The sequence below is a fragment of the Bubalus bubalis genome, chromosome 7 (assembly GCF_019923935.1).
Source record: "Bubalus bubalis isolate 160015118507 breed Murrah chromosome 7, NDDB_SH_1, whole genome shotgun sequence".
In the NCBI taxonomy this organism is placed as follows: Eukaryota; Metazoa; Chordata; class Mammalia; order Artiodactyla; family Bovidae; genus Bubalus; species Bubalus bubalis.
Window position 1 is genome coordinate 43,388,882 of NC_059163.1, and position 288,358 is coordinate 43,677,239.

Genomic DNA, 288,358 nt, shown 5'->3' on the forward strand with positions numbered 1-288,358 from the left:
TTCACAGTCCAACTCTCACATCCATACAGGACCACAGGAAAAACCATAGCCTTGACTAGACGAACCCTTGTTGGCAAAGTAATGTCTCTGCTTTTGAATATGCTATCTAGGTTGGTCATAACTTTCCTTCCAAGGAGTAAGCGTCTTTTAATTTCATGGCTTCAGTCACCATCTGCCGTGATTTTGGAGCCCAAAAACATAAAGTCTGACCCAGTTTCCACTGTTTCCCCATCTATTTGCCATGAAATGATGGGAACAGATGCCATGATCTTCGTTTTCTGAATGTTAAGCTTTAAGCCAACTTCTTCACTCTCCACCTTCACTTTCATCAAGAGGCTTTTTAGTTCCTCTTCACTTTCTGCCATAAGGGTGGTGTCATCTGCATATCTGAGGTTATTGATATTTCTCCCGGCAATCTTGATTCCAGCTTGTGTTTCTTCCAGTCCAGCGTTTCTCATGATGTACTCTGCATAGAAGTTAAATAAGCAGGGTGACAATATACAGCCTTGACGTACTCCTTTTCCTATTTGGAACCAGTCTGTTGTTCCATGTCCAGTTCTAACTGTTGCTTCCTGACCTGCATACAGATTTCTCAAGAGGCAGGTCAGGTGGTCTGGTATTCGCATCTCTTTCAGACCAGCACCAAAATAGACACATAGATCAATGGAACAGCATAGAAAGCCTAGCAGTAAATCCATACACTTATGGTTAATTAATCTATATAAAAGGAGGCAAGAATATACAGTGGAGAGAAAACAGTCTGTTCAATAAGTGGTTCTGGGGAAACTTGACAACTACATGGAAAAGGATTAAATAGAACATTTTCTAATACAAAGATAAACTCCAAATGGATTAAAGAATTAAACATAAGACTAATTACTCTAAAATTTCTAAAGGAAAACATAGGCAGGACACTCTTTGACATAAACTGCAACAATAATTTTTTGGATCCATTTCCTAGAGTAATGGCATCAAATGACATCTAACTGAACTTAAATGCTTTTGAAAAAACAAAGGAAACCACAAGCAAAACAAAAAGACAACCGATAGACTGGAAAAAAAATCCTTTCAAATGATGCAACTGACAGGGATTAATTTTCAAAATATGCAAACAAACAGCTCATACAGATTAATATGAAAAAAAAAATCAAAAAGTGAGTTTAAATAAGCTTTTCTCCAAAAAAGACATACAGATAGCCAATAAGAAGAAAAGATCTCAACATTGCTTGTTATTAGAGGAATGCAAATCAAAGCCACAATGAGGTATCATTTCATACCAGTCAGAATGACCATCAAAAATAATGGTCATCTACAAATAATAAATGCTGAGAGGGTATGGAAAAAAGGAAACTCTCCTACATTGTTGGTGGGGATGTATATCAGAACAGCCATTATGGAGAACAGTATGGAGGTTCCTTAAAAAACTGAAAATAGACTTAGTCCCACTATTATCTGAAAATAGAGCAGACCCACTCCTGGGCATATATCTAGAGAAAACTCCAACTCAAGAAGACACATGCACCCCAGTATCCACTGCAACACTATTTACAGTAGCCAAAACATGGATGCAATGTAAATGTTCAACAGTAAAATAAGATGTGCTATATATTGTAGTAACATGGATGAAGCTAGATATCATCATACTAACATGAAGTTAAGTCAAACAGAGAAAGAAAAATGTCATATGATATCACTTTAAGTGTCACAAAATAACTTATTTACAAATTAGAAATAAATTCACCAACATAGATAACAAATTAATGGTTACCAAAGGGGAAAGTGGGAGGAGGGATAAATGTGGAGTTCTTGGTTAACATATAGACAATACTATATATAAAATAGCTAAACAAATAGGACCTGTTGTATAGCACAGGGAACTATATACAATATCTTCTAATAACCTATAATGGAAAAGACTTTGAAAAAGAGTGTATATATAGATATAGATATATTTAACTGAATCACTTTGCTGCACAACTGAAGCAATGTAAATCAATTATAGTTCAATAAAAATAAAAAGGTTACCTGTGGCGGATTCATTTTGATATATGGCAAAACCAATACAATATTGTAAAGTTAAAAAATTTAAAAAAATAAAATTAAACACACACACACACACACACACACAAAGGTTATTTTCACTCTGAATGTTTAAGTCTATTGTATGAGTGTGCATGTGTGTATATGTGTGTGTGGGGGGGGTGGTAATATGCATGTGGTAAGTTCACTCACTTGTGTCATCCGTAGATTCTATGTTGATGTGTATTTATGATTCCTTATGCTATAATCGGGATACATTTGTGGAGCCTGTAAGTCAGAAAATTAATATAGCCAGTCAACAGATTATGTATTTTTAATGTTTGTTTATTTTGGCTAAAGTACATGTATATACTGAATTCTCACTCCAAATCACATTTCTAGCAAGATTTTTACCTTCTTTTCAGTCATGATTTCTTTCTGCTACCATTAACTGTAAGAAACATTGTAATTTATGGTAATATAAGTGAAATTCCTGAATCCCTGACATCAACATCTCCTGGTCTTTTTATCTCTACCTCTTGTTGCAGGGCTTTATAGAAAGGTATTTCGTTCTTACAGTAATTTATGTCAGTATCATCATTTCCTCCTATATATTTTTAATAATCATCTGCAATTTAATCTACCTAGAGGGACAAAAATAAGCTAAATATGCACTTTAGGCATTATACTCTTCCAGTCTTACTGAGCAGTATCTAGTATGTAGAAATCAATATCTATTTAAATTTTCATGTTGTACATATTTATTTATCTATCAATTTTTGGCCATGCTGTGCTTTTACTAATTGTGGTGAGCTGGCCCTACTTTTCATTTCTATGTGTGGGCTTCTTATTGTGGTGGCTTCTCTTGTTGTAGAGCATGGGCTCTAGCTGCTCAGCAGCTTCAGCACATGCAACATGTGGGCTCAGCAGGTGCAGCACATGGGATCTAGAGGGCATGGACTCTAGAGCAGAGGCTCAGTAGTTGTGGCATATGAGCTCAGTTGCCCCACAACATGTAGAATCTTCCTGGGATGGTATCCATGTCTCCTGCACTGGCAGGTGAATTCTTAACCACTGGACCAGGGAAGTCCCATATGTTGTACATTGTTCAGCCATAGATGTCATATAGATTATCATTTATAATTATATACAATAATTATAATATATATAACAATATACTATGTAATATATGAGATGATATATAATACATGATAATTATATATAATATATATAATTATATATATTGGAATTTATATATATATTATTTATATATAATGCAAATTATAATAATATATACCATGTTCTAGATAGAAAGGATGCTTAAATCCAGCTTATCTATCTTATAATATTAGCTAAATTCTTTTTAGCTTCTGACATTAGATTGGATTTTGATCTTTTTCTTTGTTATTATACTATTGCTGTGAGTTTTTGTATTTTTATGATAATCCATATTTCAGGGGCTATTGTATTTTTGTACTAGAAATAGATAAATATATTAAAAATTATTTTTCATATTACACTTCCTCTTTCATTTTTTTGGAGTTTCTTTGTTACTATTAACTTTCTTTCAATAAAGTTTTTTTTCTACCAGACCTCCGCATAAGCAATTATAAAAAGAGGAACTGAGGACTTCTTATGTTTGAGTGATAATAACTTCAACACTTGAAAATACCATTAGAGCAAACATACAAAACGTATCAAACCAACCAATAAGCAAAGAAACAGAGGATAAAGAGACATGATTCAAAGAGGCTACTTTATCGTTATTCTAGCTAATGATGTGATTCTGAGAGACAAAACAAATCCTAATAGCCCTCAATTGGTTTAGTATCATCTTCAAATGAGAAAATGGCATAGGAATTTGCAGTCAAAATCCTAAGTAACAGGCACTTACCTGAAGTACTCTCTTGCCTGGAGTACCCTCTGTATTGATGAGACCTCTCAGGAAACCAGAGAAGTAGTAAACAGATGGACATGTTTTAAACTGTTTCAGGACTGATCCTGGCCAGCAGTATCTCAACTACCATAACTAATCTCCTCCTGAATGGTCTCACATCTAATTGATTTTTGGTGGCATTGAGTGCTCTTTTTTTGCATAACCTTACACTCTGCACTACAGTCATGAGAAAGAAAGAGGGAAAGGCACATTCTGAACAAAGAGAAAATTAAGAAACATTATCTTAATTTCTTTTTTATTCAGGTACCTTATATAATGCTTCCTACCAAGGCCACTTTTTGATATGGCTAACGCTGGCAAACAAGAAAGATGGAAAAGGATTAATTAATCAATATCTCCTAAGGGCTTTTAGCTAAAAGGCTAACGCAAAGGCCAAGCACTGTCATTATCACTGTTTGGTCTGATTATGGTGATTATGTGACCTAGAAGAAAAATGTCAGAAGGGAGACATTCCCGTTAATTTGCATTGTTAATATAACTGTTGACAGCAAAGAAAAGTTTGCATATTTGAATCAGATCCCCCAACAACAAAAATCCAGCTGTCTTATAGATTGACGTATTTGATTAAGCTAATTTGTCACAGCCAGAATCATCATTGTCATTCAACACTAACATTAAATGTCCATTCACTAGAGCTCAAGAACAATGCATATGAAGTATAGGGCTCAGGAGGATACATGAAAACATTTGTAGCTTTTCAGTGAGTGCACAAATAACAGAGGCCAATATTTACAGCATCAATCTTAGAAACTTTTAGTTTTTCAAACAAAAAAGATATAATAGCATTACCATAATTCAGATTAAAGTAAAGTAATATCCACAAATACATTTATAAGTACATAAAGCTATAGGAAAGAAAATATTTTATTAAAAATACTCTAGACTGTCACTTAAAATCTTTAACTGAACATTTAAATTTGGCCTTTAAGGTTTCTATGAAGCATTTTGAAATTGTAAATGCATAGAATACATTGATTTAAATGTTTATTATCTTGATTTATAAGCTTTCCCAGGTGGCATTAGCAGTAAAGAACCCTCCTGCCAATGAAGCAGACATAAGAAATTCCGGTTCAATCCCTGGGTTGGGAAGATCCTCTGGAGAAGGTAATGGCAACCCATTCCAGCATTCTTGCCTAGGAAATCCCATGGACAGTGAAGCCTGGTGGGCTACAGTCCATAGGGTCGCAAAGAGTCAGACACAACTGAGTGACAGAATGCATAAGCTTTAAAAATTTGGAACTACAATATGTAGGTCTTAGTTTATAATCTTGCCCCAATCCTGAGTTTGCAAGGAGCACGTCTGGCTTTTTAAGTTTAGAATTATCTGACTCCCTTTGGTTTGATTGTAAGTAAGATTGTAGTTTCACAGAGAGGGCTGGCTCTGAGTGTGCTCCCCTCAACCTGCTTCCACCACTTGAATCTCATGTTATTTTCCCCTTGTGTAGATTTACAACAATATTTTCAGAAGTTATGATATCTGAGCAGAGAGAAAAAAAATATGTATAGAAGATTTCAATGATTTAATGAATAAACCCCCAATAGTATATTATAATACTATTTGTATGGTGGTGGTGATGTAATCGCTAACTCCTGTCTGATTTGTGACCCCATGGACTGTAGCCCACCCACCAGGCTCCTCTGAACATGAGATTTCCCAGGCAAGAATGCTGGAGTGGGTTGCCATTTCCTTCTCCAGGGGATCTTTCCAACCCAGGAATTGAACCCATGTCTCCTGCTTGGAAGGCAGATTCTTTACCACTGAACCACCTAGGAGGTCACATTATTATATATAATATATGTAATAGTATAAATATAAACTATTATAGTATTGTTATATGTGCTTATACATGTGTATATGTATATATGCTATATGTGTATATATTTATATGTAGAGAGGGTACATTGAAAATCAAGGAATACAGTATAAAATTAATTTTAAGAACAAATGCATGCTGAAACATCAAATAGACTATGTTTTTTTTTTCTTTTACCATGATTCACTGAAATTAGAAATCAATGGTAAAAAGAGAGATTAAAATGTTCTCATATTTAGAAATTAAAAACCAAAATCCCACAAAAATAAACTCATATACCTAAATGTGAAACACAAAACTCTAAATCACCTGGAAGATGAGACAATAAAAAAATCTAAATAACCTTGACTCTGGCGATGCAACCAGATACACTACAAAAAGCACAATCCATTAAAAAAATAATTGGACCTTATAAAAATTTAAAAATCTACTCTGTGAAAGACATTGTGAAAAAATTAAAAAGACAAACAACAGACTGGAAAAAAATATGTGCAAGACACATATCTGAAAAAAGATTTGAATTAAAAATACACAATTCTCAAAATTCAACAGCAACAGCACAATTGAAAAATGAGCAAACGATCAGAATAACTCTCTCAGAAAAGAAGACATACAGATGGCAAATCAGCGTATGAAATGATGCTCAATGTCATATGTTATTGGCAATTGCAAATTAAAACAACCATGATATTCTACTACCTATCTAAAACAATGGCTAAAATTCAAAACACGGAAAGAAACAAATGCTGATGATGATATGGAGCAACAAGAGTTCTCATTCATTGCTTGTGGATATATAGAATGGCACAGCCACCTTGTGGGCTTTCCTGTGGTTCAGACAGTAAAGAATCTGCCTGCAATCCAGGAGACCCAGGTTCAACCCCTGGGTGGGAAGATCCTCTGGAGAGGGGAATGACAACACACTCTAATATTCTTGCCAGGAGAATCCCATGGACAGAGGAGCCTGGCGTCTACAGTCCATGGAGTTGCAAAGAGTCAGACACAACTGAGTGACTGAGACTTTCACAACTACGTTAGAAGACAGTTTGGTGTTTTCTTGCAAAGCTAAACATGATCTTACTATACAATCCAACAATTGTAACCCTAAATATTTAGCCAAATAAGCTGAAAATTTACATCTACACAAAAACTTGAACATGAATGTTTATAGTAACTTTAAACTGTGTGATGGGATTTGTTTTTTTGTTTGTTTTTTTAATTTAATTTTATTTTTAAACTTTACATAACTGTATTAGTTTTGCCAAATATCAAATTTAGCCACATGAAGTTACACATGGTTGCTCAGACTCCTGCCACTGTGGCAGCTTCCTCCAACTACTACTTGGGGACCTTGGATCAGAGACTCTCAATATGAGGCTTAGGAGAATATGTTGCCTCACCAATTTAAGGACAATGTCCCTTTCCCTAGGAAACATAATTCTCTTAAAAGAAAGGGGGTGGGAGGAATGAGAGGGTAACAGGGAGGAAGGCTAGGAGTCTCCAAATGGAGAAAATAGGCTGCAAGTGTCACACATTTTTTATCTCCCTCTTAAGCGGCAGGAGGAAACAAACTAAAAGTGTCAGATTTTTGGCTTCTCTGATAGCTCAGTTGGTAAAGAATCCCCCTGCAATGCAGGAGACTCTGGTTCAATTCCTGGGTTGGGAAGATCCCCTGGAGAAGGGAAAGGCTACCCACTCCAGTATTCTGGCCTGGAGAATTCTATGGACTGTATAGCCCATGGGGTTGTAAAGAGTCAGATATGAGTCAGTGCCTTTAAATGTAATGTAATGTATTTATAATTTCCAATATTTCAAAGTAGTCATGACATTCTTCAATAGATGAGTGATTAAAAAATTGTATTGTATCCTTAAAATGGGGTATTGCTCAGTGATAAAAGGAAATAGGCTGTTGTTGTTCAATTGCTAAGTCATGTTTGACTATTTGTGACTCCATGAACTGCAACAGACCAGGCTTCCCTGTCCCCCAGTGTCTCCCAGAGTTTGCTTAAACTCATGTTCATTGAGTTAGTGATGCTATCCAACCATCTCATCCTCTGTCACCCACTTCTCCTCCCATCCTCAATCTTTCCCATCATTAGAGTCTTTTCCAGTGAGTCAGCTCTCAGTATCAGGTGGACAAATTATTGGAACTTCAGTTTTAGCATCATCCTTTGCAATGAATATTTAGGGTTGATTCCCTTTAGAATTGACTGGTTTGATCTTATTGTAGTCCAAGAGACTCTCAAGAGCTTTCTCCAGCACCACGATTTGAAAGCACTAGTTCTTTGGTGCTCAGACCTCTTTATGGTCCAACTTTCACAACTGTACATGTTTACTGAAAAAAACATAGTTTTGACTATATGAACTTTTATCAGCCAAGTTATTCTCAGTTTTTTTAATATGCTGTTGAGGTTTGTCATAGCTTTCCTTCCATGGAGCAAGCATCTTTTAAATTTCATGCCTGGAGTCACTGTCTATGGAAATATTGAAGTTGAAGAAAAGAAAATTTGTCACTCTCCAATTTTCCCCTCCTATTTGGCACGAGGAGATGGGACCAGATTCATGATCTTCATTTTATTAATGCTGAGTTTCAAGCCAGCTTTGTCACTCTCTTCTTTCACCTTCATCAGGAGACTTTTTAGTTTCTCTTCAATTTCTACCATTAGACTGATATCATTTGCATATCTGAGCCTGTTGATATTTCTCCTGGTAATCTTGACTCCAGCTTGTGATTCATCCAGCCCTGCATTTCACACAATGGGTTCTACGCAGAAGTTAAATAAGCAGGGTGACAACATATAGGCTTGTATTCCTTTACCAATTTTGTACTGGTCTGTTGTTTCATATCTGGTTCTAACTGTTGCTTCTTAACCCTCATACAGGTTTCTCAGGTGACAAGCAAGGTGGTCTGGTCCTCCCATCTTTTTAAGAATTTTCCACAGTTTCTTATGATCCATACAGTCAAAGGTTTTAACATAGTCAATGAAGCAGAGGTAGATTTTTTTCTGAAACTCCCTTGCTTTCTCCGTCATCGAATGAATCTTTTCAGTTTGATCTCTGCTTCCTCTTCCTCTTCAAAACCCAGTTTGTACATTTGCAAGTTCATGGTTTACATACTATTAAAGCCTAGCTTGAAGGATTTTGAGCATTATCTTACTGGGCTTCCCTGATAGCTCAGTTGGTAGAGAATCTGCCTGCAATGCAGGAGACCCTGGTTCGATTCCTGGGTTAGGAAGGTTTGCTGGAGAAGGGATAGGCTACCCACTCCAGTATTCTTGGGCTTCCCTTGTGACTCAGCTGATAAAGAATCCGCCAGCAATGCGGGAGACCCGGGTTCAATCTCTGGCTTGGGAAGATCCCCTGGAGAACAGAAAGGCTACCCACTCCAGTATTCTGGCCTGGATAATTTCATGGGCTCTATAGCTTTAAGGATTTTCAGCATTATCTTACTAGCATGTAAAATGAGTGCAATTGTATGACAGTTTGAACATTATTCTGCATTTTCCTTCTTTGGGACTGGAATGAAAACTGATCTTCTCCAGTCCAATGGCCACTGCTGAGTTTTCCAATTTGCTGACATATTGAATGCAGCATTTTAATAGCAACATCTTTTAGGATTGTAAATAGCTCATCTGGAAATGAGCTACCTACCCAGAAAAATACCTGGAAGAAACAAATGCATATTTATGTGTGAATGAAGCCAGTCTGAAAGGATAACACACTATATAATTTTAATTATATGATGTTGTAGAAAAGATAAAACTATGAAGACAGTACAAGGATCAGAGGTTGCCAAGACCTAGAAGACAGGAAGACAGTAGGAATGAATAAGTTCAGCAGGGAGGATTTTTAGGCCAATAAAACTATTCTTTATGAGTTTTTAATAGTGAACATATGATATTATGCATTTGGCTGAATCCATAGAACTGCACAAGGCAAAAAGTAAACTCTAATGTAAACTATGACTTCACTTAATAATGTCTCAATATCAGTTCTTCAATTATAGCAAATATACCTCCTCTTTGCATGACATTTATATTAAAATAAACTGAGGGCAGAGAAAGAGATCATATGAGAATTCTCTGTACTTTCTGTTTATTTTTTCTGTAATTCTAAAACTGCTCTGAAAAATCAGGTGTATTAAAAAACTGAAAAATCAGTTTTTTAAAAAGAGCAAGATTAAAGCAGAAGTCATACATAACAATATATATTTAGAACTTCATCATTACAAACAAATATGTCAAAGGCAATGGTTAAAAGAAAGATTTTTAAACAAAATTTATATTATTTGTAAATTAAATGTAAAATAGATAACATATGTGATAAATAGATACATAGATGATCAGCTAACAAGAGTAAATAATCTAATTCCGACCTAATTTGACTCTAGTGATAGGTAGCAGCAAGTCTTCAACTCAATGATACCACAAGATTAATTTTTTCATACATATCACCTAGTGATTTTGCTGAGATTTAAAAATATATATATATTTTTATATATTATATATATTTTTATATAATATATATATTATATATATGTATATATATATATACACACACACAAAGGAGCTTAAATTTTGGTGATTGTGCAAACTTATTAAACTCATGCATATGTATATTTTTCATACAAATTTCTTTCATTAATGAGACAGGTACCTCAGTACATTCCTACTATCCATGTTCCATCTCACTCTCACATTCTCGTCCTCCTCCTACACTCCCATCCTGCTCTTTAACACTGCAAGGTATTTCACCTGTAGGCATGTGGGCAGTCCAGCTTCTACATACAAGCCCCATTCACAATTCTTGCATGTAACTACCCACTGGCCACTCATCCAGTCTAGAGCTGTGTGCACCAGAAGCAGTTTGATTTTGGGGGACAAACCAGTGCAGCCCTGTAAAACAAATGGCTTGAGGACATTTGAGCTGAAAATTCTAGGGCCCTAGGTACCTGAAATATTGTCTAGAAGTAAGTGGAGGGTGGGGGTTGGGGAGGCAGTGAGCAGAGAGCACATGGAAATGTTCTTGATGAGGAAGTCCTCTTGGTCCCTTAGGTTCTTTCTCCTGGAAGGAGGACACAGCCAGAGGAGGATAGGAGTGGGCAGCTATAAAGTACAAAGACCCTTCTGCTTGGGTCTTCAAATATGTCTGACTAGAGTTAGAGATATGTAAATAACCTCCAAGGCATCCTTCAAGAAGCCACAGATCAGAGGTCTATGCTACAACATTAGCGTATCTTGTATAATGCAAATGTGTGAGAAGAGTACTGAAAAGAATGAGATCTGTTGAAAAAATGATTTAAATTTAAAATATCTAAAAACACCACTTTTTAAAAAATGTACATACCTAAGCATATATCAAATCTATGAGTGTGAGCACCTATAAAGGTAAATGGAATGGAGTGCAGGCTAGGACTAAGGGAAAGAGAAATAAATACAGTATACCCTGAAATAAGGAGTATATTTAATTCTCCTTTTTAGTTTTATGTTAATAAAATAATAGCAGACAGAAAAACATTTTAAAAATAAATACTAGAACCATTTGCTTACATCTCTTGCATAAGCCTCACCTATCTTACTTCCACTTTTGATTCACTCAGCTCTCTTTGTTTGAAATATGATTCTCCATCCTAGTCTTTGTCTGTAGCCACACTGCTTGTAGTTTAAGCTGAGACCATGTCTTCATTTTCTATCTCTTTCAAAAGACTTACTCAGACAATTCTGATTCACTCTAATAATGTTCTTTCATGACACAGCATATTTATTCATTGATATCTCCATTTGTTCATTCAACAAACACTTTTAGCCCACCAGGCTCCTCTGTCCATGGGATTCTCCAGGCAAGAATACTGGAGTGTGTTGCCATTTCCTTCTTCAGGGGATCTTCCCGACCCAAGGATCGAACCCAGGTCTCCCACATTAGAGGCAGACACTTTAACCTCTGAGCCACCAGGGAAGCCCCTATTGATACCTAACTGTGTTCAAACCAATACACTGGTATTCTTGGAGAAAAGGTAAGTAACAATTTTCATGGTTTAATGAGCTCACAGTCTAGAAAAACACCCAGACAAATTGCAATACATAAATACAGATTGAGTTTAACATAAGGTGCTATGAGTGCTGAAGTATACTGTGAATATTAAACCCTGTTCTCCATTAATAGGCTAATATTTTACATAAATTATGTAATGGTTAATATTAAATACTGATAATAATATTATAGCATGTTAGTAACACTGCTGCTGCTGCTGCTAAGTCACTTTAGTCATGTCTGACTCTGTGCAACCCCATAGACGGCAGTCCACCAGGCTCCCCTGTCCATGGGATTTTCCAGGCAAGAGTACTGGAGTGGGTTACCATTTCCTTCTCCAATGCATGAAAGTGAAAAGAGAAAGTGAAGCCACTTAGTTGTGTCTGACTCTTAGCGACCCCAAGGACTACAGCCCACCAGGCTCCTCCATCTATGGGATTTTCTAGGCAAGAGTACTGGAGTGTGTTGCCATTGCCTTCTCCGTTAGTAACACTGACATCCACTAATGCAACTAACACCCACTAATACTATAAATGGCAATAGTAATAAAATTACACCTTGTTATAATAAGTTTAACCAAATAAACCTTGATGCAAAACCTGCTAAAAGTCATTGTTTATATCAACCACTCCTCCGAAATCTTCTTATTGTTGTTCTTTTTTTTATTGTAAATAATCAAAAGTTGCCTATCAATTAGCCACTAAAATTCACTAAGTAATCTCTAGTGGTGATTTATACTGTTGTCAGAAATATGCAAGGAATAAATATGCCTATAATTTTGTTTCTACAATGTGCAAATGTATTTCCATATTTATGGTTCAAGGTTTGCTGATTACTTACAAAGTAGATGCCAGCAAGCTTAGGAGATATAAATCCTTAGTCTCTCAAGGGCAGGATCAAAGCTGCATTACCAGTAATCTCCAATCAGCCCATTTTTTTCCAATTTGCAAAAGAAGCCTCAAATTTATCAGTACTCCTGCATTAATGAGACAATTGCAAGTATAAAATGATAAATAGTAAAGGGTATATTTTAGGAAAGTGTTAGCAGGCATTCAGTGACCAATTTGCCTAGACGCTTCTATGCTTCCATTCTTTTTTAAGAACTAATTTTAGTAAAGTGGAATAAACATTTCCTGATATATCGTAGTGATTGCCTCTGACCTACTGTTTGGCTGCTTCATTTAAGTTAATGTTTATTTATCTTTCTAATATGTTTTCCCCTCATGTATTCCTGGGAGAACTATTAGTTCCCTATTAGTTTCAGCCTCATTTTCTCTCTCTTAACAATAATGTAAGTATGGATTCTTAATTCCAAGTGAATTTCATTCTACATCATGTTCTGGATATGAAAAAGTGGAAAGTATGTGCAGCATTTGGTAACTCTGAGTTTGCCTCAATATATTTCAGATATCTGTGTGTGACTTTTCCAACAGCTCCTGTTATTCCACATTCACTCACTCATTAAACAAACCTGGGTCAGCTTCCTGGGCATGAGACCTATATATTTACACATGTTCCCATGCTTGGAGAAGGAAACGGTAACCCACTTCAGTATTCTTGTCTGGAGAATCCCATGGACGGAGAAGCCTGGTAGGCTACAGTCCACGGGGTCCCAAAGAGTCGGGCACGACTGAGCGACTTCACTTTCACTTTCACATGATTAAAAGGGCTTCATACTTAGTTGAGTGCTCTGCTATTGCCATCTTGAAATTCTTAATAACTTTTGAAGAAGGATTACTGCATTTTCACTTTGCACTGAGCTACTTAAAAGACGTAGTCTAATATTTTTAGACTGTATAAAATAAGTATGGAAGAATAACAGAAGGATAAATACAAATGTTAACAGTAGTTATCTTTAGATGACAGTTTAAGAATGATTTTAATTTTTTTTCTTTTTTCTTCCTTCATTTTCTAATTTTCCTGATTTTTGGAGATAAGGAAGATTAAAAGTGTCAGAAATCCCTTCAGTTCAGTTCAGTTCAGTCGCTCAGTCGTGTCCGACTCTTTGCAACCCCATGAATCGCAGCACGCCAGGCCTCCCTGTCCATCACCAACTCCCAGAGTTCACCCAGACTCACGTCCATCGAGTCAGTGATGCCATCCAGCCATCTCATCCTCTGTCGTCTCCTTCTCCTCCTGCCCCCAATCCCTCCCAGCATCAGAGTCTTTTCCAATGAGTCAACTCTTCACATGAGGTGGCCAAAGTACTGGAGTTTCAGCTTTAGCATCATTTCTTCCAAAGAAATCCCAGAGCTGATCTCCTTCAAAATGGACTGGTTGGATCTCCTTTCAGAAATCCCTTAGAATGCAATAAACAGAAGTTATTAGATTATCCTTTTGAGCTAAAGGATTTTGATCTGCGATAAACAAGATATATTTTTAGTATAATACTATATTGTGGTATTCTTTATTGAAGTATAGTTAGTCTACAATGTACTACTTAATCTATAATGTGCTAGTTTCAAGTATACAATGTGTTAATATCAAGTATACAAGCAAGGTGATTCAGATATAGATATAGATATTCCTTTTCAGATTCTTTTCCACTCTAGGTTACTACAAGACGTTGAGTATAGTTCCCTGTGTCACAAAATATATTCTCGTTTTTTACCTATTTTATATATAGTAGTGTGTGTATGTTAATCCCAAACTCCTAATTTATCTCTATTCACGCCTCCCCTGCCTCCCTTACCCTTTGATGACCATAAATTTGTTTTCAATGTCTGTAAGTCTATCTCTGTTATTTATTTTGTAAATAAATTCATTTGTATCAATTTTTAGACTACACTTAGAAGTGATATCATATGATATTCATCTTTAACTTACTTCGCTTTGTGTAATAGTCTCTAGATCATTCATGTTGCTTCAAATGGTACTATTTTATAATTATTTACAACTGAGTAATATTCTATTGTGTGTCTTTATCTATCTATCTATCTATCTATCTATCTATCACATTGTCTTTATCTATTCATCTGTCTATAGACACTTAGGTTGCTTCCATGTCTTGGCTATTGTAAATAGTGCTGCAATGAATATTGAGGTACATGTATCTTTTCAAACCAGCGTTTTCTCCAGATATATGTCCAGGAGTGGGATTGTGGATCATATGACAACTCTATTTTTAGCCTTCTAAGGGGGAGGGGGTTCTCTTTTCTTCACACCCTCTCTAGCATTTACTATTTCTAGACTTTTTAATGATAGCCATTCTGACTGGTGTGAAGTGATATCTAACTGCAGTCTTGGTTTACGTTTCTCTAAAAATCTGTGATATTGGGCATCTTTTTATATGCCTGTTGGCCATATGTATGTCTTCTTTGGTGAAATGTCTATTTAGGTTTTTTGCCCATTTTTGATTGGATTTTTAAAAGATACTTTCATTTATAAAGGTACAGATAATTTTACATCAATAGTAGAACTTCATAGAAAATGAAATATAGTATATTGAATCCAGAAAAAAATTGATAAAAGTCTTGAATTCTCATAATGGTACTGTGTCACTCTATACAATTTAATTATAGCCTATTTTCCCTGAACACCCTCTCCTTTCTCTGTATTTGTTTCTATTTAACACTGCACTGTTTGAGGCTTTAAAAAAATTATAAAAACTGGAAGAAAATTAACAAGAAAAAACTTTTACAATTATTTGGAGAATTGTACAGCATCAAGGTTTGAGTGTACAGCAAGCAAAGTTGGTTTGCAATAGCTGACAGATTTCATTTTCATTGCCATTTTACAATAACTGTACTTTCCCTCTTGAGGGATAAGATTCAGCCAGTAATTACTTTAAAAGAAAGTAAATAAGAAGAAAGAAATATTTTTATTCTGTTCCTTTCTTTGTCTTTTCAAATTGTTATAGTGTTCCAAGGGTGAATATGCTGGAAATTTTTTTAACTCATTTTCACTTTTCTGTATGAATTGAAAGTAATTTATCTTAAAGCCAGTATATAAACAATAAACAAACAGCATGAGAGCAAATTTGCAATACTCCCTTCAATCTTTCTGTGGAACACTCTGTATAAGACAGAACTCTAAGGGGAAATATATATATAACTTTTCATTCAATTTCTAGAAATAGTCACCAATCAGGATATTTAGACAAATTGCTTTGCTTGCTATTCTTGGAACTACAAGCAAGAAATCAGAAAATCAACACAACTTGATGTTTAATGGTGTAGCCACTAGTGTCAGACCATTGAGGTTAAATTCATAGTTGTGTGACTTTGGGCAAATAGCTTAACCCTTTTTCTGAGCTTTGTTCTCCTCAATTGTAAGACAAGGATAATAATAGAATTAAGTGAATTTTAATACATGTTAGAAACAAAAATTCTTGGCACTTTGTGAAGCTCTTCAAAAGTCAGCAATTACTATTGTGTACTTTATTTTAATTTAAAAATTGCTCTATTCACTAAATTATACAGAATCATCTCCCTAATTTAAGGGAGAACGATACAAAAATGTTTATGTCACTAATTTTAAGGCAAAATGATCATAATATCCTTAAATACTGTAACATGGAAAACTTACATTCAACCTTTTATTACTTAAGCAGTTCCTCAGCAAATGCATTATTAAAATAAGTTTTCATGTTTATCCTTGTGCAGAACTTATTTATCCCCTTTTTTCCTGGAAGTTGCTATTTTCAGGACTTATATGAAGTGTATTTTTCTGAATAGTGTAACGGGGAATGTAATTGATAACATGCAATTCTGATATCCCTCCAGGACTGAAGGACTGTTTTGTTACCTCTTGCAAGCACTGCTGGTAATACACTCAACTACTTTCCCTCCTCTCTGACTTAGGGTGATGGAAGTAAACCTTCCTAAGGCCAGGTCCCTTTTTGGGGCAACTGCATCTAATGACTGATGGATGCACTCTTGCTTCTAAACAGACAACTTAAGATGGCTTTCCAGCTTTAGCAATTCCTGTGTATTGACCGAAGCATTTAAAGGAGACAGCAACTCAGACCAAATTGTCTGCTGACCCATTCCTACTGCTTTCCTTCTCTTCCACTGGAATTGATCCAAATAACAGCTTCTGATAAATCCCTGTCCACTAATCTCTGGCTCAAATTCTGTATCTCAAGGAATCTGATCTCTGATATAAGATGAAGCAATTCTAAATGATACCCAATGCAATACCAAGAGAATGGCCACTGCACTTCAGTGGAGTGGAGGTGAAAGATGTGGAAGAAAAGAGGCCCAAGTTCTAAAAGGCAAGGACATTAGACTGATTATTTGGATAAAACTGGATGGAGTTTACACATGTTTGATCTTTCTGTGTTGTGGGGGAAAAGTCTAAGAGAGTTATACTTGGCAATGATGACTATGGGAGAGGGTTTAAATTAGAAGAAAAAAAAAAGTTTTCTTTTAAAAAGACTTGGCAGGTAATGTAAGAAAATGGGGTTGTAGAGAACTAGAAGAATACCACCCTGTCTCTGAGATTTTGGAAGAATAAGAAAACTGAAGTAAGTTTTATCTTAGTCAATTCAGGCTGCAGTAACAAGTTAACATAGACTGGGTGGCTTAAACAATAGACAATTATTTTTTACAGTTCTGGAGAATAGAAAGTCTAAGATTAGAGAGTCCCATTCCTGCTTTAAAATGGCTTCCTTCTTGCTGTATCCTCACATGGCATAAAGGGCTCTAATCTCTTCCAGTTCTTGTAAGGACATTAATACTGTCATAGGGACTTTACCTTCAAGGTCTCATCTAAACCTCGTTAGCTCCCCAAAGCCCCACTTTCAAATACCATCACATTGGAGATCATGGTCCAATATGTAAATTTTCAAGGGGAGATAAGAATTTAGTCTATAGCAGGTATGGAGAATAAAAATAAACCTTATCTGTGGAAAGGTAGTTTTCAGGTCAGGCAAAGAAACAGAGTAAACATTTGTTTTAAAAGTAAAGAATGCAGGAATATTTACTGGCAACAGAGCAGATATTTTAAAGAAAGGCAGTGGGAAAGTTTAGGAAAAAATGGTATATAAAAAAAGAGTAAGTCATCTAGTAAAGTAGCTGGATTGGGCTGAATAAGGAAAAATAAATATGCAAGCAGGGGTCTCTGAATAAAAATTGCTGCATACCTTTAAAAGTCTATAGATCTTACAAATGAAGGAAGAAATTTGAATCATAGACGAGGATAGTGTGAATAAAACAAGGCATCCTAATGGATCCACTTACATACAAGATGGCATTTATACCTAAATGCTTTAAAACCAAGAATTTCAAAATATGTTTAGTTCAGTTCAGTTCAGTCGCTCATTCGTGTCAGCCTCTGTGAGTTTGGCAGCAAAAACTGAATACCTCATCAAAATGATTCAAACATAAAAGCCATTTGGTTAGTTCACATAATTAGAGCAAGACTTAATGCTGATAGAAGAAGCTGAACTCTTTCTACATTTTGGCTTAACCTTCACCTACAGTTTACTCCAGCTACAATATTACATTTTTTCCCATGCTTGTTGCCTGACAGACAGTAGAAGGCTGTGATAGCTCTTGGAGCTCTCTATCCCAGCTATTCACTGGTAGACATATTATATCCCATCCTCTAGAAGCAGATCACGGAGAAGGCAATGGCACCCCACTCCAGTACTCTTGCCTGGAAAATCCCATGGATGGAGGAGCCTGGTAGGCTGCAGTCCATGGGGTCGCTAAGAGTTGGACACGACTGAGCGACTTCACTTTCACTTTTCACTTTCATGCATTGGAGAAGGAAATGGCAACCCACTTCAGTGTTCTTGCCTGGAGAATCCCAGGGATGGGGGAGCCTGGTAGGCTACCGTCTATGGGGTCACACAGAGTCGGACACAACTGAAGTGACTTAGCATAGCATAGCATAGAAGCAGATCAAGAGTGAAACTGGAAAAGTATTTAGGTATCTGGCAGATAATGAAAAGCAGAAATTGATGAATTAGCTAACAAGGTATTGTCTGCCCACTCCCCAGGGATGCTTTCAAATCACAATCTCCAAAGATATATAGCAATCACTTTTCATATTTTGTCTGGAGAATAGGCGTATGGGCAATTCAGAAGAGTGAGTACTAGATGCCATGCTGGGTATCTAGGCTAAAGGGAGAACAAACAAACAAAATCATCTATTTCTTGGTAGATCTTCACTATTTCTATAGATATTATTAAAACAAATAAATTCAAATATATCTGAAAGCTACAAAATTTCTGAGTAGTAAACAAAGCATTCCCTTTTCTAGTGAAAGAAGAACAGAAACAGGCTCTAAGTTAGGAAACTCATTTTTGGTTTTACCGTCTAATGTAATGTCAATAATTATCATTTAATCTCAGTGAAGCCTAGTTTCCCTTGTTATATGTGCTTCCCTCATAGCTCAGTTGGTAAAGAATCCGCCTGCAATGTAGGAGACTCCGGTTGGATTCCTGGGTCAGGAAGATCCCCTGGAGAATGGATAGGCTACCCACTCCAGTATTCTTCGGCTTTCTTTGTGGCTCAGCTGGTAAAGAATCTGCCTGCAATGCATTAGACCTGGGTTCAACCCCTGGATTAGGAAAATACTCTGGAGAAAGGGAAGGCTACCCACTCCAGTATTCTGGCCTGGAGAATTCCAGGGACTATACAGTCCATGGGGCCACAAAGAACTGGACACAACTGGGCAACTTTCACCTTCATTTTCATGGTGATAAAAACAACAGCAGTTTACCTGAAAGGTTGGTTTCAAAGAGTGGTGAGATATCTTTTAAAGGCTTTGTGCTACTTAAAAATGTTATTGGATTTTTTCTTCTTTTTTATTCCCTGAAATTTTCTTACTCTATAAAAGTGTGTAGACTTTTTCAGATAAAATAATCTTAACCCAAGAGTGAATCCAAAAGTGAATCTTTATAGTTGTGGTTTTTATATCTCAAAACATATTCATTGGGTATATACATCCATCACAAAGGGATACAAGCCATGCAAAGATTACTGCTGAAATACAGTTCAGATTTTAAATTAAATCAAGAAAGTATTTATTTTCAAAATAGGCAGCCCCAACTACTAATGTGAAATTTGTTCATATGTAAATACAGGACTCATTTTTGCATGAGGTGTTTTGTTTTGTTTTGTTTTTGCATCAGAAATTCCCCAGAAGCATATTTTTTGGTGTGTTAAAAAAGAAAACTGGAGTAAATATAGAACTAGTACATTGTATTAGTGTTTTCTAATCAGAAATTAATTGTATTAATCATGATATTTTACAAAGCACTCATATGATATATGATATCTTCATTTTTGTCAGAGATGCACAAAACATCATTACATGACTCTTTTTTTTTTTTTTTTTTTTTTTGCAGGGAAGTCCCCCTGAGCATTCTTGTTTAAATTAACCTTTATTTCATATTGTGGTAACATCTTTTAAAGATTGTGTTTCTCACATGCCTTTATAAGCCTGTAGAGCATATAGAGGAAAGAAAGGCAAATATTGTTCTGCTTTTGCCTTACTATTCTTCCTTTCTAATAAATTAAATGATTTACTAAAATCCTATTATGATTTACATAACAGATAAAAAATTAAAGTCTATGTTCCTCCTTAATCTCACCCTCTTATTGAATCTCTACTCTTTCTTTTGGGAGGCAGAGTATTGTCATTTATGTGGCAATTTTGCTTCACTGTGAACTGACTCTTTGGAAAAGGGAACCAGGTGTACTCTTTCTGGAACCTTGAGCTCCTCACAATAAGATAGAGACTTATGCTATGCTAAGTCACTTCATCCTCTATATCATTAAGATGTACAGCACTGTCTAGCATGATGCAATTAACTGTTTCTTTATTTAATAAATATGAAAGAACTACTATTTATCAGCAAAACCAGTAGAAAGGTATCTTTTCATTGTAGTTCCAGTTTTGGTAAACAGACACTAACTGCTGCTGCTGCTGCTGCTAAGTCACTTCAGTCATGTCCGACTCTATGGGACCCCATAGACGGCAGCCCACCAGGCTCTGCCGTCCCTGGGATTCTCCAGGCAAGAACACTGGAGTGGGTTGCCATTTCCTTCTCCATTGCGTGAAAGTGAAAAGTGAAAGTCAAGTCACTTAGTCGCGTCCGACTCGTAGCGACCCCATGGACTGCAGCCTACCAGGCTCCTCCATCCATGGGATTTTCCAGGCAAGAGTACTGGAGTGGCTTGCCATTGCCTTCTCCGAGACACTAACTACAAGTACTCATATCTGGCAGGTTGTTTCCCAGACTCTATTTAAAAATATGAAGTGATTCTCAATTTTTCTCCCTACTCCCCCATGTTAAACTAAAAAAAAAAAAAAAATCTTAATTTTTACCAGTAATAATGACGTCTGTGTGCCCTAAGTCGCTTCAGTTGTGTCTGACTTTTTGACCCTATTGACTGTAGCCCGCCAGGCTCCGCTGTCCATGGGATTCTCCAGGCAAGAATCCTGGAGTGGGTTGCCGCGCCCTCCTCCATGGCATCTTCCCAACCCAGGGATCGAACCATGTCTCTTATGTGTCCTGCATTGGCAGGCGGGTTCTTTTCCACTAGCGCCACCTGGGAAGCCTGTAATAATGATGGAAAAAGTCAAAATAGAATGAAGATACAGATAGCAAACATAGGGAGTTTTGTATATTACAATAAACCTCAGAGAGCTAGTTAATGCCAACACTAAAAGATAAATGTTGCTTGACTTATAACTCCTTAACTCCCCTTATGTAATTCCATTTAATGGTCCTAGCCATTCTTGTCTTAAATGTCAGTCAGTCCAAACCATCTATCACTTTAATTCTGTAGTCTGTAATCCTGCATTTCACCACCCACTCCAACTGCCTCTTGGGACCATTGAGAATGCATGCATGGTATATGGTAGATGCACACCAATATTCATGCACTGTTTGAACAATAGGGAAACAGTATTTTGTATAATAAATTTTGTTTTTTAAGGTAGACTTCTTAGACCTCAAAGATATATGGTGTGAAATGGAGCGGCAAGCATTTAATGGCAGACACATGGCTCCATATGAAAGGGGAAGGCATTAAAGAGAATGTATGTCAAATAAAACTAAAATTTATTTAGCACCAACCAAATGCCAGGCTCTTTACAAACGTCATCTTACTTAATTATTCTGTAGCAATATATTGTGGTATTTATTATCACCACTTCACAGATACACAGATGAAGCAACAGTTTCAGAAAGGTTAAAATAACAGCGTGAAGTGACATAACTCAGATTTTAACCTAACTCTGCTTGGATCCAAAGGCTCATCTGTGTCTAAGAAAATCACCCTGCCACCAAAAAGTTCATTCCTGCAATTTCACTAAGAATGTCTAAGTCATCTTCTAACTTGATCCTATGCTTATTTTGGGGAGAAATAATATAATACGAACCTATACAAAGTCAAGGCAAACCACTTCTTCCTTTTGATTAAAGTCAGTAAATATCATGCATTTATGTTGTAAAACATAAAGAGATGATAATACATATGCTGACACCTCTGGGTGTCAAATAAGTACTTTGAAATTTAATATATCTGAGCTATGATATAAATAATAACATTTTTCTCAGGTCCAAGTATTTTTTTAGCTATAATACCTTGGAAGGTGGCTGTATCTTCCAGAAGATTGTGAGCTGCAGATTATAAGAAACTTGTTTATTTGTTAATTTGTGTGTCTGTTAGTCACTCATTCGTGTCCGACTCTTGGCAACTGCATGCACTGACCCACCAAGCTCCTCTGTCCATGGAATTCTCCAGGCAAGAATACTGGAATGGGTAGCTATTTCCTTCTCTAGAGGATCTTCCTGACCCAAGGGTTCAAACTTGGGTCTTCCCAGTTCTGAACCCAGGTCTCCTGCATTGCAGGCCGATTCTTTACCAACTGAGCCACCAGGGATCCCCATTTATTAATTTACTGACAACTATTTCTGAATACACTGTCTGGAATATAGCTGCTAATCAATCAATGAACAATGAAAAATGGAGAATCTAGAGTTTTATATAGTTCTATAGCATATTTTATTTCTGCCCTAAAAATCATTGACTGCTTGCTATTTCAAAAAACAACTCAGAAGTGCTCTTTGAGAAGTAGGTGCTAAACATGGCCTCTTTCTTTCTCACAAAGCACATGACCAGGACAGTCCTAAAGGGTTAGAGGGAAGAAATAGGGGGAAGAGAAAAAGAACAAAGACTAAATGCTGGCCTTCTAAGAATATTATTTCCACTCATATTTGAGGATTTCTATCATGCTGTCCATTGAGAAATAAATCTGCATATTCAGAATGTGTGTGTATTCTCAGTCACTCAGTCAGTTCCAACATTTTGTGACCTCATAGACTGTAGCCTGCCAGGTTCTTGTGTCCATGGGATTTTTCAGGCAAGAATACTGGAGCAGGTTGCCATTTCCTACTCCAGGGAATCTTCCCAACCCAGGGATCAAACCCATGTCTCTTGCATCTCCTGTAATGTCAGGCAAATTCTTTACCACCCACCAGGGAAGCCCCATCCATATTGTAGAAGGGGACAAAAATTAGACATATTTGTTCTTACACATCTTTTTTTTTTTTTTGATGGGTAGGTGAAACAATGCTTCTCATTCACATACCAACTTTGGCATTTGAAGTTCAAGATGAGAAGTTATATTTACTGACAAAAAAAGATATAGAAGAGGATTACTGTCTGATGTTTCCAAAAACATCATTTCATATAGGACTAGCATCTATTTTTCATTGTTAGGAAAAGCCAACGAACAAATTTTACCCTACACACACCATAGCAGATATAATGATTCCTTACCAATAGATGACTTTATGCACTCATTGAAAAAATACAAATAATATAAAAAATGAATTCAATGTCACTGTCACTACCTTGAGTTCCACTGAAGGGATTTCTTATTTTCAAAATGAGACTATATAACTTCACTGAGCACTCATCAGTGAATCTATGCCAATTGCAACATACTACACTACAACCTGAAAATTTGAATCAGCCAAATTGGTTATTAAAGCCCAGATAGCTAGACTCAACCACCAGAATTTCTGCCAAGCTGGAGTAGAGATGAGAATTGACATTTCTAACAAATTTCCAGTTAATAATGGTGGTATTGCTGGTCTGGAGACCACACTTCAAGAACCATTCATTGAAAGAAACATGTCTCAAAGTGCAATCTTCCCTCTGATTTCATCAGAGTATATAAAATAAGAAGTGCTTAGTAAGATGAAGAACCCCAGATACCACACCAGATCTTGTAGATTAGAATGTCCATGATGCGACCCAGGTGTCTGCATTTTTAACAAGATTCCAAATAGTTCTGATGCACACTACAATTTAAGAATCTCTGTTCTTCTGTCCAGTTTTTATATTTTGTTCAGGTTCTAACTTTCAAGACTCTGTGTATGGTTCAGTGTTTCTTGTGAAAAAATTGTTCTCTTTATGGTTTTTTTACTTTTTCATTTTTCAGAGCCCAAGTCAAATAACTCTTGCTTCTAAGAACTTTCCTGTCAGGAAGATTTATCCATCAATTCTAGAAGCAGTCACTGCATTATATACTCAGATGTTTCTTCCCATTAATGAAAGATGAGGTTCTAGACTGAGAAAAGCAGTATTGCATTTTTTTCCACTGAGTTTTGCATCATTAGGTAGGGAACACATTAAACCATCAGGAAAATATTATCAACTTTACTAAAAATGAAAAATATAAACTTGAAGACCCAATAAAACTGAATTTTATATTTTGCAATGTAGAAAAATCTCCTTTCTTAATTATCAAGACCAGACTATTTCAAATGAATATGAGAATTTTTGTTTCAGTAAAAGTTATTTTCTGAAAGGACTTTTAATGAATATACATGTGCAAAAACACATGCTTGTGCACCTTTTTCTGACCTTTTCAAAATATCTTATTGCTATTTTTTAAGGAATTAGATTGTCTCCTTAAAGAGTTTCTGCCCTCTTCATCTGCCAGTTTCCCATTTGTCTAATGGTAACAGCTGCTGCCTTAGGTAACATCTGTTCTCTATTAACTCTTCAGAAAGACATTTTTGAGAGGTCATAGGATCAGAGCTGTGATACACCTGGAGACTTGGCCTGGAAGATATGATCAGTGGCTTATGGTGTGATTCCATATCCTAAGATGCTTTAGGTATTATGACATCTACACTTCAAAATAAGTCTACGAGGATTTCAAAGATAATATGATCATTAACAAAGCAGGTGGAAAATGTTAATAATGCCAAGCTCTTAGCATTTCAATTTTATTTCTATTATAACAATAATGACTTGTGCAGTTGGTACTTATTGCTATAGTTTCTTCCTTTCTTTCTCCTTGGAGAAGAGGAGCATTGGCATATCAAAGTCACGATGAAAACATTAGAATAGAAAGCAGAGAAGCTTCTCCCTGATAATGAAAAAGGACATTTTGTCAGGACAGTAGAGTAGTATATTAGAGATGATTATAGATCTAAAATATGGTACACTCTGGGTCCATTGTAACATTAATGATACAGTTATGTTGGTTGAATAGTGTAGTAAATGTTAATAAATACCAATCATAGAAAATACAATAAATATGTAAAAAATAATTCTGATGCTAAAAGGTAAGAGATACTCTGAACTAAAATATGCACCAATATCAAGGCTGGTTTATGATTTGTTTAAAATCTGCTCTACCATTATTTTAATATGCTAGTGAAGTAATAAAAATCCACCTTCAAATACATTTGCAACACTGAGCACTTTATTTACATTTTATTGAATTATTTCAATTCACCCCTAGCAACTAACCTGATAGGTAGGGACACTATAAGTGTTCATAAAATGAGTTTGTAAAGGAAGCATTCTCTAGATTGTTGAAAGCTGAATCCTAAATGAAAACAAAGAATTATTGTTCCTGACAAGTCTTGTTAACTTCAAAATGGATACATAATATGAGATCATCTCAGTTCTCTCCTGAGTTCCCTGTGGCATAATGATGTAGAAACCAATCAAGGATATTTAAAAATCAAAAAAAAGTAAAAATCAGGAAAACTTGAAGAGACAATTCATCTAAACAGGAGTTCACTTCCTTACTCAGACATACCTCAGTTTGTTTGTTTGTTTAGTATATTTTAGATATATACAGGGACTGAATATAAGTTTCTATAAAATAAGCTCCCCTCCCTGCAAAAAGAGAGACACAGAGCTAATGGGGTTGAATTTCAAACTGGGAAATGATCCATTTAAATCAGCTTTGTCACTTAATGGCTATGTTCTATAACATGGAACACATTATTTTTTTCATCATAGGTGGGCACAGTATCCCAATTTATATATATAAAATATTTTGTAAAATATAAGCAGCTACATGAAGCAACTATAAGCTGACAAACTTTTAAAGATGTATTACTATGTAAAAGAGGGCAGAGACAAAAAGAGTACGTAATTTAGAACTGCCTTATATGAAAATCCATTAAATAATCTATGATGTGAGAAGTTAGGATAGTGGTTATGTGGAAAAAGGGGGACATTTTTTTCCTGGGCCACTCAATAACTTAAGGTGAACAGTTTTAGCATTCACCGAAATCTTTAAACCACTCCCATCCTCCACAGCTCCTTTAGACATGTGTTTAACGTAAGCCTTAAAGCTATGGATGTTTCATGAAAGACTTAGTCAAATACTTGCTTTGACATCATATTCACAGCCTTGACATCACTTTTCACCTTAATACCATCAGCATTAATCTCCTTATTTTCTATAGGGCAATTAGAATTTATAACCAGGAGTTCAGTTATCTCTGGCTTCCCTGATAGCTCAGTTGGTAAAGAATCCACCTGCAATACAGGAGACACCGGTTCAGCTCAGTTCTCATCTCCTGGCTTAAATCCTGATACGGTTTTTCAAAATGTACTTTCTGATAAACCCCACTCTTTCCTTCATCCTGAAATCTTTTCACTGTACTTTCTGATGGTGATTCATCAGGAAAATCCTGCCTTTCCTAAACCTCATCAGACTCTTGCTCTGAAGAAAACCAGGCTCTCTCCTAAGGACACTGATAAAGGACACAGATAAAGAATTTATTTGGACTTTATTCTTAGTTTCTGGGAGTGAGCTTCTAACCAGTGAAGTTGCTCAGTCGTGTCCAACTCTTTGTGATCCCATGGACTGTAGCCTACCAGGCTCCTCCATCCATGGAATTTTCCCAGCCAAGACTACTGGAGTGGGTTGCCATTTCCTTCTCCAGGGGATCTTCCCAACCCAGGGATCAAACCTAGGTCTCCCGTATTGCAGGCAGATGCTTTACCGTCTGAACCACCAGGGAATCCCTCAAACCCTGAATTTCTAAACCCTTAGAATTTTCCAAAGTGATAAAAAGCAATGAGAGTGCCTTTAAAAAATTCTTAACAGGCTTCTGGGCCATATTTGAATTTATCTTAAAAAAGTGAATCATGATGGGTTTCACTCCATTGTTTCTGGCAATGCAAGAAAAATCAACCATGTGAATAGAGTTGAGACTCTGAGCCAGGTAATATTAACCTGACCTCCAGGGAAGTGAAGGGAGCTGGAGATGGAGTTCAGTTATGTGCCAAGGATTCAACCAATCATAGCTTCATAATAAAATCTCAGTAAAACTGGCTCAGTAAAATGGAGCTTCCTAGTTGGTAAACACAAATCAATATGCATCCGTATTCCAGGAGACATGAAAGCTCTGCATCTGGGACCTCTCAGAACTCCCTCCATGGGTCTCTTCTTTTGGCTGGTTCTTGATTTGTATTCTTATATTAAAATTATAATTTAAGTATAGTGCTTTCCTGAGTTCTGTGAGCTGTTTTAGTGAGCTATTGAATGTGAAGGGGCATGGGGAGCTCTTGAATTTATAGCATTTGTCAGAATAACTGGTGACCTAGGGAGCCCCAAACTTGTGGCTGGTATCTAAAGTAAAAATATCTTGTAGGAGTTCATACCCTTAACTTATAATATCTATGATTATGCTTCTAGTTAGCATCAGAAGTTCATTGCAGATAGTGACAGTTTTCTCCAACCCTACATGCTAGATAGGTGCCCTGTGTGTTCCCTACTGCCCATTCAAAGTGATTATCAGTACCTCCTCCATCCAAAAAAAAAAAATTAAAAAAAAAAACACATAAATTGGTTATCAGACTATAAGTACCAGTATTACTTACTGTCACCACAGTCTACAGATCTTTACATGATTCTCTGTTGCTTCTTAGAGATTTGCGGCTCCTAGGTAACTGTCACTCTCTTTAACTCTCTTTTTATTCTGATACACAAATTATTGATCTTTGCAATGTTTTGCTAAGTTCATTGAATGATTATCCTCCATTAAGATTGTTACATTAATGTCTGTCCTCTAGATATTCACCACCATGATCATTTTCTAAAACTTGTCATTACCAATAACTTTGCAAGTAATAAGTCACTTCAGTCATGTTTAACTCTTTGTGACCCCATGGACTGTAGCCTCTAGGCTCCTCTGTCCATGGGATTCTCCAGGCAATAGTACTGGAGTGGGTTGCCATTTCCATCTCCAGGGGATCTTCCCTACCCAGAGATCGAACCCACATCTCCTGCATTGGCAGGCAAGTTTTTTACCACTAGTGCCACCTGGGAAGCCCACCAGTAACTTTAACCCTTCCATAATCTTAGATCCATGTGCCCCACTCTATGACAGCCATCTCTTCTTTCTGGTTCACTTTTTTTGATTACTAAGTTTCAGCAATTCTCCAACAATCCTAAAGCATACAATACTGCCCAGAATTTTTTCTGTATTTCCTAACACATTCACACTCCCATTATTCTCACTTCAACATCTCTTCCCCCATTCATATTCTTAGTTGTCACCTTAGTCTCTATTTTACCAAGAAAATCTGAGCAAATATCTCTACTTTAAAGATACAAAAGTGAGTTGTAAAAGAGTTAATTAAGTTTCTCATGTAAACAAAATTTACTTTAAGTTCAGGGATTTTGATATTTGTATTAGCCAGCAGCAACCACAAGAATGCTGCATAAAAAATTGCCCCAGAACTCAGTGACCTCTAAATAGTCATTTTAATGTCCCTGGGTATCTAGGTTTGCTCCAGTTGAGCCAGTCTAGGATAGACTGGGCTAGGCAACTCTGATTCATGATTCATTTATTTGCGGTCTGTTGATTTGGTTCAGTTTTGTTCTGTTTGCATTTGTTTTAAGACCTAGCTTTTCTTTTTGGAGTTAGATATTACAGACATTATTCAGAAGTGAGGTGAATATCCATTTTCTTTAGCTGATTAATCTCAGGAATAAAAAGAACTCTCAATTTTTCTTCTAAGATTACGGGGGGAAAAAAAAGCATGTTACCAGGTTGGAATTGCCAACATTGTGATTCTTAACCTAGATGTTTTTTGTAGATATAGTTAACTTGTTATTAGCTTTGAGCATTATGTTACTATTGTTTGTCATGATAGGATAGTTGTAAAAGTAAATGAAAATAATTTTGTGATACTTTAAAAATTGTATTTCAACCCTATCCTCATAAATGTATGCTCATGAGGCAAAAGAGGAGATTCCATAAAAAGATGGCTTCACTTTTCCTCTCTGTCATACAAAAAGGTGGTACAAGGTGGTAAGAGATCATCTTATTGCTAGTTTGTTTTTTTTAAATGGTGGAGCATGAGTTAATTTTTTATGACAATTTGGGTTTTCTCACCTTGAAAAGCCAATGTGCAATATCTCCCCATACATCCAGGCAACACATTATATAAAGCCATGGCCAGCAATCCTTTTAAAATGTACTCCTTCTTTTATCTTGGCCTCTGTTTTGGGATTAGTAGATAATGAGTACAGCAAAATAGGTCACACAGTCCTGACCTTATGGGATATAGCTCATAATACTGAAATGTCATGGCTAGGAAAAAAATGGAGATCATCATTTTCTCATCCTGACATTTTTCCACATCATAACTCATAGGTACTTCATTAAAGATCAAAAATGAAATAGAGTAATAAGACTATATTGACAACCCTGTAAATAAAATTTAAGTCTATGTAATATATTTATGCTTGGGTCTTAACCTAAAATTTGACATTTGGTTATATAGATATTAATCATGAAGAAATATAAAATATACACTAACTACACACACATAAGAAAAAAAGATATGAAAATATTTACAATCTGAGTGTTTTAACTGAAATGGAGGTAGTAGTGGAAAACACCTCTTTTTTCTGATCTCCATAGGACAAATTATATACTTTAAGTGATGTATATGTAAATATAAAGACATATGATCCAAATAAGGAGAGTCTATAAGTTATTAATATATATTAAGAACATGGGAAGAGTTGACTCATTGGAAAAGACTCTGATGCTGGGAGGGACTGGGGGCAGGAGGAGAAGGGGATGACAGAGGATGAGATGGCTGGATGGCATCATCGACTCGATGGACGTGAGTTTGAGTGAACTCCGGGAGATGGTGATGGACAGGGAGGCCTGGCGTGCTGCGATTCCTGTGGTTGCAAAGAGTCAGACATGACTGAGCAACTGAGCTGAACTGAACTGAAGAAGAGGTAGACCCATATTAGTCATCAGAACAAAACATGGTATAATTTTATATTTATCCTTTGAAAAACACTTCAAAAATACCTCCAACATTAGACATCTATGAAGTTATTTTGTAAACATATACATATGTTTCACTTTAACTTAATAAGGAAAATATTCTCATATAAAAATAATATAAATACCATATGTAAATACTAACGGGAAGTTGTATAATTTAAGTTGCTGATGGTTTATTCATTCATTCCTTTAAGCACTCATTCAAAAAATGCCAATAACTACCATGTGGCAGATGGATAAGTCACACAAGTCTAGTGAATTATAAACCTCTTGATAAGGGAGGAGATATGATCGTGATAATATTGTCAATGATTCCAGTAATCCCTCTTTGAATCACACCACTGAGAGATTTTTTAAAAACAGTTCTTTGCTTTTATTGTAGCCTAACACTGCATTATGAACTTGAAGTGTTTAGACCAAATAGCTAGTAGGAAACCTCAGTACAATTTAGAGCATATGCTTATGTCTTGAGGTTGAATTTATTTTTATTTCTTCACTGCAAAAAATGTTGCATTTTGGTAGGAAAAGCACAGCCTTCCCACTCACTTACCTCCTTTTTCTCAGTGTGCTAGAAATAAATTTTTCTTACCTTTATTAATTTTACAGATGGCACACAAGTGCTGTAAGTACATATAAACAATTTCTAAGGAAACCAGTAAAATCCAAACTCCCTGGCCTCTCATTAGAAATATAATAAAGCAGAAAAAAAAAATTCCAATAAGACTGATTTTCCAAGTCGATTAAAGCAAAGAAAATATATTTTCATCGAAATGGTAGAAATTTTTACCAAATCATTTTTGGGTGGAGAAAGAAGCATATACCTTTGAATCTGATGCTAAAGAATCTCCCAGGCTTGTTAGTATTGTTCAGTCACTAAGTCTTGTCCCACTCTGCAACCCCAGGGCCTGCAGCATGCGCGGCTCATCTGTCCAGTGCCATCCCCTGGAGTTTACTCAGATTCATGTCCGTTGAGTCAGTAATGTTATCTAACCACCATATCCTCTGTGGCTCCCTTCTCCTCATGCCCTCAGTCTTTTCCAGAATCAGGATCTTTCCCTTTGAATGGACTCTTTGCATCTAGTGGCCAAAGTATTGGAACTTCGGCTTCCGCCATCAATCCTTCCAATGAATATTCAGTGTTGATTTCCTTTAGGAGTGACTGACTTGATCCCTTTGCAGTTTAAGAGACTCTCAAGAGTCTTCTCCAGCAGCACCATTCGAAAGCATTTCTTTGGTACTCAGCCTTTTTTATGGTTCAAGTCTCACATCTGTACATGACTACTAGAAAAACCATAGCTTTGACTATACAGACAGTTGTCAGAAAAGTGAAGTCTCTGCTTTTCAATATGCTGTCTAGGTTGGTCATAATTTCCTGCCCCCCCACCCCCCAAGGAACAAGTGTCTTTTAATTTCATGGCTGCAGTCATTGTCTGCGGTGATTTTGGAGCCTGAGAACATAAAATCTGTCACTGCTTCCACTTTTCCCCCTTTATTTACCATGAAGTGATGGGACCACCTGCCTTAATCTTAGTTTTTTAATGTTGAGTTTCAAACCAGCTTTTCCACTCTCTTTTTTCACCCACATCAAGAGAGTCTCTAGTTCCTTTTCACTTTCTGCCACTATACTGGTATCATCTGCATATCTGAGATGGTTTATATTTCTCCCAGCAATCTTGATTTTATTTTGATTCATCCAGCCTGACTTTCTGCATTTTGTACTTTGCACGTAAGTTAAATAAACAGGGTGACAATATACAGCCTTGTCTTAATCCTTTCCCAATTTGGAACCAATCCATTTTTTCATGTCCAGTTCTAATTGTTGGTTTTTTACCCTAAGGTTTCTTAGGAAATAGGTAAGGAGGTCTGGTATTCCCATCTCTTTAAAAATTTTCCTGTTGTAATCCACACAGTCAAAGTCTTTAGCATAGTCAATGAAGCAGAAGTAGAGATTTTCTGGAATTCCCTTCCTTTCTCCGTGATCCAATGAATGTTGGCAATTAGATCTCTGGTTCCTCTGCTTTTTTCTAAACCCAGCTTGAACATCTGGAAGTTCTTGGTTGGTTCACACACTGTTGAAGCTTTGCTTGAAAGATTTTGAGCATAACCTCACTACCATGTGAAATGAACACAACTGTATGATAATTCGAATATTCTTTGGCATTGCCCTTCTTGGGATTGGAATGAAAACTAACCTTTTCCACACCTGTGGCCACTGCTGAGTTTCCAAATTTGCTGACATATTGAATGTAGCAATTTAACAGCTTCATCTTTTAGGATTTTAAATAGCTTATCTGGAATTCCGTCACCTCCGCTAATTTTGTTCACAGTTATGCTTCCTAAAGCCCACTTGACTTCACATTCCAGTATTCTGGCTCTAAGTGAGTGACTACAGCATCATGAGTATCTGGGTTATGAGACCTTTCTTGCATTGTTTTGTTTATTCTTGCCGCCTCAAACTTATAGCCTATCATCATTTTGGAATAAAGCCTCAGAATGTTATGTGCTTTTTATTTAGGGGAAAGCTAAATGATAAGATTTATTAACACAAGATTTGGGATCATGCTACTTAGAATTTGCCTCAAAATTATACCATTAGATTTTTTTTTAAATTTCTATAGTACATGACTAGCAAAAAGAGTTAGCTTTCCCTTCTATTTTATCACTGCTTTTAAATGTTTTTTATTCTTTTTATCCCTACTGACACCCACCATACCTTATTTAACTAGCTTTTCCTGTATTCTTCAATAAAGTTCAGTAGACTGGGTAAGAATCTCTATCTTCAGCCTCAATTCTGTGATCACCACCTAGTATCTCAGTAACATCAGTTGAATGTGAGAGACGTAAGATGAAGTTTGGTTATATCTTTATCCTTAGATCTCATTACAACCTTTCTTTTCTTAGAGAGTCTTCACTTGATGGATATGACTTGACAAAAACAAATCACGGATAGGGCTTTGGAAACTTTCCTGAAGAAATGTTGATTGAAAAAAAAATTCAATATGTATTTATGTTTACATGAATGAAGGTTATGAGACAATACTGTTCTGAAGCTGCCAAGATAGCTTTTCTTCAGCATAGGTTTCACATATTTACATTTGAAAAATTGGAAAAGTACATATTTTTATTTAACCATATAATCAGAATACTTCAAATATTGAAGAATTTTGAAATCTATTTATCAAAATAAAGATAAATTATTGCCCTGATTTACAAAATTTGGAGTATTTATTTGACAACATATAATTTTCTTGTTCAAAGACATAAATCCATGTTCATTTTTATAAAAAGAATGAAATCCCTAGAATTTTCCCCCCAAAATCCAAAAAAACACAACTATTTCTGAGTGGCTACAATATATACATATCCATGCATTCTTCTGTATCATTTATTTTCCTTTTTCCAATTAACACAAAGATGCTCATGATCACAAATACAACTTACTGATTAAGAATCTTCCCTTGTTAAAGGTACCTAACAAAATTACTGAAAATGAGAGACACAGAGAAGCTAAAAGAAATACAAATCCCTTATGATAATTTTTCCCAAGTGAAATCATACAAACCATTTACTTCCCAAGAGCAAACTGCAAAATGAACTGATTTTCCCCTTAACATCCATGAGAAATGCTGACCTATCTGACTGGGAAATGGAGTTAAGGGTATTCAGGATACAAATTGCTGGAAAAGTGGTCACTCTTTACTCTCTCCCTTTATCTTTCTCTCTTTTTGATTCCTTCCCCTATTTGCCTACCTACCTACCTACCTATAGAAGTCTGTATTAATTTAGGAACCTAACAAATGTGATTTTGAATGATTTTCTCTCCCTTTAAAAGAAAATAATATTAGAAAAAAGTATAGAACCCTACCAAGTTTGCATGTATATTTAGATTATACTTACATGTAATATATAACATAAAAAATACTTAATAATTTATTTCAGAATAATAAAATGTCCCTAAACTTAAATTACTTAATAGTAATTGTTGGTAACTTTATTGAATAAATGATTAAGTTGTATATGTGCATTCCTGGAGGAGGAAATGGCAACCCATTCCAGTATTCTTGCTAGGAAAATCCCATGGACAGAGGAGCCTGGAGGGCTCAGTCCCTGGAGTCACAAAGAGATACAACTGAACAACTAAACACACACACGTTTGTGGATTATCAATTTCAAAGCACAAAAATTACTCTCTGAAATAACAGCCATTGTTTTAGTTACTACAGGTGAGGATAGAAGTTTAGAGAGGTTCTTGTCTAACGCCACACAGCTAGAAAGTATCAGAGCCAGTGGAGAAATCTGAGTGAAATATCACCACATTCTCTACATGGAAAGATTTGGTGAGAAGGATTTAAAAAGTAATGTTCAGGATATATATTGTTGATCTTCATGGAAATATTTTCTTAAATGTAGAAACATTCAAAATGATAATTAGTTTTACAATCTATGATGCTTCTTTATAATTAAAACTATTTTAAAGTAATCAAGTCAAAACTATTCCTGCTTTAAAATTCTATCATCACAACACCACATGAATTTCCTATTGTTAAATAATATACTTGGGGATCATTGAATTTGATGGCTATTTTGTTGGTCAGAACATATAATTGAAGTAAGTGTTCCAAAACATGTTGGAGACCATAGTTATGCATGTCAAAGATGGCAAGGATTTTGAAAATTGCCAAAGGGGTACAGTACTATGATTAATGTCTATTATTTGCTATCAGATTCCTCAGTCCTCATAATCACTCTTTTTCTCAACAATGGTATTACTTAAGCCCTGTCTGAAAATCCTATTTTAATGTATTTTCTGGACCTTGTCTTGAACTTAGATATTAGTTTTAAAATGTTAACATTTTGCATATTTGATTCATTTATTTTCATAAAATATCAATAATAATATTTACAAATATCACTAAAGTTTCCTCATTCCCATATCTTATTACTTTCTCTCCCAACCAAAAAGTAAACATTTTAATGTTAGTATAAATTTATATCTTTAATATATTTGATACTTAGATGTGTTATTTAATACAAATATTTTGGGTAGTAGAAGTAAACATGAATGTTATTAGAATTACATATTCTGTTGCAGTTTGCCTATTATACTCACTGTTATAATTACAGAATTGATAGTTTGTACCATTAATTTTAATTATTTTGTTTTATTTTTATTTTGGTATAACATTTATAACATTTTATTTATAATATTTTATTTTGGTATAACAACATCACAGTGTTGTTATACCACAGATAGAAGCAATCTAAATGTGTACTGATAGAGGAAAAGATAAAGAATATGTGGAATACACATATAATGCAATGTTATTCAACTTAACAAAGAAGAAAATGCTACCATTTATAAAAATGTAGATGAGCCCGGAGGACATCTGTCTAAGTGAAATAAGCTAGACATAGAGAAATGACATATGTTCTCACATGATGAATCTAAAATAGTCAACTCATAAAAGAAGAGTGCAATGATGATTCCAAAGGACTGGGAATGAGGGGGAAACTGGGAGATATTAGGCAAGTACAGAATCTCTGTTATACTACATGCATAAGTCCCAGGGTACAATATAGTGCCTATATACCTAACAACACAACACAGAATAGTATACTTCAAAGTTTGATAAAAGGTTAGATGCTATGTTAAGTGTTCTTATCATCTTCCTCCACCTCCTCCTCCTTATCACCATCATCATCATAAACAAGAGGTTGGGAGGAAATTTTGAAGGCAATAGGTAGGTTTACGGCATAGATTTTGGTGACAGTTTTGTCAGGGGAGTTTGTAATTTCCTCAGTTCTGTCTAGTCACAGCAAAAGTTTGAAGCGATAGATGGACCAGTGTTACAGCTAAGTTTTATTTGACAAGGAAGGGAAAATACATCCTCGAGGCATGAGGGTGAGCCAACCCAAAAGACAAGAAGAAAAGCGAAGCCAAAGGCTCAATTTTGGCTGCTCTTTTAATGTTTTTTTTTTTCTTCCTCCTCCCCCTGAGCCTGTCCTGTATAAATTGGGATCTCCAGGAGGGCTGTTTGTTTTACCTGAGGTCCTCACTTAGGTCCTCTGACCTTCCTTTGTTCTATTTTCATGGGCTTTTCCCTTCTGTGTCTTTTAGCCACTGCCATTCTGTACTCCTTTTTTCTATGCTAATTGCCTAACATTCCCCCCTCAAGAGATGGGAGGCCCAATTCTTTGAGAATAGGGGCATTGAGGTCTCTCTGGCTCCTTCCAGCTGAACTGGATGACGAGGAGCATTGGGCCTCCTCTTCTTGCTAGTCTCAAGCCTCAGAGTCCTTACAGAGATGTTGATCTAAGGGTGAGTGATATTTTCCATGGTAGGCTGTGGTTTTATACATCCTTGTTGAACTGGCACTGTCTGTTGTAGCTTGTTGACTTGGGCAGAGACAAAATGGATTAGACAATTGACGATACATGGAGCAATGATAAGCAGCATCAATATGGTGGTAACAAGGATTAGTAGAGGCATTAGCCAACTCCAAATTCCCTATCACCAGGAGAAGGATCCCCCAAAGAGAGATTGTAGCCACCCTGAGAACTCTCCAGCTTTTATTTGAGATCCTGTAGAATCTGAATATTTTTCTTGAGGACTGTGAGGCTTTCTTTAACTTAGTTGGAGGTATTTACCCAGAAACAACATGTCTCTTTCAAGATGGCTCAAGTTTCTCCTTGTTCAGGGATCAGGAGATCTATATCCTGTCTTTTTTGGAGTACAACACCTGCCAAGTTGTGTTGGCTCTTTAGAGCTATCCTGTGAAATGTTATCCCAAGAAACTTAATTTTGGGGGTGTTCATTAGAATTCCACTCATTTGTTGCCCTGAATAGGTATCTGAGATCTCCCAGAGCTCACAAGTGTATTGAGTGTCCTCTTCTGTTTTCTTCCACAGCTTGACTTCTGAGTAGTGAATCCAGGAGTCATGTCCTGATACCTTGACTGCTGTGGTGGTAGAAAGTATTACATGGTAGGGGTCCTTCCATGTGGGTTGGAGTTGAGCCTTTGGGGAACCATCTTTCCAAACTTTAATTAGGACTTGGGTCCTTGGAACATATAGTGGGGACTCTTTAGAATCTTTTGGGTCCTGGTTTGGAGAAGACACTTAAGAGTCCCTTAGACTGCGAGGAGATCCAACCAGCCCATCCTAAAGAAGACCAGTCCTGGGAGTTCATTGCAAGGACTGATGTTGAAGCTGAAACTCCAATACTTTGGCCACCTGATGCAAAGAGCTGACTCATTTGAAATGATGCTGGGAAAGACTGAGGGCAGGAGGAGAAGGGGACGACAGAGGATGAAATGATTGGATGCCATCACTGCTTCAATGGACATGGGTTTGGGTGGACTCTGGGAGTTGGTGGTGGATAGGGAGGCCTGGCATGCTGCGGTTCATAGCGTCACAAAGAGTCGGACATGACTGAGCGACTGAACTGAACTGAATTGACACCCCACAAGTGTATATCCTGTTGGAATTGCCCAATAACTATGGTATAAAACCAGAGGGTCTGAGCCTCTGGATCTAGGAAGAGATCATTGACATAAACAAAAGGTCTCCCTTATAGCATCTCATAAGGACTAAGACCAGCCTGTTCCTTAGGGGCAATACAAGTGAAGAGGAGAGCTATTGGTAAAGTCTCCTTCCATCCCAGGAAGGTCTCCTGGGTTATCTTTTTTATCGCTGATTTTAAGAATTGGTTGGCTCTACTTTTCCTGAAGACTGAGGCCTCCAGGCACAGTGGAGATTAAAAAGTAATGCTCAATGCTTTATAGATGCCTTAGGTGACCTTAGAAGTAAATGATGTCCCATTGTCACTTTGCAATGACCTGGGAAGGCCAAATCTCAGAATGATTTCATGGAGCAGTTTCTTTACCACCTCCTCAGCCTTCTCAGTCTGGGTGGGAAAGCCTTCAATTCATCCTGTGAATGTATCTATCATGACTAATAAGTATTTATACCCTTGAGAAATTGGCATCTGGGTGAAGTCCATCTGCCAGTCCTCTCCTGGGTAGGTCCCCCATTGTTGGATGCGCTGGGCCAGCTGGGGACTTCGAACTCCTTGGGGGTTGTTTAATTGGCAAGGGGGACAAGAGGAGACCACTTGCCTTATTGTCGTTTGGAAGCCTGTTCCTCTGAAAGACATTTCTAGAAATCTTTGGAGGGCCTTCTCCCCTAAATGAGTGATGGCATGTAAGGAATTAACCAGCTTTCAATGGAGGTTCCCAGGCAGAAAAAGGAGTCCCTCCATTTGGAACCACCCAATATGATCTTATTGAAAGCCCTCACTCTTAGCTTTAAGAATCTAACCTTCAGTATATGAAGGAAAGAAAGAAAGTGAACTAGCTTAGTCGTGTCTGACTCTTTGTGGCCCCATGGACTACTGCCTACCAGGCTCCTCTGTCCATAGGATTTTCCAGGCAAGAGTACTGGAGTGGATTGCCATTTAAGGAGTTTCCTGGTAAATTAGTCTGTGGAACTAAAGTCTCAACCCCTATTAAGTCATTGTTCTGTAATACTGCTCTCTTACCTGCCTGATTGGCCGCTTGGTTCCCTCGTGCCACTTCTGTGCTCCCTTTTTGGTGTCCTTTACAATGGGAGACTTAAACCTCAGTGGGCAGATGGTCTGCCTCCAAGAGCCTAAGGATTTGATCACTGTATTTGACTGGGGCCTTGTGGGTGGTCAAATGGCCTCTTTCTTTTCATTAGCAGTATGTACATATAGCATCAGAAAAGCATAATTGGAGTCAGTGTAAATGGCTACTCTTCTTTCCTTTTCCCAGCTCTAAAGCTCGAATTAGGGCTATGAGCTCAGCTAATTGGGCTGAAGTATCTGGTGGCAAAGGTTTAGCCTCTATGGTCTCAGAATTGGAGACTACTACATACCCATCTTTTACTTTTTTCCATCCAAGACACAGCTGCTTCCATCAGTGTACCACATTTCTTCAGGATTGGTCAGAGGATCTTCTGACAATCTCTCTGGGGATTTTTTCCAGTGGTCCAAGGTTTCTAGGCAAGAGTGAAAGGTGAGAGAGCCCTAGTGGGTAGGCAGGAGGGTAACTGGGTTAAGAACCTCACAAGGGGATATAGTCAGGCCTGGATTTTCCATTAGCACCTCTTGATATCTGAAGATTCTTAGATCAGACACCAATAATGGCCTCTCCCATTCAGGAGTTGTTTCACTTCGTGGCTGATAAAAATAGTTTGCCCCCAATAGAGAGGACATCTATTTTAAAGCATCTTCTATAAGGACTGCAATAGCTGCAAGATTTTGAAGGCAGGGAAACATCTTTTCCCAATAAAGGAGTAGGATACTCAGGGACCACCAGAAACTGGTGGGAAAATATTAGTCCATTCCAGCAACAGAGAAGTGCTTGGGTGAATCTTCTGTATTTTTTTCCTATTACACCCAAAATGGTACAGGTTTCAGAGGAGAAGGTTCAGGAGTTGGAGGTCAGGTACTTGGGGCTACAGATTAGGTAGCCCCTGTGTCAACCAAGAAATTCTAAGGCCTACCTGCCACATCCAGTTGCACCCTTGGCTCCAGAACTCTGATGGTTTTCTGTGACTGGCAGGCTGGCTGTAGCAGGCTGCTTCAGTCCTGGTGAACCATCTTGAGGGAAGGCTTGGCGCTTGACCTTGAGGCTTTTGGGTTCTGAGGGCAGGGGGCTGCCCAGTGTCCCAACCGATGCCACTTGTAGCAAGCCATTTTAGGAACTTGTCATGGTTTGGAAACTCTTTGGCCCAATGTCCTAATCAATGTCCAAAGATTAGTCATTTGCCTTATGCTTTGTCCTTTATGGACTTGGAGTTTGCGATAGGGCTTCCCTGGAGGGTGGCCAGCATCTGGGCATGCCTTATCTCTTTCCTTTTCTCCCTTTCCTGGGCCTTGGCCTCCCTCTCTTGTTCTCTGTTATAAAAGGAATTGGTGCCTGTCTGGACCATCTCATCTAAAGGGGCAGCAAGATCCTGCTGCTATAGCTGTTTTAACTTTTCCTTATGTCTGATGCACATTGGGACAGGAATCTGTCCTTTAAAATAACTTGTCCCTCATAAGAGTCTAAGTCCAGATTGGTAAACTTTTGGAGGGCCTCTTTTAGACTTTTCAGGAAGACAATGGCATTCTTTTTGGCCTCTGAGTTATTGGTGAGATTGGGCACAGCACCACAACTAATAGGCTTTCTTCTATTTCCGTGGGTGGACTTCCTTAGGAGTGAGTCTTTCTGAAGCTTATCCTACCCAGTAATGTTGCAGCCTGAAAGCCAGGCATCCCCTGGTCAGGGTGCAGATCTCCAGGCAGGCTGAGAAGTGACAACCTCCTGGAGATCAAATCCCCAGGCAGGTCGAGGCAGGTTGGCCCCCTGAGAATTGGGTCCCTGGGCAGGTCAAGGCATGTCGATCTCCTGGAAGATCTCCAAGCAGGTTGAGGAGTGACAACCTTTCAAGGACCAGATCTCTAGTCAGGTCAAGGCATGTCGACCTCCTAGACTGGAGTTGGACATTCCCAAGGTTTCCAGCATGACTAGTGCTGGGTAGGATTGAGGGGTTGTAATCTTAACTCATTGCTGGTTTGTCCACCATGAATGGGAATATGTATCACAATGTAAAGAAATCCAACCCTGTGCCCTGAGACTGGGAACCTGGTGAAACATCCACAAGTCTTATCCTCTTATTACTCTAAGGGAATGTAAGTCACTGATTTCTTCCCCTAGTCCTCCATTGGGCTTCCCTCATGGCTCAGAGGTTAAAGTGTCTGCCTACAATGCAGGAGACCCAGGTTCCATCCCTGGGTTGGGAAGATCCCCTGGAGAAGGAAATGGTAACCCACTCCAGTATTCTTGCCTGGAGAATCCCATGGACGGAGTCCTCCATAAGAGCAGTTTAGGGTGTCTCCAATGGTGAACATTTCATTTTTGTAGACCCACTTTAGGTAATAGCAGAAGTAATAAAAAAGGAGTGGGTTATCTGGTTCTTTTAGGGGCATTAAGGTATTTTAATAATAAGCGGGGTAGAGCAATGTTGCCTACAAGGGGGCAGAGTCCTGGTTGTAGGAGTTAGTAAGTGGCTCAAGAACAAATTAATGAGGCAACAGACCAGATATTCCATAAAAGTGGAGTGGAGATTTGATCCAGGGGTATGGTTGTAACTTTAGAAGATGGGTGGTAAGAGTTTGCACCCAAAAGGCCTGCAGGGCTAAATCCCAAAGTGGAAAACATTATCCCTGGAAGCCCAATTGCCCTTGAAGGGACGCTACCAACAGATGGATTTCTAGCAGCCCTATCAATTACCCTAGTGGGACCACTGAGAGATGCTTTGGTTGCACAAGTTGTAGGAAACATGGAAGATGAAGGTCAGAATATCTAGAGGGATTAGATATATATCTAGAGGGATTAGATATTTCCCTCCTAAAGGCCAGCTATTTTCTGGTTGTCCCTACAGAAGATTGTAGAGGCAACATTGTGGGGCTCAATGAGCTCCAATGAGCTCAATGAGCCTCAGTGAGCCCCAGTGAGCTCAATGAGCCGGATGGGGCTCAAGAAAAGAGCATGAAACAGGAGGGAAGGGGACAGGGCACAACTTTTGAAAGAATCTCATAGCCTGAGGGCATAACATAAACAGATTCCAAGATGACAAATCAAATTTAACTAAACCTTGATCCTCAGTCTACACACTAAATGACACACCTTGAGTCACCTAGGAACTTGGAAGACCTAGTTCCAAGTGAAGTGAAAGTCACTCAGTTGTGTCTGACTCTTTGCAACCCAATGGACTGTATCCCACCAGGCTCCTCTGTCCATGGAATTTTCCAGGCAAGAATACAGGAGTGGCTTGCCGTTTCCTTCTCCAGGGGATCTGCCCGACCCAGGGATTGAACCCAGGTCTTCTGCATTGCAGGCAAACACTTTACGATCTGAGCCACCGGGGAAGCCCCAAGTGCCTAGATCCAAGGCACTGTCAAAAGACCGAGGAGGGGATGGTTCCTAATTGTTGGAATGATCCTCTCACTCATTAGCACAAAAACTAACCACACCACATTCGATGGCCACCACACTTGCACTCGCCCTCTGTGATGGCCCACACCCTGTGGAGTGTGCTTCTCTCTGAATCCAAACAAATCCACATTTTACATATTGCTGTGTCTCTCACTTAATTTTTGCAATGAGACATCAAGAGCCTGAGCTTCATTAGGTCCTGTAGCCAGGCATCATGGGTTTTGACCAGGCTAGAGTCACACTTAGGAGCTGAAGGAATGGAGAAAAAAGCAGTGGGAAAAATGTGCTGAGGAATCCCCTTCATAACCTGCTAGAAAATCTGCTAAATACCTGACTTGTGCTCACAGTTTTCATTGGCCTGATCCTTGGCACAAAGAAGATTAAGGACAGAAGAACCCCCACCAGCTTGGGCAACAGTACTAAGTAGCCCCTGTCAGAGTCCCTCAATTGCACCCACTGTGGCTCCCCTTTTGGCAGGGGGTTCAAGGAAATAAGAAACAAGAGACTGTAAAGGAATTAAGATTTTGTTAGCCATATGTCCTCCAGCCATAGGAGTGAGGATGTCCTACCTTAACCGGAGGTCTTCTGGAATCTGAGACTGAGCTGTGTGAGCTTTCTGCAGTTTGTTTTTGCTGTCTCAGTTTCCGGAACACTGGGCTTCTTGTCACTTCCTCTGTGCTGGGTTTTCTTCGCATTCATTTTCCACCATGGGAGCTTTTGCCAAATTGGGCTTCTATTGTGCTTGGCCTCCACCTTGTGGGAGCTGAGCCGAGGTTGTCTCAGCCAGGTTAAATCCTAGTCACCACACTATATACGTCCAGGGAGTTTGTAATTTCCTCAGTTCTGTCTTGTTGCAGCAAAAATTTGAAGCAACAGATAGACCAGTGTTATAGCTCAGTTCTATTTGGCAAGTAAAGGAAAATACATCCTCAAGGTAGTAGGGTGGCCTACCCAAAAGATCCAAAGAGAAGGGAAGCCAGAGGTTCGATTTTGGCTCCTCTTAGTTTCTGTTTTTTTCTCCTCACCCTGAGCCTGCCCTATATAAATTGGGCTAGCCTGGAGGGCTGTCACTTCATGCCCCTGGAGGGCTGTCACTTCATTCTGGTCCCATCACTTCATGGGAAATAGATGGGGAAACAGTGGAAACAGTGGCTGACTTTATTTTGGGGGGCTCCAAAATCACTGCAGATGGTGATTGCAGCCATGAAATTAAAAGAAACTTACTCCTTGGAAGAAAAGTTATGACCAACCTAGATAGCATATTCAAAAGCAGAGACATTACTTTGCCAACAAATGTCCGTCTAGTCAAGGCTATGGTTTTTCCAGTGGTCATGTATGGATGTGAGAATTGGACTGTGAAGAAAGCTGAGCACCAAAGAATTGATGCTTTTGAACTGTGGTGTTGGAGAAGACTCTTGAGAAGGAAGAAGACTGCAAGGAGATCCAATCAGTCCATTCTGAAGGAGATCAGCCCTGGGATTTCTTTGGAAGGAATGATGCTAAAGCTGAAAGTCCAGTACTTTGGCCACCGCATGCGAAGAATTGACTCATTGGAAAAGATTCTGATGCTGGGATGGATTGGGGGCAGGAGGAGAAGGGGACGACAGAGGATGAGATGGCTGGATGGCATCACTGACCTGATGGACGTGAGTCTGAGTGAACCCCGGGAGTTGTTGATGGACAGGGAGGCCTGGCGTGCTGCTATTCATAGGGTCGCAAAGAGTCAGACATGACTGAGTGACTGAACTGAACTGAACTGGAGGGCTGTTTCCTTCATTGAGGTTCTCACTACAGTCCTTTGATCTTTCTTTGTTCTGTTTTTGTGGGCTTTTCCCTTCTTTGTCTTTTAGCCACCACCATTCTGGGCAGCTTTTTCCTTTTCTAACTACCTAACAGTTTCATGGTTATGAATTCTTCAAGCCTTATATTTATATTAATTATGTAAGGCTTTTCACAATGATAATTGAATAAGAAATAGCAAAATAAAAGCCTATATGTTTCCTGATCAGCATTTTGTATGTAGCATAGAGTTCAGTTCAGTTTAGTTCACTCACTCAGTTGTGTCTGACTCTTTGTGACCCCATGAACTGCAGCACGCCAGGCTTCCCTGTCTATCACCAACTCCTGGAGCTTGCTCAAACTCATGTCCATCAAGCAGGTATTCCTTCCTCAAGTTATTTTTTCAAAACCCTTCCTCTGTACCTCAGTACAGATGATCATCAGCCTCTGAATTACTGAGGTGAAGTATCTAGGCATCTACTATGGTTCTTCCATTTCTTTCACTAATAACCCACATATTAGCTTCTTAACCATCATTCTCCAAACCAAATCTTAAACTTGTCCATTTTGTTTAAATACTAGCTCAAAAAATCATCCTCCATCGTAAGAATTACTGAAAAATTTTCTTAACTGGTCTCCTTGCTATCATTCTGCTTCTAATGTATTATCCAACTAATAGCTATAATTATAATAGTAAACCTGATTATATCCTTCCACCCATGGCTTCCTATTTATTCTAAATTTACACTAGCCCCATATCATGTTTTATTTTTATGTCTTTATTTTTTTAATTAATTAATCTATTTTTAATTGAAGGATAACTGCTTTACAGAATTTTGTTTTCTTCTATCAGTTCATGTTGAAGTTTGACAGAAAATGACATATCATGGCTTTTAAAAAAACCCGATAACCTGGCTATCTCTCAGACCTCTCTTGTACCTGTCTCCAGCTAGTGCAACATGCTCTAAGCATGCTGCTTCTGCTTACTAGCCCTGGTCTCAGGCTCTGATTTCTAGATGCACACAAGCTAGGACTCTGGCGTTGCAGTTTCCCATTTTTTCTTTAAATAAGTTGTGATTCATATATTTTATGAAGTTAATTAATACACCAAATATGCACTTCTCTTTTTAATTTTACCTGTATTCATGTGTCCATTCTATACTCTGAAAAGTTTATTATTTTCAGACGTATGAGGTAGTAAGGGGCTTCCCAGATAGCTCAGCTGGTAAAAACTCTGCCTGCAATGTGGTGACCTGGATTTGATCCCTGGGTTGGGAAGATAACCTGGAAGAGGGCATGGAAACCCCCCTCAGTATTCTTGCCTGGAGAATCTCCACGGACAGAGAAGCCTGGCAGGCTGCTGTCTATGGGGTGGCAAAGAGTTAGACACGACTGAACAACTAAACACACACACATGAGGTAGTAAACTGATCGTTGGGAAAGGAAATGACAACCCACTCCAGTATTCTTGCCTGGAAAGTTTCACGGAGCCTGATGAGATGCAGTCCAAGGGATTGCAAGGCGTCGCACACAACTAAGCATACAGGCACAAGAGCTTTACTACATGTGAATTGCGATCAGTAATGCTAGCCTGAAGACAAAGGATTGTGTTTGTTTGTTTGTTTGTTTGTTTATCTCCTCTCCCACACCTGTATTAGCAGAATAAAGGTATGAAATACAGCTAACACCAATGAAAACTATGGACTCAGTCATGAGAACAGAATATTTTCTTTGATAGAGTCAGAGAGAGGACAGAGAAGGAAGAAAGAGTTACTATACATATTAAACCTTTCCCTTGCTAAGAAATAATGGCAAATTCACATGTAAGATTTTATGTGCTTTGATAGCAAAATTTAGGTGCTTTGTCATATTTCTGTGTCTCAGTCTGAAGAACTATATACCTACTTTCCTAAAGAGCTTAAAGTTAAAACACAGATTTTACTGCTTAGGATAAATTAATATTCTAGTTTAGGAAGACTTAAACTAATTTATTCAAACTGGTAAAAAAAAAATATATATATATATATATATATTGTCCTTTTGGGTGTATATTTTATTCTTTTACCTATTATTTAACTTCTGCACTTTTTACCTATCGTTGGTGCCACAAGGTGAGATTTTATCAGTACTTTTTGGGTTCAAAAAGAAAAGCCCCGAAACATGCATATAAAATATATAAACATATACCTGTAAGTATAAAGGATTTCCTGGTGATATATATTTAGATATAGAGGTTCTGCCATTAGAAATTAATAGTGATATAGTTTCTCTGAAAAATAACTATTCACTGAAATCATAAATTAAGAGTGAGTAAAAGCTAATATAAAAGCATAATGATCATCAGAGAACATTTAATATAAGAAATGCATTATTTTAGGTGAAGTGTTTCATTCATACTTGTCAGTCAGTAAAACTTAAAGGTGTGAGATAGTAAACTTATTTCTGAAAAGTACTGTGATCATTAAAGTCTTATTGAAATTTATAAGCTAGCATATTTCTGCTAAATCCAAAAGTCAGCTCAACTATTGAGTATCCTTTGTCTTATACTATACCCAGAGTGAAGATATTAAAGTAAAAAGCCAGTTTAATTTAGTACTAATGGATAATATGCCCTATATATGAGACAGACAATGAAAGTAAAAATCACTCAGTCATGTCCTACTCTTTGAGACCCCCTGGACTATAGTCCATGGAATTCTCCAGGCCAGAATACTGGAGTGGGTAGCCTTTCCCTTCTCCAGTAGGTCTTCCCAACCCAAGGATTGAACCCAGGCCTCCCACATTGCAGGTGGATTCTTCACCATCTGAGCCACAAGGAAAGCCCAAGAATACTGGAATGGATAGCCTATCTCTTCTCCAGGGGATCTTCCCAATCCAGAAGTTGAACTGGGGTCTCCTGCATTGCAGGTGGATTCTTTACCAACTGAGCTATGAAGGAAGCCCCAGAACTAAACTAAACTCTAGTTTTATAATTTGCAAATTATTTTAGAATATAGGGACATATCTATCCATTCATTATCTAACATGCATATGTATATTTGTAAATTGGGATGTTTAAAATAATAGCAGATTAACATTTGTTCTGGGATAGATTTAATCATCAATTACATTCATTTCCCTATTACAATGCCCAGAACCCAGTAGAATCAATAAGTATTTGTTGATGAATGAATAAGTAAATTAGTTAAAGCTGAATTCCTGAATATTTTGTTTTCCTCTTCAGGTATGTCTGTGAGTTAAATAACTTAGTTTAACTAGCTTTTCCAAAGTTAATTTACTTCAGACACAATCAAACAATGTTGTATAGAGCCCACATTAGGGAACTATTTCAATTTAAATTAATAATCTAGAATGAATATGACTGCATTATATGGGTCAAATACTTGAAAGATTTCTGATTTTTGGTACTCTAATTTTAGTGATTAGACTTGTTAATAATCATTTACTTGGTGAGCAGCATAATGTCAAGGTTTTTATTTCAAGAACAATACTATAAACTTTGAAATGTGAAAATACTATTCGTTTCAGTTGTTATTGTTGTTCAGTCACTCGGTCCTGTGTGACTCTTTGCAACCCCATGAACTGCAGCACGCCAGCCTTCCCTGTCCTTCACTATCTTCCAGAGTTTGTTCAAACTCATGTCCACTGAGTCAGTGATGCCATCCAACCATCTCATCCTCTGTTGCACCTTTCTCCTCCTGCCGTCAAGTTTTCCCAGCATCACGGTCTTTTCTCGGCTCTTCACCTCTGGTAGACAAAGTATTGGATGTTCAGCTTCAGCATCAGAAAAGTAACCTCTCGTTTCTTAATATGCTGTTTAGGTTCGTCATAGCTGTTCTTCCAAAAAGCAAACGTCTGTTAACTTCATGGCTGCAGTCATTATCTGCAGTGATTTTGGAGCCCAGGAAAATAAAGGTATAGGTGCATTTTCAAAAACAGGCTCTCCCTTTCCCCCTAATAATATTATATATTATATTGAAATAAATTGTACTGGATACGAATTGAAATGGCTCTAACAACTAAAAGTCAGCCTACTTGAAAGAGGTAATTCAGGACTATCAGTATTTTAGACAACTTGAAAGGGTCTGACATTAAGTTTCCACATTTAACATTTTACTAACAAATATATGCACTAGGTAATCTTGATATTTGATAGGAAAATGATGATAGTTATGACTTTTTCATATATCCAGCTGAGAATTAGCTTATATATTTTCATCCAACATTTCCTCTACTCTGTCTTTCCTTGACAATACCTGCACTTGCACACCTCTTCCTTGATGTCATCTTTTACCCCAAGTGGAATTACTGATTTCTGATTAAAATGGAAATCACACAGAAAATTGATATAGAAAAATTGCTATATAAATTAATTTAAATTGGCATTTTATATTTTCTCAAATTCTTTTATATTCATTTTCCTCATTTAACCCACTATTAAATACAATCTTTCCCTCTAGATAAAATTTCTGAAGTTGTTCAAGGTACCTAATTTTTTTTTTTTTTTACACATTTCTGGTAAAATAATTCTCATTTTTACTAAATTATTTTTCACTTTTTAAGAAAGCAATATTATTAAGCCATATATTTGCTATGAATTAAAAACCCAACTGTATCATTGGAGGTTGAGGGTAGAATATCAAATATGTTAAGTTGGTTCTGTTAACATTTCTATACAACATGTTGTTTAATTTATAGTTTATTATATGCATATGTGCCTAAGGTAGAAAATGTATAAAATAAAGATATAAGAAACCACATTAAAAATAAGCTATAATCCCAGTGCCTAGTGTCAGAGTTTACCTTGGGAATATTTCTTAAAAATCTCTTCATCTTAGTTGTATAATTCTTTATTTTCAAATCATTATATACATCTATACTTTTATGAAAGCTAAATATGGATAAACATCAAATATATATCACCAATATTAATATATTCATAAAATTTCATGATGATATAACCTCAAATGTACAGAGGAGTTATAAGACTATTACAAAGAAATGCTATATATCCTTTACCTAGACTGACCAATTATAATAATTTACCTATTCACTTTATCAATACTCCTCTTTCTTTTCCTCTCTCTCTCTCTCTTAATAGATAGGTAGATAGATACAGATATAGGTATATATAGGCTCCTCTGTCCATGGGATTCTCCAAGCAAGAATACTGGAGTGCATTGCCATTTCCTTCTCCAATGATATTTCATAGTCATAGTACAATTATTAAAACCAGAAATTGTATTATTAATAGGATGTTATTACTTAAGCTATAATATATAGTCAAATTGTATAAGTTGTCTCACTAATGTTCTTTATAATTATTTTACTAGCTTATTCAGAATTAAATTCATGATTGTTGTTGATTAGTCTCTGAGTCATGCCGGACTCTTTTGCAACCCCATGGACTGTAGCCTGCCATGCTCCTCTGTCCATGGGATTTTTAGGCAAGGATACTGGAATGAGTTACCATTTACTTCTCCAGAGGATCTTCTCAACACAGGGATCATGCCTTGGCAGGCAGATTCTTTACCACTGAGCCACCAGAGAAGCCCTAAGTTCAGTTATTCATTGCATTTGACCTTTATTTCTCTCTGTCAGTTAATTTCAAATTGTTTCATCTCAAGTTTATTTCAATGGCCTTTTTAAATTTAGAATATGACTCTTTTTTCCTTTTATGCTTATCTCAAGAAAACATTTATTGTAAACTAGATATTTTGGATAGTAGACAATAGAGACTTTTTTTTTTTTTTTATAACCCATGATATTCTGGTCTGGTAGGCATTAACTTGACTAAACTCAACTCTGCCTTTCTGTGGCAGACATATCCTAGAATGGCCCCGTGTTCAAACCTGGATAATCAATTTGAGAAGAATCTGTGACTTACTTCTAACCAATAGAATATGGCAAAGTAGACGAGATATCACTCCCTTCCTTATGGTACTGCTGCTGCTGCAGCTAAGTCACTTCAGTCGTGTCGGACTCTGTGCGACCCCATATACGGCAGCCCACCAGGCTCCCCCGTCCCTGAGATTCTCCAGGCAAGAACACTGGAGTGGGTTGCCATTTCCTTCTCCAATGCAGGAAAGTGAAAAGTGAAAGTGAAGTTGCTCAGTCGTGTCGAACTCTTAGCGACCCCATGGACTGCAGCCTGCCAGGCTCCTCTGTCCATGGGATTTTACAGGCAAGAGTACTGGAGTGGGTTGCCATTGCCTTCTCCATCATTAAGGTGCATTATATGGCAAAAATGATACCGTGCCATACCCATTATCTTATATTATATAGAACTCTGCCTTAGACTAGGAAGACTCCCTCCTGCTGGTCCTAGAGTAAACTGCCTTATTACACAGGAAGGGTCTTATGTTAGTAAAGTTCAGGTGATGAACTCTGGGATTTGAGAAAAATTACTAAGAAATTAATCCTGCCAAAAGAGAGAGTGAGTTTAGGAGACTACTTCAGTCTTCAAAGGATACTCTGGCCCCAGTTGATGCTTTGCAGCCTGTGAGACCCTAAGCAGAGGGTCCAGCTAAGCTATGACCAGGCTTCTGAGTACTGCTGCTCCTGCTGCTAAGTTGCTTCAGTCGTGTCCGACTCTATGCGACCCCATAGAGGGCAGCCCACAAGGCTCCCCCGTCCCTGGGAGTATGAGATAACAAATGAGTATTTTTTAGGCAACCCAAGTTTTTGGTAATTTATTATGCTGTGACAGAAAACAAATACACATCCTTGTGGTAGGTCACAATCAAAAGTCTCCATTTCCTCAGCCTGACCACTGATGCCACCTTCCACCAGAATCTTCAGAGTCTCTTACTCACATGCATGCTTCTGAGGTCAGCTGAAGCCTTGAGGCTTCTTTGCTAGAAGATTCTTTCCAGGATTTCTCCTTGCTTCTTCAGGTTCTTTGACAATCCTAAATCCATTCCAAAGACTTCTCAATCACTTATCTTTTCCTTTGAATTCTAGTTGCCCTGCCATGAAAAGCCACACAAATACAAGTCTTTCCTAATGTAGTATCCTTATTTTAATAGGGGCGGACTCTTTTCCTCCCTTGTTCCTGGCTGCTTTTAATGTATCTCTAACTCCTTCAAATAGTAGAATTTAAAAATTTTTTCCAAATTTATATTTAATATCTGAAGAATCTTTAGTCTCAAACAAGCTATTTTTTCATTTCCAAAAGTCAGTACCTATCACTAACATCCTGATATATGTGTATATGTCTCCATTCTTCTTCCAAATATACATATTGTGAAATACATCAATTTAACGAGTTTGAGATTTTAAAAACTCATCAAAAACTTACTGTTAAGGGAAAAAGGACATCAAAATAAAATATTCAGTGGAAATAAATCAGGATTTCTATTCCCAGTGAAGATATAAACACAAAAATTATGCAAACAATGTATTTGCTACCCCTGAAGCAAAATGAGAAGAGAATTGTGAATATCAATTTTAAACATTTCTTGAGGAAAACCTTTTGGCTGGGTAAATGTGGAGAAAAAACTAGCAACTACCCTGGAAAACAGAACTCTCAGCTCAAAGATTTCCAGGTATAAGTAGAAATATGACTTTGAAATCATGAGATCTAGCTTGCAATGGAAGAATATTCAGAGAAGATTTTAAAATAAGTTCAGTAGATTGTTCAAGACTTTTACTTGGAGACATTCATTTAATAAATGTAGGCTTTCTCAGAAAATAATACAGACGATTCAAAGATCACTTAGATGGAATACAGTATTTAAGTAAGGGCTAAATACTGTAATACATATTACATATACACTTAGATGGAGTATAGTATTTAAGTCCTAAAGCTTTAAGTAAAGGCTCAGGAACTAAATTTCCCACCTTTAGTACCTTTGTGATATTGAGGTAACTAACTACTTGAAACTTTAGTTGATTTATCTGCCAGATAAAGTTTATTAGTCTGATAAATCAAATAGATTTATCTGATAGATGGGAAAAAAAAATCTGTACCATGTGATTATTCTAACGATTAATTGAGAAATTAGTGCAAAGCATGAAGCATGTGTACTCAGTCACTTAGTCGTGTCTGACTCTTTTTGATCCTATGGACTGCCAGGCTCCTTTGTCCCTGGGATTTCTCAGGTAAGTATCAAGAATACTGGAGTGGATAATTACAATTATTATGTCTTCCTCTTGGACTGATCCCTTGATCATTATGTAGTGACCTTCCTTATCTCTTATAATCTTCTTTATTTTAAGGTCTATTTTGTCTGATATGAGGATTGCTACTCCAGCTTTCTTTTGCTTCCCATTTGCATGGAATATATTTTTACATCCTCTCACTTTCAGTCAATATATGTCTTTAGATCTGAAGTGGGTTTCTTGTAAAGAGCATACCTATTGGTATTTTTTGGTATCCATTCAGCCAGTCTGTGTCTTTTGATTGGAGTGTTTAATCCATTTACATTGGTACCTTATTTTTGACAGAGGAGGCAAGAATATACAATGGGGCAAAGACAGCCTCTTCAATAAATGGTGCTGGGAGAACTGGACAGCTACTTGGAAAAGAATGAAATTAGAACACTTCCTAATATGATACACAAAGATAAACTCAAAATGGATAAAAGATTTAAATGTAAGGCCACAAACTATAAAAGTCTTAGAGGAAAACATAGGCATAACACTCAATGACATAAATCAAAGCAAGATCCTCTATGAAATCCTCCTCCTAGAAAAATGGAAATAAAAACAAAAGTAAACAAGTGGGACCTGATTAAAAGCTTTTGCACAGCAAAGGGAACTATAAGCAAGGTGAAAAGACAACCCTCAGAATGGGAGAAAATAATAGCAAATGAAAAAACTGACAAAGGATTAATTTCCACAATATACAAGCAGCTAATACAACCCAATGCCAGAAAAACAAACAACCCAATCAAAAAGCGCAAAAAATACCTAAACAGACATTTCTCCAAAGAAGACATACAGATGGCTAACAAACACATGAAAAGATGCTCAACATCACTCATTATTAGAGAAATGCATATCAAAACTACATTGAGTGAGATATCACATCACACCGGTCAGAATGGCCATCATCAAAAGTTTTACAAACAACACATGCTGGAGAGGGTGTGGAGAAAAGGGAAGGCTCTAGCACTGTTGATAGGAATATAATTGATACAGCCACTATGGAAGATGGTATGGATATTTCTTTAAAAATTAGGAATAAAACCACCATATGACCTAGCAATCCCACTCCCAGGCATATACCCCAAGGAAACCAAAATAAAAAAAAAAGACACATGTATCCCATTGTTCATTACAGCACTATTTACCTTAGCTAGAACATGGAAGCAACCTAGATGTCCATCAACTGCTGCTGCTGCTAAGTCGCTTCAGTCGTGTCTGACTCTGTGCGACCCCATAGACGGCAGCCCACCAGGCTCCCCGTCCCTGGGATTCTCCAGGCAAGAACACTGGAGTGGGTTGCCATTTCCTTCTCCAATGCGTGAAAGTGAAGTTGCTCAGTCGTGTCTGACTCTCAGCGACCCCATGGACTGCAGTCTACCAGTCTCCTCCATCCATGGGATTTTTCCAGGCAAGAGTACTGGAGTGGGGTGCCATTGCCTTCTCCAGTCCATCAACAGATGAATGGATAAGGAAGTTGTGGTATATATACACAATAGAGTATTACTCAGCCATGAAAAGGAAGTCATTTGAGTTAGTTCTAATGAGGTGGGTGAACCTAGAACCTATTATACAGCGTGAAGTAAGTTAGAAAGAGAAAGATAAATATTGTATTCTAATGCACATATACGGAATCTAGAAAAATGGTACTGAAGAATTTATTTACAGGGCAGCAATGGAGAAACAGGCATAGAGAATAGACTTATGGACATGGGGAAAGGGGAGGAGAGGATGAGATCTATGGAAAGAGTAACATGGAAACTTACATTACCATTTGTAAAATAGATAGTCAAAGAGAATTTGCTATATGGCTCAGGAAACTTGAACAGGGACACTCTATCAACCTAGAGAGGTGGGATGGGGAAGGAGATGGGAGGGAGATGGGAGGGAGGTTCAGGAGGGAGGCGATATATGTATACCTATGACTGATTCATGTTGAGGTTTGACAGAAAACAATGAAATTCTGTAGAGCAATTATCCTTGAATTAAAAAAAAAAAAATACTAGAGTGGGTTGCCATTTCCTTCTCCAAGGGATCTTTCTAACCCAGGGATCAAACTTTCATCTCCTGCATTGGCAGGTGTATTCTTTATCACTGAGTCACCAGAGAAGCTCTAAAGCGTGAAGCATCATGTACTTAATATTTAATAAAGGCTAGGTTGACAATGACAAGACTGCTGCTATTGTTGTCTACTTCTAAGTGAACACTTTCCTTGTATCATGGTGTTTTGCCTAGATCTTCAATGACGACAGTTACTGATCTAATACGTCAAACATTAATGTTCATTTTTTGACCTTTTCCTTTGTACTTCTATTTCCCTTGGGAAGCTCCTGGAATAATGTACAAACCTAAATCCAATTTCTAGTTTATACCAGATGTTTGTATGTGGTCTTCTGGACTGACTTGGAACATTTTATTCACTGCTCCAGTTCTAAGGATTTATGTATGAGTCTGCTGAAGTTTGCAATTTTTATTTAACTCATGTAATATAAAATACCTTTTTAACTCTAATATTTAAGAATACTTTCGATTTATTTTCCTCAGTTAACCATGCATCCAATGGTGATTTGTGTCCCTGCTCATCTCCAGCAAATTCTTTGTCCTAATAATTATAACTGTTGAAACAAAGAAACTGAAAAGTTCAAATGGTAGACAAGAATCAGTTCAATAGATAGTTCACAGAAATTTTGTGCCAAGAGGTCTGTGTTTATTATTTTTGAAAACTTGTTTCCTAGGGTTACTGTTAGAACTAAAGTACATAGAAGTCTTCTCTACAAGATAAAGGTGACATGTCTGAAGTTGGGGTTATAGCAACAATCTGGAGGTGGCTGAGAATCTGTATGTATTTGTGGAGCTGAAGAAAGAGACTTTAATTCTTTATCAACTTCACATTTAAGAGAAATGTCTGCCAGGATTTTGGTAATCTCTTAGCTTTAGTTTATTATTTTTCCCATAAGTTTTTTCCCTTCCATATATATATATATATATATAATCCTTGATTAAATATGAACTTTCATTAATGTAAATTAGGTAGAAATATTATTTGAGTAACTGACAGTTTAAAGAAGCATAATTAATGTATTTGTTTATTCATCATGGATATTAGTGAGGGTTTTGATTTAGCTGTTTCACGTGTTCTTTATGAAATGTAAAGTGAGAAAGAAAGTGAAAAATACAACTATTTGCACATCAGTTATACAGCAAAGCCAGCTACCTACAATACAGTGCAGAATCTAAGCATAAACAAAATGGTTTGAGGGGGGCAATCAAATTCCAGGTGTCATATCCGTATAGTAACTTGAACTATATTTCTTACACACATGCTTTTCTTATAGCCAAGTAGTCCAGAGGATCAACCAAGTAAACATTGTATTGTGTTTATATTGGTGTTTATAAAGAAATTTTTAAAGAAAATGGACACCTCGATAATGGTCTTAGAAACAACATTACCAAAATTTTTCCTAAAATATATAAGAATATTCATTAATGGGAGCTTCCCCAGGTAGCTCAGTGGTAAAGAATCCACCTGCAATGCAGGAGCCACAGGAGATGCAGGTTTGAGCCCTGGGTTGAGAAGTTCCCCTGGAGGAGGGCATGGCAACCCACTCTAGTATTCTTGCCTGGGGAATCCCATAGATGGAGGAGCCTGACAGGCTGCAGTCCATGGGGCAGCAAAGAGTCAGACACGAATAAAGCGACTGAGCACACATACACATTCATAAATGGAGACAGTGGAGAAATACATGCTTAACACGTACACATCCACTCAGAGAGAGATATAAACTTTTAGACTTCATCCCTATTAGGTTATAAATATTATTTTTTTAAATTTTATTTTATTTAACTTTACAATATTGTATTGGTTTTGCCATATAGCAACATGAATCTGCCACAGGTATACATGTGTTCCCCATCCTGAACCCTCCTCCCTCCTCCCTCCTCATATCATCCCTCTGGGTCGTCCCCGTGCACCAGCCCCAAGCATCCAGTATCGTGCATTGAACCTGGACTGGCGACTCATTTCATATATGATAGTATACATATTTCAATGCCGTTCTCCCAAATCATCCCCTCCTCTCCCTCTGCCACAGAGTCCAAAAGACTGTTTTATACATCAGTGTCTCTTTTGCTGTCTTGTACACAGGGTTATTGTTACCATCTTTCTAAATTCCATATATATGCGTTAGTATACTGTATTGGTGTTTTTCTTTCTGGCTTACTTCACTCTGTATAATAGGCTCCAGTTTCATCCATCTCATTAGAACTGATTCAAATGTATTCTTTTTAATGGCTGAGTAATACTCCATTGTGTATATGTACCACAGCTTTCTTATCCATTCATCTGCTGATGGACATCTAGGTTGCTTCCATGTCCTGGCTATTATAAGTATTCATCATTGAAAAACCCTAGTCCAAAATATTTCAGTGTAATATGAGTAGGCAAGAGACCCTGAGTCCTCAAATCAGATTGATGATAGAGGCCCACATGACAACTATGAAAAGGGAAAAGATGTGGCACCCTGTAACTGGACATCACATGTCCTCATAGCTGTAGGCATCAGAGGCTAAAATGTCCTGTACTGCCCTTGCATTATTTCACTTATTGTCTTTGGGTTTCCCTAAAGGATCCTTTGTAAGTGGGATATGAATCTTACAGGTCTTTTCAGATGCAGTTCAGTTCAGTTCAGTCACCCAGTCATGCCCTACTGTATGCAACCCCATGGACTGCAGCATGCCAGGCTTCCCTGTCAATCACCAACACCCAAGCTTGCTCATCCTCATGTCCATTGAGTCAGTGATGCCATCCAACTATCTCATCCTCTGATGTCCCCTTTACCTCCTGCCTTCAATCTTCACCAGCATCAGGGTCTTTGCCAGTGAGTTAGTCCTTCAACTCAGGTGGCCATAATATTGAAGCTTCAGCTTCAACATCAGTCCTTCCAATGAATATTCAGGACTGATTTCCTTCAGGATGGACTGGTTTGCTCTCCTTGGAGTCCAAGGGACTCTCAAAAGTCTTCTTTAACATCACAGTTCAAAAAAAGAATCCATTCTTTGGGACTCAGCTTTCTTTATGGTCCAACTCTCACATCCACACATGACTACTGGAAAAACAATAGCTTTGACTATATGCACTTTTGTTGGCAAAGTACTGTCTCTGCTTTTTATAGGCTGTCTAGGTTTGTCATAACTTTTATTCCAAAGAGCAGACATCTTTTAATTTCATGGCTGCATTCTTCATCTGCAGTGAATTTGGAGCCCCCAAAAACAAAGTCTGTCCTTATTTCAGTTGTTTTTCTATTTGCTATGAAGTTATGGGACTGGATGACATGATCTTCCTTTTTTGAATGTTGAGTCTTAAGCCCACTTTTTCACCCATGAACATTATGAAAAGGCAAAAAGATAGGACACTGAAAGATGAACTCCTCTTCCTACTGGAGATCAGTGGAGAAATAACTCCAGAAAGAAAGAAGAGACAGAGCAAAAGCAAAAACAATACGCAGTTGTGGATGTGACTGGTGATGGAAGTAAAGTCCAATGCTGTGAAGAGCAATATTGCTTAGGAACCTGGAATGTTACTCCATGAATCAAGTTAAATTGAGTAGTCAAAACAGGAGATGGCAGGAGTGAACATTGACATTTTAGGAATCAGGAAACTAAAATGGACAGAATGGGTGAATTTATCTCAGATGAGCATTATATCTACTAATGTGGGCAAGAATCCCTTACAAGAAATGGAGTAGCTATCATGGTCAACAAAAGAGTCTGAAATGCAATAATTGGATGCAATCTCAAAAAGGACAGCATGATGTCTGTGCATTTCCAAGGCAAACCACTCAATATCACAGTAATCCAAGTATATGCCCTGACAAATGAAGCTGAAGAAGTTGAAGTTGAATGGTTCTATGAAGACCTACAAGACCTTCTAGAACTAACACCCAAAAACCATGTCCTTTTCATTATAGGGGACTAGAATGCAAAAGTAGGAATTCAAGAGATACCTGGAGTAACATGCAAATTTGGCGTTGGAGTACAGAATGAAGCAGGGCGAAGACTAATAGAATTTTGCCAAAAGAACACACTGATCATAGAAAATACACTCTTCCAACAACACAAGAGAAGACTCTAAGTATGTACATCATCAGATGATCAATACTGAAATCAGATTGATCATATTCTTTGCAGCCAAAGATGGAGAAGCTCTGTACAGTCAGCAAAAACAAGACCAGGAGCTGTCTGTGGCTCAGATCATGAAGTCTTTATTGCCAAATTCAGACTTAAATTGAAGAAAGTAGGGAAAACCAGTAGACCATTCAGGTATGGCCTAAATCAAATTCCTTATGATTATACAATGGAAGTGAGAAATAGATTCAAGGGATTAAATATTATAGACAGAGTGTCTGAAGAATTAGGGATAGAGGTTCATGACATTGTACAGGAGACAGGGATCAAGACCTTCCCCAAGAAAAAGAAAAGTAAAAAGGCAAAATGGTTGTCTGTGGAAGGCTTACAAATAGCTGTGAAAAGAAGAGAAGTGAAAGGCAAAAGAAGGAAGGAAAGATATTTGAATGCAGAGTTCCAAAGAATAGCAAGAAGAGATAAGAAAGCATCCCTCACTGATCAATGCAAAGAAATAGAGGAAAACAATAGAATGGGAAAGACTAGAGATCTCTTCAAGAAAATTAGAGATACCAAGGAATATTTTATGCAAAGATGGGTACAATAAAGGACAGAAATCGTATGGACCTAAAAGAAAATGAAAGTGAAAGTTATTCAGTCATGTCTGACTCTTTTCAAACCCATGAACTATACAGTCCATGGCATTCTCCAGGCAAGAATACTGGAGTGGGTATCCATTTCCTTCTCCAGAGGATCTTACAAACCCAAGAACTGAACCCAGGTCTCCCACATTGCAGGCAGATTCTTTACCAGCTGAGCCACAAGGAAGATATTAAGACAGGGTGGAAAGAATACACAGAAGTATACAAAAAAGATCTTCACAACCCAGATAATCACGATGCTGTGATCACTCACCTAGAACCAGAACTCCTGGAATGTGAAGTCAAGTGGGCCTTAGGAAGCATCACTACAAACAAAGCTAGTGGAGGTGATGGAATACTACTTGAGCTATTTCAAATCTTAAAAGATGGTGCTGTGAAAGTGCTGCACTCAATATGCCAGCAACTTTGGAAAACTCAGCAGTGGTCACAAGACTGGAAAAGTTCAGTTTTCATCCCAATCCCAAAGAAAGGCAATGCCAAAGAATGCTCAAACTACTGCACAATTGCACTTATCTCACATGCTAGTACGGAGAAGGCAATGGCAACCTACTCTAGTACTCTTGCCTGGAAAATCCCATGGATGGAGGAGCCTTGTAGGCTGCAGTCCATGGGGTCGCTAAGAGTTGGACACAATTGAGCGACTTCACTTTGACTTTTCACTTTCATGAATTGGAGAAGGAAATGGCAACCCACTCCAGTGTTCTTGCCTGGAGAATCCCAGGGATGGTGCAGCCTGGTGGGCTCCCATCCATGGGGTAGTACAGAGTAGGACATGACTGAAGCAACTTAGCAGCAGCAGCAGCAGCAGCTCACAATAGTAAAGTAATGCTCAAAATTATCCAAGTCAGGCTTCAACGGTACATGAACTGTGAACTTACAGATGTTCAAGCTGGATTTAGAAAAGGCAGAGGAACCAGATATCAAATTACCAACATCCAGCTGGATCATTGAAAAAGCAAGAGAGTTCCAGAAAAACATCTACTTATGGTTTATTGACTATGCTAAAGCCTTTGACTGTGTGAGTCACAACAAACTGTGGAAAAATCTGAAAGAGATGGGAATACCAGACCACCTGATCTGCCTCTTGAGAAATTTGTATGTAGGTCAGGAAGCAACAGTTAGAACTGGACATTGTAAAACAGACTGTTTCCAAATAGGAAAAGGAGTACATCAAGGCTGTATATTGTCACCTTGTTTATTTAACTTATATGCAGAGTACATCATGAGAAATGCTGGGCTGGATGAAGCCCAAGCAGGAATCAAGATTGCTGGGAGAAATGCCAATAACCTCAGATATGCAGATGACACCACCTTTATGGCAGAAAGTGAAGAAGAACTAAAGAGCCTCTTGATGAAAGTGAAAGAGGAGAGTGAAAAAGTTGACTTAAAACTCAACATTCGGAAAACTAAGATCATGGCATCTGGTCATATCACTTTATGGCAAATAGGTGGGGAAACAATGGAAACGGTGAGAGACTTTATTTTGGGGGGCTCCTAAATCACTGAAGATGGTGACTGTAGCCATGAAATTAAAAGACACTTGCTCCTTGGAAGAAAAGTTACGACCAACCCAGACAGCATATTAAAAAGCAGAGACATTACTTTGTCAACAAAGCTCTGTCTAGTCAAAGTCCATTCGTCATGTGTGGATGTGAGAGTTGGACTATAAAGAAAGTTGAACGTTGAAGTTGCTCCTTGGAAGAAAAGTTATGACCAACCCAGACAGCATATTAAAAAGCAGAGACATTACTTTGTCAACAAAGCTCTGTCTAGTCAAAGTCCATTCGTCATGTGTGGATGTGAGAGTTGGACTATAAAGAAAGTTGAACGTTGAAGAATTGAAGCTTTTGAACTGTAATGTTGGAGAAGACTTTTGAGAGTCGCTTGGACAGCAAGGAGATCTACCCAGTCCATCCTGAAGGAAATCAGTTTTGAATATTCATTGGAAAGACTGATGTTGAAGCTGAAACTCCAATACTTGGGCCACCTGATGTGCAGAACTGCCTCACTGGAGAAGACCCTGATGCTGGGAAAGATTGAAGGCAGGAGGAGAAGGGGATGACAGAGGATGAGATGGTTGGATGGTATCACTGACTCAATGGACAGGAGTTTGAGCAAGCTTGGGTGTTGGTGATGGACAGTGAAGCCCGGTGTGCTTCAGTCCGCAGGGTCACAAAGATTCAGACTGAGCGACTGAACTGAACTGCACTTTCACTCTCCTCATTCATCAAGTGGCTCTTCAGTTCCTCTTTGCTTTCTTCATAAGGGTGGTGTCATCTGCATGTCTGAGGTGATTTATATTTCTCCTGGCAATCTTGATTCCAATTTGTGCTCTGGAATTTCGCATGATGTTCTCTGCATATATGTTAAATAAGCAAGGTGACAATATACAACCTTGACTTATTCCTTTCCCAATTTGGAACCAATCTGTTGTTCCCTGTCCAGTTCTAACTGTTGCTTCTTGACCTCCATACAAATTTCTCAGCAGACAGGTAAGGTGGACTGATATTCCCATCACTTTAAGAATTTTTGACAGTTTATTTTAATCCACATATGTTATTGGAATTCAGTTATTGAACTTTTCTTTTGTTGTGGGGTTGGTAATGATGATTTTCAATTTCTTTATATGTGGTCTGGAAACTGGACCTCCAGTTTCTCTAATGGACTGTTAAATCTTCTATTATTGAAGAGAATCCCACATCAGTATTCCAGAACTACACTGTCCAATACTGTAGCCACTGGCATCATGTGTCTACTGAGCCCTTGAATTTTGGTTACTATATATTTAAATGTGCTATAGTGTAAAATACAGGATTTGAAGATCTAGTTTAAAACAGAAGAATACAAAATATCTCAATGATACATTTACATTGATTATATGATAAAATTGTTATATATATATGTAAACATTAACTTTCTTTTGACGTTTAAACATTGATTTTCTTTTGATTTTTTACTAGAAAACTTATTTGTAAATGTGGCTCACATTTTATGGTTCAAGATCCACTAAAAAATGAGAGTTTGTAGTGTATTATTGGCAAAATGGGAGAAGATTGCCTTCTTGCCATTCTAAAGTTGATTGTAGTGTTCTGTTTAGAAAACAATATGTGAAAAATTTATAATTGCAAAATACAGACATCAGCCAGAGGGCTTTATAAGAAGAAAATTCATTGCCCACAAGTAAACACAAATGAGGGTCAGCACAAAGTGACAAATACTGATGAGAACATGCTGTTGCTTAGGCAAAATGTCTGCAGATACACCAGCACGTGGATCCATTTTGTTCCATTGTTATTTCCATTGTCCTAATAGGTCCAGGCTTCTAAAAGCTTAGTGAGCCCTACTTAAGGCCATTCTCTGAGGTAAATGATAGGTATAGATGACCATCTGGACTGGCAACACCAAGAACATAATAAAATAATTATATATGCTTTAGTAACAATGAGTCAAAAGCTACCTCTCAGTGCTACATTTTCAAGTTCTAAATTGGATAACTCCAATGAAGTAGGGACCTTTACCATTCTAGCCATAATTTAGTACTTAGAAGGTAAAATAACACATATTTATTGAATAAAGGAATGAATTAATAATTTTTTTCTTGTTGGGTTCATTTAGTTTCTAACTCCATGGACTCTCTGCCTTAGAATGGGAAGTAAGATGGTCTCTATTACATGTTTATTTAAATTAAGATGATTTTCAAACTAAAGTACACTTCAGTTTTCAAATTGTGATTTAAATTTACATATTTTTCTTGATATTCAGCATTTTTTCATAGCTGATAAGATAGTGTTATTATTTAGGTTATTGGTAATCATGTAATATATGGCCCTAAGAGGTTTACCAAAAGTAACATTAACCAATAAAAGTGATCCATATAAGTTTTCAAGTAATATTAGAGTACTATCAGATAAATTGTGTTCTGATAACCGGTATACTCTAAGTACAATAAAATATTCTTAATTAAACTGTATTAAACAGAATTCAAGTCTTGCCAAACTGAGCCATTAAATGTAGCCACTGTAGCCTGGTAATACATAAAGAATTAATAACAAGATGTAGGGCAAATAATGACATAAACAAAGGTGGAAGAATAAAAGTGGAATAAGTCTGTAGCTGTTCTATTGAGTGATGTTATGTGGTGGTTAACAGATGCACTGAAAATGGTATTATTGTGAAAAATAGGGAATATTCTTGCTTTCTAGATCCCAAATATGCAATAAACTGGCACTGTCCATGTGAAGTGAAATACTAACTCAAGCCTTGAGAAGCATAAGAATGAAAATTAACAGTTATGGGAGTCACACAGGAAAAAATTAAATTCTTGATTATGTGGTCTTTATTTCTTACATTCCCACTTAGCTTATATTTAGAATTGCCTTGGCCTTAGCTACTAATTCTTCTTTTATGCCTTATTGGCTTATAGAGTTAATTCATCTGATTAAAGATTTTATTTTTCATTTTTATCATAGTGCATTAGTCATGATAATCCCCATGTTTTACCTTAATAATGAGTGTTGCCATCAAGTTTCATCCTCATATTATATAAACAAGGGTAAAATATTATAGTTTTATTAAAGAAATAGTTCTTTGATTTTTCTTCTTTTCCCTAGTTTGTGGTCATTTTTCTTGTAAACCATATAACTTTGATTCTAATCAAGCAAATGATGTTCCTCAATCATTACTCCCTCCCTTATGTCATAAGAAAATTTCAGGCCTCCATACTTGAATTTATCAATCTTTTCATGGTGGACATGGTAAAACAAATTTGGGGATCTGAGACATTTATTGACTACACTGCTACCTGTAATTTATCAGTTTACTTTGTTTTGTCTGCCATCAAGATAGATGGATGGAGAGACAGAGCATCATAAATGAAACAATTGTTGGGAAGATAAATGGCCTGTGCAAGAACTACAAGTCCCTAGAGTGTGGGGCAGAGGGCACAAAGTTACTTTGGCTAAAGCTTTTGTTTGTATCCATGTGTTCCAGCAGTGTTGGTACTCTGGGAATAGTATTCCTTAACTCATAGCTTCAACCACTTCTCAACTTCATTCCTGTTCTCTTGGTCATGACTCTACAGAAATGTTCCTGACCTGAAACCAGGATTACTCTTACTCTACTGGGGAAATTATAATACATTTTTAATTAAAGTAAGCTGTGTTTATTGAATACCAGCTTTATCTAGGAACTATTTAACTCTTCACAGTGCTTCCTGGATTTAAGACTTAGAGGCAGAAAATGGTGGCAGAATATATACATTTGATAACCTGTCGTATAGGTCAATCTTCAATCAAGAAAAAGTAGGCAGAAAAGGAAGGAAGAAAAGAAGGAAGAAGGGAGGGAGGGAAGAAAGGAGAGGATTTGTCAGTCTAAAATGTGCCTCTTTGGCATAAAGATCATTTTAGGCTAATGATTTTTAAGAAGCGGCAGAGATAAGAAAACTCTGAAAACAGGGTAGACATGACCCTTCTGATATTTGCATTTATTAAAAACAAAAACAAAAACAAAAAAAAAAACAACTCTCCATTTGTAAAGGTATCTCCCTCTCTGTAGCAGGAAGAGGAGGATGACCAAATCTCTAGAAATTCTTACCAATGGAGAAATAACTGATTTAAATCTTCACAACAACCATACCTTGTTCTTATGTTTTCAGTTGATTGTATTTAAGATGGTGGCTTGGGTCATTTCTGAGAGTTGCTCAGTTTTCCAGGGTATCTCCCATATGTACAGGAGGTATACATGATGGGCTTCCCAGGTGTCATTAATGATAAAGAACCCGCCCAACAATGCAGGACCTAAGAGACATGGGTTCAATCCCTGGGTTGGGAAAATCCCCTGGAGGAGGGCATGGCAACCCACTCCAGTACTATTTTGCCTTGATAGTCCCACGGACTGAGGAGCCTGGTGGGCTACAGTCCATAGGGTGGTAAAGAGTCGGACTGAATGTCATGATACATGTTATTAAACTTCTGTATTTCTCCTTTTAATATGTATTTTACTACAGTGTGATCTCAGCCAAGAACCTAGAAGGGTAAAGAGAAAATTATTTTTCCTCCCCTACATTAGGAAAGAAGGATGAAGCAAAATAACAACTGAAAAAAATACACAACATACAACCAGTGAATTTCAGCTATAGTGAGGATTATAGCCTGGGAGACAGTGTCTCAGATAGCGTTGAGGAACTGCTTCTCAGAGGTAGAGGAGTGTGTGTGTGTGTGTGTGTGTATGTATGTATGAATTTTAAGGTTAGGAAATACATAGAGTCAAGCAAGAGATTACTGCTAACCAAACAGGACTTACACTTCAAGTTAATGATTTTAGTGCTTTGCTGTGTATGGAAAAATACAAGAAACTGAAGTCATTGAAATTCTTCCTTAGATATGCATCTGAACTATCTATTGCTCCCAAAGCACAGAATGTTTCTTTCTGATTTTTTACCCTGAATTCCCTTAAGGATACACTGTCCACAATTGATTGCAGTGGATTGTGCCTTAACTCTTTGTATAACTGAATGATGAGCAACACTCTTTGCTCGTTTTGTTTATGGAAGGAAGGAAGTTTGGATGATTCAGAGGAGTGATGGCATCAGAAGACTGAGGAAAATATTTACATTACATGTGATGCACTCTATAAAAAAGGAATGACAAAAGATTATATAATACCTGCCTATGCTATGCTAAGTCACTTCAGTTGTGTCTGACTCTGTGCGACCCCATAGATGGCAGCCCACCAGGCTTCCCCGTCCCTGGGATTCTCCAGGCAAGAACACTGGAGTGGGTTGCCATTTCCATCTCCAATGCATGAAAGTGAAAAGTGAAAGTGAAGTCACTCAGTCGTGTCTGACCCTCAGCGACCCCATGGACTGCAGCCTTCCAGGCTCCTCCATCCATGGGATTTTCCAGGCAAGAGTACTGGAGTGGGGTGCCATTGCCTTCTCTGAATACCTGCATAGTAGCCCTAAAAGAGATTCAAGAGAGCATTGCCTCTGTTAAATATGAGAAACAGGGATAATGTGAATCATAGTAGTAATAGACCTGACAAGCACTGGGGAGGAATAGGATGAAATACTAACTAGCTACATACATAAATACATAAATAAAAGGCAAAAGAAGATGGAAGCAGAGGATGAGATGGTTGGATGGCATCGCTGACTCAACGTACATGAATTTGAGGAAACTCTGGGAGATAGTGAAGGCAGGGAAGCCTGGCATGTTGCAGTACGTAGGGTCCCAAAGAGTTGGGCATGACTTAGCAACTGAATAACAGAAAGAAATAAACAGATGAGTGTAACAGAAATTAAATACACACTGAAATAAATAAAATCAGATTTTCTCTGCAGAAAGTAGATTGTGAATTAAAAGCCACCATTTAAAAATACTCCCAAATCAGAGGATGTGAAGTATGTCAAAGAGATAGATCTGTAGGATACTTCTTGGGGTTCATCTATAAATTATAGTTATTACATAAGGAGAAAACAAGGCAAAGAAAACAGAAGAAATGTTACAATATAAACAAAAGAAAATCTTTCTGAGCTGAAATAGAAGCTGGGTTTGCAAACCAGGGTTTCTTATCCTTGAAACCACATGTGTGTGTGCTTTCACACACATGACTCTTGCAACCTGACTCTGCAACCCCATGAACTATAGCCCGTCAGTCTCCTCTGTCCATGGAATTTTCCAGGCAAGAATACTGGAGTGGGTTGCCATTCCCTTCTCCAGGGGATCTTTCCAACCCAGGGATCAAGGGTCAAACCCATGTCTCCTGCATTGGCAGGTAAATTCTTTAGCATGGATCCACTTGGGAAGCCTTGAAACTATATATAACCTGATTAATAAATATAGTCTTTGAGTATTCATCATATTCAAAAATGATGAAAACTTCCACAAGCAGCTAAACTGGAAAAAAATCTTGAGTCACTTATTCCACCAAGAGTTATTGAGTATATTCTGTATCCTAGGTCCTGGAGAGAGTAATTAAGGAGGCAGTCATGGTGCCTACTCTTCCAGGATTTCAAGCCTGTTGTAGGGAAAACCAAGTGCTGAGAGAGTAGCACAGTAGTTGCGAATATTAATTGAGCACTTACTCTGGTCTAGCACTGTTCTATATGCTTCTGGTATTTAATCCTTATTATCTATTTTAAAATGACTAGAGGCTCAAGGGCAGAAAGGTTAAGATACTTGCCAATGTCACAGAGATTTTAGGTGAGAAGAGTTGGGATTTGAGTAGACTGTCTAGTTTCACCCTCCTGATTTTTTTTTTTTTTACACACCTTAGGGATGAAGGATTTTTAAATTGAGGCCAGCAGGTATGCAGTAGATGGCTGGGCAGAAGTAGGGGAAGACAGGGAGTAGGTATTTTCCAAGTAGAGAAAAATTACTTGTTTCAGAGACCCTAAAGTGAGGGGGAACTTGGGTTTTGGGGAATTTGGAAGAACACCCATGTGGTGAGTTTTAAATTATAAATTTAAAAATCAATGAGGTAAATTTTCTTCCAACCATTACATTTTAGTGTATTTCATCCATTCCATACTCCAGGCCTTATGTACTGGGAATAGCCCCAGAATTCTTTCTCATTTCTCTTTTCTTTATACTAATTTTTTTTTGAAGATTTTAACCTATTATTAGCGACCATATATATATTGACTTTACTTTTAAAAATTCTCTGAATAGACTGGTGCACTGGGACGACCCAGAGGGATGGTATCGGAGGGAGGAGAGAGGGGGATTCGGGATGGGGAACATGTGTATACCTGTGGCAGATTCATGTTGATGTATGGCAAAACCAATATAATATTGTAAAGTAATTAACCTCCAATTAAAATAAATAAATTTATATTTAAATAAAATAAAATAAAAGGTAAGATAAAAAATAAAAATAAAAAACACTTGTCACTGCCTTAAAAAGAAAACAAAAAAAAGCTGGCTTTTCTTTCTCTCTCCCACCATCCCCCCTCTCCCAATCTGTCTCTCTCTCTTTCCCTCTCTCTCTCTCTCTTCCTCTTTCTCTTAAATATAAGTGTGATTGGTCAAGTGAATCCTGACCATTTTTATTTGCATATCCCACAGGTACCTCCTTATACCCCAAACTGAAATTATCCCCACACATACTTGATTTACTTTCAGTATTACTTATCGTGTGAGTGAACAACTCAGGCTATCCAAAGCCCCAAGAAATAAATCTAAAAATCAAGCCCAATTACTCTTCATGACTTACCATAATTTTACATTACCAATCATCTAGTTCTATGCAGTCTACTTCCTAGACAGCTGCCAAATTCATCCAGCATTCTCATAACCACTGCCAAAGACTAATTTTAACATTCACTACTACTCATGTGGATTACTTTTAGGAAAACCTCCACACTACTTAAACTCTGAATGATCACATCCTTCCTTTTGTAGGATATGGAGCTGAGCTGGAGAAGCTGAGGTGCAGGTGTCAGATAAAATAACAAGCCAAAATGAAAGTAACAATCAAAACTTTAGTCACATACTGTGATATATAAGCAACAGGCTACAAGAGAGAAAGCACTGATGCCCCCACTGCTGCATTTTTCTCAGGAGGTGGCACCAACAGAAAGTCAGATAGATCAGTACAGGGTGGGGAACTGCCTCAATACTGAAAGCCCAGAACAAAGTGCTTCTGCAGGTTTTATGAAACTGCAGGCTGAGAGAGGGAAAGAAGGAAGGATAGGAGTAGAAAAGTACTGAGCTATAAGTCAGATAGAAGAAGAGTACCTTTAAGATTTCTCCTCCCCTCCCCTCTTCTCCACTCTCCCCTTCCCTCCTCCCTCCCCTCCCTTCTCCTGATAAAGGCCCAGGAAGGCCTCTACTCAGTCTAGGAATGCAGAATGCCTAAGAGGTTGGCCTACCAGGGGGCTTTTAGTTGGGCCTGAAAAATCAAATGTATTTAAGCCAGACACTAGATTCCTCAGGGCTTCTGGGTGGTGCTAGTGGCAAAGAACCTGCCTGCCAATGCAAGAGGTGTAAGAGAGGCAGGTTTGTTTCCTGGATCAGGAATATCCCCTGGAGGAAGAAGTGGCAAACCAGTCCAGTATTCGTTCCTAGGGAATCCCATGGACAAGAGGAGCCTAGCAAGCTACAAGCCCCTAGGGTTGCACAGAGTCAGACATGACTGAAACAACTGAGCACACACATAAGCAGACTCCTCACCTGCTGTATTCACTTCTCACTTCATTTTTCTTTGTACTACAGACACCTGCAGTGACCTATACTTTCACATAGACTTATTCTCCTGCTTCTGCCTTGCCCACTCTGTTAACCTTTCTCTTTTTGTATATTTATCCTTTCCTTATACTTCGCATCATAGTACAGATATCAATCTCACCAGTAATCATCCTTGAATTGCTAATTAGATTTCTTCTAAAACTTTGAGCTAGGTCAGTCATGGTTCCTAATTCTGTGTGCATATCAAAAATTTCTTGTGATTATTTGTGTCCTAAAATTAATGTTACTAAATATTATTTCAAGTTTCATGCTTTCTAAATTTTGTTGAGTATTTACCTATGCGTTGAAAACAAAACACACTTTTAAAAGTAGCACAAAATTTCTCCAAATAAGAATTTCTGGAAGAAAGAGATATTATTCTGTCCTTAGTTGAACAGACTTGTGACACAAGGATTCATTTTGGAACAATTCAGTTTAGTTCAGTTCAGTTCATTTCAGTCACTCAGTCCTGTCTTTTTGTGACCCCATGAACTGCAGCACACCAGGCCTCCCTGTCCAACACCAACTCCCAGAGTTCACCCAAACCCATGTCCATTGAGTCGGTGATGCTGTCCAACCATCTCATCCTCTGTCGTCCCCTTCTCCTCCTGCTCTGAATCTCTCCCAGCATCAGGGTCTTTTCAAATGAGTCAGCTCTTCTCATCAGGTGGCCAAAGTATTGGAGTTTCAGCTTCAACATCAGTCCTACCAATGAACACCCAGGACTGATCTCCTTTAGAACTGGTTGGATCTCTTTGCAGTCCAAGGGACTCTCAAGAGTCTTCTCCAACACCACAGTTCAAAAGCATCAATTCTTCAGCACTCAGCTTTCTTTATAGTCCAATTCTCACATTCATACATGACTACTGGAAAAACCATAGCCTTGACTAGAAGGACCTTTGTAGACTAAGTAATGTCTCTGCTTTTGAATATGCTATCTAGGTAGGTCATAACTTTCCTTCCAACGGGTAAGCATCTTTATTTCATGGCTGTAATCACCATCTGCAGTGATTTTGGAGCCCATAAAAATGAAGTCAGCCACTGTTTCCCCATTTATTTGCCATGAAGTAATGGGACCAGATGTCATGATCTTAGTTTTCTGAATGTTGAGCTTTAAGCCAACTTTTTCACTCTCCTCTTTCGCTTTCATCAAGAGGCTCTTTAGTTCTTCCTCACTTTCTGCCATAAAGGTGGTGTCATCTGCATATCTGAGGTTATTGATATTTCTCCCAGCAATCTTGATTCCAGCTTGTGCTTCATCCAGCCCAGCATTTCTCATGATGTACTCTGCATATAAGTTAAATAAGCAGGGTGACAATATACAGCCTTGATGTACTCCTTTTCCTACTTGGAACAATAGTAATTATTTAAAAATTGCTTCTTATATTGAATAGAAATCTATACACTTTCAACTCTGAGTATTTGTTCAACTTTTTGATACCTAATCTGCTTTTGTTTGTTTTCATTACAGGTATTCAGTTATTTGCAAACAGATACCAGTACACCAGGACGAATATCAATAACCGCAGATATGCAGATGACACCACACTTACGGTAGAAAGTGAAGAGGAACTAAAAAGCCTCTTGATGAAAGTGAAAGAGGAGAGTGAAAAAGTTGGCTTAAAGCTCAACATTCAGAAAATGAAGATCATGGCATCTGGTCCCATCACTTCATGGGAAATAGATGGGGAAACAGTGGCTGACTTTATCTTTTGGGACTCCAAAATCACTGCAGATGGTGACTGCAGCCATGAAATAAAAAGATGCTTACCCCTTGGAAGGAAAGTTATGACCAACCTAGACAGCATATTAAAAAGCAGAGATATTACTTTGCCAACAATGATCCGTCTAGTCAAGGCTATGGTTTTTCCAGTGGTCATGTATGGATGTGATAGTTGGACTATGAAGAAAGCTGAGCGCTGAAGAATTGATGCTTTTAAACTGTGGTATTGGAGATTTTTGAAAGTCCCTTGGACTGCAAGGAGATCCATCCAGTCCATCCTAAAGGAGACCAGTCCTGGGTGTTTACTGGAAGGACTGATGCTGAGGCTGAAACTCCAATACTTTGACCACCTCATGTGAAGATTTGACTCTTTGGAAAAGACCCTGGTGCTGGGAGGGATTGGGGGCAGGAGGAAAAGGGGACGACAGAGGATGAGATGGCTGGATGGCATCACCGACTTGATGCACAAGCTTGGGTGAACTTCGGGAGTTGGTGATGGACAGGGAGGCTTGGCGTGCTGCAGTTCATGGGGTCGCAAACAGTCAGACATGACTGAGCGAGTGAACTGAACTGTACTGAACCAGTACACCTATAAGTATCCTCTCCTTCTTTAGCTCTTCTTTAAATATGAATGGTTTCTAGATCTTTTCCCACTCTGAACATTATCATTTTGATGGCTCCTATCTCTAAATATTCCTATAAAATGTAATCCTGTGAATGAACAAAATAAAGCTGATGTCATCTTAATTTAATACACTGGAGCTATATTAATTCCTTGATTCTGTTATTGTAATTCTTGTACTAAATCCTGATTTAGTACATAGTCCTATAAGTTACATTTCAAATATCTGAAAATCCACATATATTTTAATAACTTGTTTCCCCTTTAACATGCAGACAAGTGAACTATTAAAATATGTGCATATTTAAAGATATAAGCTACAAGTTTTCCTTTGTCATTCAGCAAAATACTTAAACAATAAATCTTTTTATCTCTTCTACTTACATTGTTCTACTAATATTTACTTTTTGTCTCAGCTATAACTTTGTGGTTTTATCAGTAAAGCATATTTTGTGTGGAGTATTTATTGGCATCTCTTGTTACTAGACTGTACTGAACTGAATGCAGCCAGAGGAAAAGAAGAAAAGACATATTTCAGGATCAGAGAGTCATGTTATACAAGTGTCAAAAAATGCTTGTACAGTCCCAGTGGATGTGGCTTTGCTATGAACCATCTCTAATAAAAATAATAAATAAATATAATTAAAATAAAATAAAATAAATAAAAACAAAATATCTCTTTTACAAACTTTATTCTGAAAGGTCATGTCTCTAATTTTATGATGGAATTCGTTGGGAAAGTGAATTTGCTTTACAGAAATTCTGTTAAATATATTGTGATGGAATCCAATAAAGGGAGAAATCAATACCATATGTATACATAAATATAAGTACATTTTTTATCCCAGTCTACCTCTTGTCTATGAAATAGAGATCATGAGAAAATCAATTCAATCATTTCCAAGTAAGATTTAATAATCTGGTATGTCAATAATATTTTATTAAGTCTAGCTATCATTCATCTCTAGCAAAATTACACATGAAAATTGAAGTCTTTCAGCTTGGAGAAGAATTGTACAGTCATTTACAAACTGATTTAAGGAGAAACAATGAGTCTCTGCTGATAGTGACATTTAAGAGATATATACTTACTGTAAAGCAAGGGTATGCAAGTAATTCAATGAATGAACAAATAATTTAAATCATTATTTTGAGAAATCAGTTTTTGTAATGTTGCTTATGCAAAGAAATAATTAGGGAAAAGAGAGGCTCCTTTCGACCATGATTTTGTTCAAAAGGTCTCTGGATCAGAGCTCAGGCTTTCCAACATAGTAGTAAAAGAAGGTCCTAGACATAGACTGCCTGGGTGCAGAACTTGGCTTCATCTCTTGCTAGTTATGTTGCCTTTTCTCCTGTGTGCTCAGTTGCTAAGTCATGTCCGACTCTTTGTGACCCCGTGGACTGTAGCCTGCCAGGCACCTCAGTCCATGGAATTTTCTAGGCAAGAATATTTTCCCCTTTTTACAATGAAAATAACAATAGTACCTATCCAACAAGTTTGTTGAAGAGATACAAAGAAATATCACATCTAAAATAACTTAGTGCAGTGTTTGGCACACAGGAATTACTAAGTGAAATCATTATCAGCTTTATAAGACTGCACAAGGCACAAAAACCTCTATTCTTTTTCTTACTAATATAAAATTTTAGTATTTTGTACTATCATAATTGTTTTGAAACTATTTTTAAGCAGAGAAACTATAAGACTTAAAGTATAGCCCTTTTGAATGAACTTCCTAGTACAGTGCCTTTCATATAGAAGGCAGTAGATAACTTTTTAATGAATAAACAGATTGATGGTCATTCTGAAGTCCTGAGCCTCCTCGTACTCTCCACCTGGGGTTTCCCAGAGCATCTTCTGAAATATCATGCTCTGGTATGCTATTGGAATAGTTGCAGCAAATAGTTCTTAGATCTAGTTCTCTTGTCTTAGGAAAAGTTGCAGCAGAACAGATAGAAGAGTTAGACTGTGTAACCCAACTGTTAGGGAGATGCATTTCATGTGGAGGTGATGGGAGAGAGCCCAGTAAACAGAAGTGGTACTTGTAGGTGATGGGAAATAGACCAGTAAACAGAAGAAGCAGTTTCTGTACTGTGTCTCGACATGAGTATTTGAGATGCCTTAATCTTAACAAGCAGGTAACTCCTGGCTTGTGGTGAATTCTGGAGCAGGATTTATCCACTGATGCAGGAAGGAGTGTCATGGAATTTACCAGACAACAACAGAGCCACAGACACAAATGTGTTCTGGGAAAAAAGTATTGAAAGACCAAGCAAGGCAGGAACTGAGTCCTAAAGAAACAAGATCTTTGATGGGTTACTAACACAGGGACTTGTGCACAAGGAAGCAGTAAGCCCTTTATCATAACAAATTAGAGATGGTCTTTGAGGGAAAAAGAAACCATGTTTGAAGAAATACATCACATGAAGATTGCATGGCAGTCAAGTATAACATGACTCAAAGTGTTAGCATTGTGCGTGCACGCTCAGTTGTGTCTAACTCTTTGTGACCCTATGGACTATAGCCCACCAGACTACTCTGCATGGAATTTTCCAGGCAAGAAAACTGGGTGGATTGCCATTTCCTTCTCCAGGCGATCTTCCTGAGCCAGGGATTGAACCCATGTCTCTCACATGTCCTGCGTTGCAGGCAGATTCTTTATTGTTGAGCCACCAGGGAAGCCTGCAGCAGCTTTTAAAATCCCTTTGTCTAAAGTTAAAATCCATCTTAAGAGAAGAGAGCTGTATATAGGATTAAGTATTCCTTGAGAGAAAAAGGATGCTGATGCTTGAGATCAGGCAACACCCTAAGATTCTCAATACCATTTATAATTAGATCTTAAAATATAATTTATTCTTATAATAACTATAAGGATTTTGATATCTTGTTTTTATAATAGTGTTTTAACACTGTCTTGATGCAACAAGTTAAAGTTTCTTGTTGTGTTGAGCATTTGTTCTTAATATCCTTATATTCAGGAATCCTTTATCCCCCTTCCCATTGAAACATTTGGAGATTTTACACAAGAATCCTGACAAATGTCCACACTACTTCAAATCCTTTCAAGTATAATTGATATTCTTGTAGAGAACACAATGATTTGGGGGATTTGGATCTACTTATACTAATTCAGGCTCTGTTAACGCTCTTAATCTCAGTCACTTACTTGCCAACATTGCAGCAATTCATGGCATTTTCTTGCTATGTCTTCCATGATCATCTCTGGCACTGGAATTGTCTTAGTGTCTGGTGGTATGTAGTTGACATAAGTGATTTCAAATGTATTTTATGCTTTATCAGCAGCCCAGCCTTTGGCGGGATAGTGGTAAAGAATCCGCCTGTCAGTGTAGGAGATGCAAGAAACGTGGGTTCAATCCCTGGGTTGGGAAGACCCCTTGGAGTACAAAAAGGCAACCCACTCCAGTATTCTTGCCTGGAAAATTCCATGGATAAGGAAGCTTGGCGGGCTACAGTCCATGGGATCACAAAGAGTTGGATATGACTGAGCAAGTGAACACACACACACATACATATCAGTCTTTTGTGGATCCTATTCCCAAGTATATCTGCTCCATACCTCTTCTCCTTTGCCAAGAGAAACTCAGATGTCTTAAGAAATTGTGAGTTTACAGAGGCAGAATTCAGCATCATTTCTAGCCTGCAATATTCTGAAAATTTTCTTAGATTTTCACAATCAGAAATACTTTAATATGCTTCTGGTAACTTTACTGAAAACTGAAGTCTGCAATCCCTGTATTGACAAGTCTGATTTTAAATGACTTCTATAGTTTCTCTCTGATGATGAGTTGAATGACTAGGGTATAATAAAGAGAAAAAATTCTTATGTGAAGAATATTTCACATATCTCTGCATTGAAATAAACACAGAAGGCATTGATAAGAAGGTAGATTTAATTGAAGCTTTCCTAAAAGTGTAAATTAGAGACTGCATTTCCTATCACATAACAAGTCTTCTTAATTATCCCTTTCTGCCTCTGCATGATCATTTGTCATCTGAACCTCATCATCTGTATCTTCAAACACATCATATCCTCTCTGGCCATTGCTCTTCCTTTTGCACTCAGAGCAATTTACTGTTCTCTTGATTTTTTCTGATTAGCTTCTCAAGCTATTCCCCCATTTGATTAAAACAATTGCTTTTATTTTTTCCTTCATTTGTCAAGTAGAGTAATATACTATAAAAACTAATAATAAAATTTTATTATTGCAATAATTTGATAGCAAGATCTTTACCATTGTAAGTGTATGATTGATAAAAGATCTCTTTTCCTTAAAATGTTGTCTCTCTTTTCCAACACAAAATAAGGTTCCATTTCTTGGGTTTCATATTGAGAACAGACTTTGAGTGAATTTACTTCTCAACTTAGCTCACCCTTTCTCTGTCAGTGAATCCAGACCTTGGCAAAGGTAATTGGATAAAATGCTAAGTCGTTGCTGATGCCAAGACTTTATGAGGTTTGCATTTGCTTGACAGGCCCTCAATAGACATGAAAAAAAAAAAAAAATCCTACACAGTTTTCTTCTTTTTTTTCTTCCCTCCAGATGCTTATGTTTAAAAGACTGAAGGTTTGGAAAGGTATTCCCAATGTGGTTGTTCTTGATGATGTTTAATATAATCTTCTCAGGAAAAAATACCAGGTTACATAATTGCTTTTTTTGTAATATGTCATGAATACATCTATATCATATACCTGAAATCTTTCAAGAAACAATGGCATTCTAGTGGATTTTGCATTCTAGAAATCCTTTCAAACACTTCGTTGGCTTAACACATTTTGACATTCTTACTTTATAATTCCAGGATCAACATATACGTAATTATTTACATAATCTGAGATTTTCCTATTTCCTAATTGCAAAGAATTTGGCAGATAAGTTTACAGCAGATGTTTAAACAGATGCATATGATTTATCATCCTTAACATCAGAATCTGAACATATAATCTTTTAGGTTATGTGCATTGGTTGTTTAACATGATTGTGGAAGGCATAGGTTGGGTTTTTTTTTTTTTTTTTTTCTTAATATGATTATGCTTCTACTCTTGGAATAATGATTAAAGTGTGACTGAAATCTGAAAAATTACAAGGTAAAGCTAAAAAGCCTTATTTATTATTTCCTCCTGTCAGATTTCGGGCATAAATTACAAAGGCAGTCCAAACAGATAACCAATTTAAATTTATGAACAGTCTTTTATATTTTTTTTTCCAAATCAAATTATCACACTTCTATAAGCATTTGACTATGTTTTGAAAGTAGATCAGGAAATCTCTGTCATATACATATACTGTTCAAAAACATTTATTTATTATAAATACATCTGTACATTTAAAAAATTTACTTTATATTTGAATATAATTGACTAACAGTGTTGTTAGTTTCAGGTGTACAGCAAAGTGATTCATTTATACATATATTTAATCTCTTTCAGATTCTCTTTCCATTTAGGTTATTACAAAGTATTGAGTAGAGTTTCCTATGCTATATAGTATGTTGATTATCTATTTTATTTATTTTGGTCAGTTTAGTTGCTAAGTTGTATCTGACTCTTAGGATCCCATTGACTGTAGCCTGCCAGGCTCTTCTGTCCATAGGATTTCCCAGGGAATCTTCCTAACCTAGGGATCGAAACAGGGTCTCCTGCATTGCAGGGGTTGCCTGTTTTACTACTATTTAGTATATAATGGTGGAGAAGGCAATGGCACCCCACTCCAGTACTCTTGCCTGGAAAATCCCATGGATGGAGAAGCTTGGTAGGCTGCAGCCCATGGGGTTGTGAAGAGTTGGACACGACTGAGCGACTTCACTTTCACTTTTCACTTTCATGCATTGGAGAAGGAAATGGCAACCCACTCCAGTGTTCTTGCCTGGAGAATCCCAGGGACGGGGGAGCCTGGTGGGCTGCCGTCTGTGGGGTCACATAGAGTCAGACATGACTGAAGCCACTTAGCAGCAGCAGCAGCAGCAGCAGTATATAATGGTGTTTATATGTTAAACCCAACCTCCAAATTTATTCCTCCCTCTACCTTTCCACTTTTGTAACCATAAGGTTCACTTCTAAGCCTGCGAGTCTGTTTCTGTTTTATATATAAGCTCATTTGTATATTTTTTTGGATTCTACATATAAATGATATCATATGGTAATTGTCTTCCTCTGTCTGACTTACTTCACTTAGTATGATAACCGCTAGGCCCATCGGTGTATCTGTACACAGTTGCTCAGTTATATCTGACTCTTTGTGACCTCATGGACTGCAGCCTGGTTCCTCTGTCCATGGGATTATCCAGTCAAGAATACTGGACCAGGTTGCCATTTCCTACTCCAGGAGATCTTCTTGACCCAGGGATCATTCCCACTTCTTTGGCATCTCCTGAACTGGCAGGTGGATTTTCTTTATTACTTTGAACATTTATGACAGGGTTTTAAAATCATTGTCTGCTATCCTAACATTTGAGTTATTATGGTGCCAATTTCTACTGACCAATCCTTTTTTTTTTTTTTTCTTAATTATAGTTCCTTTTTTTTTTTTTTTTTTTTTGCTTCTTTCATGTCTAATATATGTAATATATAATACTTAAAATATTTTATGCTGGACTTTGTGGATATGCTATAGAGACTTTGATTATATTGTCTCCCTTTAAAGGCTATTGAATTCTGTTCTAAAGAAACACCCTCATCTCAAGATGTATCACTCATCACAATTATCACTCATCCATTTCCATTTTTCAAAATATTTTACTATAATTTCTTTATTCAGCCTCTTTGTCCTACAATATATGCCATTTTGTGGCATTTATGTCATTTACATGAGATTTTGGCAGGAAATGAAAGGAGACACTTGTGTCCAACCTGTCATCTTTAAACAAATTTTAAGCTGAATTTTCTCACACTCTACTTTTTCAAATGCAAAACTTACTTTATCCACTGTGCTGACTGCATTCAATTTTCCAGCAGCCTCCAAGCTTTTAAGATTCAATGATTTAAAATACTCATTTCCCTTTGGCTCAAATGCATTTTCTCACTGTCACTCCCTTCTCTTCTTATTGACATGTTATTCTTACCTGACGGCTTGCTAAACTGTTTCTTTCTCCTTGAAACCTTCCCAATTCCTATCAAATTAGAATTAAAGAGCTTCCCAGAGCCTAAAATATTTTTCTGTGGCTTTATTTTGCACCTTATCATATTTTGTCTACATTATGCTTAATATTTACCTATCAGTCTCTGGAAACACACTGCAAACTCCCTTAAACAGAGGAAAATTTTGAATTTCCACATTTTTTTCAGTCATATTGAATAAAGATTTTCAGATGTGTCATATTATTAAAGAAAAAATTATTCTGACATGTTAAAATTGCAAATAACTCATTCAGAACTATCACCCAACTTCCCTGTAAGTCCTGTGGTAAGACTCAGCTTCTGCTGCAGAGAGTGCTAGTTGGACACTTGATTGAGGAACTGGGGGACTAAGATAGTGCAGGCTGAGCAGAGCAAAGACTACTACCATAAAGTTATTATAAAAGGAAGAGCAACTGTGTTCATCTCTGACTATAAGAAATGCAGTTGGGGCTTCATAGCCCATATGAATGGTCAGTGCATGGAAAGTTATTAAGAGAAGACATCAAATGTAGCAGGATTCTTATTAAACTGACCTAAACAGGATTCTTGTTAAAGGCAGGCCAAGGATTTATACATTAAAGGTGAAGAAATGAGGAAATTGATCAGATATCAAAGGTGAGAGAATTCTTGCTAAATTGACTTAGTAGCATTCTTTCTAAAGTTGGGCTAGGTAGAATAAAGAAAAGACAGGGGCCAAAGTCTACGCTATGCTAAGTCACTTCAGTCGTGTCCGACTCTGTGTGACCCCATAGACGGTAGCCTACCAGGCTTCCCCGTCCCTGGGATTCTCCAGGCAAGAACACTGGAGTGGGTTGCCATTTCCTTCTCCAATGCATGAAAGTGAAAAGTGAAAGTGAAGTCGCCTAGTCCTGTCCGACTCTTAGCGACCCCGTAGACTGCAGCCTACCAGGCTCCTCCATCCATGGGATTTTCCAGGCAAGAGTACAGGAGTGGGGTGCCATTGCCTTCTCCGGCCAAAATCTAGGCCTAGTCAAAATCAAGGTTCAGAGGATCCTGATTAAAGTTTGGTCAAAGAGAGAGTTTTTGTCAATATACTCTTACCTTTTCATTTCTTTGAACATTTTGAACCCTCTGCTTGAAATAGTTTTACTACCTCCATCCAGTACCTAGTACTTCCTCATGCCAGTATCCAAATGTTATTTCATTAGTTGGTATCTTTCATTACCTATGTTGACTAAAAAGAAAAAAAAGAACAACCTAAAAGTTGAGAGTTAAGCTTTATTCAATGGGTGTGATAGGACTCCAGTCAGGAGACAGTATCTCAGGTGACTCCCAGAGAGCTGACTCCAAAGAGGCAGGGGAGGACCAGGCTACATATACACACATTTGTAGCAAAGGGTAGGTAACCTGAATAACAAAAGATTACTGTTAATTAAGAAAAAAACAGATCTCTCACATGAAGAGATTTAGGGATCTTCTATATATGGGAAGATGCAAGTGTCTAGGCTTGCTGAACTCATTTCTTTCATATGCATCTAGTTATCTGAGGCCAATCCTGCTTCCTTGATTATTCACATCCTAATTCCTTATTTACCTTAAAAGATGGTGGATATGGCAGATAGCAGCCTCTCATATCTTTCCAGCTCCTCAGTGCTAACCAGGAAGGAAGTAGCTGATGGCTTGCAAATAGCTGGCTCTGTTTCACCTGGGCTTAGGAATCTGCATTTCTAAAAGGCTTGTTTACTGGTAGAGCATGGAGCAGAAATATTTCATTTCGCACCTTGTTGTTGTTCGGTCTCCCACTCTTGTCCAAGTCTTTGCAACCCCATTGACTGCAGCACACTAGACTTCCCAGTTTGAGCCCAGAGTTGCTCAAACTCATGTCCACTGAGCCATTTAGTAGGTGATGCCATCCAAAGAGTTGGACAGGACTGAGCGACTGAACTGAACTGAACTGAGATGTAATCATTTATAAAAACACCACATATTATGTATTGCTACTCAGGCTTTTCTATATTCCATGTATGTAATATATGGAATGTGCTGTTCTGAGTCCCTCAGTTGCGTCTGATGCTGAGAATCCATGGACTGTAGCCCACCAGGCTCCTCTTTCCATGGGGATTTTCCAGGCAAGATTACTCCAGTGAGTTACCATACCCTCCTTCAGGGGATCTTCCCAACCCAGGGATCGAACCCAGGTCTCTCACACTGCAGTCAGATTCTTTATCATCTAAGCCACCACAGAAGCTCTAATATATGGAATATAACAGTACTATTTGTTTGTGTTGAATTATTATTAATTATACTCATGGTTTCTCTTAATTTGCATATATATTTCAAAATAATTTATGGGATCCAAAGGATTCTGGACTTTGCTACTTCTGAAATGGGCTAGTTGCTAAAAGTGAGGATGATGGCACAGAAGTAAAACTTTACAGGAGATAGAAAATGATAGGTTGCCCTCAAATAATGTTTAAAAAAAAAGGACATAACTTCCTCTATTTTCTCACTAGAATTTGCTTAAACATGCTAAGTTTACTGAAGGTGTCTTCCTTGCTCATAACTTAGCAAAGATATCTTAGTTTTCATCAGAGCTGATGAAAGAGTGTATGGAGGCAAAAGAATGGTGCTTGTGACAGTTATGGAAAGAATACCAAAGGAAATAGAGAAGACAGTGCCTCATACAATTGGGGAGGGGGGAAGAAAAGGGAGAAAAAGTTAAGTCAGTTGAATAAAATTTTATAGACCATTGGGTTGAGGGGTACACTAGAGAAAGATCTAAAGGGAATAAATGTGTGAACAAGAAAAAATAGCAAGGATTTTGTAGTCAGAAAGTTTTATGTGCCAGTAAGAGAAAGAGTTGAAGCTGACTTAACAACAGCAGAAAAGAGTCTGTCTGGGGGCAAGAAAAGGATAGATGTTGTCTCATGAAACAGATCCATAACTTAAACCATATTGGATCCAAATACTTAACTGAACTAGTCAAATCTATGTGACTCTCTTAGCCTGTCTTCATTCTTAGTCATACTTTCCTCATGGTGAGGATGAAGATGGCTATCAGTTATTACAACCAATTAACTGAATTACTAGAAACAGAATATATCTTTCTAGTAGACTTGAAAGTTTTGGGGGATTCTTTTCATTGACCAAAAGCACATCATAAACTCAACCTGAATTAAGAGTGTATGAGGAAAAGGCAAGTCTGGGTATTGGTGTCTGAGAATGAGGAAATTAATTCTAGGTGATTTTCAACAAATAAGCAAACAATGTATACAGGAAGAAGGTAGCTTATACAGTAACAGAGAGGCAAGGCTATTGGATGAAAACAGTGAAAAATGAGAATAATGGTAGTGGGGTAAAGAAAGTAAATATAAGATGGACATTAAAATTTTAAATAATCATTATCAGAAGATGTATATATCATATATCTTATATATAATGGCACATGTGTAAATGTAAGATGCATATATATACTAATGTCATGTGTATATATTTATATAAGGTGTGCATCTAAAAGGAGTATATCAAGGCTGTATATTGTTACCCTGCTTATTTAACTTTTATGCAGAGTACATCATGAGAAACGCTGGGCTGGATGAAGCACAAGTTGGAACCAAGACTGCTGGGAGAAATATCAATAACCTCAGATATACACCACCCTTATGGCAGAAAGTGAAGAAGAACTAAAGAGCCTCTTGATGAAAGTGAAAGAGGAGAGTGAAAAAGTTGGCTTATAGCTCAACTTTCAGAAAACTATGATCATGGCATCCGGTCCCAACACTTCATGGCAAATAGATAGGGAAACAATGGAAACAGTGAAAGACTATTTTGGGGGGCTCCAAAATCACTGCAGATGGTGACTGCAGCCATGAAATTAAAAGACGCTTGCTCCTTGGAAGAAAAGTTATGACCAACCTAGACAGCGTATTAAAAAGCAGAGACATTATTTTGTCAACAAAGGTCAGTCTAGTCAAGGCTATGGTTTTTCCAGTAGTCATGTATGGATGTGAGAGTCAGACTATAAAGAAAGCTGAGTACTGAAGAATTAATGCTTTTGAACTGTGGTGTTGGAGAAGACACCTGAGAGTCCCTTGGACTGCAAGGATATCCAACCAGTCCATCTAAAGGAAATCAGTCCTGAATATTCATTGGAAGGACTGATGCTGAAGCTGAAACTCCAATAGTTTGGCTACCTGATGCAAAGAGCTGACTTGTTTGAAAAAACCGTGATGCTGGGAAAGATTGAAGGCAGGAGAAGTAGGGGATGACAGAGGATAAGATGGTTGGATGGCATCACTGACTCAATGGACATGAGTTTGAGTAAACTCTGGGAGTTGGTGATGGACAAGGAGGCCTGGTGTGCTGCAGTCCATGGGGTCACAAAGAGTCAGACATGACTGAGTGACTGAACTGAACTGAACTGAGGTGTGTATGTATATACATACTTATGTATATACAGATACAAGAAATTGGTACATAGAGTTATTTTTTAACCTAATGGTAAATTTATCATAGTAATTAATGTTTAGTAGTAGAGTTTGAAAATCTGAGTAAATGCACCCTCCTCAAATTATTTTTCATTACCAAGCTAGTTGGTTTGATTTTGTGCTCACTCAGTCACGTCTAACTCTTCACGACCCCATGGACTGTAGCCAGCTAGGCTTCTCTGTCCAAGGGATTCTCCAGGGAGGGATACTGATGTGGGTTGCCATTTCCTCCTCCAGGGAATCTTCCTGACTCAGGGATCAAAACGGCGTCTCCTGTGTCTCCTGCATTGGCAGGCAGATTCTTAACCACCGAGCCACCTAGGAAGCCTAGTTGGTTTGATTAGATGCTGCAGTAAATAAAACAGAAGGTAGCCTATTCTTCCCTCTCAAACAAATATTTACTCTCTCAGATCTGCTAGGAAAGATATATTCATTAAGTGCAAGAGGAGATATACACATATATTTTTAAAAGTAGACACATATAATAAAAATGCACTAATGTAGCTAAATTCTTAGCTTTAACCTTAGCTAATTTCAAAATTGGAAGCAGCAGTGCTAATAAAAATAACAGATTTGTGCATGGCTGCCTATGGTTGCTATTTTATTATATCTAAAACACTGCAAACCATTTTGAAACAGATGAGGGCTAAAGGTTGAGTGGTTGTAATGAAGCAGAATTGCAGGTTCCCAAGGGCAGGGTGGAAAAGCAAATGAACTGTGTTTTTAGTTCCTTAGAAATTACTTTGGCAATTAAGAGGTGTTCATATGTGTGGTTTGACTGCAATCAGGGCACCCAGTGGAATACCCAGACATTTCTTAATGTATGTTGGCCATTATTTCAGCAATTATAAAAGGGATATAAATGCTAACATGCACATTTCCAGGAATATGGCTTTCAGTCCCTATACCATCATTGTAGAAAAGTATTATGTGGCTTCTTTAAACCCAGCTTGCTCTACAAGGTCAATACAACCAGCAATTCATTCCTTGCAGAGTAACCATTTTATTAGGTAGCGTGGAAGTCAGAGCTCCCTATTTCATTAAATGGCAATTAAGTAATTTAAAAATAATACTAAGCCTCTTAATCAGCTTGTTTTGCCATGTGTTCCACAAGGGACCTTGGCATTCTCTAACAATTAATAAGAAAAGTGCTTCATGAATACAACCGATGCCTTTGAGCTTTGAATTTTTCTGCCAAACCAGAGGTTTTAAAATATTTCTGTTATGAAAGAGGTCTTTTAAAATGCATTCTTTCTCAATAAGAGAAAAGCTTTTAATGAGTTAATGAGGTAATTATCTACTGTTAGGCTGAAGATATTTTATTTTACAGTAGTTTAGACAAAAAACAGTCATATCCTAGATAAGTAGTTATGAACATGGGCTCACTCACAGGGCTGGCAAGTTGGTGCTAACTTTCAGCTGGCAGTTCAACCAGTGGTGTGGACCCTGGTTCCTCTCCATAGGGTCCTTGGGCTTCCTCAGACCATGGCAGCCACATTCCAAGAGCAAGCACTCCATGAAAATCCTGTGGAACTGTGTTGTCTTTTTGGACTTTGATAAGAAAACAGCAAAGCATCACATTTGCCAGACTCAAAGGACTAAGACCCCAAGACCCTACCTCTCAATAGGCAAAATTTCAGTCACATTGGAAAAAAGTAGAATAGGAGATACTAAATATTGTAGATATTTTTGGAAAATTCTATCTGTCCCAATATTCATAATAAGGATGGAAATAAACTTAAGACCACTTGATAAAAAAAAAAAAAAGATACACTCCTTTCACTCAGAGTAAGAAGAAAATAAAAATTTTTAGGTCTTAATTTGTTGGTCCTTGTTCTAATCTACCAGCTATTCAGTATAATACCTGCAAAGGGGAACGTGTGCTAGAGTCCAGCATTGTATTCTAAATCCTCTGATGACTAGATGGGAGACTCTGGGAATGCCACATATGTTCTCTGAGTACCTTGCTATTCATTATTAAAGTTAAGTCTAATAACAGCTATTTTGCTGGGATATTTGCAATACAGATTAAGTGAGGTAATGGTGTAAAGAATTCTGCATGAGTGATTGATTTCTGACTAAAGTAAATATATTAGCAATATCAGTTATTATCAAATACAATGAAGGCAGTGATAATTTTATATCAAACAAAGCAATACCTAAAATGACCCCGGTACTCTATCTTAGCAACCTTGATAATATACAGAGGATGTGTCTACAGTTCACTCACATGGGGTTAGTTTGAAAGACTGAATTTCAACCTACATGACTTCTAGCATCCTGCCTCCTGATACTTCAAGTACCTGACTCCTCGTACTGCTGGAAAGAAAAATACTGTAAACTAAACAATTCATTTTTTTCTAGAACATGAAGAAATAGTCACCTATCACAAAAATATGTTTAAATATTTTTGCTGTTGTTATTCCTGTTAATTCACAGTTAAAGTGGATTGGAATGGATCAATTATCCTGAATAATAAATAGCTCACTTAGTCTTCTTCTTCTTATTTGCTAAACACCCATGGACAGTATATAAATATATCACTATCTAATTATAGATGCTGATACTCAATAAGTTATATTGTTGATCATATGCAAAAATTAAAATGCCCAACTCAATCTGGTTTTTCTTACATTAACATGTAACTTATAAAATTCTTAAGAGGCCTAATATTTAATTATAAGTTTATATTTTCACACAACCCACTCCTCAGTTATATACACAGAACCATATTAAAATTCAGAACAGAAAGCAAACATGGAAGTGATTTTCCATTTTTAACCTACCTGTATATCCTAGAAATGCTACATCCAGATCTGTACTATGTATACACTTAATGTGTTGCTAACCCCTTTCTGTTTGGTTTTGACAGAGGAAAGAAACCTTCCAGTTTATAAAATTAAAAATTCTATAAAGCATTAAGTGTACAAATATAGCATTATTATATATATGTGTTTCCCTGCAGTCTGCATGGAGAAATGACACTGTTTAAAACTATGAAAGCGATTAAACTTTTTATCCAGAGAAGGCAATGACACCCCATTCCAGTACTCTTGCCTGGAAAATCCCACGGACGGAGCAGTCTGGTAGGCTGCAGTCCATGGGGTAGCTAAGAGTCGGACATGACTGAGCGACTTCACTTTCACTTTTCACTTTCATGCACTGGAGAAGGAAATGGCAACCCACTCCAGTGTTCTTGCCTGGAGAATCCCAGGGACTGGGGGCCTGGTGGGCTGCCGTCTATGGGGTCACACAGAGTCGGACACGACTGAAGTGACTTAACAGCAAACTTTCTATTGTTAAGAAATTCAAATATCTTATTTTTCTTTGCTGACATAATCCATTTAAATATTCTTCTGCCAGTTCTAATTTTAAATTAAAAGATGGAGAATAGTCTGATTGAACACAGATACTGTTATTGAAACATGGTTGAAAAGTGGTGATTAGAAAAATTATAGTAATATAGAATACAGAAAAGCACTTTTCTGGGAATAGGTACTGTTTTCCTGTGGACTTACTGAAATAAGACTCACTAAGTTTGTTTCTCTGGCTTCTAGCCAAGTTTGAGCAATGAGAAATCAGAATAAAATTTCACTTATTTTTTTTTTGTAATTTTACTCTACTTACTTTACTTGTAATTTTACTTTACTTAATAAAGTATGGAAATGTTTCATCAATCTAAGTAACACATTTGGTAATCACAGCTATCTGATAAAGCTACAAAACATAACTTTGTTTGAAAAACCACTACAGCATAATGTGGGTTTCAGAGAACATTTATCCATGTGTCTATTTCTCTTTTTCTTGTCCTATGGTAACTCCTTGAAGCCATCTAACTCCTTGAGATAAATTATTACCAATTGAGCCAATGAAATGTGAAGAGAAGAGTCACTTTTAGATAGAAGTCTTTGAGAAGTAGTGCATGCATTCTCAGTCAATTCAGTCATGTACGACTTTTTTGACACCATGGATTGTAGCCCACCGGGCTCCTTTGTTCATGGGATTGTCCCAGCAAGAATACTGGAGTGGGTTGCCATACCCTCCTCCAGGAGATCTATTCAATCCAGGGATCAAACCTGCATCTCCTGCATTGCAGGTGGATTCTTTACCTGCCGAGCCATTGGGGAAGCCCGAGATGGGTAGTACGTGGTTTATCATATCTTTCTACCCCTTCCACGGAAATCTGATTCCCTGAGTGAAGAGGAGCAAAGATGTGTTCCCAAACAACTGAAGCTCACAATTACTACATATCTGAACAAGAAATAATGCTTCACTTTAAATCGTGGAGTTTTGTGGATGTTTACCTCACCATAACCAAGCTTAGCTCAGTTTATACAGAGCCCCACATATCTACTGTAAAGCCCATAGGGGTATTAAATTAGGTAACAAACCTGACAAGTACCGCTTTGTTGAAGTTGCCTCCATTGGTGTCCTTTGTAGACACAGGAATTCAGTGTGACACAGAATATACTCAAGTCAGCTTTCAAGCTGCAGTCATAAATGCTGGCTTACCAAGTGAAATTTAGTCTTGATGTGATATTTTTTTCGAAAGATCAATTAATTAGATGATGTAAAAAGTAAAGCTTTATATTTTTTTCAATTCTCAAAACACTTAAAGGTATAAATTGGAAACTAGGAAATAGGGAAATTTATGTTTGACAACAGAAGACAGAAACCTCAGCAAATTAAACCCCCACATTTCACAGATGTTATTTTGTGAAGAAAAACCTAGACTTGGCGATACTAACAATTATAACAGGTAATAATTAATGTTTGCTAGCATGTTTGTGGTACTTAAAAAACTTAAAATGGAATCATAACCACAATTGGTCAATTATGTATTTTATACAAGGTGTTTCACAGGCATTGCTTATATCTTTTCAAGCACAACTCTGTCAGACAAATATCATCAAACTGTATATATGCTCTTATATGAATTTATATATTCTTATATATATATGAATATTCTTATATATGAATGTTCTCTGTATATGAATGTTGATATGTATATATGTTCATATTATATGTATGAATAGTGTTTTATTCCCCAGCCCTAACTCCTTTTTGATATTTTACCACTTTCCAGGCACTCTAGCCCATAATTAGCCAAGATAATAGAAAAAACTATTTTATATCACAGAGAAATTAAAGACTCTTTAAGGATATTAATGCAATGAATTTCTATTACTCAAAAACAAAACCCCCAAGACTCTAAATTTGTTTTATTCTGGAGCTGGACCAAAAAAGTAGTTTTCCTGCCTTTCTCCCTCTATACTCCAAGTTCCTTAAAAAAAAAAAAAAAAAGAAGAAACCCATTGCCTGCAACTTAAACCAGAAATCAACATAAAGGAAAGGATTTCTGGGGGGAAGAAGAGGTCCCAAATCTAAGGAGGCCAGATTACTGAGAGGAAGAAGGAAGAAAAACAGAGAAAGACCCAATGATGTCCACTGAAGGCAGACACAGCCTGCCTGTCTGATGGAAGGCAAAATACAGAACTGTTCTGAAATGCTGGAACCAAATTTCGAACTCAGAAAATATTTAATTTTAGAATACACATTGGACCCCTAACCCAAAATGTCTCATTTTATTCTATTTATTCTAAGAAAAATGTATTACATTGACTTATGTTAACTGATTTCTCTATAATCTGACTCCATTCACAAATACCTGAAAGTATCTTATCCAGAAATGATGAAGTAACATTTCTGGAATGTTTTCTTATACAAATGCATACCATTGAAAACTAAAAGCAGTTTTATTACAGGAGCACTCTTAAATTCAAGCAAGATGTCATTTGAGAGCTATCTCTCAACACTGATACCATGTACCCCTAACTCTAGACACTCAGGCTTATGTTTAACATTGTTTGATCCCTAAGAAAAGGCTTATTTCTTTTTCTTTAACTAGTTCTAGGGCCAGAGAAAGTGAAAAGATTTGAGGACCAGATCAGTGCCAGTGTTGGAGTTGTCATAGCTTTAAAGTAAAGGAAGGACTCATCAGCAAAAGTGCTTGCATATAAAAAATGAAGTATCAAAAATTCTCTTAAATAAGTGTTAGCTTAATAGACTTTTGCACAGGAAAGAATGATTTCTCAGCAGCGTTGTGTCTGTTTTCTTGCCTCTCTTTTTGTTCCGATTTGTAATTCTAGAGGTACTTATGAATTAGCATAGCACTGACATGAGATGAACACAGCAATTGAGACACATTTTGAAAGGAATAATTGATATTCCTTTTAAACTTGTTTAAGACTAGATATATGGGCCTCCTGGTGGCTCTGCGGTAAAGAACCTGCCTGCCAATTCAGGAGACACAGATGTGGGTTCAATCCCTGGGTTGGGAAGACCACCTGGAGGAGGGCGTGGAAACCTACTCCAGTATTCTTACTTAGAGAAACCCATGGATAGACGAAACTTTTGGGCTACAGTCCTTGGGGTTGCAAAGAGTCAGATATGACTAAAGTAACTTCACATGAACACCACTAAGCTAGGTATACAGGAAGCATGATACCAATTTTTAAAATTTACAAAGCGTCATTTATTTAGTGGTAGACTTTGCTATTAATTTTATTTTTAAAAGATGATTGTAGTTTAACTTTTATCCAAATTATTTTTAGATTTATTTGAATGTTTGATTTAAATTATATATTTAAATATTATTTGAATAAGTTCAAATGTCTTAGAAAATTTTAATATATTAGAAAAAAATAACTTCCTTTGGAAATGTGTTAAAAACTTTTACCTTTTAGTTTTGTAATTATTTGTGATTACTTGATATGTAATATACTATGAATTCAGTTATCATTCTTTATGCCATTTAGATTATTATTCAGAGTGAATAATAAAAATAATAAAAAATCATGCTAGAAATAGAAAACAGTAATTCAATTTAAGAAAATAAAAGTAAAAATATGAAAATCTTCAAAAAGCAGCCTGCTTAAATTATTAAAAACTGGAACAATAAAAGTGAGCAAATTTCTGTCCAACATCATCCACACAAAATTTGCAGTCAGGGCATTCCAAACTTATTGATTTAATTAAAATTTAGTTGCTGATGAAAATGAAAATTAGCAAAAAATTATTCTAATCAAATAAAAAAATTCAATCTAAACAGGTCAGATAAAACTCCTGCAACTACAGATTCTTTATAAAAGGAAGGTTTACTTGTTGACCATGAAATATTGCTTGCTTACAAATGAAAGTGAAATTCGCTCCTTGTGTCTGACTCTGTGAGCCCACGGGCTATAGACTGCCAGCTCCTTTGTCCATGGAATTCTCTAGGCAAGAATACTGGAGTGGTAGCTGTTCCCTTCTTCAGGGGATCTTCCCAACCCAGGGATTGAACCTGAGCCTTCTGCATTGCAGGAAGATTCTTTACTGTCTGAGCCACCAACAAAAAGCAAGTAAGTGCATGCAATTTTACAATTTAAATAATGCTGATATAAATAAACTCAAAACAATTCATTGAATTCAACAGAAAGAAGAGACAATCTCTACACAAGTGTAGAGATTATAACCATGATGTTCTTTACAAGTAAAATGCTTCATTTTTGTTTACTTTTGGTGTTAATAGAAGCAATATATTTGTAGAAAACAAATATAAAAGTTAGGCTGTATAAAAGCACTTTTGAAATTTGATGCTAGAGGGGCTGAACACATAGAAGGGATACAAAGATAATTAAATAATTACTAACTAATTACTATCTAAGCTAGCAAAGTGAAAATGATAAAAATTACTTTATCAAGTAAAAGACTAAGGAGAACTTATGATGTGTAAAAAGCTTAAATCTAAATATTAAAAAAAAAAAAAAAAAAACTCAGATCCTAGACTCCATCCCCATTACTTCATGGCAAATAGAAGGGGAAAAGGTAGAAGCAGAGGCAGGTCTCCTTTTCTTGGGCTCTAAAATCACCATGGATGATTTTAGAAGAATCGAAATCAGCCATGAAATCAGAAGACAATTGCTTCTTGGCAGGAAAGTTATGAAAAACCTAGACAGTGTGTTGAAAAGCAAGACATCACTCTGCCTAAAAGGGTCCATATAGTCAAGGCTATGATCTTCCCAGTGGTCATGTACAATTGTGAGAGCTGGACCATAAAGAAGGCAGAGTGCCAAATAATTGATGCCTTTGAACTGTGGTGCTGGAGAAGACTCCTGAGAGTCCCTTGAACAGCAACGAGATCAAACCAGTCACTCTTAAACCAAATCAACCCTGAATACTCACTGGAAAAACTGAAGCTGAAGATGAAGCTGAAGCTCCAGTGTTTTGGTCACCTAATGTGAAGAGCCAACTCACTGGAAAAGTCCCCCATGCTGAAAAAACTGAGGGCAGGAGAAGACAGCATCAGAGAATGAGATGGCTAGATGGCATTATCAGTGCAATGGACATGAACTTGGGCAAACTCTGGAAGATGGTGAGGGACAAGAGGGCCTGACATACTGCATGGAGTCCATGGAGTCACAAAGAATCAGACATAACTAGGTGACTGAACAACAACACTAACAAAATTCATACATATAAGGGTAATGTATTATTATTCATTTCAGTTAATGATATCAGTGATAAAAAACCTATTGAGAAACTAACATTTATTTTGTACATTATGAAACCACTAGGAGATGTTAAAGATATAGGTGTGGACTAAAGTGTTAATCACTCCGTCATGTCCAACTCTTTGTGACTCCATGGACTATAACCCACTAGTCTTCTATGTCCAAGGAATTCTCCAGACAAGAATACTGGAGTGGGTACCCATTCCCTTCTCCAGGTGGATTCTTTATTGTCTGAGCCACCAGGGAAGGCCTTTTGGAAAAGCAAGAAACAAACAAGAACGCTGAATTTTTGAAATTACTACAAAAATTTATTGCAGATTAGCTTATTGTAATGTTACCATGGTGGTTCAGGTAGAGAAAAGAAAGATATAAAAGAAAATTTTGGTCAAAAATCCAGAATATTATTTCATACTATACAACCCCACATCCAAGGAGAGGTGGCTGCACAGGCGCAGGAGGGCCGAGAGGAGCTACTCCACGTTCAAGTTCAGGAGGGGTGACTGTGAGGACATGCCCCTCGGCCAACGTTAAGGAGCAGTGTCTGCGCTTTGCTGGAGCAGCTGTGAAGAGATATCCCATGTCCAAGGTAAGAGAAACCCAAGTAAGATGGTAGGTGTTTCAAGAGGAATCAGATGGCAGACACAAAAACCATAATCACATAAAAATAGTTAATCTAATCACACGGACCACAGCCTTGTCTAACTCAATGAAACTAAGCCATGCCCTGTGGGGCCACCCAAGATGGGCAGGTCATGGTGGAGAGGTCCGACAGAATCTGGTCCACTGGAGAAGGGAATGGCAAACCACTTCCATATTCTTGCCTTGAGAACCCCATGAACAGTATGGAAAGGAAAAATGATAGGATACTTAAAGAGGAACTCCCCAGGTCGGTAGGTACCCAATATGCTACTGGAGATCAATGGAGAAATAACTCCAAAAAGAATGAAGGGATAGAGCCAAAGCAAAAACAATACCCAGTTGTGGATATGACTGGTGATAGAAGCAAGGTCTGATGCTATAAAAAGCAATATTGCATAGGAACCTGGAATGTCAGGTCCATGAATCAAGGCAAATTGGAAGTGGTCAAATAGGAGATGGGAAGAGTGAACCTCAACATTCTAGGAATCAGAGAACTAAAATGGACTAGAATGGGTGAATTTAACTCGGGTGACCATTGTATCTACTACTGCGGGCAGGAATCCCTTAAAAGAAATGGAGTAGCCATCATGGTCAACAAAAGAGTCCAAAATGCAGTACTTGGATGAAATCTCAAAAAAGACAGAATGATCTCTGTTCATTTCCATGACAATAATCCAAGTCTATGCCTCACCTAGTAATGCTGAAGAAGCTGAAGTTGAACAATTCTATGAAAACCTACAAGACCTTTTAGAACTAACACCCAAAAAAGATGTCCTTTTCATTATAGGGGAATGGAATGCAAAAGTAGGAAGTCAAGAAACACCTGGGGTAACTGGCAAATTTGGTCTTGGAATACAGAATTAAGGAGGGCAAAGGCTAATAGAGTTTTGCCAAGAGAACACATTGCTCATAGCAAACACCCTCTTCCAACAACACAAGAGAAGACTCTACCCATGGACATCACCAGATGGTCAACACTAAAATCAGACTGATTATATTATTTGCAGCCAAAGATGGAGAAGCTCTATACAGTCAGCAAAAACAAGACCAGGAGCTGACTGTGGTTCACATCATGAATTCCTTATTGCCAAATTCAGGCTTAAATTGAAGAAAGTAGGGAAAACCACTAGACCATTCAGGTATGACCTAAATCAAATTCCTTATGATTGTACAGTGAAAGTGAGAAATAGATTAAAGGGACTAGATCTGATAGACAGAGTGCCTGATGAACTATGGATGGAGGTTTGTAACACTGTACAGGACAAGGAGCAAGACCATCCCCATGGAAAAGAAATACAAAAAAACAAAATGGCTGTCTGGGGAGGCCTTACAAATAGCTGTGAAAAGAAGAGAAGTGAAAAACAAGGAAGAAAAGGAGAGATATAAGCATCTGAATGCAGAGTTCCAAAGAATAGCAAGGAGAGATAAGAAAGCCTTCCTCAGTGATCACTGCAAAGAAACAGAGGAAAACAACAGAATGGGAAGGACGAGAGATCTCTTCAAGGAAATTAGAGATACCAAGGGAACATTTCATGCAAAGATGGGATAAAAAAAGGACAGAAATGTTATGGACCTAACAGAAGCAGAAGATATTAAGAAGAGGTAGCAAGAATACACAGAAGAACTGTACAAAATAAATCTTCATGAGCAAGATAATCACGATGGTGTGATCACTTACCTAGAGCCAGACATCCTGAAATGTGAAGTCAAGTGGGCCTTAGAAAGCATCACTACGAACAAAGCTAGTGGAGGTGATGGAATTCCAGTTGAGCTATTTAAAATCCTGAAAGATGATGCTGTGACAGTGCTGCACTCAATATGCCAGCAAATTTGGAAAACTCAGCAGTGACCACAGGACTGGAAAAGTTCAGTTTTCATTCCAATCCCAAAGAAAGGCAATGCCAAAGAATGCTCAAACTGCCACACAATTTCACTCATCTCACACGCTAGTAAAGTAATGCTCAAAATTCTCCAAGCCAGGCTTCAGCAATATGTGAACCGTGAACTTCCTGATGTTCAAGCTGGTTTTAGAAAAGGCAGAGGAACCAGAGACCAAATTGCCAACATCTGCTGGATCATTGAAAAAGCAATAGATTTCCAGAAAAGCATCTATTTCTGCTTTATTGACTATGCCAAAGCCTTTGACTGTGTGGATCACAATAAACTGTGGAAAATTCTGAAAGAGATGGGAATACCAGACCACCTTATCTGCCTCTTGAGAAATTTGTATGCAGGTCAGGAAGCAACAGTTAGACCTGGGTATGGAACAACAGACTGGTTCCAAATAGGAAAAGGAGTACCTCAAGGCTGTATATTGTCACCCTGATTATTTCACTTATATGCAGAGTACATCATGAGAAACGTTGGTCTGGAAGAAGCACAAGCTGGAATCAAGATTGCTGGGGGAAATATCAATAACCTCAGATATGCAGATGACACCACCCTTATGGCAGAAAGTGAAGAGGAACTAAAAAGCCTCTTGATGAAAGTGAAAGAGGAGAGTGAAAATGTTGGCTTAAAGCTCAACATTCAGAAAATGAGGATCATGGCATCTGGTCCCATCCCTTCATGGAAAATAGATGGGGAAACAGTGGAAACAGCGTCCGACTTTATTTTTGGGGGCTCCACAATCACTGCAGATGGTGACTAGCCATGAAATTAAAAGACGCTTACTCCTTGGAAGGAAAGTTATGACCAACCTAGATAGCATATTCAAAAGCAGAGACATTACTTTGCCAACAAAGGCTCGTCTAGTCAAGGTTATGGTTTTTCCAGTGGTCATGTATGGATGTGAGAGTTGGACTGTGAAGAAAGCTGAGCGCTGAAGAATTGATGCTTTTGAACTCTGGTGTTGGAGAAGACTTTTGAGAGTCCCTTGGACTGCAAGGAGATCCATCAGTCCATTCTAAAGGAGATCAGTCCTGGGTGTTCATTGGAAGGACTGATGCTATAGTTGAAACTCCAATACTTTGGCCACCTCATGTGAAGAGTTGACTCACTGGAAAGGACCCTAATGCTGGGAGGAACTGGGGGCAGGAGGAGAAGGGACAACAGAGAATGAGATGGCTAGATGGCATCACCGACTCAATGGACATGAGTTTGGGTGAAGTCCAGGAATTGGTGATGGACAGGGAGGCCGGGCGTACTGTGATTCAGGGGGTCGCAAAGAGACAGAGACAGCTGAGTGACTGAACTGAACTGATGCTTAGTGATAATCACATCCTTGCAATAACTCAACATTGTTTATAATTTTTCTTTCAATTTTTATCTCTGTGTTTAAAAGTGAGATATCTTAATGGAACACATATTGAATTTGACATAATAATCACTTTTGGAAACATTATTCTCATCTTGGCCCATATTCCATTAAAGAAAATGGATTTCATTTAGAAAACATTTAAGGTGCACAGAAAAATTAATAGTGGGAGTGGCACTAAAAGATCCTCAAAGAGCTAATTCTGATTCAATTTTCTCACCAAAAATTGAAACTAATATAGAATTTTCTCTGTAGTTAATCTCATTATGAACTATTGCTTCTACTAACATTTTTAACAACAGCTTATAAAAAATTCTAACCATCATAATTTTGGCTATTTAACATTCAATAGTGTGTTTTGTTGTTGTTGTTAATTTTTAAGAAGAAATTTCCTTCAGTGAACTCCATATGTAGTATCAGCAAAAGTGACATTCCAGTTATACAAAACACTAAAACAAGTAAAATATTTGTGTGGCTATGAATGAGAAAATTAATGAAAAATAGTCATTTTTCTTTCTACAGTAAAATTTCTTTCTACCATAGTTTCATTTTAGAAATCAATCATCAATATAAAAATCCAGCATTGAAAATGTTCAGAGGAGAAGATGTTGAAAATCATGGTACATATGATAGCAACTTGTATGATTACATTAAAATGTTTCTAATGATAACAATGACCGTCTGTGTAAATACATTTGCTTATCCCAGTATATTCTTCCACAGGATGATAAGACTAAAAATTTGTATACAACCTCAACCTTTACTTCAGAAAATACATGCAAATATTTTCCAGATAGTTTACTTTGATGACATTGCAGTGTCTACAATATTAAGATATTATGTCACAAGGCTAATTCCCAATCAGTTTCTTGAATGATTCTCCCTAAACTATATAAAGTTCAGACTTCAATACAGTCTCCCTTCTCCCTCTCTTCTTTCTTTGTCTCTCTCTCAACATATATATGTATAGTGTGTTCAGTTCAGTTCAGTTCAGTCGCTCAGTCGTGTCGGACTCTTTGCGACCCCGGCCTCCCTGTCCATCACCAACTCCCGAAGTTCACCCAAACTCATCCTCTGTCGTCCCCTTCTTCTCCTGCCCCCAATCCCTCCCAGCATCAAGGTCTTTTCCAATGAGTCAACCCTTCGCATGAGGTGGCCAAAGTATTGGAGTTTCAACTATAGCATCAGTCCTTCCAATGAACACCCAGGACTGATCTCCTTTAGAATGGACTGATGGATCTCCTTGCAGTCCAAGGGACTCTCAAGAGTCTTCTCCAACACCACAGTTCAAAAGCATCAATTCTTCAGTGCTCAGCTTTCTTCACAGTCCAACTCTCACATCCATACATGACCACTGGAAAAACCATAGCCTTGACTAGACGAGCCTTTGTTAGCAAAGTAGTCTCTGCTTTTCAACATGCTATCTAGGTTGGTCATAACTTTCCTTCCAAGGAGTAAGCATCTTTTAATTTCATGGCTGCAGTCACCATCTGCCATGATTTTGGAGCCCCAAAAAATAAAGTCGGACACTGTTTCCACTGTTTCCCCATCTATTTTCCATGAAGGGATGGGACCAGATGCCATGATCTTCATTTTCTGAATGTTGAGCTTTAAGCCAACATTTTCACTCTCCTCTCTCACATCCATACATGACCACTGGAAAAACCATAGCCTTGACTAGACTAACCTTTGTTGGCAAAGTAATGTCTCTGCTTTTCAACATGCTATCTAGGTTGGTCATAACTTTCCTTTCAAGGAGTAAGCATCTTTTAATTTCATGGCTGCAGTCACCATCTGCCATGATTTTGGAGCCCAAAAAAATAAAGTCGGACACTGTTTCCACTGTTTCCCCATCTATTTTCTATGAAGTGATGGGACCAGATTCCATGATCTTAGTTTTCTGAATGTTGAGCTTTAAGCCAACTTTCTCACTCTCCTCTTTCACTTTCATCAAGAGGCTTTTTAGTTTCTCTTCACTTTCTGACATAAGGGTGGTATTATCTGCATATCTGAGGTTATTGATATTTCTCCCAGCAATCTTGATTCCAGCTTGTGCTTCTTCCAGACCAACGTTTCTCATGATGTACTCTGCGTATAAGTTAAATAAGCAGAGTGACAATATACAGGCTTGATGTACTCCTTTTCCTACCTGGAACCAGTCTGTTGTTCCATGTCCAAGTATAACTGTTGCTTCCTGACCTGCATATAGGTTTCTCAAGAGGCAGATCAGGTGGTCTGGTATTCCCATCTCTTTCAGAATTTTCCACAGTTTGTTGTGATCCACACAGTCAAAGGCTTTAACATAGTCATATGTACAGGTATAAATATATAAATTTATAAATAAACATAAGTATACACAAATGGAAATACATACATTTATGAATAAATATATAATATGCAAAATATATGTATGTATTTGTTTCCTTGAACTCTCCTTTCTGAAGCACAGGAATGGTTCAGCCAAGGTGGTGATCTCTTTCAATAGTCTAACACCATATGCTTTGCTAAATAAACAGGTTTATTTTATGTTGGTCTTCTGGGTTATGCATTATTAAGAGCATTACTCACGGCATTTTTAAATATTATTTAAGCTACCACATTATAATGTCTCATGAAGTGTAAAATTTATGCTTTATTTCATGCATTTAGAACTACTTTAGGAATTTTATAGAAGGTTTCAATTGCTATTGCCTCAACAGAGCAAAACTTTTATAAACTGAAATTAATAAAAAGCTATTTAAGACTGTACAATGGTTATTAAAACATTATTTGCAATTTTGTTGAACTAAAACAAAGAAAAATATATTTCATAGAATTTTTTTATTAAATATATACATTTAATACATTATTGAGATATTAATAGAACCCTCTGGGATTGTACAGCTATAATCAACTTCGATAATCTTTGTTATTCATTCCACTCACACTTACATAAAATTATAAATTACATTTTTCAGTTTTGTTATTATGGACATTTACTGTTAGGATAAAGGATAGGATATGCTTTATTTGGCATTTTGCGGTGTCAATTTGCTCTCTTGCCTGTTCCTCTCTAAAAACATGTATGTTTGTTTTGGTCCTTTTAGTGAAAACAAGCCAATTTTCCACAATCAGACTTATCCTTATATGAATAATATAGTAATGGCAGATTATTGAAGTGTTTTTGAAGGTTGATGCTCTGATTTTTTTCAGGAGCTATCTTCTATCTGGGTGAAGTATGGCAGATATGACAATAATTATTGACAGTTTTTAGTCAGCTCTGGACAACAGAGCTCCAAATAGAGAAGGTCAGGTTGATGTTGGGGCAAAAATATGTGTGACTACAATCGCATGTTTACATTGACAGAGCGATTGTATCTAAAATTTTAATGTTGAATTTTGAAAATACATTCTGCATATTTAACCATTTTGATATGGACTTTTAAAAGAAATAATGATCTACTTCTGGCAATTATGTACTATTTTCTACCTACAAATAATAGGGATTATCAGAAACTGCCATTATAAACTTCTTTTGAATAATTACCCTTTTGGAGAATGAAAACATGCCTCAAACATACTTTTATTCATCAAAAACTTCTCCAAATCAATATTTTTGGCCCCTTTTCAAATTTTGCATTTAATATCAATGCACAACCAAAAATAAGGGCTTGGTAATAATTATTCATAAACCAAAGTTATTGGTTTTGATAGATAGTCGCAAAGAGTCGGATGCTACTGGGCAACTTTCACTTCACTTCACATCACTACTAAAATCAGCATGTTTATATCAATTTTTTTTCATGTAGCAAGTCCATTCATTCAGCTATTTAAAGGAGTAGTTTGCTCATAATTAACTCTGGGCAGGTGCACTAAGAAACCAAGTTGCTTAGGATCAGATAATCCATGAGAGGTGTATTGATTTTTCCTCAGGATTGTAAAGACTACTGAAAATTTTCAAGCCCAGCATTTCACCGTCCACATTTTAGGTATAACATTTCTGACTATTCAGCTGATATCTGCTCATAAGATAGAACAGGAGTAGGAATAATGCAAAAAGAGGAGAGTGTAAATCTGTATGTCTGCATGAGCTAATGCTGACACAGTGCCCTGGAGAGAGTAGTCTTTAAATATTTATTTAAATTTAATATTTAGTAAATTTAAATATTTTACATTAATGGATATAACCAACTTTTACATAGTTGTTTGGATGATCTTTAATCTCAACAAGAGTTAATGAAATTCCTAAACTAAGATCTTATTTTGAAAGCAAAATATGCTGCATTCTACCAGCATTTAAGAATAAAAACAATACTAAAAACTAGTTTTTCAAAGGTCCAACCATAAGCTGCTCTCCAATTCCTATACCAAGTTAAATGAGAGAAATAGAATCTAGGGAAGACTTGAAATAAGATATATTAATTAGTCATCTATTGCTGTGTAACAAAACTTAGCAGCTTAAAACACTGATTTTTGTGGGTCTGCAATTTGGCAGTAGCTTAGTGGTTTGGTTTTCTCTCGGCCGCTCTAACGAGATTGTCAACATGTTGGCTGCAACTGCGGTCATCTGAAAGCTTATTTTAGGCTAAAAGATCCCCTTCCAAGGGTTGTTGGCAAAAGTCTCCAGTTTCTTGCCACATGGATCTCTCCACAGGGATGCTTGAGTGTACTTATGATATGACAGCTTGTTTCCACCAGAACAAATAATCCAAAAGAGAGCATAGAAAAGTTACAATGCCTTTGTAGCCTCATCTCAGAAGCCACATATCATCAATTCTGCTGTATTTTATTGATCATACAGACGAAACCTGATACAATGTACAAAGGAACTACTACACAATTCTGTGAATATCAGAAAAGTTTTGTTAGTATTGAGATAATCTTGAAAGTGTGCTAAAACAAAATTCAATATGTAGTATCTCCTTCTGTGAATTTTATAAAGCTTAAGATCAAAACGAATAATGAAGATTCTGTATATTTGAGCCAAATTAGTTTATTGCTTATAAAACTGTCTTAATTGAATTCTCTATGATTGTTTAAGTATCCAAGGTGGCAAGAATTAATACAACTCTAAACTTGATTGTACATTTTTGAAGACATTACTCATTTTAATGTTCTCTTATAAAGTATATTTCCAAGTCAGAAATGTGTAATTTAGCACTTTTTAATTTTTTTTTTCCTGCAGACATTCTGAAGACCATTAGCTAAATGGGCAAAATGGTCAGTCTAGACAAAGAGTAGAAGTCTACCACTGTATCATGGTTTACTTTGTATCCCTTCCAATAAGTTTTTGAAGGAAACACAAAAGAAACTACATAATTACTGTAACTTGAAAGCCAGATCATATTAAGAATATTGTTTGATAACTTTCAGAGTTTTATCTTTGAAACAAAGGTTATTCCATAAAGAATAGTTCATATACTACTTCCTAATATACATACTAGGTAATATTCATATTGTATATAAAATTTAGTTACACAAGCATTGGTAATCATATTTGTGTGAACTATAATGTAAATATTATGTTTCATTAAAAAAAGGAAATAACATTTTCATAATACTGGTGGATGTGCATCTCAAAATATGTGTATATAAAATATACCTGTTTCTATGTATATTCTTGTCCTGTATATTTGACAATTTTATACTAAGTGGCCTGGGAGATATAAGAATAACCACTCTGGGTTAAGACTCTATGCTTCCACTGCAGGGTACACAGATTCAATCCCTGGTCAGGAACTAAGATCCCACAAATTGTGCATAAGGCAAAAACAAACAAAAAAAAGAATAATCACTATTTCATAATTTTAAATTTCCTCTGGCAATATTAATTATCTTAACCAATAGGAAGCTGAATCTATGTGAATAGCATCCAGGACACATAACTTACTTTCATGAGGTCCCAGGGGAATCATCACTTATATGCAATCAAATATCTTTTGTACAACATTGTCAAGACACTTCAGAGAAGTCAACCTAAAGTAATGAATATGATGGAATCTCAACATTGATTTAATTTTCCTCTTTGATAATATGGCAACAATTATACCATCCAAACACATCAATTTCATTCATATACTTCATTTATTCATTATTCACAGGTACACTTCTCCTCAAATTGAGCACTGACAAGTAGTATCTTAGGTGTTTTGGGTACTTCATTGAACAAGCTCTCATCATCTTCACCCAGGGTAAATGTTCCATTGTGTATGTGTAATAAATTCCCAGGAGATACTTAGGCACACCCAACTTAAAGGCATAATTTTGAGATATCCACTTTTGTCTCACAGTTCAGTTCAGTTCAGTTCAGTCGCTCAGTCGTGTCCGACTCTTTGCGACCCCATGAATCGCAGCACGCCAGGCCTCCCTGTCCATCACCGACTCCTGGAGTTTACTCAAACTCATGTCCATCGAGTCAGTGATGCCATCCAGCCATCTCATCCTCTGTCGTCCCCTTCTCCTCCTGCCCCCAATCCCTCCCAGCATCAGGGTCTTATCCAATGAGTCACTTCTTTGCATGAGGTGTTCAAAATACTGGAGTTTCAGCCTCAGCAGCAGTCCTTCCAAAGAACACCCAGGATTGATCTCCTTTAGATGGACTGGTTGGATCTCCTTGCAGTCCAAGGGACTCTCAAGAGTCTTCTCCAACACCACAGTTCAAAAGCATCAATTCTTCGGCGCTCAGCTTTCTTCACAGTCCAACGCTCACATCCATACATGACCACAGGAAAAACCATAGCCTTGACTAGATGGACCTTTGTTGGCAAAGTAATGTCTCTGCTTTTGAATGTGCTATCTAGATTGGTCATAACTTTCCTTCCAAGGAGTAAGCGTCTTTTAATTTCATGGCTGCAATCACCATCTGCAGTGATTTTGGAATGAAAACTGACCTTTTCTAGTCCTGTGGCCACTGCTGAGTTTTCCAAATTTGCTGGCATATTGAGTGCAGCACGTTTGTCTCTACTCTCTTCTAAAACTAATTCTCCTGAGGAAACCATCTGTGATTTCATCCTTTCTTATGTCACCTTCAGAAGTTTTCATCTTCCAAATTCTAAAAGGAAGGTATATTTCTCACACATTCCCTAATATTAACAGAGTGCATTGCCCAGGGATGTAAAACCCCTGTATGCCAAAAATATAACAATTTGATATATTGGTATCAGTAGTGAGAAAGTAAATGACTTTAATGAGTGAGGAACAAATCACTATGTAAAGCAGGACATTTCCAACTCTTTGCTTTCAAGAAAATTGAAGGAGAACATCATATGTCAGCTAATAAATTATTAAAAATAATTGTTAATGATAGAACATTGTGACTTTTGGCATATAATTCACATTGTAACCAAAATAATTGAGTTACATTGCTATAACAAAATTCCTTCAACTCCCATCTACTTTTGTCATCTGCATAAAACTTCTCAGGACTCAAATTTATAAAATTAAAGCAAAATATAATAAAATTGCTAACAGTGAATCCTTCCATTAAAGGGTTTGCCTATGAGATAGGGGAAATGAGATATTTAAGATAATACTTAGAATTGATGTGTTTGTCTTTTGCCTTTCACAATGTAAATAAAAAATATATACATTCTATTTACCTATTGTTAAATTGAACTAAAATGGAATTCAGTGAGATATCATTTCACACCAGTCAGAATGGCCATTGTCAAAAAGTCTACAAACAATTAATACTGGAGAGAGTGTGGTGAAAAGGGATCACTCTTGCATTGTTTGTGGGGAAATTAATTTTGGTCATATGGTTATTTTACTTCTAGTTTTTTAAGGAATCTCCATACCATCTTCCATAGTGGCTGTTATCAATTTACATTGCCACCAATAGTGCAAGAGTGTTCCTTCCCTCCACACCCTCTCCAGCACTTATTGTTTGCAGACTTTTTGATGATGGCCATTCTCAAAAACGACAGAGTGATCTCTGTTCATTTCCAAGGCAAACCATTCAATATCACAGTAATCCAAATCTATGCCCAAACCAGTAACACTGAAGAACCTGAAGTTGAATGGTTCTATGAAGACCTACAAGACCTATTAGAACTAACACCCAAAATAGATGTCCTTTTCATTATAGGGGACTGGAATGCAAAAGTAGGAAGTCAAGAAACACCTGGAGTAACAGGCAAATGTGGCCTTGAAATACGGAATGAAGCAGGGCAAAGACTAATAGAGTTTTGCCAAGAAAATGCACTGGTCACAGCAAATGCCCTCTTCCAACAACACAAGAGAAGACTCTACACATGGACATCACCACACGGTCAACACCGAAATCAGATTGATTATATTCTTTGCAGCCAAAGATGGAGATGCTCTATACAGTCAACCAAAACAAGACCAGGAGCTGACTGTGGTTCACATCATGAATGCCTTATTGCCAAATTCAGACTTAAATTGAAGAAAGTAGGGAAAACCACTAGACCATTCAGGTATGACCTAAATCAAATCCCTTATGATTATACAGTGGAAGTGAGAAATAGATATAAGGGCCTAGATCTGATAGATAGAGTGCCTGATGAACTATGGACTGAGGTTCATGACATTGTACAGGAGACAGGGACCAAGAAGATCCCCATGGAAAAGAAATGCAAAAAAGCAAAATGGCTGTCTGGGGAGGCCTTACAAATGGCTCTGAAAAGAAGAGAAGCGAAAAGCAAAGGAGAAAAGGAAAGATATAAGCATCTGAAGACAGAGTTCCGAAGAATAGCAAGAAGAGATAAGAAAGCCTTCCTCAGCGATCAATGCAAAGACATAGAGGAAAACAAATGAATGTGAAAGACCAGAGATCTCTTCAAGAAAAGTAGAGATACCAAGGGACCAATTCATGCAAAGATGGGCTCGATAAAAGACAGAAATGGTATGGACCTAACAGAAGCAGAAGATATTAAGAAGAGGTGGCAAGAATACACGGAAGAACTATACAAAAAAGAGCTTCACGACCCAGACAATCATGATGGTGTGGGCACTGACCTAGAGCCAGACATGCTGGAATGTGAAGTCAAGTGGGCCTTAGAAAGCATCACTACCAACAAAGCTAGTGGAGGTGATGGAATTCCAGTTGAGCTATTTCAAATCCTGAAAGATGACACTGTGAAAGTGCTGCACTCAGTATACCAGCATATATGGAAAACTCAGCAGTGGCCACAGGACTAGAAAAGTTCAGTTTCCATTCCAATCCCAAAGAAAGGCAATATCAAAAAATGCTCAAAATCCACACAATTGCACTTATCTCACACGTTAGTAAAGTATTGCTCAAAATTCTCCAGGCCAGGCTTCAGCAGTATGTCAACCGTGAACTTCCAGATGTTCAAGCTGGTTTTACAAAAGGCAGAGGAACCAGAGACCAAATTGCCAACATCCACTGGATCATCGAAAAAGCAAGAGTTCCAGACAAATATCTATTTCTGCTTTATTGACTATGCCAAAGCCTTTGACTGTGTGGATCACAGTAAAATATGGAAAATTCTGAAAGAGATGGGAATAACAGACCACCTGACCTGCCTCTTGAGAAACCTATATGCAGGTCAGGAAGCAACAGTTAGAACTGGACATGGAACAACAGACTGGTTGCAAATAGGAAAAGGAGTACCTCAAGGTTGTATATTGTCACCCTGCTTATTTAACTTATATGCAGAGTACATTGTGAGAAACACTGGGCTGGAAGAAGCACAAGCTGGAATCAAGATTGCTGGGAGAAATATCAATAACCTCAGATATGCAGATGATACCACCCTTATGGCAGAAAGTGAAGAGGAACTAAAAAGCCTTTTGATGAAAGTGAAAGAGGAGAGTGAAAAAGTTGGCCTAAATAAAACTCAACATTCAGAAAACTAAGATCATGGAATCTGGTCCCATCACTTCATGGGAAATAAATGGGGAAACAGTGGAAACAGTGTCAGACTTTATTTTTGGGGGCTCCAAAATCACTGCAGATGCTGATTTCATCCATGAAATTAAAAGATGCTTACTCCTTGGAAGAAAAGTTATGACCAACCTAGATAGCATATTGAAAAGCACAGACATTACTTTGCCAATAAATGTCCGTCTAGTCAAGGCTGTGGTTTTTCCAGTGGTCATGTATGGATGTGAGAGTTGGACTGTGAAGAAAGCTGAGCGCTGAAGAATTGATGTTTTTGAACTGTGGTGTTGGAGAAGACTCTTGAGAGTCCCTTGGACTGCAAGAAGATCCAACAAGTCCGTCCTAAAGGAGATCAGCCCTGGGATTTCTTTGGAAGGACTGATGCTAAAGCTGAAACTCCAATACTTTGGCCACCTTATGTGAAAAGTTGACTCATTGGAAAAGAACCTGATGCTGTGAGGGATTGGGGGCAGGAGGAAAAGGGGTCGACAAAGGATGAGATGGCTGGATGGCATCACCAACTCAATGGACATGAGTTTGAGTGAACTCCGGGAGCTGATGATAGACTGGGAGGCCTGGCATGCTGTGAATCATGGGTCTCCAAAGAGTCAGACACGACTGAGTGACTGAACTGAATAATGAATGATGTTGAGCATCTTTTCATTGTCTGTTAGCCATCTGTATGTATTCTTTGGAGAAATGTCTGTTTATGTCTTTTTCCCAGTTTTTGATTGGAGTTTTTGTGTTTCTGGTATTGAGTTGTTTAAACTGCTTTTATATTTTGCAAATTAATCATTTGTCAGCTTTTTCACTTGCTATTATTTTCTCCCATTCTGAAGGTTTTCTTTTCAACTTGCTTATAGTCTTCTTTTCTGGGCAAAACCTTTTAAGTTTAATGAGGTCCCACTTGTTTGCCTTAGTTTTTATTTATGTTATTCTAGGAGGTGGGACATAGAGGATCTTATTTGATTTGTCATTAAGTGTTCAGCCTATGTTTTCCTTTAAGAGTTTTATAGGTTCTGGTCTTACATTTAGGTCTTTTATCCATTATGAGTTTATCTTAGTGTATGGTTTTAGGAAGTATTCTAATTTCATTCTTTTACATGTTGTTGTCCAGTTTTCCCAGAACCATTTATTGAAGAGGCTGTCTTTGCCCCATTGTATATTCTTGCCCCCTTTGTCAAAAATAAGGTACCCATTGGTGCATGGGTTTATTTCTGGGCTTTCTGTCTTGGTCCATTGGTCTATATTTCTGCTTTTGTGCCAGAACCTTACTGTCTTTATGACTGTAGCTTTTTAGTATAATCTGAAGTTAGGAAGGTTGATTCCTCCATCTCCATTCTTCTTTCTCAAGATTGCTTTGGCTATTGGGGGTCTTTTGTGTTTCCATATGAATAGTTAATTTTTTTATTCTAGTTTTGTGAAAAATGCCATTGGTTATTTGTAGGAATCACATTGAAGCTGTAGATTGTATTTGGTAGTATAGCCATTTTCAGGTTTTTCATTCTTTCTACTCAGGAACATGGAATATCTTTCCATCTGTTTATGTTGTCTTTGATTTCTTTCATCAGTGTCTTATAATTTTATACAGTTCTTTTGTCTCCTTAAGTAAGTTTTTTTCCTAGATAATTTATTCTTTTTGTTGCAACGGTGAATGGGGTTGATTCCTTAATTTCTGTTTCTGATTTTTCATTGTTAGTATATAGAAATTCAAGTGATTTCTGTGTATTGATTTCATATTCTTCAACTTTGTCTCATTCACTGATTAGCTCTAGTAATTTTCTAACACTATCTGTAGGGTTTTATATATACCGTATCATGTCATCTGCAAACAATGAGAGCTTTATTCCTTTCCAATTTGTATTCCTTTTATTTCTTTTTCTTCTCTGATTGCTCTAGCTAGGACTTCCAAAGCTATCTTTAATAATAGTGGTGAAAGTGGGCACCTTTGTCTTGTTCCTTATCATAGGGGGAATGCTTTCAGTTTTTCACCATTGACAGTAATGTTTGCTGTAGGCTTATCATATATGACCTTTACTATGTTGAGGTAGGTTCCTTCTATGCCCATTTTTTGAAGAGTTGTAATCATAAGTGGGTGCTGAATTTTGTCAAAGGCTTTTTCTGAATCTATTGAGATTGTTGTATGGTTTTTATCTTTCGATTTGTTAATATAGTGTATCACATAGATTTATTTGCATATATTGAAGAAGTCTTGCATCCCTGGAATAAATCCAACTGGATCGTGGTGTATGAGCCTTTTGATGTGTTGCTGAATTCTGTTTGCTAAAGTTTTATTGAGGATTTTTGCATCTATGTTCATCAGTGATATTGGCCCGTAGGTTTTGTGTGTGTGTGTGTGTGTGTGTGTTATCTTTGTCTAGTTTTGGTATCAGGGTGATGGTGGTGTCGTAGAATGAGTTTGGAAGTAGAAGGATAGGCATTAGCTCTTCTCTAAATGTTTGATAGAATTCTCCTGCGATGCCGTCTGGTCCTGGGTTTTTGGTTTTTGGGAGATTTTTGATTACAGTTTCAATTTCTGTGCTTGTAATTCGGTGTTCCCAATTTCTATTTCTTCCTGGTCAGTCTTGGAAGATTGACCTTTTCTAAGAATCTATTTTTTCCAGGTTGTCCATTTTATTGCCATATAGTTGTTCATAAGAGTCTCTTATAATCCTTTGTATTTCTGCATTGTCTGTTGTGACCTCGCCTTTTAAATTTCTAATTTTGTTGATTTGATTCTTCTCTCTTTTTTTCTTGATGAGTCTGGCTAAAGATTTGTCGATTTTGTTTATCTGCTCAAACAATCAACTTTTAGTTTTATTAATCTTTGCTATTGTTTCTTTCATTTCTTTTTCACTTACTTTTGCTCAGATCTTTATGATTTCTTTCCTTCTACTAATTTTGAGGTTTTTCTGTTCTTTTTTTTCCAGTTGTTTTAGGTGTAAAGTTAGGTTGTCTATCCGATGTTTTCCTTGTTTCTTCAGGTAGGATTTTATTGCTATAAACTTCCATCTTAGAACTGCTTTTGCTACATCCCATAGGTTTTGAGTTGTGTTTTCATTGTCATTTGTTTCTAGAAATTTTTTTATTTCCCTTTTGATTTTTTCAGTAACCCGTTGGTTATTTAGGAACGTGTTGTTTAATCTCCATGTGTTTGTGTTTCTTACAGTTTTTTTCTTGTAGTTGATATCAAGTCTCATAACATCGTGATCAGAGAAGATGCATAATATGATTTCAATTTTCTTAAATTTACTGATTTGTGACCCAAGATGTGGTCTATCCTGGAGAATGTTCCATATGCACTTGAGAAGAAGGTATATTCTTCTGCATTTGAATGCAATGTCCTGAAGATATCAGTGAGATCCATCTCATCTAATGTATCATTTAAGACTTGTGTTTCCTTATTAATTTTCTGTTTTGATGATCTGTCCATTGGTATGAGTGGGTTGTTAAAGTCTACTACTATTATTGTGTTCCCTTCAATTTCTCTGTTTATGTCTGTTAGTGTTTGTCTTATGTATTGAGGTGCTCCTATGTTGGGTGCATGTGCTGTGCTGTTGCTCATTCGCTTAGTCACTTAGTCGCTCAGTTGTGTCCAACTCTTTGCCACCCCATGGACTGCAGCCTGCCAGGCTCCTCTGTCCATGAGATTCTCCAGGCAAGAATACTGGAGTGGGTTGCCATTTCCTTCCCCAGGTAATCTTCCCAACCCAGGAATCAAACCCAGGTCTCCTGCATTGCAGGCAGATTCTTTACCAACTAAGCTACAAGGGAAGCCCATGTTAGGTGCAAAGATATTTACAATTATTATGTCTTCCTCTTGGATCGATCCCTTGATCATTATGTAGTGTCCTTCATTATCTCTTGTAATATTCTTTAAGTTCTATTTTTTCTGATATGAGGATTGCTATTCTACCTTTCTTTTGCTTTCTTTCTATTTGCATGGAATATAGTTTTCCATCCTGTCACTTTTAGTCTATATGTGTCTTTAGGTCTGAAGTGGTTTTTTAGTAGACAGCATATATATGGGTCTTGTTTTTATATCCATTCAGCCAGCCTGTGTCTTTTGTTTGGAGCATTTAATCCATTTACATTTAGAGTAATTATTGATACATATGTAAATATTGCCATTTTCTTAATTGTTTGGGGTTGATTTTGTAGATCTTTTTTCTTCTCTTGTATATTTATATCAGTATGATATATATCTACCAAGTAGTACCTATATGATTCAATTGAGTGAATTTGATATATTTAAACTAATTTTTTTCAACAAGTCTTTCAGTATTAAGAAAGGATTGTAATTAACAGAATTCAAAATTGATACTTTATATGATGCACTAGTAAATATTCTCCAGAAAAAGAGAATCAATTTGGTGCATTTATAATGAGAGATGGAGAATAAGGTGGCAACCCACATTAATATTCTTGCCTGGAGAATTCCGTGGAGAGAAGAGCCTGACAAGATATAGTCCATAGGGTTGCAAAGAGTCAGACACGACTAAAGTGACTTAGCACATATAGAGAGAGGGCTTCCCTTCTCGGTCAGACAGTAAAGAACCTGCCTGCCATGTACAACAGCCAGGTTTGATCCCTGGTTTTGGAAGATCCCTTGGAGGAGGAAATGGCAACCCACTCCAGTTTTCTTGCGAGAATTGTATATATATAAAGAGATTATTAAAAGGAATTGTTTCATGAGACTGTGAATGCATAATGGGTCCAATACGCCAGGGGCAGAGATGGTATTCAATAGGCTCAAGACAGGCAGTTTGCTGTAGAGCCATAAGCTAATATTGCAAATGAAATTCAAAAGCAGTTTCATAGAATTCCTATTTCCTTAGGAGGAGGTCAGACTTTTGCTTCATTGTTTTTCAACTGATTGAGTGAGGTCTACCCACATTATGGAGGGTAATACACTTTAGTCAAAGCTCACTGATTTAAATGTAACATTATCCAAAAATACCCAAACAACATCCAGTGTAATCGTTCACCATATATTTGGGTGCCATGGCTCAACCACACTCACTATAAAATTATTTATCAACCAAGGCTATATTAGATTATTTCTACAGCATTTACCTAAGGTAGATATAATAATATTCATTTTACATATAAGGAAACTAAGCTATAAAGCTTAAAAATACTTTCCCAATGTCAAATGAAATCAAACATCTTTGAATGTAAAGACTTCTTTCTCTGCACTGAAATAATGATTTATAATGGAAGTAAATCCTTAAATAATGAACATGAACAACTAAACTGTTTGCAAATTGAAAAGTTTGAAGTTCAGAAAAAAATCCTCTTGATTTTGTAATGAAACTCCATTTTAATTTGTTTGCTCATTTGTTGCTTAGAAGGAATCTTGTTTACTGATTCTTTGAATGGAAACAAATGCCAGGAATCATCATTCCATCCCTATACAGTTCTCAATGTCACAAAGCTTCCCTTTGTAATAAACCAAAACCGTAGTTTACTAGTCTTTCTCCTTTTACAACAATATGAAACAGTCAAACATTCTTTTTACACATGATTTCTTAAAAACTAAAGATAGTATGTATCCCTTGACAAGTTTCTTTCTTAGGTTAAACAGTTTGAGTTTTGCCATCCATTTCAGTGATATAGTTGATACCTCCTCCACCACTCCACTCACAAAGTGTCCTAGCTTCCCCTCTTAATGTGGTTTGGTTACAGCTGACATACATCCAGCTGTAGAATTTACTGTCAGCAAATCTACATGTTAGAATTCTTCACGATTACATGTATTGGTCTGCTTTTTGTTGCTATATCAAAGCGTGGCTTAAATAACAAATATGTATTTCTCACACTTCTGGAAGTCAGGAAGTCCATGTTCAAGGTGTCAACAAATTCTGTTGCTGCTGTGGACCTTCTTCCTGACTTTCAGACTGCCAACTGCTTGCTATGTTCTCACATGGTGGTGAAAGATTGATCTTTCTTTTTCTTACACTTCTTATAAAGCCACTCATCAAATCATGAAGCACCACTGCCATGATCTCATCTAATACTAAGTACTTCCCAATGGCCCCACTCCAAATACCATCAAATTGGAGGTTAGTTCTTCAACACATGAATTTTGAGAGGACACAATTGAGTCCATAGCTGTGTATAAATTTATAGTGTCTGGGTTCTAACCAAATAGTAAATAACTAATAAAAAATGAGTACAATTTAGATTATTATCACCTTTAGGTTGAGTGGTGAGCAGCAGCTGTGCCACACTGGAGGGTTGAGTGGCTGAGAGAAGACACACCACATCCAAGGTCTGGAGTGGTGACTGTGAGGAGATACACCATGTCCAAGGTCAGGAGCGGTGGCCATGAGGAGACACCTAACTTCCAAGGTAAGGAGAAGTGGCTGCGCTTTGCTGGAGCTTTAGCCCATGTCCAAGGTAAGAGATAACCCAGTAAGACAGTAGGCACTGACAGAAGGCATCAGAGGGAGATAGACTGAAAATCACAATCACAGAAAATTAGCCAATCTGATCACACGGACCATAGCCTTGTCTAACTCAATGAAACTAAGTCATGCCATCCATGTAGGGCCATCCATGATGGACAGGCCGTGGTGGAGAGTTCTCACAAAATGTGGTCCACTGGAGAAGGGAATGGCAAACCACTTCAATATTCTTGCCTTGAGAACCCCATGAACAGTATGAAAAGGCAAAAAGATAGGACATTGAAAGATGAACTTCCCCGATCAGTAGGTGCCCAATATGCTACTGAAGATCAGTGGAGAAATAACTTCAGAAAAATGAAGGGACAGAGCCAAAGCAAAAACAACACCCAGTTGTGGATTTGACTGGTGATAGAAGCAAGATCCTGTGCTGTAAAGAGCAATATTGCATAGGAACCTGGAATGTTATGTTCGTGAATCAAGGCAAATTAGAAGTGGTTAAGCAGGAGATGGCCAGAGTGATATTGACATTCTAGGAATCAGTGAACTAAAATGGACTGGAAGGGGTGAATTTAACTCAGGTGATCATTATTTATATTATGGGCAGGAATCCCTTATAAGAAATGGAGTAGCCATCATAGTCGACAAAAGAATTCAAAATGCCATACTTGGATGCAATCTCAAAAACAACAGAATGATCTCTGTTCGTTGCCAAGGCAAACCATTCAATATCATGGTAATCCAAGTCTATGCCCCAACCAGTAATGCTGAAGAAGCTGAAGTTGAATGGTTCTATGAAGACCTAAAAGACTAATACCAAAACTAGTTTTAGAACTAACACCAAAAAAAGATGTCCTTTTCATATAGGGGACTGGAATGCAAAAGTACGAAGTCAAGAAACACCTGGAGTAACAGGCAAATTTGTCCTTGAAGTACAGAAAGAAGCAGGGCAAAGGCTAATAAAAGTTCTGCCAAGAAAACGCACTGGTCATAGCAAACACCCTCTTCAAACAACATAAGACTCTACACATGGACATCACCAGATGGTCGACACCAAAATCAGATTAATTATACTCTTTGCAGCCAAAGATGGAGAAGCTCTATACAGTCAGTAAAAACAAGACCAGGAGCTGACTATGGCTCAGATCATGAACTCCTTATTGCCAAATTCAGACTTAAATTGAAGAAAGTGGGGAAACCACTAGACCATTCAGGTATGACCTAAATTAAACCCCTATGATTATACAGTGAAAGTCAGAAATAGATTTAAGGGACTAGATCTGATAGATAGAGTGCCTGATGAACTATGGATGGAGGTTCATGACATTGTACAGGAGACAGGAATCAAGACCATTCCCAAGAAAAAGAAATGCAAGAAATCAAAACGGCTGTCTGAGGAGGCCTTACAAATAGCTGAGATGAGAAGAGAAGTAAAAAGCAAAGGAGAAAAGGAAAGACATACATTTGAATGCAGAATTCCAAAGAGTAGCAAGGAGAGATAAGAAAGCCTTCCTCAGTGATCAGTGCAAAAAAAAAAAAAAATAGAGGAAAATAATAGAATGGGAAAAACTAGAGCTCTCTTAAATAAAATTGGAGATATCAAGAGAACATTTCATGCAAAGATGGGCTCAATAATGGACAGAAATTGTATGGACCTAAAGGAAGCAGAAGATATTAAGAACAGGTGGCAGGAATACACAGAAGAACTATACAAAAAAGATCTTCACAACCTAGTTAATCACAATGGTGTGATCACTCACCTAGAGCCAGACATCCTGGAATGTGAAGTCTAGTGGGCCTTAGAAAGCATCACTACCAACAAAGTTAGTGGAGGTGATAGAATTCCAGGTGAGCTGTTTCAAATCCTGACAGATGATGAAGTGAAAGTGTTGCACTCAATATGCCAGCAAATTTGGAAAACTTAGCAGTGGCCACAGGACGGGAAAAGGTCAGTTTTCATTCCAATCCCAAAGAAAGGCAATGCCAAAGAATGCTCAAAATACCACACAATTGCACTCATCTCACACACTAGTAAAGTAATGCTCAAAATTCTCCAAGCCAGGCTTCAACAATATGTGAACCAAAACTTCCAGATGTTCAAGCTAGTTTTAGAAAAGGCAGAGGAACAAGAGATCAAATTGCCAACATCCACTGGATCATCGAAAAAGCAAGAAAGTTTTAGAAAAATATCTATTTCTGCTTTATTGACTATGCCAAAGCCTTTCATTGTGTGGATCTCAATAAGCTAGGAAAATTCTTCAAGAGATGGGAATACCAGACCACCTGACCTGTCTCTTGAGAAATCTGTATGCAGGTCAGGAAGAAATAGTTAGAGCTGGACATGGAACATCAGACTGGTTTCAAATAGAAAAGGGAGTATGTCAAGGCTGTATATTGTCACCCTGCTTATTTAACTTATATGCAGAGTACATCATGAAAATGCTGGGCTGGATGAAGCACAAGCTGGAATCATGATTGCTGGGAGAAATATCAATAACCTCAGATATGCAATGACACCACCCTTATTTCACAAAGAACTAAAGAGCCCCTTTATGAAAGTGAATGAGGAGAGTAAAAAACTTGGCTTAAACCTCAATTTCAGAAAAGTAAAATCATGGCATCCGGTCTCATCACTTCATGGCAAATAGATGGGGAAACAGTGGAAACAGTGGCTGACTTTATTTTTTGGGGCTCCAAAATCACTGCACATGGTGACTGCAGCCATGAAATTAAAAAGTGCCTACTCCCTGAAAGGAAAGCTATGATTATCCTAGATAGCATATTAAAAATCAGAGACATTGCTTTGCCAACAAGGGTCCATCTAGTCAAGGCTAAGGTTTTTCAAGTAGTCATGTATGGATGTGAAAGTTGCACTATAAAGAAAGCTAAGTGCCAAAGAATTGATGCCTTTGAACTGTGGTGTTGGGGAAGAGTCTTGTGAGTCCCTTGGACTGCAAGGAGATCCAACCAGTCCATCCTAAAGCAGATCAGTCCTGGGTGTTCATTGGAAGGACTGATGCTGAAGCTGAAACTCCAATACTTTGGCCACCTGATGTGAAGAGATGACTCATTTGAAGAGACCCTGATGCTGGAGAAGATTGAGGGCAGGAGGAGATGGGGATGACAGAGGATGAGATGGCTGGATGGCATGACCATCTCAATGGACATGAGTTTGGGTAATCTCCAGGAGTTGGTGACGGACAGAGAGGCCTGGCGTGCTATAATAGTACATGGGGTAGCAAAGAGTTGGACATGACTGAGTGACTAAACTGAACTGAATAACTTTAGGTAAGCCTATTAAATACTTTGAAAAATAAGCATATTGTCTGTAGATTTCTTTCCGGTAGAAATGATAACCCTTACAGTTGTCACTTATTTCTTTGTAGAATATTAACTAGTTTTGTGGCTAAATTAACATTCTGGTTTTAACAATGACATTTTAAGTTGCTTGTAAATACCAAACTCTTAAAATTCTTTTAAGATCAGGCTTCTTATTAGAAATTAAGTAGTTTATATAAAAAGAGAATCCAAGTTTACATATTCTGACTAAACCAGTAAAGGCTCGTATTTGTGACTTTAAGAATATAAAGCATTTTCCAATAGTGTCTTATTTTAATGCTCAAAACTACTCTAGACCTTAGGTAAGATAAATATAAGTTGCTTATCTGAGAAATAAACAAGTTGAGATTTACCTGAAGTGACATAATAAATTAGAGTTCCTTCCCTATCTTTAAATTCCAGTTCACAGAATTTCTATTTTAAAGGGTATTATTGTTTAAAAGTTATTTCTTGCATTGGAAGTAACAGATGACTACCTAATATCCTGAATTGTGACATCCTTGGAAAATGAAAGTTTTATTCTACTTTATTAATTATTTGATGTCAGAGGCTCAAATTGCTACCAAAATTAACAAAAAAAAATACTCTAGCTGATAATAGTCTACACTTTCAAAAAAGCAAATGATGAATCAGACTGATCAATCAATAAAGCAAATGTTACATCAATCAGTTAAATGTTGCCAAGCATTCTCAGAAAATATCCTAAGTACATATATAGAGGGCTGTTTTAACTATTACAACAGGTGTGATGTAACATGCCATGCTAAGTCGCCTCATTCATGTCCAACTCTGAGATCCTATGGGCTGTAGCCTGCTAGTCTCCTCTGTCCATGGGATTCTCCAGGCAAGAATACTGCATTAGCAAGTGGATTCTTTACAGTTAACGCCCTCTGGGATGGATTAGAAATTATAAGTATTGAAATTATCCTAAAGATTAAGTACCTTATTTTTGTTGTTCAGTCACTAAGTTGTGTCTGATTCTTTGTGATCCCCATGGACTTCAGGCTTACCTGTTCTTCACTATCTCCCAGAGTTTGCTCAAATTCATGTCCATTGTGTCAATGATGTCATCCAACCATCTCATCCTCTGTAACCCCTTCTCCTCCTGCCCTCAATCTTTCCCAGCATCAGGGTCTTTTCCAGTGAGTTGGCTCTTCCCATCAGATGACCAAAGTACTGGAACTTCAGCTTCAGCATCAACCCTTGCAATGAATATTCAAGGTTGATTTCCTTTAGGATTGACTGGTTTGATCTCCTTGCTGTCCTAGGGACTCTCAACAGACTTCTCCAGCACCACAATTTGAAAGCATCAATTCTTTGGCACTGAGCCTTCTTTATCGTTCAACTCTTACATCCATACATGACTACAGGAAAAACCATAGTTTTGACTATGGACCTTCATCAGCAAAGTGATGTCTCTGCTTTTTAATATGCTGTCTAGGTTTGTCAGAGGTTTTCTTCCAAGGAGCAAGTGTCTTTTAATGTCTGCAGTCACTGTCTGCAGTGATTTTGGAGTCCAAGAAAATAAAATCTTTCACTGTTTCCACTTTATCCCCATCTATTTGCCATGACCAGTCAATCCAAAAGGAAATTAGTCTTGGATATTCATTGGAAGAACTGATGCTGAAGCTGAAAATCCAATACTTTGGCCACCTGATGTGAAGAACTGACTCACTGGAAAAGACCCTGATGCTGGGAAAGATTGAAGGCGGGATGAGAAGAGGTCAATAGAGAATGAGATGGTCAGATGCATCATCGACATCGTGAACATGTGTTTGAGCAGTCTCCAGGAGCTGGTGATGGACAGGAAAGCCTGGCATGCTGCAGTCCATGGGTTTGCAGAGTTGGACATGACTGAGTGACTGAACTGAACTGAACTGATTTGCCATGAAGTAAAGGAACTGGATACCATGATCTTAGTTTCTTTGAATGTTGAGTTTTAATCCAGCTTTTTCTCTCTCCTTTCACATTATCAAGAAGCTCTTTAGTTCCGCTTTGCTTTCTGCCATTAGAGTGGTATCATCTGCATATCTAAGCTTGTTGATATTTCTCCTGGCAATCTTAATTCTAGCTTGAGAGTAATCCCGTCATATGCTGTACTCTGCATATAAGTTAAATAAGGAGGGTGACAATATAGCTTTAACATACTCTTTTTTTCAATTTTGAACCAGTCCGTCATTCCATCTCAGGTTCTAACTGTTGCTTCTTTTCCTGAATACGGGTTTCTCAGGTAAAAGTGGTCTGATATTCTCATCTCTTTAACTATTTCCCACAGTTTGCTGTGATCCTCACAGTTAAAGTCTTTAGTGTAATCAATGAAGCAGAAGTAGTTATTTTTCTGAAATTTCCTGGCTTTCTCTATGATACTAACGGATGTTGGTAATCTGAACTCTCATTCCTTAAATGGCCTTTATTTGAACTGTATAAAACACTTATAGTGTCATGCTTCTATTTAGATATACATTTACTTCAATCAAATGCAAAGGAATTGTACTATTAAGTATAATTATCCTTAGCAGCTTGTTGTACGACATATAATGAAAAAGACCCACATAATAACATCATGTATTTACTGAATTTAATAAACTGTGCTTTTTGTCCAGGTGGTATGATTTGTATATCTTTTTGTTGCTAATGATATTTCCTCTTTGTCCATTACTGAGAATCTCTCTCTCTCTCTCTCTCTTTCTCTCTCTCTCTCTTTCTCTCTCTCTCTCTCTCTCTCTATATATATATATATGTATCTATATGCATATGAGAAATCTAACAACATTTTATATATATTAAGATCCAAGAGTATTTTTTTTCCCTATTTTAGTTAGCTTTTGTCTGGCTGTTTTTCATAGAAAACTTGATAATGCAAAGCATGAAAAAAAGCTACAGGTATCAATAAAGAAACTCTAGCCAATTAGCTTGGAGAAGGAGATGGCAACCCACTCCAGTATTCTTGCCTGGAGAATCCCGGGGACAGAGGATCCTGGTGGGCTGCCATCTATGCGGTCGCACAGAATCGGACACAATTGAAGTGACTTAGCATGCATGCATGCATGCATTGGAAAAAGAAATGGCAACCCACTCCAGTATTCTTGCCTGAAGAATCCCAGGGACAGAAGAGCCTGGTGGGCTGCCGTCTGTGGGGTCACACAGAGTCGGACACGACTCATGCGACTTAGCAGCAGCAGCAGCCAATTAGCCTAGAATAAAATAAGATTTAAAATATATTGATGCACAGTGCTACCCTAACCCAAGGATTTAAGCAAGTTAAAATACGTATACCACCTCAAACAAAATATTTAATTTGCCAAAGTGGGATTTACAGATTAAGTATAAAGGAAATGATATTTGTTTTGTGAAATTTCTCATTCCAATGTATTATAGTTGGTACTTCTTTTACTATCATTACTACTTTCATTTCCTTGGTTATTTTGGGGATAAAGTTTTAATTTCTCTTAAAAAATGAAAACTCTGGACCTTTAACAACTAATGTTTTAAAAGCTAAGTGTCATTTCCAAACACCTGCACTGAAGGTACTCTGAATTAATTCTTCAAGCCAGTCAAAATCATACAGTCTGTATTAGTTTTATGCATTATACTGTGTATGGCTCCTATTCTTAGGGCAATTTAGAGTTGTTATGTCCTGAATGAGTTACAGATGCTCTCTTGGTATTGAATTTAAAAAAGTGTGGTTCTCTATTTCATTTCAAAAGATTTAATTTTTTTTTCTATTTTAATAAAAGGTCACAGTATCTTATAACTTAGAGAAATAAGATGATATTGAAAGTGAAGTGAAGGGCAAAATGACATAAACTAGGGATAAAAATTGAGCCATAGATGATATTCCAATTCTCCAGGAAATTCAGTCCCAGACTGTGATAATCAAATACACCTATCCTAATTGTATTACAACTTTGCAGAGTTATATTAGCAGTAATTTGAAATACTCTAGTAAAATAAGTGATGAAAGACTACCCCATTAGAAAAGGAAATAATGACTAGATAAAAAATGTTAGCATATCTTTGAATGCCATAAAATATAGCACATTTCATTTTATTCTGTAGAAATAATGACTCATTTGTGTGCATGGGTGTATTTTCTTTTCAAAAATAATGATATTCTACATTCATTAAAATCCTCATTTAATGTGCTGAAACCTAGCTGCACTTGCAACGTCCATATTTAATACCATATAATGTTTGGTTAGGTTTATATTAAATAAAATAAAGATGTCAAACTGTGGTTATTGCACTGATGAAGAACAAAGCTTTATTGAAATAAGGAACACAAAGAAAACAAGGATTTGTGAGTACTCAGTCTGCCAGAAGAAACATAATATGAGTTTTTGAGTTGGACCTTGATAAGTAAGGACACGATTTCCACTTATTACTATGATTGAAAATTTATTCAGCTCTCTTGATATCATTTTATTCATCTCTTTCTTTATTCCTTCATCCAGTATTTTTTTTAAACTTTATTTTATTTTTAAACTTTACATAACTGTATTAGTTTTTCCAAATATCAAAATGAATCCGCCACAGGTATACATGTGTTCCCCATCCAGAACCCCCCTCCCTCCTCCCTCCCCATTCCATCCCTCTGGGTCGTCCCAGTGCATCCAGTATTTATCATCAATCTTCTCTACATCTAAATGTGTTGTTTCTTACCTTAAATAAACCCAGTGAGAGAGACTGATATGAAAACAAAATTAGAATATAGATACCATTGTAGAGATATTCACAAACACCTACATTTAATCATTCCTCCAAAACATATTTACTGAGCAACTATTATGTGGTACAGACATTCTTTTTGCTGAGGATATACACTGATAAAAAAAAATAAATCTGTACTCATATAGCTTTTATCTTAGTGAAGGATAGAGAAAATAAACTAATATGCTAGAAAGATATTCTAAGAATTTAAGCAGGTTATAACATCTCAACCCAATGTTAAACCTCTTAGAGCAAGATTTAAAAGGTAGTTTAAAAAGAGACTTAGTATTTTTGTGAAACAAATATTGTATGCTAGAGAATTTCAGATATATACAAATAAAATAAATATTTATTTTGTGTATGAAATATGTGGTTATATATATATAAGATATATAATAGTTATGGGAAAAAATTAACAGTAAAAGAAAGCAGAAAAAGGAAGAAATAGAATATTAGGAAATGGCTCTATAGAAAGATAGCCTTGAGCAATTGAGCAGGAATGAAGCAAGGAAGGGAGCCATGTGCATATCTATGGCAATACATATGGCATTTGGAATCTCCAATGCAAACATCTTGAGACCAGAATATATCTGACTGTATCCAAAATAACAGAGGCTAGCTGCATATAGGGTCGCACAGAGTCAGACAGGACTGAAGTGACTTAGCAGCAGCAGCAGCAGTATGACTACAACAGAATGAGAAAGAGGGAAGTGTGATAGGTGGTAATTATATAGGTATCCAACCTGACCTAATTACCCAACCCTTTACCTCCTCTTTTAGGGACTTCAGAGTAGTTTCCCTGCCTCCTTTGTAGAAATCGTCTTGTGATTTGAGTTTGAAGCAAAGGAATATGAGTGAACATGATATGTATAATCCCAGGTGAAGCCCCAAAATACTTCCACTTAGTAACACCCACATACTCCTTCAGGCTTGATGCAGAGGAATCAACAAGCTAAGTCACATGCTTGAAAAAGCCAGAACACAAGATGGCAGAAGCTTGGTAATGAATCATCACTTGGAAGAGAAATTTTCATTCATCAAGGATATCCATTTTAAATCTGGGTGAGTAAGGAATACATCATATTGTGCTAATTCACTAAAATTGGAAATTTCTCTGTCAGAACAGCTATCGTTATCAGAGTTAACACAGATAAGGTTACTGATTAACCAGCAAATTGTGTAGGAAACTTGGGCCATTGTAAAGATCTGGCTCTTTAATTGGAATAAAATAGATGATCGTCAAAATTGTTAATACAATTTATGTTATGTTTTAAAGGGATTTCCTAGTTTTCAATCTGTTAACTATTATTTCACCATTTGAGTGAGTCCTACCCTTACCGAAATTAAAAGCTTCATTTTCTAATCCTTGTTCAGATACCCTTCATCCTCCTGATACTGCTTTAAAATTCTTTTTCCATAGTGCTTTATCAGATTTCAAAATACATTTTTATGTTTATTTGTATTATTGGTCTCTCATGAGCAGAGTGTAAGCTCCATAGAAGTAGAAATCTATGTCTGTTTCATTGATATATCACAATCGCTGTTCATTATATATATAATCTATTCAGTAACTCTAGAGGAAAACTGATTAAATATAAGTTATTAAAGTAATACACATTAATCTCAGTTTGGGATTAACATATACACTCTGCTATATATAACACAGGTAAACATCAGATACCTACATATGGTAGAACACAGGAAACTCTACTCATTACCTAGTAATAACATATAATGGAAAAGAATCTGAAAAAGAATATAAACATATATGTATATAATTTATTTGGTTGTAAATTTGCTATACACTTCAATTAATGTAACATTGTAAATTAACTATAACTCAATTGAAAAATATACCTTACTAAAATAAGGCATTTACTTCTCAGTTCAGTTCAGTTCAGTCGTTCAGTCATGCCCCATCCTTTGGGACCTGGTGAATTGCAGCACGCCAGGCCTCTGTCCATCACCAACTGCCGGAGTTCAACCAAACTCATGTCCATTGAGTCAGTGATGCCATCCAGCCATCTCATCCTCTGTCGTCCCCTTCTCCTCCTGCCCCCCAATCCCTCCCAGCATCAGAGTCTTTTCCAATGGGTCAACTCTTCATATGAGGTGGCCAAAGTATTGCAGTTTCAGCTTTAGCATTAGTCCTTCCAAGGAACACCCAGGACTGATCTCCTTTAGAATGGACTGGTTGGATCCCCTTGCAGTCCAAGAGACTCGCAAGAGTCTTCTCCAACATCACAGTTCAAAAGCATCAATTCTTCGGCTCTCAGCTTTCTTCACAGTCCAACTCTCACATCCATACATGACCACAGGAAAAACCATAGCCTTGACCAGATGAACCTTTGTTGGCAAAGTAATGTCTCTGCTTTGAATATGCTATCTAGGTTGGTCATAACTTTCCTTCCAAGGAGTAAGCATCTTTTAATTTCATGGCTGAAATCACCATATGCAGTGATTTTGGAGCCCCAAAGAATAAAGTCAGACACTGTTTCCACTGTTTCCCCATCTATTTCCCATGAAGTGATGGGACCAGATGCCATGATCTTCGTTTTCTGAATGTTGAGCTTTAAGCCAACATTTACACTCTCCTCTTTCACTTTCATCAAGAGGCTCTTTAGTTCCTTTTCACTTTCTGCCATAAGGGTGGTGTCATCTGCATGTCTGAGGTTATTGATATTTCTCCCGGCAATCTTGATTCCAGCTTGTGCTTCTTCCAGCCCAGCATTTCTTATGATGTACTCTGCATAGAAGTTAAATAAGCAGGGTGACAATATACAGCCTTGACGTACTCCTTTTCCTATTTGGAATCAGTCTGTTGTTCCATGTCCAGTTCTAACTGTTGTTTCCTGACCTGATATAGGTTTCTCAAGAGGCAGGTGAGGTGGTCTGGTATTCCCATCTCTTTCAGAATTTTCCACAGTTTATTGTGATCCATACAGTCAAAGGCTTTGGCATAGTCAATAAAGCAGAAATAGATGTTTTTCTGGAACTCTCTTGCTTTTTCCATGATCCAGTGGATGTTGGCAATTTGATCTCTGGTTCCTTTGCCTTTTCTAAAACCAGCTTGTGCATCTAGAAGTTCACGGTATCAAACCAAAGTAAAACCAGAGTGAAAACAGAAAACATGCTGCCTTAAGCAGTGCTCTATTTTCACATCTTATGCAAATATATTAAAAACTTGATAGATGGAAAGAAAACCTATAAAATATGCTTTTTTTAATTTTTATTAGGTGGCTTTACTTTTTACATCAGGTAGACTTAATGCCTAGTCACAAAAATTTTTCACATCACAAAGCACTGGAAATCAAATAATACATATCTTCACTATCCTTTCTTGAGAAGCAAATAAGTTCTTGAGTTATGGAAAATAAGTTCTTGAGTTAGCCCCATTATTTCTTACAAGGGCTTCCTAGGAGGAGCAGTGGGAAAATAATCCACCTGCTAATTCAGGAGATGCAAGAGACATGGGTTCGGTGTCTGAGTTGCAAAGATCCCTTAGAGAAGGAAATGGCAACCCACTCCAATATTGTTGCCTGGAAAATTCCATGGACAGAGGAGCCTGGTGGGCTACAATTCATGGGGTTGCAAAGAATCGGACATGACTGATTTAATGCCTGTGCTCAAAGGAGAGACTGATATCCAAGTATTATTGAAATTTATGACTCAAGTTCGAAACTCACTAAAACATATGTTTCTAAAACCATATATTTCAAGAATTTTAAAGAATTTGTGTTCTGCATTTTTGAAAAGAAATTTTGGGTAAGAGAGTGAAGAGAAATGTTGCAGTTTTCAAAATATTACCTATAGTTGAAGGAGGAGGAGGAGGAGGAAGACAAACAACTTATAATTGCAGTATATTTCCTAAAGATTGATCCAAACTTATGAAAGAGTCTCAGAAATAGAAAATATTCTCTTAATAATATCTCCAAATTTTTACTTCCATTATTTTTTAAATGCCAGAATTTCCATGTCTTTGTCTTCTATCTATGTAATTTCATCCTCCTCAACATAGCTGTGATAGGAAGAACAGGTTGTTATTTACATGAGGGAAACCAGTAATTTGGGACAAAGATTTAATCTAATTTGCGTTGCACATTTAAGCAAGACTGGAGCCTACATCATTTAGCTCCCAGTCTGGGGTCCATCCTATTCCTTTATATGCCTAACTTCTATGACAAAAAGGCTAAGAAATTGGTTGTAAAAAGCCAAGTGTTTAATAGATATTTATGCTGGCACCTATATGAAAGATGGACAGAAACAAAGATGGAGGAAGGAAGAATGAAGGCAGGAAAGAAGGGAGGGAAGAAAGGAAGGTGGAGAGAAAGGAAGGAAAAAGAAAATAAGCATGAAAGAGAAATTGAAAGAAAGCTAAAGAGAATAACATGGAGTCTAGTTAGTATCAAATGATAGAATTATCATAGTATCATAGTATTTCAGGCAATAAGAAAATAGAAGGGACCATAGTTTGTGATCTTTTGTTAGCAAATATAACTTTTTTTTCTTTTAGTTTTACCATCTCATCACAATCTTTGCAATTTAAAATATGTAAATCTATAATACTATAATTATTCATAATGTAAAACTCAAATTTTAAGTGTGGGAATTCATAAATGATTTGGGTACTAGTTTTCTATGTCATGAAGAAAAAATATGAATCTATTTCATGTGTGTACCATAGGGTAGCTGGAGAAACCTCAGATGGATAAAAAAAAAAAAAAAAATGGAAATAAATTATGATTTTAAGCAATGGTCTTTAATTGGTCAAAATGTGTATGCTAACAGTGCTCAGAAGCCATGAATTTTAATCCATGTGCTGTGCTTAGTTGTAAGCGACTCTTTGAGACCCCATGGACTGCAGCCCACCAGGCTCCTTTGTCCATGGGGATTCTCTGGGCAAGAATACTGGAGTGAGTTGTCATGCCCTCCTCCAAGGGATCTTCCCCACCCAAGGATTGAACCCAGGTCTCCCGCATTGCAGGCAGATTCTTTACCCTCTGAGTCACCAGGGAAGCCCAAGAATACTGGAGTGGGTAGCCTATCCCTGCTCCAGGGGAACTTCTTGACCCAGGAATCGAACCAGGGGTCTGCAACATTGCAGGTGGATTCATTACGAGCTGAGCTATCAGGAAAGCCCATCTTAATCCATAATATTTTCCTGAAGACTTTCTTAGCAGAAGTTTTTATTGACTTCCAAAAAAGAAGCCAGTATAGACTATTTGCCTTCTGAAATACCAATAATTATTTTCATGTATTCAGCTACCAAAATGTTTCCTTTGAAATAAATTTGGAATTTAGGAAATAGAACTGAGTTCTACTCCCAACTACCCCATAGGCTAGCCCTGAGCCTCCAGCCCTTCACTTAATTCCTATAGACTTAGTTTCCAATGAGTAAAACAAGTAAGTTATGTTAATTACTATCTCTTGTTGCATGGGTTGACTAAGATAATAGAAAAGTCTGAATTATAATAAATTTTCAATAAATGCTATCTACTGTTAATCAAACTGGACCTACCATCTTGAACCTAATTAGTTGGTCACAGTTTATGCTTTTTACAAAAATAGGAAAGTAGCAATGAAAATTTAAGTGCCACTATTTAATAGTTTGTATTTGAAGTGCTAATGAGTAATTGGACATTCTTGTGTATAATTTCAAAAAAATTGTTTAGTCTTTAGGAGATCACTAGAATGATTGTAGTCTATGTCACTAGTGGTCCCCCAAAGTAAGCTCAACCAAAAGTGGTCTTTAAAACTGATGTGTTAAAAAATAAATTAAAAACACCAGTATGACATCAAAACTCTTTTATAATTCATTTTCTATTCTTATTTACTTACTTAAAATTTCAGAGCTTACAATTACTATAAAATTATGCTGCCCTAGTAATTTCAATCTATACATCTGTAAAATAATTTGCAAAGAGCTTCAAATGATGCCTGGCATACACAATACTTTCTCTGTGTGTCTCTTTTGCTCACATTTACACAAACACAATATACATAGCTTATATTATTTATCTAGCTATATACAATAGATGAGTTGATAGGTAATGACAAACATACAAATTTTTTTCTTAATGGGAATATTTACATAAGTAGAAGAACCTGGATTGAGGGATCTTGATTCTGGTCTCCATAAGAATATAACAATAGCTTATTTCCTGAGCTTGCTTTTGATCCTAGAAAAGACAAATAAAAAGTTCCTTTTCAAGACAGCATATTTCTGTTTCTTGATCTATAAATGGAGACATACACAAATAAAATCACTGAAAAGCAATGAATTTTAGATAGTAAAACTTTTTACTGCCATTTTTTTCTCTTATGAAGTAATATTTTCATTTTAATATATATTATATTTTAAAACTTTTTGTTCTCTTACAAGATAAGTTAAATATTTAACTTTTTTATAGCTTAAATAACATTATGGCAAAAATTTATGAATACTCAGAAAACAACATAAAATGAAAAGATGAAAAAATTATGCCCCCATCTATGAATGCCAGCTTTGTTAACATTTTCCCAATTAATGACACTAGAACACATCTATCTTTCATAATTATTGTTTAATAATGAACAGGATATTTTAACAGAAGTAGTAGGAAGAGCATAATCCTGAAAATTTTGCTTCAAGAAAAATTCACCAGAGAGTATTTTTGTTTTTCTTCCCATGCATCTAGCTTTTACCTAGCACTTGAGAAAGACTGGCTTAACTTTTTTCCCCATTTTTAAATACATAGCATACAGGAAAATTTACCCTAGAAATAACAGAATCTTAATGAGTTCATAATTAAAGAAATGTAAATGAGAATTATAGAATCTCAGCTAATGAAGATATATTATTGAAAATCTAATATTCCACTTGCTTCCTAAAACTACCATCAACAAGACTTTTTATCATTTCATTTTTCTTCAACAAAATCTAATGTCCACACTCATTTATTTACCCTACTTGTCTTCCCATTACAATGAGTGATTTGACCCTGACACTCTCTCTAAGGCCAACATTTCCACTGTCCTACAAAATTACCTTCTGTGTCCTGATTTGCAGTTGGCCACCTGTCCTGCAACATCATTTTCTGTTGGATAGCTCCTATCTTTAGGTAAAATAGTCTAGAGTTTTCTATCTTGAAAAATAGTTCTCTTTACTTCATAACTCTTCAAAATACAGGTGCTGTAGCAGCAGGACTTCACTCAAAAGCTGTCTCCAGTTCCTGCCAGTCTGCAAAGAAACTTCCCAAGGTCCTCACTGAATTATAATAAAGCTCAAATTACTTATGCAGTTTAAAAGAGCCTAGTCATCCCTTGGGTTGTCAAACTCATCTTGATGACTCCGGATCCTTCAGTCTATATTCACCAGTACTAATCTTCTAGGTCCTCAAGCAGGCTGACAATTTTTCTTTATGGACCATTTGATTTGCTTTGCCCTCTTTCTAGAGTGTTCAGCTCTCAACCAACAGGATATCATTCAGGTCTCCACTCCAACACCACTCTGCCCTGAGTCCTACAGTACTCAGGCAACTTCAGTAACATTCCCCAGTACATTCACTCCCATCACCTATTTTACTTTATTCTTACCACTATCTATAACTGACTTCGGCCTTTTTTATAAAGTTTTATTACCACTCTGATACATAAACACCATGAGAGTAGGGACAGGTTTGTTTTATTCACTGCTACATCTGGTGTACATAAAACAGTTTCTGGCACATAGTTGTAGACAATAGTATTTGCTCTTAATATATCCAAATGGTTAATTATCTATCAATGAATATTGCTCACATTCCAACACACTTATATTTTTACAGCTGTATTAATTAGCTTCTGCAGTAGATTCTTGAGATGTGACTGCTTTGTGATTGCTCTGATAAGAAATGATACATAATTGCAAATATGATTCTTTGCAATTTTCAAATAATTAGAACTTTAAGAAATCATATTGGTTATTGTGACTTGGACTAAAATTAGAGAAATGAGAAAAAGTCTCTAATTTTTACTATGATCAATAGACATCAGATTAAAAATATATTCATAAACATTAACATATTTGAAAATTTAAGAGACAATTTGGATTTTTTTATTGATAAGGGGTGATTTGTAAGATTTCTACTTTTTGAAATCAAGATTGTAGCAATAGCCATTTATAGTCCTTCAGGAGCTCTTCCATCACAAATATGCACACAGGCTTAGTGGTAGGTGACTCTAAGATGATCCACATGATTCCTGCCTCTTGGTTTTCAGGCCTCTTCTTATAGAGAGTATAAATAAAAAGGAAAGACAATGAGTCATTACTTTCATGGTTAGGTTACATAAAATTGTGGTTTCTGTAATGCTAGCAGACCATATTGTTCTCAACATGTTCTCAATAAGGCAAGTTGCCGTGTTGTAGACACCTCCATGCCAGTGCTCTGAGGTAGACCTCTGGCTAAAAGCCAGAGGAAGTGAGGGGCTGAATCCTGCCCAAAGAGATCAAAAGCAGACCCTTTTCCAGTTGTTTTGAGATGACTTCAGCCCACACTACACCTATGGCAGCCTATGAGACTTCCTGATGTAGAAGAGCCAGAATAGCTGTGCATGAATTCCTAACACAAAATAACTGTAAGATATTTTGACCTGCTAAATTATGAGACAATTTATGACACAGCAATAGATAATTAAGACAGGCTCTTTTACATTGAGTCCGTTTTAAAATATTCTTAGAACTTTCACTTTATTATATGGTGCTCATTTTACATGAGTAATTGAAATGTTTTCCTCTGAAAGTTTGCTGTTGTTGTTGTAGTTGTTTTGTTTACATTCTAAACCCATGTTTTCTTCTTTTTACATCTGGTGAAATCATGCCATTTTATTTAATAATATAATTATCTGATAAATTTCAAGTTTCTACAGGGAGAACCGAACATTATTGACCATCAAACCCTATATGTGCATCTGTTGCTGAACTTTTTGAAATTATAGAAACAGATGCTTGTTGGGGAACGAAGAGGAATGGCACACATTTCAGTGACATATGGATTGAGGAGGAAGCAGAGCTCGGCATAAATAAATTGGAACTTCTCAAGAGTTGGGAGAGCTTGTCAAAAATAGTTTACCCTAATCATTTATTTTATTATGTTTCTGTCAAGCCATGCACACAGATATTTTTGAAATTGGATGCTGCAATTTGAAATGATCACATCTAGTTGCAAGAGTTAGTGAAATGCAGATGAAAATCAATATAGACCCTTAAATTCCTGACAGCCAGTTACTCTAGGAAAATACCAGGTTTATTCTTTATAAGCATCTAATAAAGTTCAAGACATCTTTTGAGGTGGCACAGGGTAGGCATTCACAAATTTTTGATACTTGAATTGGCTAGATATGTTGAACTTCTATTTAAATGCTATTGAGTTATAGAGCAATATGTGAACCGTGAACTTCCAGATGTTCAAGCTTGTTTTAGAAAAGGCAGAGGAACCAGAGATCAAATTGCCAACATCCTCTGGATCATCAAAAAAGCAAGAGGGTTCCAGAAAACCATCTATTTCTGCTTTATTGACTATGCCAAAACATTTGACTGTGTGGATCACAATAAAATGTGGAAAATTCTGAAAGAGATGGGAATACCAGACCACCTGACCTGCCTCTTGAGAAACCTGTATGCAGGTCAGGAAGCAAGAGTCAGAACTGGACATGGAACAACAGACTGATTCCAAATAGGAAAAGAAGTATGTCAAGGCTGTATATTGTCACCCTGCTTATTTAAATTATATGCAGAGTACATCATGAGAGACGCTGGACTGAAGGAAGCACAAGCTGGAATCAAGATTGACGGGAGGAATATCAATAACCTCAGATATGTAGATGACACCATCCTTACGGCAGAAAGTGAAGAAGAACTAGAGAGCCTCTTGATGAAGGTGAAAGAGGAGAGTGAAAAAGTTGGCTTAAAGCTCAACATTCAGAAAACTAAGATTATGGCATCCGTTCCTATCACTTCATGGCAAATAGATGGGGAAACAATGGAAACAGTGGCTGACTTTATTTTGGGGGGCTCTAGTATCAGCAGATGGTGATTGCAGCCATGAAATTAAAAGATGCTTACTCTTTGGGAGAAAAGTTATGACCAACCTAGACAGCATGTTGAAAAGCAGAGACATTACTTTGCCAACAAAGGTACATCTTGTCAAGGTTATGGTTTTTCAAGTAGTTATGTATGGATGTGAGAGTTTGACTATAAAGAAAGCTGAGTGCCAAAGAATTGATGCTTTTAAAGTGTGGTGTTGGAGAAGACTCTTGAGAGTCCCTTGGACTGCAAGGAGATCCAACTAGTCCATCCTAAAGGAGATCAGTCCTGGCTGTTCCTTGGAAGGACTGAGGTTGAAGCTGAAACTCCAATACTTTGGCCACCTGGTGTGAAGAGCTGATTCATTTGAAAAGACCCTCATGTTGTGAAAGATTGAGGGCAGGAAGAGAAGGGGACGACAGAGGATGACATGGTTGGATGGCATCACTGACTCAATGGACATGGGTTTGGGTGAACTCCAGGAGTAGATGATGGATAAGGGGGCCTGGCGTGCTGCTGTTCATGGGTTGCAAAGAGTTGGACATGACTGAGCGACTGAGCTGAACTGAACTGAGTTATACAATGTGATAGTTACCATTCTAATTCAATGAAATTTATACTAAAATGTATTTATTTATTTATTTATTTATTTATTTATTTATGTCTATCTTTCTTGTAATGACAAGGACCATCTATTTTTTAAACACCATGTGTTTTTTATAAAAAAACGAGACAATACAAATGCAATGTAGTCAATACATAATTTTTAATTAAAAAGATAAAAATTCCATCACATTTTAATGTTCGTTCTCACATTTATTATTTTTTATATAATGTGAAATTATTTTGATTTTTCTTAATACTCTTGTGTTCAACTTTCATTCCATTAAATATCCAGTCTGATGCTAGATTTCTGGTTTTGTTGTTTTCAATATTTGTGTGTATCTATGTGTTTAGATATGTGTCTCCAAAATCCAGTATAACCATGAACTTCAAGTATAATTATAACAAATCAATACTAGTGTATAAAATAAGACCTTAATACAACATACAAGTTCTTGCTAGTACAGAGCATGAACATATTGCAGATTTGAATCAAGTAGTTCTGTGAGTGATGCCATAGGCTTTCATTTATCAAATATAAGTGGCATTGGAAATTGTATTTTCTTTATTCTCAATTTCACTATTCATCAAGGTGAAGACTAGATTTCATACCTTGATGTTTATTGAGACGATTGAATGAACTGACATTTGGGAAGAACATATTCAGTTACATGATCTATAAAATCAGAGGGTAGCTGCCATCAACAACCTCCTTTCTTATTGACCTCACTTCCTTTTATCCCTCCAACCATGAGTTAAAGACATGCTGGGTTGTTTCACTTCACATAGTGTTCTCAAGATCAATAAGTCTCTTTCTCCTGTTTCCTCCCTGATAATTTCTAAATCTGTTTTTCAAAAGCATTTCAAATAACATAACGTACAGCTCATCTTCTCTACTATTCCTATAAACCTTACTGTTCTGTACATCTCTTTATTCAATTTTTAAAGTGTCACTTTACATATTATTATTTTATCATTAATAAACTGTTAGAATTTCAAAACTATAAAAAAGTCATATTTTATTTTACATTCTCTGCATTTAGCACAGCTCAAAGTAGGCACTTAATTCATCTGTGAGTAAGTAAATTTAATTAATCACTCAGAACCTATTTCTAGTTACTGAATTTGTGTTGGACATTTACTGAAAATAACAGCAAAATAAAAAATTCAACAGCAAAATAAACAATTCAATTTAAAAGTAAAAAATGCAACAAAATAAACAGTTGTTCTTTTGCCATAAAATCAGTTATATAAACTAAGAGTAGCAGAAGAGCTACCCTTGGCACAGTGGATTATAGATAATTCTTCTTCAGAAGCTTAATTGTATACATTATTGACTTCTTATCACATAAAAGAAATATAGGTCTCTCTTCTCTGATGGTAAGTTTTGTGTTCTTCTCATGGCCTCTAATTTACCTTCAATTAAATAGTCAAAAGAACAGTTAGATTTAAGGGATTTCTTTCTTGATTAGACCACTTGGCTCTCTCTATCCTTCCATTGGGAGCATTGATACAGTCTTAGATTACTTGGAAAAACTGATAATGAATTATGCTCCTCGAGGCTGTAGTTAATTAAATTGGCTACCCTTTTGTCTTCAGCATGGCAGCTGGGGCACTGGACTACAGAGGACTAATGAATCCTACTTAAGGTAAGTCCTCAAGGGATTTGAATTCCTGCTGTCATGGAGGAATATGATTTAGATCACAAGGTTCTCCAATCTACTAAGTAGGTCAGACCATCTATGGGAGAATTTAAAGCAATTTGGGGTCTGTTAAAATCAGAAACTGTACATTTAATCAGTTATTATATCCAACAAACTTTAAAAAAATACCACATTGTGAAAAAGTGCTTAGGAAATCCTTTATGTTTAATTGGGAAGCCTTTGGATCAAAGAATAGTTCTGTTGGAAGCCACATGTCTCAGGATTCAAGGACTTTTAGCAAAAGACATATGCCTAAACACGTCATCAGATTTATACTGAAATTTTTAAAGCACTAGTCAGAGAGGTGATTAAAAATACTGTACCTGATAACAAATTACATTGGATTATGCATTTTTTAAATGCTGTACATGTTATGCGTGCCTACCAGTTTGGTGCTAAGGATAAATAAATATGCTGTGACTTTCTAATTTTTTCATTTGTATTTAGTTGATAATTTTTTAGCATAACCTAAGAGCATAGAGCACAATTAGATATTTCCACATGTATTACTCACTTCAGTGAGAAATAATATTGAACTATTCTAATGTAGATCAAACTAGAAGTGAAAGTTTCCAATTAACAGCATTAATGATAATAATGAGTTATTAAGAGCTCTGAAATGGCAGATACTATAATAATCATTTGTTGATTAATTTATTAAATAATTACAAAATGATATATTGTAGTTATTATTATTACTACCATTTTAAAAACAAATTTAAAAAAAACTGAGGCACAAAGGGAATAAGAAAGTTGGTCAGCTAATCCACCATGAAGCAAGTTTTCAAGTCCATGGTTACAACAGTTCCCAGCCTCTAATAGAAAAAGCAACATTGCCTCCTTTTGGCAATGAATTGAAAAGTTTCACAGAGCGATGTATTTTGGATATGGTGGCATGTTAAATAAATATAATACAATAATTTACTATTCAGTATGTACTATGAACCAGCAGCATCAGCATCATCTGGTAGATTGTTAGAACTGTATAATCTTAGCCACAACCAGACACACTTAACCAGAATATATGTTTTGTCAGATTCCACAGTTGCTTTCAATACAATTTAAATTCAAAAATATGAGAAGCACTGTTCAAGCACAGTGTACACAACCATATGTGTACACAGCCATATACTCATTTAGAATTACCTGGGAAAGGATGTAATTGAGGTTGCCTAGAAATGAAAAGAAGAAGGGGTTGAAAGGCCAGACTGTACATCAGGTGTGCCTGGTTTAAAATTTACTTCTGTCACATATTAATTTGTAAACCTGGGCAAGATACTTATTTGTGGCCTGCTTTACAAATCTTCACACCTACACAATAAATTTAATAATGTCAGTTTCATAAAGAGTTGTAAGGATAAAACCAAATGCACATAAATAACCAGAATATCATGTGATTGCTATCCTTGCTTAATCCATTATTTTAGCCAATTACTGACAAGAATGGAATGGGAACTCAAGACTCTTTTAATTTTTCCCCTATGTCCCAATTGCATCACCTAGTATTAAACTGTATATTTCTAATTAATTTTATTTAGATAGATAGTACTAGTAAATAGAGGGAGCCAAACATATGGTGAGAGAAATGAAGAGTTTGGATTTTTTTATTATAAGGTTAATTACCCAAATGCTAATTACAGTGGAGAGTCTCACTCACAGACATATCTTGCATCTAATTGAAAAGTTTTATCTCTCTGGCTTTTTAAATATATCAGTGGTCAATAGTCCTATTACCACAAATAGAAGAATATTAAAAGGACTTCATAAATAGTATGTTTACTGTTGTTCTCCTTAGCTTTCATTATAAAATTCAACTTTCACCTTAGGTTCCAGAGCTATTTTATAAGCTGATTCCCGCATACCTCTTTTTTTAGGCCTCCTTCCTTTCCCTCATACACAATTTTCACCCAAGCTTAAAGAAAGAACTTGAAAATTCCTTATATCAAAAACTTGTTTGAGCTATGTGGCTCCTTCACATTAATTTTCTACTCCATTTCCTGTTTTCCTTACTGATTCATCCTGTAAACCTGCAGCGGCCTATGTGATTGTCTGGAATGGACTAAGCACTGCATTGTGTTGAGATATATGGTGTACTTTCTATCCTCACAAGTTTTGAGGGAGGAGATCTTTATTATTTTCTTACATTTCCAAAGCTTCTCCAAAGTTTGTTGTATTGTAAACACTCGATAAACATTTGCTTAATGGACAAGGTAACAATGTCCTCCAGAGTGGGATAAACACCTCAAAACTAAGACAGCTGAAAATATACACATGCCATACTGATAGTGCAAATATGACTTTATATCTGGTTTATGAATTCAGATTGGCTAGAGTTTTCAAAAATGGAGCAGGAAACATTGAAATTTGTAAGTAAAATAAAACAAGGTAAATAGCAATGTACTCTGCTCTTAGAAAAGTGAACTATTTCAATCCAATATGAAAAATAATCCAAACAATTTATTAATACATTTTTTGAGGCCAGAACTTTAAGGTGAAATAGTCTCCATGAAAATCACTGGATATGAATAATGAGAATGGAAGATAGAGGAAGAAAAATGTGTCTTATACTAACAAACATACTCTATCCTAAATGTGTTTAAAGTACATGAAATGAAAAAAAACTTTAAAGGTATTTAAGTAGCAGTTCAAATTCATTTTATTTTAGAGGAACATTGCAATTAGGACAGCCAACAAGGTTATGAGGCAAGAAACATTTTATGAAATTGCAGAGGAAGCTGTGAATCTTGCTGTGCCAAAATAAATGAACCACAAGATAAAAATAACGTGGAAGTAGAACAAGCAAAAGAAATGTAAGACCAACTTTGACAATTGCTTTCCCTCAGGTGAAGCAAGGAGGCCATTTGCAAAGACATAATAGGACAAAAAGTAAATAAAGGAGAATATTAACACTAGCAACATAAATGCAATGTTAAAATATAACTATGAATATGTTCATTCTATTTTTGATCATCAAAAGAAGTAGCTATAACATAGGAGAGCAATTATTGGACTATGAATTGGATGCCTAAAGTATAAATTCATCTCTGAGCTTATTGGTTAGGTGACCTTGAACATGGTATTTAACTTCTGAACTTCAATCAATGAAAATCTCTAATCTGTGTGTGTGTTCACTGAACTAACAGACTTAAAACCCCAACCCATTGTCTAAAATTCAGAGTACACTTAATCTACTTCTGTATTTGGCATGCAGTTCAGTTCAGTTCATTTGCTCAGTCGTGTCCGACTCTTTGCGACCCCATGGACTGCAGCACACCAGGCCTCCCTGTCCTTCACCAACTCCCGGAGTTGAGTCAAACTCATGGCATTCAAGTATGTAACCAAAAAATTTTCAAATCTGTTTAGTATTCATTTCAGAGATAAGAAATCCTTAAAAATGTAGCCCTTTAACAACAAAAAAAATTGCAAATATTAATAGCAGATACCTGAAACTTTATATTTGAACTGTGATGTTGGAGAAGACTCTTGAGAGTCTCTTGGACTGCAAGAGATCCAACCAGTCCATTCTAAAGGAGATCAGTCCTCAGTGATCATTGGAAGGAGAGATGCTAAAGCTAGAACTCCAATAATTTGGCCACCTCATGCGAAGAGCTGACTCATTGGGAAACACTCTGAAGCTGGGAGGGATTGGGGGCAGGAGGAGAAGGGGATGACAGAGGATGAAATGGCTAGATGGCATCACTGACTCGATTGACATGAGTTTGAGTGAACTCTGGGAGTTGGTGGTGGACAGGAGGCCTGGCGTGCTGCAATTCATGGGGTCACAGAGTCAGACACGACTGAGCGACTGAACTGAACTGAACTGAAACTTTATCTAGTGAATGTCTCTTTAAATAGTACCCCTTTTTACTTTTTTTCTTGAAAAATATCTACAGTATTGACAATCTTGTTCCACCAAATGAGAAAATTTGATTTCTACTTCTTTGAAGCTCCTCGGTCTGGCCTCTTATGAATCTTAGATATTCATTTTCAAGAGCAGTAATATCCTGACCTCCAGGGAAATGCAGAAGCAGCAACATTAAATGCAGTCATCCCCTTGGGGGAGGTGACATGAAAGCCCTCTCTCTAAAGATTTTTTCAGCCCTTCTCTCCAGTTTTTACTGTGTGAGGTGCACATACCAAAGTCATCTTTTGCCATTGGTAGTAAAGTAATGCTCAAAATTCTCCAAGCCAGGCTTCAGCAATACATGAATCGTGAACTTCCAGATGTTCAAGCTGGTTTTAGAAAAGGCAGAGGAACCAGAGATCAAGTTGCCATCATCTGCTGGATCATGGAAAAAGCAAGAGAGTTCCAGAGAACCATCTATTTCTGCTTTATTGACTATGCCAAAGCCTTTGACTGTGTGGATCACAGTAAACTGTGGAAAATTCTGAAAGAGATGGGAATACCAGACCACCTGACCTGCCTCTTGAGAAATCTGTATTCAGGTCAGCAAGCAACAGTTCGGAGAAGGCAATGGCACCCCACTCCTGTACTCTTGCCTGGAAAATCCCATGGATGGAGGAGCCTGGTAGGCTGCAGTCCATGAGGTCGCTCAGAGTCAGACAGGACTGAGCGACTTCACTTTCACTTTTCACTTTCATGCATTGGAGAAGGAAATGGCAACCCACTTCAGTATTCTTGCCTGGAGAATCCCAAGAACAGGGGAGCCTAGTGGGCTGCTGTCTATGGGGTTGCACAGAGTCGGACACGACTGAAGCGACTTAGCAGCAAGCAACGGTTAGAACTGGACATGGAACAACAGACTGGTTTCAAATAGGAAAAGGAGTACGTCAAGGCTGTATATTATCACCCTGCTTATTTAACTTATATGCAGAGTACATCATGAGAAACGCTGGGTTGGAGGAAGCACAAGCTGGAATAAAGATTGCCAGGAGAAATATCAATAACCTCAGATATGCAGATGATACCACCCTTATGGCAGAAAGTGAAGAGGAACTCAAAAGCCTCTTGATGAAAGTGAAAGTGGAGAGTGAAAAAGTTGGCTTAAAGCTCAACATTCAGAAAACAAAGATCATGGCATCTGGTCCCATCACTTCATGGGAAATAGATGGAGAAACAATGGAAACAGCATCAGACTTTATTTTTTGGGGCTCCAAAATCACTGCAGATGGTGACTGCAGCCATGAAATTAAAAGATGCTTACTCCTTGGAAGGAAAGTTATGGCCAACCTAGATAGCATATTCAAAAAGCAGAGACATTATTTTGCCAACAAAGGTCCATCTAGTCAAGGCTATGGTTTTTCCTGTGGTCATGTATGGATGTGAGAGTTGGACTGTGAAGAAGGCTGAGCACCGAAGAATTGATGTTTCTGACCTGTGGTGTTGGAGAAGACTCTTGAGAGTCCCTTGGACTGCCAGGAGATCCAACCAGTCCATTCTGAAGGAGATCAGCCCTGGGATTTGTTTGGAGGGAATGATGCTGAAGCTGAAACTCCAGTACTTTGGCCACCTCATGAGAAGAGTTGACTCATTGGAAAAGACTCTGATGCTGGGAGAGATTGGGGGCAGGGGAAGAAGGGGACGACAGAGGATGAGATGGCAGGATGGCATCACTGACTCGATGGACGTGAGTCTGAGTGAACTCCGGGAGTTGGTGATGGACAGGGAGGCCTGGTATGCTGCGATTCATGGGGTTGCAAAGAGTTGGACACGACTGAGCAACTGAACTGAACTGAACTGAAAATAATTCAGAATCAGTTCTCAAGTCTCACCTTTTGTCACTCAGCATTTGTAACCAAACAACCAAATTAAGCAAGGGATAGGAAGGGAGTTCATAAACTAAGCATCATCAACATTAACAATAATGAACATCAAAAAAACTTTGACAAGACTAAAACATTTTTAGATACACAGAAAATTATTATTATGTGAATTATTACAGTAACCAAGCATTCAGATATATGTATTCCTAACAATACTGAATCAACACAGGTACAAATTTAAAATTCAGGATAGGGAACACATGTATACCCATGGGAAATTCATGTAAATGTATGGAAAAACCAGTACAATTTTGTAAAGTAAAAAATTAATTAATTAATTAATTAAAAAACTATAAAAATAAAGTTTAAGTCTTTGGTCTTTGTGAAAAGATAAGATTATCTTAGAAATAATGGATAATCATTGTCTAGGAACAGTTGGAAATAGCCTTAATAAATGCAGAATATCAGACTGAATTCATTATCAGTTCAGTTCAGTTCAGTTCATTCACTCAGTCGTGTACAACTCTTTGCGACCCCATGAACCGCAGCAAGCTGGGCCTCCCTGTCCCTCGCCAACTCCTGAAGTCCACCCAAACCCATGTCCATCGAGTCGGTGAAGCCACCCAACTGTCTCCTCCTCTGTCGTCCCCTTCTCCTCCCACCCTCAATCTTTCCCAGCATCAGAGTCTTTTCCAATGAGTCAGCTATTCCCATGAGGTGACCAAAGTATTGGAGTTTCAGCTTCAACATCAGTCCTTCCAATGAACACCCAGGACTGATCTCCTTTAGGATGGGCTGGATGGATCTCCTTGCAGTCCAAGGGACTCTCAAGAGTCTTCTCCAACACCACAGTTCAAAAGCATTGATTCTTTGGTGCTCAGCTTCCTTTATAGTCCAACTCTCACATCCATACATGACCACTGGAAAAACCACAGCCTTGACTAGATGGACCTTTGTTGGCAAAGTAATGTCTCTGCTTTTTAATATGCTATCTAGGTTGGTCATAACTTTCCTTCTGAGAAGTAAGGGTCTTTTAATTTATTGCTGCAATCACCATCTGCAGTGATTTTGGAGCCCCCCAAAATAAAGTCAGCCACTGTTTCCACTGTTTCCCTATCTATTTGCCATGAAGTAATAGGATTGGATGCCATGATCTTAGTTTTCTGAATGTTGAGCTTTAAGCCTACTTTTGCACTCTCCTCTTTCACTTTCATCAATAGGCTTTTTAGTTCCTCTTAACTTTCTGCCATAAAGGTGATATTGTCTGCATATCTGAGGTTAGGGATATTTCTCCCAGCAATCTTGATTCCAGCTTGTGCTTCCTCCAACCCAGCGTTTCTCATAATGTACTCTGCATATAACTTAAATAAGCAGTATGACAATACACAACCTTGACGTACTCCTTTTCCTATTTGGAACCAGTCTGTTGTTCCATGTCTAGTTCTAACTGTTGCTTCCTGACCTCATAAACATATAATTTATGAACCTCCTACTACAATGATTTTCTATAAAAGTTTGGACACACCATTTCTCAATTTAAGAAAATTCCATTTAGTTAAACAGCCTTAGACCTTGATACTGAATTCTGCCACTATTCCACCAGATGGATGGTTATTTATTATTTGCTTTCCTTTCCCTGAAAACCTTTTTGTAAATGTACTACTTTATGAGAAAAAAGTATTCTTTTATTCTTAGTACTTGTTCCTGAAATATATTATATACCTTTCCTATGTTATATTTGAAAAACTGAAAGAATAATTGTAATATTGCTTTCAGAACACAGGATTAGAATAATGTTAATTTACTAATTTAATGAACATTTAATAAGCACTTGGGCCTCCTAGGTGGCTCAGTGGTAGAATCCACCTACCAATGCAGGAGCTACAAGAAATGTGGGTTTGATCTGTGAGTTGGGAAGATTCCCTGGAGGAGAAAATGGCAACACACTCCAGTATTTTTACCTGGAGGATCCCACGGACAGAGGAGCCTGATGGGATACAGTCCATGGGGTCGCAAAGAGTCTGACACAACTGAATGAACAGGAGCAGGAGGAGGAGAAATAAGCACCTACTATTATCTGGGAACTATTTTAGGAATATAACTGTAAACAAAGTTTTTGGACTGAGAGAACTTGCATTGGATAGGCATGCTTGGGGGGTAGAGGAACAGTTTTTGTTGCTGTTGTTCAGTTGCCCAGTTGTGTCTGAAGAACAGAGGAACAGGAAAAAAAAAAAGCAAACATGTCATCAGACAGTTTACCATCTGAGCCACCTGGGAAACCCCTGTCTTATGTTAGAAAATAATAAATGTGACAGAGCGGAAGAGAGTCAGAGGAGGAAAATAAGCATCTGGTAGCAGGATGGGATGCTATTCATTGAAGCTGCATAATGAGGACAGACCCAGGATAAATGAGACAGAAGCCACATTGCTTTCTAGGGAAGACTGTTTTAGGTAAAGGAAACAGCAAGTGCAGAAACCCCAGAGTTACAGCCTGAAGCAGTGTGAATGGAGCAAGTGGACAAGAGGGAGAGTGGTAGGGGACAGGGGAAGATTGGTAAGAAAGGAACCAGAGTGAATAAGGACTTGCAGGCTGCTGCAAAGAAGGTCGACTTTTCACTAAAATGAGAACCATTGGAGGGTTTATCACAGAAGGATGATATGATCTGACATTCATTTTAAAAGAATTGCTCTGATTGCTGCACTGAGTATAGCCTTAGCCTATTAGGAAGTTGTGACCATCTGCTCTGCTTATTGGATGAGTGGAAGAAGTGAGAACTAGTCAAACTAGTTTGTTGATGGTCCGATATGTCCTCTGCAGGAAGATGAGGAACCAAGGATGACTCAATGTCATGTTGATGACAAGAGTCAGTGGACTCTTTTCAGTCCATTGATGAAGTCAGTGTTCACATCCCCCAGCCCCACAGTGTAGTTCTCGCCTGCACAGTCCTAGAGAAACACAGTCAAACATTTACTCTCTGCTTTTCCACTTGTATGCATGGAAAAGTTCCATTTCTGCTCCCCTCTGATCAGGAAGTCATCATGACTGAGGAATAAAATCTATTGAGCACAAACCACGTGCTTTGAATCACAATAAGCATGTTACGTGTGTGAATTCATTAACTTTCATAAAATTCCCATATGATAATATAGATATATTTCTATGGAATTTATACTCATACTTTATAAAGGACATAAACTCTATAAAGGGACTATATGATTTACCCAAGGTCTTCAAAATGGATATATTAAAGCTTTGAGTTCAGATCTGTGTGCTTTCTGAAAAAGCCAACTAATCTCACTAATTGCATATTGCATGTATGTTTATTTTTAAAAGTGAATTACCAGAATCTAGCTATATTTTCAATTATCTGAACATAACACATTGCAGAGTTCTTATATAATTGCCTATATTACTGATGATATGTTAACCTGGAACTACTTATACTAAGCTTTGTTAAGATCAGAACAGGTCCCAGGCACTGCAGTGAGAGTAAATCCACAGGTATAGGTGAAGGAGTCCTACCTGGAGATTATGGGGGACTTAGGGCAAAGGGCAGGAGCTGGATGTGTGTGTCAGAGCTTGTGTGTTTGCATGCACATACATGTAAGACTTTGATTAAATGGTGGACTTGACAAATATCATGTTTCCATTGCTAATTTGGCTTAGTCTTGTATCTAGGCCAAGCTTCAACTTTTCCTGTGATTCCTAGTTAGGTTTCCAAATATATATATGTTAGCTACAGATCTGTACCATTCCTCTGCATATTTATTTCAACTCTAACAATTTTGAATGTTATTGCTGTAGCATTGCCTTTCAAAGAAGTACATAATCAATATATCTTAATCTAGAGTGCCTTTGTTCTACTCTATAGCAGTCATATAGATTAAACACACCCTTAAAAGTGGGGAACAACTTAATATTAGACAATTGGAAGCAATAGTCAACTCCAAATGGAGACATATTTATTGTCTTCAACTTAATCATTAACCACCTTGTAAGCATTTCATTTTTGCTATTTAAATTTAGCACTAGTTTAAGATATTACTCTCTAGTTTTGTATTTTATATGATAATTTATAATACTTCATTTGTATTTATAATCATGGTTAGGATCAGCTGTGAATTCATTATGCATACAAAGTTTAAATAAATAGTTAGAAAATTACCTGAACAAATCAGCAGAACAACCAGGCACTTTGTATTTTGCAATTAGTGGCAGATAAAGTTCTTAAAATCCAGTTTATTTTGCACAAGAAAAAAATGTATGTAATTATGAGAGCCCTTTCTAAGCTATCTAAATCACCCATGATTGGCAACTTAGTCTTTTGTATACAGTTTCATTTTGGTTGATTTTGCATATTCTGTCAGTTATATGTGCAAGGAACTCCTCTCATAGGCACTTTAAATGAATAGCATTATAAAAGAAAGCCAGGCCTTAAACCTCAGGGCAAGAACACCAGTCCTTGTACCATGTTAATTGTTGGGTTTTGTTTGTTTATTTGTTTTATTGGGGTGTAGTTGCCTTACAATATTGCATTAGTTTCTGCTTTACAACAAAGTGAATCAGCCATATGTATACATGTATCACTACCCCTTGGACCTCCCTCCCACCTTCCCCATCCCACCCTTCAAGGTCATCACAGAGCACCAAGCTGAACTCCTGTGCTTTGCAGCAGGTTCCCACTAGCTGTTTTATACATGGTGGGGTGTATGTCAATCCCAGTCTCCCAATTCATCCCACTCCCTGTTTCCCCCCCTCCATGTCCACAAGTCCGTTCTCTACATCTGCATCTCTAGCCTTGCCCTGCAAATAGGTTTATCCATACCATTTTTCTAGATTCCATATATGTATTAATAGACAGTATTGCTTTTCTCTTTCTGACTTACTTTAGACAGACCCTAGGTCCAACCATGACTCTAAAAGTGACCCAATTTTGTGTTTTACTTCAATTAGGGACTTGAATAGATTGGATTTCTGTTTTGACTAGAATGTGCATATATTAGCTTACTGATAAAAATATCATAATGGGACAGAAATATCAATTCTGTTTATGGATGTTCAGTGTCTGTTAGACATGCCTTACTTTGCCCACCCTATAATCTCTTCATCAATCTGCCCTGAGGGCTTCTATATAACAGAAAACTTCCAGGAGCCAATGTGTGACAGAAAGGGATCAAAAGTAAAAGACTTAAAATTCTTCTAACCTGTCTTACTTAACAATGATGCTGTTACTAACAACCTTCATAGCCAAATGCCTCCTCCATTTTAACAACCCTCCCATGAAGCCTATACTAGGTTTAGTTAGACTGGCAGTGTTTAGGTAGACTGTCTTAGGGGATTAACCACATCACTTACTGAAAGTGAAAGTGAAGTCGCTCAGTCGTGTCCGACTCTTTGCAACCCTGTGGACTGTAGCCTACCAGGCTCCTCCGTCCATGGGGTTCTCCAGGCAAGAATACTGGAGTGGGTTGCCATTTCCTTCTCCAGGGGATCTTCCAGACTCAGGGATCGAAACTGGGTCTCCTGCATTGCAGGCAGATGCAGATCTAAAGAAGAGTGGCATGCTAGTCTGTTCTTTCTATTTTTAATCCCTGCTGAAAGGGAAAACTGAAACTGCGTGTGTGTGTGTGATGGGTGTATACACATATATATGTATACATATGAATCCAAATTATTCAAATTGGAGAGAAAAGCTTTTGCATACTACAACAATATTAAAATTATATTTTAAATTTATATACATATATAATGATTATATCCTTTTTTAAAAATCTCTATATTTTAAAAAAACACAGAGACTTTGACTGGAAGTTTTATATTAGTGCTGGGGACCTTACTTTCTGTTCTTATTTGATATCTACATCAATATCTATCTACCTATATACAGATAGAGACAGAAATCATTTTAACCTTTAGGCTTCTCTGGTGGCTCAGACAGTAAAGAATCTACCTACAATGCAGGAGACCCAGGTTCAGTTCCTAGGTTGGGAAGATCCCCTGGAGGAGGGCATGGTAACTCACTCCAGTATTCTTGCCTAGAGAGTCCCATGGACAGAGGAGCCTGGCGGGCTACACTCCATGGGTTTTGCAGAGTCAGACACAACTGAGTGACTAACACACACGCACAGTAATATTAATTGTATGTGAATCAGTATCCAGGAAAGAGAAAAGTCCTGAATATATCTTGGGGATGGGGAGAGCAGAATAGACACATTTTGAACAGTGACAGTATTAAACAATGAAAACTGAGTACCCAGAAATATGAACATATTAGTGGTTCTGGGGATAGATCTAGAACAAGTAAAGATTCTAAGAGATATCTTAATAAGAAAGACAGGATGAATGCTTCATATTTTATATTGTATTAGGACAGATACAGTTATTTTGTGTTTGATGTAATAATATAGGCTCAAGGTTCAGATGGAGAAGGAAATGGCAACCCACTCCAGTATTCTAGCCTGGAGAATCCCAGGGACAGAGGAGCCTGGTGGGCTGCCGTCTATGGGGTCGCACAGAGTTGGCACGACTGAAGCGACTTAGTAGCAGCAGCAAGGTTCAGAAAACAGCATTATAATGTTGACAGTCTTACTTAACGATCAAACAGGCCATTAAGGTTAGAGTACAAGTCACAGTTCTCACTGCAACACAGAACTAGCACTTAATGTAAAAGTAGAATAGGGACTCATCAATCACAACAATGATATCAGGTGAGTTTCTGAAATTTAATATGAGCAAATGGATTGTATTTACTTTATTTTATTTTATTTACTTTATTGTGTTATCTGTAGAGTGAGTGTTTTATCTGTTCCTTTTTAAGTTGGGCTGACTCAGGAATAAGCCACGCTCCATACCAGCTATTTAAATAAATGTATAAATGCCAGCAGCTATTTCCAAAACTGAGAAGAATTTTCCTGCTGCTTTCTATCTCACTCTCTACTTAACCACTATGATCACAATCACATATAATACACACACACACACACACACACACACACTTGCTCTTGTCCCATTCATGTATTGTCTTGTTTCCTAGGCCATAAAGCTGACTCTATAAATCAATTTTTAATATTAATTTTACTTCCATTCAATTTTGATGACTTTCCACTTCCTATGTCCTCAGAGTTGATTGAACTTCTGAAATTATTATGATTTTGTTCCATCTTTGCTTTCTGTGTCCCGTTTAGTATGTTCATGCCTGCTAAGTCACTAAGTCATGTCTGACTCTTTGCAACACCATGGATGGCAGCCTGCCAGACTCCCCTGTCTGTGGGATTTTCCAGGCAAGATTACTGGAGTGGTTTGTCATTTCCTCCTCCAGGTCCCCTGTAGTACTGTATGAAAGAAAGTGAGTGTTAGTTGTTCAGTTGTGTTGGACTCTTTGTGGTACCAGACCATGGCTTGTTAGGAACTGGGCTGCACAGCAGGAGATGATCAGCAGGCAAAACTAAAACCATCCCCCAGTGTCCCTATCTGTGGAAAAATTGTCTTCCACTAAACCAGTCCCTGGTGCCAAAAAAGTTGGGGACTGCTACTATAGTTTATTAAGTGTGCAATAGCATTATGTTAAATAAAACAATGACATAACTTCTTTTAAAACACAAATCACCAGTCCAGGTTCGATGCATGATACAGGATTCTTGGGGCTGGTGTACTGGGATGACCCAGAGGGATGGTACAGGGAGGGAGGTGGGAAGGGGGTTCAGGATGGGGTACGTGTATACCCGTGGTAGATTCATGTTGATGTATGGCAAAACCAATACAATATTGTAAAGTAGTTAGCCTCCAATTAAACTAAATAAATTTGTATTAAAAAATAAAAAATAAAACACTCTATTGCTAAAAAATACTATGATTTGAGTCTAAAGTGAATAATATTTTTTTTTTTTCTGGTAGAGAATTTGAGATATTATGCCAATTACCACTGTGACACAGAAACAGGAAATGAGCAAACACTGTTGGTGAAGGACCCAAACAAACTTGCTTGGCATAGGGTTCCTACAACCTTCAATTTTTACAAAACCAAACCAAATGAGAAAACAACAACAAAAAATAACTGCTGCTCCCCACCTCCCCACAAAGAAAAGTCCAGTAATATCTGTGAAGCACAATAAAGTGAAATGCAGTAAAATGTAGTTGGTTTGGATGGATAGGAGAACAACAAAGGTGAGAACTTAGTGCATTCCAGGAATAGCCAAGTGTGCCTAGAGCCAAATGAACAAGAAGAGTTTTCTGTGTTTGCCATTGAACAATCAGATGACTGTGTATATCATTTTTTTTCCTCTTTGGAAGCCTTTAGTTCTAGTCTTTGTGCTTCATATGCTGAAGTTTCAAAGCAGGATAGTTTTCAATCCAAAAACATTTATCCCTCAATTATTGGGAAATTTGCTTTAAAACATATATATACAGTCAACTCTCAGTATCCTCAGAGTTTGGTTCCAGTATCCACAGATATCAAAACCCATAGTTACTCAAGCCTCATACAGTTGTTACTGCATATCCACGGGCTCTGTATCCACAGATTCAACCAAACAGAATCCACCACTGCTGGTTGAATCCAGGGAAGGGGAGGCAGGACCTGCAAATGCCGAGGGCTGACTGTACTGCTTTTAAAGTCTCCTGACCATATACACACTACTATACATAAAATAGACAACCAACAAGGACCTTCTGTATAGCACAATAGGAACTATACCCAATATTTGGTTGGATGGTTGGATGGCGTCACCGACTCAATGGAAATGAGTTTGAGCAGGTTCTGGGAGATAGTGAAAGACAGGAAAGCCTGGTGTGTTGCAGTCTATGGGGTCGCAAAGAGTCGGAACTGACTGAGCCACTGAACACAAGAAAAAACCAATCTTTTGTAATATCTCTAAGAGAAAATAATCTGATAAAGAATATATATGTATATATACATAGATATATATAACTGAATCACTATGTTATATACCTGAAACTAATACAATATTGTAAATCAACTATTACTTCAATTAAAAATCTAATATTATGCTCAATTTTATCTGTTATCTTTTTTATTCAATTCTTATTAGACAAATGTTAAATCTCCAATATTTATCCTTCAGTTTTCTTGTTTCTTATTTCTTGTTGTCCATGTTTTTGTATTTTTGTTTTAATTTTCTGCAAGAATTTTTTTGTTTTAACTTCCAATGTTTTACTCACTATTAGAACATTCTGATTATATTATCAGATACCAGTTATACTTTCTTATTCTCATCTGCTTCCTTTCGTAAAGAATTTCTTTCTTATTTCATTAGGGAAATAGTCTCTATCATCCCTCTGAAACAAAGTTTTTGGAAGTATTTCACTCCACATTTCAGTCTGGTATCTTATCTCTATTCCATTTTGTGACTGCTGTCCCCAATGTCAGAGCCTCTTTTGTTCACATTTTCTTTGGAATAACCACCTAGTCTTTAGAGTTTGCAACTATATAGTCTCTGTTGCCACTATTCTGCTCCATCACTGTAGCATAATAGCAGCCACAGTGAAAGTGAAAGTCGGTTAGTTGTGTCTGACTCTTTGTGACCCCATGGATTATACAGTCCATGGAATTCTCCAGGCCAGAATAATGGAATGGGTAGCCTTTCCCTTCTCCAGGGGATCTTCCCAACCCAGGGATCAAACCCAGGTCTCCTGCTTTGCAGCCCTACATACCTGTAGATGTCTGAGTATGGCTATGTTCCAAAATGGTATTCATGTTATGAACACTGAGATTTAAGTTTCATATATATTTTTAACTGTAATTAAATTTTTCCAGCTATTAAAAAATAATTAATAGCTTGTGGGTCACACAAAAACAAGCATCCAGCTGAATTTGACCCACAGGTCATAATAAATAATTGCCTACGGACATATGACTAGTTTGCTCCAGGGTTAAGCATAAATCCTTCACATCACAAAGGTAATTCTCTTTCCATTTTAATTTCTATATGGTCCTACCGAAACCAAATATTTCTCAACTGTCTTTGCAAATCTCTAATTTAGTCTTTTTTTTTTAAGAAGATAGAAATGCCAATGTAGAAGAAGACGGAAAACATCTGAAGCAGTTTTTATTCTTCTTTTGTTCCTTTTCAAAAGCAGTGTCAGTGGTATCCAGATATTGCTCACATTTTCCTGCCCTCTGTCTGAAGGTGAAATTCTTCAAATGTCTGACTGTCCAAAAGCCAACAACTGACATAGTTCACTGGTGTAGGAGTACAGGCTGATTTTCTAAGGTAAGAAAATCATTATTTTCTTTTATTAAAAGAGATTTGTAGATATTGTAGTTCTCTTTTGCTAAAAATAAATGGTCATAAGAGACACAACAACCTTGGCCTACTATAGTATTTATTACTGCTGTTTGTTAGCTATATATACCTTCCTGTCATCTGATAGCGTGTTATCCCCAGTTCCCTTGTACTTTGATGGGACCATGTAATCATTCTAGTCAATGAGTTGTGAGGAGAAAGCTAAGTGTGCCACTTCTAGGTTAACATTTAATTGTTTCTATAACACCTTCTGCTATATAACCTTGATCAGAACAAGTGGATATATTTTGGACTGTTGCTTCTCCATCACTTTAGGTCCCACAGTGAAAATGATGACAACATGGAAAGATATTTGGAGTGAACAACACATAAAGCAAATAAGAAATAAGTCTTTGTTGTTCTGGGCAACTAAGGTTTGTCATTGCTGAGGATGGGGTGGGGCAGTATTCATTTATTACTGTCACATAGATTTCCCTTTCCTAACTGTTGTATTTATTTGGCTTAAGTATAAAATCTGTTAACCCCAGTAGCCTTTGTAAGAAAGACAACCATTTCACAAAGAAAATTATACTGAGGACATTTACTTCCATATGTTATTTTCCACGTGGATATGCACTATGCACAAGATTATGTTTGGTCTACTATGATCTTCCAGGTCTATTTGATCTACTTTATCATGGATTACCTAGCGTGATAGCCTTTGCTATAATGAGCAAAGGAAAAGGCTTGAGCGTATGATTCTTCATCTGGACTTCACAAGTTAAACTCCGGCAATATTCTTTGGTTTGTAACATTTATTAATACTTGCTTCTTAGAAAGTAGTTTTTTTTTTCCTTTCTTTTTTTTTTTTTTTGTACAAATTACAAAAAAAGTAAATATAAGGCAGACATCAGCTGAAATACTCTGTCTTTTGAGATTCAAATGGAAATGCCTCCCATCCCAAAAGTCATTGGGACGTTCCTCCCACTACTCAGGATGACAGATTATTGTGTCATTATGACACAATGTGTCATTATTATGACATTTATATTGAAAATAATATTTGATGTTACCAAGAAGGAATAAGTGCTTTTTGTTGCTTTTTTATTTTAAACATCTTTGTAAAAATCTATGTATGTATCAATTAAAGCAAATATCAACAAAGATGACCTGTTTAGATGATAATATGCTGTTAATAAAATCATAGAGTAGAAAAGAGCCACTGAATGGGGAAGTCAAATTTGAAGAGATGCCAAAAAATATAGCTGACATGATTGCAATAAGAGAAAAGGAAGTGTGACTTAGACACTCCTGAAGTATCACAACTAAGAATAGTGGATTTTCAAGTAGTGAATGGTTCACATTTTATTCATTTTTGTAGTGTACAAATTAGGCTAGAAACTTTGTTTTTGCTACTGAATATTTAAGACCCTAATGAAAGCAGTTAGATTATGTAAAGGGACTAAATAGTTTATGCACATAAGATATCTTTTCATGCCAGAATTAAATCCCCAAAGCCAGACATGACAGGTAGACTTATGAGATTCCAGTGGGAGAAATTGCACATGATTCTTTCAGAGATGCATCTGTGAGGTAAGGCATTTACACATGAGAATGCAACAAATTCAGTATTGAAATAAAGAAGGAAACCAGTAGACCAGCAGTGACATTAAGCTAAACACTGGCTTAATAAATGTGAGATTATGGCACTACATATCATACAACTGTTCTTTAAATCTTTTAGATTGTCATTTCCAAAATATTATTATACTTATTATTTTATTTATATTTTAAAACACTTTATTAAATATGATTATATATTTTGTCTTTTGTCACTGGGTTGTAGTTTTAGCATTGTGCTCATGCTCAGTTACTAAGTCATGTTCTACTTTTTTGTGACACAGTGGATTGTAACCTACCAGGCTCCTCTATCAATAGGGTTTTTCCATCAAGAATACTGGAGTGGGTTGCCATTTCCTCCTCCAGGGAATCTTTCTGACCCAAGAATCTAACCTGCATCTCCTGTATCACCTGCATTGGCAGGTGGGTTCTTTACCACTGAGCCACCATAGTAATAGTAAATACTTCTGTTTGCAGCTATAGAATTCCAGTCATAACATCTACTAACATCAAGAAAGCTTTTAGGGCTCCAAATCAATTTATTTGATTCAACTCAGATATCACACAAAATAAATCTATTATATGTGAATGGTGAGCCAATTATAGCAAGAAACTTGTTAAAATATATGAAGTCTTAAGAATTGGTACTTAAAAGAAAAATAAAAAAGAATTCAAATGTATCAAAATAGCAACAAAGGATGATACCATCTTGCATAAGTGAGGAATAAAAAAATCTACTAGTACCTTTTGAATAATAAGCTTAACAGAAATAAACAGAACTTGTAAAGATATACTATTTTTTATATTCATGAAGCCTTGAAATGACTAAACAGAAACTAAGGGAAAATCATAGATATTTTACATAAGATAATTATTATACTATGCAGGTCATTTTAAAATAATAATATTGTCTCTGTTTCATAAACAGTGACCCTGTACTGTCACAAAACCAATACATGAAATTTCACTTTTGTACCTGGTTTGTGAACAAATTTGTCCCATAAAAGTTCCCTTACCCATGAAGCTTATTTATGTTAATCCTAAATAAAAAGTCTTTTTCAATCCTAAAGAAAACAGTCATGATGCTTATCAAAATATTTTATAAGCAATTGAAGTATAAGAAATATACATTTAGATATGAAAAGATACATCTTTATTCTCTTCATATCCCCTTGCACACAGAAGAATGGGTATTTTTAATGGTACAGGGAGGAAAAGGAATATTGTTTTACCATTAACTCTACCCTAAAATGTCCATTTGAGGAATAAGGACAACAGATAATAAGGAAGAGCAGTAAGAACAAACTTAGAGTCAGCTTTAGTTTGATTTGAATTTAACAGAACAACAATGAAGAAGCTGTGGAGCAAGTGGGAATAAAAACACTTTGAATACATAAACTTTATATGCGCACAAGATAAAAGTGTTTAAAATGTGGCTGATTGATGCATATTAGTGAGCTTTCATATATTTGACGTAAGACTGAAATTGGAGCAAGAATTAAACTACAGCAGTAGCAACAACGACATCTGCCTTGGTTGGTTATAAATTCAAGAATACACACAAATTATGAGTTAAAAATACCTTCTTTCTGTCCAAACATATTGTAAACCAAACTTGTCGACTTCTTAGTCCCTCAGGGAAATTTGTGAACATGGACGTTTTCTTTATATATTCATTAAAAGCAGTTATTCCTGTCACCTCCTCACCAAAATCAAAGAATCATACAAATTTATCCTTAATTACCAACAAATGTGTTCACTAATGTTATACTTCTTTTGCAAACTTTGTTAGCAACCTATGGCAGGAAATAAAATGTTTTTAAAAAACCATAATATTCGGTTTTCCTTCAAGAAGGTATTTATTATCCCAATCATCAGGTAGATGTAGAGTGAGGCAAAAAAAAAAAAAAAAAAAAAATATATATATATATATATATATATGCTGCTGCTAAGTCGCGTCAGTTGTGTCCGACTCTGCGCGACCCCATAGACGGCAGCCAACCAGGCTCCCCCGTCCCTGGGACTCTCCAGGCAAGAACACTGGAGTGGGTTGCCATTTCTTTCTCCAACTCATGGAAGTAAAAAGCGAAAATGAAGTTGTTCAGTTGTGTCCGACCCTTCGCGACCTCACGGACTGCAGCCTACTAGGCTCCTGCACCCATGGGATTTTCCAGGCAAGAGTACTGGAGTGGGGTGCCATTGCCTTTTCCAATGTGTGTATATATATATATATATATATGCAAATAATGATACCAGTCAGGAAAGAGTATATATATATATATATGCAAATAATGATACCAGTCAGGAAAGAGTTGAGTAGATACTGACGATGAAGTCTAATAAATACTAAAAAGCTATTTTCCTTCAGAAAATCATTATTGACGATCTACAAATACTAGACTTTCAGGCCAGTGTTACAATGTGTCAGTGTTAGTTAGCCCCACAGAGCAGTGAAGAGCTACAGACCCTGCCATACATTGTTCTTTAAAACGAAAATCAAAGGTAGACACAAATGATCTCATTGGAAACCAGAATTTATTATGGACAGCTCACCATCATATCAAAGGAATTCTTTTCTAAGATTTTTATCAGATGCTTTAAGAAAAACAAGGCTTTTCACCTATTTTTTAAAATGTCAAATATTTTAAATGATAGTAATTCAATAATTTAAGTGTAATTTATTCAAATAATTGATTATTTGTTTATGAAAATGTTGCCCATTGGCTCAAACATTCAATTAATTTTCAAGATTAGAATTATCCAGTTTATAAATTAAGGATTTGAAAACTCTCAAGCATTTATTAAGAATCACATTCATGCAAGCAGCTTTCTTACATTGGTCATTTATTTTTCATTTGGGTTTCCAATTTGTTGAAGAAGTAGGTTAATATAATATGGGAAAGGGATTTATTTGATGAGGTTAAATTTTGTAGGAAAAATATGAAATTAAACAAATATTGCTCATATTTCATGGCCTTAGGCTAAAATTGTAATACTTGAGAACCATCTTAAATCTTTTTCTCTCCCTTAAGTTAACCAGTTATACCATGTATGGGTGAAAAGATGACAAAATTCCATTTTGCATGCCTTATTGACGATAGCTCATTAGTGCAATGCTTAACAGAATACAAACTACTACTTGCATTTTCACATGTTAAAGGAGTTTTCATATGTTAAAAACTATAACTGTATAAAAAGAAACTCTTACATAAGTCAGAACAGCAGAGCGTCTGAGACGGAGAGAGACATTCAACTTTGCCGGGGTATTAACATTCAGACACTTGGAAGGAGCAGTATGTGAAAGAACATAGGGGGTTAAGAGAGCATTTGGCAGTAAGGGACTATAATTTGGCAAAGTTGGAGCACAATTCTGCCTGAGCTTGGAGGGAATAGAGGCTGGTTCAAAATACTGTCTTATGAAGAACATTCTCGATAACTATATTTAGCCCATTAAGTGATAATCCATAAATCACATTTTATCATCGTGCCTTACTCACCTTTCTAGGGCACCAGCCATGAATAGCTGGTAGAATTGTAACTGGGACAAAATGTCCTGCTATTGGAAAGCGTTCAGATCTTGTTTAGAAAGAATATACAGGAGGGGGGACATGAAGCAAGGATTCTCTCTTAGTCTATAGAATAGGGGCTCCCTTGTGAGAAGAGAAAATTTAGAATGTACACAGGTCAAATCTCATTCTAGTGACAACTAGTGAGGGTTATGCCCTCCTTGTATTTGTGTTAAGATACCCAACCAAGGTTTTGGCTGCCTTTTTATTTTTAACCTTAGGAAGATATGAAGAAAGACAGAAAGGAAAGAATTTCCTGTGCTGAATAACTTTTGACAATGATTTTCATTCTAAATGATGTTTAAAAGCAGTGTTATTCTTGGCCATTATCTAGGATCCTAAAATACTTTCAGTGTAGTGCACTATTCATTGTAATGATGTTCCTTTTGTAATGAATTTAGAACTTATTTGGTCAGAAATAGCACCAAATTGGATTGGATAAACACAAATTTTGCTGAAGTTATGAAAAAAGAATCATTATCTTAGAAGTTTCTAGGAGACAAAAAGTGTATCAAAGTGGCAACATAATAGCTTATATTGTTTGCTCCTTGGAAATGTCTCTGCTTTGAAAATTCAATTTAGAGTTTATATTGCCATAAAAAATATTCTGGATGGAATAGCACTTGAAGCAAATATTATTTTTCTAGTAATTGTAGAAGAATGGAGGTCCCAAAACCAACTCATAAATGAGGACATATAAATTCAGACCAAGATCCTGTAAAATGTTTCAGTTTTATTACACATCAATGATAACTCATTAAAAATAAAAGAAATACATGTATTTGGGGCTTTCCATATAGAATTTCATTTTACCTCATTTTTATTTGCTATAATTTAATTCTTAGTGTAGCTTTCTTTTTGACTTTCTTTTTAAGGCAATTCTTCTTTTTTTATGTTTGCCCAAAATAATTGTTTTATAAAGAAAACATGTACCATACCACAATAATGCATAGAAATATGATCCTCTTGTCAGAAATTTGTTTATTGATGAACAATCGCCTTATGTAGAGCCCATTTTTTTTTACATTTTATTTATTTATTTTTTTAATTTAAATGCATTTATTTTAATTGGAGGCTAATTACAATATTGTATTGGTTCTACCACACATCAAAATTGTACTTGATAACTCAAACATTTGAACTTACTTCAAATGAAAATTTTTAACTTTAAAGACACTATACCTTAGTCTTATTATTTCATCACATTTCTTTCATTTTTAAGCAATTTTATTTCACAATATTCTTCTAAGTGATAGCAAGTTTATCTTCTAATTAGCTAAAACATCATCTGTTGAATGATCTGTTTCATTCTTGTCTTTGAAAGATAAAAATTCTTTTTTTTTTTCTTTTCAGACAGCAAAATTCTTACCAATAACCTGTTTTTATGGTGTTGGCTTAGTTAGTAATACACTGCAGTACTTTATAGTACACTAGACCAGGTGTCTTCCCCTTAAAAGAAAATTTTAAGTAAGGAAAGAGCATATTGTGAGACAATTTTTATCTTTACCACCATTTACATTTATCTTGTAAGCTTTTTATTAAAAAGTATGCTATCTTATTTTACACATTCTGCTTTTAGAGCCTTCTACTACTTAGATTAAGTATCTTATTTAAATATATTTCATGTAAAACAAAAAGTTTAATATTCCAAGATTTATCTAGTTTTACACAGACTGCCTTCACATTCATCTCCTAAAATGGGGAGCTCCAGCTTGTTGACATTTCATAATTATTTCTTATTTAATTTATTTATTTGTGTTGACCTCTGTGTTTTTTTTTAAATATAAATTTATTTATTTTAGTTGGAGGTTAATTACTTTACAATATTGTATTGCTTTTGCCATACATCAACATGAATCCGCCACAGGTATATACATGTTCCCCATCCCTAACCTCTCTCCTTCCTCCCTCCCCATACCATCGCTCTGGGTCATTCCTGTGCACCAGTCCCAAGCAACCAGTATCCTTCATCGAACTTGGACTGGCGATTCTTTTTTATTTATTTATTTTAATTGGAGGCTAATTACTTTACAATATTGTATTGCTTTTGCCATACATCAACATGAATCTGCCACGGGTGTTCACGTGTTCCCACTCCTGAACCCCCCTCCCACCTCCCTCCTCGTACCATCCCTCTGGGTCATCCCAGCACACCAGCCCCAAACATCCTGTAACCTGCATTGAACCTGGGCTGGCAGTTCGTTTCCCATATGATATTATACATGTTTCAATGCCATTCTCCCAAATCATCCCCCCACCCCCGCCCACAGAGTCCAGAAGACTGTTCTACATATCTGTGTCTCTTTTGCTGTCTTGCATACAGGGTTATCGTTACCATCTTTCTAAATTCCATATATATGCGTTAGTATATGGGTGTTTTTCTTTCTGGCTTACTTCACTCTGTATAATCGGCTCCAGTTTCATCCACCTCATTAGAACTGATTCAAATGTATTCTTTTTAATAGCTGAGTAATACTCCATTGTGTATATGTACCACAGCTTTCTTATCTATTAATCTGCTGATGGACATCTAGGTTGCTTCCATGTCCTGGCTATTATAAACAGTGTTGCGATGAACATTGGGGTACACGTGTCTCTTTCAATTCTGGTTTCCTTGGTGTGTATGCCCAGCAGTGGGATTGCTGGGTCGTATGGCAGTTTGATTCTTATTTTTTATTTTAAAAGATTCTTGAAAGTAAAATGCTTATTCTGCCCGAAAACAATTTTTTCAACTGATTTCCTCATTTTTTATCTGTCCTGTTGATATGTTTTTTAACATCAAGTACCAAAGAATCTGGAATCTAAATAACTTACTTCTACTTCTCTATTTTTAAAAGGCAGAGATGAATTTGATGTTGACAGATCATTTTAGTTTCCTTTCATTGGACTTAACCTGACTGTAGAATACAAAGACTATATATACTACTTATACACAGTATATATAATATTACATATTGTAAGTCAGAAGCAAATATGTTAACACTTCAATCTCATTAAATAATTAATGTTTTCAACAATTTGAAATAAGAAATAATTATCCAATATCTCTTCACTGTGAATCCCACATATTTAATATGGGAATCAAGGTCATTGTTTGCATTTTCTTATTCCACAGGCAATAATGATTATTTTACACAGCACTCAGCTTCTGTCTGACTAGAAGCAGGTTATAAGAAATGAAATACTGTGGAAAACACTTTTTCAAAATTACTGGAGTTCAGTTAAAATCATTTTTTTCAAAATCACAGGTCTATTTTTTACTGTTGAGCAGAAACTAGTACTGCACAGAATCAATTTAATGGACCTACAAAGCAATGTTAATGACTAGCTTTCTTCAAGAACAAAAAAATTGCTTTTCTTAAAACACAAGCAAGCACCAGTGACGTCCTAACAGAATTAATAAAATGATTTTTGGTGTACCATTACAACTTCCTTGTTTCAATTAATTGATGTTTTTGTTGTTATTTTTACTGCAAACACAGGAGAAAAACACTAATGAGCAAATATTGTGATGTTTTCACAAAAGAAAAAGATGGAACTAGCTCTATATAAAATGACTTCTATTACTGATTTTTATAAGAATGAGAAATTTAACAAGCTGTTTTTTAATAAAATTTCAAAATAAGAATTTGCCAATTTATTTGTTAGTTTTAAATACATACATTCTACACACAACCTTGTTTTGCCATAGATATTATATAATGTATATGAAATATATGCTAATATTTAAAATAGATTAGAAAATTATTTTAAATATTTTAATATTAAATTAAAATATTTTCTTAATATTTTATTTTTTAGAACATTTTTAGATCACAGCAAAATTGAAGGGAAGGTTCAGATATTTCACATATATTTCTGCCCCAATACATACAAATTCCTTATTTTTAATATCACTGATTCTCTGGTGGCTCAGAGGTTAAAGTGTCTGCCTGCAATGTGGAAGACCTGGGTTCAATCTCTGGGTCAGGAAGATCCCCTAGAGAAGGAAATGGCAACCCACTCCAGTGTTCTTGCCTGGAGAATCCCATGGACGAAGGAGCCTGGTGGGCTACAGTCCACGGGGTTGAAAAGAGTTGGACACGACTGAGCAACTTCACTTCACAGGAATATTTTTTACCAAGAATGAACCTACACCATACACTGTAATCCACCCAAAGTCCATACATAGTTTTCCTTTGGATTTACTTTTTGTGCTGTTCATTGCATGCTTTGACAAATTAATAATAATAACATGGGGGCTCCCAGGTGGTGCCACTGGTAAAGAACTTGCCTGCCAATGCAGGAGATGTAAGAGATGAGAGTTTGATCCCTGGTTTGGGAAGATCTTCTGGAGGAAAGCACGGCAACCCACTCCAGTATTCTTGCCTGGAGAATCCCATGGACAGAGGAGCCTGGTAGGCTATGTTCATAGGGTCACAGAGTCGAACATGACTGAAGCGACTTAACAGCAGCAGCATAATAACATATATCCATCATTACAGTATTATAGAGAGTATTTTCACTGCCCTAAAAATCCCCTATTCATCCCTCCCAAGCCCCTATCCCTGGCAACCAGTCATCTTTTTATTGTTTTCACAGTTTTACCTTTTCCAGAATGTCATATAGTTGAAATCATACAGTATGTAATCTCTTTAGATCAGCTTCTTAGTAATATGTGATTAAGATTCCTCCATGTCTTCTCATGATTTATTAGCTCATTTTTTTTCACTTGGAATAGCATTTTATAGTATGGATATACCACTGTTTATTCATCCACTCACCCACTAAAATCCATTGTGCTTGCTTTCAAGTTTTGGTAATTATGAATAAACCTGTTGATAAGCATCCAAGCTAAGAGTTTCACATGGATGTAAGTTTTCACAAGCCATGCATTTTAAATCAACTTGACAAAATAGTTTGTCATCAAAATACATAAATATTTTATTATTAACTTGTTTGTATAATCAGCTTAAATTTGGGTCATAAAGGGCCAAGGAGAAATGTAAAGGAAATGCAGAAGTGATGAAATCATCATTCTTTAGAGAATATATGAAGTTACTTGCTTATTTCAAAGAATAAGTAACAACTTGAAACTAATTTACCATTAATATGAGCTAACCATGTCCTATTAACTGAATTTTATTTGTTCTCCTCTCTATTTTCAAAGCCCCTGAAGGCACATTATATACAAATACATGTTTAGGTGATTGTCATGGTAATTAACAACAAAGAAAAGAAAACTTTATTCTAGAGATGATAGTCTCACATAACTTTGCATTAGTTTTCCTGGATGTGTAAAAGTCTCTATGATTTGGCAGTTTAAAACAATACATATGTGTTATCTTACACTTTCTGAGGGTCAGAAGTCCAGGCACAGAGTAGCTAGCTAGTTCTTCTGCTTAGTGTTTCACAGGCTGCAGAGCCTCAGCCAAGGCTGTTCTCTCATTTACAGGCAGGAATAGGAGTCTAGCAACTCCATTTCTGAATACATCTCCAGAGAGAATGAAAAGGCTAATGAAGGGATGCATGTGCTCCCCAGTGTACTAGAGCTTTAAGCTCTTTTCACAATAACTAAGACATGGCAACAATCTAAGTGCCTATCAATGGATGAATAGAGAAAGATTGTGTGGTTTATATATATATACAAAAACATATACACACAGTGGAATATTACTCAACCACGAGAAAGGAAACCCTGCCATTTGTGACATGAATGGACCTAATGATGTTACGCTAAGTGTGATGTCAGATATAGAAGTACAAAAGCTTAATGATATCACTTATACATGGAATCTGAAGAGGCAAACTCATACAAACAGAAAGTAAAATATTAATTTCAAAGGGTTGGGTGGTAGGAAAGATGCTGCTTAAGGTAAAAACTTGAAAGGAGTAGTAAATAAGTCCTAGAGAGCTAATGCTTAGTATAGTGAACATAGACAATATTATATTATAATCATCAAACTTGCTAAAATACTAAATTTTAATTATTCCAATGGCAATTACATGATGTGATAGAAGTGCTAAGTATAGCTACAATGACAATCATATTACAATATGCTAAGTTGCTTCAGTCATGTCTGACTCTGTGCAATGCAATGGACTGCAGCCTACCAGGCTTCTCTGTCCATGGGATTCTCCAGGTGAGTATACTGGAGTGGGTTGCCATTTCCTTCTCCAGGGGATCTTCCTGACCCAGGGATAGAACCTGCATCTCTCATGTCTCCTGCATTGGCAGGTGGGTTCTTTACCACTAGCACCACCTAAGAAGAACATTACAATATATGAATGTACCAAATCAACATCTTTTCACGTTAAATTTACACAATATTATATCTCAAATACACTTCAACAGAGGTTGGGCAAGGGATGGATACACTTCCCTGGTCTTCGGTTTTATTCAGTTCCTTGTAATTAGATGATTCCTGGAAGCTTCTTCTTAAAAGCCAGATATGAAGGAGACAATCTCTAGATTGTGTCTGATTGCAAGACAGAGTCTTACAAAACATAATGTAATAATGGGAATTAAGTCTTGTCACCCTTGTGATATTTCACATTTAGAAGCAAGCCATAGGCCTTGACCACACTCAAGAAAATAACATGATACAGTGGGAAGCACAAGCAGGTGGGGTCAAGGGAGTCCCTACATAAATTGCCTCCCATTCAGAGCCTAACTTAACCAAGCACTGGTAGGAAATGAACAAAACATAGAGAGAAAGGCTAGCATTAAGTTTCCATCTTCTAGAAAAACATATACATAGTTTCTAACTTTAAAAGTCTGAATCTCATTATTTATTGACATAGAATGGAAGAAAAGTTATGTGTCAAATCAAAGGCTATCTTTTGGTGAATAATCATAAAAATGCAAGCTAAAAAAATTGTTCAAATAGACTAAACTTCAAACACAGAAATAATCTCTCACATATGTGGACGACATAAACGGTAAAATAAAATGCTGTAACTACAACTAACTAGTTTTTAAACATACCAACCAATTTAGCTTTCTTAATCCATATGCTATTTCCTTTTATTTTAAAAGTATGGCATATACATGGAACAAGATATGAAAATAAATTTTAATAAAGAACTGGAACAGTGGCACACATTATTTCAGAATAATAAATTTTAATAAAGAACTAGACAATGGCAAAAAATATTTCATAATAATAAATTTTAAACAACTTCTTTCATAATTCTAAAATTGGACTCCAGAAATGCCTTTCTTTAACTTTCAAATAGAATTATTGCCTTTATCCATATAAGCAAATTAGGTTTTGCATTTTTAATTCAAAGGTCAAGCAGGTATTATATCTAAATTTATTGCTGAATGAAAAATATACCCAGTTAAGATCATCTTTTCCATCTCTTAAGTTTATTAACTTTGAAATTTTTTTAAATGATACAATATAAATCCTCTATTTGAAGAAAAAATAAAACACATAAACTTGTTTTCTATTAACTGTCTTCTTCTATTGCTTCCAAAAAAAAATCTTTAAAAAAAAATAAAACCAGGCAATTTTAGTTTTGGAAAAAAAAAAAAGACAATTAAATTAGCCCTTTCTAATAAACTCATGCAGATTAATGAATAAAGATAACATGTAAGAATTTGTTTTAAGTAGCTCAATTCTGTTTAAAAGGCAAGCCTTGGCTTCCAACATCTGGTTTCACTTATGTGGCCTATTTAAGCTGTCCCTTACCATATTTTATCTTCTTTTCTGCTTTTTCCTTCTTCTACCCTTTCTTTTTCCTTGCTTTGCTTTTATTCAGTGTCTTATTGCTTCCCAACAGAGACTGCTTGGATTTCTTTCAGTACTTTCCTTAGTTTTTAAATATCCTCTCACTACCTACTGTTGCTCTTTTACTAATCACCTCTAGGCTATGTCTCACACTGATTAGGGGTTTTGAAGATGTTACCACTTAACCAGTAAAGAAAGCACAGTTCTGGGTAAACTCCTTTCTATATAAAGGCAATGAGAAGAAGTTCAACATGAGAATTGGTGGAAGGAAAAACAATAATTCCTAAGGAAGATAATTAAAGTCCTTAAATAGTTGCAAATTCTATTTATCAGTCTATTAAAAATATAAAATATCATATTATCAGTTGATTAGGTGCTGCTCTTATGGATGCAGTGAAAGCTAACAAATTAGGACTAATAATCCATTATGCAAATGAAGAATAAATAATCCATTCTACAAAAGCACTGGTTCAGTGATCTGATCCACATCAATCTGGCCAACAGTCAAATGCGGAAAATGAATATTTGATTAGTATTAAGAAAAACACATCATATTGCAAAGCAAGATTTTAAAGAGGATGAATTGGTGAATATAGCTCAGTAAAGGACAAATCTATTCTAACAGTCTTTATAAAACGAATTATTGCATCTTATATGTTTGGAATGCTTTAGGGATATAATTCTGACTTCAGACCAGAAGCAGAGCCCTCTGCTCCATACAGCAACATAGTTGTAGGGATTCATTAAGAGGTTAACTCTGGAGCTGCCAGGTGCAGACCCAGATAATTATCCTACTGGCTTACCTAAAGAAAAAGGAAAGTAAAAAGTTCCCTCAAGATGGACAGCATCTTCCAATGTCTATTAAAGAAAGTCTGATTTGTAGTATCTGAGTCATTGAAATAGCAATCTCTTTCTCTCTTCAAAGGAGATAATAATGAAAGTAGAAAAAGAGGTAATAATTCTCCTCTTCGGTCCCCTGAGTTGTGCAGTGCATCCTCAGTTGTGTGACTATTTTCTCACCAGGCTTCTCAGTCCATGGAATTTTCCAGGCAAGAAAACTGAAATGGGCTGCAATTTCCTCCTTCAGGGCAATCTTCCCAATCCAGGCATTAAACCCGTGTCTCTGACATCTCCTGAATGGACAGGCAGATTCTTTACCACTAGTGCTACCTGGGAAGATGACAAAAGTTTAAGTAGAAATAACACCTTGCCCAGAGGTTGAGATATAACGTAAAGGCAGAGAGTATTTCTTATTACCTATAATGCAAAACAATATTTTCCACCATTCTGGTCCAAGCGAACAAGAGCAATGAATCTTGGCACTACTTTATAGACACAAGTCATCTCAACTTGAAATTACACATTTAGAACCAGAGACTCTAAAACAAAATGTATGGCACTTTAAGATCTCTTTGTTTCTCAAACTTTTTTATTGAACACAGCTCCTGTCACACCAGGACAAATTTGCTGACATTGTATCAGATTTCAAATATAATTTTTATGTTGATGGCTTTCATGATAGCCTTGTATATACTCAGCATGTGTCAGTGAATACAGGGTGAATACATGGCTTAGATAAACATTTGAAAAATCATACACTGAATAGTGTGCATCTGTAAGCTCTGTGTGTTTTGTTGTGTTATTTACTTATTTATCTATATATTTTGCCTCATGGTGCTGAACATATGATTCTTACCTCTCTTTTCACTTTTGCCATGTATTAGATAAGAAAAGCTCAGTTGAAGATCCACTCTTCCAAGAGCTTTGAACTATACTAAAGTTCAATTTACTCAAACTGTTATTGTTCTATACTACTGCAAATTTTCTCCATAATGCTTTCAATAAATTTATTGAGATGACCCTTATTACTCTGATAACTTTTATAAACCTAAACTTTGATGCAGTGTAGTTTTTAACTGTTGTCTCATTTAATTTCACTTTCAGCACATGGTTACATTTCTGATGTAGAATTTTACAGGGAATTTCAAAAGAACAAAAAGAGTCCAAATGCATGCTTTGCTGCTGCTGCTGCTGCTGCTAAGTCGCTTCAGTCGCGTCCGACTCTCTGCGACCCCATAGACAGCCTCCCACCAGGCTCCCCCGTCACTGGGCTTCTCCAGGCAACAACACTGGAGTGGGTTGCCATTTCCTTCTCCAATGCATGAGAGTGAAAAGTGAAAGGGAAGTCGTTCAGCCGTGTCCGACTCAGCGACCTCATGGACTATAGCCCACCAGGCTCCTCTGTCCATGGGATTTTCCAGGCAAGAGTACTAAATACATGCTTTAAATTCCCTTAAATATCAGTTTTAGGAACAAACATTATATGTTCCTTAAATAAAATTGCATTTTAAATTGTTTAAATTGTCATCAATACTTCAATTCAACTAAGAACATAAAAGAAAGTTTTATGAGATATATTTCTCATTAATTTTGACTAAGAAAATTATTAAAATCATTTTGTGTTTAAAGTTATTAGAAACATTTATTTTTTCCCTTAGCGGGCATATAAAAATGTGTTTATTAACCACTTGTATACATTTTTAATTGAGGAAAAAAACATAGTTAAGCACTTCAAAGCTTATTAAATAATTAACAGTTTTCAACAACAGTAAACTCAGAGTAATTACCAATATTTTTCTCAGTGAACCTTGCACCCTTATTCTGAGAATCAAGGTCATTTACTTATTCTTCAGGCACTGATGATTACTTTTTATACAGCACTCAACTTCTTTCCTCAGATTAGAAACACATTGCAAAAGACAATGAGGGCTTCCCTGGTACCTCATCTGACAAAAATTATGCCTGGAATGCAGAAGACCCCAGTTCAATTCCTGGGTTGGGAAAATCCCCTGAGGATAGGATAGGCTACCCACTTCAGTATTCTGGCCTGGATAATTCCATGAACTGTATAGTCCATGGGGTCCCAAAGACAAAAGACAAGGAGGGAATTATTTTTAAAATATGTAGTGATTGTACCAATACATACTTGAATGTTCTGATAAAGGGAAGATTTTTGTTAATCTATTTTCTTTATATTCTGACACTATATATATTTTTTATGTTCTAGTGCATCTAGAACTTATCAGAAATGTTGCTTTGGCATAGGTTTGTTATCCTAAAACAGCATTCTCTGAATAAAAAGTTCTGATTTTATGAGAATACTGTATCATAAAATTTTTATGAGAACAATTATCCTGAGCATAGGCATCCCTGGTGGCTCATATGGTAAAGAGTCTGCTTGCAATGTGGGAGACCTGGGTTCGATCCCTGGGTTGGGAAGACTCCATGGAGGAGGGCATGGCAACACACTCCAGTATTCTTTCCTAGAGAATTCCCCATGGACAGAGGAGCTTGCGGAGCTACAGCCCATGGGGTGACAAAGAGTGGTGCATGACTGAGCAACTAAGCACACACATCCTTAACATAGTTGTTTCTGATAGAAATTGTATATACATGAGAATATCAACTGTATTTTTCTCTTTATGGAAGCTGACTATAAAATATTTGACTATGTTTTCAGTCAGAAAAATAAAAAGACTTTTTTTTTTTTTTGCCATGTAGAGCAACCTGAAAAATATAACAGAAAGATAAAAAGAAATTGTGTGTGTTAAGTTGCTTCAGTCAGTTCCAACTCTTTATGACCTTGTGGACAGTATCCAACCAGGCTCCTCTGTTTGTGGGATTCTCCAGGCAAGAATACTGGGGTTGGAGGGAGGGGGGCATTGTCATGTCCTTTGCCAGGGGATCTTCCCAACCCAGGGATTGAACCTGTGTTTCTTAGATGTCTCCTGCATTGGCAGCTGGATTCTTTACCACTAGCACCACCTGGGAAGCCCCCCAAAGAAATCAAATATAAACAACTATATTTTTAAAATGATACTGTCTTTTTAATAAGAAGAAATTAATTTATAGTACAATTCGGTGCAGGGATTAACTCACTTTTAAGAAGATCATTGTGATTGTCTTCATAAAAATACATGCAAAGAAATTATGTACAGATTATCAGAGCATAAGTAAATTTCTTGGAAGCCCATCCAACCATTCAACTACTGATTCACTTGGAGTTTGTGGAAGTTGGCCCAGGAAAGACATAACTTCCTTTCTCAACACTTGAAATTCATTTTATTTCTCTGTTAGATGGCACACCTTTAGCTAAGTCCTTAACTCATTACTTAAATTACTTGATTCTATTCATAATAAATGACAAGGTATGCAATTATCATACAAATTAATTATTTTAAAGTATTTTTCTAATGATTTTGAAACAATCTAGAAAGAATATATCAATAAGATATGTTGTCATGACTCTATATGCTACATTATTAAATCTAGAGACAATATCCCCCACCCAAAACTGTTAAACTTCTTTTTATTTCATAGATGCTATTTTTCATGAGGATTTAACACTGTTTCTATCTGCTAAAAAAACTAGTACATAGTGCTAACTATTGGATATGAGAAGATAACAGAATGAGATGTAAATGTGTGTGTATGTGTGAGTGTGTGCATGTTCTGTCAAAGAAGAATTTCAAGGAAGTGCAACGTCAGAATCAAAATCTGTTTGGAGGCAGTCAAGCTAGTTTGGATACTATAGAAAATTGAAACATTGACATAGAAAATAAACTAGATGTACTCCCTGAAGAAGGAGAAAAGGTATGTAGCAGAGAACAAGCCTGACTCCATATTGTTTCCATTCCTTTAGCTTTAAACTTTGTGCTCTTTGCTTGTGCTTAGACATGCTGACTCACCTGTGTTTCCCCAATTAGTAAAAGACCACTGCCTATACCCTGAAATATACCTAATAGCCCTTTCTCATAGCTCTGCCTCCTAGGCTTGACCTTTAAAGCCACAATACTTTTCATTCATATAGAGATAAAAAGTTGCAGAACAGAAAATAGCACTCATCTTGTTGAAAGTTTACAAAACCACTGTGATCAGATCTATATGGACAGCTGATAGACAGCTGATCACATTGCCTCCGGGATCTGACAGCACCAAGAATTCTGCAACAACCAGTCACACCTCCTCATATTTTAGTATAAAAGAAGGCTGAATTCTAACTTGGGTAAGATGGTTCTTTGGGAACCTAGACGTCCATCTTCCTAGTCTTTAGGCTTTTCAAATAAAGTTACTATTCCTTGCCCCAACACCTTGTCCTTTGATTTATTGGTCTATCATGTGGCAAGTATTATGAGTTTAAAGTAACAGTAGTACTCACTCAAAGAAGAGACAGAAGAAGACTGTTACAAAGGTTGATATATCATATGATTCCATTTTAAGACATGCTCAGAAAGGCAAATCTATAGGAACATAGTAAATTTGTGGTTTCCTGGGGCCAGCAGTTTTGGATAATGAGGGTGAACAGTAAATGGATTCTCAATTGGTCAATTTAGAAAGTGTTCTAAAACTGATTTATGGTAATTATTAAAGAACTTCATACATTTATGAAGTATCATTGAATTATATACATGAAATGGGTGAGCTATATGATATGTGATATATGTCTCCAAGGACATAAGAGAAAAGGAAATTTATAAGCAAATGAAAGTAATACAAATATGAAAGAAGGAGAATGCTGATCTTATGTTCAAATTTATTTTATTCTATATTTTAAAAATGTCTAAAAGATAATAAATAGTAATTGATAAAATAATAAAAGAAGAAAGCTAGGTTGAAAGTACATTGGTTAAGGGATCACTGAATACCTGAAAAATAAATTATAGACGTTTGAATAAAAGAGAAAGAAAAAATTCTGTTGCTGTGTAGATAGGGAACAAAAGTAAATTTGGGCACAGAAGACAAAGTGGGACAAAAACCAGGCTAATTCTTTCTTCCAGTGTTAAAAAGACAATAAGTTTGTGGTTTGAGAATTTTGAAAGAATTGTATCATTCAGAAATAAAAAGCCTAATAATTTTCCATATGTAAAATTATTATTTCCTTTGAACATACTAAACTTCAGAAAATATACTACCAAGATATTTTTTTTAGAAATACTATATTTATTCTAGTTCACCATAAAAATTAAAATTCATAATGGGAAGTGATTTTTTAAAAAAATTTTCAAGTATTCTGCTGATTATTTTAGAACCAGAACTCGAGTTAATTTTTTAGATAGTTTATCAGACAAAGATGCAGTATTATCCTCTATTGCTTCCCTTAATTCTCTTTTTTATGTAGGCATATCTTTTACTTTTTAGAAATTTATTTCTTATATAAGACCTGTCACCCTATTTATTAAATAATTTACTATGTTTCATTAAAACCTGAAAAATAATGACTATCATCCTTTTCCAAATTTTTAAAATCAAATTATATTTATGCCAGAAGAATCAATGAACAAAATAATTCAGTCTCCCTTAGCATAAATATATTGCATTGAGATGACTTTTTAGATGTGAAAAGACTTGAATCACAATTTCTTGTCCAAATTGGAAAAGAAGAAGTAAAGCTCTCACTGTTTGCAGATGACATGATCCTCTACATAGAAAACCCTAAAGACTCCACCAGAAAATTACTAGAACTAATCAGTGACTATAGTAAAGTTGCAGGATATAAAATCAACACACAGAAATCCCTTGCATTCCTATACACTAATAATGAGAAAACAGAAAGAGAACTTAAGGAAACAATTCCATTCACCATTGCAATGGAAAGAATAAAATACTTAGGAATATATCTACCTAAAGAAACTAAAGACCTATATATAGAAAACTATAAAACACTGGTGAAAGAAATCAAAGAGGACACTAACAGATGGAGAAATATACCATGTTCATGGATTGGAAGAATCAATATAGTGAAAATGAGTATACTACCCAAAGCAATCTATAGATTCAATTGCAATCCCTATCAAGCTACCAACAGCATTCTTCACAGAGCTAGAACAAATAATTTTACAATTTGTATGGAAAAACAAAAAACCTCGAATAGCCAAAGCGATCTTGAGAAAGAAGAATGGAACTGGAGGAATCAACCTACCTGACTTCAGGCTCTACTACAAAGCCACAGTTATCAAGACAGTATGGTACTGGCACAAAGACAGAAATATAGATCAATGGAACAAATTAGAAAGCCCAGAGATAAATCCACACACATATGGACACCTTATCTTTGACGAAGGAGGCAAGAATATACAATGGATTAAAGACAATCTCTTTAACAAGTGGTGCTGGGAAATCTGGTCAACCACTTGTAAAAGAATGAAACTAGAACATTTTCTAACACCATACACAAAAATAAACTCAAAATGGATTAAAGATCTCAACGTAAGACCAGAAACTATAAAACTCCTAGAGGAGAACATAGGCAAAACACTCTCTGACATACATCACAGCAGGATCCTCTATGACCCACCTCCCAGAATATTGGAAATAAAAGCAAAAATAAACAAATGGGACCTAATTAACCTTAAAAGCTTCTGCACATCAAAGGAAACTATTAGCAAGGTGAAAAGACAGCCTTCAGAATGGGAGAAGATAATAGCAAATGAAGCAACTGACAACAACTAATCTCGAGAATATACAAGCAACTCCTACAGCTCAACTCCAGAAAAATAAATGACCCAATCAAAAAATGGGCCAAAGAACTAAATAGACATTTCTCCAAAGAAGACATACAGATGGCTAACAAACACATGAAAAGATGCTCAACATCACTCATTATCAGAGAAATGCAAATCAAAACCACTATGAGGTACCATTTCACACCAGTCAGAATGGCTGCGATCCAAAAGTCTACAAGTAATAAATGCTGGAGAGGGTGTGGAGAAAAGGGAACCCTCTTACACTGTTGGTGGGAATGCAAACTAGTACAGCCACTATGGAGAACAGTGTGGAGATTCCTTAAAAAACTGGAAATAGACCTGCCTTATGATCCAGCAATCCCACTGCTGGGCATACACACTGAGGAAACCAGAAGGGAAAGAGACACGTGTACCCCAATGTTCATCGCAGCACTGTTATAATAGCCAGGACATGGAAGCAACCTAGATGTCCATCAGCAGATGAATGGATAAGAAAGCTGTGGTACATATACACAATGGAGTATTATTCAGCCATTAAAAAGAATACATTTGAATCCGTTCTAATGAGGTGGATGAAACTGGAGCCTATTATACAGAGTGAAGTAAGCCAGAAAGAAAAACACCAATACAGTATACTAACACATATATATGGAATTTAGAAAGATGGTAACAATAACCTGTGTACGAGACAGCAAAAGAGACACTGATGTATAGAACAGTCTTATGGACTCTGTGAGAGAGGGAGAGGGTGGGAAGATTTGGGAGAATGGCATTGAAACATGTAAAATATCATGTATGAAACGAGTTGCCAGTCCAGGTTCGATGCACAATACTGGATGCTTGGGGCTGGTGCACTGGGACGACCCAGAGGTATAGAATGGGGAGGGAGGAGGGAGGGGGGTTCGGGATGGGGAACACATGTATACCTGTGGTGGATTCATTTTGATATTTGGCAAAATTAATACAGTTATGTAAAGTCTAAAAATAAAATAAAATTTTTAAAAAATGTAAAAAAAAAATAAAAAATAAAAGACATAAAATTACTTTTTTTACTAAGTTGGAAAGCCCAATAAATTCACTAATGATTAATGCCACATTCATATTATAAATTTTATCTTATAACATAGTTGTGTATTATATATATATATATACACACACACAAGAATATATATATATATAGAAGAACTGTACAAAAAAGATCTTCACGACCCAGATAATCACGATGGTGTGATCACTGACCCAGAGCCAGACATCCTGAAATGTGAAGTCAAGTGGGCCTTAGAAAGCATCATTACGAACAAAGCTAGTGGAGGTGATGGAATTCCAGTTGAGCTATTGCAAATCCTGAAAGATGATGCTGTGAAAGTGCTGCACTCAATATGCCAGCAAATTTGGAAAACGCAGCAGTGGTCACAGGACTGGAAAAGGTCAGTTTTCATTCCAATCCCAAAGAAAGGCAATGCCAAAGAATGCTCAAACTACCGCACAATTGCACTCATCTCAGACGCTAGTAAAGTAATGCTCAAAATTCTCCAAGCCAGGCTTCAGCAATATGTGAACCGTGAACTTCCTGATGTTCAAGCTGGCTTTAGAAAAGGCAGAGGAACCAGAGATCAAATTGCCAACATCCGCTGGATCATTGAAAAAGCAAGAGAGTTCCAGAAACACATCTATTTCTGCTTTATTGACTATGCCAAAGCCTTTGACTGTGTGGATCACAATAAACTGTGGAAAATTCTGAAAGAGATGGGAATACCCAGACCACCTGACCTGCCTCTTGAGCAACCTATATGCAGGTCAGGAAGCAACAGTTAGAACTGGACATGGAACAACAGACTGGTTCCAAATAGGAAAAGGAGCACGTCAGGGCTGCATATTGTCACCCTGTTTATTTAACTTTTATGCAGAGTACATCATGAGAAATGCTGGGCTAGAAGAAGCACAAACTGGAATCAAGATTGCCAGGAGAAATATCAATAACTTCAGATATGCAGATGACACCACCCTTATGGCAGAAAGTGAAGAGGAACTCAAAAGCCTCTTGATGAAAGTGAAAGAGGAGAGTGAAAAAGTTGGCTTAAAGCTCAACATTCAGAAAACGAAGATCATGGCATCTGGTCCCATTACTTCATGAGAAATAGATGGGGAAACAGTGGAAACAGTGTCAGTCTTTATTTTTCTGGGCTCCAAAATCACTGTAGATAGTGATTGCAGCCATGAAATTAAAAGACACTTACTCCTTGGAAGGAAAGTTATGACCAACCTAGATAGCTTTTAAAAAGCAGAGACATTACTTTGTCAACAATGGTCCATTTAGTCAAGGCTATGGTTTTTCGTGTGGTCATGTATGGATGTGAGAGTTGGACTGTGAAGAAGGCTGAGCGCCAAAGAATTGATGCTTTTGAACTGTGGTGTTGGAGAAGATTCTTGAGAGTCCCTTGGACTGCAAGGAGATCCAACCAGTCCATTCTGAAGGAGATCAGCCCTGGGATTTCTTTGGAAGGAATGATGCTAAAGCTGAAATTGCAATACTTTGGCCACCTCACGCGAAGTGTTGACTCATTGGAAAAGATCCTGATGCTGGGAGGGATTGGGGGAAGGAGGAGGAGGGGACGACAGAGGAGTAGATGGCTGGATGGCATCACCAACTCAATGGACATGAGTTTGAGCTCATGAACTCCAGGAGTTGGTGATGGACAGGGAAACCTGGCATGCTGCAATTCATGCGGTCGCAAAGAGTGGGACATGACTGAGCAACTGAACTGAACTGAACGCATATATACAGAATCTAGAAAATTGTACTGAAGAATTTATTTACAGGGCAGCAGTGGAAAAACAGCCATAGAGAATGGACTTTTAGATTTGGAAAGAGGGGAGGAGAAGGTGAGATGTATGGAGAGAGTAACATGAAAACTTAAATTACCATATGTACAATAGATGGCCAATGGGAATTGGCTGTATGGCTTAGGAAACTCAAACAGGGGCTCTGTATCAACCTAGAGAGTTGGGCTGGGGAAGTAGAGGGGATGGAGATTCAAAGTGGAGTAGATATATGTATACCTGTGACTGATTCATGTTGAGGTTTGACAGAAAACAACAAAATTCTCTAAAGCAATTATCCTTCAATAAAAAAATAAATTAAAAGGAAAAAAATTGTATTTCATGAAATATGAATAAAAATATTATGTGTGTCCTGAATATTACAAAAGTCATACTTATGCTAAAGTTAAATTTGAATTTCACATATCAACAAATAACTTTTAGTGTATGTTTTTTGAAACATATTTATAGTAATAAAAATATCCATTGCTTGTTTTAAATGCAATTTTAACATAGTATCCTGTATTCTATCTGATAACTCTATTCACCATGAGAAAATACACTTAATTTTATTTAGAAAAATACAATTCAATTTAACGCACTTAGATTAATGGATTTGGAAGAAAATGAACAAGTATGGTACATCTATTTCCTTAAGTTCCAAGTTGTAAATGATGCAATATCATTTATTTTTGTAATGAAAAATATTTAGAAATAAAGACTGAAAAGGATCACTAAAGAAATTAGAATATGAACATGAAAAGGCACAACTCATTCTGAAGGAGATCAGCCCTGGGATTCTTTGGAAGAAATGATGCTAAAGCTGAAACTCCAGTACTTTGGCCACCTCATGCGAAGAGTTGACTCATTGGAAATGACTCTGATGCTGGGAGGGATTGGGGGCAGGAGGACAAGGGGATGACAGAGGATGAGATGGCTGGATGGTATCACTGACTCGATGGACATGAGTCTGAGTGAACTCTGGGAGTTGGTGATGGACAGGGAGGCCTGGTGTGCTGTGATTCATGGGGTCGCAAAGAGTCGGACATGACTGAGTGACTGAACTGAACTGAACTGAATGGCAGAGAGTGAAGAGGAAAGAGCCTCTTGATGAGGGTGAGAAAGAGTGAAAAACCTGGCTTAAACTCAACATTAAAAAAAAAAAAAAATTAAGATCATGGCATCTGGTCCCATCACTTCATAGCAAATAGAAGGGGAAAAAGTGGAAGCAGACAGGGACAGATTTTATTTTCTTGGGCTCCAAAATCACTGCAGAGAGTGACTGCAGCCATGAAATTCACAGACACTTGCTTCTTGGAAGAAAAGCTCTGACCAACCCAGACAGCATACTAAAAAGCAGAGAAAACACGTTGTGACAAAAGTCCATATGGTCAAAGCTACGATTTTTCCAGTAGTCATATCAGGATGTGTGAGTTGCACCATAAAGAAGATCAAGAGCCAAAGAATTAATGCTTTTGAATTGTGGTGCTGGAGAAGACTCTTCAGAGTCTCTTGGACAGTAAGATCAAACCAGTCAATCCTAAAGGAAATCAACGCTGAATATTCATTGGGAAGACTGGTACTGAGCTGAAGCTCCAATACTTTGGCCAATTGATGCAAAGAGCCAACTCATTGGGGAAAAAAACCCTGATGCTGTGAAAGATTGTGGGCAGGAGAAGAAGGAGACAGCAGAGGATGAGTTGGTTAGATTTCATTGCCAACTCAATAGATAATGAATTTAAGCAAACTTTGAGAGCTAGTGGAGGAAAGAGGAGGCTAGTGTGCTTCAGTTCATGGGTTTTCAAAGAGGTGGACATGACTTAGCAACTGAACAACAACATGGCTATGTCATTCTTTCAAAGGATGTGCCCTGTCCCTTTCCCTCTTGTTTCAAAGACACTAATAAACCACAAGTGAATGGAAGATGGCTAGGAAAAAATCAACAGTTAGTGAAAATTTATCAGGCACAATTAGTTTCTAATTTTTCTCTGTAAATTTTTTGATCTGGTCTTCACTTACATGATAATTTCCTGTTTGGATATATAGCTCCATAACAATAATAAGCAAAACTAAAGTTTTAATGATGTCATTGTGGATGACTTAGAAGAATATTACTATTATTAACTCACACTTAAATATACACATATACACAGTGTTCCTCAACTTTTTCTATGAAAACTCTCAAAAATAGATTCTCATGTGTTTTCTCTCTAAAAAGTTTGGATACCTATGTGATGATAGAAAGCATGTCTTAGATATAATTTATCGATTTAGCTCTTTCCTTTTTTTTTTTTTTTTGGCCTGACCTAACAAGCTAGATTAGAAGAGTCTGACTGGCATCTCAAGGAGAATGAAATCTTCTAAGCATCACAGGTATATGGGTCAGTTTCCCAGGGGAGATAAGACTAGTTTTCACATCACAGTTAAAAGCATTCTACAGAAAGACTACTGTTAAGAAACCCATTAAGTCTTGACAGTGTGGTTCTTGTACCAAGGTGATTCAAATTTGTGTACTCAAAAGACTTTCTTCTTCTTAAGTAAACCAGGGAAGTTCTGATCATCTCACTCCAATGACTAGAGAATGCAATGCTGAAATCTACCGGCATCTCCAAACAAAGTGAAATGTAATTATGGTTGGCTAGTGCATATAATGCTACAAAAGCAAAGACATCTCAAAAAAATGAAGTGAAGACTACATAAGTCTCTAGGATTATGAAGTAGTCAAACACATACAGCACAATATTTAAAATAAAAATGGAGCATAAATTTCCAACTAATAAGCACAGCAAAACTTCATTTTGGAAGTTATTAGCTACTAGAAGTAAAGTCTTTTTATTAAAAATGCTAGATAAATTTATCTGTGTGGATAAGGGTGATGTAAAAAGAAAATAATTTCTCATTTTAATGCCTAGTTAAGTGTTTTATTTTATAATTAAGAGTATAACATAATTCAGATAATAAAAGTTCTCCAATTTTCAATTGGGAAAGATTGGGTAGCAGAAATAACTCATAAAATAGGACAGGAAAAAAATACACATAACTAGGTGATTTTATTTTAGAATAACTTGTTCACAAAATAATCTTTAAAAAGCTTACACTTTTGTTGGCTAGGTACAATGCCAAAATATTGGAGTAAAAAACTTGTTTGATTTCAAGTTTTTTCACTTGGATCCTGGAAACAGCTTTTTTTCTGTTTTTGTTAAATGAAGCTACATATCTATTGCCTACTGTTACTCATAAAGGAAAATATCAGGAATACTTATATTCTATCATAAGGTTAAATTATGCTGCTGTTGTTTTCCCTATTGACTCATGCATTTAAATGATACATTATCCTCCATTACAAAAGGCATGAAGCAACAATTTTTTATGAAGGAGAATTTATTAAATGTTTATTTGAAAAATCATGCCAGACAAAACTATTTAATGAAAACTATTGTGAAAGAAATCATTTTTTATTGTCATCTTCATTGTAAGCAGAGAAGGAAAGATTGACTAATCTGAAAGGCACCTATAAAAAATCAACTTTTCTATTAAACAAGTAGGCTTTCCCCAGAAGGCAGATGCCCTTGTTTGAAGAAATCCATGAAATACATTGTGCACAATACTGATACAAAAATTACTGCTGAATATAGCTGTTCCTCCTGTCAACAAACACCTACTGAATACCCACAGCATGAATGACATGAAACTCCCTTCACTCAGAGCTTGGGAAGGACATAGACAGTTGTTTCAAACTCCTCTTTGATTTGAAGGAGTCAGTGGCCACACTTAACTAAAAATAATAATTTATAACCCATTATATTATTCTTTTCACCCTTTCTTGCCCCTAAATTGACTAGATAGTCCACAAAAGAACTTATATCGAGTCTTGCCACAATGTTCTATTTCTTTTAAATGGGAGTTGTCTCCCATGTTCTATAATGGATAGAGTGGCCTTCATCTACATATTAAAAAGTGGGCTTATTGCCAGTTTAGAAAAGTTCTCTGGAAACTTTTACTCCATTACTGTAGGACCTTGGAAAAAGAGCCTAGCTACAGCAGAACAGATAGTGTCTCTCCATGGAAGGAAGAATCAATAGAGGCTACAAAAATGGAAAAAGGCAAAGTACTGTAGGTTCTTAAATGAAAATTGATTTGCACCATTGACCATGGAACAAGCTCATCAGTAGCATCGCATTTAGAGGGAATCTAATTGTTTCTTCTTATGGTAGGCTTTGAACTTGGAAGGGAAGTATAAGAGGGAAATCAATCCTCTGTTATCAAAAGTAGTTTAGTCACAGCATACTGATTTGAGAATATGAGAATATACAATTGCTCAAGAGGCCTTTGTAACCACTCAATGGATTGCTTCAGAAATCCAAGCTGCATTCCTCAGAAACATATGGGTTCAATTTTTAATTCTTTCTTTTTTCAAGACCATACCTAATCACTAGAGACACTCTGAGTTCCTTTCAGTCACATAGTAAACTAAACACAAAAGAAAACGACTAGTGAAAATTCACTAGTAAAATCATGCAAATTGTAGGCCATATTGATGATCACCTCTGTATGTAAGGGACAGCATGTTTTATTCACTTATCACTTAAAGCATAATAAGGTTGCAGAACTGACCATGGTTCACAAATCCCTGGTTTTGTGAAGCTTAAATTTTAATTTATATAGGAATGAGAGAAGTGAAGTTGCTCAGTCGTGCCTTACTCTTTGCGACCCTGTGGACTGTAGCCCACCAGGCTCCTCCATCCATGGGATTCTCCAGGCAAGAATACTGGTGTAGGTTGCCATTTCCTTCTCCAGGGGATCTTCCTGACCCAGGGATTGAATCCAGGTCTCCCGCATTGCAGGCAGACTCTTTAACCTCTGAGCCACCAGGGAAGTCCAGACAGTAAAGCATCATATGAGTGAGAGAGGAGGTAGATAAATAAAGAAGTAAAAAAAAAAAAAAAAAAAAAAGAATGAAGAAAATAATTTCCAATGAGGTAAATAGTAAGACCTGACCTTGAAGGAGAGTACTGCAGGCAAAGGGAATAGCAAAAAGTAGAAGTATGATTTCCATGTCAAGGAACCAAAAGAAGAAAGTCTTGTGTGGCTGATCTGAATAAGCTAGAATGGTATTACAAACTGGTATGTGAGGGGTATGACTTCCCAGGTGGTGCTGGTGATAAAGAACTTGCCCGCCAATGCAGGAGATGTAAGAGACACAGATGTGATCCCTGGGTCAGAAAGATTTCCTGAAGGAGGAAATGGCAATCCACTCCAGTATTCTTGCTTGGAGAATCCCAAGGACAGAGGAGACTGGCTGTCTATGGTCCACTGGATCACAGAGTCAGACATGACTGAAGGGACCTAGCACACAGGCATACAAGGGAAGTTTATGCAGAAGCATAACCATGCATGACTGATCTCATGTGGCCTCACCTGCAGCAGCTTGAATAAGATTTTGGTTTCAAGCCAGAGACAGGTTGGGCAGCAGCAGGGAGAGTGCTGAATCCTAGCCAATAGACCACCAGGGACAGTGGCCAGTGACAAGTGACAAAGCCCAGGTCTATCATCTGTGTAGAAATGAATTTTCACATAGAGACAGGACAGAGTGAAGTACATAATGCATTTATTAGGAGGGAAAAGAGTCCAGTACTTGTGGATAGACATACGGACGGGCTCACAGAAAAAGTTATGCCCTCGTCGTAGTTTGAACCACTTTTGTGGGGAATTCCTTTTGCATTTCCTTTGACCAATTATCTTGCTTTGTCTGGTTTTGAGGCTGTATTTAGTATATCTAAGGGTCCTCCCTTCTGTGCATGCACATTTTTTAGCCAAGATGGATTCCAGTGAAGAGGCCAAGGGTAGTTGACATCACTTACTATGAGGTGACATTTACTATCTCTTGACCTCCAAAGAAGATTTCTATGCCTGTAATCACAGAAGTCTCGCTGACTTTGAGAATAAATCTATATGGTCTAGGTAGGGCCTAACCTTCTCCATCATCCTGTTTTTATGGAGTTTCTGATATTATGAAGTTTCTGTCCATGAGGAAGAAACTGTTCAATCTTAAGCCCATCTATTTCCTGTCTCATGGCTATGGAGACCTTGGTAAGCAGCTTTGGTCTCACTGAAAGTAAGTTTGGAAACTGGAAGGTTTGGAGGGGTGGAAGGGGATATTATTTAATTAACACTGTTTGAAAATTCATGCTGGCTTTGTTGTTGTTCAGTTGCTAAGTTGTGTCTGACTCTTAGTGATCCCATGCAGCATGCCAGGTTCCCTGTCCTTCACTATCTCCCAGAATTTGATCAAATTCATATCCATTAATTTGGTGATGCAATCTAACCGTCTCATTCTCTGTCACCCTCTTCTCCTTCTGCCCTCAATCTTTCCCAGCATTGGGGCTTTTCTAATGAGTCAGCTCTTTGCATCAGGTGGCCAAAGTATTGGAGCTTCAGCTTCAGCATCAGTCCTTCCAATGAGAATTCAGGGCTGATTTTGTGCTGGCTGATACATGAATAAGCTGAAGAAGCATCAGCAATCAGGCCTTTATACTACTTCAGGGGAGGAACGACTGTGTCTTGGACTATGGTGATAAAAGCTTTTGTTAAAAGTCTCTTGTGTTTTCACTAAAAGCTTTTTTTAACTTTAGCCATCTCTGGCTAGGGCATTACATAGAAAACCACTGAATGTGGTTTAGTGAGAAGAAAAGTAGAGAGAGCTGTAAATACATCCTCAGAGAGGAATAAGCCACAGAATAGCAAACACCCACAATAAGTAATCAAGCCTTCCAAAAAATCTTGTAATCCATCTGATATGTATGAATACTATGTTGTTATACGTTTAGGTTCTTTTAATTACATAAGGACTACTATCAAGTTACTACCTGTTTCCCTGGCCAATCTCCTTCCCTCATCCTTCATTCAAATATAGTTCATTTGTATTTTGATTTTGTTAGTATTGGTGTACAGCTATCATTAACATAGTCTCTTTTTGCACAGTGGAAATAGCATTGATTTAAAAGCAGATCGATTCCAGCCCTGATGCTTACTGCCTGTCATGAATTTGGGAAGTTCTTAACCTTTCCAGGTCCTAATCTATACTGTTAGGAGAATAAACCTATCCTATGTTTTATGTGCTTTAGATGTTTCAATTTAATCCACAAAATAATTCTATGAATTAGATGTTACTGTTGTTCTTGCTATTATCATTTCCCTTTAATGGGTAAGAAAATTGAGCCATACAGACAAGGTGATCAGCTTAGTCAAGGTCACCAACTAGTAACTTGCAGAGCCTAAATTTGAAGTCTTCATGAAAACAGAAACCACATTCTTAAACACTAATTACATCTTTAATGGGCTAACATATCATAGATATTTAATAAAAATTTGTTACCTCTTGCATCTTTTTCTACACTTCCTCACTCATTTCTGGAGAAGGAAATGGCAACCCACTCCAGTGTTCTTGCCTGGAGAATCCCAGGGACAGGGGAGCCTGGTGGGCTGCCGCCTATAGGGCCCCAGAGTCAGACACGACTGAAGTGACTTAGCAGCAGCAGCATTCATTTCAGCTTGTAGTAATTGTATGCTTAGTAATAGTTGTATCTATCAGAATTATGCACCTTTCAGAACCTTTGCCTAAATTTGTACCTCCCCTTCTGAATTTGTCTTCTTTTTCAGAAGTCCTGAATAAACTGTCACCCATTATAAAGAAATAAATGTTTATTTCATTTCTCTCTTTACAACTTCCATAGTCATATAACCAAGCTGGTAATGTTAATGGAATTCCAAATCTTTTAGATAATTCCAAATCTTTTCTTCTAAAATAAAATAATATGTGTAATGCATTTTTAGGGTTCAGGGAAAATGATAAAATTTTCTGAATTTGATAAAGTAACTGATTACACTTAGGACTTTCTGTAGTCTCACTTTCAAGTAACAGTGAATAATTTTTGATAAACAGAAGCAAGAGAAAATATGAAGAATTAAAAAAGAATCTGAATAATCACATACCTTAAAATTTAAGGAAAGTCACTTCCTATCCAGTTAAAGGTGTATTACTATTAATAAACAGGCTAATGAATAATTGAAGTGGATTATCAGAAGAAAGTAGTAGATGAAGTATTGGTGCCAAATAGTATTGGGAATAGCATTGAGGATTTGTTTTTAGTTTCAAAAATAGTAATGATGTTCTTCATATAGACCTCATGTTTGGTAACATACAACATTTATATATATGAACTAACATCTTTTCTATGTCCCCTGGGTTCGAGAAAACCACCATGATTTGGTCAAACATTTTTCATATATAGTTTTTCATTTTACATTGCTTTTATAATGACCTGGGCTTCCCTGGTGGCTTAGAAGTTAAAAAATCCTTTTGCAATGCAGGAGACCCAGGTTCAATCCTTAGGTTGGGAATATACCCTGGAGAAGGGACTGGCTGCCCACTCGAGTATTGGGCTTCCCAAGTGGCACTAGTAGTAAAGAGCCCACCTGCAAATGCAGGAGATGTCAGAGACAATGGGCTTGATCCCTGGGTCAGGAAGATCCCCTGGAGGAGGGCATGGCAATCCACTCCAGTATTCTTGCTGAAGAATCCCATGGACAGAAAAGCCTGGTGGGCTACAGTCCATGGGGTAGCTCAGAGCTGGACACAACTAAGTGACCAACACTATTATAACCTAGAAAAATAGGTAGTAGTGGTGGGGCAGGTTGTATCATCTGCAATGATAGTAGTAACAGTGGAACTATTTTATAGAAGTAGAAATTGAGAAAGAAAAATACAGCTAATAAGAGGTATAACTGGATCATAAACTCACTTCTTTACACACCAAATCTCTGGATTTTCCACTATAAAAAGGCTTTGAACCTAATTTCAGTTTTCATTACAGTGTGTAACTATTTCAGTAGGAAATTTTTATATTTGAAAAATATATTCATACCTTGGCATATATAATATGTACATTCTATTTTGGAAGGAAATGTTTTAAATAGAATGTTGTTCTTTAAATACCTAAGTGGAATAAAAATTATTGAGCATAATGTACTTAAAGAGTAAATACAGTGGAAATAAAATCCCTTTCATGTGTTTAATCTAAATTTATCTCCAATTGATTACATGATATTAAACACTAGTCTCTCTCTTTTTTTTTTTTTTTAAGAAAACAGATTTATTGAGGCCATGGAAGAGCTCTCAACAAAGTTAACAAAATCCATTAGTTATTATAGTTTTAGCTTATCCATTGTTAACGTAAATATCCTTATACAATGAAAATTGTGCTGGTCTCCAAATGTGTGCACAATTTTGCATTACTATATATATATATATAAAATACATATTATACATATAATACTGAAAAATTTACAAGTTCACCAAGAATCATCACTCAAACAAGAATGGGACTAACAATATTTACTGGATAACCATAGTGCCAAATAAGTGCTAATTGTTTTCACTGCGGCATCTCATTTAATCTTGACAAATCCTTTTCAAGGAATGATTAAAAAATTTTGTCAAAAGAGTAAATTTTAACTGAGAAAGATTAAATAACTTGTCCAAGTCATGCCACTAGTAAATTTCAGTTTATATTTGGTGATGCTAGTAGGGTTCGATCCCTGGGTTGGGAAGATCTCTTGGAGAAGGGAAAGGTTACCCACTCCAGTATTCTGGCCTGAAGAATTCCATGAACTCTATAGTCCATGGGGTTGCCAAGAGTCGGACACAACTTTCACTTTTAGTATTTTTTAGAGACCAGTTAATCCGTAGCAGTAGCTGAAAAATTCTTTTTTAAACCAGAAAAAGAAAATTCATTGACACCAACCACATATTTATTATTATCAATGGTTTAATATTTATTTCTCAGGGCAATTCCCTGCTACCAAGGCATCAGCTCATACAATTACCAAATAGTAACCACAAAGCAATGACTTTTGGGCTCAACAAGCCTAATCTTAATACTCCTTTGTCACTCTGAAGAGACAATAGATCCATATCTCATTACTTTGTCACCTGTTCCTTTTTGTGTTCTTGTGATGCTAACTTGGCACTGTTTCTTTATTTTCTATCAAGCTGTAATACTATATTTACTAGCTTTTACTACATTTCCATTTTAAGTACTTACAACTTCTCAAGATAAATATTTGAGCACTGCAGAAATGAGATAAGGTTTGCCAGTTAGCACACAAGAAACTCTTGAACTGATATTATAAACAGACATTCAGTGTTTCTGAAATCTCTCATCTATTTTAATAGTAGAGTTCAATATAAGAGAAATAACAAAGGACATTTTTACCATTAATAATCCTAATCCTCTATAATGAATAAATATTACATATTTACTACTTAGGGTAACAGTAACAGATTAAAAATTCAAACCTTTGTAAGTAAAGTTTTAGAAAGTTCATTACAACTACAGAAGTATTCCAGGTATTAAGAAAGTCATCTAGATTTTTGCCCATTTATTATTTTAACAGTAAGGCACCAAAAATAAGTGGTCAAAATTAAAAAACCTGGGGAGGAGCCAAGATGGCGGAGGAGTAGGACGGGGAGAACACTTTCTCCCCCACAAATTCATCAAAAGAGCATTTAAACGTCGAGTAAATTCCACAAAACAACTTCTGAATGCTGGCAGAGGACATCAGGCACCAAGAAAAGCAACCCAACTCTTCGAAAGGAGGAGCTCATCAAATGCCTCCATACCGACACTGAAACCAAGCACCACACAAGGGCCAACAAGTTCCACGGCAAGACATACCAAGCAAATTCTCCAGCAACAAAGGAACACAGCCCTGAGCTTAAAGATACAGGCTGCCCAAAGTCACCCCAAAACCATAGACATCTCATAACTCATTACTGGACACTTCATTGCACTCCAGAGAGAAGAAATACAGCTCCACCCACCAGAACACCGACACAGAACACTTCCCTAACCAGGAAAGCTTGACAAGCCACCTGTACAAACCCACACACAGCGAGGAAACGCCACAATAAAGAGAACTCCACAAACTGCCAGAATACAGAAAGGATGCCCCAAACTCAGCAATTTAAACAAGATGAAGAGACAGAGGAATACCCAGCAGATAAAGGAACAGGATAAATGCCCACCAAACCAAACAAAAGAGGAAGAGATAGGGAATCTACCTGATAAGGAATTCTGAATAATGATAGTGAAATTGATCCAAAATATTGAAATTAAAATGGAATCACAGATAAATAGCCTGGAGGCAAGGATTGAGAAGATGCAAGAAAGGTTTAACAAGGACTTAGAAGAAATAAAAAAGAGTCAATACATAATGAATAATGCAATAAATGAAAATAAAAACACTCTGGAGGCAACAAATAGTAGAATAACAGAGGCAGAAGATAGGATTAGTGAATTAGAAGACAGAATGGTAGAAATAAATGAATCAGAGAGGATAAAAGAAAAACGAATTAAAAGAAATGAGGACAATCTCAGAGACCTCCAGGACAATATTAAACGCTACAACATTCGAATCATAGGGGTCCCAGAAGAAGAAGACAAAAAGAAAGACCATAAGAAAATACTTGAGGAGATAATAGTTGAAAACTTCCCTAAAATGGGGAAGGAAATAATCACCCAAGTCCAAGAAACCCAGAGAGTCCCAAACAGGATAAACCCAAGGCGAAACACCCCAAGACACATATTAATCAAATTAACAAAGATCAAACACAAAGAATAAATATTAAAAGCAGCAAGAGAAAAACAACAAATAACACACAAGGGAATTCCCATAAGGATAACAGCTGATCTTTCAATAGAAACTCTTCAAGCCAGGAGGGAATGGCAAGACATACTTAAAATGATGAAAGAAAATAACCTACAGCCCTGATTATTGTACCCAGCAAGGATCTCATTCATGTATGAAGGAGAAATCAAAAGCTTTTCAGACAAGCAAAAGCTGAGAGAATTCTGCACCACCAAACCAGCTCTCCAACAAATACTAAAGGATATTCTCTAGACAGGAAACACAAAAACGGTGTAAAAATTCGAACCCAAAACAATAAAGTAAATGGCAATGGGATCATACTTATCAGTAATTACCTTAAACGTAAATGGATTGAATGCCCCAACCAAAAGACAAAGACTGGCTGAATGGATACAAAAACAAAACCCCTACATATGTTGTCTACAAGAGACCCACCTCAAAACAGGGGACACATACAGACTGAAAGTGAAGGGCTGGAAAAAGATTTTCCATGCAAATAGGGACCAAAAGAAAGCAGGAGTAGCAATACTCATATCAGATAAAATAGACTTTAAACAAAGGCTGTGAAAAGAGACAAAGAAGGTCACTACATAATGATCAAAGGATCAATCCAAGAAGAAGATATAACAATTATAAATATATATGCACCCAATACGGGAGCACCGCAGTATGTAAGACAAATGCTAACAAGTATGAAAGGAGACATTAACAATAACACAATAATAGTGGGAGACTTTAATACCCCACTCACACCTATGGATAGATCAACTAAACAGAAAATTAACAAGGAAACACAAACTTTAAACGATACAATAGACCAGTTAGACCTAATTGATATCTATAGGACATTTCATCCCAAAACAATGAATTTTACCTTTTTCTCAAGCACACATGGAACCTTCTCCAGGATAGATCACATCCTGGGCCATAAAGCTAGCCTTGGTAAATTCAAAAACATAGAAATCATTCCAAGCATCTTTTCTGACCACAATGCAGTAAGATTAGATTCAATTACAGGAGAAAAACTATTAAAAACTCCAACATATGGAGGCTGAACAACACGCTGCTGAATAACCAACAAATCACAGAAGAAATCAAAAAGAAATCAAAATTTGCATAGAAACAAATGAAAATGAAAATGAAAACACAACAACCCCAAACCTGCGGGACACGGTAAAAGCAGTCCTAAGGGGAAAGTTCATAGCAATACAGGCACACCTCAAGAAACAAGAAAAAAGTCAAATAAATAACCTAACTCTACAGCTAAAGCAACTAGAAAAGGAAGAAATGAAAAACCCCAGGGTTAGTAGAAGGAAAGAAATCTTAAAAATTAGAGCAGAAATAAATGCAAAAGAAACAAAAGAGACCATAGCAAAAATCAACAAAACCAAAAGCTGGTTCTTTGAAAGGATAAATAAAATTGACAAACCATTAGCCAGACTCATCAAGAAACAAAGGGAGAAAAATCAAATCAATAAAATTAGAAATGAAAATGGAGAGATCACAACAGACAACACAGAAATACAAAGGATCATAAGACACTACTATCAGCAATTATATGCCAATAAAATGGACAACATGGAAGAAATGGACAAATTCTTAGAAAAGTACAACTTTCCAAAACTCGACCAGGAAGAAATAGAAAATCTTAACAGACCCATCACAAGCACGGAAATTGACACTGTAATCAAAAATCTTCCAGCAAACAAAAGCCCAGATCCAGATGGCTTCACAGCTGAATTCTACCAAAAATTTAGAGAAGAGCTAACACCTATCCTGCTCAAAATCTTCCAGAAAATTGCAGAGGAAGGTAAACTTCCAAACTCATTCTATGACGCCACCATCACCCTAATACCAAAACCTGACAAAGATCCCACAAAAAAGGAAAACTACAGGCCAATATCACTGATGAACATAGATGCAAAAATCCTTAACAAACTTCTAGCAATCAGAATCCAACAACACATTAAAAAGATCATACACCATGACCAAGTGGGCTTTATCCCAGGGATGCAAGGATTCTTCAATATCCACAAAGCAATCAATGTAATACACCACATTAACAAATTGAAAAATAAAAGCCATATGATTATCTCAATAGATGCAGAGAAAGGCTTTGACAAAATTCAACATCCATTTATGATCAAAACTCTCCAGAAAGCAGGAATAGAAGGAACATACCTCAACATAATAAAAGCTATACATGACAAACCCACAGCAAACATTATCCTCAATGGTGAAAAATTGAAAGCATTTCCTCTAAAGTCAGGAACAAGACAAGGGTGCCCACTTTCACCATTACTATTCAACATAGTTTTGGAAGTTTTGGCCACAGCAATCAGAGCAGAAAAAGAAATAAAAGGAATCCAAATTGGAAAAGAAGAAGTAAAACTCTCACTGTTTGCAGATGACATGATCCTCTACATAGAAAACCCTAAAGACTCCACCAGAAAATTACTAGAACTAATCAATGACTATAGTAAAGTTGCAGGATATAAAATCAACACACAGAAATCCCTTGCATTCCTATACACTAATAATGAGAAAACAGAAAGAGAAATTAAGGAAACAATTCCATTCACCATTGCAACGGAAAGAATAAAATACTTAGAAATATATCTACCTAAAGAAACTAAAGACCTATATATAGAAAACTACAAAACACTGGTGAAAGAAATCAAAGAGGACACTAATAGATGGAGAAATATACCATGTTCATGGATTGGAAGAATCAATATAGTGAAAATGAGTATACTACCCAAAACAATCTATAGATTCAATGCAATCCCTATCAAGCTACCAACAGTATTCTTCACAGAGCTAGAACAAATAATTTCACAATTTGTATGAAATACAAAAAACCTCGAATAGCCAAAGTGATCTTGAGAAAGAAGAATGGAACTGGAGGAATCACCCTACCTGACTTCAGGCTCTACTACAAAGCCACAGTTATCAAGACAGTATGGTACTGGCACAAAGACAGAAATATAGATCAATGGAACAAATTAGAAAGCCCAGAGATAAATCCACACACATATGGACACCTTATCTTTGACAAAGGAGGCAAGAATATACAATGGATTAAAGACAATCTCTTTAACAAGTGGTGCTGGGAAATCTGGTCAACCACTTGTAAAAGAATGAAACTAGAACACTTTCTAACACCATACACAAAAATAAACTCAAAATGGATTAAAGATCTCAACGTAAGACCAGAAACTATAAAACTCCTAGAGGAGAACATAGGCAAAACACTCTCTGACATACATCACAGCAGGATCCTCTATGACCCACCTCCCAGAATATTGGAAATAAAAGCAAAAATAAACAAATGGGACCTAATTAACCTTAAAAGCTTCTGCACATCAAAGGAAACTATTAGCAGGGTGAAAAGACAGCCTTCGGAATGGGAGAAAATAATAGCAAATGAAGCAACTGACAAACAACTAATCTCAAAAATACACAAGCAACTCCTACAGCTCAACTCCAGAAAAATAAATGACCCAATCAAAAATGGGCCAAAGAACTAAATAGACATTTCTCCAAAGAAGACATACAGATGGCTAACAAACACATGAAAAGATGCTCAATATCACACATTATCAGAGAAATGCAAATCAAAACCACTATGAGGAACCATTTCACACCAGTCAGAATGGCTGTGATCCAAAAGTCTACAAGTAATAAATGCTGGAGAGGGTGTGGAGAAAAGGGAACCCTCTTACACTGTTGGTGGGAATGCAAACTAGTACAGCCACTATGAAGAACAGTGTGGAGATTCCTTAAAAAACTGAAAATAGACCTGCCTTATGATCCAGCAATCCCACTGCTGGGCATACACACTGAGGAAACCAGAAGGGAAAGAGACACGTGTACCCCAATGTTCATCGCAGCACTGTTTATAATAGCCAGGACATGGAAGCAACCTAGATGTCCATCAGCAGATGAATGGATAAGCAAGCTGTAGTACATATACACAATGGAGTATTACTCAGCCATTAAAAAGAATACATTTGAGTCAGTTCTAATGAGGTGGATGAAACGAGCCTATTATACAGAATGAAGTAAGCCAGAAAGAAAAACACCAATACAGTATACTAATGCATATATATGGAATTTAGAAAGATGGTAACAATAACCCTGTATACGAGACAGCAAAAGAGACACTGAGGTATAGAACAGTCTTATGGACTCTGTGGGAGAGGGAGAGAGTGGGAAGATTTGGGAGAATGGCATTGAAACATGTAAAATATCATGTATGAAACGAGTTGCCAGTCCAGGTTCGATGCACGATACTGGATGCTTGGGGCTAGTGCACTGGGACGACCCAGAGGGATGGTATGGGGAGGGAGGAGGGAGGAGGGTTCAGGATGGGGAACACATGTATACCTGTGGCAGATTCATTTTGATATTTGGCAAAACTAATACGATTATGTAAAGTTTAAAAATAAAATAAAATTAAAAAAAATAATAATAATAACAATCCTTAAACTCCTTTGAAACTTTAAAATGGTGACATTCTGTTCCCAACTCCAGGTCTTAAATATAATGTAAGAAAATAATACACATACAAAAGGCATCCGTTTTGTATCCCCTTCAGATCTTATTCCCTCCTCCTGAGAGTCAAAATCATCTTGAATGTGATAGTGTTCCCCCTTGCATTGTTTTATATTGTGCATGTGTTCACAAACATATGTAAGACAAATGTATTAACCATAACACCTATGAGTTAGGAAACAGAGAAATAAAGCATGATTTAATAATATAGTCTTAAAATATGCCTGCAATGTAGGAGACTTGGTTTTGATCATTGGTTGGGAAGATCCCCTGACGGAAGAAATGGCAACCCACTCCAATATTCTTGCTTTGATAATCCCCATGGACACAGGAGCCTGATGGGCTACAGTCCATGGGGTTTCAAAGAGTTGGCCACAACTGCATGACTGAGCACACACACAACAATATAGTGGAATACTCTCTGGTAATTAAAATTAATGAAGAGGGATTAAAAATATCAACAACAAAGAGAAGACAAATTACACAAGAACGCCAATTGTAAATGACATATGCTATGTGGTCCTAACTATATAAAACTTCAAAATGCAGTACAATAAAACAATAACCCTGCTTACAGTAAAAATTATTGAAGAATAATGTATAATGTAATTCATTTAGTGGTTCTCTTGAGAAGGGAAAGCATCAAGATTTTCTAACACATGATGTGGGGACTCCATATACATCTGTGTTATTTATTGCAATAAAACACCTAGAATGAGGACTGTGATGTGTGGGAAGTTGGTACTTTTCACAAGATGGGAATGCTGCTTGTACTAATTTCTGTATTTCTTTGCTTGAATAATCCTCCAGGTTTATATTTGTTGTGGATTATTACTTGTAAGTGTTTGATATATATTTTAAATTTTCTAAAATTGTAGGCTTTGTCATTCAAAAAAATTATCTTACCATTTTTATAAAAAAAAAAAAAATTAAAAAACCTTAGACACCAGAGTTCCTACAGAGCCATGAACTGGAAACAAAGGAGAAGAAATTCTGTATCCAAAATATAATTTTACATATTAAACAATGTTGTATAATTTAGTAATATCTTTCCCAAATGCAATTAACATTATAAAGTTACCTTTAATTGGTAACTTTTTACCAATTTTAATTGGTAACTCCAATTGATCCCTATTTGGAGAAGGAAATGGAAACCCACTCCAGTATTCTTGCTGGAGAGGCCCAGGGACTGAGGAGCCAGGCAGGCTATAGTCCATGGGATTGCAAGAGTGGGACACAATTTAGCGACTAAACCACCACCATGATCCCCATTATATTGATCAAAGTTCCACTACATTTGACTATAAAGAAAAATTTTAAGCTAATTTCCTATAACTCCCATTTTCAATTAGATTTGACTCAAGTATTAAAAATATTTTGGCAATTAAAAACTTAAATAGCTGTATGTTTGCATGCTAAGTCGCTCCACTCCTATCCGACACTGTGCGACCCCATGGACTGTAGCCCAGCAGACTCTTCTGACAGTGGGATTACCAAGACAAGAATTCTGGAGTGGATTTCCATGAGTTCCTCCAGAGGATCTTCTCAACACAGGGATAGAACCCATTGTTTCTGACATCTTCTGTACTGGCAGGTAGGTTCTTTACCACTAGCACCACCAGGGAAGCCCAATACTAGAGTGGGTAGACATTTCCTTCTCCAGGCAATCCTCCCAACCCAGGGATTGAACCTGGGTCTCCTTCATTGCAGGCAGATTCTTGATCATCTGAGTCACTAGGAAAGCTTTTTAAAAGCTAACTTCTTGTTATATCATTAACAGGTTATAATCAGTTGATTTAAACACTTATAACAATGAACAATGAGATGGAGCCAAAGCAAAAATCAAGCCCTGATGTGGATGTGACTGGTGATGGAAGTAAAGTCCAATGCTGTAAAAAACAATATTTCATAAGAATCAGGAAATGTTAGGTCCATGAATCAAGATAAATTGGAAATGATCAAACAGGAAACGGCAAGAGTGAATATCAACATTTTAGGAATCAGTGAATTATAATGGACCAGAATGGGTGAATTTAATTCAGATGACCGTTTTATCTACCACTGTGGCCAAGAATCACTTAAAAGAAATGGAATAGCCCTCATAGTCAACAAAAGAGTCAGAAAAGCAATACATGGGTGTAATCTCAAAAATGACAAAATGATCTCTGTTTCCAAGGAAAATCATTTAATATCACGGTAATCCAAGCCTATGCTGCAATGAGTAATGCTGAAGAAGCTGAAGTTAAATGGTTCTATGATTACCTACCAGAATTTCTAGAAATAACACCAAAAAAAGATGTCCTTTTCATCACAGGGGACTGCAATTGAAAAGTATGAAATCAAGAGATACCTGGATTAACAGGAAAGTTTGACCTTGGAGTGTAAAATGAAGCAGAGCAAAACTAACAGAGTTTTGCAAAGAGAACACACTGGTCATAGCAAACACCCTCTTCCAACAACACAAAAGACGACTCTACACATGGACATCACCAGATGGTCAACACCGAAATCAGATTGATTATATTCTTTGCAGCCAAAATGGAGAAGCTCTATACAGTCTGCAAAAGCAAGACCAGGAGCTGACTGTGGCTCATATCATGAATGCCTTATTGCAAAATGCAGACTTAAATTGAAGAAAGTAGGGAAAACCACTAGAATATTCAGGTATGACCTAAATCAAATCCCTTAAAATTATATAGCAGGAGTGATGAATACCTTCAAGGGATTAGATCTGATAGAATGCCTGAAGAACTATGGACAGAGGTGTTTTACATGGTACAGGAGGCAGTGATCAAGACCATCAAAAAGAAAAAGAAATGCAAAAAAGCAAAATGGTTGTCTGAGGAGTCCTTCCAAATAGCTGAGAAAAGAACAGAAGATAAAGGCAAAGGAGAAAAGGAAAGATATACCCATCTGAATGCAGAATTCCAAAGAATAGCAAAGAGAGATAAGAAAGCCTTCCTCGGTGATCAATGCAAAGAAATAGAGGAAAACAATAGAATGGGAAAGACTAGAGATCTCTTTAAGAAAATAAGAGACACGAAGGGAACACTTCATGCAAAGATGGGCACAATAAAGGACAGAAATGGTTTGAACCTAACAGAAGCAGAAGATATTAAGAAAAGGGGGCAAGAATACATAGAAGAACTACAGAAAAAAGATCTTCATGACCCAGATAACCACGTTGGTGTGATCACTCACCTAAAGCCAGACATCCCTGAATGTGAAGTCAAATGGACCTTAGAAAGCATCACTATGAACAAAGCTAGTGGAGGTGATGAAATTCCAGGTGAGCTATTTCAAGTGCTAAAATTTGATGCTGTGAAAGTGTTGTATTCAATATGCCAGCATATTTGGAAAACTCAGCAGTGGCCACAACTGGATAAGGTCAGTTTTCATTCCAATGCCAAAGAATGTTCAGACTACCACACAATTTCACTCATCTCGCATGCTAGCAAAGTAATGCTCAAAATTCTCCAAGCCGGGCTTCAACAACACGTGAACCATGAACTTCAAGAAGTTCAAATTTGATTTAGAAAAGGCAGAGGAACCAGAGATCAAATTGCCAACATCCACTGGATCATCGAAAAAGCAAGAGAGTTCCAGAAAAACATCTACTTCTGCTTCATTGACTACGCCAAAGTCTTTGACTATGCCAAAGTCTTTGACTGTGTGGATCACAACAAACTGTGGAACATTCTTCAAGAGATGGGAATACCAGACCACCTGACTTGCCTCCTGAGAAATCTGTATGCAGGTCAAGAAACAACAGTTGGAACAGGACATGGAACAATGGACTGGTTCCAAATTGGGAAAGGGGTTCATCAAGGCTGTATATTGTTAATACATTTATTTAACTTATATTCAGAGTATGTCATGTTAAATACCAGGCTGCATGGAAGACAGGCTGAAATCAAGATTGCCAGGAGAACTATCAATAACCTAAGATATGAAGATGACACCGCATTTATGGCATAAATTGAAGAGGAACTGAAGAGCCTCTTGATGAAAGTGAAAAAGCTAACTCAACATTCAAATAAACTAAGATAATGGTATCTGGTCCCATCACTTCATGGCAAATAGATGGGGAAACCATGGAGACAGTGACAGACTTTATTTTGGGGGGCTCCAAAATCACTGCAGATGATGACTGCAGCCATGAAATTAAAATCACTTGCTCCTTGGAAGAAAAGCTATGATCAACACAGACAGCATATTAAAAGCAGAGATATTACTTTGCCAACAAATGTCCATCTTGTCAAAACTATGGTTTTTCCAGTAGTCTTGTATGAAAGTGAGAATTGGATCATAAAGAAAGCTGAACACTGAAAACTTGATGCTTTTGAATTGTGGTGTTGGAGCAGACTCTTGAGAGTCCTTTGGACTGCAAGGAGATCAATCCAGTCAATACTAAAGGAAATCAGCCCTGACTATTCATTGGAAGGACTGATGCTGAAGTTGAAGCTGCAATACTTTGAAGCCACCTGATGCGAAGAAGTGACTCATTACAAAAGACCCTGCTCCTTGGTTGGATTGAAGGTTGGATTGAAGGAGGATAAGGGGGCAACAAAGGATGAGATGGTTGGATGGCATCACCAACTCAATGGACATGAGTTTGAGCAATCTTTGGGAGTTGGTGATGCACAGGGAAGCCTGGTGTTCTGTAGTCCATGGGGTCACAAAGAGTTGGACACCACTGAACGACTGAACTGAACTGAACAATGAACCTCAGATCTTGTGATATGCTTTGTGGACTTACATGACAAATACAACTTCTGCCTAACATCAGTTTTGTAGGAGCATTAGTTTCTGATTCTAAAGATGTCAAGGAAAATATGGATCTGTATCAGGCAATCTACCATCAAAATGAGGAAAAAAATGTAGTAAACTTATACATTTTAAAAGCACAATAATGATATGCTTGGTATCTGGGATCTAAATGTCAGATTCTTTGCAAAAAGAATTAAGATAGAAACATTCCAGTTTATAGCTGGCAAATCAGCAGGAAAGCCACAACTTTCCAGGATCTGTAATAAATGTGAATCTGGGATGAAACTGTAGTATCTAAAACGTGTAATGTGGAAGATGCGTTTTTAAAGCAGGCAATTCTGATTAATCAGCAAATAGAGTATATAGATTCAACATAATTTTAAAATGACCCATATGTGATAAAACAAGATCTTAGGCAGAAACTAGGGATACAATATTCTATTCTTCCAACTAGCCAGAAGCAAATGACAAGCAACATGTACCGTTAAGCACAATTAAAGAAAAATATTGTCAGTGTCATGACCCTTGCTTCTAAGAGCTGCCATACCCCCTGCCAGAATCCCAACAATGAGAAATGCAGCTAAATACATATTCTTTGACTAGAATATCACCCCCAAATGCCTAGCTATTCTCCTTAACTGGTAATGTGCATCAGTGAACGTTAGCCAAGTGCCACTTTTAAACTGGGTCCAACTTGATGTCTGCATGATCTTCTCCATAAATCTTGTCTTTAAATAGCAAACATCTTTAAATCTCAAAATGAGAAATGAGAGTATTTCCTCACTTGTGAAATGGGGCCATCAATAAAACCTTAAACCTATTGAGGTTGTTTCTATGGCCTTGAGAACTGTATTTTGCCTTGTACTCACAGGAGAACTCTCACAAGTACCTTGAAGGGTATATACTGAGGAGAAAACCACTGGCTCTTCTCAGGACAAAGTTTCTGAATCTGATGGTAAACTTTAAGCAGGCCACATCACATCACACTGAAAGTGTATAAAAAGTATTCAGTTTTTATAGATACATGCTTTGACTTGTGAAAATCAAATTTAAAGACTTAGTGATCTGAAAAGATTAAAAGCTTCTGGTTAGAGATTAAGTACTATATAAGGTAAGAAATAAGATTTCTGGATGGAGACTGGAATCTTCCCAGGTGGCTCAGATGGTAAAGAGTCTGCCTGCAGTGTGGAAGATCCAGGTTTGATCCCTGAGTTGGGAAGATCTTCTGGAGAAAGAAATGGCAAGCCACTCCAGTGTTCTTGCCTGGAAAATCCAGTGGATGGAAGAATCTGGCAGGCTATAGTCCAGGGGGTCACAAAGAGTAGGACAAGACTAAGCTACTTCAATTTGAAATACCTTCAAATTTTTTATTTTCATTTAACTTATTCCCATCAGAATGTTTTCTCATATTGTATGTAATGGAAAATACTATGCATTGGAGAATTATGTGACCCTCTATTAAAAAAAATTGCTATGAAATTGTTGAAATCCCACTTTTATGATAGGCTTCCTGGGTACTTCAAATGGTAAAGAATCTGCCTTCAGTGCAGGAGAACTGGGTTTGATCCCTGGGTTGGGAAGATCCCCGGGTTGGGAAGTTCCCCTGAAAAAGCAGACGGCTAACCACTCCAATATTCTTGTCTGGAGAATCCAATGTAAAGAGTAGCCTGATAGGGCTATAGCACATGGGGTCACAAAGAGATGGACACTACTGAGTGACCAACACTTTCACTTTTATCATACACACACACACACACACACACACACACACGTACACTGTTTCCCTCAGTTTATTTATTGAGTTGTATAATTCTGCTATTGTTCTAAGTTGAATTTTCTGTCAGCTCTTAGTAGCATGGTAACTGAGTAACACCAGGGCCATTGAAGAAGTAGAAAATCATAGTGTTATTCAGGTCTGGCCAGGCTGGGACACAGGACTCTACTAAGTTGCTGAAAATCTTATCTAATCTTTTTGGCGAGAAATGCCTGGCTGCATATGCCAAAAGACTTATGCTTTCTCCTTCCTCTTCCAAAAATTAAACAACAAAATTATACTCTCATCCTTCAGAACACATTGTTTTGTGACTACACAAAGTTCTGAACCCAAATGAAAAAAAAATCAGATGCTACACAATGTTACATACAATTCTTTCCAGGAGAAATATATGTGATCTAGCTAGTGGACTGGTTTCAGAGTCTATGGCAGCCATATATATATATGTATATACATACACACACACACACACCCATAATGGGGATAATATAAATTTTGGCTTAGCATAATGATGATGAGATGAAGTGAAAATGAGATGTCTTCCAGATCTTTGCTAATCATGTAATAAATTAATGGTCCCCAAAGGACCATTGTTGCATTATTTGTTCTACAGAGGCACCAGAAAGTCCTGCATTTGGGGTTAAGGTCTTTGGCTCAGACTGCTGATGAGGCATCAACCTGAAGACCCTCAAAGCAACCTTATAATAAAGCAGTCATCATGACTCATCACTGAGGAAAATAACAAAAACAAGACATAATTTCCAGGATAAGAATTCTAAAGGATGAGAAAAGCACCAAGAGGCAGAATGTGAGATAGATTAAAATATGGATCACAGGCAATGAGATATAATTGATACCGGGATGTCTATAGCTTATCCTATGCTGAGTCCTGACCAGTAATTGGTTCACAAGGATAAAGATACTGGGTTGAGCCAGGTATTATCAATCAATACAGATGACTATACCCTGTATTGTCAATAGTACCACCATATATCATGACTAACCTTCAGAAGGTTATTCAAAGTATGTGCCTTACCTCATTTACTTCATGAATTCAGTGAGCCCCATATTATATGTGTAAATCTTGTTTAAGATGAAGAATCTCTATCCACACATTTAGGAAGTTATATATTCCAATGGATCTCATTTTTTTTAAGACAATAGCCTGTGTAAAACAAGAATTCAGGAATAAAGAGGTTTATATTTGATGATTCTTTTCAATATGCAAGTAAGTTTTCCCTGAGACATTTGAGATAAATTTATGTATTAACAACAACTATTGAACAAATACTTGGCAGACATGAATTAATTCACGTTCTGTTCTGCATCATCTCAAAGTCTAATTCTTTAGCCAAGTCTATGCTAAAATTCAAAGTAGTAATATGTTTTTTTAAAGCTATTTTGGAGTAGTGAGGAAATATATACTGAGTGCCTGAAAGGTAAACTGTGTTATATATCATATCCTAAATATGCCAAGGACAAGTGATTTTAATTTCCTCACTTAGTAAACTCTTTGGAATTTCAAATGTATTTTAAACAAGCTGGTGATTGAGAATATGCATTTTATTAGTGTGATTAAATATGACACTTTCATCTATTGCAGTTTCAGCCAGTCCTAGCTTCATGACTCATCTGTAAGAAATGGAATAATTACATATACATATCATGTGCCCTAAACAATTTTTCCTATATCTCATTGAAATTCTGTCACAATTCATCAGTATTTAAATACCATATGGTAATGGTACTCTAAGAGATGTCCTCAAAGAAAAATAAAAAATGGGCTTAACAGCATGTATTCATCCTTAGGGAGCTCCGTATCTCTTTGATTCAAGAAAGAAATACATAAATTTATGGAATGGAGTAAAAATTCCATAATTTAAATCTTGGTTACATCATGTGGAAATAAAGTTTAAAGGTATTAAGCTGCTCACAAATCATAGGTATATATTTTATATGGTCTGTCAATATGTTGGTAGTAAATCTTTACATGGAGGGGAATTGATGAGGTGGAAATTAAAAGAAGGCCAAAGATTTCTTGCTACTTTGCAAGTACCTTTGAAATTATGAAAGGCATATTCTTTTGAATATCACTTTTAAAAAGCAGTTATCCACATCTAATCCACATTCTGAAAGCTATTATGGAATTTCTCAGAACAGTCTAGATTCTAGTGCCTTATCATTCCCATCTTTCACTGACAGTAGAGACTTTTGAATAGGAAAATCTGATTTTATTCATTAGTTAAAATTTTCCAGCACTAATTATTCAAGTAATACTAAGTACTAGAAAAAGAATAATTTATTTCTGTTTTAACAATTGAGATTATTTTACTGGAAAAAAGTTTTTAAACTATTGAAATAATTACTTAAATTCATAACCTTTTAATATGCAGAAATTTGAAAAACAAAAGTCATCAAATCTGAAATGCATTACCAATTTCCTATAATATATCATGTACTCTGTAATGAACTATACAATGTGCTGTAACTTAATAAAAGAACATTTGGACTTAAGTGTTGATCTAAATGTTTAAAACCATAATTTCCCTTTACAGAATAGGATTACTGATAAAGTGTGGATTTTTAAAGGCAACAAAAGTAACTTCTTAATGAGATCCAATATAATGAAATTACTCCCACAGCAGAGGTAGCAGAGGTAAAACATTGTCTATATCTAGCATAAATACCTAAATGAAGGTGATGTGCAGTTTTGTCAATAAATGTTGCTCCATTTACAAGCTTATTTAAGAGTGAACACCCATTTTTCTCTCTCACCTATTCTTACAATAATAAAACCCTTTTATTTTCTGACAAGAGTACTTTCTCCACTTTTGATTGGATCTCACCACTTATCCCATTCTCAAAGTCTTCAAGTCTGTTAATCTTGCCTCTCTATATTACTATAATCATAGTGTTATTGGACGCATCCTAGATTATCAATATCAGCATTAATCTATGATCTATTGTCCCAGACTAATCTCTTCTGTGAAAAACTTTGGATTTGGAAGGGATGGGGAGCATGATTTATATCACTGCTCCTTGTTTTCCTCCTATTTCTCTGAATTTGTCTGTGTTGCTTACTGCTCTTTCTGCACAAAACCTCCACATATCTGGGTTCCCCTGGGTAACAACATGAGCTTACTTCTTTCATCCCTGAAAATTCTAGCCAGTGATATAAAAAGTTTCCCTGAATTTAGAGTTCAACTATCTGCTGATGTTACCCTCATTAATTTATCCATCCCAGAGTCCTCATATTGATGCTTTCTTTGAATGTCTCCATGATCTTTCCAAAACGATCAATCTATTAGCAATTCTATTCATTTTATGGTCAAAATATTTGTTTCACTCATCCTCTGTTACTCATCTTACATTCATAAATTTCATTCACACCACTATCATCTTTTACATAAATTCTACCAATAGCATCCAGACTTCTATCCCCAGCTCTCTTCATCTTACTTCCCAACATTTTTTCTTCATCTTACTTCCCAATATTTCCCTCATTTCAGGCAGATTCTTTACCGTTTGAGCCACCAGGGAAACCCTGTACATACAGATTATCATTAGAACTAATAGTGTTAGTCACTCAGTTGTGTCCGACTCTCTGTGACCCCACAGATTGTAATCTGCCAGGCTTCTCTATTCATGGCATTCTCCAGGCAAGAGTACTGGAATGGATTGCCATTCCCTTCTCTAGGGGGTCTTCCTGACCTAGGCATGAAAAATGGGTTTCCCGTATTGCAAGCAGATTCTTTACCACCTGAGCTACAGGCAAGTCCAACAATTTTTTATCCAGTTGCAAAAGGAAGCTTAAGATATATATGTCACCATAATTTTTTTGCAGATTAAGTGTTTTAGTGATTTCTCATTATACTTAGAATCAAATCATATTACTTATTCTGGTCTGAAAATTCCTGAATATTTTCCCTATCATTCCAACTGTGCTTTAGCCACTCTAATGACTTTGGGATCCTGAAATAAGCCAAGTTCTTTCAGCCTCAGGACACTTGCAAATGGTGCATACCATAGCTAGAATGTTCTCTTCATTCCATCATCAAATAGCTAGCATCTTCTAATTCACTTTCTGTCATACCTTATATTTTAACTCTTTGAAAAGCTTGTCATGACCTCTGTCTCTAAAATAGCAGTTCTTTCACCTTGATTACATTCTCTATTGAGTTTTGTTGTTGTTTTATTTATTTTTTTATTTTATTTTTTAACTTTACAATATTGTATTGGTTTTGTTGTTGTTTTAGTTGCTAACTTGTGTCTCTTTTGTGACCCATGAGACTTAGCCCACCAGGCTCCTCTGTCCATGGGATTTCCCAGGCAAGCATATTGGAATGAGTTGCCATTTCCTTCCTGACCTAGGGATTGAACCTGTGTCTCTTGCACTGAAAACAAATTCTTTAGCACTGACCCACCAGGGAAGCCTATATATACATATTTATCCCCCACTGGACTGTAGGCTTTATTTTTCTGGATACCAGATCTATTTTTGTTGTCCGTGAAAATCTCAGTCCCTAAGATAGAGAAAGCACAGTATTCTTAGAGTTGTAGTTACTTCATTGAAACAGAAATTAAACTATACTTAGAATATCAGCATTTCTTATTATTTATTTACATTATTATTGTTATGTTTGTAAATTCTTATGGATTATGTCAAAACAATCAATAAGCACTTAATACTTTACACATTCAAGCCTATACATTTATGTGGAAAGTATATGATTTTTAGGTATATAAGAAATATGAGTTGTCATATTTTAATAAATACACTTTATATATTACAAGTTTTGTTAGGATTTGATGTAAAAACATGTCATTGTATAACCTGTTTAGATAGAAAAGGTATATAGTGTTAGTTATTCGCAAAAAGATATTCTATATTAAAAAAAATATTAACTAGGCTATTTTAAGAAGCAAAAGAATAGTATCATCTTTATTTCTAGAGTTGCATTTGGATTTTGGAAAATTGTTGTTTCAAGAACTAATATTTTAATTTCTACATTATACTAAAAGTGCTGAGGTGATGAATTTTGATGCTTTAGAAAACTCCCCTATCTTTTAACCTCCTGATGTATATTTTCATCTCTATCAGCCTTGTACATCTAAGTTTAAAACACTCACATTTGGAATAACAATTTATGTACAATATATATGCATTATTATGTGCAATATAATTATTATGCACAATACAATATTATGTGTGTATTTTTGTTGTGTTTAGGATAAAATAGACAAAGTAGTGATCCCTGTCTTTGTGGATTTATAATCTTGGGGAAATCTGAAAATAAGACACTAACTTTAGAAATGAATTTGTTGCATATTATGTTAGAAGTTTTCACAGCTATTTCACAAATAGCTGTGAAAAGAAGAGAAACGAAAAGAAAAGGAGAAAAGGAAAGATATAAGCATCTGAATGCAGAGTTCCAAAGAATAGCAAGAAGAGATAAGAAAGCCTTCCTCATCGATCAATGCAAAGAAATAGAGGAAAACAACAGAATGGGAAAGACTAGAGATCTCTTCAAGAAAATTAGAGATACCAAGGGAACATTTCATGCAAAGGTGGGCTCGATAAAGGACAGAAATGGTATGGACCTAACAGAAACAGAAGATATTAAGAAGAGGTGGCAAGAATACACAGAAGAACTGTACAAAAAAAGATCCTCATGACCCAGATAATCACGATGGTGTAATCACTGACTTAGAGCCAGACATCCTGGAATGTGAAGTCAAATGGGCCTTAGAAAACATCACTACAAACAAAGCTAGTGGAGGTGATGGAATTCCAGTTGAGCTATTTGAAATCCTGAAAGATGATGCTGTGTAAGTGCTACAGTCAATAAGCCAGCAAATTTGGAAAACTCAGCAGTGGCCACAGGACTGGAAAAGGTCAGTTTTCATTCCAATCCCAAAAAAAGGCAATGCCAAAGAATGCTCAAACTACTGCACAATTGCACTCATCTCACATGCTAGTAAAGTAATGCTCAAAATTCTCCAAGCCAGGCTTCAGCAATACATGAACTGTGAACTTCCTGATGTTCAAGCTGGTTTTAGAAAAGGCAGAGGAACCAGAGATCAAATTGCCAACATCCGCTGGATCATTGAAAAAGCAAGAGAGTTCCAGAAACACATCTATTTCTGCTTTATTGACTATGTCAAAGCCTTTGACTGTGTGGATCACAATAAACTGTGGAAAATTCTGAAAGAGATGTGAATACCAGACCACCTGACCTGCCTCTTGAGATATCTGTATGCAGGTCAGGAAGCAACAGTTAGACCTGGACATGGAACAACAGACTGGTTCCAAATAGGAAAAGGAGTACGTCAGGGCTGTATATTGTCACACTGTTTATTTAACTTATATAAAGAGTACATCATGAGAAATGCTGGACTGGAAGAAACACAAGCTGGAATCAAGATGGCCGGGAGAAATATCAATAACCTCAGATATGCAGATGACACCACCCTTATGGCAGAAAGTGAAGAGGAACTCAAAAGCCTCTTGATGAAAGTGAAAGTGGAGAGTGAAAAAGTTGGCTTAAAGCTCAACATTCAGAAAACGAAGATCATGGCATCCGGTGCCATCACTTCATGGGAAATAGATGGGGAAACAGTGGAAACAGTGTCAGACTTTATTTTGGGGGGCTCCAAAATCACTGCAGATGGTGACTGCAGCCATGAAATTAAAAGACACTTACTCCTTGGAAGGAAAGTTATGACCAACCTAGATAGCATATTCAAAAGCAGAGACATTACTTTGCCAACAAAGGTCTGGCTAGTCAAGGCTATGGTTTTTTCCTGTGGTCATCTATGGATGTAAGAGTTGGACTGTGAAGAAAGCTGAGCGCCAAAGAATTGATGCTTTTGAACTGTGTTGTTGGAGAAGGAAGACTCTTGAGAATCCATCCAACGAGTCCATTCTGAAGATCAGCCCTGGGATTTTTTTGGAAGGAATGATGCTAAAGCTGAAATTCCAGTACTTTGGCCACCTCATGCGAAGAGTTGACTCCTTGGAAAAGACTCTGATGCTGGGAGGGATTGGGGGCAGGAGGAGAAGGGGATGACAGAGGATGAGATGGCTGGATGTCATCGCTGACTCAATGGACGTGAGTCTGAGTGAACTCCGGGAGTTTGTAATGAACAGGGAGGCCTGGCGTGCTGCAATTCATGGGGTCGCAAAGAGTCGGACACGATTGAGTGACTGAACTGACCTGACCTGATGTTAGAAGCTAAGTGTTATGAAAAAATGTACAGAGCTGTGAAGAAACACCCCACATCCAAGGTAAGAGAAACCCAAGTAAGACAGTAGGCATTGAGAGAGGGCATCAGAGGGAAGACAGATTGAGACAACAATCACAGACAACTAGCCAATTTGATCATGCAGACAGCGTGTCTGTCTCACTCAATGAAACAGCCTTGTCTCACTCAATGAAATTAAGCCATGCCATGTGGGGCCACTCAAGATGGAAGGGTCATGGTGAAGAGATTTGACTTTATGTGGTCCACTGGAGAAGGGAATGGCAAACCACTTCAGTATTCTTGCCTTGAGAACCCCATGAACAGTATGAAAAGGCAAAATGATAGGACACTGAAAGATGAACTCCCCAGGTCGGTAGGTGCCCAATAAGCTACTGGAGATCAGTGGAGAAATGACTCCAGAAAGAATGAAGAGATGGAGCCAAAGCAAAAAAACACCGAGTTGTGGATGGGACTGGTGATAGAAGCAAGGTTCAATACTGTAAAGAGCAATATTGCATAGAAACCTGGAATATTAGGTCCATGAATCAAAGCAAATTGGAAGTAGTCAAATAGGAGATGACAAGAGTGAATGTCAACATTCTAGGAATCAATGAACTAAGATGGACTGGAATGGGTGAATTTAACTCAGATGACCATTATATCTACTACTGTGGGCAGGAATCCCTTAGAAGAAATGGAGTTGCCATCATGGTCAACAAAAGGGTCTGAAATACAGTACTTGGATGCAATCCAAAAATGATAGAATGATCTTTGCTCATTTCCAAGGCAAACCATTCAATATCATGGTAATACAAGTCTAATGCCCAGACCAATATCACTGAAGAAGCTGAAGTTGAACAGTTCTATGAAGACCTACAAGACCTTCAAGAACTAACACCCAAAAAAGATATCCTTTTCATTATAGGGGAATGGAATGCAAAAGTAGGAAGTCAAGAAACACCTGGAGTAACAGGCAAATTTGGCCATGGAGTACAGAATGAAGCAGGGCAAAGGCTCATAGAGTTCTGCCAAGAGAATGCATTGGTCATAGCAAACACCCTATTCCAACAACACAAGAGAAGACTCTACACATGGACATCACCAGATGGTCAACGGGGAAATCAGACTGATTATATTCTTTGCAGCCAAAGATGGAGAAGCTCTATACAGTCAGCAAAAACAAGACCGGGAGCTGACTATAGCTCAGATCATGAACTCCTTATTGCCAAATTCAGACTGAAATTGAAGAAAGTGGACAAAACCACTAGACTATTCAGGTATGACCTAAATCTAATCCCTTATGACTATACAATGCAAGTGAAAATAGATTTAAGGGACTAGATCTGATAGACAGAGTGCCTGATGAACTATTGATGGAGGTTCATGACATTGTACAGGAGACAGGGAGCAAAACCATCCCTAAGAAGAAGAAATTCAAAAAAGCAAAATGGCTGTCTGAGGAGGCCTTAAAAATAGCTGTGAAAAGAAGGGAAGCAAAAAGAAAAGGAGAAAAGGAAAGATATACCCATTTGAATGTAGTGTTTCAAAGAATAGCAAGGAGAGATAAGAAAGCCTTCCTCAGTGATCAATGCAAAGAAATAAAGGAAAACAAAAGAATGGGAAAGACTAGAGATCTCTTCAAGAAAGTTAGAGATACCAAGTGAACATTTCATACAAAGATGGGCTCAATAAACAACAGAAATGGTAGTGACCTAACAGAAGCAGAAGATATTAAGAAGTGGTGGCAAGAATACACACAAGAACTGTACCAAAAAAAAAAAAAAAAAAAAAACTTCACGATCCAGATAATAACAATGGTGTGATCACTCATCTATAGCCAGACATCCTGGAATGTGATGTCAAGTGGGCCTTAGGAAGCATCACTATGTACAAAGCCAGTGGAGGTGATGGAATTCCAGTTGAGCTATATCAAATCCTGGAAGATGATGCTGTGAAAGTGCTGCACTCAATATGCCAGCAAATTTGGAAAACTCAGCAGTGACCACAGGACTGGAAAAGGTCAGTTTTCATTCCAATCCCAAAGAAAAGCAATGCCAAAGAATGCTCAAACTACCGCACAATTGCACTCATCTCACATGCTAGTAAAGTGAGGCTTAAAATTCTCCAAGCCAGGCTTCAGCAATACTTGATCTGTGAACTTCTAAATGTTCAAGCTGGTTTTAGAAAAGGCAGAGGAACCAGAGATCAAATTGCCAACATCCACTGGATCATGGAAAAAGCAAGAGAATTCCAGAAAAGCATCTACTTCTGTTTTATTGACTATGCCAAAGGCTTTGACTGTGTGGATCACAATAAACTGTGGAAAATTCTGAAAGAGATGGGAATACCAGACCACCTGACCTGCCTCTTGAGAAATCTGTATGCAGGTCAGGAAGCAACTGGACATGAAAGAACAGACTGGTTTCAAATAGGAAAAGGAGCATGTCAAGGCTGTATATTGTCACCCTGCTTATTTAAATTTTATGCAGAGGACCTCATGAGAAATGCTGGGCTGGAAGAAGCACAAGCTGGAATCAAGATTGCTGGGAGAAATATCAATAACCTCAGATATGCAGATGACACCACCCTTATGGCAGAAAGTGAAGAAGAACTAAAGAGCCTCTTGATGAAGGTGAAAGAGGAGAGTAAAAAAGTTGGCTTAAAACTCAACATTCAGAAAACTAAGATCATGCTATCTGGTCCCATCACTTCAGGGCAAATAGATGGGGAAACAGTGGAAACAGTGTCAGACTTTATTTTTCTGGGCTCCAAAATCACTTCAGATGGGGATTGCAGCCATGAAATTAAAAGACGCTTTCTCCTTGGAAGGAAAGTTATGACCAACTTAGCATATTCAAAAGCAGAGACATTACTTCGCCAACAAAGGTCTGTCTAGTCAAGGCTATGGTTTTTCCAGTGGTCATGTATGGCTGAGGATTTGGACTATAAAACTGAGTGCAGAAGAATTGATGCTTTTAAACTGTGATATTGGAGAAGACTCTTGAGAGTACCTTGGATTGCAAGGAGATCCAACCATTCCATTGTAAAGCAGATCAGTCCTGGGTGTTCATTGGAAGGACTGAGGTTGAAGCTGAAACTCCAATATTTTGGCCACCTGATGCGAAGATCTGACTCATTTGAAAAGTGCCTGATGTTGGGAAAAATTGAGGTCAGGAGGAGAAGGGGATGACAGAGGATGAGATGGTTTGATTTCATCACCGACTCAATGGACATGGGTTTGGGTGGACTCTGGGAGTTGGTGATGAACAGGGAGGCCTGGGGTTCTGCAGTTCATGGGGTCGCAAAGAGTCAGACAGGGCTGAGTGACTGAACTGAACTGAAGTGATATGTACTACAGGATAAGAGGAATCTGGAGAACTAGGCTTGGAGAGAGGAGTGGGTTGATACTCTTATCTGTTGAGCATAGAAATCCACTTTGAGAATAAAGATGTACTTTGAACAAATACTTGAAGGAGATAGGGAATTTAAACCTGGAAACATCTGTGGGAAGAGATGTTTATAGAGGTTAGGGAATAGCCAGGTCAAGGCTGAAAGGTAAGAACTAGCTAGGCATATTGACAGACCATGAAGGCCTGTGTGCTTGTGAGATGGGAATCTGAGTTCTTGTCCATGGGGCCAAAGAATGGAATCCAGGAACATGCAAACACCCTTGGTAGCAAGCAAATAAGATTTATTAAAGAAGAGAAAAGTACAAAGCTCTCAGCATAGACACTGAGAGGGGATAAAGGGTCCCTGAAAGGTGGGGCTTACAGCACTTTTTAAATCCTTAATCCTTTTTAAATCCTTCCTTAAATCAGGTTATCTTCCCTGGTGGCTCAGCTGCTAAAGAATCTGCCTGCAATGCCGGAGATGCTGGCTCAATTCCTGGGTCAGGAAGATCCCCTGGAGAAGGGAAAGGCTACCCACTCCAGTATTCTGGTTTGGAGAATTACATGGACTGTATAGCCCATGGGGGTCACAAAACGTTGGACATGACTAAGTGACTTTCATTTTCCCTTTAAATCAGGTTATTTCTAACCAATCAGTTTAAAGGTCAAGATACTTAACATCTTTATGGCTTTCCTTGATCCTTGGATTAAGTCACCACCCTTTTTCATGCCCCCTGGTCATTATACCATGGACCAGATGTATGGGCTTAAGATTAATGATCACCAGTTGTTTTTCCCTCAGGCACATGGAACAGAAGTTAATTACTGCCCTTCCCTGGATCTGAGTGCTGAAAATTTATCAGACCAAGGACACATTCCAGTAAGTCAGGACAATGGAGGGGAATGTTTACTGAAAACAAGACCCAGGTATCAGAGTACTACACTGCCTAGTAATTTCTGCCTCACTTGGAATGCAGTGACTAAAAGAATTTTAGCAGGTAATTTCAGAGAGAAGTTATAATCAAGGTTCTTAAACATTATTGTGGACTTTAGCTTTTACTCTGAGTAAATTTGAGAGCTTTTCCCAAAATTTATTGGAGGAGTGACATGAGTCTGTGCTGTGTGTGCTTAATTGCTATCATGTCTGACTCTTGGTGATCCCATGCATCGTAGCCCACCAGGCTCCTATAGTCATGGGGATTCTCCAGGCAAGAATCCTAGAGTGGGTTGCCATGCCCTCCTCCAGGGGATCTTCCCAACCCAGGGACTGAACCCAGGTCTTCCACTTTGCAGACAGATTCTTTACCATCTAATAATGTTTTTAAAAAATCACTGAACTGCTTAGTTGAGAATACAGTGGTTGGGGAAAATCAAATAGAATTGGCAGGCCAAATATAAAGTATAACTGTAATCCAGACAAGATAGAACTGTTTTTTACAATAGGGAATTTATAGTGGATGTGAATAAAAGTACTCAGGTTCTGAATGTATTTTGTGGTTGCAATGAATAGATTTCAACAGTATTTTCTGATACTAGCATGTTTCCTAGTCTAGAGTGTATATAGTACCAGTGTATCAAGTTTTTTATCAAAGTTTTTGATCTGAGTAAGTGGAAGACTAGATTTGCAAGAAGTCAATGTTATGGGAAAGGATGAACATGGAAAAGTTTTTGTCTGCTTGTGTTGGCAGGGGGAGTGACTTCATCTCATCTTTAGACATGTTGAGTTTGAGATGTCCTATTTGACTGCAGGCATGAAATTAAAAGATACATGCTCCTTGGAAGAAAAGCAATGACAAACCTAGACAGTGTCTTAAAAAGGAGAGACATCACTTTGCTGACAAAGGTGATATAGTCAAAGCTATGGTTTTTCCAGTAGTCACATATGGATATGAGAGTTGGACCATAAAGAAGCCTAAACACCAAAGAATTGATGCTTTCAAACTGTGGTGCTCAACTCTTAAGAGTCCCGAAATCTAAACACCAAAGAATTGGTGCTTTCAAACTGTGGTGCTCAACTCTTGAGAGTCCCTTGGACAGTAAAGATATCAAACCAGTCAATCCTAATGGAAATTTACCCTGAATATTCATTGGGAGGACTGATGCTGAAGCTGAAGCTCCAATACTTTGCATCTGATATGGGGAGCTAACTCATTGGGAAAGACCCTGATTCTTGGAAAGAAAGAAGACAGGAGGAGAAGGGGATGGCAGAGGATGAGGTGGTTGGATGGCATTGTTTATTCCATGGACATGAGTTTGGGCAAACTCCAGGATACAGTGAAGGACATGGAAGCTTGACGTGCTGCAGTCCATGGGGTTGCAAAGAGTTGGACATGACTGAGCAACTGAACTGAGTGAGCCTAAATTGATACCTGATATATAATAAGCACTAAATAAATGTTTATTACTTTTAAGTTGAATTATCGGTTTCTAAACAATGATGTCAACTCGCTATCAAATTGTTGCTGCTGTTCAGTTGCTCAGTCCAATTTAATTTGGAAAATTTCCAGTTTGTTTTTGTAAGAAGGAGAGCTATATCCTCCTGCCAATTTCTATATCCTCTGCAGGAACCCTCTTTATTCTTAAAACATTGGATATTTTCCTAAATAAAGTTCTATTTAAAATTTTGCTTTTTTATTAGTTATCCATCATTCTGATTTTTTTTGTTTTGTTCTCCCCCACCTCTAACCAATTGTACAAATGAAAAAATATAGTCATCTTCATCTTTCTAAGCAAAGTCCACAAATATTGCCTCAAGAGAAAAGAATATTGGAGTTATGAGTTTAACTTTCAGAAGAACTTATACCCAAAATAGGCAAAAATGGTTACTTTGTGGAGTCCACTAAAATAATAGACTTTGTTTCACTTTTTATTTTTATTGTTTTGTAGTGATTGATTCTTTTAACATTGTGTATTATTACCACATTAGACTGACCAGGGGATCTAATTGAAAGTGAAAAACAACAAGTTATGAGTGAGGTAAAGCTGGAGAATTGATGCTTTTGAACTGCGGTGTTGGAGAAGACTCTTGAGAGTCCCTTGGACTGCAAGGAGATCCAACAGGTCCATCCTAAAGGAGATCAGTCCTGGGTGTTCTCTGGAAGGACTGATGCTAAATCTGAAACTCCAATATACTTTGGCCACCTCATGCGAAGAGTTGACTCATTGGAAAAGACTCTGATGCTGGGAGGGATTGGGGGCAGGAGGAGAAAGGGACGACAGAGGATGAGATGGCTGGATGGCATCACTGACTCGATGGACATGAGTTTGCGTGAACTCCAGGAGTTGGTGATGGACAGGGAGACCTGGCATGCTGCAATTCATGGGTTCGCAAAGAGTCAGACACGACTGAGCAATTGAACTGAACTGAAAGCAAGGTCTGAAGATTTACAGAAAAAAGAGACAACCTCTGAGTTTTCCCAGGGATTAAAATCCAATTAGCAGAGGAAACAAGATAGAGTGATATCAATAATCATGAAATAGAACTAAATAGATTATTCAGGGATCAGTCAGAGAAAACTTCAAATAGGAACATAAATTTAAAATGTACCATTTTATTATGTTTCTCATCTCTGTCTCCAATATAATACTGCATAATACTGTAACAGCTATCTGCATAATGCAGGTTTGGACACAAGTATTTTAGCGTAAACTAGGGGAAAAATTGTTGCTATTGATTTGTCATTTCATGATATTTATAACCTTAAAATACATGAATTTTTGAACATGTATATAAAATTTGCTGACAGTGATAATTATCTTTGTCTTTCACATCTATATTGAAAATTATTACCATGAGCATGTTATTATAGATTTAAGTTGTTAGGCAATAAGACGTACTGTGTGTCTATTTTATATTATAAGTAGTCATGCTGGATCAATTGACCTAAAGTACTTATGAATAATGAACATGTATAGGAATAACTGAATCACTCTACAACTGAAACTAACACAACATTGTTAATCAACTGTACACCAGTATAAAGTAAAAAGTTAAAAAAAGAATAATAAATCAAGATATTGTTTTTTTCATCAACACTATAAGATAATAGAGGTAATTATTGTTTCAGCCTTGAAAATTGCTAGCAAAACTAAATCAATGACACATCTCTACTTTTTAATAAACCAGAAATTAGCGCAGCCTCTATATAAATACTTTTTTATGATTGCTTACACATTTAAGTAAGGAAAGGAACTATTAAACAACAAACACAAATGTGATAGGTATTGCACACGAAATTGAAATAACCATCAAATAATGTATTATATACCAATTCTATTTATAACATTTTAGCATATACTAGAAACACTAATTCATCAATGTTGTACACTATTTGAGAGCTCTGGCAGAGTCAGCAAATGATTAGAAAGCACATGTAGTCTTACTGGATGAGAACTGAGAATGTGATATTTATGTTAAAATAAAGTATAACAGTTTATACTGTCTAGTTTTATAACATGTATGTTCATAATTATAATAAAAGCTATTTGTTTGAGTCATTAGACTTCACATAAATTGGTTGCAACCTGGGGACCAAAATTTTATGACTTGCTTGAATTATTATTCTATAGTTAGTACTGACTGCTTAAATGAATCAGTGAATCATAAAAATGTAGGTCTGGGAGCCATTTCAAAGTCACCTTTTCCAACCGTGCAGAAGCAATCGAAACAAATGGAGTCTATCTGATGGCTATCTGTCTTGTCATTAAAAATTTCCCTTAAGAGAAATTTACCAATCTCCCTGGGTACATGGCTCTGAGGTCTGATTGGCCTGATTACCTTGAAACTAAGTCTGCTTTTTGACTAAAAAAATGTCAAAAATATTTAAAAGCTTTTTGGAAAGCTTATTTCTTTACTCCTTTGTATTCAGTATAACACTGGAAATAAAAAAGAGAATGGAGCACACAGGATGTTTAGGGCAGTGAAAATACTCTGTACAATACTGGAATCATGGGTGCATGTCATTAGAATTTTGTCCAAACCCACAGAATGTACAACACCAAGAATGAGCCTTAAGACAAACTACAGATTGTAGGTGGTTAGGATGTTCATCAATAGTGACAAATATACTTCTCTGGTAAGTGATATTGATAACAGAGGAGGCTCTTCATGTGTGGAGGCTGGGGGTACAGAAACCTCTGTAGCTTCTTTTAAATTTTGCCAAGAACCTAAAACTGTTCTAAAAACTGTCTTTTTAAAAATGAGAGAGACTTTTTGTCTTTGCTTAAGGTCATCTCCATGTATATATACCGTGCCCTCCATTCAGTTCTTTCCTCCTTTCTCTCACACTGTATCTCTCCCCAAATTCCTTCCAATCACACTTTCTTCTCTGGCTATTTTATAGTCAAGTTTTTCTAGTCTCCAAAACAACTTTTCCTTAACCTAAAAGCTATAAGTCCTATCTATACTTTCAAGTTAATCACACCTTTATTTACTAAATTGTTCTAGAGATTGTTCGACTCTTGGCGGCCCCATAGGCTGAAACCTGCCAGGCTACTCTACCCATGGGATTTCCCGGGCAAGAATACTGGAGTGGCCATTTCCTTCTCCAGGTGATCTTCCTGATCCAGGGATAAAACCAACGACTCTTGCCTCTCCTGCATTGGCAGGCTGCATTCATTTCCCTAATATCCATCCTAATTCTTAATTCTTTCTTATTTTGATCATTATTCACTCATTAAACAATCCTTTCTGAATTCTATTATGTTCCAAAAACCAATGGTGGCTGGAAGAAAATGAGATAATCACAGGTGGGAGGTAGCAAAAACAAGGTTTGTTGTCATGATTCTGTTACAATTTTTTTCTTAAAAGGTCATTGATAATAGTGTAATTGTTATGTCTAACAGGCTTTATTCAGTGCACTGACCTGGTCTTTTTGGAATGTGTGACCTAATTGACTCTTTCTTGACAATTTTTCCTGCCTTGGCTTCCATGAATGTAAATCTTGCATGGACCGCAGGAAGCATTTTGGCACACTGCATGCATGAGACAAAAACAAAGTAGCTAATACAAAACACTTTAACTCAATTCCTTATCTGTACTGCTTTTGACATCTAGATTTTTTTGCAAAATGACAACATCAGATGGTCTTTCTGTCTCTTGACACAACTCTACTGCCTAGACAAGCTCTCAACTTGACTCTCAAATGATCCCCTTTATATTTTTATGATACTTCACAATTTAAACTTGTGTGTCATTCTTCGATCTGATGAATCTCTAGGACACATGGCCACAGAATTACCTTTTTTTTTTAATTTTTTTTAAATTTTATTTTATTTTTAAGCTTTACATAACTGTATTAGTTTTGCCAAATATCAAAATGAATCCGCCACATGTATACATGTGTTCCCCATCCTGAACCCTCCTCCCTCCTCCCTCCCCATTCCATCGCTCTGGGTCGTCCCAGGGCACCAGCCCCAAGCATCCAGTATCGTGCTTCGAACCTGGACTGGCAACTCGTTTCATACATGATATTTTACATGTTTCAATGCCATTCTCCCAAATCTTCCCACCCTCTCCCTCTCCCACAGAGTCCATAAGACTGTTCTATACATCAGTATCTCTTTTACTGTCTCATACACAGGGTTATTGTTACCATCTTTCTAAATTCCATATATATGCGTTAGTATACTGTATTGGTGTTTTTCTTTCTGGCTTACTTCACTCTGTATAATAGGCTCCAGTTTCATCCACCTCATTAGAACTGATTCAAATGTATTCTTTTTAATGGCTGAATAATACTCCATTGTGTATATGTACCACAGCTTTCTTATCCATTCATCTGCTGATGGACATCTAGGTTGCTTCCATGTCCTGGCTATTATAAACAGTGCTGCGATGAACATTGGGGTACACATGTCTCTTTCCCTTCTGGTTTCCTCAGTGTGTATGTCCAGCAGTGGGATTGCTGGATCATAAGGCAGGTCTATTTCCAGTTTTTAAGGAATCTCCACACTGTTCTCTATAGCCACTATGGAGAATTACCTTTAAAGACATTAGTGGTCATGTCATTTACTTGCCTAACATTTAAATATTTTCCCAGTAACAAGAGGCTGTACTGTTGTCATTCTGTTCTGGATGAGATACTGAGAGATGCCAGACAAGCTGAAACATTGACCCCACTGTTCTGTAAAAACTCCATAATCTTCAATGCATACTTATATATTTTTATTCTTTATAACTTTAGGAGAATTTGTGAAGGCAAAAAGTAGTAAACAGAACCAGATTAAGAATGTGGTTAATGAGCTCTTAATGAGAGATCATAATAAAAAAACTTGCAAGTTAAACAGAAAAAAAAATGACTCTCTCTATATAATTTTTCCCTTTCTGACTTAAAATTACATATTTTCACCTCTCTTCACACCCTCAGTAAACAGAGAGAATGTTGGTATGCAGAAACATATACATGCTAACACACACAAACAATAGCTCAGTGACAACAAGGATAAAATCTTGTTCACTCCTCTGTACCAACACATAGCCCGGTGGTTGGCATGTATTAAATGATTAATAGCTTTAGATTTCATGGATATATAAAGGAAACAAATGATGTTATTGCATATATCTTCTCAGTACTTTAAGAAAAGTTGATAGTTTAGAAGAATGCTATCTATACAGCCCCTAGATTGTATAGAATATCAGATGCTATCTATGCAACTGAGTACTATTAATGTTGCTCATATGCAGGTCCAAACTAGAAACAGAGCTCTTATTTAAATTCTCTTGGCCGAAGTAAAAATCGGACTCAAGATCAGACAATATTCCAATTATTCTGTTCAATGGCATTGATAAGTTTTATTTCTACATGAGATATCCACCCTCCCCTTTCCAGTCAAATTATTAGTTGTGATTTCTTTGGCATTTTAAGTTCCAGCTCACATGTCCTCACTCAACTGTCTCTTTAGATCACTCCTATGGAATTTTGTTTTTGCCTGTGTTGTAGAGAAATGAATAGCTGCTTGAATTTGCAAAGACATTTTTTTTCCTAGCTTCATCACTTCTTAGTTGTGTTAATATAAAAAATACTTTTTTAAACCATATTTTTATCTGCAAATTTGAATATTTCCTTCTCTAGGTAAGAGTGATTGCAGTTATTTTTGATTGACAGTCTGCATGTGGATGCTTGGGGTGCTGTGCAGGGGAGAAAACTCTGCCATGTGGTTTCCAGATTATTGTTAAAAATATATCTTCAAAATCTCTTCTTTCCTAAAACTATAAGAAATAGTATTGATAATGACATTCCTAAACTTCTGCAAGTACTGTAGCTTTGAACACAAAAATGTATGCAAATAGATTTTGCACAGAAAAGGTCTATTTTGGGCACCTGCTCTCATCTCCAAGAGCTGGCCGTTTTCATTGATAAGGATGCATCAGTAGAAAGCCTACACAATATCTTAACAATGGAAATTACATCAAACATGTACTTAAACTAAGTTTTTCCATTACCAAATTGTATCTTAAGAGTATGAATCAAAGAGATAAGAATCAAAGATGACTGTGAAAAAAGTTGAATAAATTCTTTTACTACACTTATGCTCTAGAGTCTGTGATGGGGTATCTTTCCATGACTTCATATAATGTAGCACTTACATATCACATCAGAATAAGTTCCTTTCAAGCATACATTTGAAGAACAGGTCATGGATTCAGAAACTTTTTTTTTTTTTTTGAGGATGTTGTGCACATCAATTTGAAGGCATTTCTAAAACAAGAAAACAGCTTTGAGCTCTTGCCTACATGTTCAGTATGTCAGATCTACTTTCCAGCTAGGTGTTTGGACAGATGTGTGTATGTGTGTGTTTGATATTATAATACGAGAGTATTATGTCAACATCTGAAAAGAGACTCAGAAGAGTAAACAAAATGTTATATATATATATATATATATATATATACACACACACATATATGTATGTATGATATTATCAGTGAATGATGAAGGTAGTTATTTTATAGTTGTGTTATTATTAAAATATTATAGTTTTAACTGAAAATTAATATGTTTTCCATTTAAAAAAATAAGTGGGATGATTTAGAAATATTCCTTTGCAGTCTGGATTTTCAAAGAGAAACTAAAAAGAAAACAAGAAAAGAATGAATAACAGAAGGAATCTTCCCAATCCAGGGACTGAACCTGGGTCTCCTGCATTGGAGGCTGATTCTTTACCATTTCAGCCACCAGGAAAGTCAACAGAAACAGACAAGAGGTAAAATTATGAAAGCAGAGAAGAATATTCTCTCACATTTTTAATGTTAACTTTAAGATTTATTTTATGTATTTCTGTAAACCCTGGCCTTTTCCCCAAAGACTATAATTTATTTCTCTAAATTTTCATGGTATTATTGTTAACCAAGTTAAAACATGAGGATTGACAAAGCAATTGTAAGCTTAAAGCTTCTGTGCTCTAAAAATTTAACTGCAAAAAAATTTATGCATCAGAGCAAACACACATGCAATGCTATTTGTCCACATCTACTTAATTCCTTGTGCATCTTCCCAAGTGATTCTTTGAGGCAATAACTTAAAGAAGCCATGGGAGGGACTTCCCTGGTGTTCCAGAGGTTAAGAATCTGTTTCCCAGTGCAGGGGACTTGAGTAAAATCCCTGGTCCAAGAACTAAGATGCCACATACTGTGAGGCAACTAAGTGCTGCAATTACTGAGCCCTCAGTATAATTAGAGAGTCCAGGCACCATAAAAAAGATCCTGTCTACTTCAATTAAGACCCAACACAGCCAAAAATAAATGCATATTTTACAAAGCCATGGAAGGATATCTATTATCTATTATTTATGTGTTATGTATGTATGCATACACATATGCATGTGTATCTCTCTTTATGTATGTATATAGGTATATAGGTATATAGGTAAGTATGTCTGTGTATACAAATCTATCTCCCGAAGAAGGAAACAGCAACCCACTCCAGTATTCTTGCCTGGAGAAACTCACAAACAGAGGAGCCTGGTGGGCAACAGTCCATAGGGTCACAAAAAGTCAGACATGACTGAGTGACTAAGCACAAATATATCTATATGGATATAGATTATTCATTTCAGTTCAGTCTCAGTTTTGTCAGACTCTTTGCGACCCCATGTACCGCAGCACACCAGGCCTCCCTGTCCATCACCAACTCTAAGAGTTTACCCAAACTCATGTCCATTGAGTCGGTGATGCCATCTAACCATCTCATTCTCTGTCGTCCCCTTCTCCTCCTGCCATCAATTTTTCCCAACATCAAGGTTTTTTCAAATGAGTCAGCTCTTCACATCAGGTGGCCAAAATATTGGAGTTTCAGCTTCAACATCAGTCCTTCCATTGAACACCCAGGATTTCCTTTAGGATGGTTAGATCTCCTTGCAGTCCAAGGGACTCTCAAGAGTCTTCTCCAGCACCACAGTTCAAAGCATGAATTCTTCGGTGCTCAGCTTTCTTTATAGTCCAACTCTCACATCCATACATAACTACTGGAAAACCACAGCTTTGACTAGATGGACCTTTGTTGGTAAAGTAATGTCTCTGCTTTTTAATATGCAGTCTAGGTTTACTTTCCTGTCTAGGTTTCCTTTCCTTTTAAGGAGTAAGAGTCTTCTAATTTCATGGCTGCAGTCACCATCTGCAGTGATTTTGGAGCCCAGAAAAATAAAGTCAGCCACTGTTTCCACTGTTTCCACATCTGCTTGCCATGAAGTGATGGGACCGGATGCCATGATCTTTGTTTTCTGAATGTTGAGCTTTAAGCCAACTTTTTCATGCTCTTCTTTCACTGTCATCAAGAGGCTCTTTAGTTCCTCTTCACTTTCTGCCAAAGGGTGACATCATCTGCATATCTGAGGTTATTGATATTTTTCCCGGCAATCTTGATTCTAGCTTGTGCTTCTTCCAGCCCAGCATTTCTCATGATGTACTCTGCATAAAATTTAAATAAGCAGGGTGACAATATACAGCTTTGACGTACTCCTTTTCCTATTTGGAACCAGTTTGTTGTTCCATGTCCAGTTCTAACTGTCGCTTCCTATCCTTCATACAGGTTTCTCCAGAGTCAGGTCAGGTGGTCTGGTATTCCCATCTCTTTCAGAATTTTCCACAGTTTATTGTGATCCACACAGTCAAAGGCTTTAGCATAGTCAATAAAGCAGAAATAAATGTTTTTTTGGAACTCTTTTGCTTTTTCAGTGATCCAGCAAATGTTGACAATTTGTAGAATCTCTATTTTTTTCTAAAATCTTATCTGAAACAACTTTTTAACTCTATTTAACTTTTCTTCAAGTTTTCCTTTTACCTTATCAACTTCTGTCTGTAATTTACATGCAGGCTCAGCTCACAAATAATTTTCGTTTTTTCCACGATGAATAAATACAAACAAAATCTAACCAGTCAAGGAATAAGGTTTTTAGTTTTGGAGGTAAGTGGGTATGTGGCTATGAAATGTCAATATGAGGTATCCTGTGGGGATGGAAATGTTTTGTATCTTGAATGTATCAAAGTCTATATCTTAGTTGTGTTTTTTCCAATACTTCTGCCAGATATTGCTTTGGGAGGACCTCCACAAAGTGTATAGGGATCTCTCCATACTACTTCTTAACACTGCAAGTGAATCTACAAGAATTTTAAAAGTTTCCAAAAAATAAAAATAAAAAAAGAGTATCATATAATACTATGATACTGTCACATAGTTCCCCTTAAAACATAGTTGGTTTGCATCATTCATTAACTGAGTCATCTTCTCCTTACCATGTAGAAGCTAAAAACATACTAGCATACACACATGCATTTATTTCTAGGTTTTCTAATTAACCCCATAGATCTGCCTTTCTATCTTGTTATTGATGTCATATTTAGTTTTTCATTACAACTTACATATTGTGTTAAATATAGGAGTAATGGAACTTGTTTCCAACTTTAAATTTTCGTTGTGCTTAATTATATAAGTACTTTAAACTATCTTTTAGAAATTGTTATTGGAATATAGTTGATTTATAATGTGTTAGTTTCTGCTGTACAGCAAAGTGAGTCAGTTATGCATAATCATATATATCCACTCTGTTAAAAATTCCATTCCCATATAGGACATTACAGAATGTTGAATAGAATCCTCTATGCGATTCAGCAGGTTCTTATTAGTTATCTATTTTATATATAGTAGTGTGTTTATTTCAATCCCAGTCTCCCACTTTATCCCTCCTCTCCTTTCCCCTTGGTAACCATAAGCTTGTTTTCTACATGTATACACTTCAATAATGATAACTAATATTCCTGATCCAGAACACCCATGCATATATTCTGAGTAAGGTTCAGTTCAGTTCAGTTGCTCAGTTGTGTCTGACTCTTTGCGACCCCATGAACCACTGAGTAAGGTTAATAACAATAAATATTAAAAGCATTCATTCTATGTGCCTGCAAATGCATCTGGAATCTGGATCATAAACACCTTTCCTGATTCTTTCTTTCCTTGAAAATTATTGTTCCTTTTTCCTGTAATTGGACTGGTGTTGAGAGAATAAAAATCTAGAATGGTGCTGGGCACAAGTGATACAGAAGTGATTTGGATGTGGTTTCTATAAATAATCTAACATGTTCTAGTGTGAGACAGTCATGCTAACGAATAAGTGCCAAAAAGTTCCTCAGTCCCTGGTATTGATAGCAAGTGTTTAGGAGGAAGTAAGAACACAGAGCAGAGAAGGCAATGACACCCCACTCCAGTACTCTTGCCTGGAAAATCCCATGGACGGAGGAGCCTAGAAGGCTGCAGTCCATGGGGTCACTGAGGGTCGGACATGACTGAGCGACTTCACTTTCACTTTTCACTCTCATGCATTGGAGAAGGAAATGGCAACCCACTCCAGTGTTCTTGCCTAGAGAACCCCAGGGATGGGGGAGCCTGGTAGGTTGCCGTCTCTAGGGTCGCACAGAGTCAGACATGACTGAAGCAACTTAGCAGCACCAGCAGCAGCAGCAAGAACACAGATAGGTGGAAATTAAATTAGACTTAATCTTGATGGGGATGAAAAGGCTTCATAAAGGACGCCCATACACTGAACAAACATACTGTTAACGTGCTCAGTATCATGCACTGTTTTAGCTACTAGCTGTGCAAAGACAAAGGTGTATGTCTGTTTTAAGAGATTTATTGCTTGGTGGAAGAGTCAAAAAGTAACTTGAACTAAGTGCTGTGATAGGAGCAGACACAAGGCTGTGTGTGAAAGATGGACAGATAAATATTTAGGAAGCAGAATTTTCAAGACTCGGTATCAACTAGAATGAAGGACATAGAGAAAAAAGGAATTTAAGATGAGTATCTTTTCTGGTTTAGATGATTAGAAGAATGGAAAGGGTGCTAAGTTGCTGTCCAACTTAGTCGTATCCAACTTCTTTGTGATCATATAGACTGTAGCCCACCAGGTTCCTCTGTCCATGGGATTCTCCAGGCAAGAATATTGGAGTGGATTGCCATTTCCTTCTCCGGAGATCTTCCTGATCCAGGAATCAAACCCATATCTGTTATGTCTTCTGCATTGTCAGGCAGGTTCTTTACCACTAGCGCCGTATGAATAGCAGTGCCATTTAAAAGGAAAAATACAAGTAATCGGATCTAGGTTTAGAGCTCAGAACAGAGATCAGGGCTTGTGATAAGGATTTTTCTAGCGTAACCATACAGATGTTTCCCCAAAGTCCCATATTTTCCCCTACTCCCTTTCTTTCACACTCAAGGCAGATATAAAGACATCAATTATTCCTACTGATCAGGAACATAGAATAAAAATCCTTAGTCTTAGCCCTCCAGATAACACTATGAAATTATTAAATTTGACAGATAAGATAAAACCAATTATTTTTCCCTTTTCAAGGTAAAGGAATGATTTTAATAACTGTTGGGCAAATATAACTAGTAGAAATGTCAGAGAACCTAAATCAAAATTTAAAGCATAGTAAAATTAGAGTTGTGAGGTAAGGGAGAAGTACTATAGATCAAAAATAAGTGAAAGCACAGACTTGATTCATATTGTTATAATATGAATCATTATATACTGTAGTTAAAATCAAATCATGTAATCTTAGTATTATGAGAAAAAATATTAAGACAGGTGTCAGTACTGTTTTGTGACTATATTCTTTTAACAAGATTACATTCTACTTAAAAAACATGATGCCTTGTATATTGCAAAAATTAAGAAGGTAATTTTTCTAGCAAAGAAGAATGCTTTTACTGAGCACCATGTAAATAACACTGTGTTAGTTAAGGTTCTTCAGAGAAACCGAATCTGTGACATCTACATCCGCGCATGCTGTCACTTCAGTCGTGTGCAAATCTTATCGACCCTATGGACTGTAACCTGCCAGGCTCTTCTGTCAATGGCATTCTTCAGGCAAGAATACTGGAGTGTGTGGCTTTGCCCTCCTCCAGAGGGTCTTCTCGACCCAGGGATCAAACCCACTTCTCTTATGTCTCCTGAATTGGCAGGCAGGTTCTTTACCATTAGTGCCATCTGAGAAGCCCCATCTACATCCGTATCTGTGACTATATGTACAATAAAGAGATCTGTTTCAAGGAATCAGGCGATTATGGAGAATGACAAAGGACATGTCAGTAGATTGGAAACTTTCAGACAGGAGCTAATGCTGCAAACATGAGAAAGAATTTCTCTTCCTTCAAAACAAAAAAGCAACTCAGTTTTTGCTTATTAAGACTTTCAGCCAATTGGATGAAGCCCACTTACATTATCTAACCAGATGCATGGTCCAGAGCAGACCAAATATAGCTCCCAGATGAAATGAGGATCAATACTCTCCTTCCCAGTTGAACCCTTTCTTCTGCAGAGTTGGAAAAAGTCAGCGGTAAGAACTGGTTTGCTTTTTCCAAGCCCCACACCAATTTCTACAGAGGGAAAATGGAAGAGCTGAGATGGAGCCATGTCTGAACTCAGAAGCACAAACTTTTAAAGATGTTTGGCTTTTTTCTAATGCCTCACAGACATAATCTGGGTGTTTTTTTGTTTTTGTTTTTTTTCTATTCTGATGGCTATTTCATTAAATATAAACACTGTTTTATTTCTTAAGTTGAAAAATACTGCTAAAATTGAGCACAAGTCAGTACAAAGTGTTTCTATAAAGACACAACATTTATCTGTGTTAAAGATTTTGAACTGTTTTGAGAGTATCCCAAAGGAAGATAGGAAACAGGAAGGGTAATAGAAAGAATGGAGAAGGCAATGCAGAAAGAAAAGCTATATATTTCCAGCTAATTGAATTTGTTCAATTCTCTTTATAACTTTCAAAGCTATAATCAAAGAGCAAATGCTATGTGTCTTGGCATAGTGCTTAAGTTATTGAGAATAAGTGAAAACTGCTTTTCATCTTGTTAATTGAGAAATTTATTGTTTAAATAATTCTCAGGATTAAAAAAAATTATAAAATATTGTACATTAACTAAGTAGGATAAAAGGAATAGATTAGAACAGGTGATAAGAAGGAAAAAGACTAAAAATGAAAACTGAGGCACTAATAATCATAATAAACATTTTAATTACTCTATCATGTTGAACAATTGAATATCTTAGCACACTTGGCACATTTTATATCAACAAAATTGATACATATTATCCATATTTCTAAGCATTCCATGTAACACCTTAAAGAAACATTCCTCTCTAGGGAAGTTTGACCACCTACATATTTGATAGAAACAACACAAAACCTCCAAACAAAAACTGCTATGAAACTGACACCATTAGAAATTCCATATTTGACTTAAAAAACAGTATGAAGTATCCACAAGTTAATGTTTCTACATCATTTATGTAAGTTTATAGCGTTTGAACCTATATAATAAACCATTCATAAATGGCAACCCACTCCAGTACTCTTGCCTGGAAAATTCCATGGATGGAGGAGGCTCCTGGTAGGCTGCAGTCTATGAGGTCGCTAAAAGTCCCATGCGACTGAACGACTTCACTTTCACTTTTCACTTTCATGCATTGGAGAAGGAAATGGCAACCCACTCCAGTGTTCTTGCCTGGAGAATCCCAGGGACGGGGAAGCCTGGTGGGCTGCCATCTATGGGGTCGCACAGAGTTCGACACGACTGAAGCGACTTAGCAGCAGCAGCAGCAGCAACATACATCAAGCAGGATGTAATAAATAATTGTTGATTTTAAGAACAACTAAACCAACTGTATTTTATAAAATTTTATAAAGCCAAAACAAACTACAGGGAAAACTTTATTTCTAGTTGGTTTTTACAAACTAACCCTTAAAATATACTTATTTTTGGTAGATTTCAGTATCACTTTGAGGATGTTGTAAAATTAACACTTTGACAATATTGAAGAGAGAATATTTGCATTTTGTGCTAAAGAAATATACTTGAAGAAGTCTTGCAATTCAAAATTTATATAATTCAAAGCTTATTTTTCTCCAGAGGAGTGAAATATATGAGAGCATATGAGTCTATATTCTTTCTGTATGCGTGTGAGAATTAAATACCCCAGAGCACATGAATCCACACTATTTCTGTGCTGATAATGGTGTGGACCTTGCATCCATATTACCAGATTTTTTAAACATTCTTGCCTGCTTACATATAGGTTTTAAAATTATAAGTATTTCTGCTGTAATGTCCTTTTTAAAAAATGTTGCATTACCTCAACATTTTGTAAAGTATCCAATTCCAAATTAACCTCAGAGTATGGCACATTATTTACTTGAGCTTTTAAAAATTTTTGGCAGGATTTTGTCATATCTAATGATTTTAGGAATAATTTTTATTAGTGATGCTAACAATAATAAATAATGAATGCTTGGATAACATTAAGGAAGGAAGTGAAGATATTTTAAATAGTAAAAAATAGGTAAGAGTAAAATAACTTCACAATAGGCATGGAAAATTACTCAAAAAAAAAAAAAAAAAAAAAAAAACAAGAACAAAAACAGTGCATTTAATAGAAAAATTGCAGTCAAGATACTGAAGTTGCTGTAGATATGTGTTTTCCTGGAATAAGTAGATCTGCCACCTAGACATGGCTAAAACAAAATTCTTTTTTCATCGACTTTGAAGTTATGCAATTCTTGAATTTTTATAATTTGCATGTCTTATATTATTTCTTTAATTGTGCATTAAATGGAATTGTTAGGTAGTTAGAATAAGAAAAAGGAGTCCAAAATAACGGTGGCTAAAAGACAAAGAAAGAAAAAGCCTGCAAAAATAGAATAAAGGAAGGTCCGAAAACCAGATTGAGAACCTCAGGTGAAAAAAACAGCCCTCCTGGCTAGCCCAATTTACACAGGGCAGGCTCAAGGAGAGGAGAAAAACATATAAAAAGAGAAGCCAAAATTGGGCCTCTGGCCTCTCTTCTCTTCAGATTCTTTTGGGTCGGCCTGCCTTCATGCCTAAGGATGTATTTTCCTTTGCTTGACAAATAAAACTGTGCTGTAACGCTGGTCCATCCATCGCTTCAAATTTTTGCTGTGGTGAGACAGAACCAAGGAAATTACAAACTCCCTTGACATATATGGTGCTGTTTCTCGGATTTAACCTGGCTGAAACAACCTGGGCTCAGCCTCCATGAGGGAGAGGCCAAGCACAACAGAAGCCCAACTGTGCAAAAGTTCCCATGGTGGAAGACGAACGTGAAGAAAACCCGGCCCAGTGGAAATGACAGGAAGCCCAGCGTGCTGGAAACCAAGACAGCAAAAACAAACTTGACAGAAAGCTCCTGTGGCTCAGTTTCAGATACCAGAAGATATCTGGTTAAGGTGGGAGGTCCTCTCTTCTATGACTGAAAGGACATATGGCTAACAAAATCTTAATTCCTTTACAATCTCTCATTTCTTGTTTCTTGAAATCCCGGCAAACAGGTGAGCAGCAGTGGGTGCAATTGAAGGACTCTGGCAGGGGCTACTTAGTAGCTGTTGCCCAAGCAGGTGGGGGTTCTTCTGTCCTTAATCTTCTTTGTGCCAATGATCAGGCCAACGAAAACTGTGAGCACAGGTCAGGTATTTAGCAGATTTTCTGGCAGGTTATGAAGGGGATTCCTGGGAATGTTTTTCCCACTGCTTTTTCCTCCCATCGTTCACCTTCTTTCTCCCAGAGCTTGAGCCTGACCAAAACCCACAGTGCCTGACTTCAGGCCTAATGAAGCTCAGGCTTTTGATGTCTTATTGAAAAAATTTAGTGAGAGACACAGCAATAGGTAAGAGGTGGATTTGTTTAGATTCAAAGAGAGGCACACTCCAAGAGACTGTGGGCCATCACAGAGGGGAGTGCAAGGGCCATGGAATGTGGTGAGATTAGTTTTCCCTAGCTGGGTAATTTCATATGCTAATGAGGAGGATCATTCCAACAATTGGGGAACCACCCACTCCACTTCTCAATCTTTTGACAGCGCCTTGGAACTGTCCTGGCACCTCTAGGTGTGTCATTTAGTTTACAGATTGAGGATCAAGGTTTAGTTGAATTTGACTTATCATCTTGGACCCATTTGATTTTAATTGGTTTATGTTATGCCCGTGGGCATTGTCATTCTTTCAAAACTTGTGCCCTGCTCCCTTTCCTCCTGTTTCATGCTCTTTTCCTAAGCCTTGTTGGGCCCACAATGTTGCCCCTATAATCTTCCAGAGGGACAACCAGAAAATAGCTGGCCCTTGGGGGAGAATTACTGTATAATATCCAATCTCTTTAGATATTCAGGCCTTCATCTTCCATGTTTCCTACAACTGTTCAATAACAGCATCTCTCAGTGAACCTGCTAGGGCGGGTGACAGGCACACAATGCTTGTTAGAAGTCCATCTGTTGGTGTCATCCCTTCAAGGGCAACTGGGCTTCCCGGGATAATATTTGCCACTTTGGGAGTTAGCCCTGCAGGCTGTTTGGGCCCAAACCCTTACCACACTTCTCCTAAAGTTACAAACATATCCCTGGATCAAATCACCACTCCACTTTTATGGAACATCTGGTCTGTTGCCCCTCATCATGTTCTTAAGCTACTTACTAACTCCTACAACCAGGAGCCTGCCCCCTTGTAGGCAACGTTGCTTTACCCTGCTTATGATTAAATAATAAGAGTATTATTAAAATACTCTTAATGCCTCTAACGGACTTCCCTAGTGGCTCAGATGGTAAAGCCTCTGTCTACAATGCGAGAGACCTGGGTTTGATCCCTGGGTTGGGAAGATTCCCTGGAGAAGGAAATGGCAAACCACTCCAGTACTCTTGCCTTGAAAATCCCATGAACGGAGGAGCTTGGTGCAGCCTACTGTCCATGGGGTTGCAGAGTCAGGTGCGACTGAGCAACTTCACTTTCTTTCACTAATGCCTCTAACAGGACCTGATAACCCACTCCTTTGTCATTACTTCTGCTATTACTGAAAGTGGGTCTATGACAATGAAATGTTTTCCATTGGAAACACCCTAAACTGCTCTTATGGAGGACCAGGAGAGGAAAATCAGTGACTTACATTCCTTCAGAGCAATAACAGGATAAGTCTTATGGCTGTTTCACCAGGTTCCCAGCCTCAGGGCACAGACTTGGATTGCTTTACATCATAATATCTTCCCATCCATGGTAGACAAATCAGCAATGAGTTAAGATTACAACCCCTTAATCCTACCCAGCACTAGTCATGCTGGAGACCTTGGGGATGCCCAACTCCAGCCTGAGGGTCCTAGGAGGTCAACCTGCCTCAACTTACCTAGGGATCTTGTCCCTAGGAGGTTGTCCCACCTCCATCTTCTCAGGGATCTGCCAGTGTGGGGATCCCAGGAGGTCGACCTGCCTTGACCTGCCTAGGGATCTTGTCCTTGGAAGGTTGTCACACCTCAACATGCTCGAGGATCCACCAGTCCAGGTGTCCCAGGAGGTCGACATGCCTTGACCTGCCCAGGGACCAAATTCTTGTGAGATTGACCTGCCTTGACTTGCCTGGGGATTCAATCTCCAGGAGGCTGTCATGCCTCAGGCTGCCTGGGGATCTGCACCCTGACCCAGAGACACCCAGCTTTCAGGTTGCAACAGTACTGGGTAGAATAAGCTTCAGAAAGACTTATCCTTAAAGAAGTCCAGCCATAAAAATAGAAGGAAGCCTATTAGTTGTGGGACTATGCCCAGGTCTCAGCAAAACTTAGGAGCCCAACAAGAATCCCATTGCCTTTCTGGAAAGGCTAAAAGAGGCCCTCCAAAAGCTTACCAATCTGGACTTAGACTCTTACGAGAGACAGGTGATTTTACAGGATAAATTCCTGTCCCAGTGTGCATCAGACATCGGGATAAAGTTACAACAGCTATAGCAGCAGGACCCTGCTGCCTCTTCAGATGAGATGGTCTAGTCAGCCACCAATACCTTTTATAACAGAAAACAGGAGAGGGAAGCCAAGGCCCAGGAAATGGAGAAAAGGTACAAGACAAGTCATGCCCCAGTGCTGGCCACCCTCCATGGAAGCCCTATGGCAAACCCCGAGTCCTTGAAGGACAAGGTATGAGGCAAAATGCCTAATCTATAGACAGGTGAGGCATTAGGCCAAAGAGTGTCCAAACCATAACAAGTTTCCTAAAATGGCTTGCAACAAATGCTATCAATTGGGACATTTGGTGGCACTTTGCCCTGGGGACCTAAGCGCCTCAAAGTCAAGCACCAAACCTTCCCTTGGGATGGTTCAACAGAACTGAAGTGGACCACTCTAGCCAGCCTGCCTGTCACGGGACTGGAGCCAAGGGTGCAACTGTATATGGCAGGTAGGTCCGAGAATTTCTTGGTTGACACAGGGGCTACTTACTCCGTACCAATCTCCTACTCTGGAGCCTTCTCCTTCCAAACCTGTACTATACTGTGTGCTACAGGAAAAACAATTACAAAAAGATTCACCTAGGCACGTCTTTGTTGCTGGGATGGATAAATATTTTCCCACCAGTTTCTGGTGTTCCCTGAGGGTCCTACTCCCTTACTGGGAAGAGATATACCCACTAAACTGGTGACCACCCTTGTGATGGGAAGCTTTTCAGCCCTAGAGCCCTACAACTTCTGGGTACTGCTGATCTCTTGGGAGAAATCCCACCCAGTGTCAAATGGTTTACAGTCCTGGATCTCAAAAATGCATTCTTTTGCATACCACTGGTTAAAGAATCCCAATATCCACTTGTGAGGTTCTTAAACCAGCCACCCTCCTGCCTACCTCCAAGGGCTCTCTCCCCTTAAACTCTTGCCTAGAAAACTTGGACCACTGGACAAAATCCCAGGAGGGATTGTCAGAAGATCCTCTGACCAATCCTGAAGAAATCTGGTACACTGATGGAAGCAGCTGTGTCTTGGATGGAAAAAGAAGAGATGGATATGCAGTAGTCTCCAATTTTGAGACCATAGAGGCTAAACCTTTGCCATCAGGTACTTCAGCCCAATTAGCTGAGCTCATAGCCCTGACTCGAGCTTTAGAGCTGGGAAAAGGAAAAACAGTAGCCATTTACACTGATTCCAACTATGACTTTCTGGTGCCACATGCACATGCTTCTATTTGGAAACAGGCCACTTCACCACCTGCGGATCCCCAATCAAATATAGTGATCAAATCTTTAGGCTCTTGGAGGCAGTCCATCTGCCCACTGAGGTTTCAGTCTCCCATTGTAAAGGACACCAAAAAGGGAGCACAGAAGTGGCACGAGGAAACCAAGCAGCTGTTCAGGCAGGTAACAGAGTAGCATTACAGAACAATGACTTAATAGAGGTTGAGATCTTAGTTCCACACCCTAATCTGCCAGTAATTCCTTAAATGGCAATCCACTCTTGCTTGGAAAATCCAATGGACAGAGGAGCCTGGTAGGCAATAGTCCATGGGATCACAAAGAGTTAGACACATCTAGGTGAGTTCATTTTCTTTATTTCCTTCATATACTAAAGATGATACTCTTAAAACTAAAAGTGAGGGCTTTCAAGATTATATGGGGGTGGTTCCAAAAGGAGGAACTCCTTTTTCTGTCTCGGAACCTCCATTGGAAGTTGGTTAACTCCCTACAGGCCTCCACTCATTTAGGGGAGAAGGCCCTCCAAAGATTACTAGAAAGGTACTTCAGAGGAACAGGCCTCCAAATGACTATAAAGCAAGTGGTCTCCTCTTGTTCCACTTGTCAATTAAACAATGCCCAAGGAGCTTGAAGACCCCAGCTGGCCCAGCCTGTCCAACGACATGGGACCTACCCAGGAGAGGAAAAGCAGATAGGCTTCACCCAGATGCCAGTTTCTCAAGGGTATAAATACCTTGAGATTTTATACTATATTTTCACTAGGTTTTAGTCATGATAGATACACTCACAGGATGGATTGAAGGCTTTCCCACCGGGACTGAGAAGGCTGAGGAGGTGATTTAAAAAACTGCTCCATAAAATCATTCCAAGATTTGGCCTGCCCAGGTCACTACAAAGTGACAATGGGACATCATTTACTTCTAAGGTCACCAAGGGGTCTCTAAAGCATTGGGCATTACTTATTATCTCCATTGTGCCTGGAGGTCTCAGTCTTCAGGAAAAGTAGAAAGAGCCAACCAATTCTTAAAATCAGCGATAAAAAAGATAACCCATGAAACCTCCCTGGGAAGGAAGGAGGCTTTACCAATATCTCTCCTCTGTACCCATATTGCCCCTAAGGAACAGGTTGGTCTTAGTCCTTATGAGATGCCATATGGGAGACTTTTTGTTTAATGATCTCTATTTAGATCCAGAGGCTCAGACCCTCTGGTCTTATACCATGGCCATTAGACAATTCCAACAAGACATACACTTGTGAGGTGTCAACCAGGACTCATAAGATTCTAAAGAGCCACCACTATATGCTCCAGAGATTCAAGTCCTAATTAAAGTCTGGAAAGATGGGTCCCCAAAGGCTCAACTCCAGCCCATATGGAAGGGCTCCTACTCTGTAATACTTTCTACCCCCAGAGCAGTTATAACAGGACACGACTCCTGGATTCACTACTCATGAGTCAAACCATGGAAGAAAACATAAGAGGGCACTCAATACATCTGTGAGCCCCTGGGAGGTCTCAGATACCTACTCAAGACTACAAATGAGTGCCATTCTAATGAACACCCCCAAAATTAAGTTTCTGGGGATAAGATTTCTCAGGACAGCTCTAAAGAGCCAACACAGTTTGGCAGGGGGTGTACTCCAAAATTGACAGGAGACAGATCTCCTGATCCCTGAACAAGGAGAGACTTGAGCCATCTTGAATGAGACATGTTGTTTCTGGGTAAATACGTCCAGTTGAGTTAAAGAAAGTCTCACAGTCTTCAAGAAAATCATTCAGATCCTACAGGATATCAAAGAATAAATTGGGGCATTCTCAAGCTGGCTAAAATCTCTATTTGGAAGATCCTTCTCCTGGCCAGTGGGAATTTGGAGTTGGCTAACTGCACATCCAAGGAGCGGTGGCTGCACAGGTGCAGGAGGGCTTAGAGGAGCCACTCCACGTTCAAGGTCAGGGGGGGTTGGTGGTGAGGAGCTATCCCTCGTCCAAGGTAAGGAGCAGCGGCTGCGCTTTGCTGGAGCAGCCGTGAAGAGATACCCCATGTCCAAGGTAAGACAAACCCAAGTAAGATGGAAAGTGTTGCGAGAAGGCATAAGAGGGCAGACACACTGAAACCATAATCACAGAAAACTAGTCACTCTAATCACACGGACCACAGCCTGGTCTAACTCAATGAAACTAGGCCATGCCCTATGGGGCCACTCAAGATGGGCGGGTCATGGTGGAGATATCTGACAGAACATGGTCCACTGGAGAAGGGAATGGCAAACCACTTCAGTATTCTTGCCTTGAGAAGCCCATGAACAGTATGAAAAGGCAAAATGATAGGATACTGGAAAGGAACTCCCCAGGTTGGTAGGTGCCCAATATGCTACTGGAGATCAGTGGAGAAATAACTCCAGAAAGAATGAAGGGATGGAGCCAAAGCAAAAAGAATACCCAGTTGTGGATGTGACTGGTGATAGAAGTAAGGTCTGATGCTGTAAACAGCAATATTGCATAGGGACATGGAATGTAGGGTCCATGAATGAAGGCAAATTGGAAGTGGTCAAACAGGAGATGGCAAGAGTGAACGTCGACATTCTAGGAATCAGCGAACTAAAATGGACTAGAATGGGTGAATTTAATTCAGATGACCATTATATCTACTACTGCGGGCAGGAATCCCTTAGAAGAAATGCAGTAGCCATCATGGTCAACAAAACAGTCCGAAATGTGGTACTTGGATGCAATCTCAAAAACGACAGAGTGATCTCTTCTTTTCCAAGGCAAACTATTCAATATCTCAGTAATCCAAGTCTATGCCCCAACCAGCAACGCTGAAGAAGCTGAAGTTGAATGGTTCTTTGACGACCTACAAGACCTTTTAGAACTAACACCCAAAAAAGATGTTCTTTTCATTATAGGGGACTGGAATGCAAAGTAGGAAGTCAAGTAACACCTGGAGTAACAGGCATATTTGGCTTTGGAATACAGAATGAAGCAGGGAAAAGGCTAATAGAATTTTGCCAAGAGAACTCACTGGTCATAACACTCTCTTCCAACAACACAAGAGAAGGCTCTACACATGGACATCACCAGATGGTCAATACCGAAATCAGATTGATTATATTCTTTGCAGCCAAAGATGGAGAAGCTCTATACAGTCAGCAAAAACAAGACCAGGAGCTGACTGTGGCTCAGATCATGAGCTCCTTATTGTAAAATTCAGACTGAAATTGAAGAAAGTAGGGAAAACCACTATACCATTCAGGTATGACCTAAATCAAATGCCTTATGATTGTACCATGGAAGCGAGAAATAGATTTAAGGAACTAGATCTGATAGATAGAGTGACTGATGAGCTATGGAGGGAGGTTCGTGACATTCTACAGGAAACAGGGATCAAGACCATCCCTATGAAAAAGAAATGCAAACGACAAAATGGCTATTTGGGGAGGCCTTACAACTAGATATGAAAAGAAGACAAGTGAAAAGCAAAGGAGAAAGGAAAGATATAAATATCTGAATGCAGAGTTCCAAAGAATAGCAAGAAGAGATAAGAAAGCCTTCCTCAGCGATCAATGCAAAGAAATAGAGGAAAACAACAGAATGGGAAAGACTAGAGATATCTTCAAGAAAATTAGAGATACCAAGGGAACATTTCATGCAAAGATGGGCTCGATAAAGGACAGAAATGGTATGGACCTAACAGAAGCAGAAGTTATTAAGAGGTGGCAAGAATACACAGAAGAACTGTACAAAAAAGATCTTCACTACCCAGATAATCATGATGGTATGATCACTCACCTAGAGCCAGACATCCTGGAATGTGAAGTCAAATGGGCCTTAGAAAGCATCACTACGAACAAAGCTAGTGGAGGTGATGGAATTCCAGTGGAGCTATTTCAAGTCATGAAAGATGATGCTGTGAAAGTGCTGCACTCAATATGACAGCAACTTTTGAAAACTCAGCAGTGGCCACAGGACTGGAAAAGGTCAGTTTGCATTCCAATCCCAAAGAAAGGCAATGCCAAAGAGTGCTCAATCGACTGCACAATTGCACTCATCTCACATGCTAGTAAAGTAATGCTCAAAATTCTCCAAGCCAGACTTCAGCAATATGTGAACCGTGAACTTCCAGATGTTCAAGCTGGTTTTAGAAAAGGCAGAGGAACCAGAGATCAAATTGCCAACATTCCTTGGATCATGGAAAAAGCAAGAGAGTTTCAGAAAAAAATCTATTTCTGCTTTATTGACTATGCCAAAGCCTTTGACTGTGTGGATCACAATAAACTGTGGAAAATTCTGAAAGAGATGGGAATACCAGACCACCTGACCTGCCTCTTGAGAAATTTGTGTGCAGGTCAGGAAGCAGCAGTCAGAACTGGACGTGGAACAACAGACTGGTTCCAAACAGGAAAAGGAGTACGTCAGGGCTGTATATTTTCACCCTGCTTATTTAACTTATATGCAGAGTACATCGTGAGAAACGCTGGGGTGGAAAAGCACAAGCTGGAATCAGAATTGCCAGGAGAAATAACAATAACCTCAGATATGCAGATGACACCACCCTTATGGCAGAAAGTGAAGAGGAACTAAAGAGGCTCTTGATGAAAGTGAAGGAGGAGAGTGAAAAAGTTGGCTTAAAATTCAACATTCATAAAACGAAGATCATGGCATCTGGTCCCACCACTTCATGGCAAATAGATGGGGAAACAGTGGAAACAGTGTCAGACTTATTTTTGGGGGGCTCCAAAATCACTGCAGATGGTGATTGCATCCATGAAATTAAAAGGCGCTTACTCCTTGGAAGGAAAGTTATGACCAACCTAGATAGCATATTGAAAAGCAGAGACATTACTTTGCCCACAAAGGTCCATCTAGTCAAGGCTATGGTTTTTCCAGTGGTCATGTATGGATGTGAGAGTTGGAGTGTGAAGAAAGCTGAGCACCGAAGAATTGATGCTTTTGAACTGTGGTGTTGGAGAAGACTCTTGAGAGTCCCTTTGACTGCAAGGATATCCAACCAATCCATTCTAAAGGAGATCAGTCCTGGGTGTTCTTTGGAAAAAATGATACTAAAGCTGAAACTCCAGTATGTTGGCCACCTCATGTGAAGAGTTGACTGATGTTCCTGATTGGAAAAGACTCTGATGCTGGGAGGGATTGGGGGCAGGAGGAGAAGGGGACAACAGAAGATGAGATGGCTGGGTGGCATCACCAACTCAATGGATGTGAGTTTGAGTGAATTCCAGGAATTGGTGATAGACAGGGAGGCCTGGAGTGCTGCGATTCATGGGGTCGCAAACAGTCGGACATGACTGAGCGACTGAACTGAACTGAACTGAATGCCCCTACTAATCCTTGTTATCACCATGTTGATGCTGCTTCTGATTACTCCATATATTACCTATTGTCTAACCCATTTTGTCTCTGCCATGTAAACAATCTACAACATGCTGTTCAACAAGGATATATAAAAGTACCCCCGACCATGAAAAATATCACTCACCCTTCAGTCAGTTCAGTTCAGTTCAGTTCAGTCGCTCAGTCATCCATTGAGTCAGTGATGCCACCCAGCCATCTCATCCACTGTCATCCCCTTTTCCTCCTGCCCCCAATCCTTCCAGCATCAGAGTCGTTTCCAATGAGTCCAATGACTCTCTTCACATGAGGTGGTCAAAGTACTGGAGTTTCAGCTTCAGCATCATTCCCTCCAAAGAAATCAAAGGGCTGATCTCCTTCAGAATGGACTGGTTGGATCTCCTTGCAGTCCAAGGGACTCTCAAGAGTCTTCTCCAACACCACAGTTCAAAAGCATTAATTCTTCAGTGCTCAGCTTTCTTCACACTCCAACTCTCACATCCATACATGACCACTGGAAAAACCATAGCCTTGACTAGATGGACGTTTCTTGGCAAAGTAATGTCTCTGTTTTTCAATATGCTATCTAGGTTGGTCATAACTTTTCTTCCAGGGAGTAAGCGTCTTTTAATTTCATGGTTGCAGTCACCATCTGCAGTGATTTTGGAGCCCCCAAAATAAAGTCTGACATAGATGGACACTATTAGGACTCTGAGTCTAGATAACTTATATGCAGAGTACATCATGAGAAATGCGGGGCTGAAAGAACCACAAGCTGGAATCAAGATTGCCGGGAGAAATATCAATAACCTCAGATATGCAGATGACACCACCCTTATGGCAGAAAGTGAAGAGGACTAAAAAGCCTCTTGATGATATTGAAAGTGGATATTGAAAAATTTGTTGCTAAGTCACTTCAGTTGTGTCCGACTCTGTGTGACCCCATAGACGGCAGCCCACCAGGCTCCCCCGTCCCTGGGATTCTCCAGGCAAGAACACCGGAGTGGGTTGCCATTTCCTTCTCCAATGCATGAAAGTGAAACGTGAAAGGGAAGTCGTTCAGTCGTGTCCGACTCTTCGAGACCCCATGGACTGCAGCCTACCAGGCTCCTCGTCCATGGGATTTTCCAGGCAAGAGTACTGGAGTGGAAAGCTTAACAGTCAGAAAACGAAGATCATGGCATCTGGTCCCACCACTTCATGGCAAATAGATGCGGAAACAGTGGAAACAGTGTCAGACTTTATTTTTGGGGGCCCCAAAATCACTGCAGATAATGACTGAAGCCATGAAATTAAAAGACGCTTACTCCTTGGAAGAAAAGTTATGACCAACCTAGATAGCATATTGAAAAACAGAGACTTTACTTTGCCAAGAAACGTCCATCTAGTCAAGGCTATGGTTTTCCCAGTGGTCATGTATGGATGTGAGAGTTGGAGTGTGAAGAAAGCTGAGCGCTGAAGAATTAATGCTTTTGAACTGTGGTGTTGGAGAAGACTCTTGAGAGTCCCTTGGACTGCAAGGAGATCCAACCAGTCCATTCTGAAGGAGATCAGCCCTTTGATTTCTTTGGAGGGAATGATGCTGAAGCTGAAACTCCAGTACTTTGACCACCTCATGTGAAGAGTTGACTCATTGGAAAATACTCTGATGCTGGGAAGGATTGAGGGAAGGAGGAGAAGGGGACGACAGAGGTTGAGATGGCTGAATGGCATCATTGACTCTATGGATGTGAGTCTGAGTGAACTCCGGGAGTTGGTGATGGACAGGGAGGCCTGGCATGCTGCGATTCATGGGGTCGCAAAGAGTGGAACATGACTGAGTGACTAACTGAACTGAGTCTACATATTAGTAAAAGAGGGAGGCCCAATGCTCCTCGCCATCCTAGGCCAGCAGGAAGTAACCAGAAACACCTTGATGCCCATATTCCCAAAGAACATTGGCCTTCCATCTCTTGAGGGGGGAATGTTAGGTAGATAGAATAGGAAAAAGGAGTCCAAAATAGCGATGACTAAAAGACAAAGAAGGGAAAAGCCTGCAAAAATAGAACAAAGGAAGGTTCAAGGACCAGATTGAGAACCTCAGGTGAAATAAACAGCCCTCCTGGCTAGGCCAATTTAAATAGGCCAGGCTCAGGGGGATGAGAAAAATCATATCAAAAAAGGAATCAATATTTGGCCTCTGGCCTCTCTTCTCTTAGGGTCCTTTGTGTCAGCTGGCACTCATGCCTTGAGAATGTATTTTCCTTTGCTTGACAAATAAAACTGAGCTGTATCGCTTCAAATTTTTGCTGTGGTGAGAATAAACTGAGAAAATTACAAACTTCCCTGATAGAATCTTTATTAATACTTTATCAAATTATATAAATTCTCCAAACTTTTAGACCTAGTTCTTAGAGACCTAAATTTTGTGTCTAGATTTTCATTAATTTAAAATTGCTGCAAATTACCAAAGTTATGTCATGATTGCATTTGTGCTATAATGTTGGGCTCTGCTATTGTCTCAGGACATGAGAGCACCTCCTTTTAGTTTCCCAATGCTATTTACTTAAGGTTTCTGTTTAATAAATTTTTATGATTGGTTTAGGGGTGGACTTCAGTTGGAGTACATTATTTCTCAAGTACTCTCAATCCACTGGGCTTTTGAGTAAGGAGAGAGCCAGCAGACTGCAGGCAGCTTTTCACAAAGCTGAGAAGTCAGGCCTGCAAATGGAGATGTAATGGCGACTCAGGACATGGGCCACATGCAGACTGAATCCATACAATGAGTAACCAGCCTGAAAACACTTAACAAACACATGAATCAAATGGGAAAATGGTGCAATATTAAACGGCCAGCACTAGAAATGCAAATTGTTTTTTTTAATTGAATTATTTAAGAACTAAAGGAAAAAATTCTTAGGCAATGATGCCTGCTCATTTAAATATAAGAAATATCAATTTTAAATAAGTTTTCTTTCTCTCCAAGTTTTAATACATGAATTTTCTCAAGTGATATTTGTGTATCGATTATTCAGTTTAATAAATGGTAAGAAAAATAAATAAATATTATTTTGCCTCTTCCTTTTCAAAGGTTTATATCTTAGAAACTAAACAGTAAGCTTGTGTTTATGTAACATACGGGTTTCATACACAGATATTGGAGTCAAAGACACCTGGACTACTAACTCTGTAACTTAGACATTTTGTAGCCTGGGACACATTACTTCGTTTCTCTGACACTCCATTTCCCTGTCAGAAAAATAAAGACAATACTTACCCCTCAGGATTGCTTTAGGGATTAAGTGAAGTGAGATACATAAAAGTGTGCAATACCTAAAACATGGAAAGCATTTACAGCACCCTCAGTTCAGTTCAGTTCAGTTCAGTCACTCAGTCGTATCCGATTCTTTGCGACCCCATGAACTGCAGCACGCCAGGCCTCCCTGTCCATCACCAACTCCCGGAGTTCACCCTAGCTAAGTTCAAATAATTTGAGTAATGTGGATTTGTAAACATGTTTCAATAAAATCATCTATGATCTCTAAGTTTTCAGAAAAATAGGATTTAGGCAAGTAAATGAAGATTTACCCACTAATAATGACAGAGTTTCTGAAGGCCCCCCATCCCTTGCTAAGATAGTGTTACTAGATCTGATCTCTCCCAATGAGCCTATAGTTAGCCCAAGAAGCCCCCATGTAATCATAAGCTCAAAGTTTTATAGATCACATCTCAAGAAAATTCATTGCTTAGGTTTCAGAAATTTGACCTGTTTTTAAGAAAACATTAGACATACAGTCATCTCTAAAGCAGACTTTAGACTTTCTGGCATGGGTTAGAGCCTATGCAAATGTGATCTTTCCTCATTTCCTATTTCAGACAGGCTCAGCCAGTTGTCTGCTTCATGGATCACAGCTTTGTTGTGGCAAAGGGGCTTGTGTAACTTCAGTGAAGGCATGAGCCATGCCATGAGGGTCACCCAAGATGGACAGGTCATTGTGGAGAGTTCTGACAAAACTTGGTCCACTGGAGAAGGAAATGGCAAATCATTCCAGTATTCTTGTTTCAAGAACCCTACAAATAGTATGAAAAGGCAGAAAGTTATGACTGCCAGGTTGGAAGGTGTCCAAAATATTACTGGAGAAGAGCAGAGGGCAATTCTCCAGAAAGAATGAAAAGGCTGGGTCAAAGTGGAACCAGTGTTCAGTTGTGACTGTGTATGGTAGTGAAAGTAAAGTTTGATGCTGTAAAGAACAGTATTGAACAGGAACCTGAAATGTTAGGTCTGTGAATCAAGGTAAATTGGACGGGGTCGAGCAGGAGATGGCAAAAGTGAACATCAACATCTTACGTATCAGTGAACTAAAATGGATGGGAATGAGCAAATTTAATTCAGATAACCATTATATCTACTACTGTTGGCAAAAATCACTTAGAAGAAATGGAGTATCCCTCATAGTCAGCAAAAGTCTGAAATTCAGTAGCTGGATGTAATCTCAAAAACAGAAGAATGATCTCAGTTTGTTCCAAGGCAAACCATTCAACATCATAGTAATCAAAGTCTATACCCCTACCACTAATGCTGAAAAAGCTGAAAGTTGAACAGTTCTATGAAAAATTGCAAGACCTTCTAGAACTAACACAAAAAAAGATGCCCTTTTCATCATAAGGAACTGGAATGCAGAAGTAGGAAGTCAAGAGATACCTGGAATAACAGGCAAGTTTAGCCTTGGAGTAAAAATTAAGCAGGGCAAAGGCTAACAAAGTTTTGTTAAGAGAACACACTGGTCATAGCAAATACCCTCTTCCAATAACAAAAGTGATGTCTCTACACATGGACATCACCAGATGGTCAATACTTAAATCAGATTGATTATATTCTTTGCAGCTGAAGATGGAAAAGCTCTATATAGTCAGCAAAAACAAGACCTGGAGCTGACTTGTGCTCCAAAATTACTGTGGATGGTGACTATAGACATAAAATTAAAAGATCCCAGCTTCTTGGAAGGTAAGAAAGTGAAGTTGCTCAGTTGTGTCTTTTTGCGACCCCATGGACTGTAGCCCACCAGGCTCCTCCATCCATGGAATTTTTTGGCAAGAGTACTGGAATGGGTTGCCATTTCCTTCTCTGGGGGATATTTCTGACCCAGGGATCAAACCCAGGTCTCCTGCATTGCAGGCAGACACTTTACTGTCTGAGCCACCAGGGAATCCCTCTTGGAAAGAACGTTATGACAAATCTAGACAGTGTATTAAAAAGCAGAGACAACACTTTGAAATGTCCACACAATAAAAGCTATGTTTTTTCCAGTAGTCACATAATGGATATGAGAGTTCATCTATAAAGAAGGCTGAGCACCAAAGAATCAGTGTTTTTGAACTGTGTTGCTGGAGAAGACTCTTGAGAGTCCCATGGACAGCAAGGAGATCAAACCAGTCAATCCTAAAAGAAATCAACCCTGAATATTCATTGGAAGGACTGATGCTGAAGCTGAAACTGCAATACTTTGGCAACTTGATGTGAAGAGCTGACTCACTAGGAAAAAAAAAAATCTGATGCTGGGAAAGATTGAAGGCAGGAAAAGGGGATGGAGAGAATGTCATGGTTATATAGCATCACTGACCCAATGGACATAAATTTGAGGAAATTCCAGGAGATAGAGAAAGACAAGGAAGCCTGGCGTGCTGCAGTCCATGGGATCACAAAGAGTCAGACATGACTTAGCAACTGAAATACAATAGAGAGTTGTAGCCACTTAGCTTACACATTCCAGAGATAAGTAGTATCACCTATTTTATGCCTTGCTTTTAACTTACTTGTTAATCTCCCTACACAAGTATGTACCTAAATCTAGCTTACCCTTGCCTCAGGATCTACCTTGAGAAATTAATTAAATTCCCAATGTTCACCATCAATAAAAATAATAATATTATAATTTACCTAATATTTATGTTAATGATTAATACATGTAGGTAAACCCCTTAGAAGAAAAGCCTAACTTATAGTAAGCTTCTAAAAGTATTTTATTTAAGCAATATTTATAATTATTATTTCCTATTAAATTTCTAATTCATTGATGGCCTACAGCACAGAAATCTTTAATTGAATGTACTACATGTGCCATTCATATAAGCTAACTTTTTAGAGTGAATATTGATTTCAATATATCTTTAAAAAATAATTTGAGATTTACTGTGTATTAGCTCTTTAAATCATTTTTGTCTATAGTATTATATACTGGCATCTTTGTATTAAAAACGTTGGTCTAGGTTTTCCCAGTCTGCTGTAATCTCTTCAAGGTTTCTCTATCCCAGGGTGTACTTTATAGAAATCATTTTTATCATACAACTTCAAATAGATTGTCTATCTGTCACTGGCTCCTGCTAAGGCTGACTTATGGGAAACCCAGAAGCTTTTTCCTCCTAACCTATGACAGGAATTCTGTCCATGGAATTCTCCTCTGTCCATGGAGTTCTCCAGTCAAGAATAGTAGAGTGGGTAGCCATTTCCTTCTGCAGGGGATCTTTCCTACCCAGGGATCAAACCCAGGTCTCCAGCATTGCAGGCAGATTGTTTACCATCTGAGCCAATAGGGAAGCCCTTATATTCTATCTATCTTTGGCTTCAGTTAAGGCAGACTTTAGAAAAATGAGTACTTCAAGGCTGTATATTGTCACCCTGCTTATTTAACTTATATGCAGAATACATCATGAGAAACCCTGGGCTGGAAGAAGCACAAGCTGGAATCAAGATTGCCAGGAGAAATATCAATAACCTCAGATATGCAGATGACACCACCCTTATGGCAGAAAGTGAAGAGGAACTAAAAAGCCTCTTGATGAAAGTGAAAGAGGAGAGTGAAAAAGTTGACTTAAAACTCAACATTCAGAAAACGAAGATCATGGCATCTGGTCCCATCACTTCATGGGAAATAGATGGGGAAACAGTGGAAACAGTGTCAGACATTATTTTGGGGGGCTACAAAATCACTGCAGATGGTGACTGCAGCCATGAAATTAAAAGATGCTTACTCCTTGGAAGGAAAGTTATGACCAACCTAGATAGCATATTGAAAAGCAGAGACATTACTTTGCCCACAAAGGTCCGTCTAGTCAAGGCTATGGTTTTTCCTGTGGTCGTGTATGGATGTGAGAGTTGGGCTGTGAAGAGGGCTGAGCGCCGAAGAATTGATGCTTTTGAACTGTGGTGTTGGAGAAGACTCTTGAGAGTCCCTTGGACTGCAAGGAGATCCAACCAGTCCATTTTAAGGAAATCAGTCCTGAGTGTTCTTTGGAAGGACTGATGCTAAAGCTGAAACTGCAATACTATGGCCACCTCATGCGAAGAGTTGATTCATTGGAAAAGACCCTAATGCTGGGAGGGATTGACAGCAGGAGGAGAAGGGGACGACAGAGGATGAGATGGCTGGATGGCATCACCGACTCAATGGACATGGGTTTGGGTGGACTCCAGGAGTTGGTGATTGACAGGGAGGCCTGGCATTCTGCAATTCATGTGGTTGCAAAGAGTCAGACATGACTGAATGACTGAACTGAAGGCTAATTTATGCCAAAACCCTGCAGTTTGTTCCTGCTAACCTATGAAGTGATCTGTCTCTGAAGTATATCTTTCCTAGCTTAATTAAATGATATAAATATTGGCAACCACCATACACAAAATACAGTGTTACTTGTTGCAACATTAAAACTTAAAGATCATGAGATTGCCATTCCTCATGTTCCTCCAGTTGGTACTTTGGAGGTTGCAAGTTCTGACAGCAGTCTCAGATGCTGAATATTAAAATGCTTTGCATGGAATAAGAAACAGGTATCCCTTTCTTAGAAAGAATAATATTCCACTATTTCAATACAATTGTGCTAAGGTACAAGGGTTTGTATACCTTAATCTTTTATAAAGTTCAATAAAACGCTAGTAGCCACAAAGTATTGGGATCAGGGATTTAGGCTTCATTATAGTGGGACCACTTGACTTCACATTCCAGGATGTCTGGCTCTAGGTCAGTGATCACACCATCGTGATTATCTGGGTCATGAAGATCTTTTTTGTACAGTTTTTCTATGTATTCTTGCCACCTCTTCTTAATATCTTCTGCTTCTGTTAGGTCCATACCATTTCTGTCCTTTATCGAGCCCATCTTTGCATGAAATTTTCCTTTGGCATCTCTGATTTTCTTGAAGATATCTCTAGTCTTTCCCATTCTGTTGTTTTCCTCTATTTCTTTGCATTGATTGCTGAGGAAGGCTTTCTTATCCTTCTTGCTATTCTTTGGAACTCTGCATTCAGGTGTTTATATCTTTCCTTTTCTCCTTTGCTTTTTGCTTCTCTTCTTTTCACAGCTATTTGTAAGGCCTCCTCAGACAGCCATTTTGTTTTTTTGCATTTCTTTTCCATGGGGATTGTCTTGATCCTTGTCTCCTGTACAATGTCACGAACCTCATTCCATAGCTCATCAGGCACTCTATCTATCAGATCTAGGCCCTTAAATCTATTTCTCACTTCCACTGTATAATCATAAGGGATTTGATTTAGGTCATACCTGAATGGTGTAGTGTTTTTCCCTATTTTCTTCAATTTAAGTCTGAATTTGGCAATAAGGAGTTCATGGTCTGAGCCACAGTCAGCTCCTGGTCTTGTTTTTGCTGACTGTATAGCGCTTCTCCATCTTTGGCTGCAAAGAATATAATCAATCTGATTTCGGTGTTGACCATCTGGTGATGTCCATGTATAGAGTCTTCTCTTGTGTTGTTGGAAGAGGGTGTTTGTTATGACCAGTGCATTTTCTTGGCAAAACTCCATTAGTCTTTGCCCTGCTTCATTCCGTAGCCCAAGGCCAAATTTGCCTGTTACTCCAGATGTTTCTTGACTTCCTACTTTTGCATTCCAGTCCCCTATAATGAAAAGGACATCTTTTTTGGGTGTTAGTTCTAAAAGTCTTGTAGGTCTTCATAGAACCGTTCAACTTCAGCTTCTTCAGCATTACTGGTTGGGGCATTGATTTGGATTACTGTGATATTGAATGGTTTGCCTTGGAAACGAACAGAGATCATTGTGTCATTTTTAAGATTGCATCCAAGTACTGCATTTTGGACTCTTTTGTTGACCATGATGGCTACTCCATTTCTTCTGAGGGATTCCTGCATGCAGTAGTAGATATAATGGTCATCTGAGATAAATTCACCCATTCCAGTCCATTTCAGTCCACAAATGTGAAGCCAAGTGGGCCTAAGAAAGCATCACTACGAACAAAGCTAGTGGAGGTGATGGAATTCCAGTTGAGCTATTTCAAGTCATGAAAGATGATGCTGTGAAAGTGCTGCACTCAATATGACAGCAAATTTGGAAAACTCAGCAGTGACCACAGGACTGGAAAAGGTCAGTTTGCATTCCAATCCCAAAGAAAGGCAATGCCAAAGAATGCTCAAACTACCACACAATTGCACTCATCTCACACGCTAGTAAAGCAATGCTCAAAATTCTCCAAGCCAGACTTCAGCAATATGTGAACCATGAACTTCCTGATGTTCAAGCTGGTTTTAGAAAAGGCAAAGGAACCAGAGATCAAATTGCCGACATCCACTGGATCATGGAAAAAGCAAGAGAGTTTCAGAAAAAAATCTATTTCTGCTTTATTGACTATGCCAAAGCCTTTGACTGTGTGGATCACAATAAACTGTGGAAAATTCTGAAAGAGATGGGAATACCAGACCACCTGACCTGCCTCTTGAGAAATTTGTATGCAGGTCAGGAAGCAACAGTTAGAACTGGATATGGAAAAACAGACTGGTTCCAAATAGGAAAAGGAGTACGTCAAGGCTGTATATTGTCACCCTGTTTATTTAACTTTTATGCAGAGTACATCATGAGAAATGCTGGACTGGAAGAAACACAAGCTGGAATCAGAATTGCTGGGAGAAATATCAGTCACCTCAGATATGCAGATGACACCACCCTTATGGCAGAAAGGGAAAAGGAACTCAAAAGCCTCTTGATGAAAGTGAAAGTGGAGAGTGAAAAAGTTGGCTTAAAGCTCAACGTTCAGAAAACGAAGATCATGGCATCCAGTGTCATCACTTCATGGAAATAGATGGGGAAACAGTGGAAACAGTGTCAGACATTATTGTTCTGGGCTCCAAAATCACTGCAGATGGTGACTGCAGCCATGAAATTAAGACGCTTACTCCTTGGAAGCAAAGTTATGACCAACCTAGATAGCATATTCAAAAGCAGAAACATTACTTTGCCAACAAAGGTTCATCTAGTCAAGGCTATGGTTTTCCTTTGGTCATGTATGAATGTGAGAGTTGGACTGTGAAGAGGGCTGAGCACCGAAGAATTAATGCTTTTGAACTGTGGTCTTGGAGAAGACTCTTGAGAGTCCCTTGGACTGCAAGGAGATCCAACCAGTCCATTCAGAAGGAGATCAGCCCTGGCATTTCTTTGGAAGGAATGATGCTAAATCTGAAACTCCAGTACTTTGGCCACCTCATGCGAAGAGTTGACTCATGGGAAAAGACTCGGATGCTGGGAGGGATTGGGGGCAGGAAGAGAAGGGGACGACAGAGGATAAGATGGCCGGATGGCATCACTGACTCAATGGACGTGAGTCTGGGTGAACTCTGTGTGTTGGTGATGGACAGGGAGGCCTGGCGTGCTGCGATTCATAGGGTTGCAAACAGTCAGACACGACTGAGCGACTGATCTGATCTGATCTGATAGTCAGACCAAAATGGCATGCAGGAAACCCTAACAGTCCTGTTCAGTATTGAAATACCTGGCATACTTTGCAGATGGTTTCCAGGAACTCATGTAATTGAAAATTAAGGAAGAATACAGCAGAGAGCAAAGTAATAAGCATATTGAAATTCTTTTTCCTGAAAATTTTAAAAATATTCAAGCCTTCTTCCAGAATCTTTTGAAATTGTTGCCATAGAACTGAAACAAATTAAAATCAACCCTTACCTAAGTTCTGTTACATTTAAATTTTTCAAAGGAAAACATCAATAGAAGAATATAAGAATAACCTTGAAAATATTACAAATCTCCCTGTCTAGCTAATAATGAATTAATATTTTGAAGTCAAATTATTCAAGACCTAAAACCTAGACTATCTAAATAAAACTTTAACAAAATTCCCTATAGAATTTGTAAAGCATCAATATAAATATACCACAATCCCCTTATGGGTCATAACTTTGATCAATATATCTTTGAGAGCATAAATATGTGTAAAGCTTGTATAGGATTATGAAATTAAAAGCTTGTGCTACTGGAATAAAATTGCCTCTGCTTCTCCCAAGAGAAGCCCAGGAATCCCCAGACCCATTTGATTTTATATTCCTTGTGAACACTACTTAGTAGCTCTGGCTTAGTTGTAAAGAATCTGCCTAAAATGTAGGAGACTACCTGAAATGCAGGAGACATGGGCTCGACCCCTGCATCAGGAGGATCCCTGGAGAAGGAAATGGCAACCCACACCAGTATTCTTGCCTGGAGAATCCCATGGACAGAGGAGCCTGGCAGTCCATGGGGTCACAGGAGTCAGACTTGACATAGCGGCTAAATCACCACCTTGACCCATATTGTTCATTAGAAATGTAATGTGAACTGTAAATGAAAGGCAAAAATATATGTTAAAATTTCTAATAACCACCTTAAAAATTTTTAAAATAAAAATAAAATTGATTTTAAAATATAGTTATACTTAGACCAACCTATCCAACAAAATAAACTATTAGGAAGATATTTTATATAACTTTTCATACTATTTGCTCAAAATCTGGTATGCAGTTACACTTACAGAGCAATTCAGTTTGGACTTAACCACATATCAAGTAGCCAGATCACTATATCAGGCAGCTAATTCTAAGTTTTTAGGTGCCAGCTTGATATGGCCGCTTACATGAAGCATGGACATCACAAACCAAACTGGTCTCAAACTTATGAGTATTCAATATACATAAAAGTGTATGTACATATTCCTGCTCCTCCATTGGTTGTCAACATTATGATAAACAATTGTGCATTTCCAGGTTCATCCTCCATGTCCCCTTTCTCCTGGTGTGATTTTGTCAATATCTGATACCAATGTGAAAAAGCAGGAGGAACCAGGGGAGAGTCAACATGTCTGTCATTCCCATAGCCACTGCTCCTTGGAAGGTTGTGCTCTGACAGTGACTGAAATCTACCTTAAAAAATGGCTCCTTCTTGGTTGCCTTTCTCATAGTTAGAGATTCAGTAGCACACCATCTTTCCTTACCCTTCAGGAGGGCAATATTAACTTTATGTGGGGCTAGTTCCCAGGTGCTTTACCATCTCATCAGATTCCTTTACCTTGCTTGCCCACATCCCTATAAATAGCTTCTTTAGTATACTCTCTGCAACTAATCTTTTGTATTTACCATCTGTTTCTTACTGGGACTCTAATTGAGATAATGGTGCAATAATTTATCTAATGTTACTTACGCTGTAAAACTAACAGCGTTTTTGCCTCCTTTCTGCCAAATTAGCAGGATATTTGACCATTAGTGGCTTTCTCCTATTACTTTCCATATTTTCACCTTGGACCCAGTCACTTTCTAATATAATTGATCAAAATCTTCTTTTACCTCTTTTAGTTAAAAGCTGGATGTGTTTTTCCCTTAATATACCACTTTTAACTATCTTTTTTTCATACTCATATAATAGGATCAGAGGCAAAGTCTATATTTTTATTTTTCATTTTCCACTTTATTTATCATTCTTTGATTTATTCTGCCAGCTTTCATTTAACAAATATTTATCAACTACTAACTATATGTCTGGCAGAGTTTAAGAGTAAAGAAAGATCTATGACCAATGAGGTAAAATTATCTGCTCTTACGACCTTATATACTCTTAGGGAAGACACATAGTTAACAAGATAAATAATTATAGTATATTATGCTAAAGAGTGATACTGCCACTTACATATTATTTCTCTTCAACAATGCATGAACTTCCTCTTTTGAGGGTAATACCATCTAAATGAGAACATATAACAATTTATGACAGTTTTACCATATTCTTTTCCATGACAGTTTTGGCCTTGAACTCATACTCTTCATCTTCCTACTCCAATTATTATTCTCAGAGACCAAGTTCAATCCATGGGCCAGGAAGATCCCCTGGAGGAGGGAATGGCTATCACTCCAGTATTATTCCCTGAAGAATTCCATGGACAGAGGAGCATAGTGGGCTATAGTCAATGGTGTTGCAAGGAGCAGGAAATGACTGAGTAGCTAACACTTTCACTTTCACATTGTCCATATTAATATGTAAAAGCTGACATACATTCCACACTCAGAGTTCTTTGACCTTCTTAAAATCCCCCTTCTTTAGATCAATCCCTCTATGACATCCAAACTCCATGGGTATATGGAGTTATGTCACAGAAGCACAAGTTCCACGTCTGGTCTATTCATACAACCTAACACCCTCTTACCTAAACTACTGTCATTCTATGATACCAACAGCCTTATGGTCACTACAGTTTTCTTTATAACCAAAACTTTAGAACATCTATATTCCTATGGGCCATCGACCACGTACTGTTTTCCATTATTTCTCTGTCCAACATGGACTGTACATTTCCCTTTGCAAGCTTTCTAACTGGCACTTTTAACTTTATCAACCCAGCACCACAGTGTAAACTTCTAAACCTTAATGAACCAAGATTAAATGCTTTCTTTGCCTGAACAGCCAGGTTTATGCAGACACACAAACATAGATGTGCAAATACAAAACAGCAACCACAATCTTGCATATTTATTGTTAACCAAAATTTCATAAATGGAGACCTGGCTGAAATAAAGAGGTGTCTATTTGAGGTTTATTAAAACTACAGACCAAGGGATACAGATTGAAGAAACACTTGAATTGCATTCTACTGGTCCACAAAATGCAGGAAGCTTATAAAAGGAAAACCTGCAAAGCTGCAATTATATGGATTGCTTATCAAGAATTATAACTGGAGTACATAATAGGAGTAGGCGATTAAGAGGTACAGACAGGTATAAAATAAGCTATAAAGATATATTGTACCACAATATTTGTAGCCAATATTTTATAGTTCTTATAACTAGAATATAATCTTTAAAATTGTGAATCACTTTAGTGTGTATCTGTAACATATAATATAGTACATCAACTACACTTCAATAAAATAAATTCTGATTGAAGCTGACAAGAAGTAAGGGTGCTTGTTAAACAGGGATTTTTTGGAGTCCGAGATGGTTACACAGTTACGGGGGTGGGGCAGGCGACCTTGAGACCTTAAGATTGCAGCTAGCATATGTTGCTTTAAAAATAACTGGTGTCCTCTGGGTTTGATACAGTCACAGAAAGTTCAAGTTCTCAGTGTCTCAGCAGTGCAGGGACATGCCTGAGACCAGATCCTCAATGGCCACCAGACCCCATTTTGCATGCCTGAACTATGATTATTATGATTTCCATCTTTCATCATTACAAATCACAAACTTAATACTGCCTGTTTGTTTCTGTACATGGTTTTAGTTGATGCATGAAATAGTCAAGTAGTCTAGTCTTTTATCTCTCATAATCCTCCTTGCTCACCTCTAATAATGACTTTCTACCCAATAAGAGCTGACACAAATTTACATAAACTGCCTCACTTCTTCCCCATTGACTTACATGCCTTAGACCTATGCTTACCTTCTCATCTCCTGTCTCTAAAGAGTAGACAGCTCCATTGGCTACTTCATCATTGTGCATCTTAGATATCATTACTTCATTTCTTACCTTCTGCTTCAAGCCTTCCTTTTCCTTCAAATATCCATTTTCCCTCCTCTAATCTTCTAATGGACATTGTGCTAAACATATAACAGAGTTCAATGTTGTTCCACTCAAACACAAACAGGACATGAGCAAATAAGTCAAGTAAGAAAATGAAATAAACAACTTCTTATGTCTCATTTTTTTCTGTGCCATATTTTTGGAATTCATCAGTAACAAAAAAGAGGGGAGATGAGTTTGAGGAGTCAATACAAGGTAGCAGTAGAAAACCTTCTTCTATCATTGTATAAATAAAAGTCTGGTTCCATATGAGGTATGAACAAATTCCAGCTCCATCACTCACAGTCATGTAAAATTAGGGAGAAGCTGACTAATTTCTCTAGACTTTCTTCTGGTCTTCTTATTGGAAAATGGGAAGAAAATGTAGCTAAATAATCATGATGATTATTCACTATATTAATGTGTAGGACAATATATATCATATCTTAGCAATCAATGAATGTCATCTATCATCATTTTTACTTCACCCAGAGAATACTATTGAATATGATCATAGCATTTATAACATTTAAGAAAATAATCTGGAAGCCTCCCTCTTCCTGCTTTTTATAAATCAATATATTACATTAAATAACTACTTATCATTTAGTCCATAAATCTATCCCATTTAGGCATTAACAATTCAATCTAAATTGCAACATTTTTATTAAAAAAAAAACAGGTTGAATATATTTTCTAAAATTAAATGCCATATTTTGTGTCAAAAATTGCCTAATGGTAAGTTTTTGATTATGTGTTTAGATTTGATAATCAGTGGTACTCAATCCCTGTGATTAAAGATGACAGAAAGACAGCTTTGATTTGCCTTGTAAGGATTTTTCAGTCTGAGAGAATACTGCAAAAACATCTAAAATCAACACACTTATTTCCAGTGATTAATAGATAAAACAATAGGTGATAGGAATTACCTTGAGGCACTAGTTTATTTAAAACATATCATTGCAGTTGGCATGACCTTGGAGGGCCCTGAACACTGTTTCCTTTAATCAACTAGAAAATAGGAGCCAAAAATGGTCTTTTAGTAAATGTCAATCCTGCCACACCTCTCTGATGAGTTTCACTTAGAGTGTCACAAGAGGACATGCTACTACTACTACTAAGTTGCTTCAGTTGTGTCCAACTCTGTGCGACCCCATAGATGGCAGCCCACCAGGCTCCCCCGTCCCCGGGATTCTCCAGGCAAGAACACTGGACTGGGTTGCCATTTCCTTCTCCAATGCATGAAAGTGAAAAGTGAAAGTGAAGTTGCTCAGTCGTGTCCGACTCTCAGCAACCCCATGGACCGCAGCCCACCAGGCTCCTCCTCCATCCATGGATTTTCCAGGCAAGAGTACTGGAGTGGGATGCCATTGCCTTCTCCAAGAGGACGTGAGAAGCCCCTAAAAAAACCTCTGCTGTGATCTTCTATTGATAATAGAAGAAATGCAAGCCTGCCAAAAACCTTGATTTTAGCCCATGAGATTAATTTCAAACTTGTAATCTATAGAACAATAAGATAAGAATAAACGTGCATTGTTTTAAGCCACTATTTTGTGGTGAACTGTTAACAGAAGCAATATGAAACTAAGAAACTGCTCAAAAGAAATGTATAGTCAATATATTATACTGACAAATTACTCGATAATTACAATACAATATCTCAAGTATAATAAAGCTTTATTGACACCAGTGGAAGTACAGAGAAAAGGCATCAAACTTTCACTGATTATGGAAGACTGCTGAATAAGTGATTATTGTTAATTTTGAACTGTGAATAGAAATTAACTAATATCCTTAGGCAGTATCACTACTTGTTTTCGAAACATGCCACTCCCAATGCCATTTTTTTTTAAATAAAAATCTGATCACATTATTCCCACACTTCTCCCTCAGTAGATTCCCATTACTTATAGTTCTGTTACTTTTTTTAATAAACAAATTCCCTTCAATTTATCTAATCTCTAACTTTACTAAACAATAGGGAAGAAAATAAAATAAAGGCACCACCTTCAGCTCTTCGCTTGGATATCTCCTTTGCTGTATAATCAACTCTACCACTTATCAATTTTGCTTTGTGCATAACTGTAGGAGACATTTTCCCTAAGTTGTCAATGAGTATGAAACATGAATCCATAGCCTCTAGTTTCCAATAATGTGTTCCTCTGAGTCCTTAGCAGTACAAACTATAGTCTTCTACTAACAGCCTCTTTCAAGGTGATTTAGGCTTTTTCTACCATGCTCCTCAGAGACCATCAAGCCTCCATCCATTTGCAAGTCCCAAAGCCTCTCTGACACTTGTAGGTATTCATTATAGAAGCACCCTACTTCTGGGACAAAAACTGATGTCAGTTTTCTATTGCTTAGCAACAAATTAACTCAAATATAGTGACTTCAAAGAGCACACATTTGTTATTACTTAGATTTTATATGTAATCTGTCAAAGCTTGGCTGCACCTTCTGCTAAGGATCTCTCAAGGCTACAACCAAAGTATTTGTGCTTCCATCTGAAGGCTGGATTGGAAAATAATCTGCTTTCAGACTCATTCAAATTGTTGGCAGAATTCATTTCCTTTCAGCTAGCTGTGGGCTAGAGGTTGGTCTCAGGTCCTTGAGGCCAACAATAGTTTCATGTCTTGTGGAATTTCTCAACATGGACACTTATTTTACCAAGCAAATAAAAAGAATTTCATGCTCCAATCAGTTTACATTAAAGTTTATATAACATAACATAATCCTGGGGACAATACTTCATCACTTTTCCTAAATTCTACTGCTTTGAAGCCACAGCTTTTTGCCGACAATCAGAGGGAGGGTATTATACCACATGTTGACACAACATTCGTTAAGATTCCTTGGACTGACTTTCTCTCAAGTGTCAACAAAATGATTCCTCATCGTGTTGTTTTTTTAATTGCCAAAAATGCTTTTGAACTGTGGTGTTAGAGAAGACCCTTGAGAGTCCCTTGGACTGCAAGGAGATCCAACCAGTCCATCCTAAAGGAGATCGGTCCTGGGTGTTCACTGAAAGGGCTGATGTTGAAACTGAAACTCTGATACTCTGGCCACCTGATGCAAAAAGCTGACTCATTTGAAAAGACCCTGATGTTGGGAAAGATTGAGGGCAGGAGGAGAAGGGGATGACAAAGGATGAGATGGTTGGATGGCGTCACCAACTCGATGGACATGGGTTTGGGTGAACTCCGGGGGTTGGTGATGGACAGAGAGGCTTGGCATGCTGCGATTCATGGGGTCACAAAGAGTCAGACATGACTGAGCAACTGAACTGAACTGAACTGTTTAACTTAGATTCCTCAATATTTCCATTAACAATTTTGATTTTAGATGAGTATATGTGTGTTCTTTAGTGTATAGTGGCAAAGTAATGTGGTAGACATAGCTTGTATTATGAATTATAATGTGGATTACTGACTTGTCTATAGCTTCTTTTCATATTCTTATATACCATGAGCCAAACCATTTTAAGTCTCTGAGCCTAAGTTTCTTCATTGGTATAATCAGGGTAATAATCAACAAGTAATTAAAAGTTGTATGTATGTGTGTCTATATGCATATATATATGTATATTTGTGTGATATATAACCATACATATGCATATATATAATGTATATACATATATTAATACACATATTCTTTGTAAACTGTAAAGTTCTATGTGGATATTGATTCAAATAATATTTGTAATCATGATATTACATGTGAATGCTATGTCAATTGCTATAGCCTCAGGAAATTCTAAACAGACAATCTAGCAAAGTCCTTAGTTTCATTACTTTATTATTATTATTATTCTGTCTCATTACTTTTCAAAAAGATTCCATTCCATAATCATCTGTTTTGTACAAACGTATTTCATCTAAACACAATGCCTCCTCTGAGTCTTTTGCCCAACATCTTTTGGTTTTCTCTGATTTTCTCCTAAATATGCAGTGATATTAATGATCCCTGTTCTCTCTAAATGGTAATTTACTTTAATAGAACTGGTTTATAGATACTCAAGTAAAAATGTTTTTTCTTTTATCAGCCTTTTGGTTCAACCTTATCTTCAGTCTTTATGTGTTTTGTTTAATCATTAGTTATATTCTTTGTCTTAGAATAGATTTTTTTTTTTTAATCTGTTTAGCTCTTCAACTCAAGCCCATTGTCTGGAGTTAAAATCCCTATGGGTATTTAGTTGATAGTACTATAGGTTTCAACTATCTTCAACTTTCCATTACTTTATTATAATTAAGATGATAATAATAACTATACACATACTAAAAAACACATATTTTTTTATTTTTATTTTAAAGAGTGATATCTGAAAGAATTTCCACAGCAAAAAATGATTCCAGATGGCATAAAATCAGATTTTTGTTGTCACACAGAATAAGTCAATTAATTTCTAATGAGTAAAAATTTAGCCCCCAAGAAAATGGAACTTTTCAGAAAGTAAAATGGTAGGTCTCAAGAGGTAGAGGTATTTTTATCCAAATTAATGAATTTTACAAAAGCAATACCTGAAGTAATTTTAAAACTTCATTTATAGACATGAATAGTTTTTTTTATAATAAAATTAAAAACATGACTGTGGAGTTCTTATTTGTTTAATTGAAATGTATAGTCAATTCCCTCTTAATGCCTTACTTTTGGCCTTTCTAAATATATAATTTCATTTCTGTGTTAATAGGAATTCTCGTAATTTATTCTCATCATTTATTTAGTATTCTAATTTTGTTATTTCTTTTCATTATTGTATTTAGCCCAGAAATCTACTTAAAATATAAAATTTATATAAATAGTAGAACTAACATTACTTTCTCCCCTTATTTTTATTTTCTGATTTGAAAAATATCAAAGAAAAATATATAATTTTAATACCTTTGCATACAAGTCATTGACCTCTCTATGAATTCCTAAGGAATAATGACAAGAAAAAATACTAGTAAATATTTAGATTCTGAACTCTTTCAACTCTAGATGTTAAGTATTTTTTTAGAAATTGACAAGTGTTTTAAAATTATATGGCCCTTGTAAGATACTGTAATGATTATTGATGACTTTTGGGCCTCTTCAAATAGTGGGGAATTCTTCACATTAAAGTTTTAATCTTAATATGTCAAATGCTTTCCAAAACATTTTTCTCTTGTTTAACATTTATGGGACACCTGTTACCTTCAGGCAGTTAGGAAATCAGTTCACTTGTAAGACAGGAAATAAATCAAAAGGTAAGAAAGCTACAAATGAAATGGTGGACTCAGAATAGAACTAGTAATAATCAGCTAATTTTTCCACTTATACTGTTACTTAATATTTATTAGCAGGTATTTTTTCCTCAGGTATTATCAGCTAATTGTTCCACTTATATTTTTAACAATAAGATATCTTTTTGTCAATTTAGTATATTTGATTATAGAATATGTCAAGTAGTAAATCAGTAAATATGTATTTATTCAATAAATATTTGAAGAGATGCAAATAATAAGATCAGAAGTAAAGATCACTTCATGGCAAATAGATGGGGAAACAGTGGAAACAGTACTGGCTTTATTTTTCTGGGCTCCAAAATCACTGCAGATGGTGACTGCAGCCATGAAATTAAAAGACGCTTACTCCTTGGAAGGAAAGTTATGACCAACCTAGATAACATATTCAAAAGCAGAGACATTACTTTGTCAACAAAGGTCCGTCTAGTCAAGGCTATGGTTTTTCCAGTGGTCATGTATGGATGTGAGAGTTGGACTATAAAGAAAGTTGAGCACTGAAGAACTGATACTTTTGAACTGTGATGTTGGAGAAGACTCTTGAGAGTCCCTTGGACTGCAAGAAGATCCAACCAGTCCATTCTAAAGGAGATCAGTCTTGGGTGTTCATTGAAAGGACTGATGTTGAAGTTTAAACTCCAATACTTTGGCCACCTGATGCAAAAAGCTGACTCATTTGAAAAGACCCTGATGTTGGGAAAGATTGAGGGCAGGAGGAGAAGGGAACAACAGAGGATGAGATGGTTGGATGGTATCACCGACTCAATGGACAAGGGTTTGGGTGGACTCCGGGAGTTTGTACTGGACAGGGAGGCCTGATGTGCTGCAGTTAATGGGGTTGCAAAGAGTCGGACACAACTGAGCGACTGAACTGAACTGAACAGAAAGATGAATAATATCTTGAGAGCATATACTGGGATATGTAGCCTAGTTCTGAAGACATCTATGCATAATTACAATAAACATCAAAATACCATTAGTATGGTGGTGGTTGTGGTGGTTTAGTCATTAAGTCATGCCTGACTCTTGGGAGCCCATGAACTGTAGCCTGCCAGGTTCCTCTTTCCATGGGATTTTCCACACAAAAATACTGGAGTGGGCTGCCATTTCCTTCTCCAGGGGATCTTCCTGACCCAGGGATTGAACCCGAGTCTCTTGCATTGCAGGCAGATCCTGTATTGAGTGAGTAGAACTTACTAAAAAAATAAAACTAAATTGATATAAATAAAATCATGGTCATTTAAAAAGAGGGACAAAAAATGTGTTTTTTTGCCCAAAATCAGAGAAATCTTCTTGAGGAAGGTGGCATTCAGTTTTGCTTTGCATAGTAATAATTTTGTTCTTTTAGACAAATGTCAAGTGTTGACGTGACCAGCTATAATGTCAGAGTTTGTGTAAAATAGGAAAGAGAGCTGACACTTACTGAGCATCTTCAATGCACCAAATGCTGTTTTGAGCTTTTTATTTGTTTTCTTTTTCTTATTATTATTGTGGTATAACTAATTATCACAAATGTAGTGTCCTGAAGTACATTTTACAAATGTACTACCTCACAATTCTTTTGGTCAATAGTCCAACTTGGTGGCTGGGTTTCTCTTAGGATATCACAAGGCAGAAATCAAAGTGATAACTGGGCTGGGTTCTTATTTGTAGGTTCTGTAAAGAATCTTGTAAGCTTATTCAGACAGGATATGGGCAAATCTGAAGTCCCTGTTTCTTTGCAGCAATCAGTCAGAGGCCACTTTCTGCTCTTCTGTACAGAGACCTTCTGTATTCCTTCTCATGTGGCCCCCTCCAAGTTCAAAGCAGAAACAGGGTACTGAATCCTTCTCATGCTTTAAATCTCTGACAGCCCTCTCCACTGTATCTGTCTTCCTTTTCTGTCTTAGTCTTCTGCCATCATTCAGAGAAATTTCTTTAATTAATGGCTTATGTGATTAATTTAGACCCATCTGGATAATTTCTGCTTTATTCAGATAAATGGTGCCATGTAGCATAACATAATTATCACCTTTACAGGTACTGAGAATGAGGACTTGTCAGATTCCAATGTTCAGGTTTGAAATTCCACTGCCTATAAATTAGTCATGTTCAGGGATGTGAAAATTATGTAAACCTCATACTTACCAAGTCAGAAACACTGTAGTTATTAAATAAACTGCTTTAAAAGAAAATTGTGTTTCTTAGCTCCAGTTTAAAAGTATCTGATGATAACACAGTGAAGAAACTATCCAGAGAGAGACACATCAAGTAGAAAATGGGCACTCAACGGGGTTATGCTAGACCTACCAATGAAGCCCTCTGTTACCCAGAAAAACAGAGGGGCACCCAGGATTCCACACAGGCAGTTACAGCATGAACATGATACCAGAAGACCTAGTTGATCACAATTTCAGGACCTTTGATAACCATAATGGCCCCAGAGAATCTTTAGTCAGGCCTTTATCAGCTTGGATGATTCCAGAATAAACTTGATACCACATGATCCAACTTGTCTCACACCAAAAAGAATAAAATACTTAAGAATAAACTAAACTCCACAAAAGAAGTGAAAGATTTGTACAATGGAGACAATAAAATGTTGCTGATATAAATTAGAGAAGGTACAATTAAGTGGAAAGATACCCTGTGCTCATGGATTGGAAGACTTAATATTATTAAGATGTCAATATCACTCAAAGAAATATACAGATTTAATGCAATCCCCTTAAAAATCTCAATAGTGTTTGTTTTTGTTTTTTCCCCCAGAAATGGAAAACTCCATATAAAAATTCTTGGACTCTCAGGAGACCCAGAATAGCCAAAACAATCTGTAAAACAGCAAAGTTATAATTATCATACTTCCTGATTTAAAAATTTAGTACAAAGCTACAGTAGTCAGACAAAATGGTATTGGCATAAAGACGGGCATATAGAACAATAGGAAAAAATAGAGAGCCCAGATATATGCCCTCACATATATGGTCAAATAATTTTTGACAGAGGTGCCAAGACAGTTCAATTGAAAAAACTGTATCTTAAAAAAATAGTGTTGGGAAAACTGGATATCAATGTGCAAAAGAATGAATTGGATTCTTACTTTAAAATATGTAATAAAAATTAACTCAAAATGAATTAAATACAAATATCACCTCTAAATCAATAAAACTCTTAGTAGAAAACATAAAAAATGTTTCATGACACTGACTTTGGCAATGATTTCTTAGTGATATAACCAAAAACACTGGTAACAAAAGTAAATATAAATAAGTTGGACTTCATTAAAATTAAAAGGATGCAATCAATAGAGCAAAAGGGCAAGCAACATAATGGGAGAAAATATTTTCAGATTATTTTATATAGGTTAATATCCAGAATATATAAAGAACTCCTATATCTCAACAAAAACAAAAACACAAATAGCACAATTAAAAGGTCCATATAGTCAAAGCTATGGTTTTTTAGTAGTCATGTATGGATGTGAAAGTTGGACCAAAAAGAAGGATGAGCACCAAATAATTGATGCGTTCAAACTTTGGTGCTGCAGAAGACTCTTGAGAGCAAGAGGACATCAAGAAGATTAAATCAGTCAATCCTAAAGGACAACAACCCTAAATATTCTCTGGAATGACTGATGCTGACACTGAAGCTTCAATCCTTTGGCCACCTGATGCAAAGAGCCGGCTCATTGGAAAATACCCTGATGCTGGGAAAGTTTGAGGGCATGAGAACAAGGGGGAAAAAGAGGATGAAATGGATGGATGGCATCATCAACTCAATGAACAAGAGTTTGAGCAAACTCCGGAAGCGAGTGAAGGACAAGGAAGCCTGAGGTGCTGGGGTTGCAAAGATTTGGATTCGACTGGGTGAATGAACAACAAAAAGCTCTTGAGTAAATGTTTCTCCAAAGAAGATATAAAAATGGCCAACAAGCCCATGAAAAGATGTTCCACTTACTAACCATCAGAGAAATGCAAATGAAAAACAAAATGAAATACCATCACATACCCAATAAGATGGAAACTATTAAAAGCACAGAAATAAAGAGGGTTAGTGAGGACATGGAGAAATTGGAACACTTGGGCACTGTTGATAGAAATGAGAAGAAGTGCAGTCACCATAAAAATAGTACAGTGGTAATTCGCAAACTGAAAAGTAGAATTTCCATATGACCCAAAAATTCCATTTCTGGCTATATCACAAAAGAATTGAACACAGAAACTTGAACAGATTTTTGCATATCCATAGCAGCAAAGAATCTGCCTGCAATGCAGGAGACCCTGGTTTGATTCCTAGGTTGGGAAGATCCTCTGGAGAAGAGATAGGCTAACCACTCCAGTATTCTTGGGCTTCCCTTGTGGCTCAGCTGGTAAAGAATCTGTCCACAATGTGGGAGACCTCGGTTCGATCCCTGAATTGGAGAGATTCCGTGGAGAAGAGAAAGACTACCCCCTACAGTATTCTGGCTCAGAGAATTGCAAATAGTCAGACACAACTGAGCAACTTTCACTTTCATAGCAGCATTGTTCACAATAGCCAAAATTTGGATACAACTTAAGTATTCATCAGCTAATGAATGGATACACAAAATGTGGCATATACATACAGTGGAATAGTATTCAGCCTTACAAAGGAAGGAAATTCTGCTATACATTACAATATGGATGAAATTTGAGAAAATTGTTCTATATAAGTAAGTCACAAATAAGGCAAATACTGTGTGAATTTACCCAGAGTAGTGTGATTGATGGAGACAGAAAGTAGAAGGGTGGTTGTCAAGGGAGATGTGGATTAGTTGTTTAATTGGTGCAGAGTTTCAGTTTCATAATATGAATAGTATTCTGCAGATTGGTTACAAACAATGTGAATATAGTTAATATTACTGAACTGTATGTTTAAAAACTGGTTAAGATAGCAAAGCTTATGTATTTTGCCACAATTTAAAAATATATGTGATTGCAAAAGCAGTCCTTGAAGATTTTTAAGTAGAATTTATCCACTATTATTCTATTGTTTGAGGAAATGTGCCCATACACACAGAAGAGTTGAATATGAAGTGTAAAAATCAAGGAGAAATCTATTCTTAGCTTATAAAAGTATCTGAAAATGTTTGAGTGAAAGTCAAAGTTAAATTTATTCAATATTGTTTTCATATAGGCTACCTATTGATGCTTTTGAACTGTGGTGTTGGAGAAGACTCTTGAGAGTCTCTTGGACTGCAAGGAGATCCAACCAGTCCATTCTAGAGGAGCTCAGCCCTGGGATTTCTTTGGAAGGAATGATGCTAAAGCTGAAACTCCAGTACTTTGGCCACCTCATGCGAAGAGTTGACTCATTGGAAAAGACTGATGCTGGGAGGGATTGGGGGCAGGAGGAGAAGGGGATGACAGAGGATGAGATGGCTGGATGGCATCACTGACTCGATGGACATGAGTCTCAGTGAACTCCGGGAGTTGGTGATGGACAGGAAAGCCTGGCGTGCTGCGATTCATGGGGTTGCAAAGGGTCAGACACGACTGAGCGACTGATCTGATCTGATTGATTTATATAAACATCATGAAAATGTTTACTCACGTGGTACCAAACACCTGCATATTTGAAGGCATGCTATAGACATTTTTTTTTCCTCACTCTCCTTGGATTGATAGGTACACAAAGCACATTTTAATTTTCTCTGCAAGATTTTGCCACTCTGTAGTAGGAGACCTATATTCAGAGTATTTACATTATGTTTAAATGCAATGAACCTATTTCTTTTAATAAAAGGTTAAAGATGCAATTCTGAACCAAATTAATTTTCATTCAAGGACAGAATGGATGTGTACATAAGTTTTAGATGAATTAAATTATTTGACAGGATACTGTAATTTATAATTATTTAACATTGATTATCTCAAGAGAAAGACACTGAAAATGTTGTATTGGGATAAATAAGGCATATATTATTCACATTTTCATTACATACCTTTGTTATTATTATTGAGTATTAACATTTTAAAGAATCCATCACAATATGGAAAAAAATCGTATTCATAGTGTCCTTTCATCAACACTATACTTCTTTTTGATAACAATGGCAGTATTTTCTGGAAGAAAAACTTGTCTTTAATTCAAATGCAGAAATGCTTCAACAAAATCTTTACAAGTAGAAGACTTACATAATTTTTATACTTTGGGTTATTCTTCTACAAATGAATTGGATCTGTTGCTATTGTAGTGGCCTTCAATAAACTATTTAATTTGAAACTCAAGAAAGCTCAAATGTATCAGTAAGTAGAAATTCTGAGAGTAGTTAACAACTGTTTAGGCCTCCCTAGTGGCTCAATTGATAAAGAATCTGCCTGCAATGCAGGAAACCTGGGTTTGATCCCTGGGTCGGGAAGATCCCCTGGAGAAGGAAATGGAAACCCACTCTAGCACTCTTGCCTGGAGAATTCCATGGACAGAGGAGTCGGGCAGGCTACAGTCCATGGGATCCCAAAGTTGGACACGACTGTGTAAGTAACTTTTGCTTTCAATAATTGTTCTGGCCTTAATTTTAGCAAGATTAAGGGCACCACAAATCTAGTCATTAATTACAACAACAGTATTGTATTTCTGAACCACTTTAAACTTTACAGAGTTATTTTTACTGTGTGTATAAAATGATTCTTGGAGTTTCTGTCATCTGTGTCTCCATGATGAAAGAAATGATAATAAGATGTTGGATAATTTGCCAAAAGTCAAAGCTAATGTGTGGCAAGGTTGAGAAGAAACTCAGAGGTATCTGAATCTAATTTTAGTTTCTGTTACTTATTTCTGTCATATTTCAAAACTGTATAGGTAGCCATTTGTTGAGTTCCTGTAACAATCTCTAATTTGCCAGTCTTTCCCTGATACTCTCTCTGGCCCAGAAAAAGAAAGTTGCTCTTTTTTCTGACAAGGTGGCATGCTGCCATTACAACATCCTTTAATAAATAAACACATCTATTCAATGTCACAACAAATTAGAAAGTACTTATTTCTGTTCAGTGAGCTGGATGAAATCAATAATCACCAGGGAGTTGCCACTATAATTCATTAGAGCCATTCAATGGGCCTCAGTAATCAGCTCAGAGAATGGAGCCAAAGTCTGGATTCATTGGGGAGACAAGGTTAGGATCAAATGTCTCAGCTCAAGTGAAAAATAGTATCTAGTAATCATTGCATTACAGCCTTTTACACTTCAAAGAACTGAACTTCCTTCTCAATAATGGAAGAAATGGTTTCAGAATCACCCATTAATTTTGAGAATGCAACATAGCATTTTAAAAAATAAAAAGAAGTAATGTATAACCTCAGATATGCAGATGACACTACCCTTATGGCAGAAAGTGAAGAGGAACTAAAAAGCCTCTTGATGAAAGTGAAAGAGGAGTGTGAAAAAGTTGGCTTAAAGCTCAACATTCAGAAAACTAAGATCATGACATCTGGTCACATCGCCTCATGGGAAATAGATGGGGAAACAGTGGAAACAGTGTCAGACTTTATTTTGGGGGGCTCCAAAATCACTACAGATGGTGATTGCAGCCATGAAATTAAAAGACGCTTACTCCTTGGAAGGAAAGTTATGACCAACCAAGATAGCATATTCAAAAGCAGAGACATTACTTTGCCAACAAAGGTCAGTCTAGTCAAAGCTATGGTTTTTCCAGTAGTCATGTATAGATGTGCGAGTGGGACTGTGAAGAGGGCTCAGCGCTGAAGAATTTATGCTTTTGAACTGTGGTGTTGGAGAAGACTCTTGAGAGTCCCTTGGACTGCAAAGAGATCCAATCAGTCCATTCTAAAGAAAATCAGCCCTGGGTGTTCTTTGGAAAGAATGATGCTAAAGCTGAAACACCAGTACTTTGTCCACCTCATGCTAAGAGTTGACTCATTGGAAAAGACTCTGATGCTGGGAGGGATTGAGGGCATGAGGAGAAGGGGACGACAGAGGATGAGATGGCTGGATGGCATCACTGACTCGATGGACGTGAGTCTGAGTGAACTCCAGGAGTTGGTGATGGACAGGGAGGCCTGGCGTGCTGTGATTCATGGGGTCACAAAGAGTCGGACATGACTGAGCAACTGAATTGAACAGAACTGAACTGAATGTAAGCCAAAATAAATCATTGCAGTGATTTTTGAGAAGTGTTATATGACATTCTGATCTTTTTGGTTCCCCAAAGTCACATCAAAAAAAAAAAAAAAAAAAACTCACCAACTCCTCACTTGTGTATTTCATGACTTACTACAATCAGTTTCCTGCCTCAAAGTCCCCTTTTCTCTTCTACCTCAATCTTGGAGACTGCAAGACACATCCTTGGTTATCTTGTCCTCTCTATATTAAAATTTATTTTGCTAGTGATATTATTCAGTTTCCCAGCTTTAAATAACTTTCAAACCTCCAGGAACCCTGGATTTATGTGTCTACCCTAAACTGTTTGCTGAGCTCTTGACTCAGATATTCAATTTGACACAACAAATGGGCAACTCCATTTGGACATCTAAGAAACAATTTTAACTCTTCACATCCAGACCGGAATCCCTCATTTCCTTCCTGAAACCACTCTGTTCAACCCACCTTGTTTGACAGAAATTCGGTTGTTCAGTTGCTCCATCTCTCAAATTTGAAGTCATACTTCATTTCCCACTTTTTTTTAGACCTGATGTCTATCCCAGGAAACTGTATAATCCTTTGAAAATAAAAATCAGATAAAATCTTGCAGTGGTTTACATAGGTAAAAGCCAAGGTCCCCAAAATGACCTGCAAAGTCCTGTAGGATTTGGCCCACATTTACCTTCTTATGCACTTTCCTCCACATCCTGGCCTGTATGAATGCACTGCAACTCCATGGCCTCCTGCAACTCCATGAATGCACCAGACCTCCTTCTGCCTCAGAGTCTCTGCCCTGGCTGCTCCCTCTGCTTGCTGTGTCCTTTCTCCTCCTATTTAGAAGGCCATCTCCTTCAAATCTTCATTCAACTCCCATATGCTCAGAGACCCTTTTTTAAATCAGCTTGTCATCCAGCAAACTCCACTTATCTAGTTTCATTTTCCCCCATATTTTATATCATCTTCTCAGTCAATTCAGTTGAGTCATTCTGTCATGTCTGACTATTTGCAACCACATGGACACCAGGCTTCCCTGTCCATCACCAGCTCCCGGAGCTTGCTCAAACTCATGTCCATCAGTGGGTGATGCCATCTAACAATCTCATCCTCTGTTATCCCCTTCTCCTTCCTCCTTCAATCTTTCCCAGCATCAGGGTCTTTTCCAATGAGTCAGTTCTTCACATCAGGTGTCCAAAGTATTGGAGTTTCAGCTTCAGCATCAGTCCTTCCAATGAATATTCAAGACTGATTTCCTTTAGGATTGGCTGGTTGGATCTTCTTGAAGTCCAAGAGACTCTCAAGAGTCTTCTCCAATACCACAGTTCAAAAGCATCAATTCTTTGGTATTCAGCTCTCTTTATAGCCCAACTCTCACATCCATACATGAATACTGGAAAAACCATAGCTTTGACTAGATGGACCTTTGTAGGCAAAGTAATCTCTCTGCTTTTTAATATGTTGTCTAGGTTGGCCATAGCTTTTCTTCCAAGGAGCAAGCGTCTTTAATTTCATGGCTGCAGTCACCATCTGCAGCAATTTTGGAGTCCAAGAAAATAAAGTCTGTCACTGTTTCCATTGTTTCCCCATCTATTTGCCATTAAGTGATGGGACTGGAGGCCATGATCATAGTTTTCTGCATGTTGAGTTTTAAGCCAACTTTTTCACTCTCCTCTTTCACTTTCATCAAGAGGCTCTTTAGTTCTTCTTTGCCTTCTGTCATAAGGGTGTTGTTATCTTTATATCTGAGGTTATTGATATTTCTCCTGGCAATCTTGATTCCAGCTTGTTCTTCATCCAGCACAGCATTTTGCATGATGTACTCTGTATATAATTTAAATGAGCAGGGTGACAATATACAGCCTTGTAATACTATTTTCCTGATTTGGAACCATCTGTTGCTCCATGTCCAGTTATAACTGTTGCTTCTTGACCTGCATATAGAATTCTCAGCATGAAGGTTAGGTGGTCTGTTATTCCCATCTCTTTAAGAATTTTCCACAGTTTTTCAAATCATCTTCTAATTTATTATAAAATCTACTTGATTATTGTTGTTCAGTCACTAAGACAAGTCCATCTTTTGCAACCCCTGGACTGTATCACACCAGGCTTCCCTGTCATTCACCATCTCCTGGAGTTTACCCAAACTCATGTCCATTGAGCTGCTGATGCATCCAACCACCTCATCCTCTGTTGTCCCCTTCTCTTCCTGCCTTCCATCTTTCTCAGCATCAGGGTCTTTTCCAGTGATTCAGCTCTTCACATCAGCTATGATCATATTTGCTGTCTGTCTTTTTCTGTTAGAAAGCAAGCTCCAAGAAGGATTGGATCATTACTTTGTTCACAGTTGTGTAGTAGCCACCTAAAGTGTCTGACAGATAACAGACACTCAGCCATGTGGTAAATAAAGACTTAATTTTTTTTTTTTTTTAATTTGGCTGAGTCAGCATCTTTAGTTTCAGCATGAAAACTCTTAGTTGTGGCATGTGGGATCTAGTTCTCTGATTTGGGATCAAACCCAGGCCCCCTGCATTGGTGTTGTGGAGTCTTAACCACTGGACCACCAGAGAAGTCCCAGGAAATACTTTTCCTAAAGAAAGTGTTCTTTTCAAATTGTCACAATAAGTGTTTATCTATATGTCCTGTAAAAAATGTATGCATATATACATACCAATGAAATATATGTGTATGTTTACATTCTTTATTTCTAATATTTTAAAAATATATGATTTTGTCACCATCTTGAGTAAAATCAGTCAGTGATCAAAGCATATAGTAGTTCACAGAACTAACCCATCTCATATCATTCATCAGGTTCATTATTCAGTAAGAGTGACAAAGGCTTTTGGTAAACAGAATAATGGCATCACCAGTGTTTGCATTCTAATCTCAGAAACCTATGAATATGTTGCCCTACATGGAAAGGGGATATTACAGATATGAAAATGTTAAAGGTCTGGTGATGAGGAGATTATCTAGATGTGATCAAAACTACGTCCACGCACCACAACTATTGAGCCTATGCTCTAGAGCCCAGGAATTGCAACTATTGAGCCTATGTGCCACAATTACCGAAGAATGTGCACCCTCGAGCCAGTGCTCCACAGTAGGAGAAGCCACCACAGCGGGAAGCCCGCACACTATAATGAGGAGCAGCCCCTCTGGCCACAAATAGAGAAAAGGCCTGCACAAGATCGAAGACCCAGCATTGCCAAAATAAATAAAATTATAAAAAAAGGAAAGAAAAAATACTTATTAAAAAAAAAAGAGTCTTATAGGAGGGAGACAGGAAGGTTAAAGTTACAGAAGGGAATGTGACACTGAAAGCAGAGATATTTTCGTCCTAGTCTCCAGAAGTTGTGAATGCTGCTGCCGAAAGGGAACTTTGGAAAGGTGATTATATTAAGGATCTTGAGATGATAGGAGTATCCTGGGGACCCAGGTATGTCCAAGTAATCAAACAGGTTTTTATAACAGGGACTCAGGAGGAGCCAGAGGAGAAGCAGATGTGATGATGGGAGCAGAAACTGGAGTGACCCACTTTGAATATGGAGGAAGGGGCCACAAGGCAAGGATACAGGCAGCCATTAGAGGTTGAAAAAGACAAGGAAAGATATTCGTCCCTGAGAGACTCTGGAAGGAACAAGCCAATGCTTTAGTTCAATGAAACTGATTGTAAATGTCTGACCTCCAAAACTATAAAAATAAACTTGTGTTGTTTCAAGCCACTAAAGGCACAATAATTTGTTACAGCAGCAATGGAAAATTAATACAATATGTAGAGAAAGAAAAGCATTTGCCAAATCAAGAACTATGTAATAGGTGCCAGAGAATATATGTATTTGTTTTTACACCAAAATCTTTTCTGCTACAGCAGAGGCAATGCAAGTCACCCACTCATAAAGTTTATAATTATCAATGGTTCATTTTTCTTCTGCACAGGCCAAACTAGTGAGCTGAGGGGGCATGTGGTAGCATGTGTGCTAAGTCACTTCAGTTGTGTCTGACTGTTCAACCCTATGGGCTGCAGCCTGTGAGGCTCCTCTGTCCATGGGCTTCTTCAGGCAAGAATATTGGAGTGGATTGCCATGCACTCCTCCAGGGGAACTTCCTGATCCAGGGTCGAACCCATGTCTCCTGCATCGGGTTCTTTACTACCAGCGCCATTTGAGAAGCCTTTTTCTTACTATAAAAGCCCTTAATTCAAAGGTTAGGGAATCAAATGGGAAGATTTCACCAGTGGTCCACTATGTCCCTTTCAATTTTACATCTGGAACTGAGGAAATAACCACAGAATGTGTTCAGAGACCTACTGAGTACAGTAGGCTTAACTAGAGCCCAAACTCCATTGGTCACCTGACCATCAGCCTCTACTCTAACTAGTAGTCACTATTCTAACAGTGAGTTCGGGTCTCTAGGACTTAAGTTAATTTCTTATCCAGCATTTTGCAATCTAAAATGTCAGATTATGCTCCCTTCCTTAATTCACAGTTATACTAGAAAATGGCTACAGTTCTCTTTAAAGAAGGCAGGGAGGAAAATTAACAGTATAAATTTTTGACTGTGTGCCAGAATTCTTCCTCAAGAGGACCCAGGGTTACACTTCATTCAGGGAGCTCTAAGTCTGTAAATTGGTTCAGATTTGGGAATTAAAAGAATGAGGGGCCATTGTTCTTTGACTGGTTACTCCAGTCACTCTGTTCACTAGACCTAAAGCTTTTCCATTTATACAAATCAGGTAAGACAGTAGTTTCTACTCATCTACTTCACTCTAGGGACGCCAAAGACCAACCAGCCAACACCATATCTCTGCAGGTCAGAACATTCAGATGACTGCTTTGGCTTTCCTGTTCATTGCTGTAACTATGTGCAGCATCTTGTCTTTGGCTATTAAGTGCTGCCACTTGGCCCTGTACCCTGGGATTCTATCATCCTTTTTGAATTTAGGGAATCCCAGTTCCATGGTAGCAGTTCTCACTATAATGTCTGACCCCAGAGAAGAGTGACAACAGAGCTTTTCAGTGATGCTGAGGCTCTTTTCACAATTGAATTCTTACAGGTATGGTGAAGAACATATCCTCTGGATTTCCATGAAGGCAGGTTGGCAAGTCTTGTGTAATAGATGCCCTCTAGCAGTTTAACCTCCCTAAGCCTTCTGACACCTTGATTAATAATACACCAAAGAAGTTCTGGCATATTGGTTTTATTGGTGTAAGACATCTTTGTGGTTGTATCTGTCTTTAGTGAGTGTAAGGCATATTTGGATCCTTATTTCAGTCAACCAACCAAGCAAACTAATAGAGTCATTATTAACCTTCTCAAGTTAAAACGTTGATTCTGAAGCACAGCTTCATATTTCTTCAGCCTATACCCTCTTCTCTTAAGCTTCATTGTTGTTTTTCAGTTGCTAAATCATGTCCAACTCTGTGACAACATGGACTGCAGCACATCAGGATTCCCTATCCTTCACTATCTCCTGGAGTTTGCTCAAACTCACCTCCATGTAGTTGATGTTGCTATTCAACTATCTCATCCCCTATTTTACCCCAATTCTCCTGCCCTCAATCTTTCCCAGCATCAGGGTCTTTTCCAATCAGTCAGCTCTTTGCATCAGGTGGCCAAAGTATTGGAGTTTCAGCTTTCAGTATCAGTTCTTCCAGAGAATATTCAGGGTTGATTTCCTTTAGGATTGACTGGTTTGATCTCCTTGCTCTTCAAAGGACACTCAAGTATCTTCTCTGGCACCACATTTCAAATGCATCAATTCTTCAGGGCTCAGCCTTCTTTATGGTCCAACTCTCATATCTGTACATGCATACACGCAAGTGTGCTAAGTCACTTCAGTTGTGTCCAACTCTTTGTGACCCTATGGACTGTAGTCCATGAGGCTCTTCTGTCTATGAGATTCTCCAGGCAAGAATGCTGGAGTGAGTTGCCATGCTCTCCTCCACGTGATATTCCAGACACAGGGATCGAATGTGTATCTCCTGTGATTCTTGCATTGCAGGCGGATTCTTACCAGGTGAATTACAGCCATCAGGGAAGCCCCATCATTTCTGACTACTGGAAAAACCATAGCTTTGACTATACAGACCTTTGTTAGCAAAGTGATGTCTCTGATTTTTAAAATATTGTTTAGGTTTGTCATAGCTTTTCATCTAAGGAGCAAGCATCTTTTAATTTTGTTGTTGCAGTTACCATCTGCAGTAATTTTGAAGCCCAATAAAATGAAATCTGTCACTGTTTCAAATTTTTCCCCGTCTATTTGCCATGAAATCATGGGAATAGATACCATGATGTTTGTTTTTTGAATGTTGTGTTTTAAGCCAGTTTTTTTGCTCCTCTCTTTCACCCTCATCAAGAGGTTCTTTAGTTCTTCTTTACTTTCTGCCATTAAAGTGGTATCATCTTCATATCTGAAGTTGTTGATATTTCTCCTGGCAATCTGGATTCTAGCTTGTGAGTTATCCAGCCCAGCATTTCACATGATGTACTCTGCATGTAAGTTAAATAAGTTGGATGAGTATATGTAGCCTTGTCATATTCCTTTCCTAATTTTGAACTAGCTTATTGTTAAATGTCTGGTTCTAATTGTTGTTTCTTGTCCTGACTACAGGTTTCTCAGGAGACAGGTAAGGCGGTCTGGTATTTTCATCTTTTTAAAAATTTTCCACAGTTTGTTGTGATCTATGCAGTCAAAGGTTTTAGTATAGTCAAGAAAATTAGATCGTTTTTGGGATCCCTTTGCTTTTTCTATAATCCATCAGATGTTGGCAATTTGATCTCTGCTTCCTCAGCCTTTTGTAAATCTAGCAAGTTCTCAGTTCACATACTGTTGAAGCCTAGCCTGAAGGATTCTGAGCATTACCTTGCTAGCATGTGAGATGATTGCAGTTGATTGAGCATTGTTTGGCATTGCCTTTCTTTGAGATTGGAAGGAAAACTGACCTTTTCACACATATTCCCAAGGCTTCAGTTGATACATATTGGTAAAATTGTGCAATTATTTTAGTATGCCTCATTCTTCCTTGTGGGCCACACTTTGTAACTCAGATCCTTTGGGGTCTGAGAGAACTTGAATCTGGGTATGAATCTGGACATGAATATAGGTGATAGGGAAAGGCCCTGAGGAGGAATCATTAGTGTTTTACAAGGCTATTTGCCTCACTGGAACAATTTATATTGAAGAGCTTTTTCAGGAAAGGGAGGCTAGTCTTCTCAAGCCGAGCTGATTCTACAGAAGACACAACATAATTTAGGTATTCAGGGTTTTCAGCCTCACTGGAATCTGCCCATAGGCCCTCATGCCAAATTTTACTATTGTATTCCTTCTGAACTGTTGTTCCAGCTTTATTGAAAGTGATCATGAGACATCAAGAATTCAATTTATATTATTATTGAGTCATCTATAGGGTTAGACATTGAGTATGGTTTTCAAAAATCCTGGTTCTGCAGATATGAAAGATATAGGCTTCCTTCAGGGGAATCAGAGAAGTTTTCAATTTCCTTGAACTGAGAATTTAAAGTGTTATCTTACTGTACTATTTTCTAAATTATTCAGTGTGGTAAGGAGCAAAACAACTAACTCCATATTACTCTTTTTACTGTCACTTAAATATTTATAGCAGTAAATAATGTGTTGTTCAGTGCCTTACTTTTTATAGATAATTGATTATAGTTATCTATAGGTGATAATCTGAGTGACCACTTGCCATACATGCCATAAATTACCCAGAGCCTACTTCACCACTAGAAACTTAAACATTAATACCTTTAAAGCAAATACAATCAGAGAGCCAGTTTCAAGAAACTCACAGGAGGAACTGATGCTGAAGTTCAAGCTCCATTATTTCGATCTGATGTGAACCGCCAACTCATTGGAAAAGTCCCTGATACTGGGACATATTGAGGGCAGAAGGAAAAGAGGGTGTCAGAGGATGAGATGTTTTGCATCACCTATTTAATGATCATGAACTTGGGCAAACTGCAGGAGATGGTGAGGGGCAGGGAGGCCTGGTGTGCTGCGGTCGATGGAGTCGCAAAGACTTGGACAAGATTGGGCAACTGAACAACAACAATTTGTATGTATAGTCCTGCATTGACAGACATTTTCTTTATATACATCTCAAAAAATTGATTTAAAATATTACAATAATCAAATGTAAAATACTATATGTAAAAACATAACTATTTTAATGTTATATAAAAACATTTTCATGACTAATATGTGAATAGATGGAAATGTATCTTATTAAAATTTTTAGTGTTTATTTGAAAATTGAAGCTCATAGTGGATATGCAGCAAAATAGCAAAAATAAAATTTGTTTTGAATTAAAACACCTATATTAAAAACTTTGCTTCATTCTGTCAACTAAATGACATGCATTCCTTCAGATAATTTTGTATTCATATGTCAATATGTCCACTTGAGAAATTTTGTCGTACAGATAATGACAAGTTCAAATCCAGCCTTGCCTTTTCTCAAATTCTCACATTTCAGTTTTCAAAAATGGTCTGAATTAATAAGTCATTTTTATGATAAAACTGTGAAAGAAACATTAAAATGATGAATGTGTCACAAACTTAGGAGAGAACGGGTATCATAAAAAGAACTTCATACTTCTAATAATAAATAATTCTCTCAACTGCTGAATTTTCAGTTCAATACCTTCTCAGGAAGATGTCAGAATGAAGCATTAAAGATTTCTCTGCTCCATCAGAATGGGAATAGAGTGGCAATATTGAGGAGAAAGGAACTGGAAGAATCAATAAAGCTCCACAGGATGACTCCACAGAGAGCTGAATGGAATTAGTAGTATGAGCACTTAGGACAGACCAGATGTTCTTAACTTATTTTTCATTTAGTTCTCACAATAAAACTAGGTATTTTTTAACATGAGGCTAAAGGAGATATGGTTTAAAAAGCTTGCTGCTGCTAAGTCTCTTCAGTTGTGTCCGACTCTGTGCGACTCCATAGACGAAAGCCCACCAGGCTCCCCCGTCCCTGGGATTCTCCAGGCAAGAACACTGGAGTGGGTTGCCATTTCCTTCTCCATTAAAAAGCTTAAATGACTTTAAAAATAAGAATTACAATGTGCTACACCAAGATTAAAACCAAGATCTGTCAGGATAAGCTGCCAGGAGTGTGGTCCATGCAACAGCTGCATTAGTATTACCTGGGACTTTGTTGTAAAAGTCTACCTTGGCCCCATCTCAGACGTTCCAAGTCAATCTGTAGGGGTGGCACACAGAAATTGGGTTAAGCAAACTTTCTGGGTGATTCAAATGTATTCAATAGTGTTAGAAAGTACTTCCCTATACCACACAGGGACTTGGAATTAGGCTTAATTTATCATATTTACACTACGTCCTTGTACAAATCACTGAACTCTATATATAATTTCATCATCTTTGTAAAGGTGGAAAAAAAAAAACCCTCTATGCCTTTCTTATAGAACCTTTACAAGAGAACAGTGTATCCTATAAAGCATTATAAAATATAAATATTGGAATGTATTTGTATCATCAAACATAATTTAATATAGTTATTTTTATATCACCCTGCATGAAATTTTTTTGTAAGTTAAAATTCTTTAAGAAAGAAGCCAAAATACCATCTCCCAATCTTATCACTTCATCTTTTGTCAAGAGTTCTTAGCAATTGCCCTTGACCACAAAAGTAACTGATGGCCTTGTAAACATGACTATCTCATTTGAGGATCTACTTTCCCAACTTTAGAAATAATTAGCTTACTTAAATTATTAAATTCAAAATTGGAGTGGAACTGTTATTTATTTTTAGGAGAATAAGATTTTTTGGATTTTAAAACCTGCTTTGTACTATGTCAATTACTTGCAAAATTCATTATCACTGTCAAGTTTCTATATACCATGGGCAATGCCCTTAGATCAGAAAAGGGTTGTATTCACTAGATTTTCAAACATTTCCCTGGGTGTTCTAGTTACTATCTAGGAGTAAATAAGGAACAAAATGTGCTTTTAGACTTTCTCCTGAGGATGAAAATTTCCAAATTAGAGATAGCCCTATCATAAAAGAGATTTTCCTTGAAGTTGGAAGAGGCACCCCTATCTTTGATTAAGATGCTTTCAAACTCGCATTTCTTTGTTCGCCTTGTTTCCATGAATTTTACAAGGTGAAAATAAGTGAAGTAAAATGTTTTTACTGCTGCACTTGCCTTGAAATCCTTGAAATAAGATGGAACAACATGAAAATAGGGATGAAAACATATCTAGGATACATAGATAAAATTCTGGAAATGCACTAAAACTGCGTGATCTGGCTGACAGAGCAGAAATATGAGACAGAGAGATGAAAAATTACTCAAGAGATAAGTTGAGGTCTTGACTTTTAAAAACTGAGTGTGATAAAGTTGGTTGGATATTACATTTAGGTGGCTCCTCCTCCTCCCCAGCTCCATTGAAGGAGAGATTAATCCCTCAAAGAGAACATTGCTAATACTTCAAAAATCCAATTTATGAACAATGTTCAAGTGTCTGAGAATACACATTTATAATCTTAACAACCTCCTAGTCACTCAAAACTTGGAGGAAATGTCATTCATTTTCAAATACCAGAGGATGCTATACCCTGAGGAGAAAATTAACATCCAAATGGAAAAAAAAATTGTGGAAAATTGAAGAAAGAACAGTAAAAGATATAGATATTTTTGTTCCCTTAACAATAATATTTAGCTGACTGGTACTTGGGCAAATATTTTGGGTTTAATATTTTGGTTGGAAGAATTAAAATGACCTTTTCATATTATTTATTAAGTACTTAAGAATATGGAGAGGTCTACTTCAAGGTAGACAAAAGTTGCAGGAGAAAAAGTCTCAAAAGAAAAATTATAATAAATATGTTTTATATGTAAAGTTTGAATCTCACATACTAAAATCCATCTTCTCAAAACATAAAATTAATATAACTAAACTTCATACACATTTAAAAATTATTATTAATGTCACTAAGTTTTCATTATTTCATCTGTAAAGTGATAGCAGTTATCATAGTTGCTGTGAAGATTAACAAAAAAATCATAAAAGCTATAGCAGAGTTCATGGCACACAACAGATACTTGTTAAATGTTAGTTATACTACTACTGGGATTTCAAAGACCTTTTAAGTATTGTTGCTGTTGTTCAGTCATTCAGTTGGGTCCCACTCTTTGCAACCCACCAAGCTCCTGTGTCCTTGGGATTTCCCAGGCAAGAATAGTGAAGTAGGTTGCCATTTCCCTTCTTCAGGGGCTCTCCCTCACCCAGGGATAACACCCGTGTCTCCTGCATTGCAGGTTAAGTCTACCACTGAGCCACCAGGGAACCCTCTTTCAACTATTACCAATATTAACATCAATAATAATGATTTGTTGTTTTTAAATTTGTATTGGTACTCAGTTTTTATATATCCTATTAATATGACATTCTGTTTGCTTGATTACTTGATCATAAGAACTTAAATATAAGACAGATGTTTAAAAATTATTTACTCTTGTTTCTCTTTAAATTTGCTACAATAATGTATACCACAAAGATTACTCAAGATATGCATCAAACAACTAAAATTTAGGGGAAAATCCATTTTCTTTGATTAAAAAAGTAACAAAACACATAATGAAATTATTTGGCAAAATTATTTTCTGAAATCTGTGTTGGCATATAAATAGAAACAGTCAATAACAAAGGAAAACTTTTACCTGTATCATGAATGGTTTATTTTAGTAAAAGAAGTTTAAAAAGTTTGTTGTTGATATTGTAACATAAGGCACAAAGTGTTATTAGTTATTAATTTTGTTACTTTCCTGTATGGTTTCATTTGAGCATCCATTCTATGTAAGGCGCTTAGACACATGTGCTGTACACATTTTCAAGGTCTGGTGAGAGGAATTGTGGTATATATTAAAAGAATGAAGCTGTGCTTTAAAAAATATCCTCAAATTAATAACTGGAGTTACTCTAAGCAAGAAAAAAAAGGAAGAATTAATGAAAGGATGGGAAAAAGTAACAATGGTTACTTGCCAGGGGTTGAAATCAAAAACTAAAAATCCAAAATGAATTTCCTCTCTTATAGTTGGTTCGGCATTTCTCCAATATTTGCCTCAGTTCAAGGCTCTACATGACACAGTTTCCCACTCTCATAGCTGAGAATGACCACCCCACTGTTCCTGAATTCACAATTTCTAATTCCAGCTCATACAGAAAGACTCAACAGTGTCCTTGAATCCCAATCTTGAATTCTCAGGGACAGAATATGATTGGTCCACCGTGAGGCAGCAGTTTATCCCTTCTGATTAATTGTGGCCGAAACGACAGCGTCACATAGAACAGTAATAGCTTTCAATCCCTGGAAGTCAGGGAGGCAAGTCAGGAATAAGAGGACATGTGAAATGGAAAAATCCCCTCCAGTGTATTGATAGTATCTAGTATTATTCTCAAGGCTGAATACTCAGTGGTTTGGCTTATACTGGCTACCTTTCAGAAACTCATGTTCATGCCAAACAACTTCCATTGTAAGATTCCCTCCAAAATGTGCCCTATGACCCCACTGCAGATAGTGACTTCACTTTTCTCCACAGTCCAATAACTGTTTGGGAATTTTTTTTTAATTTAAATTTATTTATTTTAATTAGAGGCTAATTACTTTACAATATTGGGAATCTTTTGCCATGCTTCCAGAAATATATTGAGGCAAGGCAAATTGAAAAACAAAGCTATATTTTCTCATTGCTATTTCTGCACTGTCATTTGTGAAGCATGGTTTATAAATGCTGATTAACAATGCTATTTATCTTTCACAGGGAAGATTCCAGTTATACTTGAAGCATACAAAAAGCCCCAGTGATTTGGTTAGCCTACAAAAGTCAGTTCAATAAGAAATATAAGAGTAGTCAGGTCAGTTGTATGCCATTATATATAAAGAGTAATAGAAGCAACAACAGCCGCAGAAACCAACTCATTGGTTGCCTGAATATTTTTCTTAAACAATAAGTTGAAATGGTGTAGAGACAATTACAGAGTTAAATTTGGGGCATATCTTAGTTAAAATTCTGAGGTGTTCATCACGGTGACTGCCCTTTAGCTTTCATAATTCTCTGTGTATTTTTTAAAGCCCTTCCACTTTTTATGTGCACTGTCTTCATTGTACCTTACCACTCATAAGAGTAAGTTCAATTATATTGGGTGGTCTGATGGTTTGAATATTAGTATGTCCCCTCAAGTAACTAAAACTGTGAGTTACATGAACTTGCCCCTCTCTTAAATGGAAAATATGAGTAATTGAGCAAGATAGACTCAAATCCACTTCAAGATATTAAACTGAGAAATTTTATGAAAAAAAATACTTATGATTTTACACTAAATTTTAAGTGCAGAAAAGAATAACATTCAAGATTTCTCCAGGAACCAGGGGAATGTTTTTTTGCCTCTATGAATAGTAATGACTGCATAAAAGCTGCATATGTATCTAAAGCTAGAGGTAGCTGTCAAGAGTTAAACAGGAAAATCCTCTTGGAATATTTGCCTTCCCAAAGAAGCTAGGGAAGAAGATGATTAACCCAAAGCATTAAGTACTGTAAGTGAATGATATGTGATGGTGACCAGCCTATAGAAGATTCGGACCTATGGGCTGCACCAGCTCATATGGAAAATGGGCACATGTGTCAAATGTTTACAAAGTAAAATTCCTCACTTATAAAAGTTATTCCTATATATTTTAAAAAGCAATCTTAAGGTATTATGCTTATTATTATTCCTCAGTTGTATCTAAGTTTGAATTGGTTTTTTAAGATAGAATGCTGTTCATCTTGCCTAATCAATCCAAAATTCATCTTTTGGGATGATTATGTTGAAGCCTAAAGTCAGACAGATAATTATGGTAGTTACTTTCGCCCCTCTGCTTCTGAGACCCCAGAATTAGGAACTATTTTCTGATTTTTCGATTTAGAAGCTGTGACAATTATCAGTATATTTTTTCTCAGTTCTAAGTGCAGACTTTTTGAGATGTTTTTTGCAAAGATGATACTAGGACTGAATTCTGTAAACATTTCTCTTTGGCTAGCTAGAGCAACATTAGGTCTTTTCATGGAGAATAGAGGAGGGTCATTGTGGGGTCTGTGTCTGTGCATGTTCAGTCCTGTATGAGTCTTTTTCAACCCCACAGACTGTAGCCCACCAGACTCCTCTGTCCATGGAATTTCCCAGGCAAGAATACTGGAGTGGGTTGCCATTTCCTTCTCCAGGGATTCTTCTTGATCCAGGGATGGAAGTTCAGTCTCCTGCATGGCAGGCAAATTCTTTACCGCTGAGCCACCAGGGAAACTGGGTCATTGTGAGACTATAGCAAAAGTAAGATGCCTTTATTCCTAGCTATGACATGTTATTGCTTTGTGGGTGTGCTTGCTAGCAATTGTGCCTGTTGGAGACCCAGTGGTGCTTATCTCTATGTCCTTGCAGACCAGCCCTGGATCATCTGGACACTTCAGCAAGTTTCTTGGCACCAGTGGATTACTATTACAAACCAGCTTTGGCTTGCCCATACTTACTTTTTAATTTCTCCTGATCATTCACCCTTTCAGCCCTCATCTATTCCTTTTGTTAAGTTTCTCTGCCTCGGATAGATTGTACGTTTCTGTGGCAGTCACATATTCTCCCATTAGTTCAGAACCTCAAGACTGATGGAAGTGGGCCAGAAGATGTCTCCATGAATTTTTAGTCTCTTCCTTGCTCACTTTTTATCAGTCCTAGAGGTAGTAGTTCCCCCTGCATTGACTTTTTCCATATTCCTAGAGTCTCAGCTTACAACCCTTTTATAGTAGCTAACCTGCCGGGAGCCATCTCCCAGCATATTGCATATTGAGTGCAGCACTTTCACAGCATAATCTTTCAGGATCTGGAATAGCTCAACTGGAAGTCTATCACTGCCAGGAACCAGCGTGAGGAACTCCGCCCATGGCAAAGGTCATGAGGAAGGAGGCTCAGCATATGCAAAGGCGGGATCGAGCCTCAGGAGTCCCCCTGGAAATTCTCGAGCATCTACCCCCAAAACCAGTCTGCCTACTTTCTGCTTTGTGCTCTTACCTACACCTCTGACTTTACAGGGGGCTGTCCCCCACTACCTCTCTCCGAAAAACAGAGTTAACTTACAGCTCCAGTTAATAAAGTTCCTGGGTGTGATAGTGTTTCAACCTACAAACTCCTTTGAAAGTCCTCTAGCCTGCCTGAATAGGTTTTTCCGGCCACATGTGATTGCTCAGAGCCTCCCAACTGTGAGAGGCATGAGATGTTCTAAACTGTCTAAATACAGATTCCTTAGAGCAGTTAAAAGATTGATTAGAAATTGTATTGGTGAAGGGTTTTTCACTTGTTGGGCCAATGTTTGCTGCTAAGTCTCCATATCCCTTACCTGCTGTGTCCCTGGCAGTGTATTGATTAATATAATTGGTGTAAGTAGTAGCTTTAATGTTTGTAACCTTGGACCCTTGAGTTAATTCTTTTTTTGTTGTAGCCCACCACATCTTTGCCCTATAGGAATGCAACTTTAATGCTTTTGGAGGGTGGCGCCTGCCTAATCACCTTTAGAGAAAAATAAGTTTTCTGAAGAAAGGGTCTTAAAATGTTAACAGGCCTCTGGGCCAGAAGATGATGCAAATCACCTAAACGTTTGCATATGATAAGTTTGCAGGAAGAAAGCCTGGCTCACTGCATGACTCTACTCCTTCCCCCATTATCCTCTGTGCATAACTTAAGGTATAAAAACTACTTTGAAAAATAAAGTGCGGGCCTTGTTCACCAAAACTTGGTCTCCCCATGTCGTTCTTTCTCTTACCTTCTGGCTGAATTACTCAGCCTCTTTTCTCCACTGAATTTCCTCACTGAGCTATCCTCATTCTATTACTCTTTATATCTTTGATGAATATTTAAATAAATATGTCGCAGATGCCGTCTCTCCTTCGAATACCCTGGATCAGCCGGGGCTGGACCCCAGCACTAACCTTTTTACTAGTTGATAATGATTTGCATTGAATGGTACCTGTTCAAATTATTGATGTGGTTTTTACTTGGTGACTAATGGAAATGCATATTTGTATTTAGTCACACTGAAAAGTTTAAATTGTATTGGTGGTGAGCCTTTTATAAGAAAATATCACTAGATTTCAAAGAAACAAAATTAAAAATACCAAATCAAGGAGGTAGGTTTATTTATTTTAATATTTAGGTTTGAGACTTCAGACGAAAATATAGGAAGGAATAGACAACATTTGCTAGTAAGAGGTAAATATATCCAGTTAACTATTGTACTCATTACTTGACTCATTACAGAAACATCTTGTCCCTATGTGTTTCAAACACATAAGAAGCTTTGGGAATGTTTTTGTGGCTTTGAGGGTCTTCCAATGACATTCATTTCCATCATCTCTACTCATTTATGAAGAAATAGAGAACAGTAACTGAAGCAGCTTAAAATAATTAATGGGATACTGTTTCCATGTAGACAAAATTCTCTCAGGAAAGCAGCCCATATCCTATTAGACACTCCTAAATCTTTTCTATTTGGGATTTTAGTTATGTAACTTCCCATATCATCACCATATTATACAGTTACCTTAGGAAACTTTAAAGCACTGATATTTTCATGAGAAGAATACTTCAAGCCCAAAAGCATTGGAAAAGATGCTTTTGATGTTGTCTGGTAAAATCCACCTTCCTTCACCAAAGCAGAAGATGCTGAAATTGAGACTTTCCTGGCAGTCCAGTGGTTCAGATTCTACACTTCCGGTTCAAGGGGCATATGTTTGATCCCTGATCAGGGAACTAGAATTCCACATGCCAAGAGGTACAGCCAAGAAAATATTTTTTTTAAAAAAGGAAGAAAATGTATTATTCAAAAGACACTGAAATCACCTCAAAGAAATCAGTGGAAAACCTAAAGACAGTGGAAGAGGAGATTCCTTAGGTTTTATCTCCTCCCAGTCTCATCCCAAGGCCTATTAGTTCACTGTAGTGTTCACTAACTCACACTGTCTCACTATTTTCACCACCTTCATTGCTGCTGAAACAGGAAAATCTAAAATTTTCCACCATGCCCCATACACGTCAAGGTCAGAAAGTAGAGATGGCATCTTCACTGTTCTCTGATGCCTCTACTAGGTGGTCACTCTTTCAACTGTATAGGTCTTCCAGCTCCTGTGAATTAATCGTATCTGACTATACAACTCTTCTTTCATTGCAACAGACTTCAAATTTCCCTATCAGAACCGTTAATCAATTAGTCATTCATCATTAATCATCAATCAATGAAGGCTTTAAATCTACCCTTTCCAACCTAACCTTTGTCATTAGTTTCACATATCAAAGTCCATGAAAACACATTTTCCAAGGAATACTAATAGATCAGTCTCTCTCCTTATAATGAATGACTTTATCCTCCAATCCTTCTCAGCCACCTGATCTTATATTCTCCACATGGCCTGAAACTATTTTATTTCCTAAAAGGTTAACTTTGGTATGTCATTCTCTGGCCACAATCTCTTCCCTCTTCAGTTTTCTGTTCTTAGTCATAATGCAGACCAACAGTAGATGATGTAAAATCAGTGCCATCGCCCCTTTATTTTCTCCACGTCCAGCTTTGAAAGTGTTAATCACTCTGTTGTGTCTGACTCTTTGTGACTCCATAAGCTGTAGCCCACCAGGCTCTTCTGCCCATGAAATTCTTCAGACAAGAATACTGGAGTGGGTAGCCATTCCCTTCTCTAGGAGATCTTCCTGATCCAAGGGTCAAACCAGGGTCTCCTGCATTGCATGTGGATTCTTTACAATCTGTGCCACAGGGAAGCCCATATCCAGCTTTAATTACAAACAAAAACAAACAAACAAACAAAACCCCCTCATTTCAATCACTATCTTGAAAATGTCCAGATCCCTGCACCACTGCTTTTACATTGCCACCTCATGGCAAATTTATATCCACAGTAAATGCAGTCTGAAGCTTTGTCCTTGCCTACAACCAAGTAGCTGGATGTTTCTGGAAAAAAAAAAATCACATATTTGAGAAACTTATAATAATTTGTGACTTTTAGCCTCATAAGGGACTTCAGTACTTCCCAGAGATATCACAATGTTTCTCCAGTAAGTTAGCTCGTCTTAAACCTCTGACCTCCTTATATTCCTTTGTGCAAAGAATATTACTTTTCCTCTGCTGCACTGACAAAAATAGAAGTTTCTATCAGATGCAAACTCTGTCAACATTCTCTAATAAACAGAATGGCAGATACTATAAACATTCTGCTCTTGCCTTGATGCTATAATGTGGGGGAAAAGAAATGTCTTTTACTTAAGGTTTAGCTATTTATTTAAGCTTTAGTGCCACATCTTTTGGAATTCTTAGGACTCTTTTGCTATAGATTTTCTTTTCTACCTCTCAGAGACATTTTCAATTCACTAAATTCTTTCCATTAGAATTCAAATATGTTTTATCAGTAGTTGTCATAATATGACTCTACACTGCAATCATGTGAAGTTCTTTTACAAATGCCAAGAGATTCTGGTTAATTGACCATTAGCAGGTCCTGTACATCTTTTTAAAAATAATCTCTGGATTATTTTAATGTACAGGATTGAAAAGCACTGTTATAACCTCTCATATAATTAAAACTGTACTGGGAAGAATATCCCAGTACACCTATCTGTTCCAGGCGTTGTTTTCTTTCCTTCAATGCAAAATATCTCAAAGAATAATTTACACTACTTGTCTAAATGGCCTTCTCTGTTGAACTATCAACATTCTACAAAATCTTGCCAACCAAAAAAATGGGTACCATACAATTAAATCTAATATGTACGTTCAGTCCTTATTTTACATAACTTCACATCATTTGACACATGACTATTTGATATTCTTACAACACTTTCTTCTCTTAATTTTCTCTTCTAATTCCATCTACCATTCTGAAAATAGCCTTTGAAACTCTTTTGTCATTGTTTCTTTTGTATAAAATCATTAAATATTGTAATTCATAATTTATTGAGATTCCTCTAGGATATAAGGTATTAATTTTAGATCAGTAAAGTTCCTATCCAATGATCTCAAAATGTGGACTGAAGCATATAGCAATCACGACAGGTTAGATCTGACTAAAAGGTAAAAAATATCCATGACTTAAAGTAGAAAATGTTCATTTTTCATTCATAGTTCATAATCTGCATCACGGACTGGCAAGGAAGAAATATCTGCTAATAGTACTCACTCATGAAATACACCTGGCAGATCAGCTATCATCATAAATGTTGCCTGCTACTGTGCAAAAAAAAAAAAAAAAAAAGTCCCAGCCCAAAAGTGACAAGTATCACTTCTATCTTCAATTCAATGGCTACAACTAATAGTCATATGCCCATGCTAACCACAAAAGGTCCACAAAAAGCAATTCCACCATGGGCCAGAAATCAGAGAATTGCATAACAGTGAACAACACTAATGACTGCCGCCTGAGTAAAAAGACCTTTTTCACCCTTATGGAGCTGCCAGACAAGACCATTTGGGAGAGAGCTCCAGTGCTTTATGTGTGGTATGTAACAAGCATTCAAGAGATCTATGTGCACACTAAAATTAACATCCACTTTTCTGTGGGTTCCATAAACAGACTTCAAGGAGGCTTAACAAACATGTAAAAATCTGGTTAGTAAATGTACATAAGCAAGGTTATAATTATAATATATTATCCAAAGCAATGCACTTTTAACAGTGAAAGGTCCTTGATTAATATTTTACTAGGACACAGACATAAAGTAGGACTATCAAAGGAAACAATACAGAGAAACAGAAGATAAGAAATATTAACTAATTTCCCCCAAACCAGATGGCTCAATTGTATTAAAAAAGAAAAAAAAAGATGAAATGGTTTTTCTGATTCTAGTGATCATGCAGTTGCTTCAAAATCTAAATAAGATCCCTGTTCATCTTCATTGCAAATGTAGAATTTTTCATACCATTATATAGTTGGAATGAGTAATGACCACTTTCAAAAATAAAGGGATATTTTCCTTATAAATTCTACATTGCAGACTCCAATTTGGAATTATTTTTATCCTACTTATATCTTTAATTGCCTTATGTTTCTAACTTGAAGTTTGAAAATGTAAATTTCTAGAAGTTAGAAAATAAACTCTTCAGATTTTTCCTAGCAACTGTAACTATCCTAATGATAAGAAGACTTTACTAAAACTTCAATGTAACCCTGATTTTTCTTTTCATGTGATGCATTTATGCGTCACATTAACATAACTGAAATGTACTTCCCACTGATTCTAGATTATAGGAGAATGAAGGTTTATGCTTTCAGAGGATGATCTCAATTTTTATAATCTTCATTTCTCCTACAACATGCTAGTACCTATTCTTTCAAGTAAATGTCCTTCACTTTATCTTAGTCATAATGATTCTTACTCTATCTTTGTGTCATGTGAGTTCTTGATAAAGAAATAAGTTGTAAGAAAAAGAATAACATAGAAAGCATTCTCTTGACAAAGGATAAATATACATATATACAGAGAATATATTTCAAATATATGCAAAGAACTCTTAAAACTCAATAATAAGAACCAACCAATCCAATCAGAAATATAGGCCAAAGGCCTGAATAGATACCTTGCCAAAGATTTACAAATAGCAAATAAGCATATGAAAAAATGTGCCACATCATATGTCTTTGTAGAAATAAACATTAAAACATTGCAATTTAAAACATATTGATGGAATAGCCAAAATATGGAAAATTGACAACATTAAATTCTGATGAGGGCGTGAAGCAATAGGAACTTACATCCATTGCAAAAACTTTGGATGCCAGTTTAATGGTTTCTTACAAAACGAATCATACACTTACCACAAAATCCTGCAGTCAAGTTTCTTGATATTTACCTAAAATAACCAAAAACTTACATCGATACAAACACCTGTTCATGGATGTTTATAGCAGCTTTATTTGTAACTACCCCAAACTTGGAAGCAAATAACATGTCCTTTAGTAGGCTAATGGGAAATAAGCTATGGTACATCTAGGCTATGAAATATTATTCAGTGGGAAAAAAAAAGAGCTATGAAGTCATGAAAAAATAAGAAGGAATTGTAAATGAATATTACATGTGAAAAGAGTCAATTGGAAAACATTACATAGCAATTCATTCCAGATTATATGACACTTTGCAAAAGGTAAAGCTATGGCAACAGTAGAAAGATCAGTAGTTGCCAGACTTAGGGGCGTGAGTGGGATGAATAACTGGAGCACAAAAGATTTTAGAGCTGTGTGGTGCTGCAATGATGGATACTTGCCATTATACATTTGTTCAAACCCACAGAATGTATAATAGCAAGAGTAGAATTGTAACATAAGCTATGAACTTTGGGTGATTATGATGTGCCTATGCGTAAATTGGAGAAGGCAATGGCAACCCACTCCAGTACTTCTGCCTGGAAAATCCCATGGATGGAGGAGCCTGGTGGGCTGCAGTCTATGGGGTTGAGAAGACTCGGAAAGGACTGAGCAACTTCACTTTCACTTTCATGCATTGGAGAAGGAAATGGCAACTCACTCCAGTGTTCTTGCCTGGAGAATCCCAAGGAAGGGGGAGCCTGGTGGGCTGCCATCTATGGGGTCGCACAGAGTCAGACATGACTGAAGGGACTTAGCAGCAGCAGCAGCAGCATGCATAAATTATCAGTTGTAACAAATGAACCACTCTTGATGAGGATGTCCATAATGGGGGAGGCTATACATGTGTGGAGGTGGGGGTATATGGGAAATCTCTATACCTTCCCTTCGATTTTGCTGGGAATCTAAGACAACTGTTAAAAGTAAAGCAATTAGAGAAAATTTACGTGTTCCTTTTAGCTCTGTCCTAAGGTGAAACATTTAATATCACACATGAAATAAATACCTATACAAGGTAGTATATAATATTCTTCCAAGTTTTCTGATAATAGTAAATTTGAATCACCCTAAAAGAATGAATATTCATTAAAAAAATAGAAATACACCCTCAATTTGGCAGTCTGTCACATGTGAAATGAAACTTCTGAATAGACAGGAAAATAATAGTTATTGAAGCACAAACAAATATGACACCATCTATGTAAACTACAAATGACAGCTACTTAGCCATTTCACTGCTTATTTTTCTTACTGATCATCTTTAAAGAAATTCACATGGAATATGCATTATATAGAAAGTTAAGCAATAAAGTGATTTTGTTAAAAGTCTTTAACATCATGAAATGAAACCTCTAAAAAAAAAAAAAGAAACCTCTATCACATTTAAATAAGCTTGATTAATACTTTAAAGTACAAGTAAAAATAGGATTTATTATTTGAACTACTTACTACCTAAACTAATCTGGGGTATCTTTAAAGTTTTTTCTTATTTTTAAAATTCTTTCCAATTTGTTGTAAATTTAAGGTCACTTATGCACATTCACTCATACCAACTTTGCTTATTAATATACCAAATTTTACATGAGTACAGGCTGATTTAATAAGGTTGTCTTTAAAATGCCTGTATCCTCTTCATTTCTCTTACCTCTCTCTTCCCTTCTGTGCAAACCAAATTAGTAATGCAATCTGCCTTAGTTCCATGTTTTTCTATATGTCTGCTGCTGCTGCTGCTAAGTTGTTTCAGTCATGTCCAACTCTGTGCGACCCCAGAGACGGCAGACCACCAGGCTCCCCCGTCCCTGGGATTCTCCAGGCAAGAACACTGGAGTGGGTTGCCATTTCTTTCTCCAATGCATGAAAGTGAAAAGTGAAAGTGAAGTCGCTCAGTCATGTCCGACTCTTCGTGACCCCATGGACTGCAGCCCACCAGGCTCCTCCATCCATGGGATTTTTCCAGGCAAGAGTGCATATGTCTACCTAAATCTATATATTTGTAAGAGATTCTAAATTCTTCAGGGGCATTATTCTTGCCCCAAAATACAAGCATAACATATTTTTATGCACCTTATGTTTCTTTTCAATTTAGCTTTTATAATACTTTGAAAGTCAACTGTTAGAGCTTAAACTATTTTAATGATTACATATTAGCTCGTGGTGCATATATGGCATAACTTGATAGATCATCACAATGAATGATATGTTTGTATGTTGTTTCTACAAAATGTTGCAGAAAACTTTCTTATATGTTCATCTTTATGTTCTCATGCTTTAGCATAGATTTGTATAATTCATTTTTCTAGAATGATACATAAATAATTTAAAATGTTAATATGTTTATCCAGTTTGCTGTTCGGTGTATTTATAATTTTGCATTTTACAACTCTCAGTATATAAGAAGACCATTTTCCCACCCTGATAGTTGGCAAAATCTTTTTTGCATCTTTGAAATACTTTTTAGTCTGATGCATATAAAACTACTTCAAGTTATCAAAATTGGCATTTATCTTACCATTAGTGAATTAAATAATTTTTCTCAAGTTTGTTAGTCATTTGAATATGTTCTTCTCACAATTTCTTATTCAAAATCTTGGTTTAATTACTCATTGAGTTGCTTGTTTTTACCGTGTCAATTTGTAAGTGCTAAGAACTTTTTGTGTGTTCCAGAATCTAGACTCTTACCATTTGAGTAATTTTCTGAATTGAGGATAGTATAGATAAATAATTTCTCCAACTAGTATCCTTATATTTTTTTTTTATGGTTTCTAAAGTTCTACTTTTTGTAAAAAATATTTTCATGCCTTTAGATTGTAACAGGTATTGATTTTGATTTTTCTAAGATATTTGTTGTTTTTTCACATGCATACTTTTATTGTCAAAAAAATCTTTCATCTATGTTATAAGGTAGAGACAAAACTTCATTTTCTTCTAGATCTATCATTATTTAAGCCAGATTACTTAACAAATAATATCAATGCATCTCTTTCCTACTGAATTGAAAGGTATTATACTTTTCATAGAATATATTCTTGTATACCGAACTGAAATCTATCTCTGTATATCAGGTTGTATGGTTCTACTCTATTCATCTACATCAATTGCTGGTACCCAAAAATATTGATGTTATGTTGATAGACAATATGATACTGACAATATGATACTGACAATTAGCGCTTCTTGTTTTTAAAACTTCTTAGATACTGTAAGACATTACTTTGTAATATGAATGTTGAAGTTAGTTTATCCAGGGGGCATAAGAAAATTGTTTAGAAAATGTAAAAGTAATTGGAGAATTCACATCTGTAAGATACTAGTTTCATAACAAAGGATATTTGTGTCTTGCCATATGTTTAGATTTTTACATATTTCACCAAGATTTGTAATGTAATTTCTATATCATCTGTCTTCCCTGGTGGCTCAGACGGTAAAAGCATCTGCCTACAATGTGGGAAACCCAGGTTCAATCCCTGGGTTGGGAAGATCACCTGGAGAAGGAAATGGCAACCCACTCCAGTATTCCTGCCTGGAAAATCCCATGGACAGAGAAGCCGTAGGCTACAGTCCATGGGGTCTCAAAGAGTCAGACACGACTGAGCGGCTTCACTTTCACCTCTCTATAGCATCCTAAAACATATTTCTAAATTTTTAGACTTTATGTTTATTGTGAACAATAATATTTCCCCAATTTTTACTACTGGAAGGATATTTATTACTGGAAACTGGCATAAGTAATAATTGACTTTACATGCTAATATTGTATACAACTAAACTATCTTTTTTTCTTGGCAGTTTTTTACTAGATGTCCCAGGTTTTTGAGCAATTCAATAATAAGGAATTTGATGACAGTAAAGAAGCTAAACTTTCTTCTTATTTTCCAATGTTTATGTGGCTTAGTTTTCTCATCCAATGAATCTTTACAAACTCTAAGACAATATTAAGCAAAAATAGGTGATATCCTTTAGCTGGTATCTTTTGCTAGTTCCCATTTTAGTAAAAATATTTTTAAAGATTTCCACATTGGCATAGTATTTTTATTAAGTAAATTTAAGTAGTTTATATTATTTATATAGTTTTCTTCTATTATGTATGTTTAGTGTTTGATTTATAATGGTAGTGAAATGTTAGCAAGTGTTCTATGTTTTATTGAGCTTACCTTCATACTTTTCCCCCTTATGTGTTAATATAATTGATTATGTATGCATATATAATTCCACTGAAGCCAATTTTCCATTTCTGAAATTAAACTTATTTGGCATAATGAATTAATCTTCATGTATGATTGAACTATAATGCTAATTAATATTTTAAAATTTTTGCAACTATTTTCATAAGTGATATAATCATGTTTATAAGGTATACAAAATGTATCTAACAATTTATTATTAAATTGAATGCATATGTCTTGAACTAATTTACCAAAATAAAATATTCTGACTTCAGTTTTACTGAGACCATGATAACAAGCATTACAGAAATCACTGAGGTAAAGAAAACTTGACATTCATTGATTCTCTATTTGGTGGTTCCTTAGCATATAATTTCAGCCCCAATGCATTTAAACCCACAGAAATCTAAATTTCTTAAACTTCAATAATAAAACAATGCCAAATTGTTCAGAGACAAATAAGCCAGTGAAATGCATGTAATTATACATTGAAACAGTTAGAACTGGACGTGGAACAACAGACTGGTTACAAATAGGAAAAGGAGTTCATCAAGGCTATATATTGTCACCCTGTTTATTTAACTTATATGCAGAGTACATCATGAGAAATGCTGGACTGGAAGAAACACAAGCTGGAATCAAGATTACCGGGAGAAATATCAATAATCTCAGATATGAAGATGACACCACCCTTATGGCAGAAAGTGAAGAGGAACTAAAAAGCCTCTTGATGAAAGTGAAGGTGGAGAGTGAAAAAGTTGGCTTAAAGCTCAACATTCAGAAAACGAAGATCATGGCATCCGGTCCCATCACTTCATGGGAAATAGATGGCGAAACAGTGAAAACACTGTCAGACTTTATTTTTCTGGGCTCCAAAATCACTGCAGATGGTGACTGCAGCCATGAAATTAAAAGACGCTTACTCCTTGGAAGGAAAGTTATGACCAACCTAGATAGCACATTCAAAAGCAGAGACATTACTTTGCCAACAAAGGTTCGTCTAGTCAAGGTTATGGTTTTTCCTGTGGTCATGTATGGATGTGAGATTTGGACTGTGAAGAAGGCTGAGTGCCGAAGAATTGATGCTTTTGAACTGTGGTGTTGGAGAAGACTCTTGAAAGTCCCTTGGAGTGCAAGGAGATCCAACCAGTCCATTCTGAAGGAGCTCAGCCCTGGGATTTCTTTGGAAGGAATGATGCTGAAGCTGAAACTCCAGTACTTTGGCCACCTCATGCGAAGAGTTGACTCATTGGAAAAGACTCTGATGCTGGGAGGGATTGGGGCAGGAGGAGAAGGGGATGACAGAGGATGAGATGACTGGATGGCATCACTGACTCAATGGATGTGAGTCTGAGTGAACTCCGGGAGTTGGTGATGGACAGGGAGGCCTGGCGTTCTGCGATCCATGGGGTCTCAAAGAGTCAGACACGACTGAGGGACTGATCTGATCTGATCTGATCTGATACATTGAAAGTGAAAAGTGAAAGTGAAAGTAACTCAGTCATGTTTGACTCTTTACGACCCCATGAGCTATACAGTTCATGGAATTTTCCAGGCCAGAATACTGGAGTGGGTAGTCTTTCACTTCTCTAGGAGATCTTCCCAACCCAGGGATTGAACCCAGGTCTCCCTCATTGCAGGCGGATTCTTGCAACATAATATAAGTATACATTCTTGCAATGTAATGTAATTATACATTACTTTATATTAATGGGCTTCCCTGGTGGCTCAGACAGTAAGGAATCTGTTCATGTAAACCTTTATCTTAATAGCTGATCCCAGAAAACAACAGCTTGATTCTGATGTGATCTGAAAGGTGCAGGAAGCCCTTCCATGCTCTGCTGCTGCTGCTAAGTCACTTCAGTCCTGTCTGACTCTGTGTGACCCCATAGATGGCAGCCCACCAGGCTCCGCCATCCCTGGGATTCTCCAGGCAAGAACACTGGAGTGGGTTGCCATTTCCTTCTCCAATGCATGAAAGTGAAAAGTGAAAGCTAAGTCGCTCAGTCTTGTCCGACCCTCAGCGACCCCATGGACTGCAGCTTTCCAGGCTCCTCCGTCCATGGGATTTTCCAGGCAAAAGTACTGGAGTGGGCTGCCATTTGTTAATGTTTTGAAAATCTTGCATAGTTATAAACATACATTCTGAAAGTACGTTTTAATAAGAAATAGTTCAGATCAGTTCAGTTGCTCAGTCATGTCGGACTCTTGCGACCCCATGAATCGCAGCATGCCAGGCCTCCCTGTCCATCACCAACTCCCAGAGTTCACTCAGACTCCTGTCCATCGAGTCAGTGATGCCATCCAGCCATCTCATCCTCTGTCGTCCCCTTCTCTTCCTGCCCCCAATCCCTCCCAGCATCAGAGTCTTTTCCAGTGAGTCAACTCTTCGCATGAGGTGGTCAAAGGACTGGAGTTTCCGCTTCAGCATCGTTCCTTCCAAAGAAATCCCAGGGCTGATCTCCTTCAGAATGGACTGGTTGGATCTCCTTGCAGTCCAAGGGACTCTCAAGAGTCTTCTCCAACACCACAGTTCAAAAGCATCAATTCTTTGGCACTCAGCCTTCTTCACAGTCCAACCCTCACATCCATACATGACCACAGGAAAAACCATAGCCTTGACTAGACGAACCTTTGTTGGCAAAGTAATGTCTCTGCTTTTGAATGTGCTATCTAGGTTGGTCATAACTTTCCTTCCGAGGAGTAAGCATCTTTTAATTTCATGGCTGCAGTCACCATCTGCAGTGATTTTGGAGCCCAACAAAATAAAGTCTGACAGTGTTTCCACTGTTTCCCCATCTATTTCCCATGAAGTGATGGGACCGGATGCCATGATCTTCGTCTTCTGAATGTTGAGCTTTAAGCCAACTTTTTCACTCTCCACCTTCACTTTCATCAAGAGGCTTTTTAGTTCCACTTCATTTTCTGCCATAAGGGTGGTGTCATCTGCATTTCTGAGGTTATTGATATTTCTCCCGGTAATCTTGATTCCAGCTTGTGTTTCTTCCAGTCCAGCATTTCTCATGATGTACTCTGCATAGAGTTAAATAAGCAGGGTGACAATATACAGCCTTGACGTACTCCTTTTCCTATTTGGAACAAGTCTGTTGTTCCATGTCCAGTTCTAACTGTTGCTTCCTGACCTGCATACAGATTTCTCAAGAGGCAGATCAGGTGGTCTGGTATTCCCATCTCTTTCAGAATTTTCCACAGTTTATTGTTATCCACACAGGCTTTGGCATAGTCAATAAAGCAGAAATAGATGT